The following is a 282,594-nucleotide window of genomic DNA, read 5'->3' as shown; positions in this document are numbered from 1 at the left end:
TGCTAGCATCCTTGGGTGATAAGCGACCTCTCTCCAGCGAGAGCAGGTGTTGGCTTGTAATTCTGATATTTCTGGAAATCTGAAAACTACACATGATTTTTCAGATGGAGAAATCCTTCTCCCCTTGGCTGCATTGATACCACAGTGGCAATATGATAATGGACACCAGATCAGTTGCGCCTTGGCAGCACATTGGGGAACCACACCCAGGCCCTATGATGTGGAAGATACAGGACCAGCCTGTAACATTGTTTGGCACTGGACTCTTCATTTGGCAGTCTCCCTCATTACAGCAGTTCAACACGTTATTTGCCTGCAGAGTGCTTTACAGGTCTAGGGCAGTGGCATTCCGAATCTCGGTAGTTCCACTCTCTGAAGTACTTCTCCATGGAGGAGAGGGTGTGCCCTACTAAAGTGGGAAATCCCCTGGGAAGAAGCTGGTACCCTGATGTAATGAGTCTGGGGCTTTGCTCCTTTCCTTGTTGGGCCCCCATAGCCTTTCACACCCCAGCCTCCCCCCTTTGCCTCAGCCCCTGCATTAGGAACAGAGGGGTGAGTGGCAAGAGTACAATACCTTGTGCCAGGAGCAGTGTTCGAGGAGCTGTGAAACTTTTACAAAGTTTTTTTTTGTGGCCACGGCCTACTGTGTGCCATTTTTTTAAATGGTTTGTTGCAGGAATTAACATAGCATGTACCACTTTCTGGAAGCTAAGGAGATTTTGGTCCTGCCCCTGCAACACATTTGGGAGTGCAATGGCCTGTCTTGTGTGCATAGTCACACCCTCTATAGGAGGTTCTCAGCCCTGACTCCAGGCACTGCCTTGAGCATGATGCCATACTACAGACAAGTACACTACAGGACCAGATTGTGGCTCAGGTGTCCGCATCAATGGGGTAAAGCAGGCGTCCCAGGGTTAATCAATAGCACACTGATTAGATATTGAAATAAGATGTTCAAAAGATCATTTAAAATTTTCACAATGTAAAAAGAAATGTAAGAGCATCCCCGTAAAAGACTTTAATGTATAGATGCAAATGAAATCCGCTTGCTATTTTGGACCATTTCCGGGCTAAAAGGGCCTGACAGTGCGATTTTGGTCATTTTTGGGTTAAAAAAGCAGTCAGTGCCATTTTGGACCATTTTTGGGCTAAAAGGGCCAGAAGTGCGATTATGGACAATTTTTAGGCTAAAGGGGCTGGGGGGGTGCGATTTTGCACCATTTTCGGGCTAAAAGGCTGGCAGCAACACGTCCAGTACCAGGAAATTGTAACCTCCCAGGGTCTGGAAATGCGTTGCACAAACCTTTTCTTCAAGGCCTCCTGAAGATGTTTCATCCTCTGCTCCCTCTGCAAAGGCAAGATGAATTCTGCAATCTTACCCTTGTAACATGGATCAAGAAGAGTTGCCAGCCAGTAATGATCCCTCTCCTTTAGATTATTTCAGCTATCTCTCAGTCTTCGAAATCTGTCCCGTTACTATATTTTTCCTCAGTTGAATTATTTTAAAACTACCAATCTCTTAAATAATGTATAACGATTAGCTTACACTCTGCTATATTGAGCCTTTATAGGTAATGGTTGTCTGTAAGTCAGCTATAGTAATGCAACTTTCTCACAACCAATCAAGTTCGTCTAACAACAATTTTGTTTTAATCTGCCAGCTATATTTCGGAAATAAAACTATCTTACATGTAAGGTAAACCGTTTTTTTTATGCTATATTTCCAACGATAACTAAACCTGTGCTAAATTCAGGGTAAGTCAGCGAGAAGATTATTTCAGGAGAGGAGAGTTATAGAGGAAGGAGCAGAAGATTATTTCAGGAGAGGAGAGTTATAGAGGAAGGAGCAGAGTCCTCCAGCAGTGCAGAGTAGCTATCTAGTAACGCAGTGGTCATCAACCCTGTCCTCAGGGCCCACTAACAGGCCAGGTTTGCAAGATAACTGAAATACATCACAGGTCATATCGTTTGCTGCTCAGTGATTGCAGTATTCTAGTCTGCATCTACCCAAGGTAATACATAAAACCTGGCCTGTCCGTAGGCCCTGAGGACAGGGTTGATGACCACTGCTGTAAAGAGAAAAAAAAAAAAAAAAAATCAGTATACATACCTTTTCTGAAGCCGATCCGACCTGATCTCCAGCAGTGGAAACTCTGCAGAGGATACGGCTGACAAGGGCTGTGAAATGAATGGAAAGTGACGTCACCCATAGACTTACTATGGGGCTTCCGTTGTCGGACGTGTCCTCTGCACCCGCCTCCACAGCAAAGCCGCGGCTGACAGCTCAGTGTGGGATCGGGTCGGATCAGCTTCAGAAAAGGTGTGTATACTGATTTCTTCTTTACAGGGCTAGATAGCTTAGTGTTAGATTGTGGGTGTCTATAGATGCAGGGATTTTAGTTTTAGCATTGACTACCACTTTAAGAGTATTTATTTAAGCAATCCAAATTGGCGACTAAAATCAAAGGTAATAAGGCTCATCTGCCCGTGAGACATCCACTAGCTTCACACCCACTATCACTGGGACCGTTGTTATGTTGGGAGAGCAATGCTGGCCAGTAACTTTACTCCTTTTTACTTTGACTGGCCTCAATCTCCCGATAGAGCTGGTCCCTGCGATAGTGGGTGTGCAGATAGCGGATGTCTCGTGGACAGATCAGCCTTATTACCTTTAATTTTATGTGAGTTGCCAATTTGGTTTGTTTACATAAATGCTCTTAATGCTACACGTAGAGGCACTTTCTCCCTTTTCTTCCCCAGGTGTCCAGCAGCTAGTCGTGGGACAATGGACAGCTACAATCCCTCTGCTCCACAAAAACAGTCTAAGCACTGATTAAGTTTGTTAGTACCCCTGAGAGGATGCCCTCATCCTCCTGTCAGAAGGGAAATGGGATGAGGGGCAGGCTTTAGCACACACTGCACAGGGCCATAATGAGGTTATTTAGGAATCCTATCAAAACTCTGCATCTGAGTCTTTGGACTTCAGTCTCAACAACCCTCTGAGTCTCCCCTTATCCCCATAGGTACTCCCTATTCCCCCTTTTTAACTAGAGAGGAATTTTCAGCCTCTATGGCAAACCTGATGGAGAAAGTATCTGCTCTGATAAAGACTGTGGAACACACAAGGCATAAGACCCGGCAGTTGGTGCCCCTGACTGACCCATTGTTCGACTCATCCCTAGCGGCAGCATTTCTTCCTGATGAAGATAAGGAAGTGGAACGTGAATCCTCAGAGTCCAACTCCTCCCAAGAGGATGGGCAGTAGTGGATCCAGCTATTTCTTGGCTTGACAAATTGTTACACTACAAAGACAAAAGGTTTGATGCCCACCTTAAAGCCTCTTTTTTTTTTTTTTATCTGTTGAGCTTGGCCTTGCATCCATTGGTGGTGTCTATGGCTATTCACCAAACTCTGGCAGTCTAGGCCAAGAGCATGGTGCACAACGCCAGATCAATCCTGATGAATCCCTTAGTGCTCTAAAAACTCCTCCCAGTAGCCTTGCAATACCATGTAAATGGTTTGGCAGATTCTCAAAATTCCTGCCTGATGCTCATGTCAGTATGGATGTACAAGATACTCTGGCTGCAAAATTGGTCTGTGGAGACACTTTCTAAGAGCTGTTCATTAGGTAATTGTTTCACTGCTATCTCCAAGTTGGCACAAAGAAACTATCAGGTCGACTGCTTCAAAAGGGAGCCTTTTACACCAAAATCTGTGCACTTCAATTAAATGACTGTATGTTTTTTTCTTTTTAGCCCTTTTGTAAGGCATGTATTTTCACACCGCAATCTGTACTCCTACCATCAATGTCTCCGTTTTATAGTACTTAACCTTCAACCTTAGTGGTTAGTTGTTCAGACTGTTTGAAAACAGTGACATCCAGGTAATTAACATGATCTCTACTGTAATGGTAATCTAGTTGGATGTTATTGGAATTAGAATTTAAAAAGCACATAGACCAGGAACAGGTCATCAATGTACCTCTTAAAAAACAGAGGTTCGGTCCTCCTTTGGACATACTGTAGATAAATTTATCCTCCCACTCATTAATGAAGAGGTTGGCTAGACTGGGCGCAAATTTTGCGCCCATCGCAACCCCCCTCCTCTGAGTGTAGAAATGACCACCATACCAGAAGTGGTTGTGTGCCAAACAGTACTCAAGTACCATCCTGAAGAGCTTCTTTTGAATGTAAGGAATATCTTCCCTTTGGCTAAACGCCCAATTAAGGCCTAGCAGTGCATCATCGTGCTGTATGATAGTATACAATGATGATACATCTGCCGTTACCAAGTAAATCTCAGATTCCTCTGGTAGCTTAATTTTACTAAGAGACAACAGGAAATCTTTAGTGTCCTTAAGATCTGCTTTAGTGCTTGTCACTGTACCTAGATTGCTTTTTGCAGCCCAGTGTGACTAGCACTAAAGCATATCTTAAGGACACTAAATATTGCCTGTACATTCTCTACCCGCAGCTTGGATGCCAACCCTGCCATAGTGATGTCACTTCCACATTCCAGACTGGTCATCGTGGAGCTTCCTGTCACGTGGATACTGCAGAGAACCCTGTGACCAAATTCCACGGCCAACGGATCATTACCAGAGACCGCAGAGCGGCATCAGAGTACCCCAGGAAACCCTCATCCCTGACAGGCATCTTCATCTCATGAACCTGTTATGCCCTGTACACACGATCGGACATTCCGACAACAAAATCCATCTGATTTTTTCCGACGGATGTTGGCTCAAACTTGTCTTGCATAGACACGGTCACACAAAGTTGGTCGGAAATTTCGAACGTCAAGAACGCGGTGACATATCACACATACGAAGAGCCGAGAAAAATGAAGTTCAATAGTCACTGCGGCTCTTCTGCTTGTTTCTGAGCATGCATGGCACTGTGCGTCGGAATTGTCTACACACGATCGGAATTTACGCAAACGTATTTTGTTGTCGGAAAATTTTAGATCCAGCCCTCAAACTGGAAAAAGTCCGATGGAGCCTACACACGGTCAGAATTTCCGACAACAAGCTCTGATTGCACATTTTCCGTCGGAAAGTCCGATCGTGTGTAAAGGGCATAGGTGTACATCTTACACTAACATTCTACAATCAGTAGGACTATTTCAGTTGGCGCCTCCATCCCTTCTCTCACTCCTATGAAATCTATAACACTAACACTAATTAATTAGGAATTAATATGTGGAGCTTTTCATATGTATGGGCATTGATCTCACTTTGGTAATTGTCAGGGAATCCCAGTGAAACGTCTGGCACATAGATGTGTGCAAGCGCATAGTTTCCCTAAGAACGGCTAACAGGCGCGCACATGAGTCCGCGATCACGGGTGCGCACGGACATAATGCCTCTTGGCGCCAGACGGCCTATTTAAAGGGAGTATAGCCTGCTATCCTTTGCTAACTTATCTTCAGCTGTGTCCTGTATTTTGATCTGATCCTGTGTGCTTTTCTAGTTGTTGACTTGGCTTGTTCTTTGACCTTGGTTGTGTATCCTGTTCCTGTTCTGCTCACCACTGACCCAGCTCCGTTCCTGACTCTGGCTCTGTCTATGATTTGGTACCCTACTGCCCGCATGCTGACGACCCTGGCTATTCCTGAGACTCTGCTTCTGTCTATGATCCTGGCTTCTGTTAACCCTCGGGTGCCTGCCTGGCTGTCTCATACTCCAGCTCTGCACATTGCTGCATACTCCAGAACCCTGACAAGCTGCCGGCCCAGAATCATCCACATCAGGCATTCGTGTCGCTCCTGTCCTTCGGCTTCTGTCTCATCCTCAGTGGGGCCAGGACAGAAGATATGAGAGGCCGATCTCATCAACTCAGTCTTCTATCAGGTACGTGACAATAATTCTACGGGTGAGTGGTGGCAATGTTGTTTCTGAACAGGCACTGGTATGTTGATGTGCGGGTGCTTGCAACCACCATCCCCATTGATTACGAGAACGCCTCTTGACCCTTGGTGGAGAGCACCAATAGGGCTGTACAGTGTGGGTCTGATCGTTTCGTGGTGGGAACCACCGAGGATTGTGTACTGATGTGCGGAAGGGGTTAATATTCAATATTGGGAAGCTATAATTTGCAAGTCCGTGCTGTGTGGATCACACCTATTGACGAAGACGGAATGACGAAACGCATCTAGGCGTGACCACATGGCTTACTGCATCTGTCACTGGCTCCGATCTCCTGGGAACCACTACGGACGATTGTGAGAATATTGAAACTGATAACACAGTGCAATATTGTATACTGAAGGATTTTTATAATATGTTTGTAAGTGTATAAGGGAAGGGCATAAGGGAAGGGGCTTTTTTATGAATAAAAATTTTAGTTTCACACTATGAGGATTTCTTTCCTTCCTTATGCCCGAGTTCATTAAAGGGTTTTGGCATGGCTAACCTTAGCGAACCATAAGACCCGAACGTCTGAGATCCTTTGGTTGATCGTTACTGGAGATCTAGGCAGATGTCCTGTAAGCAACAATCGTAAAGGCATATACAAAAGGCGTTTGTTGATTGTGAATCCGGTGAGTGCAATTTCTAAGGGAGTGGAATCACTTAGTGTGGTGATGGTTGAACCTTCAAACAGCTGATATTTCCCACATGAACTGTCACACAAACATTCCGGATTAGCATTTCTCACTTGGATTCACACTATTGTCAATTCATTGTTTCTTAAATGTTTTAACGCTGCTTAAGCTCGAAGGACTATTAGATCTTTTTTGCTCACTTTTTATAATTGATTGGTTTTACTATAATAGTGGTATTCACTATAGCAGTTGTGGTTTAATTCATCAGTTTATGGTTAAGTAAGCACCGTCTGAATATTTATCTAACTGGATAGCATAGACAGCGGCTGCTCCTACTTCCATTAATATTTTAGTTGCACACCTAGGCGCAGGTTTTAATTTTTCTTTTATTTTAATGGTACTAAGCACAAGGTCCTGAAGCCAGCGAAGTTAACCCCTTTAAAGCATATCTCAGTGCTTTTATAAACGTGTTTTTTTTTTTTTTTTTCTTGCTTGCGCTCTACATGTGCCAGGTGTGATAGCCCACCTCTCATAAAAACATTGCTATGCTTGATTTAGTGTGAGTTCACACCTGTGCGCTGCGGTTAGGCAGCACAGCGATTGTATGTGTGCTTTACCCGTGGTCTTAGGTGCACTCCCATTGAATTCCATTAGATGGTGTGTTTTCATGGAAGTCCTGCATTCTGAATCTTTGATGCACTTTCAGAAAACACAGTCTAATAGAAGTCAATGGGAGTGCACTTAATTTGCGGGTAAACTCCACATATAATTGCGCTGCAGCTACAGCAGAGCACCAGTGTGAACCTGTTTTTATCCTGTTCATAGAAGCATTTGAGTACACTAACACATAAATATTCAGAATGGAATCAATATCCAGGAGAACAAATTAAGGCTGGGTTCACACTAGAGCATGGAACAATTTACAGCAGGAGTCCGGTGCGTCTCTATTCACCGGTTCAGGTCCGATTTCAGCCCAAATTTTTGGCTGAATTTGGACTTGAAACCAACCAAATAACACGCAGGACTCCCGTGCAATTCGCTCCGGAAATGTGTGAACCGGCTACATGGAGAGCCGGTCCCAATCTCCTGCTATGCAAATTGGATGTGGAGAAACCCGCATCCAATTCGCAATAGTGTGAAACCAGCGTTGAGCCCAAATGACCACAAATTCTCGCTAGGTTACCCACTTCTATTTTACAGTTCACTTTAGATTAAAAAGTAACCCTTTCAAAATAAATACAGAGAGGAGTTGTGTTGAATCTCCCATTTGACAACTTTTTTTGTCGGCATATACCAACAAAACATAGATTACAGATTTTAGAGTTCATTATATATACACCCCCCAATCCATTTATGTTAAAGTGGATCTTGCAATAAAAATGCAAGGTCTACTCACCATCATTTATAGCTGCATAGTTAAAAGAAACCCAAAACCTGTTGGGGAAAAAATATAACATTGACTTATCTTTTACCCAGCTCTGTCCCACAGTGCCTACCTAGGTGAGGGTCATGTCACACTTCTGCCAACAAGATCCCAGGGAATGCTGAATAGCACATATCTCAGGAGAAGACACTCCTGCACTGTGCTGGAGCATCATCTCACAAGATACAGTATTAGCCACTCTGCATTCCCAGGGAACCCACTGGCCCACCCAATGTAATGTCAACTCCTGCAGTACAGAAGCTAAGCATAAAGTAAACGTATTAATTTGTTTCTCAGCAGGATTTGTTTTATTTTTAACTAAGCATCTATTAATGATGGGGGTGCTGATATTAACAGAGCTTGCATGTTACTGGAAGGTCTACTTTAACCTTATAAGAATGTATACCTACAGTGGGTATAGAAAAGAATCACCCCCCTAAAACAATCAAATTTTGCTGCTTTGCAGGCTGAATTACAGACACAGTTTTTGTTTTAACCAGCTGTATTTACTCAGTGCACCTTATAACATCAAAGTGAGAGATATAGCACCATGTCAGAAAAAAATAAAACAAATTCAAAAACAGAATCACTGAGTTGGAAAAAGGATCATGCTCCGCCTTAAAATAACTAGTAAACTCAATCAGGTGTAGCTAATCACCTTCTTGATGGCACACAAAGCCATTTGACTTTCAGTTGTGATTAGCTGTGGTCATTTTGATTAGCTCAGCATGAAAAGAGCTTAATTGGAGCATTTCAGTCCTTGGTAGTGCAAAGGAAGCAATCAACTATAGGTGGCAAGGCACTGTCAAAATGATCTCAGGGATAAAGTTGTGGACAGGCACAAGTCAGGAGATGGATACAAAAAAAATCCAAAGACTTTATCGAGCCAGGAGGAAACTGGTCAGAGAGGCTACCAAGATGCCTACAGCAACTCTGAAGCAGTTACTGGAATTTATGACAAAAAGTGGTCATTGGGTGCATGTGACAATAATATCACAAATTCTCCACAAATGTAGCTTGTACTGGAGGGATGCATGAAAAAAAAGAAACTCCTTAAGAAAGGCCACATGCAGTCATGAGCTTTGCCAAAACGCACTTTGAAGATTCTGAGGCCACATGGAAATGGGTGTTATGGTCAGATGAGACTAAAATTGAATGATTTGGCATCAACACCAAACAATATGTCTTGCAGAAATCCAATACAGCTCCCCATCCAAATAACACCATTCCTACAGTAAAGCATGAAGGTGGTAATATCCTGTTACAGGGGCGTTTCTCTGCAGCAGGGGCTGGAGCACTTGGCATGATAGAAGAAAAATGGATGGGGCAAAATAATCATGAAATTCTTGAGAAAAATCTGCTGCCTACTGCCAGAAAATTGACAATATGAAGAAGGTTAACCTTCCAACATGACAATGGCCCAAAGCACACAGCAAAAATCACTAGACGGTGGTGGACGGAAAAAAGAGGTGAATGTCCTTGCATGGCCTAGTCAGAGCCCAGACTTAAACCCCACTGAAAATCTGTGCAATGACTAAGACTTCAGTCCACAAATGGTCACCATCAAATTTAAATGAACTTGAGCAGTTCTGCAAAGAAGAGTGGGCAAATATTGCAAAGTCTAGATGTGCAAAGTTAGTAGAGACTTCTCCCAAACAGACTAAAGTCTGTAATTAAAGCAAAAGGTGGTACAACAAAATACTGACACAAGGGGGTGATCCTTTTTCCAACTCTGCGATTATTTTCTATACCCACTGTATATGTAGTATTCTATAGTAGTCTTCAAGTGATCAGCTGCTGTTTTCTCGGATGATGTGAACATGTATTTAATAGATCTATAAATAGTGCATTTAATTTCTACACTCTTAGAAATTGTCTAGTAAAATATTGTAGGGTGTCAATTTATTTCAGAATAATAACTCATCAGATATCTGTTTTTCAGGTGAAATTAACCACCTTTATTCCAAACTGAAAGTAAATCTTAAATTAATGGCATTTAGTTTGCTAAAGTACTGTATATCATGAACAACTGCCATACTTTATAATGGTATTGGACGCGGAAGACAGCAGTCAATATAGCGGCAGCTGCAACAGAGGAGAAGCTTTTTCAAAAACAATGTTTATTCATGTAAGAAACGTTATAAAGTTCTTTTTTTTTTTAATCATTTGTAGGATCCCTTTAGGTGTTAACACCAGGAGGTGGAGGTGGTTTAAAAGCACAGAATCCCAGAACCGCATTGACACATAAGTGCAGCAGCTGGGCATTTAAGGCCAATGCTCCCCACTGCAACATATGTGTTATGCAGGTGGGAAGAGGTAAATGAAAGCTGACTTTTGAAATAACATTTAAACTTACATGAGATTTTTGGGTTTAGATAAACTTAAGGCTGCACAGAAATGCACTGTGCATAAGGTGTGTGCACTGCTTTGTGGTGTGGACATGCGCTGCTGTGCACTGCAATGCACTGTTACAACGTAGTGATGTGCTCCCTTTTTTTTCTTCCCCTTCATATGTGAACATATTGGCAGCTTTTACCATTCTCCGGCAGTTCTAGGAATTCAGAGACACAAAGCACGATCATACCACGCCATCCATCATAAATCACATGTATTGCCTATTACACTTCCTCATGGGCAGGCACAGGAACCCTGGTATCTCCTAGCATATATAGTACCAGAGAGGTCAGCACACTGTACCTACTAGATCACCCCAAAAATGCACCACCCGATCAGCAGTTCTGTTTACCACACTGCTATCTTCTTGCTTCCTGTCACACCCAACAGCAGGCAAACGCTGCAACAGTGCACACACCACCCACCGGTATCTGTCAAGTTAAAGGCAACCCCCTTGGTGGCTATTAAAGTGATACTAAAGTCTTTTTAAAAATGTTTTCATTTATGAATAACAAACGTGTTTTACTTACCTGCCCCGCGGAGTGGTATTGCACAGAGCAACCAGATCCTCCTTTTCTCAGGTCCCTGGCCGGAGCTCCTGGCCCCTCTCTTCTGCCGAATGCCCCAACAGCAAGCAGCTTGCTATGGGGGCACCCGAGCTGAGGTGCTGCTCAGTGTGTCCATTCAGACACAGAGCCGCAGTTCTGCCCCGCCACCTCTCTATCCTAATTGGCTCACTGACTTTGACAACAGCAGAAACCAATGGCGCCCCGTTGCTGTCTCAGCCAATAAGTAGGGAGAGTCCTGGGCAGCCAAGACTCTTGTGCAACATCGCTGGATTGAGATATGCTCAGGTAAGGTTTTTTATCTCAATGCATAGAGTGCATTAAAGCGGAAGTAAACCCATCCAGGTAAGTTTGCCCCATATTATTGATTCCAAAATAGTCAACAAGTTGCTCTCTTTAGATCGCTTCCTACCTCCTTCCTTGCTGTGCAATCGGTCCTGTAACGATTAATGACATCATTGGCACATGCGCACTTATTCTTACTTTTCCGGCAAGCTTTTTGTGCCGGAAAAATGGTGTTTACATGCCTGCCATCAGCCCCGACATCCCACAAGAGCTTTAACCCCATGTGACTCACTACATCACAAGGATTGATGAGGCACAACAGATCAAATTGGCGAAATGCAGTTGTCAGAGTAGCCCCATAACAAAAACGAGGCTTGAATCGATGAGTACTGCACACGTGCGAGATTATGGCCATCTAGAGGGAGAAAGGGCAGACGTTATAATGGTATTGGATGCGGAAGACAGCAGTCAATATGGTGGCAGCTGCAACAGAGGAGAAGCTTTTTCAAAAACAATGTTTATTCATGTAAGAAACGTTATATATATGCTTTGACATGGCAGCACAACAATTCACAATAACTATATACATTAAATTATATGAACGCAGTATCGGAGCGGAGTTTACTACCACTTTAAGGTAAAAAGAAAACTTCCAACTTTAGAACCACTTTAAAGGAATATATTTAAGTGAAAGTTTTTGCGCGTTGAGTTCATCTTCAAGTTTACATGTACTTGCACACATATGGAGGGCAGAAATTAAGCAAACAGCTTTGCAAAGCACTACAGTTTTTTTTTTATTTTTTTATTTAGTCGCCTTTAAAACCCCTGCTGGTAAGCAATTACAAGAAATGACAGAATACCATGTTCATATCACAAAATATAAATGTATCATATCCGTTATAAAAGGTGTACAATAAAAACAAAATAGAAAAAAATCAGCTTGAGTAAATTGAAAGAAATCACAAAAATACAGAGCATATCTATGACACTTCTGAGGTAAATTGATATATATCCATTAACACAACTAACAAAATACAGGATGAGAAATCTAAAGAAGTAGAGATCTAGAACCTGTGTCAGGTTTTTACTGCTGTTCCCTTTACATCCTCTCCTGGAGGCATCAGTCATCTATGGCAAATCTCTCTCCAGTGGGGACAAAGACAGTTATAAAAATGGCTGATAGTGGTTTTCACACTTCTATAAACTGCTAAAAATGTTTTTTTTTTGCTCTTAAAGTTTAGAAAGTGCCCTTAAAGCACTGATCACCCATTCCCCAGTTTAGATCTATGTATAAAAAAATATAAAAAGGACAAATATATCAAGCTGTTAAGCTCAGTCTTTTGGAAAGAGTAAATAACATATACAGAACACAAGAAGATTTTCCACATTGTCTGTTCCCTGTCCAAGTAGTAGGTCAATAGCACCCTTATAAAAAAGAGGCTCACTGTTAGCACAATTGGATTTAAAATAAATAGAGCTGGTCATACACTAGTAGAATTCTGTTTGAAACTTTTCATTCCTAAGACATTTGCTCAAACTGATATTTAATTTTCTCATCACTGAAGTCGAAAACAAAAGGAGTAGGATGGATTTTTTTTTCCCTCGCAAACAAATTCATTTTACATTCTACAATCAACTAAGAAAAAAATATTTTTGGTAAGGTAAGGTTGGATTTAGACACCAGTCTAGCCAGTTCAGTGTGTGTGTGTGTTTATGTCACTACCATTTTTCATATCCCTGTACATTGTGTTCACCAAGAAACACATCTACTGGAAATGTTTTTGAACTTTATCAACACTCCCATTCTTTCATTTATTTTTAATTTACTTGATTTATTCTGAGCACTATTTGGCCTAAACTGTTTGAGAATGTAACATGAACCCCTGGGTACTCACAATGTTCCTTGGTCACACACAGTGCCACTCACAGCTTCCCCTTCCAGACTCACAGCACCCTCCTCAGCACCCAAAGTACCCTCACTACTTGCAGCATCTTCAGCCCTCCTAGGTATTTACAGTGCCCCCATAATGTTCGAAGTCCTCACACTGCCCTCAGTACTCACAGTGGTCTCAGTAATCTTCAGTATTCCCAGTATTCACAGTGCCCTCCATAATCCTCAGTACTGCCGGTGCTCTCAGTACCTTCAGTAATTCTAGTGCTCCCAGTACTCACAGCACCCTCAGTATTCCCAGTGCCCTCAGTACTTCTAGTGCTCCCAGTACTCACAGTGCCCTCAGTAATCCTTAGTACCCTCAGTACTTCCATTGCCCTCAGTACTCCCAGTACTCACAGCACCCTCAGTAATCGTCAGTACTACCAGTACTCCCAACGCCCTCAGTAATCCTTAGTGCTCCCAGTACTTCTAGTGCTCCCAGTACTCACAGTGCCCTCAGTACTCCTCAGTGCTCTCAGTACTCCCAGCGCCCTCAGTACTCCCAGCGCCCTCAGTACTCCCAGCGCCCTCAGTACTCCCAGCGCCCTCAGTACTTCTAGTGCTCCCAGTACTCACAGCGCCCTCAGTAATCCTCAGTACTCACAGTGCTCTCAGTTCTAACAGTGTATGGAGCTTTTGTTTGGGAAAGTCTATTCATTTTAAAAACAAGAACAATGTTAAAAGCAAATTAAATTTTGAAGTACTTTCGAACATTTGTCAAGTCACCAAATGTTCTGGGAATTTGCACATTTGTTCAAAATACACTAGTATATAGCCAGCTTTCTCTGCAAAACAACCTGTGTGTGACTACCTTGGTGATTTAATGATGTTTTTAAAGTTTAGAAACATAAACCTAAATGCGCATGTGCCTAAAACTTTCTGTGCCGCCCCCAGATGCCTTAAAAATAGTTTTAAACCCTCTTTTTTTTCTCAGGATCATACCTATATGGGCCAGCTGAACTGAAGACAATTCATGTTTATTTATAAAAATGCGCATGAGTTACAATCAGTTGTTTAGTAGAGCAGCCTCTGAGTCGCTTCTTCAAACTTCTAGTTTGGGATTGCACAATGATAACAGCATAGGACGTCCCCTGATCCCTCACCTTGGGACTAGAAGTTCCATGATTCCAAGTGCCACTGTATATCTATAGTCAGTGGACACACGTACAAAATCAGCAGGGGATCAAATACATTTTTTCCCCTCACTGTAAATGTTTTGGTAGTTCCTTATACAATAATTCCACATTTAAAGGTAAAATACATTTATATCCCCAGTAATTTGGCTTGTTCGCAAATGTGTAGTCGTTTTCTCTAGTTTCTATGTAACCTAAAGAGAGGGCAGAAAAACAAAATAAATTTTAGATATTTTCTGTAAATATTATATACATTTATATAAAAATTTCCATTTAGAATCAGATTTCAGATTTGGTGATTCTACCCTTCGGTAGATTATATAACCAAGTGTTTCAGTTTTACCTGCTTTTAAGATCTCTCTACTGGGATTCATGGCTACCCAAAACCTCCAAACCCAGTGACCCCTCTCCCCTTTCATTTTCTTTATTCACTTCTATAAGGCACCCACTATAGACTAACTCACCATACTGTATCAGACTGTATATGGGGCACACTTGGCAGAAAACACACTTGAAGAAATTCTCTTGTGCAAAATACTAATACATAAAAAATAAAAAAAAATCACAGTGCAGTGATCTCCCCTAGCACTTGGGTCCCGTGCCAAGCTACTGAACACAGTAACGCAAAATGTTCTCCAACTGGACGAGGTGGGGACTGACATCCCTTCACCATGTCCAATCAGATAAAGCTTTACCTGCACTGAGAAAATGCCAAGTGTTCCCTGAATGGTGCCCATGCCAAACAAACGATCTCCTGCATTCACAATGCTGGAGGGCAGCCACTCGACATAGGACCCAGAAGCTGGTGGAGATTACTTTAGTCTACAACAGAGATTTCAAGCTTCCACAGGGATCCTACAGGCATGGCACATACATACTTACATAGTTTGTAAACTTAAGCTTTAATATACAGTACAGAGATGAACCAGCAAAAAGGGTAAGATTTGGGGGTAAGTTCTCAAGACAAAGAACACAGGTAAGCACCTCTGTAATACTAAATATACTACATAGGGGGTGACACTTGAGCATCTGTGGTATGGCATTTAGTTTAATTCACAAAACTACACCCCATTTTACCTTATATATGAAGCGTGAGATGTTAATTCAGCAACAGTTCAAGTTTTTCCAGGTCCTCTTGAAAAACAGGCAAAAGGTCTTTGTTCTCTGTCAAGAATATCTTCATTTTGCATACAGTACCTAGGTCCTACAAATTGAATACAATAGGGTTTTTTTTATATATATATTTAGGCCTCAAATTTTTCTTTTTAGTTCTGATTTGAATTGGTGGCAAAGTTTATGTTCACTCACCTCTTCTGATAAAGCCCCACTTTCTTCTTTCTGAAGATATAATTCCTCTAGCAACTGACTTACAAGTTGTATCTCAAGTTCATTTAGAGATATGCCATCTAGTAAGGAGTTTCTTAGGTAGACAAATTCTCCTCCAAATGATTCTGCATTAAATCCATCAGCTTCATGTACTGATACATTATCAATAGACCATTCTGACGACAAGACCTTGGGGTAAAAAAAAGAAAAAAAAAAATATAAGAAAATGTAAGGTCTGCCATGCAATTAATATAAGTGGTAGAGTTACATAAGCATCAAAATATTTGGCAAAATCAGTTGCACTGCAATGCACTATTGAGCATAAGGCACAATAGGGTCCATTCACACTATTTTGTTGCAGTAACATAAGCTTTAACGTGCGCGTTACCGGAAACGTGGCAACACACATTACTTGTGCGAAGTGGTGCCATTCACTGCACCTTGCTGTTTTACGTGCACAGTGCTGCCAGTTACGTTGTGTTGAGCTCAAAAAAAGAAGCAGTGTCCCCTGGTGCCGCACATCCGAGTAATTCTAAGAAGGTAAGGTAAGTAGGTAAGTAGAGTGGCAACCGCAGCCTGGACTCCGACCAGGCCACTCCCCCAACACGTTTTGCTCCCCCCCAGGAGCTTAGTCATGGGGATGGTGTTGTGGTGTGCTGCTAGAAAATGGTATGTGCAATTTATTTATTATTTGCATTAGGCAGTCTATTCAAATGTACAGGTCACCCTAACAATGTGTTAACATGTATAATAAGAAGCCTAAAGCACCACAATAACTGTGCATTTTTGCCTCCATGTTTACATGCATTGGAAGCGCGCTTCACCCACGCTTGAATGTGTTCTACGCTGCGTTTGAAGTGCATTTTGCTATGCAGTTTTGGGCTTGGTTTAAAGGAGCACGGTGCAGGTGCAATGCGTTTATAGAGTGTTCCCTGCATTCACCGTGCATAAAAATACAGCATGCTCTACTTTTTTTTAACAGTGCTGAACCACATTGCAATGATGTGAACTGTGCCCATAGGATTACCTTTATTTTGGGCTGTCTATGCTGTTGGAGTGCAGTTCAAAATGCATCCACCTGCATTTGGTGTAAAAGGGCCCTTAAAGAGGAGCTCCAGGCTCCTCCAGAAAAAATTAAAAGTCAGCAGCTACAAGTACTGCAGTTGCTGACTTTTAATATAAAAATGACACTGACCTGTCCAGGGATCCTGTGATGTTGGCACCCCAAGCCGATTCTTCAATCGGCTTCGGGTGCAGGCACCGGCATCTATAATAGAGGAAACAGGAAGTAAAGCCTTCCTACTGCACATGCGCGAGTCACGCTGCCCTTCCTGGATCTTCCCGCCATCTTCTGAAACCAATGTGTGTCCCAGAAGTTGGAGTGGATACCTGTCAAAACTACAACAAGCAGAGCTTCACCTGTTGGGTGGAGCGCCACTTTAATGATCACATCACAAAATTGTTTTTCGGCCTTGACTATTGGCTTATGTCTAGATTCTACTGTGGAGTGCAGGGTTTTTCTAGATATCAGCATTCGAAGATAAACAGCAACAGAAGAAAGATGAAGTGCAATCCTGTACTCTCCTACTAAAATTCCAAACCGCTATTCAAAAATTCATTCATAATTCAGACAGGTCTGGCTATCTTTGACCCAATACTTCCATGGGTCACTAACCCAGGGCAGCAACCCCCGCAGGGTCCCAGTTCTGTAACTGCAGAATGGAAGTGGATGCCCAGGTGCTTGATTGCTCAGTTTTGCTGCACAAGATGCAGTAGTAGAGCTCTACACGCTAGTGAGGGAAGTAAGGTGAAGAACACTGGTGCAGAAAATGCCCAGGGAAAATGAAGCGGGGCTCATTGTGCGGCCAATTGAATGCATTGGGTTACATGCTGTGGTGTGACAGAGTGCATGTAGGGTGTATGCCACAGAATGCTCTATGCAGGGCTCAAAGCTCAGGACTTAAAATTACTAGCCAGGCCTCAAGGGTTACTCGCCACCAGTTGCCCCAGCCCACCCCTAAACACGCCCTCATAAATTCTCATGAAATGACACTTAAAATGTTTTATACAGAATTAAGTTAAAAAATAAATATTAACAACAACTTTATCTGTGCCCACAAATGCAGCCTGCCTGTGCCCACCAAATGCAGCCTTGTCTCCACCAAATGCAGCCATGTGCCCACCAAATGCAGCCGTGTGCCCACCAAATGCAGCCGTGTGCCCACTATGCAGCCTACCTGTGCAGGGGAGGAGAGGAACAAGAGAGCCGCCCAGGTGATCAGAATGCAGCGCAGGAAACACAGTGATAACAGCTTTCATTTCTTTTTTTTCAAATAACAATTTTTTTATTATACATAAAGATATATACATACAAAAGGACAGAAGTATTGCATGTAACTAAGTGCAACTGGTGGACAGTCAATCTGGTAATCAGTAAACTTCAGAATATAATCATTCAAGTACAGTAGTGGCATAGCACATTCCATATCTTCTAAAACTGTCAACCAGCAAATATCGTTGTTAAAGCGGGGGTCCACCTATCTATCGATTTTTTTTTTTTTGAGTTCATTCACAAACTTTTCTTCTCAGCATTACATACTCACATATTGTGTGTAATATGTCCACCTCTGTCAGATTTCGTCGGAAAGAATAACTTATATTATTCACTGCAGGCGGTTTCCATCTTCATTGTGGGCATTTGAAGCCCACAAGCATTTATTTCCTGGATGTGGTGAATGCTGTGCTCCCAGCATTCACCGCTCGTTCCCGCACATGTTCAGTGGCATCCTGGGAAGCCTGAGACTAGCTCCCAGGAGTCTGGGAGAGGCTAGAAACACACCTACTCCCACGGGAGGAGAACCAGGAAGTGCAAAGAAGAATAGAAAAATAAAAGGTAATTACGGCGATTTAAATTTTTTTAAACGGCATGTCAGCATCTAGGCAAGGAAGAGAATATATACAGATATTGTTCAAAATTTGGGTGGAACCCTGCTTTAATCTGAATATAATCTAGCATTGTAAGAGATGAAAGAAGTTAAAGGAGGAAAAAAGAAAAGAGGAATAAGAAGGGGAGGGAGGGAGGGGGAGGGGGCTTAGCCGCCGGCCTAGGGTGGGTTCTCTCCCCTATGCCAATCCTCCCAGACCCTATCATGTGCCTCCAATCTATTTTGTAGTCTGGCTGTCATTTTCTCCATTAGCTCTATGTCTTTTATTCTGGTATAGAGGTCTGTTTGGGTAGGCGGGGCCTGTCTTTTCCAGTGGAGGGCTACCAGACATCTCGCTGCTGTAAGAACATGGCCAAGTAGTTTCCTGGAGTGTCGAGATACACATAATCCGGACACTCCAAGAAGGAATAATTTCGGGACTCTAGGAACCTGCACTCCCAACAGGCGGTTCAACAGCTTTCATTTCAATTCCCACCGCTCAACGTCATATACAGCCCTTCCCCCTGGCCGGGGAACTTTGATTGACAGATCACCCGTCACCAGGATTGGACGGGTGATCTGTCTATCACAGTCCCGAGACCAGGAGGAGGCTGTATCTGACAGCGAGCGGTGGGGAACAAGGCAATTGAAATGAAAACTGTTATCGCTGTGTTCCCTGCGCTGCTCTCTGATCACCTGGACAGCTCTCTCTCTCTACCCCTCCGCGATCGCTGGGAGAATGACTCCCATTCCACCCAGGCTTTCGGCGGTGCTCGCCCCCCGCTCCCAGGCAGCCATATAGCTCGCCAGCCCTCAAAATCCTCTCGCAAAATACGAGCAGGTGAGTGGATTTTTTGAGGGCTGCTCTATGTATGTGGGGTGAATGATGCAGATTGAAAAATTCATTTTATTAAATGATGCAATGTGCTAAATGTGGTACGGCACATGCTGAGAATTGTTGAGTGATGTGGGGTACATGCTGCAGTCTGCTGACTTTAAACAGGGGCATTGGGGGGCTGCAAAGTGTAATGGGGTGTGTGGTGTGGAGTACTGTATATATACTGTATGGTATGGTGTATAATATATATATATATATATATATATATATATATATATATATATATATATATATATATATATATATGAAACAAAAGGTGTATAAACACCTACGCTCCCTTTGTGTATATGTGATTTAAGTCTCATAAATAATACAGTGCAAAATTGTTAAACCAGAAACAAAAAAGTGTGAATGATTACTGCAAAGTGCAAACACCTTAATGTGCTCCCATACTCTGTATGCAAATAAATAGATTTTGCGCAACCTCTCGTTAAGACTTTAACAAAGTAAAGTAAGTACATATAATAAATGATACTGTAAAAGGTGTCCCGTGAAACAAAGTCTTATTAGCTATCAAAAGTCCATGTTCAACAATGTGCAAAATTGCTACAATAGAATGCCAGTAAATACTTCATTGAAACCGTAAATCAACGTTTTTAACACAGTCCCACACCTCCTGGTGTAATTAAAGTGCTTATCATTCCGCAAGTGTCACCTCAGTGCTCACAGAATTCTCACCTTCATGTATAAATCGATATGCCAAATTTATATTAATTAGTTGGTACTCAGGTCTGTTTCACTCAGGGTCCTCCATATGTCCTCATATGCGTTTCTGATATACTGGGGTACTAGTCCCTTTAAGGCTCCGGATATCTTGTATACTCCCAAGCATGTCAGGAAACAAACATATGGAGAGAGCCTCCCATTGTGTAAGATTGCAAGATATAGCATTTTATTTAAGTTAAAAATGTGCTTACATTTAATAAACCATAAAAATACCATTGTGTAATACACGAGAACCTGGAAAAGCACCCTCTTACGTCACTTCTAGTTCGTGACTGCCTCCGAGATGCCTTACGTGTTATGTCCCACTGCTCACATGACTTCTTCAGGGGGGCCGGATCGATGAGCGTGATTGATGTGCACTTTAATTTCACCAAGAGGTGTGGGACTGTGTCAGCACTGTTGATTCACGGTTCCATTGAAGAAATTACTGACGTTTTATTGTAGCAATTTTGCACATTGTTGAACACGGACTTTTGATAGTTAATAAGATGTTGTTTACAGGACACCATTACAGTATCATTTATTATATGTACTAATTACTTTACTTTGTTAAAATGATATGAGATGTTGCACAACATCAATTTACAAACTGTATATATGCTACTATTGTGAGGCACTGGTTGGTAAGATTGTGGACAGTGTGAATGTGTCACCTAGGTTTCCCACCTACACATGGTGAGGGGCTCCAGGGTTTATTGCAGATGTAGAGAAAGCAAACTATGTTTTTTTTTCAGAATCTTAATAGGTTCTGGTCTGGGTCTTGGAGTCTGGATACTTTGTAGAGCTTTGCATGAGATAAAGCTTCTTATCTTAGGTCCACATCTTACCTGGTAGCCAGGCCTCAATATTATTCCCAGCTTTCAACAAGTCTTTATATATGCAAGCTGACTGATGCTCAAAGCTCTCTCTCCTTATCTGCTGTGGGAGCCTGCTGCTGGGTAAAAACAATTTGGAGAACCCATTAGGGGGGTACCCTGCAGTGCAAACGGGGTTTGCTTGCTGCCTTGAAGAATACAAACTTCTTGGACAATTCTGTATGACCCCCTTACACTATATGCAATTCCTCCTGCTGTAAGTCCTGCTGAGTGCACCTGCTGCATATTTTAACTATGTATATGAAGCACAACTTGTCTGACTGAAACCTTAAACTAAAGCTGGCCAAATGTTTGTACGAATATGCGTATAAAAATACTCAGTACATTTGATGACTTGATCAATTTAGTTCGAAAGTACTCCAAAAATATTGCTTGCTTTTAACATTGGATTTTGAGATTAATGGTCATTCCTGAATGAAACCTCGCACACTGTTATAAATTAATTTATTCCAGGAAAATTCTCCATCCGGCTTCTGTGAATTTTCTCATCATTGCATTGGAAAAACAAACCTCTTGAAAAAAAAAAAAAAAAATGTAGAACATAAAATTCTACTAGAATATGGCCAGCTAATGCCATCCAATATGGGAGAAGTCACTGCTCATGAGTCACTTACTTCTCTTGTAAAATTTCTGTGTGAGCTATTGAGCATTGTAAAAAAAATAGCCTTTTTTATCAAAAAACAAACTAAGCTCCTTCAAACTGTGAAAGGGAGCAGAAACTTTTACAGGCTGACTTAAAAGTAGAAAATAAAATATGAAAATGTTGTATTTACACACTGTACATTGTATGTGCTAATTTACCTGGAAAATAGAAAATGTGTAATATCATTTTAACAATATTTTATTTGAATACTTTAGTAATTTTAACAATCAAGTCCTGACAATAATAAAAAAAAATTAGACAATTATGCTACTTTACATTTCCTTTAAGCCTAGGTTCACACTCTTGGGATGCGGGAACCAGCGCGATTCCAAGGCCAGGTGCTGCATAGCATCTCCCCCTGCAGGCAGTTCACACTGCCCTCTGCGAACCGCTGCGGGTGTCTATACAATGTTAATGACACCCCCAGATCGGTTCACAGATCGCAGTGCGAACTGTGGACTCAGACAGCAATCGGATCAGATTCCAGTGAGGGAAAAAAAAAAAAAAGTCCCTGCACCTTTTTTGTGCAAATCCAATGCAAGTTCAGCCATACAAACTGTATGGCTGAACTCGCACTGCACAGACATCGCATGTGATTGGCACAGCAATGCAGGTGTTGAATCACATGCGATGTCTGTTCGCATATGTGTGAACCCAGGCTAAAAAAGTTTGTATATTTAGTGCACAGAAGATCTAAAAAGATACTGCAGGTAAATATACACGTACGCAGTGTATTTAGTGAAATAATTTTTACACATTACTAGCATAATCCTCTATGTTTCCCATTATCGCCTGCACTCTTCAAATCAAGCTGAAAGTATGTAGGACTGTACTTATACAGTAATAAAGATCACCAATTACAGTTAGAAAAAGGGGTACCAGCCTCCTGGTCCTTCCAATACTGTCAATTGAGACATATGGCAAATGTTCAATTTGGGGGAGTTGTCCCTTAGAACGACTGTTATTATCCTCATATCATTCGAAGTTGGTATCTCAATATTACAGCTCCCTGACCCATATGCCACGTACACACGATCGGACATTGCGACAACAAAATCCATGTTTTTTTTCCGACGGATGTTGGCTCAAACTTGTCTTGCATACACACGGTCACACAAATCTTGTCGGAAGTCCCGATCGCCAAGAACGCGGTGACGTACAACACTTACGACGAGCTAAGAAAAATTAAGTTCAATAGCCAGTGCGGCTCTTCTGCTTGATTCCGAGCATGTGTGGAACTTCGTGCGTCGGAATTGTGTACACACGATCGGAATTTATGACAACAGATTTTGTTGTCAGAAAATTTGAGATCCAGATCTCAAATTTTGTTTGTGGGAAATTCTGACAGAAAGTGTCCGATGGAGCCTACACATGGTCGGATTTTCTGATAACAAGCTCCGATCGAACTTTTCCCGGCGGAAAATCCGACCGTGTGTACGCGGCATTAGGCTTGCCATAGATGGTGCGGGAAAGAAATTTGCACGATTCCCACATCAGCACAGACAGTGCTGTCAAGGAATCCCTCCTGCTGAGCCATTGTCTACTCCCGGTAGGGGGGAGGTGGCAACGGGCTGGGGAAGCTGGCCCTATCACAGAAGACAGTGATTATCGCTAGCGGCTATAGCAGCCACTTGGTATAATCAGAAGTGAATCCGGCAGGCTGGTTGTACCCAAGTTGATTGATCCACTTGGTACATTCAGCCTGTCCATTAATGGTTCGAATCCTGCCCGGTTCCTGCTGAACCGGCCGAGATTCAAACTGTGTATGGTTGGCCTTACTGGAGAGAATAGCAGTAAACACACATGGGAACGATGGGCGGGTGTTCTGCCAGATTTAATCAGAAGAGTTATGGACAGAAGTCCTTACTACTTTTTTGGCCACGGTTATCTCACCTAAAGATAAAATGATTCAAATGCGTTATCTCCATCAAACATACTACACACCTCTCCGTTTGTTCGAAATGGGGAAGAGAGATAACACATTATGCCATAAGTGCAATAATGCAGAGGGTTCATTTATACATATGGTTTGGTATTGTGACAAAGTGCGCCCCTCCTGGTCTTAGGTTGTAACCTTTATTGCAGACAGTTTTGACAAGCCCAATATATGCAACCCAGAGAGCTGCCTGCTAGGTCTGATAGAGGATGAAGAATTGGATGCTACCTCAAAACTATTTCTACGTATACTATACGTCTACATAGTGAAGGTGATAGCGATCCAGTGGATCTGCTGTGACCGGCTTAGTATTGAGGCTTGGAGAAATCTGATTGATTCAGACGTGCCTTTATAAAAGGGCACTTATGAGGCTTGTGGTTGTTCCCAAAAATTTAACAAATTATGGTTTAGATGGGTGGATTCACAAGAGACCCTGGACAACTTTATACCTAGTGGATGGGGGTCACATGTCCAGCAGTTGGGGAGAAGATGGTTCTTGATTTTACTAATACTTTGATTTATAGTTCACTGGGCTTACTAGACTGGGGCCATGTAATGCGGGGGTCCACATGCCTTCCGCTTTATGTGGGAAATCTAAGGCACTCCACAATTTGTGTTTTGTTTAGATTTTTTTTCAGTTTATACTACTGAACAGTTACTGTTCTCCTTATATTGTATTTTATACATATATGGATACCATACAACTAACGCTACAGAACTCTCAGGTATATTTAAACAGCTAGACTTAATCTAGCTGTGTGATGCTGTACTCCTGCATAACTTGATCTTTTGTTAACACATGCCAATGATTTGACTGTGTAATGTGTCTCTATAAGCTCTGTAACACACGGAATGTATCTACTCATTTGTGGCAAAGAATGTACTTATGTGTATGGCAAATAAAATCTCTTAAAAAAAAAAAAAAGGGATCACTTTTGTTTTGCCAATTTTCGATAGCTGTCCTTGAAGGACACACTAATTAGAGCTCTACATACATTCCTTGTCAAGCCATGAAACAATATAAAAACAATACCTCTTGTATTTGATCATTTACAGAGTTGGGAACATCTCTTAATTCAAGGATTAAATCCTGCATCTTCTGTCCAAAATCATTTAGCCAAGAAGAGGAAACCTTCATATCAGAGGAGTGCATCAAGTCATTTCTACACTTTATAACCTGGAATATAAAAATAAACCATCAGAAATCATCATGAATAAAATGTGATTCTTAGGTTTTAGTCTATAGTTAAGCTGTTTTAATTGCTATGAAAATTGTGTCATTTTAGATCCACCATGTTTTACTGGTGTCTTGCAGATATCTCTGCAAGAATCTTTCAGAATGTCTGTTACAGCATTTAAAATGGTACAGGGGTCCATGGGGGAGGTGGGCTCATTTACAGTACTACTGAGGGGCCCATTAAGATTTTTAAAAAATTTTTCTTGAAAATGTGAAAAACTTGTTAACTTGTAAACAGGTTAGTTTTCACTGGAAGCATTCATTCTATTGATAGAAATATGTATAGAAATTCTGGATATCCGTGTCCTGAAATAAGCAATACTAAGTCAGGGTATCATTGTCGATTGAAGAAGTCTTTCTCAAGCAGGGTTCCTCTAGAGGTTTCTAGGGGTTCCTTGAACAATTTCTGCCACTCAAATAGGTAACCACTGACACCAATGATCGTTTAAGCGATCTGTAAAGGGGGATTCTTCCCAAAGGCCACAAATGTAAAAGCATTCTTCCCAGTAAGCTGTAGATACATCATACAGTAATCATTAGTAGGAATACCTTGAGACCAGAAACTTATTTTAAGAGTTCCTTTGTGTTAACAAGGTTGAGGCATGGCTGAACTGGAGGAATCAATAATAGGGCTGATGTATTGGTGGTTATAGTAAATTCCTTGGGTAATAGATACTTTAAAGGGGTATATAAAGAGGGTAACATGCATATTCTCATTGAGCTATCTGAATAATGAAAGGTTAAACATTTTCTAATGCAACTTAGCACAAAATTCTGTTTTCTACAAACCACTGAATTTTACAATTGACAGAAATAGAAGTAAATCCCATAGTTATATTTAAGGATACGGTAATGAGATGTATCCCCACCTACCCTGTCTTTTTATGACAGAGTTAAGTGTGATGTGCACTGCACAAAGAGAGATACATATTAACTATGAGAATAGCAAAGGTGTGCCTATTCTGGCCGTGTTGTGCATCACATTCACTGAAAAACATTCCACATTGTACACCATGCTATGCGTGACATGTTCTGAGGTACCCCATTCTATACCATGTACTGTACATGACATTCCCTTTTGTATTACCCTGTCCCCTGTACAGCACATATCACACTGCATTGTACTAGTCTGTACACGACATGTTCTAGATCACCGTATTCTGTATATGGCATGTTCTAGGTTGCCCTAAAATGTACTGTGCATGACATGTTGTACATCACCTCACTATACACTGTAATGTACATGACATGTTGTGGGTCACTTCACTATTTACACTGTAATGAACATCCGTTCTGGGTCACCCCATTCTGTATTTTCTACTGTACATGACATATTGTGGGTCACGCCATGATTTACGCTGTTCTATACACATCATGTTCTGGGTTGTCCTATGCTGTATAAAGTACTGTACATGACATGTTGTGGGTCACTCCACTATTTATGCTGTACTATATACACAACGTGTTTTTGGTTGTCCTCTGCTATATAAAGTACTGTACATGACATGTTGTGGGTCACTCCACTATTTATGCTGTACTATATACACAATGTGTTCTTGGTTGTCCTCTGCTGTATAAAGTACTGTACATGACATGTGGGTCACTCCACTATTTATGCTGTACTATATACACAATGTGTTCTTGGTTGTCCTCTGCTGTATAAAGTACTGTACATGACATGTGGGTCACTCCACTATTTATGCTGTACTATATACACAACGTGTTTTTGGTTGTCCTCTGCTATATAAAGTACTGTACATGACATGTTGTGGGTCACTCCACTATTTATGCTGTACTATATACACAATGTGTTCTTGGTTGTCCTCTGCTGTATAAAGTACTGTACATGACATGTGGGTCACTCCACTATTTGTGCTGTACTATACACACAGCATGTTCTGGGTTTTACTATGCTGTATAAAGTACTGTACATGACATGTTATGGGTTGCCCTACTCAGTATTTTGTACATGACATGCGGTGGGTCACCCCACCATGTACACTGTACATGACATATCGTGGGTCACCTTACTACACTGTATTGTACTGTACATGACATTGTTTGGGTCGCCCCACTCCATACCCTAAGTATTCACTAGTATTTATTATAACCTGATGTAAAGAAAATTCTCAGCACTCTATATTCAGTAGCTTGTTGCATTTTATAGAACAGATACCTCTCTAACTTTTGAAATGTTTGACACTTGAAAGTGATCACAAAAATTGATTAGATTGAGGAGAGCTGCAGCATCACAGTCATGGGGTCCTTCGGACTTTGTTTTCCCACGTGGTAAAAACACCTGCAATAAAATGAAACATATGTAAAACAATGTTTAAAAGTAACATTAGAACAAAGATATGTGTTTAAAGGGACTCACAGTTTAAACAAAGCTATCCCTACAAAGAAAGTAATGAACACTTATCTGTCCTGCTGCCCACACTGCCAAACTCCACCTTGTTGGAGGTATAAGTTTGCTGAAAGATTTTTAGGATCTGGCACATGTGGGATCTTCTTATCAGCAGCATGCAGAGTGGTTCAGGGATTCATTGCTTTCTTTGCAGGGAAGGCTTAATTAAATATTTCGTAAATAGTGACAGTCCCTTTAATGGGTATTAACATAAATGGAATAGGAGACTGATCTAAATTCTAATGCACAGGATGTTGGTGTCAAGATACTAAGAAAAATAAACACATGCAATGCTTTACAGTGTGCTGCAAAAATATGCAGCAGGAACGTTGAGGGCTTTATTGAAAATGAATTTCTAACATGTGTAGATGTGCCAAAAGACGCAAAAATGCATGCATAAGTGTGAATGAGCTCTCAAAGATAAAATGGATTTCAATTTTCAGCTAAAGGGTTAAAAGAGGCTCAATGCATAGAAAGCTCTGGAGAGTATAAGCCTTTTATTTTTCCACACATTGGATTACCTGTGCAGATAAACTGACCTATAGCGGACATAATCCACGTCAGTGGCGGCCGGTGGAATTTTTTTGGGGGGGGCAGCAAACAGTATGCCACTGACACCCACCATTCCCTTACCCCCCCACCCCCTGTCGCACTTACCCCATCGCGGCTTCACCATGCAGGACAACAGCTTCCCGTTCCCCTGCTCTCCATGACGGCTTCCGTTTCCTCCCTCCTTCTCGGCGGCCAATCGGGAGTCTTCTCTTTTCAGCCAATCAGAAAATGGGTCTCACACCCTCTTCTGATTGGCCAGCTTGAGGATCAGTGTTACAGCAGCAAATATTAATTCGCTGTTGTAACACTTGGGTGGGTTCATGGTGCAATGCTCTGCACCACGAGCCACTCTATTTTAAAGCCTATGACTTTAATCAGGTGCTTAAAAAAACACCTCCGCTGCTGTAATTCAGGCACCCGCCATCCTGAAAGGGGCCAGATGCTTGAACAGGGGGGTGGCCGCATCAGCCATGGATAGATCCTATTTCCATTATTCATATAGGGGGTGACGAGGATAGAGGGGGCGGCACCCAGGTGCCCCTAATGGACGGGCCGCCACTGATTTACGTTAAATATTTTCTTAACACTAAACTGTATCCATAATGAAATGGATCAAATTCCTAAACATGTAATGCTGGCCTCATACACTATATTACCAAAAAGTATTGGGACACCTCCCTTTTTCACATACATGAACTTTAATGTCATCCCAGTCTTAGCCCGTAAGGTTCAATAATGAGTTGGCCCTCCCTTTGCAGCTATAAGAGCTTCAACTCATCCGGGAAGGCTGTCCACAAGGTTTAGGAGTGTGTCTATGGGAATGTTTGATCATTCTTCCAGAAGCGCATTTGTGAGGTCAGGCCCTGGTGTTGGACGAGAAGGCCTGGCTCTCAGTCTCTGCTCTAATCGACTGCAGGGCAGTCAAGTTCCTCCACCACGAACTCGCTCATCCATGTCTTTATGGACCTTGCTTTGTGCACTGGTCCAAATCATTTGGTTAAATGGTTAATTGGTTAAAGGGGATTATGGATTGGGGTTGTTTTTCAGGGGTTGGGCTTGGCCCCTTTGTTCCAGTGAAGGGAACTCTTAAATCTTCAGCATAACAAGACATTTTGGACAATTTCATGCTCCCAACTTTGTGAGAACAGTTTGGGGATGGCCCCTTCCTCTTCCAACATGACTGCTCACCAGTGCACAAAGCAAGGTCCATAAAGACATGGATGAAAGAGTTTGGGGTGGAGGAACTTGACTGGCCTGCAGTCAATTAGAGCGGAGACTGAGAGCCAGACCTTCTCGTCCAAGATCAGGGTCAGTCCTCACAAATGAGCTTCTGGAAGAATGGTGAAACCTTCCCATAGACACACTCCTAAACCTTGTGGACAGCCTTCCCAGAGGAGTTGAAGCTGTTATAGCTGCAAAAGGCGGGCCAACTCAATATCGAACCCTATGGATTAAGACTGGGATACCAATAAATTTCATGTGCGTGTAAAGGCAGGTGTCCGAAACTTTTGGTAATATAGTGTACATCAATTCTGCATCTATCATATTTGGTAGCATTTTCTTTATGTGGTGTCACTTTTTATTTTTAATATTCAGCTGTTTATGCAATCAATAAAGTCCTAGCAACACTATTCTAGCAGCATGGTCCTTTAAAATGACCTGCACCAGATGAAAAAAAATCCCTGTCACCTATTCTGGTAGCTTTTCCGACATGGGTAGCAGATTCAGGTAGTTCTTAATAGTGACACTTTTACAAAGTGGCACTATTACTGCACAAAATTCAAATATAATTAATTAAAATTCATAGACAACTAAATTAAAGGTAAAGACCAACTCTAATGCCGCATATACTCGATCGGAATTTTCGTCGGAAAAACCTGGGATGGTTTTTCCGATGGAATTCTGCTCAAGCTTTGCTTGCATACACACGGTCACACAAAAGTTCTCTGAACTTTGGACCGTAAAGAACGCGGTGACGTACAACAGCAATAGAAAACGGAAGTTCCATACGAAGCGTGCCACCCTTCTGCTAATCTTGTGATTCTGAGCATGCATGGTTTTTTGCGCGATTGGAAATTCCGCCAGCAAAAGTCCTATGGAGCATACACACGGTCGGAAATTCTGACCAAAAGCTCACATTGGACGTTTGCTGGCGGAATTTCCGATCGTGTGTACGCGGCATAAGTTGGCGAACAGAGACCGGCAAAGTGCCGGTCTCTCTACATTGTGTAGCAGCTAACATATTTGCTATTGTTACCTTCTCCCCTCCTTACCTGGTACTGGTTGATAACTATGCTGTCGACTTCACAGCCAACAGATTCCTAGCAACCTGTGACACTGACAATGGGAAGAGGCTAATGGGAAAGTTGAGACACTAGTTCTCCATTGGGTCTGCTCTCTCCTTGTGATTCACAGCAGGCAGGTTCTATAGCCAATAGCAGGCTGTCTATTGGCTTTGGATCAGCCCAATGCCTGCTGTGATTCACAAGAGGAGTGGACCTGATGGGGGAACTAGTGTCTTTGAATCCTCATCAGGCTCTGCCCTCCCAGCTTAAAAAATCCTTGGCCACTGCGCTGTCAGACAGCTACAGCGGAAGGAGGAAGTTCAGTTATGGCCACTCTGGAAGTCCTTATTGGACACTCTGGTCTTAGTGTGCTTCCTTGCACGGTGCGTACCCCCCCCACTGTGATTTTCCATATAAATGAACGGAATGATGAAATGTGTGTGCGTGCCATAAGACAATATGAGCATTAAAAGGCTGGAAGTCAGAGCACTTGTACTTAAATAAATACTGTGTTACCTTTGCTACCTCCCAATAATCTATGGGCCACCGTAATGGATTGCAGTTCCCCCAGTGTATTTCTCCATTTCTGTTCCTATGATGATGCAGAATGTGGTCCATCCACTCTATACACACAGGACAGGTAGGCTGGAACTTGACCAGAGAAAAAAAAATAAATTAGAAAAAAAACTTAATATGCAAATCCTGTATCCTGTTTATTACTGTGTATGGAATTCTTCCACAATGCTCTCTTTTTGAATATCAGACTTGGAAATACATAGGACAGAAGAACCAACTCCATAAAACATTTGAATAACCAATGTTATGTACACAATTTTTGTTATCTGCTTAAAAAAAAAAAAAAAAAAAAACCTTCATTTACATGGTGGATGATGCTCCTTCGTATTAAGAATTGCAGTGCTCTCTCCACCCTTAGCCCGATGAGCATAGAATAGGAAAAAAAGGAGGAGGCCTAGCAGTGATTTTCAAATCGCACCTTGGGTTTACCAAACCAACTTTACAGAACTCAGTGCCTTTCATGGAAAGTCTCTCACTGCATCTTCAAACAACACCTCAAGACACCATTCACATACTACTATGCTACAGACCACCAGGACCAAAGACCAATCTCCTTACTCCATTCACCGAATTCTTCTCGACACACACCCTGAAAACCAAAAACCTGCTGGTACTTGGGGATTTTAACCTCTGGGCAAACTCTGCCCAAGACTGTATCGCAATCGCCTGCGTCAACCAAATGGAAGAACTGGGCCTGCAACAACTGATAAATGCTCCCACACACGGTTCAGGACACACTCTAGACCTCATCTTCAAACAGAATATGGACATCAACATACTCGACAACACTCCACTACCGTGGACTGACCACCACGCTATCAAATTCAAAATCACCATCAACACCACCTCCCAAAAACAGAAACGGGCAACAACAACAAACTGGAATAGATCCCAGGAGAAACTACACTCCGAACTCTTCAAAACCACACTATCAAACAAAATACTCCTGCTAAACGCAAACCTCTCAACGGAACAAACACTCAACTCCCTAAACAAGCTTTTACTACAAACAGCAGACTCAGTGGCTCCAAAACGCAGAACACCTATCCGCAATAAAAACTCGAGATGGTTTAATGCCACGCTCACCCTACTCAAGCAAGAACGTAGAAGAGCTGAAAGAGCATGGAGAAGAAATCCCACCAAGGAAAACCGTACCGATTACAAAGAACTTACTGTGAAATACCACAAGGCAATCTTCAAAGCCAAAAAAGAACATTTCTCGGACACCATCTCAACTGCCCTAAACCGTCCACGAGAACTTTTCAAATTAGTCAGTCAATGAACCCAACTTGCTTAGAGCCACCCGGAAAAAATACTCAAGAATTCTGCAATGAATTATCAGATTACTTCATCGACAAAATCGACAACATCCGGAAATCAATTCATCAGAAAAGAACAACCAAAGCAAAAAGAGGATATTAACACGAACATCACACAACCACCAAATTTTTCTTTGTCTCCTATCACCACTGACACAACTATAAACATCATCAGAAGCCTTCGCGACAGCACATCCCCAAACTACATCATTCCCACAAAACTCCTTAAAGAATGTTCCAACATCCTGGCCCCTACTCTTACACACCTCATAAATCAATCATTCAAAGAAGGGACTGTACCAACCTCTCTCAAGCAAGGCATCGTCAAACCTCTGCTGAAGAAACCCAATCTTGACCCTAATGACCCTAACTGCCGCAGACCGATAACAAGCCTCAACACCATCTCCAAGATTATGGAGAAAGCAGTAGTACAGCAGCTACAACGCCACCTGGACACACACCAACTCCTGGACCCTCTGCAATCAGGCTTCCACCCGGGCCATGGCACAGAAACAGCACTCCTCAAAATATGGGACGACGCCCTTGAAGCAGCAGATGACGGAGAATCCAGTCTCCTGGTACTGTTGGACCTCAGCGCAGCATTTGATACAGTGGACCACAATACTTTACTTGTCCGCCTCTCAGAAGTGGCAGGAGCCACAGGTCCGGCTCTAAAATGGTTTGCATCCTTCCTAGAGAATCGCTCTCAGATAGTGAAGCTAGGAACATTCACCTCGGAAACCCGGGCAATCTCCTGCGGAGTTCCTCAGGGCTCACCCCTGTCACCAGTACTATTCAACATATACATCCGCCCACTTCTCAATATCATCAGGAAAACCGATCTCTGCTTCCACTCATACGCTGACGACACCCAACTCTACTTTCGCATCACCGGACAAAAAAACCATTATCAACAATTAGAAGAATGCCTCAGTTCAATTGATGACTGGATGACCTTCAGCTCCCTCAAACTTAACGGCGCAAAAACAGAACTTCTTCTCCTACATGCCAACAAAAATTCCAAAATTAAGACCCCGTGGACACCTCCCACCATCCTAGGACAGACCATCGCTCCAAGCCTCAAAGCCAAGAGTCTCGGAGTCATCTTTGACTCAGGGATGACAATGGATGCACAAATAGGATCAGTGGTGAGCTGTTCCCACCATCTCCTCCGCCTCCTACGCAGACTCATCCCTTTCATCCCAGAAGACAAAGCGGCAGTTGTGGGAACAATCATCAATTCCCGACTCGACTACGCGAATTCGCTATACTTAGGACTACCCCAATATCAGCTTGCGCGCTTACAACTCATTCAAAACACGGCGGCAAGACTGTTAACAGGAAAAAAAACCCTGGGAATCTATTTCACCATCCCTAAAGTGCCTACACTGGCTAACCGTAAAGAATCGGATCAAATTCAAGACCCTCTGCCTCACCCACAAATGCATACAAGGAAACGCTCCGCTATATCTTCAGGATAAAATAAAACACTATACACCCAATCGCAGCCTTCGATCAGCTAACCAAAACCTCCTCATCATGCCCAAATATCGCTACAAAGCAAAGGGAGAGCGAAGATTCGCAGTCCAAGGACCTCGACTATGGAACGCTCTTCCGACCCACATCCGCATGGAAGAAAACCATCAGGCCTTCAGGAAAAAACTAAAGACCTTCCTTTTCTAAGAGCTGGCAACAGAGAATGCATTTCTAGCACCTTGAGGCGATTCAGTTCGCATTTGCAGTGCTCTACAAATCCTTCATTCATTCATTCATTCCAAATCCTTCATTCATGACTAGACAGTTAAAGTGCAGCAGGAGTTTGATTAGGTCATGCCTCTACTCACTCTGCTCTCTCAGTATATTTGCATGAAAAATTCACAGTCCCGCCCTTCCCTTACTCAGTCTCATTGCTGCTGTAGAGGGGGATTACAAGACGCTGACATCAGGTCAAATTCAGGTACTTGAATTGTTGCATTAAAAAAAATAATATATATTAACTTATAAAGCTGCATTAGTTTGTGCCTTTTATCTCAGCCCAGAGGTCAACCAGTGATAAAGCCTCTATGCAAGTATTTAAAGTGGCTGTAAAGTCTCCACAATAAACTCCCATGACATGTTCTCTTATGGGGAAGTAGTAATGGCAGTGTGTTTTTTTTTCAACAATATAATCTTTAAATACCTTTTCCCAGCAGTCACATCTCTGGTCTTTCTCCCAAGCAGAGAGACTCCAGTGGGAGGGGCTCACATTCCTCTGCTGTTAGTCTCAGGTTTAGGAGGGAAGGGGCAAGGAGGGGGAGGGGCTTCACACAGACCACATACATGACAGGAAGGGAGGGGGAGAGGAACAGGCATTATACTATATGGAAAAGGAAGCAAGGACGAGCCAGAAGCGGTCGGTCTTGTAAACTAGCGTTTGTAATGGAGAATTAACATTCGTGACGCGGCAAATTATGAAATCTCGAAATGCAGCGCACATTCTCTTCTTCTTTAATGGGATAATAATGAAGCAGCTTTGCTGGTGATACTGATGGAGTTATTGCAAACAAATTTTCAAAGGCATTTTTTTTCTAGTGATATCAAGAATATTATTATTATGCTTTTTTTAAAATTATTATTTGGGCAAGTTACCACAACACCATTATCCCATAGTTTTTAAGATCAAAGATACAACTATGTTGGTGTCCCTTGTCAATTTTACATTGTATTTTTTTTAAATGTAACTGCCTACTCCCAAACTGTCATTTGAAGTAAAACACATAGCCAAGTATTATTCTATTTTTATTGTGCATTAAAAAAAGAAAACAAATACAATTACACATGATATCTGCCAATAGAACTTAACCAAAAAGTGCATTCTATGCATCCAAAAATATAAAAAAATATACCAAATCAAATCATTATTTAACCAAAAAATAATATGAAAGCAATAACTCCAAGGCCAATAATAAATAACACGTTATCTCCTCCGATTCCGCAACATGGCTGGTTGACGAACGGCCGTTCAGAAACTAACTGAAAAGCGCAAACTGAAAAGTGCAAATCAACTCAAACTTCTACTAACACAAAATTAGCAGAAGGAGCCCAAAGGGTGGCGCTACAGAGCTGAAAAACAACGTAGTACATCACTACGTTCGTATTTGTTGGCCAACAATTGTGTGGCTGTGTGTATGCAAGACAAGTTTGGGCCAACGCCCTTCGGACAAAAGTCCACGGTTTTGTTGGTCATCAATCCGATCGTGTGTACGAGGCTTAATGCCGCATACATACGATTGAAAATTCGGCCAGCAAAAGACAGATGAGAGCTTTTGGTCGGAAAATGCGGCCGTGTGTATGCTCCATTGGACTTTTGCTGGCCGAATTCCAGCCAGCAAAAGATTGAGAGCATGTTCTTAATCTTTTGGTCGGAAAAAGTTCCGATCGGAAATTCCGATCGTCTGTAGCAATTCCGACACGCAAAATTCGTACGCATGCTCGGAAACAATTCGAAGCATTCAACTTCATTTTCTCAGCTCGTCGTAGTGTTGTACGTCACCGCATTCTTGACGGTCGAAAGATCAGTGGAATTCCGTTCTCCATTTTCTGGAGGGAAAATCCTCTTGTGTGTACACGGCATTAGAGTTTAACTGTGCCAGAGCTGTAATGTGGCCTGAGCTAGGACCATTTGGGGCTGTTGTGTACCTAGTGTGCAATATTCAGTGGGCTGCGAACTGGGGGACAGCAGGCCATGTGTTGTGCAGCAGGGCTGTAGGAAATCCATGTTCTACATTCCACAAGGTGCACGAAGATTTCCCTATTCTATTTTATACATATACAGGTATACTAGAAGTATTTATAAATTAATAATATATTAAATATTTATTAATAATAATAAAATAAAGTGTGTGTTTCAATGAGGAAGGCCCCCTTCACACAGGCTTTCCAAACCTTTCAACCCTATAGAGCGGCGGATGTCAGCGGTGACATGTCCGCTGACATCCGCCGATATCCGATCTGATCCTGTCTGTGAAATCCAGATAGATAGAGATCCCATTTTTCATCCGTCTGGAGAATCGGATCGGATATGATCCATAGAGGACAGCGGGGCATTGACAGGTCCATCTCTGCACAATGTGCAGAGACGGACCTGTCATCCGCTTGCTCAATGGATTGATCCCTGCTGAGCAAAGCAGAGTCCGTACAAGCCCATGTGAAAGGGCCCTAATGGTGATGGTAAAGCAAAGTACAAACAATTGCATGTATATTGGTCTATGACTCACAGCAACACAGTAATGACAGAGCAAAATCAAATACCTAAACATAGGCGGAGGGCATCAGGGGGGCCGCGCCAGATGCCTCTCTGTCGTGCGGGGGGGCGTCATTGTCAGGGGGGGGGGGCTGCCCGCTCACAGCAGTTCATCCTTTCCTGGGGCATCAGAGTAAGGGGAGGGGGGATACCAGAATTGTTTCAGGTGTCAGAATTCCAGGTTGTTTCAGTCTAACATGGCATTACCTTCAGGCACCAGGTGGAGAGAGCTAAGATCCCAGGTCCATACAACGGCACTTGCTTTTCTCTGCTCTGGTGGTGGTGGTGGTGGGGGGGGGTTGCATGGCTATCAGGGTACGGCAGTATGCGCATGCCATTTATGCCAGTTCCCATATGTTTTTCAACACCGGATGAAAGTGTGTGTGCGGGTGTGTGTGTGTGTGTGTGTGTGTGTGTGGAGGATGTCAGAGCTTTCAGAGGGGAGTTCACATGCATGAGGGTTCTGACGCCCTGTTGTGAATATCCTTGCTTTCATCTTTGCAGTCCAGGTTTGAGCTTTCCTTAGGTCTGTGTGCATGTGTACATTCCGATATCCTCTTCTATTCTGAGCTACACACCATATACTGCTCGGTATAGTGTAGGCGCATATATCTTTATCTGTCCCTTGTCATCTCTGCAAGTCGTGAGGTCTGATTGCCTGATGTTTCAGGCTGGGGGGGGGGGGGGCCTGTAGACTGCTTAGCTCCACTGTCAGTCTTTTTTTGCGTAACATGCGTTTTGTTGTAAGCATCCTGTCCCAGCAGCGTTTTCAGTCTCAGCGTTTCAGCCAGCGTTCTGCCATAGCGCTTCTGCCATAGCGCTTCTGCCCCAGAATTTCTGTCAAAGCGTTTCAGTCATAGCGTTTCAGTCATAGCGTTTCTGCCCCAGAATTTCTGTCAAAGCGTTTCTGTCATAGCGTTTCCGTCATAGCGTTTCCATCAACGTTTCTGTCATAACGTTTCTGTCTCAGTCATAGCGTTTCAGTCATTGCGTTCAAGTCTCAGCATTTCTGCCCCAGCATTTCTGTCAAAGCGTTTCCGTCATAGAGTTTCTGCCACAGTGTCTCTGCCACAGCGTCTCTGCCACAGCGTCTCTGCCACAGCATTCAGTCTCAGGGGTTCTGTCTTTAGCGGGTTCTGTCGTAGCATTGGTGCCACGCAGTCACGGCATATACTCCGGTAGCCGTTTTCATCCTCGTTGGTTGCCATGTCTCATCATACCTTCGTTCATGTTTGTAATCTGGGTTAGTTAACTAGTGCTCACATCTCAGGGTCTGTCATGTCTACAGATCCATACGAGCTGAGGTTTCATTTTTAAACGATTGTTGACCACAATCTTCTCGCCTGTCTACCATACGTCATACAATGCACGCTCATTACACCTGTACAACTACCCACAACGGTCTGTAGGTACACTAGCCCTGAGTGTTCAGTTTTACTACCTGTCGCTGCTCTGCAGGTTACTCAGGCTCACTTACATAGACTAGAGGGGGGTGGGGAAATTGTCATCGACTTCATTCACGCGCTGTGGTCTTGTCATTTCTGGTCACGTCCTCATACTTAGGTAGTTACAGAGGGGTGGTGTTCTCATGTCTGGTTGTCTGTTGTCTCTTCTCTAGTTTCTGTTTTCTTGGGTTGGCCTTGGTAGTTAGGGTATTGCATTTCCAATTGAAGGCTGACTACAAGTAAGAAGGCTGGCAAAAGACTAGCCTGCATTTGTGGGAGGAGTCTGAGGGGTACATATCCCTCCTCCTCTGCCTGTTCCTGAGTTGGCTCGCATTCGGGGGTTCCCACCCACCCGTTTCCCCCAAATCTTCATTTACTTACACATCATACATTTTTCATATTCATACATTCAGGGTATGCCCTCCTTTTCAGGCATACTGACCAGCTAGTCCTAGGCACACCTCAGGCCTTGGTAGTTAGGGTATTGCATTTCCAACTGAAGACTCTGACTACAGATGTATGTATGTATGAATAAATCAAACACACACACAAACACACACACACACACACACACACACACACACACACACACACCCACCTCGCATTTTTGTAAATATTTTTTTTTATCTTTTTATGTGACAACACTGAAGAAATGACACTTTGCTACAATGTAAAGTAGTGAGTATACAGCTTGTTTAACAGTGTAAATTTTCTATCCCCTCAAAATAACTCAACACATCATTAATGTCTAAACTGCTGGCAACAAAAGGGAGTACATCCTTTAAGTTAAAATGTCCAAATTGGGCGCAAAGTGTCAGTATTTTGTGTGGCCACCATCATTTTCCAGCACTGCCTTCACCCTCTTGGGTATGGAGTTCACCAGAGCTTCACAGGTTCCCTCTGGAGTCCTTTTCCACTCCTCCACGATGACATCACAGAGCTGGTGGATGTTAGAGACCTTGCGCTCCTCCACCTTCCATTTGAGGATGCTCCACAGATGCTCAACTGGGTTTAGGTCTAGAGACACCTTTACCCTAAGCTTCTTTAGCAAGGCAGTGGTTGTCTTGGAGGTGTGCTTGGGGTAGTTATGTTAGAATACTGCCCTGTGGCCCAGTCTCCGAAGGGATGGGATCATGCTCTGCTTCAGTATGTCACAGTACATGTTGGCATTCATGGTTCTCTCGATGAACTGTAGCTCCCCAGTGCCAGCAGCACTCGTGCAGCCCCAGACCATGACATTCCCACCACCATGCTTGACTGTAGGCAAGACACAATTGTCTTTGTACGCCTCACCTGGTTGCAGCCACACACGTTTGACACCTTCTGCACCAAATAAGTTTATCTTGGTCTCATCAGACCACATGACATGGTTCCAGTAATCCATGTCCTTAGTCTGCTTATCTTCAGCAAACTGTTTGCGGGCTTTCTTGTGCATCATCTTTTGGAACGACAGCCATGCAGACCAATTTTATGCAGTGTGCAGCGTATGGTCTGAGCACTGACAGGCTGACCCCCCCCACCTATTCAATCTCTGCAGCAATGCTGGCAGCACTCATACATCTATTTCCCAAAGACAACCTCTGAATATGACGCTGAGAACGTGCACTCAACTTCTTTGGTTGACCATGGCGAGGCCTGCTCTGAGTGGAACCTGTCCTGTTAAACCGCTGTATGGTTTTGGCCACCGTGATGCAGCTCAGTTTCAGGGTCTTGGCAATCTTCTTATAGTCTAGGCCAGTGTTTCTCAACTCCAGTCCTCAAGGCGCCCCAACAGGTCATGTTTTTAGGATTTCCCTCAGATGAAACAGCTGTGGTAATTACCAAGGCAGTGAAACTGATCAAATCACCTTTGCAAAATAATGGGAAGCCTGAAAGCATGACCTGTTGGGGCGCCTTGAGGACTGGAGTTGAGAAACACTGGTCTAAGCCAGTGATGGCGAACCTTGGCACCCCAGATGTTTTGGAACTACATTTCACATGATGCTCAACTACACTGCAGAGTGCATGAGCATCATGAAATAAACATCTGGGGTGTCAAGGTTCACCAACACTGGTCTAGGCCATCTTTATGTAGAGCAACAATTCTTTTTTTCAGATCCTCAAAGAGTGAGGTGCCATGTTGAACTTCCAGTGACCAGTATGAGAGAGTGATAACACACCTGCTCCTCATTCACACCTGAGACCGTATAACACTAATGAGCCACATGACACCAGGGAGGGAAAGGGGCTAATTGGGCCCAATTTGGACATTTTCACTTAGGGGTGTACTCACTTTGGTTGCCAGCGGTTTAGATATTAATGGCTGTGTGTTGAGTTATTTTGAGGGGACAGCAAATTTACACTGTTATACAAGCTGTACACTCACTACTTTACATTGTAGCAAAGTGTCATTTCTTCACTGTTGTCACATGAAAAGATATAAAAAAAATATTTTCAAAAATGTGAGGTGTTCTCACTTTTGTGAGATAGTGTGTGTGTGTAATATATTATATATATATATATATATTATATATATATATATATATATATATATTTTATTAATATTAGAGGTTGACTGATATGGGTTTTTCTCTGGCCGATGCTGATATTTAGAAATCGCTGGCCGATATATGATGCCGATTTTTTGGGGCCGATATGTTAAGCCGATTTTTTTTTTTTTTTTTTTCTTTTTTCCCTACATCTCATAAAATCTAACAGTTAGACCCCTTTCACAATGGGGCGTTTTTCAGGCACTTTTGGGCTAAAAATAGTGCCTGTAAAGTGCATGCAAAACGGCTCCCCTGTAGTCTCAGCGTGAAAGCCCGAGTGCTTTCACACTGAGGCGATGCGCTGGCAGGAAGTTAAAAAAAGTCCTGCAAGCAGCATCTTTGGAGCGATGTATACCGCTCCTCCACCACTCCTGCCCATTAAAATAAATGCGCCTGCAAAGCGATTCGGCAGTGGCGCTTCATGGGCGCATTTAACCCCTTCCTCGGGCGCTAGCTGGGTTATAAGCGCCCCGCTAGCAGCCGAATAGCGCCGCTAAAATGACGGTAAAGCGCCGCTAAAACTAGCAGCGTTTTACCGTCAACGCCTGCCCGCTCCAGTTTGAAAGCAGACTTATGTAATAAGTGATACAGAAAATTTCTTACATTTAAACATTTATTAAACAAAACAAACCTCCAATCAGTTCACTTGTATGTATAATTTAGATAAAAAAACTATATCTTAAATATTAAATACACAAAAACAGGTAATCAAAACTTTTGGACGAAAAAAAATGGGCTAACTTTACTGCTTAGTTTTTTTTTTTTTTAATTCATTAGTGTATTTTTTCCCAAAAAAAATTGCGTTTGAAAGACTGCTGCGCAAATACCATGTGACATAAAATATTGCAGCAACCGCTATTTTATTCTGTAGGGTCTCTCATAAAAAAAAATTATATATATATATATATATATATATATATATATATATATATATAATTTTTGGGGGTTCTAAGTGATTTTCTAGCAGAAATTACAGGATTTTTACTTGTAAGCAACAAATGTCAGAAAAGATTTAGTCTCTAAATGGTTAAACTGAGAACTCCTACACACAGAGTTCAGTTCATTGATAAGTAGAAACATTGTATCTTTTTAGCTTATTTTATCAGACTTGGCAGGCTGCCCAGAGAGGAGAGAAGTCACTCCACTGAAGACTTCATTCAACTTGCAAGTCGCGCTGAAGTTATAATCGGCCTTTTTTCTCAGCACAATCAAGCGATGCTGATTAATTAAAAAATGCCAAATATCGGTCGACCTCTAATATATATATGTATGTATGTATGTATGTATGTATGTATGTATGTATGTATGTATATATATATATATATATATATATATATTGGGGTGAGGTGAATAAACTCAAATACCAGGTGCATTTCCAATGAGCTGCACGAGTTCAAACTGTAGTTTTAGGGCGTGGCAGCCCACTTTTATTGAGTAAAGGAAAAGTTCACTTATACACCAATTGCCCATGCAGGGGTTTTCTTCCACAAAACATGAATGAAAATACCAAGCTACCTGGCTTATGTGGAGCAGCACTGCTGCTCCTCTTACCAGTCCTTTGACTGTGTCATTCAGCTCTCTCGCACACTTGGCTCTCTAGCCTTCAGTGGCAGCGCCCTGCTGTATGGCCCACCTCTGGCCTAGGGATTGGGGTTCTTCTGACACCCCTGATAGGAGCTGACTTAAATCCTGGAACCAAGACCTGCTGGCTGGGTCCTCTGACCCCTTGATGAGACCTCTGGCCCGTGGCTTGCGGCTGGGGCCCCCTGACCCCGGGTGAAACCTTCCGTCTCCAAACTGGAAGCTGTCTCCAAAATGAGAGCTTTGAGCAATTCTCAGACCTGACTATATAATCACCAAAGCAAACGTATTGTATATTGGAGGTCAGACAGAGTCTTGCTATGCCTCATGGGACTTGTAGTTCAGCAACAGCTGGAGGTCCGCTAATTGCATATCCCTGCACTAGAGAGATGACACTGACATATTCACACAAAGAGACTGATAAGTTGGGACAGCTGAATTCTGCCAGAAACCTAAGAATGTAATTTCCTGCTTCTCTTTGGTTCACAAAACAGCATGGAAGACTGAAGTCAGCTGCCATGAAGCACATATGCTTTCATAAGCTTATTACTGCTTTATGACTATTCGATTTCATATATTTTTACCCACACTGAACTGTTATACTTTTTTTCATTGTATTTATGATGCCAACTGTGTGATCAATAAACTCACACTTTGTTTTCAAGTCAGTCTGACTATCAATGCTATTCATCCAGAAACGCCCTTGAGATATAAGAATACTAGATATTTCTACTTTCTTCATTTTCTAACTCAGAGTCATATGGAGTTTGATTGACAAGCCCATATGTAACACTCCATACTTGAAGTAATGTGCTGATCATGTAAGTCATATAACCAAACATCTACATAATATGAACACATATTACCAACTTTACATTAATTATATACTAATACGTATTGATATGACTTAGACTACTCTAAACTTAATTTAACAGGATATAATCCACAATGTATTATTCCTTTAGCTACGTAGACATGTGTCCATTTTTGCCTTCTCATGACATTTATACCAAGATACCTTAAGGCCCCTTTCACACTGGAGCGGTTTTCAGGCGGTATTGCGCTAAAAATACCGCCTGAAAACCACCCCTAAACAGCCTCCGCTGTTTGTTCAGTGTGAAAGCCCGAGGGCTTTCACACTGAAGCGGTGCGCTCGCAGGACGGTAAAAAAAGTCCTGCAAGCCGCTTCTTTGGAGCGGGGAAGGAGCGGTGTATTCACCGCTCCTAAACCACTCCTGCCCATTGAAATCAATGGGACAGCGCGGCTATACCGCGGCTATAGCCGCGCTGTACGAGCGGATTTAACCCTTTTTCGGCCACCAGCGGGGGTTAAAACCGAACCGCTAGCGGCCGAATACCGCTGCAAGAACGACGGTACAGCAGCGCTAAAAATAGCGCTGTTGTACCGCCGACGCCCCCACCGCCCCAGTGTGAAAGGGGCCTTAACCAGAAACTCCCAGCAATACTCAGCTTCAGATGAGGATCATATCAAATCAATTGATCAAGGTCATTCACACATACTCTATTTATTATGACTAGTCATAAAACCAAATATGTTTTGCAAGCTTGCCATGAATATAATATAAACACCTATAAGTGCCGTATTATGAATTTGGAATAATAATCTAATGCCCTGTACACACGGTCGGACATTGATCGGACATTCTGACAACAAAATCCATGGATTTTTTCCGACGGATGTTGGCTCAAACTTGTCTTGCATACACACGGTCACACAAAGTTGTCAGAAAATCCAATCATTCTGAACGCGGTGACGTAAAACACGTACGTCGGGACTATAAACGGGGCAGTAGCCAATAGATTTCATCTCTTTATTCTGAGCATGCGTGGCACTTTGTGCGTCGGATTTGTGTACACACGATCGGAAATTCCGACAACGGATTTTGTTGTCGGAAAATTTTATAGCCTGCTCTCAAACTTTGTGTGTCAGAAAATCCGATGGAAAAAGTCCGATGGAGCCCACACACGGTCGGAATTTCCGACAACACGCTCCGATCACACATTTTCTGTCGGAAAATCCGACCGTGTGTACGGGGCATTACAGGCACGAACGGCATCCTGTAGTTTTGAATAGCAAACCCTGAGATGCAAACTGACCGCACAAGTACAGATCCGTTTTCCCTGCTTTGCGTGGTCAGATTACAACAAGGAAAGAGTGAGACTGGCAGGATCAACCAGATATAGTAAATGCTGCAAATTAAAAGTTAAGGCTACATACACACCGACAATTAGGACAGGTACAAAAAGTAGCAGCAGGCCCCATTTACATTTTGCTTAGTGTGAATTCTTGTTCCTGCTTGCGATTTTGCGTGGGTGATCTTTCTGCGATTCCCCGTGTCACGCATGAAGCAGCCCATTCATTCCACTAAGCTGCCCTATGATCGTTTGTTGCTCAAAAGAAGTTTCTGCTCCTTTTTTTGGGTGACAAACGTCAGGTGATTTTTTTAAAGTCGCGTTTTGCTGTGATTGCATTGTGATTCTGTTGCGAGGCAAAAATCACATTACATTTGGGTTGCCATTTAGAATGGATGGCTCCCAAATGAAAGTTTTGCAAGCAATCTTGAAGTTGCATGCAGAATTGAGGCGATTCTGCCTGTGATTCTAAATGGCCAAGTGTGAATGGGGCCTCGGATTCCTGCTGGAGCTCTCAGCAGCTAGGTGCGGCCATTATAGTTACAGGTTGCAAAGGCTGCAGCTATTCCTGCTATTACCTGCGATGATCGCCGCTGGACGCGCGTAAAGTGGCTGTGCAGAGACCCACGAATAGCTGTGGCCACTAGGGGCCTGTAACGATAGTGAACGGAGCCAATGGCCGCAGCAGAAATTTCTGATTCCTGCCGCTACTCTTCATACCGGCCCTAGTCGCCAGTGTGAATATAGCCTAATGCCCCGTACACACGATCGGACATTCCGACAACAAAATCCATGGATTTTTTTTCCAAAGGATGTTGGCTCAAACTTGTATTGCATACACACGGTCACACAAATGTTGTCGGAAATTCCGAACGTGAGAACGCGGTGACGTACGACGAGCCAAGAAAAAGAAAGTTCAATAGCCAGTGCGGCTCCTTCTGCATGATTCCGAGCATGCGTGGAACTTTTGTGCGACGGACTCGTGTACACCGCTCGGAATTTCCGACAACAAAGTGAAGTTGGCGGAAAATTTGAGAGCCAGCTCTCAAACATTTGTGGCCGAAAATTTTGACAGCAAATGTTCGATGGAGCCTACACACAGTCAGACAACTTACTATGAGACAGATATACATACAAACACACACATATATTTGGAGAAACATTTTGTAGGGTAACATACACTTTAACCCTTTGCAGTGCAGGTACACCTACTATATATAAATAGCTAAACAAAAATAAATATTGTTTCATATGTATTTTATTTAGATGCACATTTGTTTGACATTAGCTTGCTGATTACCTGTACAAATGGCATAGACCACCAAGTTTGTGATTTCGATCAAGATCACAAAACCCAGTGGCTCTGTAGCAGTAAATACCATGTCATCTTTCTGCTTTAGGTTATGATTGGTAATATAGACAGACCTACTACATGTTCTCCTATCTAACTTTACTTCCATTATGTGAATGGTTTCTATGGATTGGAGTTGCTGATCTCATTTTGTACTGCTCGCCAGTATATGACAGCGCTATAGCCACCACCTACCTGCTTCCCTTGAATCCTGCATTGATATCCAGGTATGTGTCTGGCACTGGGGGAAATTTCTGCGATGATCTGTCGGTGGAACGTCTTCATCCCCGTTTCTATGTATCCCTGCAGGGCGCTCTTTAGGATCTCCAGACAAATGCCAGCTTCATCCAGTTCTTGTATTCTAAACAGTTCAGTCTCTGCCGCAGATTGGGCAGCTCCATCCTTCCTTCTACCTCTCTAATACACTACAGGAGAGGAGTGATTCCGGGGCACATGTGGCTCCACCCAACTGTCACATCACTGACAGCTGTCAGCATGACGTCACACAGCACTATAGGAAGTATGCTGCAATTCTTTGTCATAGAAGACCTGTTGTCAGCCAACTACCGATCTCTCGAATGGCTGTGCACTATACAATTTTCTTTACAGTTCCCATAACTATGCAATATGAATCTAAGCAGGCTCTTCCATTAGTATCAAACCAGGCAGGCTATTGCACTGCACAGAAGATGGTAGATCTAATGGTGGCCATACACGCTTTAATTTTCATACCTGATCAATGTGCAATTTGATCAAAACAATATAATCCACAAATTATCGAATGCTCATTACCTCCTATTGTTCAATTTAAACACAATTTCAAATGTATTCACTCAAACTGAGTTGATCGGCCAGGACGGGACATTATCAAACGTTTTGCGTCAATCGGCATCCCTGAGATGCTTTGTTCATGAATACGCTCTTATTTCAATTGATCAGATTATGAAATTGCATGGTGGAAACAGAGTTGCATTCAATAACGTCTGATCGTTTGTTATGATCGTATCTTAACTATCAATCAAAATCCACTTCCCCACACAATTATTCCTATCGGTTGGAAAAGAAATCAAGCATATTGAGCAGTGTCATCACTAGGGTTGGCATCAAAACATGGTGTCACCCCCCCCCCCCATTGGGCCCCCTCCTGTCTAGTCTGTCAACCCCCCGGGCTCTCTCCTGTCTGGCGTGTCAACCACCAACCTCCCCACCCCTTTGGGCTCTGCCCTGTCTAGCCTGTCAACCACCAACCTCCCCACCCCGTTGGGCTCTCTCCTTTCTGGCCTGACAACCACCAACCATCCCCACCCCATTGGGCTCTCTCCTGTCTGGCCTGTCAACCACCCCCCACCATGTTGGACTCTCTTCTGTCTGGCCTGTCAACCACACCCACTCCGTTGGGCCCTCTCCTGTCTGGCCTGTCAATCACCCCCACCCTGTTTGGCTCTCTTCTATCTGGCATGTCAACCACCCCCACCATGTTGGGCTCTCACCTGTTTGGCCTGTCAATCACCGCCACCCTGTTTGGCTCTCTTCTGTCTGGCATGTCAACCACCCCCACCATGTTGGGCCCTCTCCTGTCTGGCCTGTCAATCACCCCCACCCTGTTTGGCTCTCTTCTGTCTGGCATGTCAACCACCCCCACCATGTTGGGCTCTCACCCGTTTGGCCTGTCAACCACCAACCACTCCTACCCCATTGGGCTCTGTCCTGTCTGGCCTGTCAACCACCAACCACTCCTACCCCTTTGGGCTCTCTCCTGTCTGGCCTGTCAACCACCCCCCCACCCCCCCATTGGGCTCTCTCCTGTCTGGCCTGTCAACTACCCCACCTTGGGCTATCTCCTGTCTAGCCTGTCAACCACCCCACCGTCCCTGTTGGGTTCTCTCGTGTCTAGCTTACTCCCCCCCCCCCCCTTCCCCTTGGGTTCTCTTCTGTCTAGCCTGCCCCCCCCCCATAAAGCTCTCTCCTGTCTGGCCAGGCTGGCAGAGCATGGTCACAGTACACACCCCAAATGGGCCCCTGATGGGGATGTCACTGATATAGGGACACCACTGATATTGAGTTTTATTTGACCACCATAAAGCAGATTGTACAATCAGATTGTTTAGTGTATGGCCTGCCTACGAGCATGATCTAAGGTGCCAGATTTAAAAGGGGCAAAGGGTTACTACCAGAAGGGGCCCCCTCTGCACAAAAATATAACTTAGGGCTCATTCACACTATGTGCAGTGACCTGTGTTTTTCTGCACTGGGTAAACGCAGGTCACCGCTAGGGTGCATAGAAAAAATTGTTTTCTATGTGCCCCATTCACCCAGTGTGGAAAAATTCAACATGTCTGTGGTTTCCTGCACCAGACTGTATGCCACCACACAGCAGAGCAATGCACTGGGCTGCTGGGCAATTACATGAATGAAGTCACATTGGGGTTTATTTACTAAAACTGGAGAGTGCAAAATATGGTGCAGTTGTGCATAGAAACCAATCAGCGTCCAGGTTTTATTATCAAAGCCTTATTAAACAAGCTGAAGTTTGAAGCTGATTGGCTAAAATGCACAGCTGCACCAGATTCTGAGTGCTCCAGTTTTAGTGAATCAACCCCTATGTGACACTTCCGATAAAGCTGACAAAAAAAAAAAGCAATGCGATGTGTTGAAACATACATGACACAGCTCCCTGACAGAGCTCAAATAGCATTAGCCTACACAGTAAAACGCTGCTATAACTTATGGTTAGTTTTTTTTTTGCATTGGATGAACCCAAGTAACTGCAATGCTAGAGTGAGAGAATGTCACCAGCACACCCTGGATCTCCAGAACGGGTCCAAAGCTTTATACAGCGATCACATCATTATAACAGTAATGTTTTAGAGCCTGACAGGACCTCCCTCATCAGGCATGTGAAGGGCTCCTGTGTTGCTCCAAAACATTTAACATCTGTTATATTGTTAATCAGGGCAGTTTGAGGGAGTGTATCTTCCCAATGGGGACAAATTCAGCAATAAAAACCTGGCAGGGGTGCAACTTTTGAGGGTTAACATTGAAGTCTGTGGCCCTCAAGTTGCATGACGTCGGACCTAAGTGGTGCATGGACTACTTTGAAGTCGCTGCATCTTTAAGTTGCACATGAATGAATAGTTATCATTGGAAAACATGGGGTACAACTTGTCATGCGACTTTGATATCCAAAGTCGTACAAATGTGAATGGGGTGTCATAAAAATGATACCACAACTTGATTATGTTTATTGGCTTCAATTTGAGTCAATTACAGTTATTAATCAGTGACTTAGGCTAGGTTCACATCTGTGCAGGTGATGCCACTGCGGCAGCCGCACAAATACTGGCACCAATAACCACCCACACAGAGAAAGATATAGTGCCTTGAAAAAGTATTCATACCCCTTGAAGTTTTCCACATTTTGTCATGTTACAACCAAAAACATAAATGTATTTTATTGGGATTTTATGTGATAGACCAACACAAAGTGTCACATAATTGTGAAGTGGAAGGAAAATGATAAATGGTTTTCATAATTTTTTACAAATAAATATGTGAAAAGTGTGGCGTGCATTTGTATTCAGCCCCCCTGAGCCAATACGTTGTAGAATCACCTTTCGCTCTAATTACAGTTGGAAGTCTTTTTTGGGATGTCTCCACCAGCTTTGCACATCTAGAGAGTGACATTTTTTTCCATTCTTCTTTGCAAAATAGCTCAAGCTCTGTCAGATTGGATGGAAAGCGTCTGTGAAGAGCAATTTTCAAGTCTTGCCACAGATCCTCAATTAGATTTAGGTCTGGACTTTGATTGGGCAATTCTAACACATGAATATGCTTTTATCTAAACCAATCCATTGTAGCTCTGGCTGTATGTTTAGGGTTGTTGTTCTGGTGGTAGGTGAACCTCCGCCCCAGTCTCGTCTTTTGCAGACTTTAACAGATTTTCTTCCACGATTGCCCTGTATTTGGCTCCATCCATCTTCCCATCAACTCTGACCAACTTCCCTGTCCCTGCTGAAGAAAAGCTTCCCCACATGATGCTGCCACCACCATGTTTCAAGGTGGGGATGGTGTGTTCAGGGTGATGTGCAGTTAGTTTTCCACCACACATAGCTTTTTGCTTTTAGGCCAAAAAGTTAAATTTTGGTCTCATCTGACCAGAGCACCTTCTTCCACTTGTTTACTGTATCCCCCACAAATTGCAAACATGATTTCCTATGACTTTCTTTCAACAATGACTTTCTTCTTGCCACTCTTCCAAAAAGTCAAGATGTATCGAGTGCACAACTAATAGTTGCCCTGTGTACAGATTCACCCACCTGAGCTGTGGATCTCTGCAGCTGCTCCAGAGTTACCATGGGCCTCTTGGCTGCTTCTCTGATTATTGCTCTCCTGTTCGGCCTGTCAGTTTAGGTGGACGGCCATGTCTTGGTAGGTTTGCAATTGTGCCATATTCTTTTCATTTTCGGATGATGGATTGAACAGTGCTCTGTGAGATATTCAAAGCTTTGGATATTTTTTTATAACCTAACCCTGCTTTAAACTTCTCCACAACTTTAACCCTGACCTGGCTGGTGCGTTCCTTGGCCTTCATGATGCTATTTGTTCACTAAGGTTCTCTAACAAACCTCTGACTCTGAGGGCTTAACAGAACAGCTGTATTTATACTGAGATTAAATTACACACAGGTGGACTCTATTTACTAATTAGGTGACTTCTGAAGGCAATTGGTTCCACTAGATTTTAGTTAGGGGTATCCGAGTAAAGGGGGCTGAATACAAATGCACGCCACAATTTTCAGATATTTGTAAAAAAAATTGAAAATCATTTATCATTTTCCTTCCACTTCACAATTATGTGCCACTTTGTGTTGGTCTATCACATAAAATCACAATAAAACAATATGTTTTTGGTTGTAACATGCCAAAATGTGGAAAATTCTAAGGGGTATGAATACTTTTTCAAGGCACTGTATCTCTTATCTAGGACAGAGTGGTGGGGATTTTTTTTTTTGACCACTGTGTATGTTTGGGTGACCAGAACAACAAGGCGCATAGACCTAGAGTATTAAGGTGTCCGTTTATGAAGCAGTGATCAGCGGTGATCCCCAGGATCACCGCTGATCACAGTCCATAAACGGTTTTCTGAAACAGAGATAATGGGGGGAGAAGTGTTTGAGCTTCTTCTCCTGCCGATGATCTCCCCACATGGAGAATCCTCATTGAATGACACAGTAATGGGCAGTTTATGAAGCTGTGATCTCACCGCTTCACTGGCGATCTGTGTCAGGATTCACACTCCCCGATTCACCAGCTCAGAGGTGGAGAATCGGGGAGTGAAGAGGAAATCTCGGGGGATCTGAGGGGGAAGGAGGAAGATTTTTAACTTCCTTCTACCTCGTTCAGACCCCCCCCCCCAACACTGTAAGCATGTCCCCCTGTCATATTCATGTACAGTATATACATATATATATATAATGTGTGTGTGTAAACATATGTATATATAATGTAGGGGGACTCGTTATTTTTTTAACATTAACCACACCGTCTGTCAGTGTGTTGAGCGGTGCTAATTTATCACTGCTTAATAAACTGACATCTCGGTGTTTCTGTGAATTTCTGGTACTGTAATCTTGTAAATTCTCACGAGATTCCAGTATCAGGGGCCGTTCTCCACTGTTTGAAGCATTTGTAGATCGATTCACTCCTCCGAAGGTGAAGCGATCTACACTGCTTCATAAACAGGCACACAGAGGAGAATGATCTCCACTGTGAATGCCGGAGAACGAAGCAGTGAATAGATTTCACTGCTTCATAAACGGACACCTAAAAGTGAAATTTTTAATAAGAATAAAAACAAAGTAGTAGCACATATGGAACCAAAGCAGTTGGAGGCCTGCAGCCAGTGGTGGATCTTTACTGTAGATCTTCCAGCTGTCTCCCCTCTAAGAAGATGCATTTGCGTCCAGATGGGTCACCTGGATAACAGGCAATGGGTTTGGGCCAAATGAACTGAAACCTAACTAATCATGGGTACATGGCGGTATATATAGCATTCTGCAGCAGGTAAAGAACAATAGGTCTCAAATAGTTCACCACATTAAAACATAATAGAAATCCCAGCTGAGCCAGTGGTGGGTGGCAGAATGACAGGGGAGAAGATTATTAATGGCAGTGCTACATTTAAACAGTGGTCAGCAGGTAGTTCTGTCACTACTCTTGCTCAGGGAGTAGTCTCTTCATTCTTTGGCAAATCCTGCACCTCCAGTTTTTCTCTACTGTTGTAACTAGTGCATAGTTGTTCTCTGAATCTCTTCTATCCATGCGTTCAGGTCTATCTCTATTATTAATAAGCTTATTATTATCCCCCCCCCCCCCCCCATAGTCTTGCTCTGCTTATCCTAAATGGATCATACTCCAACAGATCCACCATTCAATCACAAGGAAGTATTTAAGATATATGAAAAGAGGATTAGGCAATCATAATTTAAACTTTAAAACTTTGCTTTTTTTTATACAATTGGGTCAATTCACTAACGTTTACCATTTACATGCAATAACACTGTCACATGGCTCATTTGCATAAATTAAGAAAAAAAAGTCTAATTCACCCAAAAAAAAAAAATTAGTATTTACTGCAAAATGAAAAATGTGCCAATAACCATCTCCAAAAAAACATGCAGTAAGCTAAGTGTAATTCAGAAACAGAACAGAGTAAAAAAAATGCAATATTTATCACCAGATTTGCTGGCAGTATTACATTTGGTATTTGACAGAAACAGTGTGGGGTCCCCCCCAATAGCTGCTTGCTAAGGAGCAGGCCGGGAAACCGGCCTCCACGTCCTTAACAACGGATGACCCTTTGGGCCTGGTATGGATTTTAAGAGGAACCCCACACCAAAAAAAAAAAACCTGGTGTGCCCTCCCCAAATCCATACCAGACGCTTATCCGACCATGCAGCCAAGCAGGTCAGGAAAGGGAGGGGACGAGTGAGCCCCCCCCCTCCTGAAACATACCAGGCCACATGCCCTCAACATGGGGGGTATGCTTTGGTGTCCCCCATCCCCATGTGGATGGGGACAAGGGCCTCTTCCCCACAACCCTGGGCAGTGGTTGTGGGGGTCTTATCAGAATCTGGAACCCCTTTAATAAGGAGGCCCCCAGATCCCATCCCCCCTTAGTGAATGAGGATGGTGTACATAGTACCCCTACTCATTCACCAAAAAAAAAGTATCAAAAAGAAATAAAAAACACACAGACAATTCCTTTATTAAAAAAAAAATGTCACCCTGAAATAGATCCAACATCAATCATGATGCCCGCCGCACTTGAAAAAACAAAACAAAAAATAACCTCCGGCCCTGACAAAGGCTCCCACCGACTGCCTGCTCCTCTATCTGATAGTTCTTAAATAGCTAAGGGAAGGCATCACCAACCCAACATACTCCTATATAATATAGTAAATATTAAAAATTAAGTCCACACAAAAGCCTAAGGCTTATTTTACATATATGCAAATTGGATGCGTCATGAATCACATCTGATTCGCATAATATGTGAACCAGACTGGCTTTCAATGAAGCCGGCTCACATATATATGCAGGCCACTTGCGGTGCGAATTAATAAATGGTCCTGTGCATTTTTTAGTCCAGTTCAGGTGCGATTTAAAACGCTTGTTAACCCCCCCAAAAAAATGCTGTTCCTGTCCCTTTAATGTGCAAGATGCAGCATGGTGCTTTTGCTTTTTCAATTACCCCTCCTACAATACCGGTTTGATCCCTCCAGGTCCTGACTCCCCCACCCCAGGGCTGGCCATGGTATCATGGTCAGAATACGTGCCTGTCTTCATCTTCCCCCTCCCTATCAGCACCGTAGTGAGAAAACGATTTCCTACACTCCCAGCCCCGCCCCTTTCCTCCAGACTTAATTAATTACAATTGGCGATGCGCGGCCAGTGTGTCAAAGTTCACGGATTCCTCTTCTAACGCAACGTCAGAAGGAATCTGGGCCCCTCCTACTCGGCTCGGGACAAGCAGAGAATATGGGACACGTGACCAGGATTTAAAAGACATAATAATTTGGGGCAATTGGGTTAACAACCACTTTAAGTGTCAACTTTGCACCTGAACGGCTGAGTGGAAACCGGCCCCGCATATATGTGAAGCCAGCCTAAGACCTCATAATGTAAGAAGTCTGATATTGCTTTAAATCTTTCAAAGGAATAAATAGCTTGATATCTTGCTCGGCAAGATGGATGGTCACCTTGTAGCTGAAAACCGTATGCATTATAAGATGGTCTCACATGTGGAGGAAACAAGAGAGGAAGTTGTTTTGCCAATCAGTTTATTAAAAAGAGCTTACAGTGCCTTGAAAAAGTATTCACACCCCTTGAAGTTTTCCACATTTTGTCATGTTACAACAAAAAACGTAAATGTATTTTATTGTGATTTTATGTGATAGACCAACACAAATTGGCACATAATTCTGAAGTGAAAGATAAATGTTTATTTAATTTCTTTACAAATAAATATGTAAAAAGTGTGGTGTGCATTTGTATTCAGCCCCCTTTACTCTGATACTCCTAACTAAGTTCTAGTGGAACCAATTGCCTTCAGAAGTAACCTAATTAGTAAGTAGAGTCCACCTGTGTGTAATTTTTTTATTTTTTTTTCTTATCCACTTCAGCGAAAGTTTTCCGAGAGACATTATTTCAACTTTATGTGTCAAACTTTATCTCTTCTCCTTTTTCACATCATTGTGGATTGTTTCCGTCACATCTTTATTATTTTTCCCTTCTAGGATATTCTTAAATAATTTTAAAAACCGACGACAAAACGCCTTCTATAATTATAAACCCTATTATTATCTTAATCTCTCTCAGTCCCTCTTATTTCCCCTCGCCCCCTCGCCCCCTCGCCCCCCCTCCCCTGTGTCTGGTCCGTTCCTTTATGTTGTTTATTTATCCACTTGGCTCTGCACCTATTCTCTCTTTTATCCTATCTAAATAAATATCCGAGACTTTGTAGTTTTTCCAACTTTCCCATCTACTATTATCCCCTTTCTCTCCTCCTTCCATTTTGTAGTGATAATCTATTTCCTTTAGCCAGTTTCTAATGTCTGGTTTTCCACTTTTTAGCCAATTCTTGGGAATTAAGGCCTTGGCCGCATTCAGGAGGTTAGGAATTATTGATTTTCTATATTGTTTCTTAGGTTTATTGTAGATATGGAAGAGGCAAGTCCAAATATTTTGTTCTATTTCTTCTCCAGTTATTTCTTTTATGTTATTTAACACTTCCTTCCAGTACTCCATTATTATTGGGCATTCCCACCATATGTGTGTGATCGTTGCTATTTGGCCACATTTTCTCCAACACAAGGAGGTTCTATCTTGATGGAATCTGTGTATTCTTACTGGGGTCATATACCATCTTGATACTAGTTTATAATTCATTTCTATGGTCTTCATGTCCCAAGCCTTATTATATCCCATTTCTATCATTTTTTCCACTTTTTGGTTATCTATTTTTAAATTCATTTCTTTTTCCCATTGATTTATATATTCTGGTCTTTCTTGTGCTTCCAAGTCTGTCAGTATACTATAAATTTTTGATGTTCCGTTTTTTAATGGTGTTTCATTGCTACATAGCTTTTCCAGTGCAGTTAATTTTGTTTCATCTCTCAGTGGGTGTGGTATTGTGCTTACTAGGTGCCTTAATTGAGTATACTTCCATTCATTCATCTTCCATCCATTCCTTTCCTCTATTTCTACTCGTGTTCTTATTTTACCATTTCTAGTGATATCTTTCAGTTGTGGGTTACCTATTCTTTGGATTTCAAATATTTCCCTCCCAGGGGTGAAGAGATTCGATCCTGTGAGTGCTAATAGTGGTGAATTATATTTCCATTCATTCTTTAAGTGGATGGTGTCCCAAATTTTAAATACATTTTTTGTTATTTCGTGCGTGTCGGTGTCCAATATTCTATATTTCCGTGGAATCCAAATATGCTTATGTAGTGTGGCTCCACTTATTGTGTTTTCCATTTCCACCCATTTTTTTTCATTTTTCTCATTTGTCCACTCTAACATTCGTGTTAAAACTATGGCTTTATAGTACCTACTTATATCTGGAGCGGCAAGACCTCCATGCTCCTTTTTCCTTGTGATCAGCGTGTAATTAATTCTTGTTTTTTTATTAAGCCATATGTATTTTAGCAGGATTGTTTTAATTATTTTAAAAAAGCTCTGCGGGATTTTTACTGGTAATATCTGTAATCTGTAGTTTATTTTAGGTAATATCGTCATCTTAAACATATTTATTCTTCCAATCCATGAAAGTGGCTGTATTCTTAACTTTTTCATTTCTTCTTTGACCTCATTGATCAGTCGAATAAAGTTTGCCTGATAAATTTTTTCGACTCTAGGAGTTATTTTAATTCCAAGGTAATTTAGTTCTTTTACCCAAGTGAATGGGAATTCTTTTTGTAAAAACTGAACTTCCTTTTTCTCTAGACCTATGTTTAATATTTCCGTTTTTATTGGATTAATTTTGAAGTTTGACAGTTCTCCGTATTTTTTAATTTCTTTCAGTATGTTTGGGAGTGACACTCTTGGGTTGGATACGTACATCAAGATGTCGTCCGCGTAAGCAGCGATCTTATGCTCTTTTCCTCCTAGTTTCGCTCCTTCTACCTCTTTGTTATTGCGGAGTGTTGCTAATAGTGGTTCTAAAGCCAATACATATAATAGTGGAGACAGTGGACAGCCTTGCCGTGTTCCATTCTGCATCTTAATTTTTGGAGAGAGTCTACCGTTTACTTTTACGACTGCTGTCGGGCCATTATACAAATTTGTTATCCACTTCATCATTTTTGTCCCGATACCCAAATGCCGCAATGTATCCATCATGAAACCCCAGTCTACCCTGTCAAATGCTTTTTCTGCATCCAATGACAGGAATAGAACTGGGGTCTCATTCTGCACCTTCTTGTGCAACATCAATAATGATTTTAGGCTGTTGTCCCGCCCCTCTCTCCCCGGGACAAAACCAGTTTGGTCCAGGTTGATCCACAGTGGGATTAGTTTTTTTATCCTAGTGGCCAGGATCTTGGAGTACAGCTTCGTATCGGCGTTCAATAGGGCTATTGGCCTGTAGCTTGAGCAGTTAACTTTGCCTTTCCCTTCTTTTGGTAGTATTGTAATATGAGCTAATAACGATTCACTTCTTATTTCTTCATCTTCCCCTAAGGAATTCATATATTCTAAAAGTTTTGGAGTCAGCTGTTCTTCAAATTTTTTATAGTATTTGACCGTAAACCCGTCTGGTCCTGGGCTTTTTCCTATGGAAGTTTCCTTTAATGCCAGTTTTACCTCTTCATGCGTAATATTTTTTTCCAATTCTTCTAGTTGGTCTATTTTTAGTTTTGGTAAGTTTGCTTTTTTTAAATATTCTTGTATCTTCTTTGTTCTTGTATTCGCTTCTTTCCAACTTTCCTGTCCTTTTATTGCATAAAGGGAGCTGAAGTATTTTTGAAATGTTATCGCTATATCTGTAGTTTTATTTACCACTTCTCCTTTTTCATTTTTGATCTTCTCAATGTAATTCAAAGACTTCTTTTTTTTTTACCAGATTTGCTAGGTATTTTCCTGGTTTATTACCCCATTTATATTTTTCTTGTACTACTCTGTTGTAGTCCTTCCTTTCTTCTTGTTCCATCCAGTCTTTTAATTGCTCTCTCTTTTGAGATAGTAGGCCGAAGATTTTGTTGTTTACTTGATTTTTATGTTTTCGTTCCAATTCATAAATTTCTTTAATTATTTGTTGCATGTTTGTTTTCCTTTCCTGTTTTTTTCTTGCCCCTATGGCTATTAACTTGCCCCTAATAACAGATTTATGTGCCTCCCATATTGTTGCTTTCGATACCTCTGGTGTATCGTTTTCCTCAAAATATCTTTTAATTTCTTCTATGATGCTTTTTTCGGTCTCACTGTCTTCTAATAAAGTTTCGTTGATTCTCCATGGACCCCTTTCAAGGACTTCTCCTTTTATTTTCATTCTCAAGGTTACTGGGCTGTGATCTGAGGCGGTTATTATGCCTATTTTTGTTTCTTCTATTTCTTCCAAGTTTCTATGTTCGACCATGATGTAATCCAATCTGGAGTAAATTTTGTGTACTGTTGAGTAGAATGTGTAGTCCTTTGTGCTGGGGTGCTGAATTCTCCAAGGGTCTATTAGTTGTTGTTCATATAATGTTCTTTTTAATTTCTTTATTTGATTTACCTCTTTGTCCCTTACTCTTGAGGTACTGTCCATTTTATTATCCATGCTGAAGTTGAAGTCTCCAGCTAGTATTAATTTTCCTTGCTTGAATTCCATTAGTATTTTAATTATATCTATCAAATATTTTTTAGGGTTCTTATTAGGACAGTATTAGGCCTTATTAGGCCAATGTATATTTTACCCCGTGTATAGTTCCTGTAATAAAAAGATATCGACCCTCCGGGTCTATTTTCCTTTGATCTATTAGAAAACGTACATTTTTCCCTATACCGATGGCTACTCCTTTGGCCCTTCTTATTGGCGAGTCTCCTTGATACCATGTTGGTATGTTTCTTGAATAAATTTTGGCATTTGAGTTTTGGGTTATATGCGTCTCCTGTAGGAAAATTATTTCTGCTTTACTTTTTTCTAGTTCTCGGAGAATGATGTTTCTCTTCCCTGGGGAATTTAGTCCTCGGACATTGTAAGAGATTATTTTTATGCTGTTTACGTTTTCCATTCTTGTGCCTTTTCTTCCCCGCCCGTCCTCCGGCCCTCCCCCCCACGCGGTCCCCCTAGGTGACCGGATGGAGGAGACACCCAGCGGACGCACGGGGTCTCCTCATCTCTTGTCTCAAAATAGGTGCGCCTATGTAACCACTCATGTGACTCAGACCTTTCCCTCCCCACCCTCCTTCCCTCCCTTTTCCCTCCTCCCACCCTCCCCCTCCCTTTTTTCTGATATGGGTTTTTTACCCCCATATTCTCTAGAGCTGAGAGCGTTTTACTTTGTTTTGTGGGGCACGCTCTGCCCCCTCTGCTCTATTTATTGTGAGGCGGAGCTCTGTAAGACACCCTATTCCCCCCCTGCCTAAGCACTAATAGGGCGACCCCCTGTCCACTCCGTGAGTCCCTGTTTCCCTCTCCCTGCATTTTTGTTGTGTTTTACCAATCCTTTCACTTTCCTTTTTTCCCATCCCATCAACCCCAGCCCCCCCCCCCTTTCCACTCTAAGGCCCCTTGCACCGTTGTGTGGTATTTTCTCAGATATTAATTTCCTCGAGAGTCCACATCTTGATGTCTGATCCTTGAATTTACTTGCCACTGCAGGTCATCTCCTGCCGTTATTCGCTCCTGACTATTTGCGTATTTTTCCAGTTCTGGGGAGGGGATTTCTAGTTTGTTGCAAAAGTCCGGAATCTCCTCCACATGTCTTAGCCTCGCACTTATTCCGTTTTTCCTTGCTATTAGACATGCTGGAAAACCCCAGTTGTATTGAATTTCTTGCTCCCGGAGGATTTCTAATAATGGCTTTAGTATCCGTCGTCTTTTCAACGTTTCTTGAGATAAATCTTGAAATATTTGTAATTTACCTCCCGCAAACTCTATTTGTGTTTTCCTCTTTAGGTTTATCCAGATCTGTTTTTTTTCTTCCCATTTTTCAAAGCGTACGATTACATCTCTAGATGTTTCCCTTGCGAACCTTTGAGGTTTTTTTACTCGAAAGACACTTTCTATTCCTATTGTGTTAGTTGTTTCCTTTCCCAAGATTTGGTTGAAGAGATTGTTCATTTTTTCTATTAGATTTTCTGCTTGTTCTGTTTTTTTTAACCCACGTATTCTCAAGTTTTTCTTTTTATCTCTATTTTCTTGCTCTTCTATTTTATATGATTGTTCCTGTTGTTCCCATTTTAATTTCTTTATTTCGTCTTCCAGTTCCTTTATGTTTTTTTGATGTAGGTCTACTTTGATCTCTACTTCTTCCACTCTGTTTAACATATATCCCATATCTTTATGGAGTGTTGACATCTCTGCTTTTAGGGAATTCTCTAGTGCCGCGAACATTTTTTCCATATCCTGTTTTGTTGGCAACTGTGGCCCTTGTTGTCCTTCCTCCTTTCCTCTGTCTTCCTCTCCCATTTCTGGCTCCATTCTGGGTTCTGAGAGGTGGCTGGTTTCTGTTTGTACTTTATACTGGCCTTTTTATCCTTGTTGTCCTTCTCTTTTGTATCTATTTGTCTGCCCTTTGAACCCACTTGTTTCTCTCCTTCTCCGATTCCTTGCTGTATATACCTGTTCATAGGGCCTGGACTTGGGCCTAGGCTGGTCCTAGGTGATTTCGGTATTGCTCCCGCACTTCTTGTTGTTTTCCCCTTCATGTTCTTGTTTCTATGGCTGGATTTATAAGATCTTCAAAGCTGCCTTCCAGAATACCCCTTGATTGGGGTCTCTTAATGATGAAAAAATCTCCCAGCCTTCTTAAATTGACTTATTTTTACTAATATTTCTTTTGTTCCGTTCTCATACCCGGCATCCTCCCCACAATCCAATAATAGAAATAATTAATGAGATATAAGTAGTCCCCGTTTTCCAGAAGTTATGTTACTACCTTAAGTACATTAAGCATTCCTTGGTGCTGTTCAATTGTTTAAACCATAGTATTAAGTCCCCATGCACACGGACGTCTCCACAGCTGCTTTTCTGAGCCCTTTCTGCAGCTCAAAAAGGCCTGTCTATGTCAGTCCATGGCCTCACGCCCACCTAGGCGTCTCTGAGCCGCAAGTGGCATAGGCGTTCCTAAGCTGCAAAAAAAAAAAAAAAAAAAAAAAAAAAAACGCTCAAAAACGCTATTGCAAAAATGCTGAAAAAAGCTGAAAAAAGTTAAAAAAAGTCACTGCAAAGACACCGGCGTCTTCACAGCGCTTTTCTAACCGCCCGTGTGCATGAGGGCCCAGGTGCTCAGCAAAATAATTCAAATGTTTTAGCGATATAATGCAATCTAATTCAAGTATTCAGCAAGATCATTTATATATTCAGCAGTATAGTTCCAGTATGAGCTTATATGTTCCACATTTTTGTTACTATGAAATTTCTTCTTATTCTATAGTTTGTACTATCAAGCCTATAGTTAGTACCATTTGCAAAAAACAAAAACAAAAACAAAAAAAAAAAAAATTCACAAGAAAGGGAGATACTGCAGCAGCAGCAGCAAGCAGGTGGGGGCTGGGAGACAACTCTTCCGTTGGCTTGTCTTTCTTTCACCTTCTCCTTCTCTTCTCCCCTGTCCCCCCCCCCCGTTTTTATTGTTTTTCTTAGCTCACTTGATTCTACTTTTTCAGCTCTTTCGCCTTCATTCACTTTCACTTTTCATTCCATTTATTTCATTTTATTTCAATGTGATCTTTCCCTTTCCCTTTCTTTTGTTCTATTACTTTTCCTTTGCTTGTTCACTTCAAGGCAATTGCAATAGAAAAGAGCAAAAAAAAAAAAACGCTCAAAAACGCTGAAAAAAGTTTAAAAAAAAAGTCACTGCAAAGACACTGGCGTTTTCACAACGTTCTCCCAACAGCCCGTGTGCATGAGGGCCCAGGTGCTCAGCAAAATAATTCAAATGTTTTAGCGATATAATGCAATCTAATTCAAGTATTCAGCAAGATGATTTATATATTCAGTAGTATAGTTCCAGTATGAGCTTATATGTTCCACATTTTGTTACTATGAAATTTCTTCTTATTCTATAGTTTGTACTATCGAGCCTATAGTTAATACCATTTGCAAAAAACAAAAACAAAAAAAAAAAATCACAAGAAAGGGAGATACTGCAGCAGCAGCAGCAGCAAGCAGGTGGGGGCTGGGAGACAACTCTTCCGCTGGCTTGTCTCTCTTTCACCTTTTCCCCTGTTCCCCCCATTTTTATTGTTTTTCTTAGCTCACTTGATTCTACTTTTTCAGCTCTTTCGCCTTCATTTACTTTCATTTACTTTCGCTTTTCATTCCATTTTATTTCAATGTGTTCTTTCCCTTTCCCTTTCTTTTGTTCTATTACTTTTCCTTTGCCTGTTCACTTCAAGACAATTGCAATAGAAAAAAGCCAAAATACGGTACTTATCTTTTAGTTGTTGTTGAAGTTGGGACAAAAAGGGACGCTCACTACTGCTTGTTGCTGCTCTCTGATGTTGCGAACGTTCAGGTGCTGTCTCTGATGTTATTAATCTGCCCAGGTCTGTCTGACCCGCTGAAGTCTCAGCTGTTCTCTGCTCTCAGCTCATCAGTGTCCGCTGCCGCTGCTCCTTGCTCCACTCACCCACCTTCCTGGCTCTCTCCTCCGAAATTCCCCGGTGCACTTCAGCTGGTTCCTCCGCTCTCCGCGGCCGGCAACACCGCTGGGGACTTGAAACAGCCCCCAGCAGCGCACCGTTTTCCCTGCTGCCGTCGCTTCCGAAGCGCTCCCATCTCCTCGGTTTTCCAGTTCTCCTAACCCCCCGTCCTCGATGAGCCTTCTAGCCCATCCGACTCCGGAGGGGTGGTGGGGGGGGGGGATGCAGTCAGACGCAGGTACAAACTTGCTCTGGCTTACACCACAAGACAGCTCAGTGAGTGATGAGCGGGGGGGGCGGGGAGGGAAGCTACCTACACCTTCTCATCAGGCCGATCATTCCTCTCAGCTGCAGAGAGAGGGTTCTCAGGATCCTCACGCCGTGCACAGAGCCATTACCAGGCTCCTCCCTCCGGCTGATCCCCCCAGGAACATTAGTGCTTGTGAGTGGACATCTGTTCTGTCACAGTGCTGTTCCCTGTTTCTGAGCTGACAGTCTGTGTCCATTCAGAGCAAAGCCAAATGGAAGAGGGTGGATCCGCTCTGCCTTCCCCAGCCCCCTCTCTCATTGTGACTGTGTGTAATTTAATCTCAGTATAAATATAGCTGTTCTGTTAAGCCCTCAAAGGTTTGTTAGAGAACCTTTGTGAACAAACCGCATCATAAAGGCCAAGGAACACACCATACAGATCAGGGATAAAGTTGTGGAGAAGTTTAAAGCAGGATTAGGTTATAAAAAAAATATCCCAAGCTTTAAAATATCTCATGGAGCACTGTTCAATTAATCATCCGAAAACGGAAAGAGTATGGCACAACTGCAAACCTACCAACACATGGCTGTCCACCTAAACTGACAGGTCGGTCAAGGGCAAGGAGAGCATTAATAAGAGAAGCAGCCAAGAGGCCCATGGTAACTGGGAACTGCAGAGATCCACAGCTCAGGTGGGGGAATCTGTCCACAGGACAACTATTATGCACTCCACAAATCTAGCCGTTATGGAAGAGTGGAAAGAAGAAAGCCATAAGAATTCCTGTTTGCGAGAGCCATGTGGAGGACACAGCTAAGATGTGGAAGAAAGTGCTCTGATCAGATGAGATCAAAATTTAACTTTTTGTCCTCAAAGGAAAACGCTATATGTGGCAGAAAACTAATACTGCACATCACCCTGAACACACCATCCCTGCCGTGAAACATGGTGATGCAGTGTCCTTCTTCAGCAGGGACACGGAAACAGGTCAGAGTTGATGGCAAGATGGATGGAGCCAAATACAGGGCAATCTTAGAAGAAAACTTATTAGTCTGCAAAAGAATTGAGACTAGGGCGGAGGTTCACCTTTCAGCAGGACAACGACCCCAAACATACAGCCAGAGCTACAATGGAATGGTTTAGATCAAAGCATATCCATGTGTTAGAATGGCCCAGTCAAAGTCCAGACCTAAATCCAATTGAAAATCTGTGGCAAGACTTGAAATTGCTGTTCGCAGACACTCTCCATCTAATCTGACAGAGCTTGAGCTATTTTGCAAAGAATGGGCAAAAATTTCACTTTCACATTTCTCTAGCTGTGCAAAGCTGGTAGAGATATCCCCAAAAAGACTTGCAGCTGTAATTGAGTATTGACTCAGGGGGCCTGAATACAAATGCACGCCACACTTTTCACATATTTGTAAAAAAATTTGAAAACCATTTATCGTTTTCCTTCCACTTCACAATTATGTGTAACTTTGTGTTGGTTTATCACATAAAAGCCCAATAAAATACATTTACGGTTGTAACATGACAAAATGTGGAAAATTTCAAGGGGTATGAATACTTTTTCAAGGCACTGTACATACTCTCAGAGAAAGAAACTGTCGGCATTTACAAGGAAATAAACAGTCGCTGTAGAACTGAGGGGAATATCTAAAATGAGGGGAAGCTCTGCTGATTTTATCATCCAATCGTGTGCAAGCTAAAATAATGATTTTTTTATTTTCCTTGCATGTCCCCCTCGTATCTACAGCGACTGCACTTTCAAGTGCACTTGCAGTGCAAAGTGGATTTGTCTTTAGTAAATAAACCCCATTGATTGTATATAGTAACTTGGGTAACACAGTATTCTGGTACCAGTGAGTGCTGTTGTTTTCTCTGAATTTAGCACTGCATTTATTTTATTTCTTTTGCATTACGCAGTTATTTGCTTTTTTTTTTTTTTTTTTTGGTTTCACTTTTATTTTAGATCTTCTCTGTATGATCCTACAACAAGAGATAAGAACTCTTCTCATTCACACCATTCTTGAAGAAGGTCACACTATAGATCATCTGGGCATCATTCATGGAGTCATCACAGCTCGGATGTGCGGTATTTTTTTGCAATCTTAGAGACACATCTATCCGAGAAGCTATGCTGGGCATGTGGCAATCAAATTAGTTTAGAAAGTTAAGTTTGATAGTACAAAGGTGATGGACTTGATCTAACATACAATGCAAGTCTATTCTAGCCTTAGCTTCACAAGTGCCATTTCAGGAGTCTATCACACATCCTATACCTTCCACGCTTAAGTCTCGTACACACGATCAAACATTCCGACAACAAAATCCATGTTTTTTTTTCTGACGGATGTTGGCTCAAACTTGTCTTGCATACACACGGTCACACGCGGTGACGTACAACGACAAGTTCAATAGCCAGTGCGGCTTTTCTGCTTGATTCTGAGCATGCGTGGCACTTTGTGCGTCGAAATTGTGTACACACAATCGGAATTTACGCAAACAGATTTGGTTATTGGAAAATTTGAGAACCAGATCTCAAATTTTGTGCGACGTAAATTCCGATGGAAACTGTCCGAAGGAGCCTACACACGGTCGGAAATTCCGACAAAAGGCTCCCATCGAACATTTTCCGTCAGAAAATCCTACCGTGTGTACAGGGAATTAGAGTTAGAAAAAGTACATTATTCCCCTTTCAGGTTCAGAGGACGTTTTGGAGCAGCTCATGCAACTAGGCTTTCATTTCTTGTTAGTGTGTCCTTTTGTAATGGCTGCTAAGTAGGCTATTGAATGGCTTTTGCCAGTTCGGGAACTAGATGAGGCCAAACTATATTACACCTTTAAAAAAAAAAATACTTCCCCTTTAATATTGATGTAGGAAAGAAAATAGGTTTTGAGGAATAGAAAAAAAAAAAAGTAAAGTTAAGAGTTCAGATCACAAAACTGATCTAGTTTTTAAAAGATCTGTCAAAGCTCAAAAAGTGCATGTTAACCAGTGTTCGCACACACCTCAATAGCAAAAGCTATGCGAGTGGTTGGACAAGATAAAGTATTGACGTCACAGGTAGAGGTACATCAGGCTATTAAAGCCCTGAAAGATTTAAAATTGAAGGCTCCAAAGATTAATTGAGGTGTTTAGCTAGTCCATAATATTGTTTATTACAGCTCGCAAGGCTTTAACGCTCAAGCATTGTTTGGCAGATCAGCAGTCAAGAAACAATTGCTCTAAGAATCTGTACTATGTTATAAATCTTTTAAGCAGCAAGTCAATACTGCGATATCAAAAGTAACTGGTGGCACAGGTCATTACTAATACCTCACGAACAAAACAGACCATTCATCGACAAAAAAGATAGAGCAGTGACCATTTTAAGGAAGTAGGATCTTGTAGGCCAGAGAAAGATTTCCACAAAAACTGGAAAGGTCCTTAAAATATTTTTTTTTTAACTCTCAAAATCTAAATCGTCCTAGCAGCAAAACAGTTTTTGATGGTCTATTTGTCCAAGCTGGGTCCCTCTGAAGAAGGAAAGGGATGATGAAACTGATGGGTACTAGGTATCACTTATGTTCCCATGTGCCCAAAGGAATAGAATTGTTCTGAGGGAGAGCGTGGGGGGCAGCTCCTTAGGGCCTAGAATCCCTAAGGGGGCAGGGGAAGGTTTATTTGTGCACTTACACAAGGGGGTAGAGGGTGAACAGTTGAAGAGCAAATCAGAGGCAAGGGCTTATTCCAAGTCTTCATTCAGCAGTAAGGCCTCAAACTGGTACTCCTGCCTTTAGATTTTCTAAAAGCATGAGAGGTTACCAAGAACAACTTTTATGCTTACCAGATTAGTTTTCTACATTAAAGCAGGTTTAGCCAAGTTTACATGCAATTACACGTGTTTAAAGTGATTAATCAGATCTTAAACGTAGAATCCATTTTCTATAAACGCAGCTAAACTGACTGCACTTAAATGGAGGTAAACACATTATGACTGGAACCATAGAAAAAAACAGGATTTTTATTATAGCTTACCTGTAAAATCCTTTTCTTGGAGTACATCATGCGACACAGAGCCTTAAGTAATTACTTAATGGGTTATAGGCTATCTTCAGGTGTTGACACTGGTAAACCCAATCAAGGAAGTTTACTCCCTATATAACCCCTCCTCCTTCCAGGAGCACATCAGTTTTTGTAGCAAAGCAATATACTTAATCCCAAAAGAGGGGCGGGACCTCTGTGTCCCATGATGTACTCCAAGAAAAGGATTTTACAGGTAAGCTGTAATAAAAATCCTATTTTCTTTAATCGTACATCATGGGACACAGGGCCTTAAGTAATTACTTAATGGGACGTCCCATAGCATTGCTACTTGAGGGGAGGGAGAAACAACCTGCAGGGTACCCACAGACTTGAGTATTTATACTGCTGCCTGCAGTACACTGCGCCCGAAGGCGAAATCCTAATACCTCCTTACATTCACCTGATAAAATCTTGTGAATGTATGCACTGAAGACCAAGTTGCGGCCTTGCAGATCTGAGCCATGGAGGCCTGGTGACGCACTACCCAAGAAGCACTAACGACCTGGTAGAGTGTGCCTTAACTTGAAACGAGAATCTTACCCCTTAAATCAGAAGTTTGAATTATCACTTGTCGAATCCACTTAGCGACAGTGGATTTTGACGCTGCCGGTCCTTTCTTAGGACCCTCTGGCAGAATAAATAAGACAGCAGTCTTACGAATCTGAGCAGTTGTCTAAAAATAGATTTTCACTGCTCTCACCACATTAAGACAATGTAGTGACTCTTCTTCCCTGGAACATGGTTTTGGAAAAAAAAACAATGGCAGGACAATATCTTGGTTCAGGTGAAATCTGAAACCACTTTTATTAAAAAAAAAAGTCTGGACGAGGGCGTACCACCACTCTATCCCCATGACAAATCAAATATTGCTCTTTACAAGAGCAGCCAATTCCAAAACCCTCCTTGCTGAGCATATTGCAACCAAAAATACCAACTTCCTTGTCAGAAGGACTAGGGGAATATGTTGTATTGGTTCAAAATGGCTGTTTTTTGTAACACAGACAAAACTAATTTCAAGTCCCAAGGGTTCAAGAGAGGTTTGACGGGCGGAATAAGCCACGTCACCCCCTTTATAAAACCCCGGACTACAGAATGAGTATCAAGTGGTCTTTTTGAAAAAAGACCGATACAGCTGAGACTTGGCCTTTAATAGTACTCAAGGCCAATTTAATTTCTACCCCTAATTGTAGAAAGGCAAGAATGCTGTCTATGATAAATCTCCGAGGGTGCCAACCCTTGGATTCACACCAGGAAACATAAGCCCTCCAGACTCTATAGTTCTGGAAGCTGGCTTCCTTGCATTAATCAGGGTAGAGATAACTGACCTGGAAAACCCACGTTTCTTCAGAATGTTGTTTTAATAGCCAAGCTGTTAATATTAGAGACCGTAAGGTAGGATAGAATATCGGTCCCTGTGAGAGCAGATCTGGCCGTAGTGGGAGGGACCATGATTTCTGCATACCATGACCTTCTGGGCCATGCTGGTGCCACCAGAATTACCGGCTTTCTTTCCAGCTTGATCCTGCAAAGAAGTCGAGGCAGCAACTGAAAATGGGGGGGAATACACAGATCAGTGAGAACTGATCCCATGGGGTCACCAACGCATCCGTTCCGCATGCGAATGGATCCCTTGTTCTGGCCACATATGTTGAACCTGGACGCTAGAAGATCTATGTCCGGAGTCCCCCATCTTTGGTAAACAGCCTGAAATATGTCAGGGTGAAGAGACCATTCCACTGGGATTAACTGCTGGCGACTCAAGTAGTCCGCCTGCCAATTCTCTACTCCCGGAATGAAGACTGCTGATAGGCACAGAACATTCCTTTCTGTCCAAGTTAGAATGTGGTTCACCTCTCTCTGTACTGAGAGACCTTCGGTGCCCCCTTGGTGATTGATATAGGCCACAGCTGTGGCATTGTCGGATTGAATCCTGATAGGACAATTCCGTAACCTGAAAGTCCAGGTCTTTAGAGCCAGACATACTGCCTGAATATCTAGGATATTGATGGACAAGGTTCTTTTCAGTTCTTAACCACTGTCCCTTGACAGTTTTCTTTTCTAGTACTGCTCCCCTGCCTGAAAGGCTGGCATCCGTCGTTACCACTTTCCAGATGACTGGTCTGAAGGATTTTGCTTTCAGCAGATTCTGGGTTAGTAACCATCAAAATGAGACTTTGGGACACTCTTGGGGACAGCTGCTTTGGCAAGTCTAAAGCTTGAATTGTTTTGTTCCAAGCAGACAAGATACTGTTTTGCAACAGTCTTAAATGAAACTGGGTATAGGGAACTGCTTCAAATGAAGCTACGATAGTTCCTAGCAACCTCATGCAAAGGTGAATGGAGGGATCGCCATTTGACCCCAAGATCCGTACCAACTCTCTTATGGAGTTGATTTTTGCCATAGGCTGTGTCTATGATCAGACCCACACAGTCCAGCTTTTTTAGCGGTATTTGAGGAAGATTTCTCTAGGTTAAGAATCCAACCCAACTTTTCAGATAGTTGGTTGTAGTGTGTACGCTTTGCTCCAAACGAGCCACTGACTGATCTATTAGCAATAGATCGTCTAGGTACGCTATGACTGTCATGCCCTGTGCCCTTAACCTGGGTAGAGGTGGGGCCAGCACTGTGGTAAACACCCGGGGTGCTGTGGCTAGCCCGAAGGGCAGGGCTACAAATTGAAAATGCTAACTGGAACCGCAGAAACTTTTGATGAGCGGGAAATATAGGGACATGCAGATATGCATCCCTGATGTCGATTGATGCCAGAAGTTCTCCTCCTAGGATAGAAACTACTGACCCGATTGTCTCCATGCGAAAGGAGCGGATCTTCAGGAACTGATTTAGATTTCTTAGATCTAGAATGGGTCTGACGTCTCCATTGGGGTTTTGGTATCATGAAAAGATTTGAATAAAAACCCCAGACCTTGCTCCTTTGTGGGGATCTGTATGATCACCCCTTGAGATATTAATCGGTCTAGTGCTTGAAACAGATTGTCCTTTCTCTGGATCTTTGGGAACTCTTGACCTCAGGAAGCGAGACGGTAGAAAGTCACGAAATTCCAGCTTGTACCCCAGCGTTACCGTGGAGATGACCCATCTGTCCTGAATTTCTTGCTTTTCCAGACTTCTGAAAACTGCAGAAGTCTTCACCCTACCTTGGTGAGGGGGGTTGCCTCTTTATGATGAGGTTTTAGGATTCTGCTTTGCAGGTTTCCGACCCCAGGACTTCTTTTGAGCCTGGGTCTGACCCTGAGGTTTTCCTCTAGAGTGTGATGGCGGAGGCCGTTGCCCCTGCCTAGAGGCAGAAGCCCCTGGCGTAAGGGAAAGAGCCCATTAATATGAAGGGGGTTAATACTTTTTTTTTGACTGGCAAGAGTACTTTTCCCACTAGAAATTGCATGGTGAATAGAATCTTTAATAGCATTTATGGCAAAGCATAATGCTTTTGGTAGTTCAGCCAAATCCCAAACTTGTTGTGCAGGAAGCTCTCTAAGGGCCTGTTTAAATTGGTCAATTAAGGATTTACAGACGCTTGATGCAGCGACTGCAGACTGAGTAATGGCACCTGCCATGGAAAAAAAGATTTTAATAGGGATGCCAACTCCTTATCTGTTTGATCCTTAACCGCTTCAATACTGGGCCAATTCTGACACTTTGCTCCTACATGTAAAAATCATCATTTTTTTGCTAGAAAATTACAAACATTATATATGTTTTTTTAGCAAAGACCCTAGAGAATACAATGGCGGTTGTTGCAACTTTTTATCTCACACAGTATTTGCGCAGGAATTTTTCGAACGCGTTTTTTGGGGGAAAAAAACTGTTTTGTGTTTAAAAAAAAAAAACAAAACAGTAAAGTTAGCGCAATGTTTTTGCATTTTGTGAAAGATGAAGTTACGCCGAGTAAATAGATACCTAACATGTCACGCTTCAAAATTGCACACGCTCGTGGAATGGCGCCAATGTTCGGTACTTAAAAATCCCCATAGGCGACGCTTGAAATTTTTTTACTGGTTACATGTTTTGAGTTACAGAGGAGGTCTAGGGCCAAAATTATTGCTCTCGCTCCAACGTTCGCGGCGATACCTCACATGTATGGATTGAACACCGTTTTCATATGTGGGCGGGACTTACGTATGCGTTCGCTTCTGCGTGCGAGCACACGGGGACAGCGGCGCTTTAAAAAAAAAATTTTTTTTTTAATTGTTAATTATATTTTATTTTTTTTATTTAGACACTTTTTTGAAAAAAAAAAAATTGATCACTTTTATTCCTATTACAAGGAATGTAAACATCCCTTGTAATAGCAATATGACATGTCAGGTGCTCTTAATAGTGAGATATGGGGTCAATAAGACCCCATATCTCATCACTAGGCTGGGAAGCCTGAAATAAAAAATAAAACGATCGCCGCTTCCCAGCCGAATCGGCGCCGTTTTTTTGAATAGAGAGGCCGGGCGTGACGTCATAACATCGCGCCCGGCCTCCGACGATCATAGAGACTCCGGGGACCATCTGGTCCGCCGGAAATCTCTATGATCTACATCCGGCGCCGGCGGATCTACTCTCTGCCTCACCGATCGTAACGGTGAGTCGGAGCAAGCACCAGAGGGCGGCGGGGGGGGGGGGGGGGGCGTCCCCTCTTGCCTCCCACGGGAACGATCAAGCGGCGGAACGGCCGCTATGATCATTCCTATGGTGTAGAGATTCGCCGGCTGAAACCGGCAATATCTGAATGATGTCTGTAACTACAGGCATCATTCAGATATACCTGCTCAAAGCCCAGGACGTCATATGACGTCCGTGGGATTGAAGTGGTTAAGCATCTTGTGCATTTCCTGCTAGACAAGTTAGGCCTTTATTCACACTTGGAAATCGCAGTGTCAGTTGCTGGTATTTTCCATCCTTTGGAGAATTTCTCATCCAGGGGATAGGGAATTGCAATTTTCTTAGGAGGGAGAAAATGCTTATCCGGGTGATCCCACCCAGCAAAAATAAGCTGTACTAGTAATGTATGTGCAGGAAACACATGCAAAGATTGAAAGGGTTTTAAGGAACCCAAGGAAGAAACCGAACTTTCAGGAGACTCCGTTAGGGGTAACATGAAAGTAGAATGAACCATCTCCATAAGAGAGTGTATCAGCAATTTCTCAGATTTGAGAGGCTGAAAAAAAAAAATGCAAATCTACCGTTGTTTCCTCTGCAGAGAAATCATCAGTTTGTTCTTCCCCCTTATCGACTGAGGGTAATACCTCATTGATCTAGCACGCTTCCTATCCATTTGAATGGAGAATGTGATTAAAGCTGCTAATCTTTCTTCCAGACCCTGCAGGGAGGAGGAAAGGACATCTTCAGTCACGTATACAGGGGCTGAGATGTGAGCAGCAGTTGCACCATCAATTTGTTCCAAATGGCTCACCCTGGCTTGCCGAGGAGAGACTGTCACAGCTGTGTTGTATTTGTTTTTAGCCTGCCATGTATCCTCGTGGACGTTCATGGCATCGTGCTTAGGCCCTGCCGCTTCAGAGAAAAAATTCTGCCTTTTTACTTTTAAAATGTTCCCGTGCTGGTGCGTGGCATTTTCGGGTCCACTGACCCAACACGAGGGTGTGGGTGGCAGGGACCCATCCAGTACCAGGCTCAAACAGTAAAATCAGCCGGTTAAAACAATAAGCGGTATTAGCGGGGCCTCCTTACCCCCCCGGGGGGCGGGGGTGGGGGTAATGTAAGGGAGGCGCAATGCTGCTGTCCCTCTAACCCTCTGGTACCATTATGGAGAAGAAAACACTTTTGCAGCTTTCTCTTACCTTGCAGAGTGTCCCTCTGCACGCTGCTGCAATCAAACACGGACTGAGCTTACAGTGAGACAACAGAGTAAGGTATGTGCATAGACTCCCTCTAGTGGACATTTAAGGCATGACAACATTTTTTCCTTAATGGAAGAAATACATAGATATTTTTAATACCCAAGTTTCTTCCCTTACCTTAGCCTCGCCACAGGATTTGTTGAATTAACAAACAATCCAACCTTCACCCATTACGGCGGGCTGCGTAGCAAACCTTCAGGGACTGGGTCCCTAAAACAGGGTTCCAACTGCCCTGGACCTGTAAAAGCACCCCATCAGGAAGTTTAGGTAATGTAGCAAGACCTAAGCCCTGGGTTCCAGCCCTACAAAGAGAGGCATTACAGGCAAAACCTCGTGCTTCAGATATGAGGCCCCAGGTACCATCCTTTTAGGCCTCAATGGCACTTTGGATGGATCTAGTCTATGGATGCTATTTAAATCCAGCATGGATCCCTCCTGGAGCTCCTCAGAGCACATCTTCACTTGTGACCAACACCTTTAGACAATGGCGAAAAAACTGATGTGCTCCTGGAAGGAGGAGGGGTTATATAGGGAGTATACGTCCTCGATTGATTAGAAATTTCCTCTAAATGCATATATCTGCAGGTTTAACAGTGCCAGTGTGATTAAGGCCCAAGATTCTGCATGGATTCAACCATAGATGCGATACAGCCACAGTATCAATAGATACAAACCTGTAATGTCCTGTATTGCATTGGATATTTAGTGCTTCGCATGGTTAAAGTGGTTGTAAACCCTTACAGACCACTTTTGACTACAGGTAAGCCTTAGCCTGTAGCTACCGTGGATATCTCCTAAATCTGCACGGTTCAGGAGATATTCCCTGTATCAGCAAATGCCGACTTCATCAGCACATGCGCACTGAAGAAATGGACCGAGCGTGCCTATTCTTCAGCTGATGTGCCGTTAACGGTGGGTCCCGCGAGCATGCGCAGGAGTGACGTCATCGTGGCTCTGTCCAATCACAGCGCCAGAGCCCACGATACCCGGAAATAATTCCGGGAGACATGTCGCCGGCTAGAGCAGTGTTGCGGGATTGCTGCGGGGGCTTCGCTCTAAGATAAGTATTTCAAAATGAGCTAGTATGCTATGCAAACTAGCTCATTATGTCTTTGTCTTGCAGGTTTTTTCTTTTTCGTGGGTTTACAACCACTTTAAGACGATCATATGCTGCAAACATTCCATTAAGAATGCAACGTACGACTTTATATTGTATATTTTTTGTCAATTTTAAAATATTGGACACAGTCTTGTTTCTGCATTTGCTTTAATACATTCCTAAGAGTTTTATTAAACCATCCTAGTGCTTACCAGTTATATGTTCCATGTATGTTTTAAGCCCAGTGAATAGATGGTCTGATAGATGTATTTTGTTGCCTATTTTGAAATATTGGACAGAGCCACGTCTCAGTATTTTGCTTTTATACATCCCTGAGGGATTTATTAAACCATCTTAGTACTTCTTACATATGGTCTGTGCATGTTTTTTATCCCAGATACTCGACTGACTGAGAGTAGATAGTGTGTGTGTGTGAGTGTGTATATATATATACACACATACATATATGTATATACATACATATACACAGATCCACATAGCCATGATCAAGAGCCCTAACAGTCCAAAATGAATCAGAATGGCATACACTGGTGTACACATTTTTCAATAAGTTATCAAAAGGATTGACATGTTGTAGCTGGTATGATGGATGCAGGGCACCAAACCTTTCCACTGAGCAGGTTTTTATATATTTATCTGCTATTGGCAAGTCTTGTTTCACCTTAAGTTCTACTTTAAAGAAACTTCTCACTGGATGCATAATGCATTTTTTAACTTTAAAAAGCAAAATGTGTATATCACCTGCTAGCAGCAGCATATATTTTTCAGCAAGTGACTTTGTTTGCCACAGGACATGATAGGCAAGGGTTTTTCTTCTAATTTATTAAATATTGCTTTTTAGGACGCATTTTCAACACGCCCAAATCCTTTTTTTGTATTCGGATTTTAAACAGTCATATTAAAATACATTTTCATTATAAAGTCTGTCACAGTTTTACAGTATTCAAAATGACCATTCATTCTTAAGAAAAACAAAATCTGTTACACCAAAGAAAACACATTTACAAAAAAAAAAAAAAAAAGTTTGGCATTACTCATTTCATTCAGTATAAAACAGAATATTAAACCTGTTTCTGGGAAGCCAAAACTTACATCGCCAGAGCTTCAAATGAGATGTAGTAAAACACACTATACAACAGCACTATACAAAAATTCCTCTTTTGATCAATTATATATAATTTCTGAATAAAGAAGTGCATCTTTGAAAAATATCAGCCTGCTTCTGTGTTCTTCAGACAAAAATATCAAATGGAGAACTGTCCCATTTCCTACTCATGCCTTTGTGTGAGGAAGAGTGATCCATGCAGTTTGCAAAGTAGTGTTCAGGGTCGACCGCCAGGTGACAGCGTAAGGTTAGCCATGAGATCGCGTACTGCAGCAAATATTGTGCATTCACCTACATCGATAGGTAAAAAAATAAAAAAAAGAACAGAATACCTTTATTATTTAACTCGAACATGCACTGAAACATAAGTGACAACCGTATCCTGCTAATTCAGCCCATAACATTTTATATGAAAATAACATGTCACAATTTGTTCACCATTCTGCTCTTGGTATGCACATAAAGAGGGATGAAAGGAGAAAATGGCATATACTGCTTTGCCAGCAGCAGCATGTGGACAGGATGAAGTATAAAGAAAAATGCATAATGTCTGTATTAGGGTATATATACATTATAAGCATTATATATGCATTATTACACTAGGTCAGTGGTCCTCAACGCCTGTCCTTAGGACCCACACAAAGGCCGGTTTCACACTGGGGCGGTGGGTGCGTAAAACGGTGCTATTTTTAGCAGCGCTTTACCGCAGTTTTAGCGGCGCTATTCGTCCGCTAGCGGGGGGCGGTTTTACCCTCCGCTAGCGGCTGATAAAGGGTTAAAACCGCCCCGCAAAGCGCGCTATGCCGGCGGAATAGCCGCCCATTGATTTCACTAGGCAGGAGTGGTGAAGGAGCGGTATATACACCGCTCCTTCACCGCTCCAAAGATGCTGCTAGCAGAACTTTTTTTTGGCGTCCTGCCAGCACACCGCTCCAGTGTGAAAGCCCTCGGTATTTCACATTGGAGACACAGCAGCGGCTGTTTCAGGTCGGTTTGCAGGTGCTATTTTTAGCGCAATAGCGCCTGCAAAACAACCCAGTATGAAAGGGGTCTTACAGGCCAGGTTTGCAAGATAACTGAAATACATCACAGGTGATATCATTTGCTGCTCAGTGATTGCAGTATTCTAGTTTGCATCTCCCCAAGGGAATACTTAAAATCTGGCCTTTAGTGGGTCCTGAGGACAGGAGTTGAGAACCACTGCACTAGGTGAATGGGTTATTGAAAATGACAGTATTTTCTGTTTTTATGACAACAATATCTCAGCATTATTTTTAACCAAATTACTCTCCTCCATCACACAAGAGCCACCTACTCCAAGCACACTTAAAAGAAACACCTCAGCATAGGAAAATACTGTATAAGCTACCATTATTGAGTTGTTTTGGAGGCTTTGGGACAGATTTCCATCCTTTTTTTTCTACTTGGGAAGTCACTGGACTGGAACAAGCATGTGTATTATCAGAATTCAAGACATCAAATATAGACCTGCTTGTTCTCAGTTGAATTAAGAGAGAAACAATCTCTCTTATCGGCAATTGGCTTTGGTGAGTTACTTGGGATTGGGAGGGCAACTGAAAATAGAAGTACCGTATGTGTCATTTCTAGTGCAAATCCAATACTGGCAAGTGATTACAGCCTTGGGATCTATTCAAACCAGAAGGTGGTGCATTGCAACATATGATGTCCTGCATTGTGGCATGCTGTGTTATAGCCCATTCAAAATTAATAGCCGAGACTCACCTGAATGCAGGGCACGTTGCAGCACCTGTGATTTTTGAAACAATGAATGGCACCACAGTGCACCAATGCACATAACGTGCATTATCACATGTGGCAAGAATGGGCCATCAAGGGAAGGTGAGCCCTTACACTGGTTCTCCAGTGCAGGATCAGCTCACTTTCAGTAAACAAAACTCTGATGAAAAAATTCTGATACATCTGTACCCTAAACAAAAGGCTTCCGAAAAGATAAAATGAGGACTTACAAAACCAAAGGAAAAAAGGTTTATGGTTCACCCATGCATTTCAAACCACATTTGTTTTCCCTGCAGATTATATTTCTAAATACCCGTATTTATCGGAGTATAACATGCACAGGTGTATAACACGCACATTCATTTTAATAGGGAAGTTACAAATCTCTCACCTGAACGTGGTGGATTTAACTCTGCAAACCTTTTCAGGATGTTGCTGACCATTAATGGTGCCGTCACTGAGGAGTTCTGCTGGCGGGGAATGTCTGCTTGCTGAGTGGTTCCTGACGCCATGTCATAGATGATCGGGACAATAATACTAACTGGCTCTGGTGGCACTGAAGTTTTTTGGGTCAGTTGAAGCTATAATAAAATTGGAAAATGAGATGAAACACGCAGTCATAGATGAAGGGTTGGAAATGCATGCTGCTGACAAGTTGAATTCACACACTTCTTTCACGGTAAAAAAAGTTTCCATATTGACCACAAAGATCGTCACAGAACTACTAAGAGGGGCCTTATGTATTTTGCATGCTGGTTTCAAAAATGCTCTCATTTTGCTATCTGCCAATATTCTTGAGCGACTTAATTTTAAGACTATATTGATAGTATATAAATCCTTATTAGGAATATTAATGTTTAATTAAGGGGAATGTTTTAATTCTATTTTTAAATATTTTTAAGACTTAACAGCACATGGAGTACAACATTAAACATTTGTTTATTGACTCTTCTAAAGTTTAGTTTAAAAGCAATGCTTATTTATAATGGTAATAAATGGCCAACAGTAATCAGTACCATTATCCCAAGCTGCCAACATAAAAGAGACCTATGGGAGCATGAAACGCCACCTGGAAAAATAATCCAGTATGAAACACAAATAGGATATCTGTGGTTATTGCTTTTCCACCTATCAGCTTGTGTTTTTTGCATGAATGGGACACGACAAGGCAAGTAAAATTCATTATACCCAAATACAATGCCCAAAAAAGAGACATCAATGACTCCAGGAAGGAAGAATGTGATCAAAACACCACTTGTGGACCTTGAATCAGTCTACCTCCACATTCAGTCTCCACTGCACATTAAGCTAGGACTTATAAAGAACTTTGCTATGGAAATAGATCAAAAAAGTATTCACTTATATGACAAGTAAGTTCATAGGATTAGCACTGCTAAGATCAAAGGAGGAATGTTTGTGGGACAGTTGAGTTAAGGCATTAAAGTGGGTTTTAAACGTAAATATAAAAAAATAAACTTTCTATTAGAAATTAATTCATTTGAATGTTAACACCCATATAGCTGGGACTGTACCTCACAAAAATATTCCCTTAGCTTGTTTCAGCCCTCCAAAAACTAATGGTCTGTAGGAGTGGCTGAGGGACAGAGAATAGGAGAGCGAGACATGTTGTCACACAATTCCCCAGTTAAAGGATAAGCTCACCTCTTTATTAAAAAAAAAAAAAAAAAGTAAGGGGCATCTCCAAATCTTTCATACTGCTTTATGCAAAACAAAATTTTTTTTTTATATTACACACACACACACACACACATATATATATATATATATATACACATATATACACAGAGAGAGAGAGAGAGAGAGAGAGAGAGAAAGAGATGTATATATATCTATATAGATATATATATATTTAAAACAAAAAGGGATTGCTGCACAAAAATGTTTTAATGAAAAATGTAATCAAAACATCCAAAATACATAGGCCTTTTGGATGTTTTGATTACATTTTTCAATAAAACATTTTTGTGCAGCAATCCCTTTTTGTTGATAGAGATATATATATATATATATATATATATATATATATATATATATATATATATATATATATATATATATATATCTATCTATCTATCTATATATATCTATCTATCTATATATATCTATATATCTATATATATATCACACAAACATGCACCACACATGCAGGAAAATTCGTTCATTTTCCCACACAAAAAAAAAAAAAAAAGTTTTAAGCCATGGTAATGTAAACAATACTTACAAAAAACAGCATTTTAGATTTTAGCACAACAGCAGGTGTCCCAGGGGGTGCAATTGGTGGAGCACTTGGAGGGATGGTTAAACAAAACTGTACATTCCATTTTAATTGCGTAGCTTGATCTGGGAACTGCCATTAAAAAAAAAAAAAACAATGTTAAGTAAAAAAACTTTCATCTGAAACAAAGTGTTAGCTCACAAATACATTATTTTACACGTTCATCACTTTTATCCCATGGTAAATGTTGTATCAAAATGTGCAATGCACATACATTAATAAAATATTTGGAAAAAAAACAAATTTTCCACATGACATGAACTATTGAAATTCATTATTTTTGTTGTTTATTGTGTCAATTCAAACAGATTGTGTTCCTGCGTTTCTCAGCTAATTGTTAACACCAGTCAGATGCTAGAGATATTTTAAAACGAGAAACACAAAAAATAAAACATAATTGTTTCTTTGCAAAAAATACTGTAACATTCAATACTATAACAAATATGGTACATTTAGTAGATTCATTTGCTCAGTGTGCAGAATTTTTTTTTCGCAAAAGGCACACAGGAAAGAAATCACTACTTGCATTCTGTGAGCTGATGCCCATATCATTTCTATTATGATGTGTTTAATTATTCTGTTCTGCTTTTAATTCCAATGCAAGTTCTAAACATGGACTCAACACTCAATTGACAGAAAAAGGCCTATGACAGAACTGGACCCGCAGGAAGAGTTGTGTATAAAATATTTAAATACATACTATAAATAATGTATAATACATAATTGAGTTTTGTGGCTGCAATTAAAAACATGGATTTTTACTTTAAAGCCCAATTTCAGGAGTCAATAGAAAACTACCCTTGCAGTGGGGCCCCCACATTGCATGGGTTAAATGTATGTAAACTCTAGGGGCTGGGAAATAAGGTATATTACTTACCTTGGTCCTCGGTCTGGCACTCTCCACTGCTCCACCTTATGGGGTGTCTCTAACTGTCCTAATGTACAATGCAAGGCTCTTAGTGCTGCATTGTACTTGACATCATTGTGAAATGGCCACCCACAATGGCTTAAAGTGGTTGTAAACCTCAGTCATGAAATCTGTGCAAAGCACATACATCTGTAGTGTTTACTGTCTCTCTCAAAGCTCCAAGTGTTGTTTCTCTCTGGTGCTTTGTATCTAGGAGGGAGATACGCACATAGCTTGTCTATTCACAACACTCTGTCTGTTCCTTCCTTCCTGTGCAGTGTGTGGAGGGGGTGTCCCTTTCCTCCAATCAGCTCTCTCACAGTATATAAAAGCTGTAACTGCAGCTCTCCACCCCCTCCTCTCTGTTCCTAACAGATGCAGAAGGAATTTATAACAATTGTGTACTTTTGAAGGGATGTAGGGAAGAGATGGCTGCAGATAAACAAGCAAAACTTAAATAGGAGGATTTGTTTAATCTCCATTTATCACCTTAGGCTATTCACTTCACTGGGTATATGTTATAGGGTTTACAACCACTTTAAAGAATAGGCTTCTGAAAACTGGTCAAATAGATTGCGGAAGTCTGTTAGGAGGGAGTGGGGCCCAGTTGTGTTTGTGCCTGGCTGTGATCGGGCCTGCACAAGTTCCCCCATAGCATGCCGCTTTCTATGGGGGAACTCAGAGAATGAGCCAAGAGCATCGCAGGGGACCAAAGAATAGGAGGTTTGGGGCTGCTCCGTGCTAAACCATTGCACAGAGCAGGTAAGCATAACATGTTTGTTTTTTTAAAAAAAATCCTTTATCGCTTTAATGTATTCCCTGCATTAAGGTAAATAACACTACCTGCGTCCCCCGCCACCCCCCCCCCCCCAACCGTTGATCCAGTGCTGTCCCACCTGCAGCACTGCTCCTCCACTTCCTGGTTTTACAGGAAACACTGGCAGCAAAGGGAGCCATAGCTTCTTATACAGACAGTCAATAACATGAGGAGGGGAGTGGTGGCATGGCCGAGCAGCTGTGTGTGTGTCCATGGGGCACCCGCAGGAAGGGGGGGGGGGGGGGGAGCCCCAAAGAAGAGGTAAGGGACCTCCACAGAGCGGATAATATAACTTTTTATTTGAATTTAAAAATAAAAAAATAACCTTTAGAATCGCTTTAACCACTTCCGGACCACCCACCGCACACGCCCCGGCTGCACAAAACAACGTACCTGTACATCATTTCGTGCATGTAGAATACATATAAGCCTAAACTGGTGAATACATTTTTTTTTAAAATATTTATTGGGATATGTATTATAGCAGAAAGTAAAACATTTAGTTTTTTTTTTCCCAATATTGTTGCTCTTTTTTGTTTATAGCACAAAAAAAACCCCAAAAAACCCCAGAAGTGATGTCCCAAGACCGCCCAATTGTCAGTAAAAGCGACGCAGTGCCGTATCGCAAAAAATGGCCTGGTCATTAAGGGGGTAAATCCTTCCAGGCTGAAGTGGTTGAAATGAGGTTTGGGGGCTCCCTCTGGATATGTCAAATCTATTGCTGTGACTGACTTCTGAACTTTTTAACCACAGACCTGGAACAAACGTGCTGTAAAAGAGGGTCAGAATAGTGGAAGAACTCTGCAATTGTCTCGGGTCAGCAACTCAGACAACATACTATTTAGAGCATCAGAATGACGAGGAACTAGCATTCAACACATCAGCAATGAGCAGCTTCCATTACTGACCAATAAAAGATTCCCTTTATGATTTAAACATACCATAAATCACCAATACATAGTTTTTTGTGTTAACATCAACTGCAATCAGAAATCTGGTGAAACACACAAATATAATGAAGCAGAACACGAATATTAAGTCTTACCAGCTCTAGTTTCATTATGTGCACACAATCCCGAAGAATGTGAGTTGGCGCTCCTAATAACTTTGTAAAAGCTATAAGAGTATTTGCTTTAAATGGTGGCCCAGCAACCTAAAAATATAAAAAGTAACATGACATTTAATAAACAAGTGCCTTTTTAATCAGCAATACGTTACGCTCAGCAGTTATGTTTTTCATAGAGAAAATGCATAAGTCTGCGTTTCATAATGCTTTGGGTAATTCTGGGTGATCTTAGCCAACTTAGTTACTGAGAACACTCCATCTTTCCCTGATCAGACTGGCAAGGAGCTGGGGAAAGGGGGCTGCAGGGCACCAAGCTTACACAACAAAAGCATCTGTACCCTGTGACCTGTCACACATCAGTTTGCAGCCACCTCACCCCCTACCTCAACTGCAGTGCACACCTCCTCACCCACCCCATCGCAGTGGATATTTTCACACCTCACCCTCCATCCTAAATTGCAACACATTTCTGCACACCCTCAACCACCGCACTCCCGACACACCCTTCATGTCCCCTTTGATCACAGTGCCCTCCCCCGTCAGTCACAGCACCCTGCTTACAACCCACCTCACACCTATCACTCACGGAACCTCCTCACCCATTTCTCCATAAAGTGCCCCCATCCCAGGCACCCCCCAAACCCAGGCATACTGCCCACTTTCATCCCATCCATCTTGTTCTTAGCTCACAGCACCACCCCCCTACTTAACTCAACCCCAGCTTCAGAGCTTCACCAACCCAAATCACCCTACCCTGCTCTGACAAGTCGCTTCACTATATAAATTTTCCGGTTCTGGAATCTATATAGATTCCCTTTAAAGTGGAAGTAAACCCTCCTATCGTTTTCAGCCAAGGAAGCCGCCATCTTGGCCTCTGTTTAGTCTAGAACTGCCATGATGCTGCACATGTGATCCGTTATGACACCTCCCATTGGATGGTTCGACAGTTTGGTTGAGAGCACAACCAATGGGAGTGTTACATTTCTGGCACGTGCCGGAAAGGTAACTGTTTTATGGATGGGTTTACTTCCGCTTTAAGCAACATTAGACTCCTATCACAATAGTTTGCAAGATCCTCGTTTTCTGAATTGCCATGAATCGGTTTTTACTGGTTAAAGCTCCATGCTCCCTCATTTGAAAGAATCTGTGTTGCATAGCACTATGCTAACAGAAGCACTGTTCCTATCCCAACAAATTCAAAACATGTTTTTGAACCATGCTACTACTAGTAGCTACATAAAAATCTGAATAATGGTAAACTGAATGCACACTCTACTTTTAGCACAGCCACACAGTTTTCCAGGATAGCAATTTCTGTTCAAAATACCGTATTTTTCGGACTATAAGGCGCACTTAAAAGCCCTAAATTTTCTCACAAATCGACCGTGCGCCTTATAATGCGGTGCGCCTTATATATGACCTGTTGACATCGCTGGAGTTCTTTGGTTAATGCACCCGGAATGATGGCAAGCACCGTATTAGTTTTTTTTCACTTGGGTTTTGACAGTATCTGTCAGATGGGCGCGCATGGAGTCACAGATCAATAGGGATGGAGATTTGTGGAAAAAGCCACCCGGTCTCTTACCGTAAACCGACGTACCGTAAACCTCTCTCAGGTTGTTCTACTGCGTGACTGATAGCGATGAGTTTGAAATCCGCATCATAAGCATCCTACGAAGCTGCACTTCTTGGATTGGGCATTACGGCCATCGTAGTCAGGAGGTGTGCACATATATTCGTTCATTTTCTATACTGTACTAGCTGCCCCAAAAATGGCTCCTGTTAAGAGACATGCTTATGATGCGGATTTCAAACTGAAGGCTATCAGTCATGCAGTAGAGCATGGAAATAGAGTAGCTGCGAGAGAATTCAACATTAATGAATCAATGGTACGGAAGTGGAGGAAGCAAGAAGATGCCCTGCGCCAGGTAAAGAAGACCAAACTGAGTTTCCGAGGAAACAAAGCAAGATGGCCACAGTTGGAGGACAAAATTGAACAGTGGGTTATTGAACAGAGAACCGCAGGTAGAAGTGTCTCTACTATCTCTATTCGACTCAAAGCAACAGCGATCGCACGCGACATGGAGATCAACGGCTTTCGAGGAGATCCCTCTTGGTGCTTCCGTTTCATGAAAAGGCGGAATCTCTCTATCCGCACAAGAACCACTATGTCACAGCAACTGCCAAAGGATTACGAAGAAAAGCTGGCCATTTTTCGTACCTACTGCAAGAACAAGATCAATGAACAGAAGATCCGGCCAGAGCACATCACCAACATGGACGAGATCCCCCTTACCTTTGATATCCCTGTAAACCGTACTGTCGAGAGAACAGGGACCAGTACGGTATCTACAGGAAACGAGAAGTCATCCTTCACTGTAGTTCTCGGTTGCCAGGCTAATGGCCAGAAACTACCACCCATGGTAATTTTCAAGAGGAAGACTCTGCCAAAAGAAAGGTTCCCGGTTGGCATCATCACCAAGGCTAACCCGAAGGGCTGGATGGACGAGGAGAAGATGAGTGAGTGGCTGAGAGAGGTTTACGTCAAGAGACCGGGTGGCTTTTTCCACAAATCTCCATCCCTATTGGTCTATGACTCCATGCGCGCCCATCTGACAGATACTGTCAAAGCCCAAGTGAAGAAAACTAATTCGGAGCTTGCCATCATTCCGGGTGGATTAACCAAAGAACTGCAGCCACTAGATATAGGTGTCAACAGGTCATTTAAAGTTAAATTGCGAGCTGCGTGGGAGCATTGGATGACAGAAGGCGAACACACATTCACCAACACAGGGAGGCAACGCCGGGCGAGTTACGCCACTATCTGCCAGTGGATCGTGGATGCCTGGACGAAGGTATCAGTCACCAGTGTAATCCGAGCTTTCAAGAAGTCCGGAATTATCACTGAACAGCTAAGTACCGGTACCGATGACAGCAACGAGCCTGACTCGGATACTGATGAGAATGATGAGAATGATGAGAATGATGAGAGGGATACGGGCGTGCTTGATGCCGAAATGGCCCAATTGTTAAACTCAGACACTGAAGATGAAGAATTTGATGGATTTGCGGGAGAAGAATAAAGTGAAAAAGTGAGTGTCTGGTTTTGTACGGTATTCACCGGTAACTGAACAGTGTTAAGAGTTATTGAAGAATAAAGTGAAAAAGTTAGTGTCTGGTTTTGTATTTAACTGAACAGTGTTAAGAGTTATTGTTATAGACCATTTTATGGTTATTGCTAAAGAGTTGAATAAAATTTGACTTACGGTACGGCATCAGAGTTTTGTTTCATTAAATGCGCCTTATAGTCCGGTGCGCCTTATATATGGAAATAGCCCCATTAACAGCCGATCATTGCTAGTGCGCCTTATAATCCGGTGCGCCTTATAGTCCGGAAAATACGGTAGATGGATAGGCATTTATATCCCAGCGGCACAAATGGTAATCAATATATTCCTATGGCACTCTACCTTTAGAACTCCAAATTAAATGCCTTTTGTGTTTGTTTGTATGTATTATTAGAATTCATATCCTCTTCTGAGTTTGGACTGTGCATGTGTGGTAGACTAGACGCTCCCCTCACTGTGTATGCGCTGTAATTGTGCCGGAGCTCCCGGGAATGTTCTACTCAGGAAAGGAAGAGACAATACGCTGCTTCAGGTGCATATAATGTCCAAATGGACTGGATGATCTAGGTCATAGATATGCAATTAGCGGACCTCCAGCTGTTGCAAAACTACAAGTCCCATCATGTCTCTACCTCTGGGTGTCATGCTTGTGGCTGTCAAGAGTCTTGCTATGCCTCATGGGACTTGTAGTTCTGCAACAGCTGGAGGCCTGCTAATTGCATATCCCTGATCTAGGTGCTAGCCCCGGATTGCCTCAGTGATACTGAAAACAAATGAATTCAGCTACACACCACTTCCGGTCCAACAATGTTTATTGAAGACTGTACATGCTACCACCTGGATACAAACAATAGTAGCAGATTGAAGTGTTTCACACAGACATTGTGCTTCCTCAAAACCAAAACGTTCTACTCAGACATAATCACAGTGTATGCGCAGTGAGGGGAGGCATGCAAACTCAAAAGAGGATATGAATAAATTTGAGGCGGCGAAGCTTCTAGGTACCAACAATGCTTAAGTGATCGGCTATTTCAATAGCGGCTGACCCTGCGGTTGGCCTGAATCAGGACGTAATAGGAACTCGGGGCAACAGCAGGATCAGAGGTTAGAAATACACCTGTACTCAAAGCATATAAAAATAGAAGATATTGTTAATGATATCAAGGGAAACCTTGCAAAAGACTTTTTTTTTTAGATTTTCAAAAAGTAGTAACACTTTATTACATGATTCTGTTTTTGCTAGGAGTTACCCTATTATACTGGATATGTTGGATGTATTGCGTGGCATAGTAGGGCATATCAGTTAGATTGTACAAATATTTTATAGAAAACACATACCCTTGTTTCGAAGAACTTCTCCAAGACCTGCAGCTCCTCTGGCTTCCACTGCCCGGCATTCTCCGGGGTTACTTTCAGCTGTAATGTCTGATTTGTAGTGGGGTTAAGAGCAACTCTGCATTTTAGCACATCAGTTTTGAACATGATTACCCCGGGCTCATTGGAGTTTATGAGTTGAAGCTGGAAGAATGAATTCACATTTAACCATATTAGAAAAACTCAATGCAAAAATAATGAATTCGACACAAACTAAAACACCTTTCAATTACAATCAGTAAAGCTGTCCACATCGTATAAAATTTTCTTGTTCAATTTCCTTTAGATTCACCTTCAACTATGTAGTGCAAGGGCCTGCCTGACTGCACACAAATTGAAAGTATTTAGGTTTGACCTCATACTATATGTTTTTGGTAAATCTAAAGGAAAATTGTACAAGATGATTGTATAATGTATGGCCAACAGAATGCATCCCTGTTATACCCATTAGTTAACTAACATTCAGATATAGTAGTATATAAAGTCAAAGATGAATGCAAAACAAAGAGCTTGTAACCATCAGAGTGAATAGAGTGAGTGTGTGTGTACCATAAGATAACCACAAGATAACTGGTTTATTTATACAAAGGATCCGTTCAAACCTCTGTGGTTCACTTTATAAAGCACACCCAAAATGCTACATGCAGGAATTAGGGTGTGCAGTGTCAGGGTGCAGTAGTAGTCATCTTCCAAGGACTAACCACGGTTAATCACACAGATACGAATGAGCCCTAGGTATGTGACAAACTTTAGATTAAACTAAATGCTGTACGTACAGTCTCCTGTTGGATTATCCTTTGAAGGTGCCGCCTCATGTTAACTGATCCGAGGAACCTTTCAAGAGGAGAACACAGGTAGCTTCCTGCCAAAGCTGGTGATAACCCAGGAGTAGGAGAAGGCAGGAGTAAGACGTGCAAGGCACTGTGAGTGAGGATGGTGGGGATAGATGCAGCCCATGATCGTTGAGGTAGCTTGCGAGGTGGAGGCATGTTTGTTGGCATTGACTGAGAGCCTTAAGAATAAAAATAAATATATATTAACTTGTGCAAGATGCATATAGGAACTAATCATTAAAATATAATATTTGAAATGATCTGCAAGGCTTTCCAGAAAAAAAGCAAAAGTAAAATCACCAGTAGCATGCAATATACACAAGATGCTGAGACAACAGTCCACGAGTTGATATTTAGAGCAACAAAACAGACAAGGGTATTACTAGCTCTAGATAAACTCCCCATGCTGACAATGATCACAGAGGAATTATTCGTCGTTGGTTGTGTTTGGATGCCAATATTACATGAAAGAAAGGGGGAATTTAAAACGGTATATCCAACTAAAAGTGATTTTCCGTTGAGGCTTTTACATATCCCTTGGCTATTCAAGTGCTATGAACTGCAACTAAAAGGTCAAGGTCTATCCACATACCCAGTCTGTTGTGGCAAATGGCTGATTGTATTTTTTTGAGGAAGCCTGAAACTTGAGTAGTGTGGGGGAACAAAGCTGGGAACACTGGCCTGGAGATAATGAATTGCCCCAAAATATTTTTAAAAAAGCCAGTAAATCATTAGGTCACCCAGGTTTCACACCCCCCCCCCCCCCCCCCGTATACAACTGCTATATGAAGACAACTAGAAATCCCACTGAATGGCTACCATTTTTCTGGCTTATCTTTTTTATGATTTTAATCTGTGATCAACGTCTTATCTGAACTGTAACTTACAATATAAATGGCGTAAGCTTGTAGAAGTTTTAAGATATGCTAGCATCCAGACTGAAATTTTGTGAAAAGCATCATACATTTGTAGCTGATCTTGTGACGAGAAGCTCTAGAAGAGCAATGAGCTAGAATTACTAAATGAGAGCATGATTGGAACCACAACATACTTGTTCCAGCTCGAGGGGAGTGAGACACATCAGGGACAGGAGAGTGAAGAGATGGATTTGCTGGTGACATTCCAGGCATGCGAGCTGCTGGAGAAGGACCAGACACTTGAGGAGACCCTGGCCAATTGCCTGCACGTTGGCTGGGTGACATCATGGTGTACGGAGAACTAGGGTCTAATGTACCTGTGCAGGTTGTAAAATGAGATTTTATCATAACATCATTTCCACTGCTAAGAATGGATTTATAGGGATATTATACTGATAAAAAATAAACAGCATGGCTATAACCAAAATTATGTTATTCAGGGAGATGCAGATTAAGATTTAATAAACAATCACAACAAAAACTGATAAATATTAGAATGTGTAAAATGAGTGAAAAAATAAAATATTAGTTGTGGTTGTGCTACTGAATGGTAACTACAGACCTATTTCGGCAAACACTGCTTCCAATGGTTCAAACTAGATTGTTACAATTTTGTAGACAGACATACCAATGGGCATGCAGGCACAATCCAAATGACCTGAGGCTCCTGCCAAGTGGTGACATAAACATGTATGTTAAGCTCTGCAGAGCATACATATTTATGCAAATAAAGGGAGGTAGAGATGAGGCACAGACAAATACCTCAAGGAATTATTTTAGGGGAAAGAACAGCAATAAACCTGTTGTGTATTAAGTTCATAACTGAGAGGCTCTAGCTGTACAACTCACAACTGGTGAGAATACTAAAGAAAAAATAATTTTTCGGACCAACTATCTTAGATGGAAAAGGGAACCTCTTCCTCATTATTTCCTTATACAATGGCAGAAAGTACAGGTCATGTAAAGTCTCTATTTTTTTTTTTTTTTTGCAAATGTCTATTTTCATGTGCTGATATAACTTATGCAGTTTTCACTGTGATCCTTCCATTAGAACTTGCTCTACATCATTCTGAATACATTCTATTTAGTTAAAACCAATCTGTATGTAGAAATGAAAATTAAATTTGTAGCTTTGATTTAGTGGTGACAAAGTACCAGTAGTACTGAGTAGTAATGTCCTGCAAGTCAGCTGACATACTTTTAATGAATGACAGTATTACTAAAAAACTGAAGTAACTGAAAAACATCTGCAATTCTTGTTTCACTGATATTGCTCACCTATCACCTATACTGGCAACATATGGGGCAGATCTGGATGTTGAATTAGTTAAATACATACCTGTACATGCATACATAGCTGATTTCCTGACGGGGCTTCTAACAACCCTATGCTGGGACAAATGCTCAGAGGTACATTTTAATATTCTAATTCCACTAGCTGATTACATTTTGCAAACGCCCATAAGGGCAGATTCTTATTGAACAATCTTGACCAAACACAACATACCTGTTTAACAATAAAAAACAAATCATCCTACATACTATACAGTTAAGTACATAATGTTTCAGGCAATACAGTAGAAACCTGGAGCAAAAAAACAAAACAACTAAATTTAATATCCAACTCATACCGTCACATGTGAAGCTCTAGAAAACTCCACTTAAATAAAAGACTGTGTGAAATTTAAATGCCATTACCTACCTGCACACCCTTATCCTGCAAATTTCACCAATCACTTCTGCCACCAATTCCCTTTTCCTGCTAAACAGGAAGGGGAAACTTGAGAAGGACAGGAAGACGAGTGCTTAAGTACAGCCAGAATGCAGAAAAATTGGACTTTTCCTTTAAGGATCTCATCTGTAGCATTTACTTGGATGGGGATGAGCTTAAAAGAGTTTTGATCCTAGTCCAAACCCACCTGAGTGAGCCCACTAGGAAGCAGTCAGTGTACTGGGCCAATCATAAGTGGCCAAGGCATTCCTCACCCAGCAGCCACACGTATACATGTCCATTGTATACATGTGGCCATAGGGCCAGGAATGCCCCAGTAGCAAGGGGATTGGCTCAGTACAGGGGACAGCTTCTTGGTGATCACTTCGCTCAGGTGGATTTGGAATAGGATCCAAACATTAAAGCTGGATTTTCTATCTTCAGCCCATTTTTATGAAAAACCCTTTAATGAAGCTACAAATATGACCCAGCAGGGGCATTGTAGTAGTTTATGGGACCCAATAAAAATACAGACTGTTGTGATGGGGCAAGGTTTTATAGACTTTACGCTTTGATTTTCAAATCATTAACCGCTTTAGGACCGGCCGCCGTAGGTGTACGGCGGCTTGCGCAGGCTAAGTTGTGGGCGGGGGCGTGTGCCCACGGGTCGGGAGGACTCTATGTCCTCCGGTGGCCCGCAATTGCCTTGTACACCGGCAGAACGGGGAGATGCCTATGTAAACAAGGCATTTCCTCGTTCTGACAGGTGACATGACAGGGTCCACTGTTCCCAGTGGTTGGGAACAGTGATCTCTGTCATGTCCTAGTAAGCCCACCCCCCAGTTAGAAAAACTCATAGGGAACACTGTTAACCCCTTCAGTGCCAGTGACATTTATACAGTAATATGTGACTATTTTTTAGCTCTGATCGCTGTATAAATTCCAATAGTCCCAAAAAAGTTTAAAAAGTGTCCGATCTGTCTGCCACAATGTCAATGTCTTGCTAAAAAAAAACGCTGATCACCGCCATTACTAGTAATAAATAATAAAAATGCCATAAATCTATTCCCTATTTTGTAGACGCTATAATTTTTGCGCAAACCAAACGCTTACTGCAATTTCTTTTTACCAAAAATATAGAAGAATTCATATTGGCCTAAACTGATGAAGAAATTTGATTTTAAAAAAAATAAATGTGAGATATTTACTATAGCAAAAAATATTTTTTTTTTCAAAATTGACACTCATTTTTGTTTTTTTGCGCAAAAAATAAAAAACCGCAGAGGTGATCAAATACCACCAAAAGAAAGCTCTAATTGTGGTAAAAAAAGGAGGTCAATTTTGTTTGGGTATAAAGTCGCACGACCGCGCAATTGTCAGTTAAAGCGACACAGTGCCAAATCGCAAAAACTGCTCTGGTCATCTGGATAGTAAAACCTTCCGGGGCTGTAGTCGTTAAGCAGGAACAGCTTTTTTTTTTTTTTTTTTTTTTTAACGTGGTATAGAGGCAGAAGATAAATGGAGAAACAGGAAAAAAAGTCAACTGATATGTTGCTTTAGGAAATCATGTTTTTTTTCCCCCTAGTTTTTATAAATCAAACCCTTAAGCCCTGTACACACAATCAGAAAATCGTACGGAAAGTACCGCTTTCGAAGCGATCGTACGATAATCGGATAGTTAGTACAGAGCTTTCAAGAGCCGATCAGGACAGTTCATCCGATATTATTGTATCGGACATGCAGGAAAAAATTTTTTGTACGATGCCAGATCGTACGATTTTCGTTTGATCAGTACAGCTATCGTGTCGAAAATGCAATACAAATGCATTACAACACATGACATCACTTCCGAATTTTACTTCTGTTGTGCAGGAATTTTCGTGACTTTAGTAAACTCATCAGATTCGATCTGATATCAGCATGCAATAAAAAACGGACGATCATTTGTCTGATAATCTCATCATGTGTAAGGGGCATTAGTGTATCTACTACTTACTACAGGTGTAACAAATTGCTGAAGACAATTCAGATAAGTTCCATGGCCTAATTACCCACACTAAAACAACACTATCATTGTTCAAATTTTTTTTAATGAATATCATGGCAACTTAGCGGCACCTGCACATTTCTTCAATGGCCAAGAGATAGCCCACCCTTTGGTCTCCCACACTTTTCTATTGGTCCTTCACCAAAATAAGTCACCATAATAATAAAAGTACCGAAGGTCATGGGGTGAGCCAGATTGCAAAACTTTAAGCATTTTACAAACTTTCAGAAGCGACAGTGTATGTACTTAACTTCTTGTTCAAGTCAATCAAATCCACCATATATTCCAAATACTCTACATTACACATAACAGAGTCCTGAATAGTAACTTTATTTTTGAGGAACAAAAAGCACTATATGTTTACGATACAAGATTAATCTAATATAAATATCTCAGTGGTATACAGCGTACGTGCAACTTTTGAGATTTTACCAACATTGCATTTCAACTCTTATTGTGAAAGATGAGGCTGTTCCACAGTATATTATTTAACCGTGTAGAAAAAACATCTTAAGCAGGTACTCACCATGAGGACTAGCAAAATTAGATGACGGAACCATTGAAATCCCAATAGAAGAAGGAGACTGAGTGGGGCCAAAAGATGCAGGAGAAGGTGCTCTGAGGGCACCACTAGGAGAACTCTGCAAGTTTCCTGGAGAAGGAAAATCAGAGTAAGACTTACCAGTGGCAAGTGTTCCCAGGAGACTTTTAGGACAGTACATGAGAGTGTGGTTCTACCCATCAGAACAAGAAAATACAACCAATCAGAAGCTTGGGAAGATCCCTGCAGAAGCCAGCAAGCAGTAGAAAATAACCACTGTTGCACACATAAAACAGAGCAAAAAGACAGCAAACTGGGTCAAACGCTGATTTTCCCCAGTTTTGAGAAACAAACCGTCCCCTTTGTCTGCGGACAAAGAGACTAAGGGCACAGTTTGTTTCGCAAAACAAATATCCAATCATCCCCTGTGACAGGAGACAAGCAGGTGGAGTTCCGATCAGCGATTCTCTGAAGAGACTGTTTATACTACTGGTGGCTTCAACGTTTCCTTCCCACTGGTGGCAATTCATCCTCCTACAGTGGCTGAGCCGAAATAGCTGCATCTTCCAACAGCATAGACTCCTTTCCACAGTAACAATTCCTATCACTCTCCTATACTTGTGAGTGTATACATTTGGTTTTTAACCATTTGGTGGACTAAAGTAAATCACTACAGTATGAAGCTACTTGGTGCCCCTTTTTCTTTCTAACATCTATGACTGTTCCACTAAGAGGTAGCTTTGAGAACCTTGTTACATTTGGCCACGAGGAAGCTATATAATAACAGGCCCTTTCAGGTTACAAATTCCCAAACACCAAAAACAGAAGCTGGAAAGAGGGAAATGCACAGTATAGCATGAAATTCTAGTGTTCGTGATAGAGCTCTTACATTCAGAGAAAAAAAGGCTTCACCATTTTTTAATATACTTGTATATGCTTGTATTTGTTAGATTGGGTAAATGATATTAGGTTTAGGATCCGGTAGAACTTCTACACCACAGAAATAATGCAATAAAAACAAAAATCCCTGTTTCTAGTTGAAGAACCAGAAGGATAATCTTCTAGATCAGCATCTCTCAACCTTTTTAACATCTGGGAACCGTTAAAAATAACTTTCCGGTCTCAAGGAATCCCTGTCAATAACTACTTTATCTACAGCATACTATACATTAGTGCAAGGGTCACTTGAAAGAATACTCCCTAAGTCTGGGGAAAGAATCCTTTCATTCCAGATAGCTAGAAAGATTGTTTTCAGTTGTTACACATCTGAGAGTCACATATTGCTCAAGGAACCCCTTGCATCCTCTAGAGGAATCCTGGTTGAGAAAGGCTGTTCTAGATGTTCCATTTCCCAAAGAGTGCAGTAAAGCTGGCCATACATTATACAATTTTCTTGTTCAATTTCCCTTAGATTTACCTTAAGCTGTGTAGTGCAAGGGCCTGCCAGACTGCATACAAATTGAAAGTGTTCAGGTTTGCCCTCGTATTATATAGTTTTGGTAAATCTAAAGGAAAACTGTATAAGGTATGGCTAGCCTAAGAGAGCAAGCTTTGTTAGGGCTCTTGAAGGGTCTGTATCAAATAAATCAAAAGGGCAGGATACCCAAAAATGTCAGCATGTATAACTGATGCATCAGCCCCAGCATACATTTACAAGAGGTGGTCTTTTGACACTGCGGAAGAAAGGACCCTCTTGGCTGGAGAGTCATTCGTTCTGCCAGGCTGCTTAGAAATGTAGAAACTAATAACTGTAAACATGTTTTCTTTAAAGCTTCCAACCTGGGTCCAAACAGGTTTTCTGAAATATGTATACCACAGAACCTGACACTGAAAGGACGGGTTCTCTGGCCATGGTTTTAGTTAAGGTCTGCTGTGCATAATTTACCAAAGTTAATGATCTAACTTGACTGTGGGCAGGGTCTATAGATGCATTCACAATAAAGTCTGCAGCCTTGAAGTAGCAATAAAATAAAAACAAACAATATATTGTAGCTAACCAATTCTTAGATTTGATGGCTGTATTAATTTTCCATGAGCTTTCTTTCCTTTATTTTCACCTGGTAATTCAGCCAGTAAGTCTGTTATTTTTCAACAGAACAAGCCTTCCTGTAGATGTAGCAGTTAGGGGGTTGAGACAAACCATTTAATACCCACAGTGGTGCTTACAATTATCAGCCTTTATTCATTTATGTAAAACCTTTATCCCAAAAGGAAAAAATTGTTTGCTGCAAATTTGTTGGGAGTTTGGGTTCAACTTGTTAGTGTACCTAAATCTGCTAGTGCATCTAACACTATCCTCCCCCTAGAATGACAATGCTGCTGTCCAAAGGTGTATCTGCTGCTCCTTTATCCAGAGTGTTGGCACCCGGATACAGGAATTGTGACACTGGCTGGATCACCAGGTGAAAACGGAGGGGGGGGAGCCTAAAAAAAAAAAATGAATACAGCCACAACATCTAATGATTGCTAAGCTACAATATATTACATTTTTGGTGCTGGATTTAATGCCCATTTAATCCATACACAAAAAGACTTCAAGATTAGCTTCCTGGGTGTGCCTTCAGTTGTGCAAGCTAGTGTTCAAATTTGAGAAGCTAAATTCCTAGTCCCTTTTGAGAATATCCTCTAGTCTTTTAACATTGTCATTCCCTCAAAAGCCAGGTCAGAACTTAAGGAAATTTAATGAAAAGCCACATTGAGTCTGAGAACTCTATTCCACAGGTGTCTTCATCAAAGTGAATTATTTTTCTTTAATGTTTTAAGGGGGGGGGGACGACTTTTTTTAGGTTTGTGAAATGAAGATTTATTCCTTGAGAACCCTGTTCCCCAGGATAACCTAACCTGTATATGCAAGCTCTGATACATGTGATCAAGCAGGGAACTCTGTATCCTTTACTCCTAATTGCCAAGCATCACTGTAACAGCTTTCAGGAGATCCACCTTATTTACCCCCATCATGCCTAAACCCATTTCTGACATGTGTTGCTTACAAGTTAAAATCTATTTTTTGATAGAAAATTACTTAGAACCCCAAACATTATATATTTTAGCCGAGACCCTAGAGAAAAAAATGGTGATTGTTGCAATATTTTATGTCACACGATATTTGTGCAGCAGTCTTTCAAACACACTTTTTTGGGAAAAAATACACTTTCATGAATTTAAAATAAACTAATACCGTAAGTTAGCCCAATTTTTTTGTATAATGTGAAAGATGATGTTACGCCGAGTAAATAGTTACCCAACATGTCATGCTTTGAAATTGTGCACACTTGTGGATTGGCAACAAACTACGGAGCCTAAAAATCTCCATAGGCGATGCTTTAAGAAAAAATTAACGGTTACCAGGTTAGAGTTACAGAGGAGGTATTTTGCTAGGATTATTGCTCTCGCTCCAACGATCGCAGCAATACATCACATGTGTGATTTGAACACCATTTACATATGCAGGCGCTACCTTCACATGCTTTTGCGATCTTTTTTTTTTTTTTTACATTGTCACTTGAAAGCGGAGTTCTGGCCGAAATATGATTTTTAAGATAAAGATACCCCTAAAATACTCATGCCTCATGCAATGTAACAAAGGCCTGCTGTAAACTATGCCCAGTTTTCTATCTGTGCAGTATTGTTTTCTTAATTTGTAAAGTTTCTTCACAGCGCGGCCATCTCCAGTGTGGGCATCTGATCTCCCAGGAGCCAATGCAAAACCAGAAATGACGTCTGCGGCCACGGCCCCCTATAGGAGGAAGTGAAATTAGATATAGGCAAGTGAAAATGTGTGTGGAACTCCGCATTAAAAAAAAAAAAAAAAAAAAAGAAAATTCTGATCACTTTTATTGCTGTCACAAGGAATGTAAACATCCCTTTGTTACAGTAATAAGTGGTGACAGGCACTCTTTATGGAGGGATAAACTGGAAGTGACGTGGTGGGTCGGGAGGCCCGGGAAGAGCGGCAAAAGGCGGCGGGGACGTCCCCCCCAACACCACCCCGCTCCTTTGGGATATCTGCCGAGCGGATTTTAGCCGCATCGGTTGTTATCCCTAAAGAGCCAACCGCCAGCTCTAAAAAAAAAAAAAAAAAAAAAAAAAAAAAAAAAAAAAAAACAGTACCAGGGTGATGCCTGCAGCTGCTTGAAGCAGGGGCCGCATGTGTGTGTACGGTTGGAGTTAAGGGGTTAAAGTGGCTGTAAAGGCTTTTTTCATAAAATCGAATAAAGGTTTACTTACCTGTTCTGAGCAATGGAATTTCAAAGAGCGGTCACTAACCTCCACTCCTAGGGGTTCCCCACCAACGCTGTCCACGCCTTCTCCCTTTGGCCCCCATTGTAAGAAGCCGCTTACCATGGGGGACACGTGTGGGTGTGCTCCCAAGTCAGGCTGTGTGCATCTATAAACACACACAGTGCAGCACCACCCCTTGCTCCCGCCTCACAGGATTGGTTTGATTGACAGCAGCAGGAACCAATGGCTCTCTCTGCTCTAAATATCTCCTGTGAACCCAAGGAAGAGAGACCAGAGCTGTTGCAGATGGGCACAGTGCTGGATCGAGAGAGGGCTCCAGTATGTGTTTGGGGGGGGTGTAAGGAAATGGTAGTGGGACATTTTTTACCTTAATGTAGGGAATGCATTAGAGTAAAAAAAGTTTTAACTTTATGATTTTAAGGCAGTTTTTATCTTGAGGCCAGCTCATCTTCTCCCTCCTTCACTGTAGCCACCTCATCATGGCAAATCAGGATGTGCACAAATAGTTCACTGCAATCATTGTGCTCTTCCTCGTGCATCTCCTTACCACTTGCATAAGAGGTTGAAGATGACAGCACATTACTAGGTTGGCATAAGAGCAGATAACAGAGCTGAAAAACTAGACAACTGTAGAATGCACTTTCCTCTACCAGAATACCACAGCTAAACTCTTAAGGGGGGTGCAGACACCAGACAGTACTGGCTTTCTCCAAGCACTTAAAATGGAATAAGCCTAGGTACAAGGAGGACATCCTAGGGGTCAGAGACGTAGACTTCCCTTAGAAACAGAAAGCAGAGATAGCCTTCTGTAATCCTGACCAACCTGCCCAAGAAACAAAATATGTGGCTGGCTTCTACAAGGGTCTTCTCTTTAAAACGTGTGACAGTTTTGTTTCCTGTGTGGATGGGTGTAACTACACATTCTCTAGTTCTGTCCAGAAAGACAGCTGCACAAATATTGGAAAAACTGAATATTTTGTAATATTCACAATAGACAGTGACACACAGCTTGCAAGAACTTTACTGTTATGGAACAGGTTTGCACTGTTTAGAAGGTATTAAAACAAGGGCTCTGCAGGGCCTGGAGGGTGGGAAATGGGGAAAAGGTGTGTGTTTAGAGTCAAACAGGGAGAAGTGAGGTTAATACTTTGTAATAAATGTAAGCTCTTGGCACATTTAAAGAGTTTTTTTTCTTCAAGTTTTGGATAGAGTAAAGAATGGTTATGACACTTGTGAAGTATTTGTTTACGGTCTATATCCAGTTGGGGAGGTTTCCCTTCACTTCCTCTCCACAGACACAGCAGGATGTGAAAGGAAATGGCGAGGGGATATCGTCTCTTGTACAGTGGCCACCAAAATAAGTATCCCCACTGTAAGATGTCCTCTCACCTTTGATTCCTGAAACAACTCAAAGTTTGAATGTCTCTTTTGTACCGAAGACAACCGTCAACAGGCCCATTAGTGCATCTCCCCAGCAGAGAGACAGCAACAAGAACCCAAAAATATTTTTAAAAAAGTCTACCCCTTCCACATTTCATTTATGTTAACCACTTCAGCCCTGGACCATTTGGCTGGCCAAAGACCAAAGCACGTTTTGCAATTTGGCACTGCGTCGCTTTAACTGACAATTGCGCGGCTGTGCAAAGTGACTCCCAAACAAATTGACGTCCTTTTTTTCCCACAAACAGAGCTTTCTTTTGGTGGTATTTAATCACCTCTGCGGTTTTTATTTTTTGCGCCATCAACAAAAAAAAGAGCGACAATTTTGAAAAAAAAAGCAATATTTTTAACTTTTTGTGATAATAAATATCCCCCAAAAATATATTAAAAAACATTTTTTTCCTCAGTTTAGGCCGATACGTACTCTTCTACATATTTTTGGTAAAAAAAAAAAAAAAAAAAAAAAAAAATCGCAATAAGCGTGTATTGGTTTGCACAAAAGTTATAGCGTCTACAAAATAGGGGATAGATTTATGGCATTTTAATAAATTTTTTTTTTCTAGTAATGGCGGTGATCTGCGATTTTTATCATGACTGCGACATTATGGCGGACACTTTTGGCACTATTTTGACACCATTCACGTTTATACAGCGATCAATGCGATTAAAAATGCACTGATTACTGTATAAATGTAACTGGCAGTGAAGGAGTTAACCACTAGGGGGCTAAGAAGGGGTTAAGTGTGTCCTAAGGAGTGATTCTAACTGTTAGGGGGCGTGGCTACGAGTGACACCTCACTGATCGCTGCTCCCGATGAGAGAGAACAGACGATCAGTGACATGTCACTAGGAAGAACGGGGAGATGTTGTGTTTACACTGACATCTCCCCATTCTTCAAGTCCGTGACACGATCGCGAGACACCAGTGGACATAGAGTCTGCGGGTCCCACGGGCACAATCACGGAGCTCGCGGCAGGGCAGCGTGTACGTACCTGTACACCCATTTGCCTGTCCGTGCCATTCTGTCGACGTATATCTACATGCGGCGGTCAGCATGTGGTTAAAAAAGTTTGTACCTAAAGCAGAACTTTACCCATAACAGCTGGATTAAAAATTGTGTTCCTAAGCAAGGAACATACGTTCGACATTAAAAATTATGCATCCAAAATTTTGGAATTTTTTTTTTTTTTTTTACATTTTTTTATTGCCAGCAATGTGTTTTTTTTTCATTCAGCTGTCAGCGGGGGAAGCCCGTTGACAACTAATGACCCATCCGTTGTTAAAGTGATTTTAAGGTCATATATATATATATATATATATATATATATATATATATATATATATATAATCATTTAAGTTCATTTTTTTTCCTCATTAATGTACACACAGCACCCATATTGACAGAAAAACACAGAATTGTTGACATTTTTGCAGATTTATTAAAAAAGAAAAACTGAAATATCACATGGTCCTAAGTATTCAGACCCTTTGCTGTGACACTCATATATTTCACTCAAGTGCTGTCCATTTCTTCTGATCATCCTTGAGATGGTTCTACACCTTCATTTGAGTCCAGCAGTGTTTTATTATACTGATTGGACTTGATTAGGAAAGCCACCTGTCTATGTAAAACCTTACAGCTCACAGTGCATGTCAGAGCAAATGAGAATCATGAGGTCAAAGGAACTGCCTGAAGAGCTCAGAGACAGAATTGTGGCAAGGATCTGGACAAGGTTGCAAAAAAATTTCTGCTGCACTTAAGGTTCCTAAGAGCACAGTGGCCTCCATAATCCTTAAATGGAAGATGTTTAGAACGACCAGAACCCTTCCTAGAGCTGGCCGTCTGGCCAAACTGAGCTATCGGGGGAGAAGAGCCTTGGTGAGAGAGGTAAAGAAGAACCCAAAAGATCATTGTGGCTGAGCTCCAGAGATGCAGTCGGGGGATGGGAGAAAGTTGTAGAAAGTCAACCATCACTGCAGCCCTCCACCAGTCAGGGCTTTATGGCAGAGTGGCATGGCAGAGTGGCCCGACGGAAGCCTCACCTCAGTGCAAGACACATGAAAGCCCGCATGGAGTTTGCTAAAAAAAAACACCAAGATGGTGAGAAATAAGAGAAAACCAGGCACTGCTCATCACCTGTCCAATACAGTCCCAACAGTGAAGCATGGTGGTGGCAGCATCATGCTGTGGGGGTGTTTTTCAGCTGCAGGGACAGGACAACTGGTTGCAATTGGGGGAAAGATGAATGCAGCCAAGTACAGGGATATCCTGGACGAAAACATTCTCCAGAGTGCTCAGGACCTCAGACTGGGCCGAAGGTTTACCTTCCAACAAGACAATGACCCTAAGCACACAGCTAAAATAACGAAGGAGTGGCATCACAACAACTCCGTGACTGTTCTTGAATGGCCCAGCCAGAGCCCTAACTTAAACCCAATTGAGCATCTCTGGAGAGACCTAAAAATGGCTGTCCACCAACGTTTACCATCCAACCTGACAGAACTGGAGAGGATCTGCAAGGAGGAATGGCAGAGGATCCCCAAATCCAGGTGTGAAAAACTTGCTGCATCTTTCCCAAAAAGACTCATGGCTGTATTAGATCAAAAGGGTGCTTCTACTAAATACTGAGCAAAGGGTCTGAATACTTAGGACCATGTGATATTTCAGTTTTTCTTTTTTAATAAATCTGCAAAAATGTCAACAATTCTGTTTTTCTGTCAATATGGGGTGCTGTGTGTACATTCATGAGGAAAAAAATGAACTTAAATGATTTTAGAAAATGGCTGCACTATAACAGTGAAAAATGTAAGGGGGTCTGAATACTTTCCGTCCCCACTGTATATACACACACACACACACACATATATATATATATATATATATATATACATACATATATACATATATACACACACAGATAAGGGCATATAATGATCATTGTATTATTTTGTGCTGACATTCACATAAGAGAAAAATATATAGAACTACCATATACAATTGTTAAACCAAACTAGCAGTTTGCAAATATGTCTTCAAGTGAGAAATTATGGGTGTTCAGGTGGTGAGATATACAATTTTTTTTTATGTTTGCATTAAAAACAATATAAAAAGCTATGGGTTTCCTAGGCCATTCTGTGTTTAAAAAAAAAAAAAAAGAAAAAAAACTGAACTGAAAGTGAGGAAAACTGCAGGGCTGCTTGGCTGTGCTGTTTAGAGTTGATCAGCCATTATTAAACAGCAGGTTAGACAGTTTTTTGTTTTTTTTAAATTTGATTTTGTAAGCAGAAAACCAAATTTGATTCAGTTACTTTACCAAGAAGCACTCCTGTCACTGGGAGGATGTAGTAAACCCAGTCACTGCCTAATGATACAATGACGCAATGGCTTCCATAGCAAAAGTAAGAGAAGTGAATGACATATACATTACAAATATTCTCACCTGGTGACTGTGTGTGCATCATTACTGGTGACGGTGTAACAGTATTATGGTATGAAGAAGGTGGAGAAGTAAGTGGATAGGCACCAGAAGCTCCCGACTGTTTTGAAAACTGGGAACATAAAATAAAACCATTACATATTTAGCTAATTAGTCACAGGAAACATTAATATTCTAAATATGTAACATTTTATCAGCCTTTAATAGCATATTAATAACATACTAAGCAGATAACAAAAATTATGTAAGACAGTTAACAGTCTGGTTAACATTGTATATATCAATTATGTATGTAAACTTTGGCATGTATGTCGATCACCTGCTGTGGCTGAAATTGGGATAGCAATGAGTCCATCATATCTCCTCCAACAGGTGATGGTGGATTGTCATCTTCATTAACCGATCGCCTCCGTGCATCCTGATTGCTATCCACAAACATATTCAGGAATGTCTAAAAATAAAAGAAAACACTCTTGAACAAAGGTGGCGTAAGAAGAAGAGAGGAATGAAAAGTGGAGAAATTGAAAACATAAAAAGAAAGCAAATGTAAAAAAATTTACCTTTAGCCCTGGAGCTGGATAAAATCCTTCAACTATTTTGCTGTTATCAAAGAGGCTGTAAGCTCCATCTCGTATTGCCACCACACCCCTACTTCTACAATAAATGTCTATACAATACATATTTCTGAAGGCCAGTCGTATATGGGTAGGAGATTGGGGAAGTATAGAAAAGCACTGATAGGCGGTGTTTATCCGCTGTGTCAGGCCCAGCATCGGTACTGTTGGAAGTTTGTTGATAGCGTTTAAAGGTGCTTGAGTATCAAATAAAACCTGTTGGAATAAAGAGAGTGCAGAGAATCAGTTTATGTATGCAAAGAAAAACAAAAACCACAATGGAACAAGAAAACAATATTTCAAAAATCCTCAAACAGTTAACCATTTTGAAAGTGTAAATATTAATGGCACACGTTCAAAATTATGACTGCTTTAAAACGGTGTTCCAGCCGCAATTTTTTTTTTTTTTTTAAGGTCAGCAGCTACAAACACTGTAGCTGCTGACTTTTAATAAGGACACTTACCTGTCTAGGGAGCCCGCAAACTCGGCCCCCCGAGGCCGATCCGTCCATCGGATTGCTTGTCGGCGCCGCCATCTTAACAAAGGGAAACAGGCAGTGGAGTCTTGCGGCTTCACTGCCCATTTCCTACTGCGCACGCGCGTCGCTTTATGAATGGCCCTGTTGTTTTCTGGGACACAAACATGTCCCAGAAGACAAGGGGGCAGCTCGCCGAAGAGGAGGAAGCACCGTGGAATAGGAAGAGGCAGATTAGGAAGACTGCCTAGCAACAGGGGTTTCTGGTAAGTAAAAAAAATGTTTTTTTCTCAAATTTTTTTTTATATATTTTTTTGAGAATGTTAATGTAATTTTTTATTTTAGGGTGGACCTCCGCTTAAAAGTGGTTGTAGGGGGTGGAGAGCTGAACTTACATCAGTGAGGAAAGCTCTGAGAGCTAATTGGAGGGAGAGGACAGACCTTCCTTCACACAGCAACAAAGATAAGGCTGTCAGACTGTGCCTTCCCCTGGCACCATTTTTCTCTTGGTGTCAGGAAAACTAGTCAGAAGTGGTTTATGCCGATAGCAGAGGAATGAAGCAGTGGACAGAAATTACACTTTGCGTTCTGGATTGAGACAAGCACACACTATAGAGGGATATATTTTTATCGCAAGAGATCAGCAGACTTTCAAAAATAAACTGCAATACCAACATACTGTATACAAATCTTGCTGAGGTGATCCACCTTAAAAGTCTATCCCTCAGTGTCAATAAAACAATCCATTTAAATAACCTACCTGTAACAACTGTACCACATTTGGGACTTTGTTGAACATTTCTTGTAGCTGGTGAAGAATGATATTGTGACAATTACTACAACCAGAGTTAGGTCCGGTGGTCCCAAGGGATATGTGAAATTTCTGGTTAATAGAATTCCACTGAATACTTATCTGCAATGTAAAAAACAAACACTTGAACACTAACAAAAAAAAACAAATAAAAAAAAAAAAAAAAAAACAAGACAAGTACACCATCAATTTTCAAAATGTTATTAGATTCCCTACTGTAGATTAAGCATTTAAATTTAATGTTACAAAAAAAAGGAGCATGGAAAAGAAAAGAAAAAGAGAGAAAGGCAGTCTCGATTTCAAAGTTTCAATATACACAACTATGTATGCCAACCACAGGACTGCTCCCCTGATCACATTATCATTTCAGGTAGAGAGATAGAAAAAAAAAAAGTTTACTACTTCTACTACTAACTCTGGGCAGTCTGCCAAACTTAAAAGCCATTATTGTCAAAGGAGAGAAATTTTTGCTGAGCATCTGAGAATCATCTAGCACCACATCCCTTATACTGGCAAAGGTATATATATATATATATATATATATATATATATATATATATATTTATTTAGAAAACATTAAAACATAGTGAGAGAGATTCAATCAGTTTGCACCTGTTTATGTATTGTATGATCATTTATTCATGTCTATATACTGTTTTTAATGTTTTCTAAATAAATTTATATATTTTTTTACATTCTTCTTGTATTTGTGCACCTTTAAAATCCCAAAAACGTTTCTCGGATATGCTTAAAAGCCATTATTGTGCGAGGCGATATAGGCACAGAAAAAAAAAACAAGGTGGGCCTCTTGCACGAAGTAGCTTGAAAACGCTCAGTACAGCATTTTTGCTGATTTAAAATGCAGCTCATTGCTTTCAATGCGTGGATACTCACAAATGCAGGAAAATGCCACGCTTCCTGCTTGTGTGTGCATACTCGCAAATACTTTGCAAATGATATACAGCCCATCATTGCATTTTTTCTTGCAGGGATGTCTGATTCTCCTATATCAGTACAGTGTGCAAGAAACCTTAATATGACATTTAAGAAGAAAATATTTTTTTCATGAAAGCTCAACTCTTGGTCACCACCATAAGGCTTATTGCACATGGGAGTAAAAAAAGGCCACATTTTTCACAGATTTGAAATGAGATGCATTGTTGTCTTACAAAGATCAGTAATACAGGTATGAGTACCGAGCCACATAACAAAAATAGAAAATTTTACATTTGAATGCAGTAATTTATTCCATATGCATGTTTACTTGTCTATAAGCATGTTTACGTTGGTATAAATGAGTATATTACCACGCTAGAAATGAAGAAGAATGTTACTCGTCTATACACTTATGCACCTTTACACCCTATAGTCAACATTACTCAGGTCTTCACACACAAGTTCCTGAGTAAACATCAGCAAATTATGATGCCTGTGTGCATAGGGCCTAAAAGTCATTCCTACTATTTACTCTGTACACACCCCTTTTTTCGTTACATGGTTTAGCAGACAGTATTCCAAATTTTGACACACAATGGTCCTAAGAAAACCTTACCAGAAGGCATAAATGAGTCCTGAAAGTGCATCTAGCAGACTCCCCATAAACCCACAAGCTGTGGGTGGAGGGGAACCATGTGTGTTGCTATAATGAGTGAGGAGCAGAAGTGGAATCTTTTTAAAATGAGACCACTTAAAGTTAACTAAAAAATTCTATAACACCTTAAAATAATAAAAAGGCCCAATTCACCTACCGAGCTTCCCTTTGTTTGTCCATAGCACAGAATCAGTTTGCGATAATTATACAATCGAACCTCAGAAAACTGATTTAAATGATGAGGTATGTCTTTGGAAGGACAAGAAAAAAAAGTTAGAATATATTCACAAGTAAATACTTTACTTTCAGAATAATCAAAGAAATGTTACCTTGTAAACACTTGGAAAATTCCAGCACACATTCATATAACTGAGCAATACTATTCCAGTCATTTAGGAACATTTCTACTACTTTCCTTCCTCCTACAGGTTCTGACAGGGGGTTTTCATAAGTCAGGTACACGTGTCGTGTTGGACCTAGCAAGAATAAACATAGATTTTTCAGATACTGTTACTAAATGTGGAGTAAGCAATGTGTCATGAAAGACTGTGCCATACCCTGTTCCCTGGAGGCTGTACTGTTAAGTGGGCAGTTTGCAAACACCAGCTCTGCAACCCATGTTCGGTTATTCCTGCCTTGCAGTCGAAAAGTGCAATCGAGTAGAGACTGTTCTAATGCCTTCTGTGTTTCCTCACTTATCCCTTTACATGGAGGAACCCTTTAGACAAGAAAAAAATGTCAGATGCTTTCCTACTGTATCGCACAGAAAATCGTTTCCACATCATTATCAGATCGGTCAAATATTTGTAACTTGAAGACCTAGATAAACTGTTACTCTTATTAGTAGCTATAACATTTCAGCATAAAACAGCCCAATATTAATGTCAACAATTTGCATCAGTCTATGTAAAGCCAAGAGTGGACATAACAGGGGGAAAAAAAAGTTAAGTGATGCTTCCTATTTTGAACATCACCTGCTACAATTAGGGCACAAAATCAAAAGTCTCCAGGAGTAATACAGAGTACAAATCACTGAAATGGCACCACATCCATAAATCTATGTAAAAGAACAAAAAAAAAAAAATGAAGAAAAGGACCCTAAGGTGACACACAACTCCAGAAAAATGAAACACTTGACTGGTTAAAATAGCAAACAATTTTTTTTTTCATGATTCCTTAAGAATTCGTACATCATAAAAACATTAGTAACACATACAATACAGTGTCAGATAAAGTATATGGGGCTCCTTGAAATAGCGCCCAACCTGCTAGGCAACAACTTCTAAATACTCATACATGTATACGTTACACAATTCTAAAAGTGAAGTAAGGATGTTAGGCCAAACTGCAGCAAAATTAATGCAAGTCTCGTTTATTGGCTTCCTCAGGAGACCAAAAATATAACCAAGTTCTAATTCTTATAGCGCTATGTCCAGATAGAAAAAATAGGATTTTTATTACAGCTTACCTCCTGTAAAATCCTTTTCTTGGAGTACATCATGGGACACAGAGCCTTATTAATTACTTAATGGGTTATAGACCACCTTCAGGTGTTGACACTTGTAAACCCAATCAAAGGAAGTTTACTCCCTATATAACCCCTCCTCCTTCCAGGAGCACATCAGTTTTTGTAGCAAAGCAATATACTTAAATCCCAAAAAAGAGGGGAGGGACCTCTGTGTCCCATGATGTACTCCAAGAAAATGATTTTACAAGTAAGCTGTAATAAAAATCCTATTTTCTTTATCGTACATCATGGGACACAGAGCCTTAAGTAATTACTTAATGGGACGTCCCATAGCAATGCCACTTGAGGGGTGGGAGAAACAACCCACAGGGTACACCCAGACTTGAGGATCTATACCAGTGTTTCTCAACTCCAGTCCTCAAGGCGCCCCAACAGGTCATGTTTTGAGGCTTTCCATTATTTTGCACAGGTGATTTGATCAGTTTTAATGCCTTAGTAATTACCACAGCTGTTTTATCTGAGGGAAGTCCTGAAAACATGACCTGTTGGGGCGCCTTGAGGACTGGAGTTGAGAAACACTGATCTATACTGCTGCTTGCAGCACACCGCGCCCAAAAGCGATATCCTCATACCTCCTTACATCCACCTGATAAAATTTTGTGAATGTATGCACTGAAGACCAAGTTGCGGCCTTACAGATCTGAGCCATGGAGGCCTGATGACGCACTACCCAAGAAGCACTAACCGACCTGGTAAAGTGCGCCTTAACTTTAAACGGGGGAATCTTACCCCTTAAATCATAAGTTTGAATTATCACTTGCCGAATCCACTTAGCGACAGTGGATTTCGACGCTGCCTGTCCTTTCTTAGGACCCTCTAGTAGAATAAATAAGACATCAGTCTTATGAATCTGAGCAGTTTTCTTTAAATAGATTTTCACTGCTCTCACCACATCAAGACAATGTAGTGACTTTTCTTCCCTGGAACATGGTTTTGGAAAAACGATGGCAGGACAATATCTTGGTTCAGGTGAAAACCCGAAATTACTTTTGGCAAAAAAAACCTGGACAAGGGCGTAACACCACTCTGTCCTCATGAAAAATCAAATATGGCTCTTTACAAGAAAGAGCAGCCAATTCTGAAATCCTCCTTGCTGAGGATATAGCAACCAAAAATACCAACTTCCTTGTCAGAAGGACTAGGGGAGTATGTTGCATCGGTTCAATTGGCTGTTTTTTTAAACACAGACAAAACTAAGTTCAAGTCCCAATGGTTCAAGGGAGGATTGACAGGTGGATTTAAGCCGCGTCACCCCTTGTATAAAGCCCTGTATTAAAGATTGAGTAGCAAGTGGTCTTTGAAATAAGACCGATAAAGCTGAGACTTGGCCTTTAATAGTACTTTAGGCCAATTTCATTTGTACCCCTAACTGTAGAAAGGCAAGAATTCTGCCTATGATATATCTTCGAGGGTGCCAACCCTTGGATTCACACCAGGAAACATAAGCCCTCCAGACTCTATAGTTCTGGAAGCTGGCTTCCTAGCATTAATCAAGGTAGCGATAACTGACCCGGAGAGCCATGTTTCAATAGCCAAGCCATTAAATTTAGAGACTGTAAGGAAGGATGGAATATTGGTCCCTGAGAGAGCAGATCTGGCCATAGTGGGAGGGACCATGGGCCCTCCACTGCCATCTTTATGATTTCTGCGTACCATGACCTTCTGGGCCATGCTGGTGCCACCAGAATGATCGGCTTTCTTTCCAACTTGATCCTGCAAAGAAGTCGAGACAGCAACTGAATCGGGAGGAATGCATAGATTAGTGAAAACTGATCCGATGGGGTCACCAACGCATCCGTTCCACATGCAAATGGATCCTTTGTTCTGGTCACAAAGTTGACTAACTTCGTGTTGAACCTGGATGCTAGAAGGTCTACGTCCAGAGTCCCCCATCTTTGGCAAACAGCCCGAAATATATCGGGGTGAAGAGACCATTCCCCTGGGAATAACTTCTGGCGACTTAAGTAGTCCGCCTGTCAATTCTCTACTCCCGGAATGAAGACTGCCGAAAGGCATGGAACATTCCTTTCTGCCCACGTTAGAATATGGTTCACCTCTCTCTGCTGAGAGACTTTTGGTGCCCCCTTGGGGATTGATACAGGCCACAGCTGTGGCATTGTCGGATTGAATCCTGACAAGACAATTCTGTAACCTCAAGTCCAGGCTTTTTAGAACCGGACATAGTGCTCGAATCTCTAGGATATTGATAGGCAAGGTTCTTTCGGTTCTTGACTACTGTCCTTGGACAGTTATCACTGCTAGTACTGCTCCCCAGCCTCAAAGGCTGGCATCCGTCGTTACCACTTTTCAGATGACAGGTCTGAAGGATTTTCTTTTCAGAAGATTCTGGGTTAGTAACAAACAAGTAAGGCTTTGGGATACTCTTGGGGACAGCTGCGTTGGCAAGTCTAAAGCTTGAATTGTTTTGTTCTAAGCAGACAGGATACTGTTTTACAACAGTCTTGAATGGAACTAGGCATAGGGAACTGCTTTGAATGAAGCCATAGTGCTAAGCACAAAGGCAGAGGCACTCTAGTAATATGTATTACTTTTCTAGCAAAACAATGCCCCATAAAGATCAGCGGATGCTGAGTACAATGTATTTCCTGTACTGGAAATGCCTGTATACACCCCTTCTTGGGCTGCGTCTACGATCAGACCAAAGTACTCCGGATTTTTTAGCGGTATTAAGGAAGATTTCTCTAGGTTGAGAATCCAACCCAACTTTTTCAGATAGTTGGTTGTAGTGCATACGCTTTGCTCCAAATGAGCCACTGATCGATCTATAAGCAATAGATCGTCTAGGTACGCTACGACTGTTATGCCCTGTGCCCTTAACCTGGCTAGAGGTGGGGCCAGCACTTTGGTGAACACCCGGGGTGCTGTGGTTAGCCCGAAGGGTAGGGCTATAAACTGGAAATGCTGCTGTTCTAACTCAAACTGCAGAAAGTCTGCATATATGCATCCCTGATGTCGATTGACGCCAGAAGTTCTCCTCCTAGAAGGATAGAAACTGACCTGATTGCCTCCATGTGAAAGGAGCGGATCTTCAGGAACTGATTTAGCTTTCTTAGATCTAGAATGGGTCAGATGTCTCCATTTGGTTTTGGTACCATAAAAAGATTTGAATAAAACCCCAAACCTTGCTTTTTTGTGGGGATCTGTCTGATCACCCCTTGAGATATTAATCGGTCTAGTGCCTGAAACAAAGATTGTCCTTTCTCTGGATCTTTGGGAACGCTTGACCTCAGGAAACGAGACGGTGGAAGGCCCGAATTCCAGCTTGTACCCCAGCGTTACCGTAGAGATGACCCATCTGTCCTGAATTTCCCTTTTCCCGGATTTCTCAAAATTACAGAAGTCTCCCCCTCCACGTTGGTGAGGGGGGTTGCCTCTTCATGATGAGGCTTTAGGATTCTGTTTTGCAGATTTCCTACCCCAAGGCTTCTTTTGAGCCTGGGTCTGACTCTGAGATCTTCCTCTAGAGTTTGACAGAGGAGGCCGTCGCCACTGCCTAGAGGCGGAAACCCCTGGTGCAGGGTGAAGAGCCCGTTTAAATGAAGAGCATTTATATTTTCTTTTGACTGGTAAAAGAGTACTTTTCCCACTAGAAATTGTCTTGATATATTTATCCAAGTCTTCTCCAAATAGTCGCTCCCCATGAAAGGGGAACCCAGTTAGGAGGTTTGTACATGGTGCTTCAGCTGACCAATTTTGTAACCACAGGATTCTACGCATATGCACAAGCATAAGCGTAAGGTGGGATGCCTGGTGAATAGAATCTTTAATGGCATCTATGGCAAAACATAATGCCTTAGGTAGTTCAGCCAAATCCTGAGCTTGTTGTGCAGGAAGCTCTCTAAGGGCCTGTTTAAATTGGTCCTTTAGGGATTGACAGATGCCTATTGCGGTGACTGCGGGCTGAGTGACGGCACCCGCTATGGAAAAGGCAGATTTTAGCAGGGATTCCAACTTATCTGTTGGATCCTTAAGCATCTGTGCCTTTTCTACAGGACAAGTTAGGTTATTATACACATTTGGAAATCGCAGCGTCAATTGCTGGTACTTTTCATTTCTTGGAGAATTTCTCCTTCAGAGGATAGAGAGAAAATCTCTTTAGGAGGGAGAAAATCTTATCCGGGTGATCCCATTCAGCAAAAATAAGCTGTTCTAGTAATGCATGTGCAGGAAACGCATGCAAAGGATGAGAAGGTTTTTAAAGAACCCAAGGAAGAAGCCGCGTTTTCATGAGACTCTGTTAGAGGCAGCATGAAAGTGGAACGAACCATTTCTGTAAGATTGTATCAGCAATTTCTCAGATTGAGAGGCTGAAAAAGGTTCATCTACTGTTGTTTGCTCTGCAAAGGAATCATTGGTTTGCTTTTTCTCCTGATCGATTGAGGGTAACACCTCATCATGTGCCCACTGTTCCCCTTGCCAAGTTTCTGAAGTGGGGGAAGGGGACCTAGTACGCTTCCAATCCATTTGAATGGAGGATGCGATTAAAGTCGCTAATCTTTCTTTCAGACCCTGGAGGGAGGAGGAAAGAGCATCTTCAGTCAGGTATACAGGTGCTGAGATGTGAGAGGCAGCTGCATCATCAATTTGTTCCAAAGGCTCACCCTGGCTTTCCATAATTGGCAATTCAGGCGAGGATAACAGCATGGAAATGCAGCTCAAGATCCTAATGCCTGGGGGTGAAACTTTTACTTTTTTGGTTTTTGTGGCGTCTTTCTTGGTAGGCATAGTCCTAAGTACAAAAACAGAGGCACTATACAAATTGCACTAAATCGCTAAAAATAGTCATGACTTTTAAAGCCGCTATAAAGTTCAGCCTAGTGCTGGAAAAAGTGTCCTTCCTGAATCAGGAATGCCCATTTTGCAACCCATACGTGTCCCACAGCTCGTGTGTCCCTGTGTTGCAGGCAGCTTGTTTCCTCCTCATCAGCAGAGGAGAAACTGTCACAGCTGTACTATCTATTTGCTTTTAGCCTGGCATGCGTCCTCGTGAACGTTCACGGCACCTGCGTTTACGCCACGCCCCCATCCGAAAAAATACCACCCCTTTTTTATTTAAAATGTTTCCCACGCCTGAGCGCTGCCTTTTTCGGGTCCCAGACCCAACACGGCAGAGAGTAATGCAGTAGAAGCACAGATTTAAAAAATACAGCCACAGTAAAAACAAACTTTTAGAGGGTAGATAGTGGGACCTCCACATCCCCCACAGCGGGGGGGGGATGGGTAATGTAAGGGGGGTGCAGCGCTGCTGTCCCCCTAGCCCTCTGGTCCCATCAGTGAGAGAGAGAAAAAGACATTTTTTGCAGATTTTTTTTTAACCTTGCATGTCTCCCTCCACACGCTGTGCAACCAGACACGGACTGAGCTAACAGTGAAGACAACAGAGTAAGGTATGTGCATAGACCCCATCTAGTGCAGATTTTAAGGCATGACAACATTTTTTCCTTTAATGGAACAAATACATAGATGTTTTTAATACCCAAGTTTCTTCCCTTACCTTATCCTCGCCGCAGGATTTTGCTGAATTAACAGAAAATCCGACCTTCACCCATCACAGCGGGCTGCGTTTAGCAAATCTTCAAGGACCGGGTCCCTAAAAAGGGGTTCCACTCCCTTGGGCTCTGTACAATGCACCCCATTAGGAAGCTTTAGGTAATGTAGCAAGACCTAAGCCCTGGGTTCCTGGGGTCCAGCCCTTCAAAGAGGTGTTATAGGCAAAGCCTCGTGCTACGGATACAAGGTCCCAGGTACCATCCATTTCAAGCCTCAGTGGCACTTTGGATGGATCTGGGTTCTTTCTATGGAGGCTATTTCATTCCTGCATGGATCCCTCCTGGAGCTCCTCAGAGCACTTCTTCACTCGTGACCCACACCTTACACACTGGTGAAAAAACTGATGTGCTCCTGGAAGGAGGAGGGGTTATATAGGGAGTAAACTTCCTTTGATTGGGTTTACCAGTGTCAACACCTGAAGGTGGCCTATAACCCATTAAGTAATTACTTAAGGCTCTGTGTCCCATGATGTACAATAATGAAATGATCCAAGTCGCTTCAGATAGGAAAAAGACACACTAGGGTTTGAGTAGTAAATGGGAGCCCCTAATAAGTGGCACATGACACTAGTTTAATAGATAGAAAATGTCCGCACATTCAAGAAAATGCTCCAGACTGGCGGACCCTCTCTTGTAAATTGCAAAGACTGGGCAACAAAGGGTATGCTTAAAAAGATCCAAAAAGTGTGTGCAGGTCCCCCAGTGTGACACCACAATCCCCTCTCAAGGCTGCCAGGTCAGATGCACTCACACTGGGAGATTTTGTGCATTGCTGTCACCATCAAGCAAGTGCCAGTGCACAGATAATTCTTTCAAGGACAGGCTATCGCCCAACTCTAACTTCTGTGATGCAATTCACAAATATCCATAAAATAAAAATAAATTTGTTTACCTTAGTACTCGGATAGCATGACTAAAGCCATCCCCTTCTATTTGTACACCTTGATGAGGAATGTTCAGGTTGGAAAACTGCAGAGACAAAAAAAAAAAAAATGTTCCAACTTGAAACAAAGATCACCTGGCTAGCAACAGAGGAAATATAACTGGATAATTCATTCCTAAAACCTCCTTCCTTTCATGTTAATCTTCAAACTCTAACTCTCAAAACTGATGTTCATCTTTGTGCATCTGATGAAATAAAGCTGGATATGCTGGCTGGATAAAATACAGAATACTCATACACATAGCAAAAATATTTTTCAAACTTGTGTTCCTGATCACAATAAAGTATTAAGACAGATAAAGTGATACAGACTCTGTATACATGTATGTATATACATGTAGCTTGTATCTGCAAGCTATCTGGATGTAAGCCTGATTCATTTCAAAACAACCTGATTGCACAATGAAATCAGAAATAAAAAAAAAAACAAAAAAAAACTGTACATTTTGAAACACATTGCATACATTTAGGTACATTTAAGTTCTTTTAAAAACCAGCACACAGACACACCTCCATTCGAAGTCCGATAAATGGCATGTTGGCATCACACATGGCCACAAAGTGAGCAAGCACTTTATTAAAGGCACACATTTCCCCTGTCCGCTTTGGCTTCTTTGATTCTGGAGAACCCTGATCACCAGAAAGCTGCAGAAAAAAAAAAGTTCTGTAAATCATAAAATAAGTAATAAATTATCTCTTAAGGGTATTTTAAAAAAAAAAAAAAGTTCAGCTGTAACCAAACCAAAATATGTACAACAAAATCAACATATGTACAAACTAAAATGGGAATATTGTACTTACCACAAAATCCATTTCTTGGAGTTCACAGAGGGACAAGGAAGTTCAGAGACTGTTTGAAAGTTCAAAGACTGTTTGAAAGTTCAAAAGCTTTCCAACTGTGGGTGGGCAACAGCAAGAAAATACTAATAGGCCCACAAGAAACAACAGAACTGGGGACTACCTGCAGCTCAGTGAGCCACCTGAAAGACATTACGCCCAAAGCTGGCATCAGAAGAGGCCTGAACTTCCACCTGGTAAAAAACTTATAGAACATATGAACAGAAGACCAGTGCAGACTTGGCAAGACTTCAGATTGCTCATTGATGATCAGTGTAGATCACTTTCTGCCTGAATGTTTATCAGATGATCCTCCAGTCAGGGTATCTTTTGTTGCAACCAAAAGGAACCCTTCTTGGCCTCTGAAAAGGGATGAGCATTCCCGAATGGAGCCTTAGGCTTATTCTGTTGAGACAGATGGGTAATCTTGCCCCTGGTGATATCCTTGATTAGCAGTTCCAAAGAGACTCTGTTCCTCAAAGGGGATGCAAAGCAGCCACTTTTTACATGTTGGCATCAAACAGCTTCAGTAGCTGAAAGCTCAGAGGCTACAGGCAGATTGGATGAGGCACTAAAGAAGACATGAAAACACGCTTATGGCGTCTGCGGTCAGTGTCAACAATCAATTGTGCAATTAGACCCATAATATCCTGCATGACTGCAGTGAAATCTTCATGGGATGCAGACAAAGAGAGGGCCACAATCTAAGCTAAGGGAAACTCTAAGGATGGCAATGGCTCAAGCAAAGGGCAAAATTCCAGAATGTCAGAATCAGCCTCAGGGGTGAACTGCATGCGGCAAGGAAACTGTAAGACTGTGAGTTGAAGGCACCCAAGGACTGTCTGGAAGGCAAGGCAGGGGAAACCTAGCTTGGGGTACAAGGCCAGGCCTTGAATACTCACAAACTGGCTGCTAGCAAAAGTAAAGGGTTCAGCTGACCAAAGGCTACCAGGTCACTGTAGCTGGGCAACAGACAAATTGAAGCCCCATACACACTATTAGATTTTCTGCAGATTTTTGTCTTCAGATTTACCAAAACCATTTAGTGCAAGCGCCTGCCTGATTCCATACAAATTGAAACTCTTAAGGTTTTACCTGATATTATATGGTTTTGGTAAATCTGAAGACAAAAATCTGCAGAAAATCTAATAGTGTGTATGGGGTCTAAATCCATGTCACTTGCAGGTGCTTCCTCTATGCTGAACGTCAGAAAATAAGTTGTGGAGCATTCGTCCTGGACACTTCATGCAGCTGACGATGCCAGTGCTCAGTCCCTCAGTTTTGACCCCTTCTACAGAACACAGCCAGAAAGTGGAGATTTTAAACTGCACACAACAGCCCTAGTAATGAGGTAGCTCCTAATGCTCAGCTTACACCTTCCAAACACAAACTGCGTCTTCAGAGGCAAGGTCACAGCTCTGTATCTGGAAAACACTCTGTGGCTAAATAATGTAGTACATTCAGGTCTGGAAAAAAAAACAAAACACAAAAAAAACCAAAACTGCACAGTTAATTGCTCAAAGGTCATATTCCAGCAGAATCCAAGTAGGGCATTCAAAGCTAGTGCCGAGGAGCTGGCAATCGGAATAGTTCTATAGTCATATAGAGACCTGCTCAGCAACTTGTAGAAGAGCTTTGAATCAGATCAGAAACTTAGAACAAAAAAAAAAAAAAAAAAATTGCAAATGGTTAGCCATTTCTCAGCAGACAAAAGGCGTCCATCCACCATGGCCACTAGCAAAAATGAAGGCATGCTGTGAAAAGGAGGGGTTATACTGGGCTGTTGTTTTACCGCTTCTTGTTTGCAACGTCAAAATACTCCTAAACGCAGCAGTATATAACCCAATGGTCTCTAAATTTTTGTGTTCCTCAATTAAAGAATCACAACTAGAATCTAACTGTGCATAAAAGTAGAACATATAAATATGTACATTTTTTAGATTCCTTTGTACTTTATATGCAACTTAATAGGAATTTTGTACTTAAAAAATCGTTTTCTTGGGGTTCATTGAAGGACACAGGAATCCTTAAACCTTTGGATTATACAGCTATAAGAGGTTTGACATTGGGGTGGGGAGAACTGAAGGCCAGCCCAGAAAAACCCCTTCTGACAACCAGCATGCCTCAGTTTTGTAGCAAGCAGCACACCAAGAGCATGATTATAAACACGGGGGTTAAACCTGTGTCACTCAATGAAAAAAAATTGAATTAAAGACTGCCTGCAGCTTGAAGGATCTGAAGCACCTTACATCAGGCAACAGATGAGGTTGAAAAGTCCACCTGGTAAAACTTAAGAGAATTTGTGAACAGGGTACAGCCTTGCCAAATTTGACAAACAGCTGCCTAATGTCGAAAAGCCCAAGGTGCACTTACAGACCTGTCGAAAAAGACAGACCTAGTAGAGTGCACCTTGAGATGAAAGGGTGGACCCCGATTCTTAAGACAATAAGATAGGATGATGGTCTGTTAGAGTCACCTAGAGCTGGAAGCCAATGCACCTATTCACAGTCTATTCAGGGTGGCAAAAATGGAATCAGTCTTTCTGAAAGAAGCCGTGGCTGGGAGGCTGACTCACACAGCCCAAATTACATTCAAACAATGAAGGGAAATTTCCTTTTGATGAACTGGAGCGGAGGAGATGGATGAAAGACAAACATACCAGTTAAAGTAAAAGGCAGACTACCTAGGCCAGTGATGGTGAACCTTGGCATCCCAGATGTTGTGGAATTGCATTTCCCATCATGCTCATGCACTCTGCAGTGTAGTTGAGCATCATGGGAAATGCAGTTCCAAAACATCTGGGGTGCCAAGGCTCGCTATTACTTACCTAGGCCAAGAAGGTAGTCCTGGTCCTCAACATGACTGGCAGTTCAGAAACTCACCTTGCAGAGGTTATGGCAACAAGAAAAAAAAACCCTGTGGCTTAATAGACAGGAGACACTACACGGGAGACCCACTGTACAAAGATATTAATCTGTATAAGAAAACAACAGAGAGAGGTCAACAGTCTCTGAAACAAAACGGGAAGGGCAGAGACTCTACCTATGATAGTGCTGGGAGCCAAACGCTGGTTCACACACAGCTGAAGGAAAGTATTAACCCCATGGACAAACTCCTGGGAGACTTGCACCATGTGAACGTATGCCTTCTACATCCACTGACAAACCTTGAAGAAATTAGACTTCCTAGCACTTAGCATTGCAGAAATCAAACTTAAGAGATGCTCCTGTCCTTCAAAACCTGGGCTTCAACTCTCATGCTGTTAAGAGTCAGCAACCACGAAGCAGGATGGCAAATCAGACCTTGGGACAGAAGATCCTGATGGTCCTGATGGTCCTGAAGTGACCACAGAGCTCCTGCCAGGAGTTTTAAAGGATGGCAAAGCACATCCACTTAAGTCAGTCCAGAGCTATGAGGGATCACCAAAATACACTCCATCTTGAACCTCTGAAGCAAACGAAGAGGTTTCAGAGATAGAAAGATTAGATCAGGACTAGTCTGGAGTGGAACTGGGCAGATTAACCTACCTCAGAGGCTAAAATCAAGCCTACTTTCATGCAAAAGTGACGAGTCACACAACTCCTGGACTGGAGAACTTGAATCTGAGACTGGAAATTCTGCAGTTTCTCTTATGGAAGGAAAACTCTGTCCTGAACTCTGTCCAGGATTAGACCCAGACACACTACATGAGGAGTCTGTTCCAACATTGATTTCTGAAAGTTCAAGATCAACCCATATCACATAAAATAATCATGGCTGCTACAGGAGATTGTGATAATTGGCAGATTTTTCCTCATTGCAGACTACCTGCATCCATTTTAGAGCTCCCATGTAGAATGGTAGTGGAACAAATATAATTGGTACATGCCAAACAAGGTTTGGCAGAAAGCTCATGGTCCTGTCTATAGGAAAAGGCTTATGAACATTGAAGTGAGTTTTAAGAGATTATCCAAATTAAAGTATCTAAAACAGTAACCTACATTTCAGTGAAAGTGAAGCACACCCTAAAGGACCACTTTACATTTATTATAAGCTGTCCTGATTTCAGCCCACCTGGTCCACCAGTTCCTATACTCACTGTGAGCAGCCTAGAGACACACAGCCTTTCAACTAAAAATGTCCCGACTAAGTCTACTTTATCTTGGAAGCTCACTATCAAGATTGCTGAAACTTGGACAGAGCTAAGTACTGGACCAGGTGGGAGCAAAAACAACTTGTACCAAAAACGGTACCGTCATCCTTTAAGTCAATAAAAACATTTGTGAAACATACTACTTTTTAAAAAAAAAAAAAAAAAAACATTTGTGAAACATAGTACTTATTTTTTATTATTCAATCATTACGAGCAGTATAGAAAATACCCCACCTTGCGTTTACAGCCTGCTTTTGCTTGCTTCCGCCATGTCCCATCAAAAGACAGCTCTTCAATGTTTGTCTTGAATCGCTGTAGCAGTAGAGCTGTGGGTGGGTTATCCTCCCCATCATTGTGACTGACAGACAGGAAGTGGTAGTTATACTGTAATTCTGTTGGGCTTCCAGCAACCTCAAACATCTCCACTACCTATAATATAAAAGAAAAAACGTTTAGTGATCCATTACCAAAGAAAAAAAAAAGCATTTTGAAAAGAGACAAATACTAAACAAAATATAACCAACTGTAATCCCCTCATGCATGTTGGAAACAAACTAGTCCATTCAGACAATGTCTGGACAATTTGATCCAACAATGAACACACTCAGGTCAACACATGATAAAAAAAGAGTGCAGTGCTGTTCAAAAGGAGAATAATAATAAAAATCAAAACATCCATTTACTATGGTTTTAAATTTCCAAAAAAATATCAGATTGTAAAGCCTGCTCACAGAGCTTCAGTGCAGAAACCCACACACACTCACACAATTTTATGTAAAGCTACTACCGTTATAAGACAGCAAGGACAAGAGTCCGTAATAGCTGACCTGCATATTCAGAAGGCTTTCAGGACAGCAAATTAGTTGCAATAAGAATATTTTAGCAGCAATGTGGCCTTGGGCAAAGTAGCAATGTCTATACATGAAACAGAAGCCCTAAGGAGTGACCTGTGGTCTCTAAATGCAATCATCAGCTTTTTCAGCTGTAACTGGATTGTATCTCTAAACTGCATCATGAAAGTAGTACAGGAGTTGCATTGCAAAGTAGAAAACACTATTGTCAGAGCTTTAACAGGGCTAAGAATCCAGACTGAAAGTGGGAGAAATCAATCCATTCCCCCATCCGTGCCAACAAGAAAAGCAGAATCTCCTCTTTTCTATTATAGGATACAGTCAATGTACAGAAAATAACTTTCCACCTGGTTCAATGATTTTTAACAATGACATTTGTCAAACTGGGTGTTGCTTGTAGGGCAAACCATGGCTTGAGTTTTGCCAAATATAGCAGGTATTCAATGAAATTTGAGCCCTCTATGGGAGCCTCTAGTGGCAGAGGAAGTGGGCTATGAATATACTTTGCCCAGTTAAGCCAACGTAATATTATCACAAAAATTGGATTTTTGCACTTAAAAATAAAATGCATTTCTTGTAGTCTACAGATGGACACAGGAGTTTAAAGACTGCCAGGTTATACACTGCCACCTACCGAAAGATTGAAACAGGACAAAAAAAAAAATAGAAGAAAAGTGGGCAAAGCACCAAGATAACCTCTACTACTCCCAGCATACCTCTGTTAAATGGCAAAGTAATACCAAGAGCATGATCATAAAGACAAAGGGATGGGGGACAGGTGTCCTATGAACTCTAAGAAATTGAATTTATGGCAAGCACCAGCTCACACTTGCCTCACAGAAGTCAAGGTAACAAGAAACAAAACCTTGTGTGTGAGATTAGAAAGTGAAATATCCCTTACTGGTTCACAAAGAGATGTTTCAAGTGGTGAGAGAACCAAGTTCCCCCACAAAGTCACGGGGGAGAGTTGAAGCCACAAAAGAGACACTGCACAAAAGTTTGACTTCATCTTTTTTAATACTCTTTATTAAAAAAAATTCTTACATATTAATTTACATAGTTTTACATTTTATTTCATTACTATATAATTCCCCATATGCTTCCAATTACATTTCCATTCTCTCCTAGCAATCATTCCATTCTCTCTCATCCACCTTATAGTCACTTTATACTAGATTTTCAGGTATTCCTGTATCCATTGTTAAATAGAATCTTTTCCACTTTGCCCATATGTTTTCATATCTCTGCACAATTCTCCTTTGTTCATACATTATTCTTTCATAAAGTAAAACCTGGTTTACTGCTCTCACCCATTGATTTAGTGTCGGTGGGTTTGGCTGGATCAATTTCTCTACTATTTATTTTCTTGCCAAAAATAATGCTTCTTGCAGAAACATCCTAATATATCTACTACCTCTCTCCTCCTTTAGTACTCCCAGCAAACAAAGTTCAACCGTGGCCGTAATAGGTCTATTTATAACTTTTTCTAATTTCCTGCCTACCTGCTGCCAGTGTCTACCACAATACAACATTACGTGGAGGAAGTCTCCCCCCCCCCACCCCCCCCCACATCTTGTGCAGTTTGGTGCAGACATCCTCCCCATTTTATACAACCTGTTCAGAGCCAGGTATGTCTGATATATTATCTTTAACTGGATTATCCTGTTATTCATTGCCGGAGATACTTTCAAGTGGGAGGAACAAATTTCATCCCATTCCTGGTCACTCATATATGGGATAGCTGCCTACCATTATCCCTTACTCTCAACGGTTCACCACCTATTTTACTCTGTAGCAGATTTGAGTATAGTTTGGATACTAATCCCTTTGGTCCCTGTGATCTCAAAATACCTATGAGAGGGTATTTAGATATTTTTAATTCCTTTCTTCTAAACTGTATCTGTAGTACTTGTCTAAGCTGTAGATATCTATAAAACTGTTTACTCGGTAGGTTATATTGTTTACACAGATTTTCATAGGATAATATTCTATTTTTATCATACAACTGACCAATAGTTAATACCTTATTCTGTTTCCAAAATTTACAATCCTCAAATGTTTCCAAATGCTCAAATGTTGGATCACTCCACAAGGCAGTTTCTGTTGGGATATCAGCAAATCCCGTTTTTTTGCCTCCTTCCAAACTGCCTTAGCCAGATTTAGAAGGGGAATTTTTGCTCCCACCCTCCTCAGATCAGCTCTTTCTAGTCCTACCAGCAGATCATCTACCTGCATCTTGCTTAATAAATATTCCTCTACCCTTGTTTTTTGTTCCTGCCTTACTCAAGATCTTAAATGTTTCAATTGCCCTGCCAGATAATATAGATATAAATCTGACAGAGCCAGCCCTGCTGCTGTTTTGGGTCTTTGGAATGTATTAAGTTTTAGTTTACATCTACCATATGCTCGGATAAATCTGGTCATCTGGGAATTTAGATTTTTAAATATCTGTTTTGGTATTTTTACCAGGGAATGTGCAAAAACATACAAGCACTTAGGCAATATAATAGACTTAGTCAGCTGCATTCTTCCTGCCATTGATATTGGTAGTTTTATCCATATTCCCAGTTTTCCTAGATATTTAAATGCTTAAACTATTTTTAGTGGGGTCTGAAGTCTCGTTCCATTACCTGGCCCAAGCAGCATCAATGCGGATTTCTGCCAGTTTATCTTAAGCCCTGAAAATGTTGCATATATTTCTATTATTTTCATCGCCTCCAGCAGGGAGGTATGCACATCTCCCATATATAGAATGATATCATCGGCATATAAACCTATATTGTTCAGTCTTTTCCCCCACTTTAATCCCTTTATACTTTTTAGATTGCCTAAATCTATTTGCCAGTGCTTCGATTGCCATGGCAAATAGTTGAGGGGACATTAGGCATCCCTGTCTTGTTCCCCTATATAGTTTTATTGTGGGAGATAAGATTCCATTTATTAAATAAGTTTGAACATGGTTGCTTATATAGTATTCTTACCCATTTTCAAAATTTTTCCCTAAATCCACTTCCCGGCACTATCTGTAGGAACTCCCATTCTATGGAATCAAATGCCTTGGCCGTATCCAACGATGCCAAGGCACTTGTCTCCGGAATAAAAACTCTCACAGCTGTACCATGAATTGAGTTCTTCTAATATTGGTTGAAGTAGATTTCCCTGGCATAAATACAGTTTGATCATCCGACACAATGGATAGAATTACTCCATTGAGTCTTTTGGCAAGTATTTTTGCCAATACTTTATAATCTATGTTTATTAATGAAATTGGTCTATACGACGCACAGTCAGTTCTATCCTTATCTGGTTTTGGTATCCGTATTACTGTTGCTTCGTACATGGAAGGGGGCAACTCTGCCAATTCCTCTTCTTCATGTCTATTGGTGCGTTTTATATGTGATATTGTAAATCTTGTTACCCCTCTTAAATACGCCTTAAAGGTGTCCCAGAGCATACCCTCCATTTTTCTATCCCTGTGGGCTTCCAGAAACATTACCATCTGCTCCGGTATTCTATGGTTTGGTCCAATCTGAGTTAACCAATGAGATTGAATCCTATAGCCCAGGCGTCTTCATCTACGACCTATTTTTAAACCAAAAATCAACCCAAAGTGGTCAGACACCCCTCTGGACATATAAGTTTTACTTTTAAAGAATGGAAAGCAAGATGTCTCCAGAATAAGTTTACAAGCACAGAGAACTGATCCCTGAAGTAGGGACAAATGTTGGTCTTGCCCATATACAAAAAGGCTGGAATACGACCCACCGAGAATTTCCTCAGATTAAAGTTTCTATCCTTGCATAAAGCAAAGAGTGCCTTCCATGTGCAATGTTCGACCTAGTGAAATGTAGACTTACTAGCTTTTAGCATAATGGGAATCACAAATTCAGAGATGCCTCTGTCACTCAGAACCTTGGCTTTAAACAGCCATGCTGTTGAGGCCATCAATTGTCATCAGCAGGATAGTATATTGGTCTTTGAGACAGAAGATCCAGATGATCTGGAATAACCAACGACAAGACAGGATACACTCTACCTCTCTTGCCACGGTAAGATTTATGACAGTTCCTGACAGCTGATGTAAACCTTTTTCTATTTCAATAGTTTTTTTTTCAGTTTTAACAAGTGGTTAATATGCAAAAGCTGTGCCCACGCAGGGACTAGCATTGAAGTAGGAACAAGTATTAGCTCATAAGAAGAGCAAAAATAAACAGACACAAATAGAAAAAATGCAACAGTAGTAAATTCAACTCCGGCATAGAATTCCTGAGCCACCAAGTCAGGGATAGCTTGACATTAGGTACCAGACTAATCAGTTTGTCCAAAGACTGGACTGACTTGTCCCATGATGACAGAATGTTGTGTCACAGGGGTCTGGAAAGGAACTGAGCAAATAGGTCGGTCTCAAAAGGAGGCTGCTATCAGACCCAAGACTAGAGAATTTAGAGTTTCTCCTAGGGAAAGCTTGACCTGTGTCTAGGATAAGACCCTTATATCCCAAATGAGTCTGTTCCAGCGTTGACTTCTGAAGGTTCAGGACCCAGTCAAACCTATGCAATGTCTGGGCAGTCAGGACTATGTCATGTGCTAAAATCTGCACTGACTGCTCCCTCAGCAGGTGGTCTAGATCAGTGTTTCTCAACTCCAGTCCTCAAGGCACCCCAACAGGCCATGTTTTCAGGCTGTCCATTATTTTGCACAGGTGATTTGATCAGTTTCACTACCTTAGTAATTACCACAGCTGTTTCATCTGAGGGAAATCTTGAAAACATGACCTGTTGGGGTGCCTTAGGGACTGGAGTTGAGAAACACTGGTCTAGATATCCCACAATAGGAAAACTCTGACAGCACAACAAGGTTAGCACCAGGGCCAGAACCTTGGTGAATACAAGTGGTGCAGAAAACAGACTGAGAGGCACACAAACTGCAATTGCAGAGGCCTCACGGCAAAGGAAAAGAACCAATGATGCACTGAAAAGACATGGGCATGCAGGTAAGCAGCCTTGATGTTCAACAGAAGCCGGAAAGTCTCCCTAATGAAGGGAGGCTATAAAAAGACCTGGTGGATTCCACACAAAATATTTGAGATGCAGCCTTGAGATTTGAGATCCAAGATAGGGGCGGGTGTCTACTTTAGATCTGTAAACAGGTTGGAGTCGAACCCCTGAAACTGCTCTGCCATAGGAACTGGGGGAAAGACTCTCTGATTCAGAAGATCTGTCAAGGTTTTATGGAGATCTGCTAATATCTGCTGTGTCAAAGGCAGGTTGAAACAATAACCTGGGGTGGGGGTCGGGAGCTAAAGTCAAGGATGTAGCCCCCAGAAACTCCAGCACCCAAGCATCTGAGATTAAGGTTGTCTAAGTATCCAAAAAAGCTAATGGCTGTCCCCCCCACTTAAGAGACTGCTGGCACCCTCTCTAAAGATTTATATGAGGGTTTGCGGGATTTGAAAGTCCAGGATTTCTGGGGGGGGGGGGGGGGCATGCTTGAAAGAACACTTTGGTTTGGATTTGGAAGTTTAAGCCTGGGAGTAACAAAAAAAGGACTCTTGGCCTCTACCAAGCAGTAAGATAGTAAAACTCAGATTGAGCTTTAGGCTTTTCCTGCTGGGGATGATGGATACTCTTGACCCCAGCAACATTCTTGAGGATGGATTCAAAAGGTAGCTCTGAAGAGACTTTGTCCTTTGAATGGGCATGTGAAGCAAGTGCTTTTTGCATGCAGGCTATGCAGCCTAACACTTCATCCAAAGAGCCCTCCTTATGTTCACTGCAAAGACCATAGAGTTTAATGCAGGAGATGGGAAAGGAGATCTCAAAGATCTTCACATTGTAGCTCAAGTCTGCAGACATGAACTTTAAATGCTCCCTAATCAAGAAAGCAACTGCCATAGCGAGAAGATCCCTTCTATTGACCTTAGACATGTGAGAGTTTCACAGGCTAACATCACAACCAAGACAGGTTGCAGTGCAGGGCCTACCAGAGAGAACAGGGTTCTAGAAAAAGTCTCCAGCTGCTAGGAGATGGGGTTCTTAAAAATAGGTACATCCTCTACAATGATGGTCAATGTTTTGTTAAGACCGGATACTGCCAGATCCACAGAGGAAGCCTACTTTTTAACAAAAATCCTCCTCAAATAGATACAAGGCTGATAGATCTTTGGAGGGACAAAAAGCTTTTAGGTGTTCTTCCAGTCTTCATAAGGAAGACTGCACGCAGCAGAAGCATGGGTAGGTTATGGCCATTAAACATGTGGCACTGGCGGAGGCTACAGGTTGTTTTTCAAGTTTTAAGGTGGTGTGTACCAAATCAATAAAAAGCCAAAACAGTCTTCAAGTTAAAGGTAATGTAACTCTTGTGATGGTTCATCTGTTAAGGTCTTAGGAGACCCTAGACCGTGGGCAATGATAGAAGCCACAAGCAATTCCTGTAGTTTTAAGGTAGTGCATACCACAATGGTCTAAGTTTTGGAGTATTGCCAGAAGACTGACTCCTCTGGTGCAATTTGTTTTCTTAAGGACTTAAGAGACTCAGTAATAAACAGCATCGGCAACTGAAAGCTCATGGGCCACAGGCTGATCAGATGAGGTTCTGCAAAGGAAAGCCATTTGCAGAGGAAAATGCCATTTGGGCCATAAAATCCTGCATGACTGTCTCCTGAGATAGAACAGGGGGGGCAGTCATACCTGACAGAGTAAAAGAAGACTGAGGATTGTATAGACCATTGCAGATGCAATATTTCAGTCCCTCAGTATAAGGCACGTCAGAATTCATTACCAGAACCAGAGTGTGAGCTACAGGCACCAGCTACGGCGGGACTTATCTCTCATATGTCAAAATTCACGCAAGCTACAGGCTGTTCTAGTTTTAAGGAGGTGCACAAGGCAGACGGCAACATAGCTCAGGATCTGACTGCTGGGTAGCAGGACCAGGTCACTGTAGGCATGCAACAAGGACAGACTGAGGAGAGTTCCACATCTCATGGAATCAGGAGAAGCAGTGGGAAGGAGCTTTCTCAACGATGACTGTCAAGAAAGAGCAGAGTGCAAGCATCACTCCACCCAGCGGATGATGTCAACGCCTAATCTTTTAGTGTTAACCTTGTCCATGGTGAAACCGCTGGCAGCTAACGGACAACAGTAGCTCCCGATGCTTGGTTTGTATGGCCTACTCAAAAAGGGTCTTCAGAAACAGGGTCACAGTTGAGGCAGTGCCCTGGCTCTGGACATCACTCAGTGGCAAACTTGGACAAATGCACACAGGTCTGGAAAGCACCATAATGCAGAGCCCAGTGCCTGAAGGTCACATTCTAGGCTAACTCGGCAACATAAAAATCCAGTCTAGTTGGGTCCTAATACGACATTCAAAAGTAAACCAGTGGAAAAGCAAATCTGGATAGCTGCATATACAGGCCAGGTCCAGTGAGGTTCAGCTTCCAAACATGCTATGGACTTTCTAAATACTAAAGCCTACTAGATCTGTAATAAATCACCTATATCATAATAGGTGTGAAATGTTACTGCTTCAATCAGTGATTTTGTTGTCACTTATAGCTTTTTGTCATATAAAATGTGTTGAAAAAGGGCCACTACTGTTGTGTTAGCCTGACCAATGGATCCATGAAATACGTATACCATCTTACCATTGATTCTGGAATCAGCAGTGAAATACTTGCCTGCAATCATGGGGCTCTTTGGTCCTTAGACCAGACTGTTGTTGAATTTCTACTTTTAGTAACCAATACCCCCCATTTTCTGCAGTAAAGATTTCCATAAGCAAATTTCAAGAACTAATCTACTTGGGTATTCTAGTCACAGAAAACATGTCAGATGGCATTAAACGTAAACTGCATACATCTCAGATCAATGGTTTTGCCACAGTCTCAAATTATGCCCTGTCATTATTTCTTCATCTGAAATCTAAAATCAGTAATAATAAAATTAAAAGAAAAAAAATTACTTACAATATAGTACTGTGGAAGACGTGTAAGCTTTATAAACAGCTTGTGTCTGGAGAGGCTGTTTATAGGATGTGTGGTATAATTTGTCAAATGCAAGGTTTCACTACACACAGTGGGAAGGTGCTTTACAGAATGTCTGCAGCGCTGCTGTCCAAGCCAAAACCTGAGAAAATATCATTATATTGGGTTACTTTATATTTCTATTATTCCCGAATAAAATATTTTACAATAAAGTCAGGTTAATAATAACATCGATATTTATTCTAGGTCCTTTATAGTTTTGGATAGAGATAAAAAAAAAAAAAAACAACTGCTGTCTTCTTACTACATCTGGGGCTCCGTTAGAGATTTCAACTCAATTACTGAGGTGACAATGGTTTTACTAGCCAGTGAGTGAGGGAGAATCTGCCACAGGGACACCAACCGCAATTAAAAGCTGAATGGCATTCTAGACTTCACTTACTAAATTAATAAAAAGCAACTCTACCGCTGTCTGTGTTGCTTTTACAGATTTAACCCTACTTCCTGTCTAGTGAAACTGTTGTCGCCAGAACAGTAAATGAGGGTAAATCTCTAAAGATTACCATATAACATTACAATATTTGTACAGTTAATTTTAGTAGTACAAAACTACCAAACTTTGTCAAGGACCTGTCTAAAACAATATATTTGCATCCAATCAAGCAGGCCATTTTGCTACAGTACATTTTGTAGTTTGCAAATCTGAAGGAGATTGTACAAGGATATTGTAAGTGTGATGAACTTAAAGTGGTTGTTGAGCCACTACTATAAAATCCTCCCATCCCCTCTGTAACATAACAATATGTGTTCCTGTGCCTGCATTATATATATATATATATATATATATATATATATATATATACACACATATATATATACACATATATATATATATATATATATATATATATATATATATATATATATATATATATAAAAAATGTCCATCTGTACCTATATCAGAGCGTCTCCCAGCGCTTACGTGACTGCTCGGCTCTCTCCTCTGCCTGGCTGAGAGCTCCAGGGGGCAGGGCCGAGCACTCCCAATGAAGTCAGTCGGGGAAGAGTGGAGAAAAAGAGTCGACGAGTCACGTGATCACCGGGAGCCGTTCTGATATTAGGTACAGATGGCACATTAGGTACAGACATATTTTTTTATATAACACAGGCAAACATTGTTATGTTAGAGGGGATGGGAGGATTTTATAGTAGTTATGAGAGCAGCGGGGGGGGGGGACAGAGTACAGTAGTACCTACACAGTGTCCCACAGAGTTTGAAAAAGGACACCTACCCAGGGAAGTTTTCCATGGTGGAGGATATGACAGCATTACATGAAGTGGACTTCCACAGTGAGTAACCAAGCTGGTATCTGTATGGACCCATGTGGAACACAAGTTAAAATTTTTGAAATAAACCATCACAAACGAAATGTAAGGCTCTTAATTGGGCTTTTAAATGCCCAATTAAACAGGGTCTACCCCATTGGTAGAAAGAACCTTTTATAGGGATTTATTCCAGTCCACCACAGTCTGACAGATTAGGGTCACAGCCAACACAGGGCAAAGGGAAGAAGCTGGGAATTAAGAAGGGATTCCAAATGCCAGTCAGTACAATTCTTAGATGCGAGCATGCCCAGTCAGAAATGGTCACAGCGAGCAGTGGCCAAGCTTGTTCTCACCATCACTTGGTGCACACCCGTAGCAGTGGGACAGTCTGCTCTGAGCTCTTGCACCCTCGTGGCTGCAATGCAAATAGACAAAGTGCAAAGCAGGAACTCCTTTGGCACTAACGTTTACCACAGTGTAACCAGTGGTGGTGGGATAGTTAAAGAGACCTCAGTGATGCAATAGCAAGATAAAATCAGGCTTATCAGGAAAGGCCGTTTCGGATGTAGAGGCCAACTCAAGCAGCGATGTATTGACTGGAGTTGATGGTAGAATAATCCAAAAGATAAATGAATGCTAACTTGAATAAAAGTTAGCACAGATTAGACTTTCTCAGCAGAGCTGGGAAAAAAAAAAAAAAAAAAAGACGCCCATCCTCATCCCCTAACAACAGAGGCATGCTGGAGAGATGATATGTTTTTTTTGTTTGTTTTTTTTTGTTTTCCAATCCTCCTGTAGTTTAACCCAGAAGTTCTCCAGTTATCTAAAATCTCCTGCCCCCTTCTCCCCCCCCCCCCCAAAGGACAAGACAAAGAAACAAGTTTTTTGCTGGACCTTACTTATTTCAACAAAATAAGTCTAGCTTGAATTGAAACAGAGAAGGTGAATCTCCAAGCAAGGACACAGACTCCCAATAACAACCTAACAGGGGTTTCAAACGAACAATTTAAAATAACAATTTCACGGATTTAGGTTAAAATTTGTCGATAGCCCAGTAAGGTGGGTAATTGCGCTACATAGATGCAAATAGAATTTAGAGATTATACAATCAAACTCTAAGGTGTATGGTCAATTTGACTCAAATCACACTATTTCACAAGTAGTTAATTATCAGTTACTTACTTCAATTGTTGGAGCCAGGGGATGATTTTCTTCATGTCATCGTTAATGGATTTTTCAATATCATCTAATGTTGTTTGGTCTGCAAAATAAGGTTAAGTTGCCAGAGTCAAATAGTATATTCACTTTGGTTTTAGACTATCAGTAAATGTGGTGTTCACAACCTTCATCTTTACCAGGGTTGTCTAAAGAAACAAAAATTAATCATCAGTTGTACAATATCCACTTCAAGACCGCAATACATATATATATATATATATATATATATATATATATATATATATATATATATATATATATATATATATATATATACATATACATATACGTTGCGGCTTTGAAGTTGTTTCCCAGGGTTATGGCTGAAGCTATCAGCTATAACCCCAGTATTATTTTTTTTTTATTTTCAGGCGGCAATTCTCTATCATTAAAAGCGACCCGAGCAGCGGATTAGTCACTGGGTCCCTTTTAGAAGCAGCGGGAGGGGGCAGCAACAGTATTTGTAGCTGGTGACCTTTTTTTTTTTTAAATGACTGAAGAATCACTTTAAACTGATTTACAAGCATTTGTGGTAAACACAACAGTAATTGTAGAAGATAAAAACAAATCTTTTAATATTATATGTTATACAAGCAACTAAATCTTACCAAATCCATAAAGCATTAGCTGGAACATTCCAGAATGAAGATCTACAAACACATGGAGACACTCTGAGCGGCCACAAGGCTCCAGAATAGGAATGACCAACGTTGGCAAAGCTGTTTCCACAAACGCTGAAAAGCAAAGATACACATTCAAATAAAAAGCAATAGTAATAGATAGGATAACTTTTTCTGCTTCTGTGACTAAAGTAAAATAGCATTAAAAATAAACTAATAAAGAGTTTTCTCTGAAATCTAAATAACAAACAAATTAGGCCAGCCATACACACTTTTTTTTGCATTGTAAGGAGACCCCAGTAGAGTACTGCCAGACTTGACAAGCTCCATGAACCCAGTCACCAAGGAGAGAAAATGCTGTGCATTCACTCCCACTATGTGCAAATCCACACACACACACACATATACATATATAGCTATATACAGTATCTCACAAAAGTGAGTACACCCCTTCACATTTTTGTAAATATTTTATTATATCTTTTCATGTGACAACACTGAAGAAATTACACTTTGCTACAATGTAAAGTAGTGAGTGTACAGCTTGTATAACAGTGTAAATTTGCTGTCCCCTCAAAATAACTCAAAACACAGCCAATAATGTCTAAAACGCTGGTAACAGAAGCGAGTACACCCCCAAGTGAAAATCTCCAAATTGGGCCCAATTAGCCATTTTCCCTCCCTGGTGTCAGGTGACTCGTTAGTGTTACAAGGTATCAGGTGTGAATGAAGAGCAGGTGTATTAAATTTGCTGTTATCGCTCTCTCTCTCATACTGGTCACTGGAAGTTCAACATGGCACCTCTTGGCAAAGAACTCACTGAGGATCTGAAAAAAAGAATTGTTCTACATAAAGATGGCCTAGGCTATAAGAAGATTGCCAAGACTCTGAAACTCAGCTGCAGCTCACGGTGGCCAAGACCATACAGCAGTTTAACAGAAAAAGGTTCCATTCAGAACAGGCCTCGCCATGGACAACCAAAGGAGTTGAGTGGGAGAGAGGGGATCATACTCTGCTTCAGTATGTCATAGTACACGTTAGAGCTGCACAATTAATCGTTAAAAAATGTGATCTCGATTCAACCCCCTGACGATCTCTATTGCAGAGTTTGCCGATTCTTAACATCCAGGCAGTCTGCCAAGTTTTTTAAAACAACAAATGCAGGAAGTTTAACCACTTAAAGTCTAAATCTTTTTCTGACACTTGTTTCTTAAGTTAAAAAAAATATTTTTTGCTAGAAAATCACTTGGAACCCCCAAACATTATATATATTTTAGCAGAGACCCTAGGGAATAAAATGGCAATTGCTGCAATATTTTATGTCACACTGTATTTGCCCAGCGGTCTTTCAAACGCAATTTTTTGGGAAAAAATACACTTCAATGAACTGAAAAAAAGAAACAGTAAAGTTAGCCCAATTTTTTTGTTTTAATGTGAAAAATGATGTTACGCCGCGAGAATTGTGAGAGAATCGTGATCTATCTTCTAAGCAAAAAAATCGTGATTCTCATTTTAGCCAGAATCGCGCAGCTCTAGTACATGTTGGTATTCATGGTTCCCTCAATGAACTGTAGCTCCCCAGTCCTGGCAGCCCCAAACCATGACACTCCCACCACCATGCTTGACTGTAGGCAAGACACACTTGTCTTTGTACTCCTCATGTGGTTGTAGCCACACACGCTTGACACCATCTGAACCAAATAAGTTTATCTTGGTCTCATTAGACCACAGGACATGGTTCCAGTAATCCATGTCCTTGGTCTGATTGTCTTCAGCAAACTGTTGGTGGGCTTTCTTGTGCATCATCTTTAGAAGAGACTTCCTTCTAGAACGACAGCCATGCAGACCAATTTGATGCAGCGTATGGTCTGAGCACTGACATGCTGACCCCCCCCCCCCCCCACCCCCACCCCTTCAACCTCTGCAGCACTGCTGGCAGCATTCATAGATCTATTTCCCAAAGACAACCTCCGGATATGACGCTGAGAACGTGCACTCAACTTCTTTGGTCGACCATGGTGAGGCCTGTTCTGAGTGGAACCTGTCCTGTTAAAATGTTAAGGTTCGCCATCACTGGCCTAGGCTATCTTTATGTAGAGCAACAATCTTTTTTTTTTTCAGATCCTCAGAGAGTTCTTTGCCATGAGGTGCCATGTTGAACTTCCAGTGACCAGTATGAGAGAGTGAGAGCGAAAACACCAAATTTAACACACCTGCCCCCCATTCACACCTGAGACCTTGTAACGCTAACAAGTCACATGACACTAAGGAGGGAAAATGGCTAATTGGGCCCAATTTGGATATTTTCACTTAGGGGTGTACTCACTTTTGTTGTCAGCGGTTTAGACATTAATGGCTGTGTGTTGAGTTATTTCGAGGGGACAGCAAATTTACACTGTTATAAAAGCTGTACACTCATTACTTTACATGGTAACAAAGCGGCATTTCTTCAGTGGTGTCACATGAATAGATATACTAAAATATTTACAAAAATGTGAGGGGTGTACTTACTTTTGTGAGATACTGTATGTCTAACTATATATATATATAAAAAAAAAACATTTTGATGTAAGTTATATATATATATATATATATCGCAACCCTCACAGAAGCCTCCTACCTCATGTGGTTTGGGAAGAAACTCACATCTGCATTCTACTTAGTTCATGCATGAGATGAGGTGGCCTGCCTACTATAGTTACATGATCAGTCTCAGCATCACACCCAGAAAGAAAGCACCAACATAGAGATACAGGGAGTGAAATGGCGAGTGATCAACAGCCTGGTAACGACATTCATATTAAAGTGACAGTCTCCGAATGGCTAAGTACTAGTCACTAATGTATCCCTGGGACATAACAGGGGCATGGCGGCCTGCAGGTGCAACCATAATGCATGTCAGAGGAAACTGGCATCGAAACACCCAGGAGTGTCAGATGCTGAAGATTCTGCTGGCAGGTGTATCTCTGTAAGTGAGTGAAGATTGGAGGGCCCAGGTGCCAGGATGAATAAGTCAATTCTTCTTTTGCAGGTGTATTTCTTTGTTTTATGCAAGTCTTTTCACAACACAATGCTGAATAAGAAAAAATGAGGGACACATCCTTTTCCTATCGCTAGTGCAAACAAACTGGTATAGAGAGCAAATTAGACACAAGCAGTCAAAAAGCAAAAAAAATGCTGTGCCTTTTGATCAGAAAGCCAATCAAGCTTTGCAAATTTGCTCATGAAAGCACACGTGTTCATTTCGTCAATGAAAAAGTTTGATAAAGATTTCGTCAGTGGCATTTTTTACACTGACTAAAACGACGAAACGAAAAGTACAGCACATATTCGTTCACTGACAAAAATCAAATCCGTTTTCATTAACGAACTAAAACAGTACGAAATGTGAGTCAGGGATGTTTACCCTCGTGAAATAACTTCTGATTTTTCACAGAACTACAGGACTGTATAATGCGTTTTGAAATTCTAGAGAAATGCCTAAATAATGCATTATTTATTTAACTAAACACATTAGATTTTAGTTGACTAAATACGACAAACAAAAACAATTGCAGAAGACTAAAATGGGACTAACGGCCAGCTCACACCACATACAGTCTAGTGCGTTTTCGTTCTGCATCAAAAACGCATGAAAGTAGTTTATATGGTTTCCAATGGCATAGTTCACACCAGTCTGGTCCGTTTCAGTGGTTTTTAGTTCCAGAAAAAAAAAAAAAGTAAAAGTAAAACATGCTGCATTTTTCCTGCACTGGACTGTATTGGAATACAGTAAAAAGTATAAAAAACGCACTGGACCCTAGTATAGTGAAAAAAAAAAACAGGAAAAAAGCACCTGGAATGCATTCGGAAACGCGTCAAAAACACGCATGCAGAAACAAATCCAGAATGGATCTGGAGTGCGTTTTTGTGGAGTGAACCAGCCCTAAAACTAAAATGACATTTTAGTCCTAAGACGAAACTGAAATTTGCTGCCAAAATTAACACTGGAAAGCACCTGTTTAAACTGTAATAATAAAACAGAAAGTGAGAACGAACATAAGTTAGAATACATACAGCTGTCATTGGGGTTGAAACTCTGTAAGATAGCTTTTAGCTCTTGCAACTTTTGATGTGACCTTGCATGAACACTGTCAATTAGCAGTTTCTCTATAGACAGATGGTCAATCTGTAAACAGAATAAAACAAATTGTAAATTAACTTTCTAAAGTGTTACCAAAATTAGGAACAATTCTGTTGAGAAGCTATTTCTTACCCGCATGGCTCTTTCTGTTAGTTTGGAATCACAAGCTGGTAGAGGGGGTTCATGAGAAATCTCAAGAGGTTTTGAGCCATCATTCTCATCAATTTTTATAGTGACCTTGTGAACAGATGCAGTACCTGTTTTTCTTCCCAGCACCTGCTGGCTGCATAAAAAAGAAAAGATAAATAAATGATGGTTTTATTACTTTATTATTAATTTATTATTAGAGCTAGTCCTAGTAAAATCCACAATCCCCATAACCAGCTAAATGCTCAGAGTAAATATGTTATGAATAAGAATTTATTTTATTTTATTGTAATGACCTCACTTTGAAAAATGCATTTTTGTAATAGCATTTGCAATAGGTTTAGAATCTCAGTACTAAGTGTCAGTCAATCCACCTTTTCTTTTCAAAGCAAACTTCTTTGACTACTTCAATGCTCAATATCAGGCTTGTCGAGAATATCCCCTTCCCTCCAAATAGCCAAGAAGGAGCTCTTACTGGATAATGAAATAGCCTGTGTGAGGGGCCCATTTACTTACGTTGGGGAAGTCTATCACCAAGTGACACAGAAATCACTGAAGAGAATTTTACTATTCTAAAAGAGAACACTAGGCTCCTAGTGGTGTCTGCTCTTAGGCAGGACTTGTCTAAGGCCGGGGAAGCCGCTATTAGTTGCCGGGAGAAGACAGTGATTATTGCTAGCAGCAATAGCAGCCTCTAGCAATAATCTCAGGTAAAACACAGCATACTGGTTCTACCCAAATTGATTGATTAACTTGGTACATTTAGCCTGCCCATACACGGATCGAAATTTGGCCGGTTCCTGCTGAACCGGCTGAGCTTCAAATCGTGTATTGCCTGCCTTGAGCCCTATACACACTGAGCATCTGTAGACACACTGAGCATCTGCTCAGCTCCCCTGAATGCTTTTTCTCCTGGCAGGAGAAAAGTTGCTTTTTGCACATGTTTACAGTTGTGAAGCATTTGAGCAATTGTGGGTTCCACTCACCAAAAGATTAAAGTGGATGTAAAGCCTCACATATACCCAGTGAAGTGAACAGCCTCAGATGATACACAGGGATGAAACCAATCTCCCTACATAAGTTTTGATTGTATATGTGCGGTCTTCAACTTTCTAGACGGTTTAGAAAATGAACATTTTATAGTACAGTATAACCTGATAGTATATGAATGCCTGTACCCCTCAATTGACCAAAAAGCACCTCAAAACAAGCTCACATTCCCATCTCCAGTTATAGGCACTGTGCAGAAGTTTGTCTTCAAACTTGAAAACAAAGGGTGGGAAATTTTCACATCTTTCTCTGGAGAGCAGCTCTTGAAAGACTGTCTGTCCTGCATTGTAAAGAAACCACAGGGGTTTCTAAGCTTTTAAAAACTGAAACTGGACTTGAGTCTTTGTTGTGATATTCCAGAGCAATTACTTCACATTAAAAAACAGCTAGAGAGATCAGTAATGGCTTGTTTTAAGGTTTTTTTTCCATTTGGATTATAAAAATAATGTAAATGTCAAGAGTATGGGCACATATGCACTTTAAAAGCACAACAACTGGCAGCACTGGAAAAGAAAACCAGTAAAAAGCCTGTTAGCCTGACTTCATGAATTAGCTACACAGAAATAAACACATGAAATCAAAACATTAAGCATAAGCAAAATCTCTGGAAAAAGACACGGTTAGAGCCCTTTCACACTGGGGCGGTTTGCAGGCGCTATTGCGCTAATAATATCGCCTGCAAACCGACCCGAAAGTGCCGCTGCTTTCATTCCAGTGTGAAAGCCCCGAGGGCTTTCACACTGGAGCGATGCGCTGGCAGGACGGTAAAAAAAGTCCTGCTAGCAGCATCTTCGGAGCGGTGAAGGAGCGGAGCGTATACCGCTCCTTTACCGCTCCTGCCCATTGAAATCAATGGGACGGCGCGGCTATACCACCGGCAAAGCGCCTCTGCAGAGGCGCTTTGCGGTGGTATTTAACCCTTTCTCGGCCGCTAGCGGGGGGTAAAACCACCCCGCTAGCGGCCGAATACCGACGGTAAAACGCCGCTAATAAGAGCGGCGTTTTACCGCCGACGCCGCCCCCGCCCCAGTGTGAAAGGGCTCTTAGGAATTCAATTATCTGGGATTGCAAAAATGGGCAGTTACAAACAAAAAATGGTTTATGAACATAATACATTTTACTGCATAAACAAATATAAAAAGAATACATACTTCCAAACGCCGAGTATGAGACATTTTCCTGCAATGTAACGTTCAATTTGAACTAGATCTCCCCAGCGCTCTCTTATCAGTGCCATGGCCTGTGAGTGTAGGACTTCTAGCTGAAGTGATAAGCAGAAGGAGTCTGGACAGCAGCAGAATTAAGGAAAATTGCACTATGGTAACAAGGAAAAGAAAAACTAGCAATATACAGGTATACAATATACTGGTTAAAAATTTGACAGCACTTTTCCTGTAAATATAATTAACTCCAAACTGCATTGCAGTCAAAACAACTAGTACAGAGCGTAATACAGTGATGTTTTATTTAACCACTTGACCACTGGGCACTTAAACCCCCTTAATAACCAGACCAATTTTCAGCTTTTGGTGCTCTCACATTTTGAATGACAATTACTCAGTCATGCAACACTGTATCTATATGAATTTTTTGTCCTTTTTTTCACACAAATAGAGCTTTCTTTTGGTGGTATTTAATCACCGCTGGGTTCTTTATTTTTTGCGCTATAAAAGAAAAAAGACCGAAAAATCTGTAAAAAAATAAAATTTTCTTCGTTTCTGTTATAAAATTTTGAAAATTAGTAATTTTTCTTCATATATTTTGGCCAAAATTTATACCGCTACATATCTTTGGTAAAAATAACCCAAATTAGTGTATATTATTTGGTCTTTGTGAAAGTTATAGCGTCCACAAGCTATGGTACCAATATCTGAAAATTGATCACACCTGAAGTACTGACGGCCTATCTCATTTCTTGAGACCCTAACATGCCAGAAAAGTACAAATACCCCCCAAATGACCCCTTTTTGGAAAGAAGACATTTCAAGGTATTTAGAAAGATGCATGATGAGTTTTTTGAAGTTGTCATTTTTTCCCACAATTCTTTGCAAAATCAAGTTTTTTTTTTTTTCTTTTTTTTTTTCTTTTTTTTTTTTTCACAAAATTGTCATATTAGCAGGTTATTTCTCACACACAGCATATGCATACCACAAATTACACCCCAAAACACATTCTGCTATTACTCCCAAGTATGGCGATACCACATGTGTGAGACTTTTACACAGCGTGGCCACATACAGAGGCCCAACATGCAGGGGAGCACCTTCAGGCGTTCTGGAGCACCCAGGCCAATTCTGACATTTCTCTCCTACATGTAAAAATCATCATTTATTTGCTAGAAAATTACATAGAACCCCAAAACATTATATATGTTTTTTTAGCAAAGACCCTAGAGAATACAATAGCGGTCATTGCAACTTTTTATCTCGCACGATATTTGCGCAGCAATTTTTGGAACGCATTTTTTTTGGAAAAAAAACAGTTTTTTGCTTTAAAAAAAAACAAAACAGTAAGGTTAGCCCAATGTTTTTGCATAATATGAAAGATGAAGTTACGCCGAGTTAATAGATACCTAACATGTCACCTTTCGAAATTGCACACGCTTGTGGAATGGCGCCAAACTTCACCACTTAAAAATCCCCATAGGCGACGCTTTAAAATTTTTTACTGGTTACAAATTTTGAGTTACAGAGGAGGTCTAGGGCCAAACTTATTGCTCTCGCTCTACCGATCGCAGCGATACCTCACATGTGTGGTTTGAACACCGTTTTCATATGTGGGCGGGACTTACGTATGCGTTCGCTTCTGCATGCGAGCACACGGACAGGGGCGCTTTAAAAAATTTTTATTTTTTTTTATTGTTCATTTTACTTTATTTATTTTAGTTTGACACTTTTTTCCAAAAAAAAAAAATGTTTTGATCACTTTTATTCCTATTACAAGGAATGTAAACATCCCTTGTAATAGGAATATGGCATGACAGGTCCTCTTTACAGTGAGATATGGGGTCAATAAGACCCCACATCTCACCTCTAGGCTGTTCCTGAAATAAAAAAAAAAAAAAAAAAAAAAAAAAAAAGATCCTGGCTTCGATCGTAGCGGTGAGTCGGTAGAAGCACCGGAGGGCGGCGGGAGGGGGGGGCGTCCCCTCTCGCCTCCCGTAAGAACGATCAAGCAGTGTAACAGCTGCTACGATCATTCTTATGGTGTAGGGAATCGCCGGCTGAAAAAGATGATATCTGAATGATGCCTGTAGCTGCACCCATCATTCAGATATCCCCGCACAAAGTCAAGGACGTCGTATGACGGAAGGCGGGAAGTGGTTAAAACGCTTTTTTTTTTTTTTAACACAAAGTTGTCCATTTATACAATATTTCTAACACATAACATGTACATACCAAAAATTACACCCCAAAATAGATTCTCCTACTCCTACTGAGTATGGCGATACCACATGTGTGAGACTTCCACAGCCTGGCCACATACAGAGGCTGGGTATTGCAGAGTATCGCTGAGTATGACTGGGTATTGCAGAGTATGGCTGGGTATTGCAGAGTATCGCCGAGTATGACTGGGTATTGCAGAGTATGGCTGGGTATCACCGAGTATGGCAGAGTATGGCTGGGTATGGCAGAGTATGGCTGGGTATGGCAGAGTATTGCGGGTTATGGCAGAGTATTGCAGATTTTTGTGGGGTATTGCAGAGCATGGCTGGGTATGGCAGAGTATGGCTGGGTATCACTGAGTATTGCAGAGTATGGCTGGGTATTGCAGGATATTTCAGGGTATTTCAGGGTATTGCAGGGTATGGCAGAGTATTGCGGGGTATTCCAGGGTATGGCAGAGTATTGCGGGGTATTCCAGGGTATGGCAGAGTATTGCGGGGTATTGCAGGGTATGGCAGAGTATTGCGGGGTATTCCAGGGTATGGCAGAGTATTGCGGGGTATTGCAGGGTATGGCAGAGTATTGCGGGGTATGGCAGAGTATTGCGGGGTATGGCAGAGTATTGCGGGGTATGGCAGAGTATTGCAGGGTATGGCAGAGTATTGTGGGGTATTCCAGGGTATGGCAGAGTATTGTGGGGTATTCCAGGGTATGGCAGAGTATTCCAGGGTATGGCAGAGTATTGTGGGGTATTCCAGGGTATGGCAGAGTATTGTGGGGTATTCCAGGGTATGGCAGAGTATTGCGGGGTATTCCAGGGTATGGCAGAGTATTGCGGGGTATGGCAGAGTATTTTGGGGTATTGCAGGGTATGGCAGAGTATTGCGAGGTATTGCAGGGTATGGCAGAGTATTGCGGGGTATTGCAGGGTATGGCAGAGTATTGCGGGGTATTGCAGGGTATGGCAGAGTATTGCGGGGTATTGCAGGGTATGGCAGAGTATTGCGGGGTATTGCAGAGGGAATTGCAGAGTATTGCACAGCATTGCAGGGCATGTAAAGTAGTAGGGATGGCTGAGCATGGATGGATGGATGGATGGATGGATGGATGGCTGGATGTCTCTGTGCAGCGCTGTGGGCACTACAGATGCAGCCCACAACGCTGCAGCCATCCATCCATCCGCCTCTTCGGTCACTGTGTACCGATCGGTACACAGGAGGAGAGGAGAGGGGGAGGAGAGGAACCGGCGTCATCAGATGACGCCGGTTTGTTTACATGTGATCGCTCCGTCATTTGACGGAGCGATCACATGGTAAACGGCCGCGATCAGCGGCCATTTACCGGTATCTGTGATGTGCCGGGTCCTGTGGACCCGGCGATCACGGATGCTCTCGAGTGCGCGCCCTAGGGGGCGCGCGAGAGCAGAATTCTGGGAGGACGTCCCTGGACGTCCTCCCAGAGTTAAACAACCGCCCTGTAGCCGTCATTTGGCTATGGGCCGGTTGTTAAGTGGTTAACACCTTACCGCCCACCCAGGAGCACTTTAGTTCTAGTTCTTGACATCATATGACATTCTCCCGAGAATGTGCCCCCGCGTTGTTGTGCAGGGAGATGCGATCTGTCACCGGCTGTGTCCTCCGGACACAGCTGATGACTGATCACCGCACCGGCCTGCTGCAGCGTCATGTGATCGCTGTGATTAATCACAGCAGATCACATGAAGTTGTAAACAATGGATGGCTTCCTTGCACTGTATACAAATTAAGGATGAGCTCTGGCGTGTTTGCAACCCGCATATGCAGACCCCGCCAGGTAGTCGGCACAGCGCCAATGACAGGCAGTGAGACATTTCTCGATCTCTGCAGCTGCGGATCAGGAAAATGTCTCACTGCTTGCGATTAGCAATGTGCAGTGCCTACTTCCTGGCAGGCTCTGCACGCGCGGGTTACGAACACGCCTGAGATCATCCTTAATACAAATGTGTTGCTAGCTGTGATTGGTCACAGTGAACACAAGGTACAGACAAGCCAATCACAGCCCATCTGTACTGTGTGATTAGCTTTGCCTAATCACGGCTAATCACAACAAAAGACACTGAATAAACTAGTTTCACTCAGTAAAAATGGTTGCTTATACCAATGAAAGTCATTGCTATAAGCAATCATAATGTGTAAAAAAAAAAAAAAAATCCTGATTACTTCTCCAGAGTAGTACAGTGTTCCTATGGTAACACTGTATTGTTCTGGTCAGAGTGTTTTTGAAAAAGAAATCGTAAAAAAATAAATAAATAAAATAGTAAAATATTTATTTTTTTACACACTGACACAGTCAGTGACCCTGATCACCACCACATCAGTTATAGGATACCGCTGTAGTGCATGTTGATAGCGTGTAAAATTAAAAAATATATAATTGTGACAAAAAAATTACAACTTGCCATGCCTCCTACTAAATACCATGGACTGTCTTAACTCCGTGTTACTCAACCTTTTTCAGGTAAGGCACCCTTTAAAATTATGGACAGCTTCAAGGCACCCCATTCTAAAATGTAAAAAACTATCCTAATAGTTTTACCCAATCCAACGACATCCTCACACAGGACACCCAACTTTAGAGGCAATTTATTCTTCCAAAGCAAATACACTTTTGCACACTGGTACTGACTAGTATTCCTGTTTCTCTTCTCTCTCAATTTCTCTTCATTAGTCAGCTACTGTGACACCAGTGCTGAGGGAGAGGGGCAGAGAAGGGTCAAATAAGGATGCTATGGAGGCAACAGACATCCTCCTTATCAACTGATATCACTGGTTGTTAGGATGCCGGTGTCTAGAAAGTGCATAATGAAAACTGTGGCTTTGTGTAACTAAAAGGCAGGCTTAATCCACCTGCTGGCTTCTATACAATTTTTGATCATTTTTAAGCATTTTGCCAAGGCACCCCTGAAGAAACACCCTGGTTGAAAAAGGCTGGTCTAACCTTCCAAAAAGGAGTCAATTGGGGTATTTGTACTGTCCTGGCACTTTCGGGCGTCAAGAAATAAGATCATCAGTACTTTTTATTGTTTTTCCTTAGCCCCCATTCACATTGGAGCAACTTGTCATGTGATTTGTCTCAGACTATTGCCTGCAATCGCTCTATTCAAAATCGGTGCGATGCCTACTTTGCGGTTGTCTCACCGATTTAAAAAAGTAGTTCCTGCACTACTTTTGGCAATTTCAGGTACGACTTGCATAGACATCTGTGCATGAAGCTGCACAGATGTCCTCCAAGTCGCAATGACATGCAGCTTTGAAATCGTGCAATTTCAGATGAAGTCGCACAATTTCAAAGCCGCAGTCAATGTGAACGGGGGATAAAATCTGAATTTCAGGTATACGTATTTCATACCTCCTGGCTAATCTCTGTGCTAGCCTCCACTAATACAGCAATGCTTGGTGCCCTGCTGCATAGTAGCCAGAGGGTGGTCACAGGCACCATTCAGAGAACATTCTGAATGAATACACATTTTCTGATTGGATGAGGTAGAGATTGTGACATCACAGAGTCACCACTCCATCTTGTCTATTTAGAGAATACTGTGCATTTATTGAGAAAATACAAAGTGTTCTCTGAATGGTGTGGGAACAAGACAGTGAGGACACTAGCGGTGGCTACAGCAATTCTATGTTTCCACAGGAATTGAAATGGAATAAGCATACTTACATTGGTCCAAGCTGGACCAACGTATCTACGCAAATAAAAATGAATGTATGTATCTATGTATGTATCTAATGTATCTATGTATGTATGTATGTGTGTATGTGTGTATGTATATATATATATATTATATATATATATATATATATATATATATATATATATATATATATATATATTAAATATGTAATTTTTCTCTTTCACTGATGGGCACTCATGAGGCACTAATATGCTGTACCGATGGGCGCTGATGGGCAGCACTGACTGGTATTACTTAGGGGCACTGATGGGGCTTTCCTGTAATCAGGGCACTGATTATCAGTGCCCCAATTACCTGCCTGGCACTCCTCACCACACACTCTGTCAGTGTGAGGGCCAGGAGAGCCAATTCACAGCACTTCTGTATTTACATGTGACCGGCTGTGATTGGACACAGCCGATCACATGGTTAAAGAGCCGCAGCTGCGGCTCTTTACAGAGATCGGGGTCGCGCAGTGTCCTAGCCACGAGCAACACGACACCCATAACCCCCCCAGGCATGCGGTAGTGTTCTGGGACGCATGACATCATATGACATCCTCCCAGAACGAGGGCTGCACCGTCCCTCCATCATTTGACGGTGGGTGGGCGGCAATCGGTTAAAGTAAATGTTCGAGCTGTAAACATGCATACTTCCTAAATGAAGCACATTTAAAACTTTTTAGAAGTATTCGGATGAACACAGAAAGGATACGTAAACAGGTGTACATGTCCTGGAGTGGTTTCTCATCAGCAAAAAGTCTGGACTGAACCAGCTGGTGGATGAAGTGTATCTGCATGCTGTGAACTAGGGCACGGCCATCTTTGAAAAACAAAAACACGAAACAAATTTATCTAAAGTTGTACAGTTCCGCAACTACTCAATGGTGCACATGCTAGCAACAAGTCATACATTTCTTAATGCTTTGGTGTTACATTAACAATAAAACTATTTATTTACCATGAACATGTGTATAGGAGGTATCTCACTGTTCTTGACGATATGCTATTCATACAATAACTGAATTTGTTGCAATATATTAAACTTTACTATCAGCAAAATTGCAAATAATCCAGAATCCAGGTAGTTAATGTGCCTAAAAATACATCTGTCACCCAATTAGGTTTCTTTTTTCGAAGATGTCCCTACTGGTTGTAAGTCTAAGTCAAATTCTTGGTTCTTGAAAGTAAACCTGACCTAGTCTAAAAAAATATCTTAAAGTGGTACTAAAGGTTCATTCTTCTAAAAAAAACAAAAAACAAACATGTCATACTTACCTTCTCTGTGCAAGGGTTTTGCACAGATCGGCCCCGATCTTCATCTTTTGGGGTCCCCCAGCAGCGCTCCTGGCTCCTCCCCACATCAAGTCCCCCCACGGAGAGCGGCATTCCATGGGGGCACTTATGCGGGCACGCTGTTGTGTCCATTGACACAGACTGCAGGACTCAGCCCCGGGTCACTGGATTTGATCGACAGCAGCGGGAGCCAATGGCTCCACTGCTAGCAATCTATCCAATGAGGACCCAAGACAGCGGCTGGAACTGCTGGGCTTGTTACTGTCACTAGAAAGATTGGGTTCAGGTAAGTAAAAGGGGGGCTCTGGGGGGCTGCTGCTGCAGCACGGAATGTTTTTCACCTTAATGCATAGAATACATTACGGTGAAAAACATGGAGGCTTTACAACCTCTTTAAATCACAATAGTGTTACCTTCACTTTGAGTCATTATTCATCTCCCAAGAGCCAGCAGGCAACAGAAGTTCTGGTATTGGACATGTGAATCTCAGGGGACTTTTAGAGGTGTCAAAGGTCTGTATACAACCTGGGCTTGGGATGAGTTGTGCCTCTCCTAATTTTATACTTTCACTCACTGTCCTAAAACAAGCATGTAGATTAGAAAGGTAGAGAAGTCACAATTCCCAATCTACATATTTGTTGCGTCAGGTCAGTGCCTCAGAAAGGAAGACACTAGACTAGGGCTGCAACTAACGATTATTTTCATAATCGATTAGTTGGCCGATTAGTATTTCGATTAATCGATTAATAACCTTAAAAAAAAAAAAAAAAAAAAAAGTGTGGCGTATAATTTAGTTAATATGTAAACTTTTAAAAAAAGGTAATGTATTCTTAAATATCTCTATATGCAGCAGTAAATATAAATAACCAACTATATGGTTAGGGAGCAAAATCTGTAATCCACTCTGAGAATAACAGACAGAAGAGATATACTGTATATACTATTAGAGGAGATATATACTGTACATAGTATTAAAGGGTGATTCTGATAAATATTTTCAGACTCAGAGATCAAATGTCTTCCTTCAAAAAAAAAAAAAAAATTTCACTTTAAGAACGTTCGTTCAATTTTCTAATCGTTAGTGGGGTCAAGTCGACGTTCATTTTCAACCACAGTGACGGGAAAATTTGGAAATAGAAAACTTCTTGGTCAAAAGAATTTTCAGACAGTGTATGTGGTTTTCGTTCAGAAATAACATTCATTTTAAAAACAGAATGTTAAAAACAAGTGAAAATTTCAAACAACATTCTTTCATTCAGCGAATGTACAAAGATTTGAATATTCTTGTCTGAAAATTGATCCATGTGACCAGCATAAGGCTCGCTACACACCTAGGCAGTTTGCTTTTGATCAGTTTCTGCAGTGCTTTTTGCTGTGCGTTTTGATTTTTGCGCACGTGATTTTGCGGCGATTTGCGTTTTTTGCAATTTTTTTTGGCCAATTTGTTGTTGGGCAGATTAAGAAACACAAATTGCTGCAAAAACGCATTAAATGCTTTTCTGCAGCTTCTCCATGGAAGTATATTAAGCCAAAAAAGCGCAGTTTTCGCGTAAAAAAAAAAAAAAAAAAAAAAAGTCCCTGACCCTTTCCAAATACGCAGCGGCTGAAAAAAGCATAGATGTGAACGTGTCCAATGGGAAACCATGTTAATGAACTGCAGTGCGCTTCTGCAAAAAAGCACCAAAAAACACATAGATGTGAACCAGGTCTAAAACATAATGGGGTTAAAAAACTAGAATTAGCCCTTTATAGTACAAAAAAAAAAAAAAAAAAAAAAACAGATAATCACTACTGTAAGGGGTTCATTTTTTTACTGTAGAACTGTGAAAGTAACATCTACAGTAGCGATTTGCTCTTTTTGTACTATAAAGGGCTCATTTTAGTTTTTTTAACCCCGTTACTTTTAGTTGTTTTAGCCCTACACTAGACCTTACATGCCTAAAATACAGTAAATCTAAAGCCAAACTTATACTTATTTGAGTTTAAAGTAATACTAAAAGATACATTTTTTAAACAAATAACAAACCTATTAAACTTACTTGCTCTGGTTTTGCAAAAAACAGCCCCAATCCTCCTCTTCTCAGGTACCCTGTCGGCGCCCTGGGCTCCTCCCCCTACTGAGTACCCCATAGCAAGAACTGTCGGTGCCCTGGGCTCAGCCCCACCCCCGCCCCACTACCTCCTCATTGACTGTGATTGAGAGCAGTGGGAAGGAATGCTGTGTCTGAGCCAATGAGGAGGGAGAGCCAAAAAAGAAAGCTGCATATCGCTGGATAAAGACCAGGCTCAGGTGAGTATAAGCAGAGGGGGGTGTAAGCTCTGAACCCTGGGAACTGAGTGATTAGATGGCTTCTAATCACTGTCAGTCACCGATCTACCCCTCCAACGCTCACTAAAGCGTTGGGTTGAAGAGGGGGTGGGCGCAACTGGCTTTGGTTTTTAGCCGCATGCTAAAAGCCAGACCCGGGTGGATCATGACAATATGGACTTTCAATAAACATAACATGGTTGGGGGGGGTTTACCTTTTGGAAGAGGTGTAGAGGTTCAGAACTTTGCTAAATGGTGTATGGGAGAAGCGAAGCCTGGAGGAGTGGACACCTGCAAGCTGGAGTTTAAGATTGCAGTAGTCAGAGGAGCAACTTCTTTTGTGATTAAGATAAAAAACTGCAACTACCAACTTTTTATTCTACAGGGCCTCAGCTTTCTGAAAATGTACAAAATGTTTTAAGTCACTTTCTAGCCAAAATACAATTTTTAACGTGTGTGGTGGAGGAATAAAAAAAAAAAAAAAAAAAAAAGCTCCAGAGTTGCACTTGTTGAAATGCAAGATGAACATTTTGTCTTAAAAATTTTTTTTTTAAAATGCCGGTCAGTAGGGTAATGTAATACTGACAAATTCATTGTCACAACACTCTCTCAAACTAGTTTTCTAGTTAAGGCAAGTAAAAAAAACAAAACAAAAAAAAAAAAAAAAACAAACAAAACACACAGGTAAGAGTTGGCTGTTTTATTATATATAACAATAAAACGTTTAAAGAGACGGTGTACTTGTAAGAGCATAAATGTTACCTCCAGTTTCTTTATCCTCTACAAGAATCTCCAGTTTAAGTAACCTCCAAGGAACTTCAGGATCATCTCCCATTACAGTAAGTGTTGCTTCAAATTCCCCTTCTACGCGAAACTTTACCCTTCCATTTGCTGCATTTAAGAAAAAAAATAAGTTAAAAGTCAAAGAATATTTTTTTCCCCAAGATCCATTATTTAAAAGAACAAATATGAGAAATATGTTCAAAGCGATTAATAAAGCATACTGCTGAAATGTAATAGCAAAGCATAATTCCTTAGCATCCTTAAAATAATGAGTCTCAGTGTACATTTCACAACAACGTTGGGTAAAGTCACTAGTAGACCTATTAGTAACTTTACCGACCTGTGTGAATAGATTCTTGTCTATTACAACTACAGTATACTTTTGCAAAACAGTTTCATTTTTTTTTTCAATATAAAGCAGCACTTGATCTCTAGGCAGGACTATACCTAGGGTAAGTGGTGCAGCAAAGGAAAATAAATGATATCAGTCTGCTCCAGACAGTAGGAAGTATTCTCTCTGCCAGTAATGACTTTGACCATAAAACGTTGTGAAGATTTATAAATTGATATAAAAAAAAAAGGGGAGGAGAGAAAAGTGGGACTTTAAATGAAGCACACAGCAGTAAAGGAATAAGTCAAGTGACTGGGAAGTAATGTTCATTTATTTTGTATAGGCCATGATAGTTGAACCCAAAAGTGGACAAAATGACCTTCATAAATAGATAAAAAAAATGTTATTTATTTATTTTATTTATCTTTTTTATTTATTTAACTTTTTATCTATTTATGAAGGTCACGTTGGCCACTTTGGGTTCAAATACAACATGAAATGTATATACACGCATTTACTGTCATTTGCGCTTACATATGAATGTCTATTGGATTGTGATTTATTGTGTGATTTGTAAATAATTAATCCATAGTTTATTGAGTAAAGGCTTGATGCCCAAAATGTTTTATAACATATCATGGACTATACAAAATAAATGAACATTACTTCTCAGTCAGTTGACTTATTCCTTTACTGCTGTGTGCTTCATTTAAAGTCCTACTTTTTTCTCCCCCCTTTTTTAAACCAATGACAGGGATGGAGGCGTGCAATCCCTTTGGTGCTTGCCTCATTTAAAGTCCCAAAATTCACTTTCTATTTCTATTTTTGATTTATAAACTGATAAATGTGACACTCACCCTATCAGTCAATCTTCCTGGTGAGGTATACTGTGGGGTTGATTTACTAAAACTGGAGAATGCAGAATCTGGTGCAGCTCTGCATAGTAGTCATCAATTTCTGTTTCAATAATTTTTATTCAGATTAACAAGTCGCTAACATGCTATCGCTAGCCACGTAGGGCAGAGACATAACTAGAATCTTCGGGGCCCCGGTGCAAGAAACCATGAAGGGCACCTGACCCTTAGTATGACAGGGGTATGGAGAAGGGTATCTGGGAAGTGTGACCGGAAGGGGGCGTGTGATAAAAAAGGGGCACTGTGAAAGGAGGGGGGGACGGCGCGCGACAGGCGGTGGGGACGGCGCGCGACAGGCGGTGGGGACGGCGCGCGACAGGCGGTGGGGACGGCGCGCGACAGGCGGTGGGGACGGCGCGCGACAGGCGGGCATTGTTATAGTAAGACACACAGCATGCTCAGGTGCCGAGTTTACCTTACAGGAAAAGGCCAGATGCAAGAAGCAGCAGCCCTTGTACATACTGCTTCCCTGTGATGTCCGCGGGATGTCCCATCCAGCTAGCAGTGCACCTCCCGAGTGTCAGTATATACAGTGGAGAGGCCACCAGATTTAGTGCACAAGTGAGTCGCCGCTCTGCTTGTGCACTGTTGCCGAAGCCTGTCCAGGTCAGGGGCCCCTCCCCTCTTCACTGTATATACTGACACTCGGGAGGTGAACTGCTAGCCGGTATTCTGAATGGGACATCCCGCGATCATCACAGAGCTTGCAATCGCCCCCTCCACTGTATAGTTAGCTGCCAGCTGGAGGTGCAGGGGGAGATGCTGGGTCTTGGGGCCCCCCACAGTGGTGGAACGTCGGGGCCCAGTCGCAAGTGCGATTGCTGTGACTCTGGTAGTTCCTCCACTGACGTAGGGGCTAGCATTGATGGTAAGCTAACCTTTGATACCACTAAGTAAACAAAGCACAGTATTATGAAAACAAGAACTGATAATAACAGAGGCTAGGCCTTTGTTTATCAAGCAACGGGGGCCAAATGGTCCTGGGGAGGGTCCTTCAAAAGCAGGGTATCCTCTAGACCCACTAATAACCATACAATGGTGCAATTTGTAGCCTATACAAATCTAGGAAGATAGGCAGAAAGGTAACACTAGGGAAAGAAAGAGTGCGCACCTGACGAGTAGGGAGCCAAGGAGAGGATAAGGAAAGCTAGCGAGAATGGAAGGGCCAAGGTTAGATGCCCAGAGAGGGGGGGGGGAGAGGTAAGGGTTTGGGATCATTGAGGCCATCAGTCATGGGCGGCCCAAGCTGGCTGGAGGGAGAGTAGGGAAGGCATAAAACAAAGGTTCCCAAACACTGAGGAACTTCGCATGCGGATGCTAGACATCTGTACGTTGAGCATCAACGCGGTCAAGCGAACTCTCATCCCCTTGGTAGCCATTTACCTTAATCAGTTTCTAGTTTCAACTAGTTCAATTAGGCTTTGACAATAGAACCTGGAAGCCAATTTCTATGCAGAGCTGAACCAGATTTTGCACTCTCCAGCTTTAGTAAATCAACCCTTCTATGTTTACTAAATGTCAATGTACAAAGATAGTGCTAGTCTTCAAGAAGAGGATTGATGAAAACATTATCAGGGAGAGAACTGTGATCCCTTTGAGCAGTAATACATGTGAACTTTCTTGAGTATGCATGTGTATAAGCAATGAAGAATACATGATGCTAGGATCATTTTAACAGCTGTGACAGAGGGAGGCACTGTCACTAAGAAAAACTTATAAAAAGGTGACACAGGATTCGCATTTAGGGTTAAGACTCTGTAGTTCTGGATCAGAACAGTCAATCCTGTGTCCGGGTTTTGCTAGACGCTATAAGAAACACAGTTTTTAATGTAAGTAACTTAACTGAAATACTTTCAAGAGGCTCAAAAGGAAATTCAACCAGAGATTGAAGTACTAGGGACAGGTCCCAAGTTGGACAACTTCTTACCACTACTGGTCTGGCCCTAGAGATAGATTTGAAAAGTCTGGCTATAGTGGGATTTTCCAGGAGAGAAAACTGGAGGAACACACTAATAACTGCCGCTTGTACCTTTAAGGTACTAACTGAAAGACCTTTGTCGACACCCTCTTGGAAAAATTCCAAAATAGACGGGAACATCATGAGTTAATCTTTGATTTTCAGATAACCATGAGTTAAACCTTTTCCAAACTTTGGAATATATGGCTCTAGTGACTGGCTTCCTACAATTTACAAGAGTCTTGACTACCTTGTCAGAGAACCCCTGGACGCTCAGTATATTTTCTTCAGATACCAAGTCAAGTTTAAGGAAAACACCAGAAGGTGTGATACTGGGCCCTGCAATAATAAGTCTTCTCTTTTCAGAAGACTCCACGGAGGCTCTGAAACCAGAGACTGCAGCAGGGAAAACCATGGCCTCTTGGGCCAAAATGGGGCAATTAGAATGAGATCCGTCTCCTCTAGCAGAAACTTCCGGAGGACTTCTGGAATCAGTCTGATTGGCGGGAAGGCATAACATAGGCCTGGAGGCCACAGGTTTGCCAGAGCATCAATCCCCAAGGCTTGGTCTGCCGGGTTCATGGAAAAGAACATCTCCGTCTTGCGGTTGTTCCGGTTTGCGAACAAATGCGCTACGGGATAACCCCATCTCCTGGTGAGATCTGCAAAGACTTCGGGATGAAGGGACCAGTTGTCTCGGTCTACCCGGTAACGGCTGAGATAATCTGCCAGGCAATTGTTTGTTCCCTTCAGGTGCACAGCTGAAATTGAAGCTAGATTCCCTTCTGCCCATGAAAGGATCTCCTGGGCAATAGACTGAAGCATCCGGCTTCTCGTGCCTCCCTGCTTGTTGATGTACGCGACTGTCGCGATATTGTCTGACAGAATTTGGTGTTTTTGACCCTTGATCTCCATCTGAAAAGACTGCAGGGCTCTCTGAACTGCTAGCAGCTCTCTTTGATTGGATGAGGCCCTTGCCTCCTTCAAGGACCACTCTCCTTGTGTTACTGCATTGCTGAGGTGGGCCCCCCATCCCCAGGCACTCGCATCCGTACTAATTCTTCGGGATATGGGAAAGGACCATGGGAGACCTCCTGTTAGGTGCTGGCCAGTTCTTCACCACCACAGGCTTCTTTTTATCCTGGTGGGGAGCCAGATCCTTGACTCCAGGGACCTTACGTCCCGTCCCAGTTTCTTAATAGAAACATTTGTAATGGACGCTGACGGAGTCTTGCCCATGGTACAGCGGGAAAACGTGAGGTCATAAGACCCACTGCCCTCGACACCTGTCTCAGAGAGACCGACTGGTTGGTCTGCAATGCTGACATAGTCTGGAACACTTTGGTAATCATCCCCTGCGCAAGAAAAAAACTCTTTGGTTCACTGAGCAAAAATCGTAACCCAGATAAGTTACTTTCTGGGCCGGGATCAAGGACGATTTTTCTTTGTTTATCAACCAGCCTAGGGACTGTAAGAAGTCCTGTACAGCCTGGAGATCCTCCACCAGCCTCTGGTATGACTTTGCCACTATCAGGAGGCCATCCAAGTAAGGGATAACAGTTATCGCCTTTAACCTCAGTGGAGCCAGCGCTTCCCCCCACACTTTCGTAAAGATGCGTGGGGCTGAGGAAAGACCGAAGGGGAGGGCTTGAAATTGAAAATGTCGGGTCCCCATACCCATCTTCACTGCCAATCTCAAAAACTTTTGGAAGGCTGGATAGATAGGGATGTGAAGATAGGCATCCCTTAAGTCCAACGTGGCCATAAAGCAGTTTGGGTATAGTAGGTTTTTGATAGTAAAAACCGTCTCCATACGGAAATGTTTGTACCTGATGGACTTGTTTAAAGTCCGGAGATTCAGGATAAGCCGAAACTTCCCCGACGGCTTTTTGACCACAAATACATGGGAATAGAATCTCTTGCCCTGCTCTGACTGTGGAACAGGAATCAGGACTTTTTGATCCAATAAGTCTCCGATCTGGAGACCCATAGCCCTGGCTTTCTCTCGATCTTGTGGAGGAAAGGTGACCAACAATCGTTCTGGTGGTTGGTGAACAAACTCCAGCCTGTACCCGTTGGTCACTAGGTCCAGGATGAAGGGGCTCGAAGTGACTGCTGCCCACTGTGGGATGAAGGCCCTCAATCTTCCTCCCACCGGGGAACACAAATCACTGTGGCTTGGCAGGCTGTTGAGGAGGGTTAAACAGCACTCCCCCTTTGCCTCTGCCTTTGTGCCCAGTCCAGTGTTTTTTCGGCCTGTTGTCCTTTTCTCTAGGACTCTGTTGCCTGCCTTGGCCACGAAAAAATTTTCTGGCTGTCGGGATTCTCTTTTTCTCTGGAAACACCTTTTTCTTATCAGCCTTGCGTTCCAGTGCCTCCTGCAGTCCTGGGCCAAATAAATGATCGCCTGTTAAGGGAAGCCCACAAAGGCGTAACTTGGAGGCTGCGTCCCCTGACCAGGTTTTAAGCCAGAGGCTTCTCCTGGCCTGAGTTCACTAAAGCGGAAGAATCCGCCAAAAAACTTACAGCCTGAAAGAGGAGAGGAAAAGACTTCAGAATCTGCTCTCTCGAGGTACCAGCTGACAGATGTGACTGAATCTGAGTCAACCAAACCTCCAGATTTCTGGCCACACAAGTGGAGGCCAGAGCTGGTTTCAGGTTCCCAACCGCTGAGTCCCAGGCTCTGTGGAGAAGGTTATCCCCTCTCTTGTCCATCGGATCCTTAAGCGTGCCCATATCATCGAATGCTAGGTCCGAATTTTTTGAAACCTTTGAAAGAGGTGCATCCAGCTTCGGTTTCTTTTTCCACGGCTGCGCAGTGTGCTCATCAAAAGGAAACCTTCTTTTTAGGTTACTAGAGAAGAACGGTTTTCTCTCCGGGTTATCGCATTCCAGTTTAATAGTATCATTCAATGAACTATGGACTGGAAAAACTCTAGGCTTTTTCTTATGCAATCCTTTATACATAAGATCGTGCTTGGATAACCGAACCTCCTCCTCTTTCAATTCAAGGGTGGTATAGATAGCCTTTAACAAGTCATCCACATCCTCTACATATAACTTAAATCTCAAGCCCCGAGTGGATTCCCTATCCCTTGGCTCTAAATCTTACCCTGATTCTTCTGGAGAAGAACGGGTAGATCTGACCTCAGCCTCAGAGTCTTCACTCTCTGCCTGCTGAGTGCTGACCGAAGTTCTCTGTGTGGACGGACCCTCAGCTGGGGTCTGGAGCTTGTCAATAAGCATTCTAAAAGAACTAAAGGTGGACGCAAGCTCGTCCCTAACAGAGGTTAGCATTTTCTGACAAGAGGCAACTGGGTCATCCTTTACCAGGCCATCTATACAGCTGCGACAAACGGCTTTGCTCTATGAGGAGCTCAATTTGTTTGCACACACCGCACATTTCTTTTTAGGTGGCTGCTCCTGAATCTTGTCCTGGGTCTTGGTCTGTAAGACAAAAAAATAAGTGACCCATAATGAGACTCACAGCCACCCTGCCACTCTGAACCACCATGTGCAGGAGGGAGGAAATGTGTCTCTATAACCCACTACTACAGAGAGGGGAGGGGGAGGGAACACTCACAGGGAGAGCAAGAGAGTGACCTAACACTTCAGGTTTACCTGTGAGGTGCTGGCGTTGAGCGCATCGACTGCCTGTGTAGGAACTGCAGACTGATCCATCTTGCCCCTTTCTGGCTTTCCACAGCCTGACTGCTTTAACCAGAAGACACCAGCAGCCAGTGTCACCTGTTCGCACCGTTTAAGGAGACTGGAACCGGCGTCTCCGGCGCCCGGCGATGACATCATATGCCCCGGAAGTGACCTGCTCTTAACACTTCCTGTGGGCCAGCTTGGAGCGCAGAAGCTCCGCCCCCTTCTCAAGCGCCACAGCTTCCCGCTTCTCCTCACACAACTAGCCACGCTGCCTGTGAGGAAAGGATACCGCTGCTTTCAATATGAAAAGCGCTTTGGGAGCTGACACCATGCCGGTCCTGGCCCTCTCCAGGCACTGAGACACAGGAGACCGCAGCACAGTCAACCTCTCCAGCGGAGTGCTGCGTCTGGCAGAGGAGAGGTTAGTGACATGCCCCAAATAGCCCTACAGAGCCCCTGCTCATGAGACCTAGGTTCCAGGAACATGTTACCCCCCCCCCCCCCCTGTCCGGAGGAAACACAAATAACTGACATGAGCCTGGAGGACCGCCCTTTTATCTGGTGGGGATAACGTGTTTCCTGTCCTGGTAGGAGGAGCCCTAGGTCTCATGGGCTGTCCTGGAAGACGCTTGGAGAAAATATGCCACTAATGTCCTGTACAATTATTCTATCACATTCATCTCCAACTTCAGCCCTTATATCCCTCCAAACAGACCATGTTTGCAGGATTTTCCAAAAGTTACAGAGCTTTTAGGACGAAAAAAAAAAAAAAGATAAAAATTTAAGCAACACATTTTGCTTGCCAACAGACTACGTATTGTAGGCTTTTACTTATCGTAAAAAAAAACTCTGTTCTCATAGTCAGGCATGATACCATGTGTTGAGGACAACATGCCTGTTATAAAGAAAGGAGTATTCTTAAAAGCTTGCACAACAAAGCATCACCCATATCATATTTTTACTTTTCCTCTACTATCAACGGCTAACATAGTATAACACTGCTAGAAAAAAAAAAAAAAAAAAAAAAAAAAAAAAAAACACAGTCTTACCAACTGTAAGGTTGGCCAGCTGGGGTGGGAGATCTGTGGTAACCAGTCGATGCCTGAGGATCTGGTTCAGCTGGTGTAGAGTTGATTGTTTCTCACTTTTAGTAATAGGATCTGGTGGAATTATTTTATCCTGTAAAGTAAATCAGTGAGAAATTAGGAAAATACAAGAAAAAATAATTTATAAAAACACATTAAAGAGGAAGTAAACTTCAATGTATTTTTTGTACCTATAGGTACAGATGTGCTCATAAGTTTACCCCTGGCAGAATTTATGATTTCTTGCCCATTTTTCAGAGAATATGAATGATAACAAAAATATATTTTTCACTCATGTTTGGCTGAAGCCCTGTATTATCAACTGTGTTTACTCTTTTTAAATCATAAATGACAACAGAAATTACCCAAACGACCCTGATCAAAAATTTACATACCCTGGTGATTTTGGCCTGATAACATGCACACAAGTTGACACAAAGGGGTTTGAATGGCTTTTCAAAGGTAACCATCCTCACCTGTAATCTGTTTGCTTTTAATTAATGTGTGTATAAAAGGTCAATGAGTTTCTGGATACCTGACAGGCCCATGCATCTTTCATCCAGTGCTGCACTGACGTTTCTGGATTTTAAGTCATGGGGAAAGCAAAAGAATTGTCAAAGGATCTGTGGGAAAAGGTAGTTGAACTGTATAAAACAGGAAAGGGATATAAAAAGATATCCAAGGAATTGAGAAGTGAGGGGTGCTGTTAAAACCAAAACACAGTCAGGTAGACCAACTAAAATTTCAGCCACAATTGCCAGGAAAATTGTTTGGGATGCAAAGAAAAACACAAATAACTTCAGGTGAAATACAGGACTCTCTGGAAAAAAAATGTGGTGTGGCTGTTTCAAGATGCACAAAAAGGAGGCAGAAGAAAGATGAGCTGCATGGTCGAGTCGCCAGAAGAAAGCCATTACTAGGCAAATGCCACAAAGTATCCCACTTACAATAAGTCAAACAGCACAGAGACAAGCCTCAAACCTTCTGGCACAAAGTTATTTGGAGTAATGAGACCAAAATTGAGCTTTTTGGCCATAACCATAAACGCTACATTTGTAGAGGAGTTAACAAGGCCTATGATGAAAGGTGCACCATTCCTACTGTGAAACACGGAGGTGGATCGCTGATGTTTTGGGGATGTGTAAGCTACAAAGGCACAGGAGTTTCGGTCAAAATTCATGGCAAGACATTCCAACAACACAAGGCCAAGTCGACCTGTCATTGGCTACAGCAGAATAAAGTGAATGTTCTGGAGTGGCCAGCTTAGTCTCCTGACCTAAATTTCATTGAGCCACTCTGGGGAGATCTCAAACATGCAGTTCATGCAAGACAGCCCAAGAATTTACAGGAACTGGAGGCTTTTTGCCAATAGAAATAAGCAGCTTTACCATCTGAGAAGATAAAAAGTATTTTGTATTATCATTCATATTCTCTGAAAAATGGCCAAGAAATCATAAATTCTGCCAGGGTATGTAAACTTATGATCACAACTGTAAGCCTATAATACTTACCTACAGGTACTGTAAATTTCTCCTAAATGTGCACTGTTTAGGAGATATTTACTGTATATGCAGCCATTGACATCATCGGTGCATGTGCTCTGAAGGGACGGCCACCCGTGTCGTTTATTTAGAGCCCTGTGCCGTGACCGGCAGTGCGAGGGAGTGATGTCACATAGCCACAGACTCGGAAGGAAGACAGGCGAAGATGGATGCGGCCTCCAGCAATGACTAGCACAATATTACTTCATTTTCAGGTAAAAAAAAAAAAAAAAAAAAAAAAAAAAATTTAAAAAAGGGCGCTTTACTTCCTCTTTAAAAGCCTTGCCACGGTTTTAGTTGACTAGTAGTTTTTTGTTTGCTGAGGGAAATACATTTTTGATTACAAGAAGATAGGAACGATAAACATTTTAAAAAGCTGCGATTCATGTATACTATACTGCAAAAAAACTAAACAAATGTATGACATACCCTAATGCATGTTGGCAACCGCGGATATGATCCTGTTGTCAGCACATCAATGGCATAAGGAATTGCAAAACTTGGTAAACGAGCATGTACCAAGGCGTCCCTGGCTAAGGATGCCAATCTGTCGGCTGTATCGACAAACAAGATGGTTTGCTGGTCTAAAAAACTTGATATCATCTGAAAGAAAAATAAATTTACACAAAACATAAAGTGCATGTAAAACCATTTTTTTTTTTTTAAGATTTGCACCTTGTACAGTATAAGATTTCATGTCATCTGTGCCCAGTCTTGCCACGAAGAGTTAATCCAGCTCTGAGCAGTCTTTTTTCAGTGAGATAAAAATGGACAGACAGAGAAAAATAGGATTTTTAAAACAGCTTACCTGTAAAATCCTTTTCTTTCGAAAGACATCACGGGACACAGAGCCACAGTAATTACTGATGGGTTATATAGGTATCACTGGTGATTGGACACTGGCACACCCTATCAGGAAGTTCAACCCCCTATATAATCCCTCCCCCTTGCAGGGATACCTCAGTTTTGTAGCCAAGCAATATAGTGTATTAGAAGAGGGGCGGGACCTCTGTGTCCCGTGATGTCCTTCGAAAGAAAAGGATTTTACAGGTAAGCTGTTTTAAAAAATCCTATTTTCTTTCTCGAACATCACGGGACACAGAGCCACAGTAATTACTGATGGGATGTCCCAGAGCAATGCTACCTGAGGGGGGGGGAACCACGACCAAGTAGGGTGCAATCAGACCTGAGGACCCTGTACCGCTGCCTGCAGCACACTACGCCCAAAGGCGATATCCTCATGCCTTCTCACATCCACCTGATAGAATCTGGTGAATGTATGAACTGAAGACCAGGTTGCGGCCTTGCAGATTTGAGCCATAGAGGCCCAGTGATGCACTGCCCAAGAAGCACCAATAGCCCTTGTGGAATGTGCCCTGATCTGAAACGGAGGAATCTTCTGTTTCAAACCGTAAGCTTGAATGATCAACTGTCGAATCCATTTAGAAATGGTAGCTTTTGACACTGCCTGTCCTCTATTGGGACCCTCTGGCAGCACAAACAAAACATCTGTCTTGCGGATCTGAGTAGTTGCCCCTAGATAGGCCTTAACTGCTCTTACTACATCCAACGAATGTAGAGATCTCTCTTCCGGAGAACAGGGATCTGGAAAAAAGGAAGGTAGAACAATGTCTTGGTTTAAATGAAAATCAGAAACCACCTTCGGTAAAAAACTAGGATGAGGGCGTAGTACCACTCTATCCTTGTGTATAATCAAATAAGGCTCCTTACAGGAAAGAGCTGCTAATTCTGATACTCTTCTAGCAGAAGAGATGGCCACCAGAAAAATTAATTTCCTTGTCAACAAGACCAAAGGAATCTGACTTATTGGTTCAAAAGGCTGTTTCTGTAACACAGCCAGGACCAAATTCAAGTCCCAGGGGTTTAGGGGCGCCTTAACCGGAGGATTAAGACGCATCACCCCCTGCATAAAGTTTCGGACCAAAGAATGCGAAGCAAGTGGCCGCTGAAATAATACTGATAAAGCAGAGACCTGACCCTTGATGGTACTCAAGGCCAGCTTCATCTCTAATCCCATCTGTAGAAAATCAAGGATTCTACCTATGACATATTTCCTGGGATGCCAACCTCTGGATTCACACCAGGTTATATAAGCCTTCCAGACTCTATGATAAATCATCCTGGAAGCTGGCTTCCTTGCATTAATCAAGGTAGATATGACAGGACCTGAGAGCCCACGACTCTTCAGAACGTGGGTCTCAATAGCCAAACCGTCAAATTTAGCGTTTGTAAGGCAGGATGGAACACTGGACCTTGAGATAACAGGTCTGGGCGTACCGGTAGGGTCCACGGGGAACCCACCGTCATCCTTACTATTTCTGCATACCAAGTCCTTCTGGGCCAAGCGGGGGCCACCAGAAGTACCGACTTCCTTTCCTGCCTGATCCTGCGAAGGAGTCGTGTTAGTAGCAGAATAGGCAGGAATGCGTAAATCAGTGAGAACCGATGCCACGGAATCACCAACGCATCCGTCCCGCATGCAAGAGGATCTTTTGTCCTTGCCACAAATCTGTCTATCTTTTTGTTGAATCGGGATGCAAAGAGATCTACATCTGGAACCCCCCATCTTTGGCATATGGCCCAAAAGACGTCGGGATGCAGAGACCATTCCCCTGGAAGTAACTGCTGGCGACTTAGATAGTCCGCCTGCCAGTTCTCTATTCCCGGGATGAAAACTGCCGATATGCATGGCACATGCATCTCTGCCCAGACTAAGATCTGGTTCACCTCTTTTTGAGCAGCTCGGCTCCGGGTCCCTCCCTGATGATTGACATAAGCCACTGCTGTGGCATTGTCGGACTGGATCCTGACCGGACAACCCTGTAGCCTGATAGTCCAGGCTTTTAGAGCTAGATGTATCGCCCGGATCTCCAGAATGTTGATGGGTAAGGTCCTCTCTGTCTTGGACCATACCCCTTGGACCGCAGCCTGTCTCCAGGACTGCTCCCCAACCTGACAGACTGGCATCTGTTGTTACCACCGTCCAGGTAACCGGTAGAAGGGATTTCCCCTTCTGCAGGTTTTCGGGTATGAGCCACCAATTGAGGCTCTGACGCACCGCATGCGACAGGTGCATCGGAAAGTCTAATGCCTGAACCTTCTTGTTCCAGGTCGACAGAATACTGTGTTGCAGCATTCTTGAGTGAAACTGAGCATAGGGAACTGCTTCGAATGAAGACACCATCTTCCCTAGTAGCCTCATACAAAGGCGGACTGAGGGACCCTTCTTAGTCCTTACTGTCAGAATCAGCTCTCTCAAAGCAGTGATCTTTGCCTGGGGTAGAAATATTTTCTCCTGGCTTGTATCTATAATCAGATCTAAATACTCCAGTCTTCTTACTGGTTTTAGGAAAGACTTTTCTAAGTTGAGGATCCAACCCAGGTGTTCTAGATACCTGACCGTGGTCCTCAAGTTTCCATTCAAAGAGGCTACCGACCGGTCTATCAAGAGCAGGTCGTCTAGGTATGCTATGACAGCTATACCCTGAGCCCTTAATCTGGCCAGAGGAGGAGCCAAGATCTTTGTGAACACTCGAGGTGCAGTGGCTATCCCGAAAGGCAGAGCCACAAACTGGAAATGGCGCCCTCCTACCTCGAAGCGCAGAAACTTCTGATGAGCAGGAAAAATGGGCACATGCAGATATGCATCTCTGATGTCTATTGATGCCAGAAATTCTACTCCCTGCAGGGTGGGAACTACTGTTCGAATTGATTCCATGCGGAAGGATTGAATCCTTAGGAATCGGTTCAGATCCCTTAAGTCCAAAATGGGCCTGACATCCCCATTTGGCTTTTGGACCGTAAAAAGGTTGGAATAGAAGCCCAATCCCTGGTCCTTTGCAGGAACTATCATAATGACCTCCTGCGACAAAAGTCGCTCTAACGCTAGAAGGAGCGACTGCTTCTTCTCTGGGTCTCTGGGAACATTTGATCTGAGGAACCGAGGAGAAGGGAATTCCTGAAACTCCAGCTTGTACCCTAAGGTTACCGTGGAGACTACCCATCTGTCCTGGAAGTCCTCGTGCCAGAGCTCTGAGAACTGTCGCAGTCTTCCCCCCACTCGAGTGAGCGGGGGCGCCCCCTCATGCAGAGGTCTTAGTGTTTTGCCTAGTAGGCTTCTTTCCCCAGGACTTCTTTTGTCCCTGGGTTGACTCTTGTCTCTGGACCCCGATGGAGGCGGCCGTCGAGACTGCCTGGAGGCTGAAGCCCCCGGCGCTGGAGAAAGAGTCCGTTTGAGAGAGGGACGCTTACTCTTCTTCTTGACAGGTAAGAGAGTGCTTTTCCCACAAGAGATTCTCTTGATATAGTTATCCAAGTCCTCTCCAAACAACCTTGCACCACGAAATGGAAACCCAGCCAGTAGCTTCTTACATGGTGCTTCGGCTGACCAATTTTTCAACCATAGGATTCTACGTATATGCACCAACCCCAGTGAAAGACGGGAGGTTTGCACGATAGAATCTCTAATGGCGTCAACCACAAAGCATAAGGCCGCTGGAAGGTTAGCAAACCCCTGGGCCTGCTGTTCAGGTAATACTTTGATGACCTGCTTAACATGGTCTCTTAAGTATTGACAGACTCCAATCGCTGCTACTGCAGGTTGGGCCACTGATCCTGCTAAGGAGAAAACATCCTTCAATAGGGATTCCATCCTTTTATCTACAGGATCCCTGAGCATCTGAGCATTGTCAACAGGACAAGTCAGGCTATTATTTACGGAGGAAATGGCGGCATCAATAGCCGGTATTCCCCACATTTTAATAAACTTTTCTTCCATCGGATAAAGTGTTGAAAACTTTCTCGGCGGAAAAAAACGTTTGTCTGGGTGATCCCACTCAGAATAAATAAGCTTTTCAAGTAAAGTATGAACAGGAAAAGCATGTGCTGCTTGGAAAGGTTTCAGTGACCCCAAAGCAGAAGAGGATTCTTTAGCAGTTTCAGGTATGGGCAACTTAAATGTGGAGCGGACCAATCCAGTGAGGATCTGCACTAAGACTTTCTCCTCTTGGGAAGTCGCAGAAGGTCCCTCTCCACCTGAATCCTCCGAAGAGGAATCATCCATCCCATCCCGATCCTCTGAAAGGGATTCATCTCCTTTATCCCAGAACTCCTCTGTCTGAGGGTCTTGGGGAACAGAGGAAAGCCTAGTGTGTTTTCTTCCACTGAGTGAAGAGGTAATCACGGCCATTAATCTTTCCTCTAGACCATTAATGGTTGAGGAAAAAACCTCTTGTGTAATATATACAGGGGCTGAAGTGCCAGAAGCAGGTGTAGCCCCTGACCCCGATGGCTCTCCCTGGCTAGCCGTCCCTGGCCCATCTTTAGGGGGGGAGGATGCTGCCGACAGGGGGCCCTCAGAACCTGAACGAGATCCCCTAGTGTCTCTGGTTCCTGGGGTGCTTGAACCTCTTCTACCCATAGTGCAAAGCAACAAGGTGTGAGGTATACAAATGAACACTGCCCGCTGAGCGATGTAGTCTGGCTAAAAGCCTTGCTACCCAATGCTCAGTCTGGTGTTACTTCAGTAAATGCTGCCTAGGAGAATGCCTGTGTCCCACCTTACATGCGACCGTCAGCTCTGTGCCTCTCAGAAGGCTGAGTGCACCTGTACAGAGTGCCTTTAATAGCCTGCAGCTGGCCTGAGTGGGAGTCTAAACACTCTGTGCTGACATCCCGCCCCCTCCTCTACCGCCCCCCCCCCTTGAGTTTTGAAAAAAACGAGCGCTTCCCGCACTGCCGACTCTCCTGGCATGCTTCTGGAGAAAAGGCTGGGGATGGGGGGGGGGGGGGGGAGACTGGTAACAAGATCTGCCTGAACGGCTATCTTCAGAGATGGTGGCCATTAGGCCGCAGAGCCCGGGTGGTATAACCACTTTCTAGACCCCTGTGGCCCCTCTCTAGCCTGGGGGGAACATTCAAACATGAGAAATCCCCCTTTCCACCTTACCTGCTTGCAGCCTGCTTTGAGATGCTGGGACATAATCAGCACAGAACACCTGAGACAGTCAGTCAGCATGTGTAGGTTTGTGCTCTTGGCAGCCCCCGGTGGTCACAATAGGCATAGCATGCATTTACCTTAAAGGAGAAAAGCCACTAGAACTCAAAAATTCTGTGGAATCTCCTTTTACCTTATCCAGCCGCAGGGTGCTGTTTACACAGACCCAATCTTCACCTCTCACGGTGGGCTCCGTTTGAAAAAACCGTCAGAGACTGGGGCCCCCATCAGTAGGGGGATCCAACAGTTCTGGGACCGTAAAGCACCTCGCCAGAAATTAGGAAGTTTAAAGCCATTTTCTGATCTGCGGGGTCCAGCTCTCTAAAAAGAGAAGCATTACGGGTAAAACCTCGTTTCTTCGGACACGAGGCCCGGGTACCATTCAATTCGGCCATGAAAAGACACTTTGAATGGATCCGGTTCGCCTGGCTTGCCCCAGTATAGGATCTTAAGATATTCCCTTTGGAGCTCAGCACAGAACATCTTTACACGTCCATCACCTAAGACACTGGCGTAAAAACTGAGGTATCCCTGCAAGGTGGAGGGATTATATAGGGGGTTGAACTTCCTGATAGGGTGTGCCAGTGTCCAATCACCAGTGATACCTATATAACCCCATCAGTAATTACTGTGGCTCTGTGTCCCGTGATGTTCGAGAAATAAAAAGGAGTCTGTTTCTCTCCCTTGCTGTGAGTGACCAGTGATTTACATATCTCATGCATGAGCCTGAAAGAGACATTTTGTGTATTTCAGATCCCCTCCTCCTTTCTTCTCCAGCTCTCCCAGGATTGGCTGCTCCACACCTCAGCATGATTGGGCATGCATTAGTCATGTGGTGACTTTTCTGGGTTTTGACTGGATGTTAGAGATCATAGCAGAAGTTCAGTGTAAGAAATACACAGGAGAAAATGCATGTGGATAAGGGGTGTGTAGAGGTGGGCGGGGAGTCTGACATCATGACTCCACCCACCGAGCTCCAGACAACAGACCCACCCACAGAATCTGCAGTTTTTCAGGTCTCATAACAGACAGAGGGGAGACATTTGACAGGTAAGGATACATGGAGGAGGCATGTATATCCTTATAGATAACAACTATGGCGGTAGTTTAGAAAGGCTGAGAGTGGGTTTACATCCACTTAAGGAGTGGTTTAATTTCAACATAGTACATCACAGAAGGGCTGTTACGGTTTCTGTATAGCAGATAAACAAAATCTGCACACAAATTTCCACATAAAATCATCCAAGACCCAGCAGTGTCGTCTGCAATAGGTTTGGATATGGGTTGTCTAAGCGAGTGACTATTTTTGTAGAGGATAAAAAACAGTTGCTCAAGTGCCACAACCATAGGTGTGTTAACTACTTGGCGCCCGCGCTATAGCCGAAAGACGGCTGCAGCGCGGGCCTTAATTACCAAGAGGATGTCCTCCCGAGCAAGCACAGTATGCGCGGTGGGCTCTGTGATCATGAATCTATGAGACTTGGCTGATCATAGAACCGAGTAAGGGGTCGATCCCGGCCCCTTACCACGTGATTAGCTGTCAGCCAATGACGGCTGATCACGTGATGTAAACAGAAGCTCGGTAAACAGTTTTTTTTTTTTTCTCCATGCTGTCAGCGTGAGGGGAAAAAAAAGCAGATCACCAGCTTCTGTCAGTGGGACATCAGTCCCTCACTCAGAAAGCTGCGGCTGTGCCCACCAGTTTCACCTGCCAGTGCCCACTGTGCCACATATCAGTACCCACCAGTGCCACCTATCAGTGCCCACAGTGCCACCCATCAATGCCCATCATTGTCTAATAATCAGTGCCACAGATCAGTGCTGCCTATCAGTGCCACCTTTCAGTACCAGCCCATCAGCGCCACCCCGCCCATCAGTGCTGCCTATCAGTGCCGCCTATCTGTGTCGCCCATCAGCGCACATCAGTGAAGGAGAAAAATTACCTGTTTTCAAAATTTTATAACAAACTATGAAACAGTTTTTTTTCAAAATTTCGGTCCCTCTTTGTTTTTATTTAGCAAAAAATAAAACAAGCAATTAAATACCACCAGAAGAAATCTCTATGTGAAAAAAATGATAAAAATTTAATTTGGGAAAACTGTAGCATGACCACGCAATTGTCATTCAAAGATTGACAGCGCTGAAAGCTGAAAATTCGTCTGGGCAGGAAGGGCGTTTAAGTGCCCAGTAAGCAAGTGGTTAAATATCTAAGCAAGAGCCTATAACTAGCCCGCTCGCCATGTATTCTGTGCGTGCAAGATGAAAACGGGGACACCACCACCTAGGAGAGGGTGGTACAATCTGCAACAAGCTGTGTTAACATTTGATTCATAATATCAGTAACAAGTCTGCAAACTATGAAACAATGTTTTACAGCTTACACTGTCCAAAATGTATAATCTTTCTACAGTCATCATTTGACAATTTTTTTTTGGACAACTACATCTTACACTAGAACTTTAGGGGAAAAGTGAAGAATGAGAGAAAAATTAATTGGTATAAAATGCATACAACTTACCGCGCACTTCTCCACTTTACCCGCATTGTTTGCCCATTTCACCAGTGCTAAGAGTCTAACGAAGAGTTGTCGGGTACGGCTTGCAAATTGCACTATTTCAATCTTTCTGTAATTTAAAGTAAACGCAACTGTATTTTTCCATGACTAGAGAAATGCAAACGTGTGAGAGATACAAGTGACTACTTAATAGGGTAATTTATTTAACAAGGATACCTAACCCAAACCCATCACTTATATCAGTGTTTAACCAGTGACAACTAGTCATAAATATACTGGTGGGACTATCACAGGACTTATGCACACTGCAGCTCAAAAAAAAGCTGCTTTTAGGCTCGATTCACACCTATGCATGTTGCTTTTGGGCGTTTTTGGAGGTTTTTTTTTCATGCTTGCCACGTTTTTGAGCAGCGTTTTTGCCGCGATTTGCGTTTTTTTTTTTTTTTTTTACAGTTTTTTTTACAGTCTAAAAAAAAAAAAAAAAACGGCAAAAACGGTGCACTTGCGTTTTTGATGCTTGTCCATTGAATTCTATTACATGCAAAACGCTGCATTTTGCATGAAAAAAAGTCCCTGACCCTTTCCAAAAATGCAGAGAAACAAAAAGGCATTGATGTGAACATGTTCCATAGGAACCCATGTTAAAAAATTCCCGTGCATTTCTGCAAAATGCAAAATGCATCAAAAAACGCGCTAGTGTGAATGGAGCCTCACAGGCATTTGAGCTTTTAATTCAGCTTGAAGAAGCTTGTGTGTTTTTGTGCTCTTATGCACCTTTTTATTAAGCTTCTTCAAGCTTCTTTGAGCTTTTTTGAGCATAAGCGTTTTTTTTGTTTTTTTTTCACAAGCCCTCCTAGAGAGTAATTTCTTAACCACTGTAGAAACCAGACAAAAAGCTGGAACAAAAGTTTTTGAGCTTTTTTTGAGCTACTTTGCAGCCACTTGTGCCCCATCAAATGCCTCCACTGTGACTCCCACCCGCTCGCTGTCTACCCGTAACTTACCCCAACTTAGTGGCGGGTCAGGCAAAGGGTGACGGTGGGAAGCTGTGGAATGGCTTCTGTGTCCTCTATGCTTCCCCCTCCTATGTTGTTTCGTTTTGCTAGGCATCCAATTGGAGCGCCTCTGGCTTCAGCCAATCAGGTATTAGACCCACGCTACCTGATTGGCAGGGAGACGGTTCAGTGTTAGAAAAGCAAATATTCATTTGCTTTTCTAACACATCTGCGTGGACTGCAAACGCAATGCTCTGCGCCACCAGTCCACCTTTTTTGAAGCCTATTAGAGCCTATGGCTTTAATCAGGTGCTTAAAAAAAACACGCCTGCTGTTGGAATTTAGACGCCCGGCATTCGAAAAGGGTCCAGATGCCTGAATCGGGGGTGGCAGCAGCGGCCACGGATAGATTCATGCTATGCATTAGGGGGGGTGGCTGGAAAGAGGGGGCGGTGCCCGTGAGCCCTCAATGGACAGGCCACCACTGCTGTTAACGCAGCCAACATTACCCTCTCCACAGAGTGCATGTGGCTATCCAAAAGGTGTCCAATTGCTCCTACACAGAGTGCAGCCACCCTAAGGCCGGCCATAGGCGGATCCAAGTTCGCCAAGTTCCTGCTAAACCAGCCAAATATCGATCTATGGCCAAGCTGTTTGTGCTGAGGACATTCTATCAATCAACTTCAGTACAACCAGCCTGTCAAGTTTTACTTGTGCGATCGCTGCTAGCAGGAATTGCTGCCCAGCAGTGATCATTGTATTCTGATGGCGGGGAAACCTCCAGGAGACTGCAGGGGAAATGCAGTGGGAGGAATTCCCCCATCAACCCCGACTGTGTTGATGGGGGAATCAAGCGATTTTCTTTCCCTCAACCCATGGTTGAGAGAAAGAAAATTGCGTAATCTATGGCTTGCTTAAGGCCCCATACACACTATTAGATTTTCTGCAGATTTTGGTTTTCAGATTTACCAAAACCATGTTGCATATATAGTTACATAGTAGGCGAGGTCGAAAAAAGACACAAGTCCATCAAGTGCAACCTATGGACTATGTAATATGAGGTCAAACCTTAAAGAAGTTGTAAAGGCTGAAGGTTTTTTTTATCTTAATGCAGTCTATGCACCAAGATAAAAAAAACTTCTGTGTGGTCTTAATATTGCTTTAAATGATGCTGGCAGAATGAGTGTGTGGGGCTTGATTATGGTGCACAAATAAGTAAAGTTTGAGAAATATATAGTAAAAACTTGTATGATGCTTCAGGGAAAAAACGTTACTTTTGTATCAAGTCTCACCTTTCCATGTCTGTCTTTCTTGGAAGCCTAAGGAAACAAAATAGAAACAGTTGTTCAAGAGCAAAATAAATTCAACAAAATGTATATTAACATCACTGCATGTAAAAGTACTATACATCAGTGTTTCTCATCTTTTCTTTAGTCAAAGTTCAGTTTAAAACTATTCACAATTTCAAGTCATCCTCGTCTAAAATTTTAAAAACAAATAGTGCTTAATAACATAGCAACAGCCAAACACGTAGGACACCCAATGATAGAGGTAATTCACTGTATTCTCCCTTCCTTTGCACACTGGTATTGACTTGTTTCTCTTCTCCCTCACTTTTTCTCCCTCACCCAGCTAATGTGACCCCAACATCCTCCTAATCAACCAACAATGTCATTAGTTGTTAGGATGTTGGTGGCTAAAAGGGTTTTTATTTTTTTTAGGTTGGATAGAGTGAAGTAGTATTAGAACATCTGTCCTGTCTTTACGGCCGTCTGTGCCCCAGATGGCATTTTACTAATATCACCAAAAGTAAAAAAGTCAAATTTTGATTTGACATCAGAACAGTAATAAAGGGGAACTCTCATCCAATGGGGATACCAATTCTGGTGACAACCAGGAATTCCCCTCCCTTTGGAGAGATTGCCTCTGATCTACTGTTCTAGGTATAGAACGAGAAGTGAAGGTAAATCTCCCAAAGGGACAAAAAAAAAAAAAAAAAAACACAAAATGTTTGCTTTTTGTTCTTCTTTAAGATTGAAAAACGTTTTTAACCGGTTTAACCCCTTCATGCCTAAGCCTAACATTTGGTGTTTACACGTTAAAATCCACATTTTTTGCTAGAAAATTACTTGGCACCCCCAAACATTATATATATTTTTTTAGCAGACACCCTAGAGAATAAAATGGCGATTGTTGCAATATTTTATGTCACACAGTATTTGTGCAGCAGTGTTTTAAATGCAACTTTTTGGGAAAAGGGACACTTTCATGAATTTAAAAAAAAAAGAAACAGTAAAGTTAGCCTAATTTTTTTGTATAATGTGAAAGATGATGTTACACCGAGTAAATAGATACCAAACATGTCACGCTTTATAATTGCACGCACTCGTGGAATGGCGACAAACTATAGTATCTAAAAATCTCCATAGGCAATTTTTTTTACGGTTACCAGGTTAGAGTTACAGAGGAGGTCTAGTGCTAGAATTATTGCTCTCGCTCTGATGATCGCGGCGATACCCAATATTTTATTTATTTTTATATCATTAAATTGTGTTTTTAAAAAAAATAATAATTTGATCACTTTTATTGCTATCACAAGGAATGTAAACATCTCTTGTGACAGTAATAGGTGGTGACAGGTACTCTTTATGGAGGGATCGGGGATCTAAAAAACCTCCAATCCCTCCTTTGCACTTCAAATTATTCAGATCGCCAAAAACAGTGCCATTGGCAGCCGAGTAAACATGAAGTGATGTCATAACGTCGCTTCCGTGTTTACATTCAGGAGACTGGAACGAAGCCAATTCCGGCTTTGTGCCAGTCTCTCTCTAGCCTTCCCTGGTCTCCCGGTGGGACGGGAGGCCCGGGAAGAGCGGCAGGAGGCCCCTCCCGCTCCTCCAGGATAACAATCGAGCGACTTTTAGCTGCATCGGTTGTTATCCCTGGATAGCCGATCGCCCGCTCTAAAAAAACAGTACCGGGATGATGCCTGCAGCTGCGGGCATCATCCCAGTAAAATCCCCCGAAAGCCGAGGCCGCATATCTGCGTACACTCGACGGGAAGGGGTTAAAAGTGCAATTCCAATGTGGCACAATAGTAAGCACTAGAACATGCCTGCGAAAAATTACAGCTAATCAACCACATCCAATGAGGAGTTGAAGACCAGTCCAAAACACATTACATGTACTTGAAAAACTATGCAATGCCACAAACGCTTGATACCGCAGTTTTTCATGAAATGTTCAAAGATTTTGATTTGGCCTGCTGTAACTTTTTACTTTCCCCTGTACTTTGATAAAAGATGGTCTTTGGATTGCCAAGCAGAATAACACAGTCATTGTACAGCTTCTTCCAACTGAAGCAGTAAGCCAGAACCATGTCAAAGTTAATGCCAAACAAATATAAGCAGACATATGTAGAAACCAGAACACCAGTTTGGGTGTACATCATTTGAAGCAGGGGTAGGCAAACTTAAATAGGTGGAGATCTACCTGAAGAACACGGGACAAGTCAAAGATCACCAGACACAGTGTCACCTCCTCGCACCCTATTTAAACCTCTAACTGCAGCACTACCGCGTCGCAAACATCTGTATTGCACAGCAATCATGGGTTTAAATCAGGTGGTGAGAAGGCAACATATCGCCTCCTCACCACCTAATAACACACACTCGGATCGCTTTACAGAGGAGCAGCACTTGAATGAGCCCTTAGTTGCATTCAGCAGCGGCACCTTAGGGCTCGTTAACATGTAAAGTTGGGGATGGTAAAACAGCAGGATATAATAGAAATCTATGGCTAAGTGCAGCAAAACCGCAGGAAAGCTGCAGGTACACTGCACCCACGGTGTGGGTAAATCGCAGCACATCAGTATGAAAGCAGCCCAATACTATCAAGCCCAGTGTATTGCTTCACACTAACCTGAAGATTTTTTTGTTCCTGCTGCTGGCACCACTTTGGAGACAGCTACCTGGCATAAGAGATTGAGTGCAGTTGGAATCACTCTACATGGGACAGAAGCCAGCACTACAGAGGAGGCATCGGCTTATGTGGCTCTTGCTCCCTTTTACAGTTCTAACTTTACAAGTAGTCCCTCTGCATTGAATTCTGTTTGATGCTTTGGAATGGCAGGTCAGCAAACCCAGACCAAGATCTACCAGTCACCTGTCCACAATCTAGAGGTTGCTGACCCCCGATTTAACCACTTCCCGCCCGGCCTATAGCAGAATAACGGCCTGGCAGAGGTTCAGTTATCCTGACTGGGCGTCATACGACGTCCAGCAGGATAACAGCCGCCGTGCGCCCATGGGGGCGTGCATCGCGGCGATCAGTGGTGCGGTGTGTCAGTCTGACACACCGCTACACCGATCTCGGTAAAGAGCCTCCAACGGAGGCTCTTTACCACATCATCAGCCGTGTCCAATCACGATGTAAACAGGAAGAGCTGTTGACCAGCTTTTCCTCACTCGCGTCTGACAGACGCTAGTAGGAGAGCCGATTGGCTACTCTCCTGACAGGGGGGGTCTGTGCTGATTGTTTATCAGTGCAGCCCCCACTCGGATCCCGCCTAGAACCACCAGGTATGCCCCCCCAGACCACCAGGGAAATGCAAATCTGTGCCAAGACAGCTGCCAATCAATGTCCAGACAGCTGCCTATCAGTGCCCTCTCACAGTGCCTACCACTGCCAGTGCCACCAGCGATGCCCAGCAGCGCCGCCCAGCAGCGCCGCCCAGCAGCGCCGCCCATCAGTGCCCAGCAGCGCCGCCCATCAGTGCCCAGCAGCGCCGCCCATCAGTGCCCAGCAGCGCCGCCCATCAGTGCCCAGCAGCGCCGCCCATCAGTGCCCAGCAGCGCCGCCCATCAGTGCCCAGCAGCGCCGCCCATCAGTGCCCAGCAGCGCCGCCTATCAGTGCCACCCATAAGTACCCATCTTTGCAGCCTTTCAGCACCCAGTGTCGCCTAACAGTGCCACCCATGATTGCCCAGTGCCGCCTATTAATGCCCATCAGTGCCGCCTATTAATGCCCATCAGTGCTGCATATCAGTGCCAATCGTCGGTGCCCATCAGTGCCCGCTCATTGGTGCCACCTTATCAGTGCCCATCAGTGAAGGAGAAAAATTTACAAAACAGAAACAAAAGCAAAACTTATTTTTTTCAAAATTTTCGGTCTTTTTTCATTTGTTTAGCAAAAAATAAAAAAAGCAGAGGTGATCAAAAATGATAAAAATGTTGTTTGGGTACAGTGTAGCATGACCACGCAATTGTCATTTAAACAGCGACAGCGCAGAAAGCTGAAAATTGGCCTGGGCAGGAAGGGGGGTAAGAGCCTGGTATTGAAGTGGTTAAAGCATCAATTTCAGAATATGCATAATGTCAGAAATATTATTATTATATTATTATTATACAGGATTTATATAGCGCCAACAGTTTACGCAGGGCTTTACAATATAAAAAGGGAGACAATACAGTTATAATACAATAAAATACAAGAGGATTAAGAGGGCTGTGCTCAGAAGAGCTTACAATCTAATAGGGTTGGGCAGGTGATACAAAAGGTTGTAACTGTGGGGAATGAGCTGATGGAAGTGGTAAAAGATTAGTTAGAGACGTTATAGGCTTTCCTGAAGAGATAAGTTTTCAGGGACCTCCTGGAGGTAGCAAGAGTAGGGGAAAGCCGGACAGGTGGAGGTAGCGAGTTCCAGAGGATGGGAGAGGCTCTGGAGAAATCCTGGAGACGAGCATGAGAGGAGGAGATGAGAGAGCTTGAGAGTAGGAGGTCTTGAGAAGAGCGGAGAGGACAATTTGGGTGATATTATATATTATATATAAAAGGTGTGTGGCCAGTAAACAGCCTACTGAAGATTAAGGCATGCCGTGTGTTGGCATGGCATCCTGTACTTCTGAAAGGCAGCTGACCACACAAGTACGATCTGTTTCCATGCTTTATATAGTCCGTTTACAAGGAAGAAGGTGGTCTGGCAGGATCAACTAGGTATCCGTAGTGAATAAAGTGATTAAAACTGAACTGATAGCAATTGTGCATGTGGCCTAAAAGTCACGCTCTGCTGGTCCTTGAAACCATCTTGCATTAAGAAAAAAAGTGTCAGTGTACACAGCCCATGACACAATGACAACCACCATCCAGTGCTCCTCGCAGCCCCTTCCTCCATAGCAGCCAGCACTAAAAAAATGCCTAGGTGTCAGACGATGATGGATGCTAAAGGTGAAGTCACTCTCTTCATTATGTGACAGTACTTGGCCCTAGCGACTAGCTGCAAGAACAGAGCACTGTCATGTGTGGAAGACATTTTCCCCCATACTGAGAAGCACAGACTATTTTCACAGGCTGAGGCAGCAGAAAGATCAGTGGAAGAACACTGGAAAGGTGAGTATTAATGGATCAGACATGGGCGTTACTCTGTCCACTGTTTGATCAACTTCTGTTGAAAGGATACAGAAAAAAAATGTAGTGATCACCGACTGCTGACCTATATATTCCAACAGCTGTGGGTGTCGCTATAAGAACACAGTGTGCCGGCAGGGTGTCCAGGCCACAGTGTATGGCAGCCTTACACAGCTGTTCCATTGTGCACAGTCAAACTGGCGACTTGATTTTTCTTTGCTGCAGTTAAACAACAAAACTTGGTCACCTCCCTGCCCCCAGCCTGTGACTGGACAGCAAAGAAGAAGCAATATTTCACATTCAGCTCACACTGCCCCCTCTTCTTGGCAGAACATCTGATTGGCTCCTTATGATACCCCTATGGCTGCCAGCCTGAGTGCTCCACGTAATCATACATTTCATCTTTTTAAATAAATCAACAACTGAAACCGATTCTGGATCTGCTTCGATTTCATCTTAGGGCTGGTTCACACTGTCTGACATGCGCTCCGACTTCCAGAGAACAAGTCGCATGGCAAGTCAAAATGAATGGTTCCCAATGAGAGCCGTCTTAACTGGTCCAACTTGTCTCGGTCCGACTTTGAAAATGTTTCCTGTGCTACTTTGGTCCAACTTGGGCACGATTTCAGCCCATTGATTTAAATGGAAGTCGCATCCAAGTCAAATCGTCATGTTAACTGATCCAACTTGTGCTCAGGGGATTTTATCCATATCAGGCCCTTTGAGTCTGGTATGGATCTTGAGGGGGAACCCCACGGCAAAAAAACAAAAAACACACAGGCACGGGGTCACCCCCCAAAGACCATACCATGAGCTGAGCATGCAGCCCAGCAGGTCAAGAAGGGGGGGGGGGGTACTTGCTTTTCGGCAGGGGGGCTCTGCGCCCCCAAAGCACCTTGTCCTCATGTTGATGAAGGGGCCTCTTCCCGACAACCGTGGGGGGTGGTCACAAGGCGGTGTGACGTCCACTGGATGGCCACACCCCATGGCTATATAAGAAATGACAGAAACCGGACCTGACAAAACAGCAGGAGGCAGCATCAGAGGAAGACCGGGTCAGTGGAGGAAGAAGTCATCGGAGGGAGAAGAAGACGCAGAGGGAGAAGAAGACGCAGAGGGAGAAGAAGACGCAGAGGGAGAAGAAGACGCAGAGGGAGAAGAAGACGCAGAGGGAGAAGAAGACGCAGAGGGAGAAGAAGACGCAGAGGGAGAAGAAGACGCAGAGGGAGAAGAAGACGCAGAGGGAGAAGAAGACGCAGAGGGAGAAGAAGACGCAGAGGGAGAAGAAGACGCAGAGGGAGAAGAAGACGCAGAGGGAGAAGACGACACAGAGCTACGACGGAGGACAGTCTTCATTTTTAAAAGATGGACTTTGCCAAAATTGTCTCTTGTTTTTTTTGTAACACTACAATTTTTGCGGGTGAATGGGTAGCGGTACAATGTACCCCATAATTATTCACATGAGGGGGCCTGGATCTGGTGGGATCCCCCTGCCCACAGGCCCCCACAACCCCCACCCACAGTTGTTGGGAAGAGGCACATGTCCTCATCAACATAGGCACAGGGTGGTTTGGGGTGGGAGGCCCAGAGCCCCCCTGCCCCAAAGCAACAACTCCCCCATGTTGAAGGCATGTGGCCTGGTATGGTCCAGGAGGGGCTGCTCGCTCACCCCCCGCCCCTTCCTGACCTGCATGCTCGGATAAGGGTCTGGTATGGATCCTGGGGGGGGGGGGGGGGGGGGACGACACACCACGCCATTTTTTTTTAGCGTGGGGGTTTCCCTTAAAATCCATACCAGACCCTTTGGTCTGGTGTGGTCTTGGGGGACCCCACACCATTTTTTTGACGTGAGGTTCCCCCTCAAGATTCATACCATGAAAGTCAGACATGAAGTTGCAGGGCAAAGTCGGATCAGAAGTCGTGCAAGTTCCATGTTAGAATAGTGTGAACATAGCCCAACAACTCCATTGCTAAACATACAGCAGTGCACATTGCCTACAATACCGGCTCAATTGGGATGCTTAGCTGTGGGATTATTTTGAGGGCAACTTTTCAAAAGTTGCATAGATTTGAACAGGTTCCACTGAAATCAGTGGGATGCGACTTTGAAAAAAAAAAGGTAAAACTTTTTTATTGATATCAAAGGACAAGACAAGAAATAGTACAATGCACATAAGGTACAGGTCACATAGTCTTGTACAGTTGAAAGTGCTAACACAAGCATATCAGTAGATCAAAAACTTCAAACCAGTAGGAACAAGCGTCATGCGACTTTGTGTCCAAGGTCACACTACAAGTCGCACAAATGCATACAGAGCCTAGAGGCTAAATGCGACTTAACCTCAATACCAGTATGTTTCTTTGGTTCAATAAAATGGTGGCAAAAAAAATTAGATCACGGTGGGGTGTCCAAAAAGGGTCATTTTGGGGCTGTCTGTCATGTCCTAGGAATTTTATATGTGGTATGTTTTCTAACGGAGAGTAAAAGGATTTTTTTTTTTTCCTAAATGTATTTTCTTTCCTTTATATAGTGGGGGAAAAAACACAGTGGCAATTACATACCATCAAAAGAAAGCCTCATCTGATATATACAAATGATATAAAAATGTATTTGGGTACAGCGCTGCATGACTGAATAATTGTCAAACTATCGCAGCACTGAAAAATTAAAAATGGTCTGGAAAAGAAAGAGGGTGCAACATGCTGGTATTGAGGTAGTTAAGGAAGTTTACAAATTAATTGACAGGATGGCAGTACAGACACAGAAGGGTGAAATAAATAATTTGTTTTAAGCAGATGTCACACACATAAAAACGTAGGACACAACATCAATGAATGCAGTGCAGTACAACAAAACCTGCATATGAAGCCAAACACACATTAACATTTCATACAATACACCTAAAAAGGCTACACTGGTCCATGACAACATCAATGCAGACAGCCAGATGCCACATCTCAGAGAAGCACTGCAGCAATCCACCAACTATACTGACTAGCTGAGGCTAAATTCAAACAGCATTACCAGCACCAATAAACATTAAAGCTTTCAAAACTACTCCCAACATATTTTAAGTCTTTCAAAAGGTATGGTTTGCATAAACTCTCCTGAGCAATAGCTATGTCCAAAACACCCCTTTATAGTCTTTGAGAGATGAAAATCTTCTCTAAACAAACCAAAACTGGAACTAAAATTGCATTTACTGAGTAGAACTATTCCTCATACACACTATCTGGGTCTAGCTGTGGCAAAAGCATCAATTCTAGCATGGGAAACATTTCTGTGACTCCAAAGCAGACCTGTCAAAAGAGAAGTATAAAAGACAAATATGGTGGCTGCCATTGCTGGTCTCCTGACAAACCAGAATTTCAGGAGTGGTCAGTAAGGCTTTCATAATTCAAGACAGATCTCCTTTAAAGTATTTGTTCTGGTGTCAATTGCCTAACAAAGAATTTTCTTTAACTTTAAAAATGGACTTTCACCCTTTATAGAAACATAGAAATTTGACAGCAGAAAAAAAGACTGAGTGGTCCATCGAGTCTGCCCGTGGTTTTATATATAATACACACACTTTTGGAGATCTCTTCTTGTTTTTTGGGGAGTGTTTTTTTTGTTTTTCCATATTTGTCCCACAAATGTTTGGAACCACTTACTGTTGACTGACTCTACCTCTGCTGGAAATGTATTCCAAGCATCAACTACTCTTTTAGTAAAATAAGACTTTCTAAGATTAGTTCTGAACTTTCCTCCAGTTAAAACACCTTTCCACCCCACTCCCCTGCTGCCTGACACTTCCAGGTTTCTTGCCTAGGCAAGCATGATGCTGCCTCCCTATTTGCTTTCAGCTTCCTGGGATACTTACATCATGCATCCCAAGAGGCTCAGGGACAATCCATAGGATGTGCTCATGCGCTGCATCATCAGGGGGCCAGCTGCCTGTTCCTGGTTCTTGCATCTATCCCCCTGATGACACACCATGGAACATGCATGTCATCAGGGGACCGGCTGCAAGAATCCAGAAGACATAACCAGCTTTCGATTCATTTAGAAAAGATGATGGACGTGCAAAACTGGGTGTAAAGCTGTGGATTCCCTGGGCATGCTAGAAATGATGTTCCCCCATTAAGGCCTCATGCACACAGGTATACTTAAAGTGGAGTTCCACCCATTTCTGTGTTTATTAAAAGTCCGCAGCTACAAAAAGTGTAGCTGCTGACTTTTAGAAAGTACACTCACCTGGCTACTTTTAGAAAGTACACAATGCGGTTGCCTGAAACCTCGCTTCTCTCTTTCACCTCTCCGTGGCGCCGGCATTACAAGTGTTGGCACCTGGCTGTGACAGCTTGTGGCCGGGGTGGCCTGGCAATCTTCTGGGACATGTGATGTGTCCCAAAAGATTTCAAGGAAGGAGGGGGGGAAGAGGAGAACTTCCGCGCAGCGGCATGAGCAGAGGTGGAAGATGGGTACCTGTCAAAATTAGGTACCAGCCCCCCTCCCGCAAAAAAAAAAAAAAAAAAAAAAAAAAATGACATGCCAAATGTGGCAGGGCCTCTGCTTCCCCTTTTGGGTGGAGCACCGCATTAAGTGCACAACTGTGCAAAGGATAAAAAGGTGTTCTGTGCATCTGCATGCAGGCAGCCCCAGTCATGTCTAATGTGACACAGACACTGTTCGTTCCCAATGTGACAACCATGCTGAGGGGGAGATTTACTAAAACTGGTGCACACAGAATCTGATTCAGTTGTGAATAGTAACTAATCAGCTTTCTGGTTTTATTGTCAAAGCTTAACTGAATAAGCTGAAGTTAGAAGCTGATTGGTTACCATGCACAGCTACACCAGATTCTGTGTGCTCCAGTTTTAGTAAATCTCCCCCAAAGTCTCAGCAGACATGAATGGGACTGCTCACATGAGGATGCATGGTACACCTGTGCACCCCATGCGGGCATAGATGCATGAAACACCTGTGCAGCGCTGGCCCAATCTCCGTGTGCTCGGATGACTGCGCATGCATAGGGGTGAAATCATCCCACGTCAGCCAATTAAGACGGCCGAAGACCAGCACACAGAAGATGATGCTGGAGAGGGATGGGGACTGTTGGAGGGAAGGTAACTATTGATCCCATTAGTTCCACTTTAAAGAGGCGCTTCAGTCTCCCTCAAAAGGTTCAAAGTCAGCAGCTACACACACTGTAGCTGCTGATCTTTAATACAAGGACACTTGCTTGTCCAGGGGTCCAGCTCTGACCTGACCTTCAGGTCCATAGCACCGGCATCTTAACTATGGAAAACCAGCTGTAAAGCTTTGCAGCTTCACTGCCGGCTTCTCGCTGCGCATTGTGAATGGTCCTGCAGTCTTCTGGGACCTTGTGATACGTCCCAGAAGTAAGGATGTTCGCAAACAGCACGTGCAGAGCCCGCCAGGAAGTCGGTACTGCACCGCGCTAATCACAGGCAGACAGGCTTATGATTAGCGCTCCGTAGTGCCGACTTCCTGGCAGGCTCTGCACGAGCTGTTTGCGAACACGCCTGAGCTCATCCTTACCCAGAAGACTGCGGGCAAAGGAGGGGGTGTGAACTTGCGCTCAAATCACCTAGACCAGTGATGGCGTACTTTGGCAACCCAGATGTTTTGGAACTACAATTCCCATTATGCTCATGCACTCTGCAGTGTAGTTGAGCATCATGGGATATGTAGTTCCAAAACATCTGGGGTGCCAAAATTCACCATCACTGACCTAGGCAATGAGAGTGGAAGTGGGAACGGGTACCTGCAGGTACCCACTTCCCCAAACAGAAAACCAAGTGCCAAATGTTAAAGAGAAAGGGGAGGCGGTAATGGCAAACAAGCAAAACTTGCCCTTTTGGGTGAAGTCGTACTGTAAGTACACTCGTGTGAATGAAGCCTTATAGATTTCCTCTTACAACTTGCCATATCTTCTAGCCAGAAAGTAAAATCACACAGACCCGACCCATTCCTTACCCAAACCAGTATCAGTGCTGGCCATACATACACTTTAACAAATGGCTGATCTCTGTTCTTGTCCTGGACCAGTGACTCAGAAGTACTGAGCCAATGCATTGCCCTGACAGCCAGGCAGCAAGCATTTCCAGAAGATTCGTTTCCTTGCCCCTGGAGATGCAGAATGTCCCAGTGGGAAGGATAGACTGGGTGTTAATGGAGCATCATCAATACACAGACAGCACTACAAGTCACTTACAGATCAGCCAGCACGTTGATCTCCTGGTAGGTCCTCTGTAGTAGGTAGTCGATGAGTGTACTGAGGCGGTAGCCATGGCTGGCCGAGGCTGAGGCGACTACTGCCCCCGGGGGAGGAGGCTGAGGGGCAGTGGTGGGACCCCCAGTCACCACCAGCTGATTGCTCTCTAGCTGTACAGGAGGCATTCTGCCCGGAGACTCACACTCTAAGACTCATAGACAATACGGCTCCTCAGGAGAAGGCATGGGTTCCCCTTTTTTTCCTCACTACGTAAATTCTACCAGAAGAGAAAGCGAATGCGTGCGATCCCCGAGCCCCACGGGCGGCCTCCTCCTTCTCACACCGGAAGGGAATGCACCAGCAGCAGCGGGGGAAGGGACTAAACCGGATGAGGCGCCGCGTTAGCACTGCGCATGCGCGAAGCGGCTAGTTTTAGCTTGCCATTGGCTGCTTCGGGTAGTAGGCTGACATAGGAGAGCCGTCAGCAGCTGCTAGGAATCACACGGTCTCAGCACAGTCTGGGAGCTCCTGTGTGTGAGCGTGTGACAGGGTAGCAGCACAGTCATTACAATCTGCATAGTGAGCTTCCCTTCATCTCCAGCTTTTTATATCACGTTCATAGCACACAGGCATAGGTGTGCACCCCAAAGCTCAAACACGTGTGTGTATGTATACTGATGGTGTCAGTAGTTTTCATTTATTATTTTTTTTACAATGTTTCTTTTAATGTGATTTTTTACATTTTTTTAAGGAGCCCAATTAGGGGGCATTGGTGAAATATCAGGGGACTAAATAGGGAATCTGTGCCACATAGGGTGGTTAGGGTGTTCCCTGGCACACCCTGTGTGCACACTGATCAGTGCAGGCTCCACGCCAGGGAACATAGAAAGCAATTGTTTCCTAGGTGCCCTGTTCACACCATAACACTGCCTTCAGGTGAGGCTATTGTTTTGTATATGCCCATTACAGGACCACCAAATACGTGAATAGAGCAGCGCACAGCCCTTCATGCCAAGGAGAGGCTGTATGCTGCAGCTCAGCTGCCCAGGGCGGAGGAATTCCACCAGCAATTATGCTTAGCGCACTCAGGAACCCATTTATTTTATCTCAGTTATATAGCGCCATCAGTTTACACAACGCTTTACATATACATTGTACATTCATATCAGTCCCTGCCCTCAAGGAGCTTACAATCTAAGGTCCCTAACTCACATTCATACATACTAGGGCCAATTTAGAAAGGATCCGATTAACCTACCAGCATATGTTTGGAGTGTGGGAGGAATCCAGAGTACCCGGAGGAAACCCACGCAAGCACAGGGAGAACATGCAAACTCCAGGCAGGTAGTGTCATGGTCAGGATTCAAACCAGTGACCCTTTTTGCTGCTAGGTGAAAGTGTTAACCTCTACACCACTGTGCTGCCCACAACCACTACACCACTGTGCTTCCCCTAAGTGCAAGAGACCTTCCAACAGGCAGACATGCTGCATTTCTTCACACCTTGCCTGATATCAGGCACATCTCAGCTCCACTACAATGCATAGAAGTGGATGAAAACAGAAAATTAAATACTCATTTTTCTGTAATTTTTCTCTCCTGGTGCCTATCCATGGAAGCATATGCATGGTTGTTCTGCCCCCGGCCAACCCACAGGACCATTATAACTCTAAAAAAAAAAAAGAGAGCAAACCAGCCACAATGATCAGAACAAGAGAGGGGAATATGCTGCCCTGGATAGGCACCAGGAAAAGAAAATTACAGAAAGGTAAGTATTCAATTTTCCATTTCCCTGGTGCCTTCATGGCAGCATACGCATGGTAAATAACTTGATGCCAGGGAGGGAATCCTGAAGAAAACAAAAATTTTAAAAGACTATCAGGAAACAGAAAACTGTAAGATCTTTCTCCCAAAATCCCGGGAGGTTAGACTAGCCAGATCTAGGCTGTAGTGAGCCATAAACATGGAGAACGAGGACCAGATTACTGCCCTGCACATTATCTCCCCTTGAGGACAGAATAGAGAATGGGGGGGGCAACCATGCATATGCTGCCATAAAGGCATAAGGAAATATCATTTCCTGAATCCTGAGTGCTGCACTTGAATAAAAATACAAGCATAGGAATTCCTGATTATTATGAGCTCATTGAACAACTCAGGCTGGAGGTATCTGGTCTTCAAGCCAAGGCTAAAAGTATTGCTGATGATGGGAGGAACACTTTTAAAGGTCTAGAACAGCCTTCCTCAACCTTCTGAACAAGGAGAAACCCTTGAAATAGCTTTCCAGTGTTAGGAAACCCTGCTAAAAATGACTATATGTATAACTCATGATACATTAGTGTGTTGGTCAGTGGGAAGAACATTCCTTACACTTGAAGGTCATTGGGAAGAATTACCCCCTTACAGATAGCTAAAAAGATCAATGATGTCAGTGAGAACTTATCTGATAGACAGAAATTGCTCATTGCTCAAATAACCCTTAGCAACCTTTGGAGAAAACCTAGGGTCCCATAGAACCCTGGTTAAGAAACCTGAGTCTTGGAGGTTGTGGAGATTTCTTTGGTGGCATGGTTTAACCACTTGCCTACAGGGCATTTTCTCCCCCTTCCTGCCCAATTGCACAGTCATGCAACGCTGTGCCCAAACAACATTTAATCATTTTTTTGAGACAGATAGAGCTTTCTTTTGGAGATATTTAATCACTGCTGGGCTTTTCATTTTTTTGCTAAACAAACTACATAAGACCAACTGATGTGCGCTGATGAGGCTGCACTTACAGGCACCGATAGGCTGCACTGATGAAGCTGCACTGATGAGGTGGCACCAATAAAGGAGGAACTAATATGTAGCACTGATGGGCACCATATGCAGCACTGATGGGAACTAATAGGCAGCATGGATAGGTGGCACTGAGAGATGGCACTGATGGGCACTAATAGGTGGCACTGATAGACAGCACTGATGAGGAGGCAGTGATGGGCACTGACGGGCATCACTGATGGGCTCTGAAAGGCAGCACTGATGGGCACTGATTAGCAGCACTGGTGGGCACTGATTGGCAGCACTGGTGGTCACTGACAGGCATCACTGAAGGGCAGCACTGATGGGGAATGTCCCTACTGAGGAATGCCGCTTACCGGCTCGCCTCTCCTCACGCGCAATTAGGGTAAGGACAGGAATGCCATAACTAGAATTTCCTGTTTACTCTGTGATCAGCTGTGATTGGACACAGCTGATCACATGGTAAAGAGCCTATGTCATACAGTGCTCTCGTCCGCCTGTCATTTCACTATACGGCGGGCAGGAAGCAGTTAACCACTTGCCGACCAGGCACCGTCATTATACTGCGGCAGGTCGGCTCGTTCCTGCAAATCTCCGTAGGTGTACGTCGGCTCCTTTAAGAGACATAGCAGGCATGAGGTCTAGTTGTGGGAAAAAAAGGATGTAAATTTTGTTTGGGTACAGTGTCGTACGACCGCGCAATTGTCAGGTGAAGCGACGCAGTGCAATATCGCAAAAAATGGCCTGGTCATTAAGGTAGAAAATCTTTCGGTCTGTAAGGGGATAAACAAGTAGGAATGCTGATTTTCATGGCAATTTTGCTTATACTTTTTTCTTACCTTGCAGTGAAAATTGCTTAGGGCTCTTTCACACAGGCATTCAAAATAGGCGGTTGGGTCACTTTTTTGTAAATATAAATATATGTGGCGCTACCCCACTGATAATGCAATAACTAATAATCCTAAGGAAAGTGATAAATAACAGAATAGCAGTTCAAAAATGCTAGTACACAGACACTGACAATGTAGACATATAAAAAAAGGAAAAAAGGGAGGGATAAAACGTCCTCGGGTGTTTCTTTCTTTATAAATCTGAAGTAGAGGAAACCCGATAACCCGGAAATATCAGAATTGTCAGGACCCCAGCAGTGATAGCGGTGATAATGGTGATAATGGGGTTATCTTTTCTCTCTCTCCATGAGTTCAGAACTCCGCCTGTCGGTACACACTCGACTCGGCCCATTGGGGGCCGCAACTTCAGTTCAAAACACCTGAGGACGTTTTATTAACACGGGAGAGAGTCTGCTGCGGCCGCTGCTGGATCTGTGTTCCCTGAAGGCTGTGGCAATCACTGGAAGCCGATCCCCACGATATCACCACACCGCCTGTCGGTACACACTCGACTCGGCCCACTGGGGGCTGCAACTTTAGGTGAGAGGCCAGGGAAACCATTGTTACACCCCTGGAACAAGAGTTGATCTATTTATGAGATACCAGGCACTTGCACTTCTACACCATCTTTTAGAAGATTGCACTGGGCAGACATCGTGAAACGCACTGTGCATCTTTGAACGTTTTTCTGGACATTTTTAGTTCACATTTGTATTAGTTTATACTTTTGTCGTACACTGCTTATATATATATATTTTTTTTTTCCTTTTTGGTCTTTTCATCATAGAGTAGTTCAGTGAGTCTTTTGTCACATATTTTATTTTTTATGGTTGTCATTCACCTCACTTCAGCACTGTCAGTGTATATTTTGATCACTGTGCCAGTATTTTTGCACATTGATACGTATTTACTAGTGCACTTGCACTTTATCTCCTGAAGATTCCGGATTTAGTCACTAAGTCGCACTGCTATGTGTTTTCTGGATTATATTTATTTTGGCTATTTCAGTATGTATTAGCATTCATTGTTTGCTACACCTTTTGATCCCGATGTCCTTTTATGCACACTGCACTTTAGGAGCCTATTCACATTCACTGTTTGATTATATGTCTACATTGTCAGTGTCTTTGTGCTAGCATTTTTGAACTGCTATTCTGTTATTTATCACTTTCCTTAGGATTATTAGTTATTGCATTATCAGTGGAGTAGCGCCACATATATTTATATTTACATTTCTTTGTCTTTTGAGTTATGTGGGTACACTCTTTTATGTAGGCGGCTTCCCTTAGCTTGTTGTTGAAGATTGTTTTTTTTGCGCATTAGATTTTATTATTATTATGGGTCACTTTTTTAACGCTTCCCAAATGCCTATCACTGCCAATCAAAATTGTTAAACTAGGGAGCGGATGGGGGTGTTCACACTGCAGTATTAGCATTGCCTCACATTACGGTGAGGCAAAAATAGCGCTGCCTGCAGAGTTTGGCAGGTGTTGAAGCTTTTCAACTGCCTCTGTTCGCTTTTTTTTTTAAAGGAACAACAAGTGCACCGTAAACGCACCTATGGCATTTACAGTGCATTTAAGGTGTGGTTACGGAGCGTCATAAGTGATCATTTCCCATTTTAGTCCCTGTTCACAGTGCGACTTGTCATGTGATTTGACATTTTCAAATCGCACTACAAGTCGCACGCTATTGTCGGTAATGGAACGGTTCAACTTTGCGGTGCCACACCAATTTGAAAAAAAAGGTTCCTGCACTATTTTTTTGCAATTTCAGGTGCAACTTGCATAGACATCTGTATGAAGTCGCACAGATGTCAGGTCGCTCCTGAGATCACACTGACCTGCGGTTTTGAAATTGTGCTACTTCAAGTGAAGTCGCACTCAGTTGGAACAGAGGCTTAGTCTTGTAAAAAATAAAAAATGCTATGCTTAAAAACTGCTTTAAAATCAATGCCTGTGTGAAAGAGCCCTTATGTATACAAAAGGTAACTTTAGCGTTAAGGGCTCTTTCACACTGGCGTTAAAAATAGGAGGTTGGGTCGCATTTTTACACATACGGTATTTAAAATGCAGCATGTCTTGTCTCCTATAAGGCTAGTTCACACCACCCTGTTGGAGTGGTGTGCACTAAAATAAGTACAGTGTGCAGTACTTTTTTTCAGCACAATGCACGACCCCGCACTGCCGCTATATAGAACTTAAAGTGGATGTAAACCCTCCCATATACCCAGTGAAGTGAACAGCCTCAGATGATACACAGAGATGAAACAAATCTCCCTACATAAGTTTTACATGTATAGCTGCTGTCTTCTTCCTTATATACTGTTTAGAAAGTGCACATTGTGTTAGAATTTTCTCTTCCTGATTCAGGTTTTATCACAGTTGACAGAGAACTTGTCAGACGTTATCAGGCTGATAATAGAAGAACGGAAAAGGAGAAAGCCACGGGACTCAGGGCTTTGACGAGAGATAAGAAAACACTGCAGATATATGTGCCCAGCTCAAATTTCATGAATGGGGTTTACATCCACTTTAAGGCTTAACTCCAGGAATTGAGCCCCTTTGTAAAATGTGTTGTCTTGCTATTAGTTAACCGCTTCCGGACCGCCCACTATACATATACTGTGACAGGGTGGCCCGGCTGCGCAAAATCAATTACCTGTAAGTGATTTTGTGCATGCGGTGTAGGGGGCGCGCGCGTGCCACCGGACCCGCTGATTGGCTCCTGCTGTGTCCAATTACAGCAGGAGCCAATCAGGGGGTCCGGCAGCCGCGTTGGCCACCGCGACCCGCTGATCTTCACAGGAGACACGAAGCAGCAGTGTGCCTATGTAAACAAGGCACACCGCTGATCTGTCAGTGAGGAAAAAAGAGATCTTCTTTTTCAGCTAAGCTGAAACATGATCCCTGTTTTCCTCCAGTGTAACACTCTCCCCCACAGTTAGAAAGCACCTCCTTAGGACACACTTAACCCTTTGATCGCCCCTAGTGTTAACCCCTTCCCTGCCAGTGTCATTTATACAGTGATTAGTGCAATTATTTAGCACTGATCACTGTGTTGGTGTCACTGGTCCCCAAAAAGTGTTACTTAACCACTTAAGGACCAGCCTCGTTTTGGATTTTAGGTGTTTACATGTTTAAAACAGGTTTTTCTGCTAGAAAATTACTTAGAACCCCCAAACATTATATATGGTTTTTCTTCTAACACCCTAGAGAATTAAATGGCGGTCATTGCAATACTTTTTTTTGCACTGTATTTGCGCAGCGGTCTTAAAAGCGCACTATTTTTGGAAAAAATTCACTTTTTTGAATAAAAAAATAAGACAACAGTAAAGTTAGCCCAATTTTTTTTTATATTGTGAAATATAATGTTACGCCAAGTAAATTGATACCCAACATGTCATGCTTGAAAATTGCACCCGCTCGTGGAATGGCGTCAAACTTTTACCCTCAAAAATCTCCATAGGCGACGTTTAAAAAATTCTACAGGTTGCATATTTTGTGGTACAGAGGAGGTCTGGGGCTAGAATTATTGCTCTCGCTCTACCGGTCGCGGCGATACCTCACATTTGTGGTTTGACCACCGTTTTCATATGCGGGCGCTACTCGCATATGCGTTCGCTTCTGCGCGCGAGCTCGTCGGGACAGGGGGGTTTTAAAAAAATTTTTTTTATTTGTATTATTTATTTTACAATATTTTATTTATTTTTACACTGTTTTAAAAAAAAAAATGGTGTCTCTTTTATTCCTATTACAAGGAATGTAAACATCCCTTGTAATAGAAAAAAGCATGGCCGGACCTCTTAAATATGAGATCTGGGGTCAAAAAGACCTCAGATCTCATATTTACACTAAAATGCAATAAAAAAAAAAAAAAAAAAAGTACTTTAGAAAAATGACATTTGAAAAAATGTGCCTTTAAGAGGTGTGGACTGAAGTGACGTATTGACGTCGCTTCCGCCCAGCAGTGTATTGGAGACGAGTGAGCGCCATCTTAGCCTCACTCGTCTCCAGACACTCCACACAGAAGGACGCGATCGCACCGGATCGTGGCGGGAGGGGGGGCCCTCTCCCGCCACCGATAAAAGTGATCTTGCGGCAAATCCGCCGCAGGGACCACTTTTATCTGACAGCCGACCGCCGCACGAAAACGGGGATACTGGGGTTATGGCAGCTAGCTGCTGCCATAACAACGATATCCCCGTTCAAAGTTTGGACGTACATCGTCGTGCGGCGGTCTTGAAGTGGTTAAGTTCAGATTTGTCCACCACAATGTCGCAGTCCCACTAAAAATCGCAATTCGCCACCATTACTAGCAAAAGAATGAAAAAAAATAAAAATCTATTTTTTTAGTTTTATAACTATCCCATAGTTTGTAGACACGATAACTTCTTTCGCAAACCATGCAATAAATGCTTATTGTAATTTTTTTTTTACCAAAAGTATGTAGCAGAATACATATTGACCTAAACTGATGAAGAAATTATATTTTTAAATTTTTTTGGAAATGTTTTATAGCAGAAAGTAAGGAATGATGTTTTTTATTCAAAATTGCTGCTCTTTTTTTGTTTATAGCGCAAAAAATAAAAACCGCAGAGGTGATCAAATACCACCAAAAGAAAGCTCTATTTGTGGGAAAAAAGGACATCCATTTTATTTTGGTACAGCATCGCACGACCACGAAATTGTCAGTTAAAGCATCGCAGCACCGTATTGCAAAAAATGGCCTGGTCAGAAAGTGGGTAAAACCTTCCGGGCTGAAGTGGTTAAAGAGAAGCTCCAGTCTCCTCCCAAAAAAATGAAAAGTCAGCAGCTACAAATACTGTAGCTGCTGACTTTTAATAAAAGGACACTTACCTGCTTTTGGATCCAACAATGTCCTCACCCGAGCCAATTCTTCAATCGACTTTGGGTGCAGGCACTGGCATCTTCACAAAGGGAAATCACCTCCCCTCCTTCCCCCTCAGCCTTCGGGGACACATCATAGGACTCCTGATGTCTCATTAAAGAGAATCTTTCAGCAAAATGCTGTCACATAGAGGACTTTTGGTCCCCTATGTGATAAAAATAAAGTTAAGTGAAAAAAATGGGTAAAATAGTACAGTTATGCCCAATTACATTTTTGTTTTTAATTATTTATTTTGGACAAGGTGGATACATACAGCATAAAACAACAGCCAGTCAGGTATATTTATAGGCAATACATTTATAAAAACACACGATATACCCGACATGCGAGTGGTTGTGTATCGACTTATAAGTTAACCAACAAGGTGACCATAAATCCTGATACAGCTGGCCTGTAAAGGTTGCAAAACATATGCAAAAATTGGAAAATATTAGTGTATAAGATATCACTTAGGCTGAGTTTACACATGTCCAGCTGTAGTTTGCAGTCCGGAGTCTGGTGTGGTTTTGTTCACAGTTTCAGGTGCAAGTTTTTACTTAAATTTGCACCTAAACCAGGTACAAAATCGCACAGGGCTCTTTTTAGAAACAGACTGCGGCCGCCCCGCATATGTTTGAACTGGCTCCTCCAAAAGCCGGTCTGGTTCACATGTTATACAGATGCGGTTAAAAACGCATCCGATTCACATATATGTGAACAGAGCCTTAAAAAGACAATTGAGGCTGCATATCACACAACAAAGAAACACATGAAAACGTTTTGGTTGTCACCATTTCTGGGATTTTATTACAGAGAAACTTCTTTGGAGGAATGGGTTTGAGAGAGAAACCCCCAAGGGGAAAAGTAGGGGAAAAGTTTTGTAATAAGATGAAAATTCAGCCATAAGTTATGAAAAGATAACAAGAAAAAAAATATGTGGGGGGGGGGGAGCCTATTATGATGTGAAAGTAAGGGGAAGCTACATGCTAAGAGCTCTGGAGCCACCACTGGTCCTCCATGCCTGGTCTGACATGTGCTCCAACTTCGAGAGCGCAAGTCCCATGACAAGTTAAATCAATGGTTCCCTATGAGAGCTGTCCTAACTAGTCCGACTTGTGTCGGTGCGACTTTGAAAATGCTTCCTGCACTACTTATGTCCAACAATTTCAGGCCATTGATTTAAATGGAAGTAGCATCCAAGTCAGATCATCATCCTAACTGTCCTGACTTGTGGCATGCAACTTGTGCTCTGAGGATCTTGAGGGTAAACCCCACGCCAAAATTAAAGAAAAAAAACAGCGTGGGGTCCCCCAAGGCCATACCAGACACTTCATGCCTGGGTCCATGACGTCACAAGGGGACAGGTCTAAGGGCGACGTCACCTGATGACCACACCCCATAGCTATAGGAGAACTGACAGACACTGGAGCTGACATAATGGCGGGAGCCAGCGTCAGAAGAGGAGTGTTTTTTTATTTTCAGTGGGTCGGCAGTGGCGGAGGAAGGAGATATTGATGGCGGAACTGGAGAAAGAAGACATCGGTGGAGGAACTGGAGAAAGACATCGGTGGAGGAAGCAGAGAAAGAAGACAGCGGTGGAGGAAGCGAAGGAAGAAGACATTGGGGTTTATTTACTAAAGCTGGAGAGTGCAAAATCAGGCTCACTTCTGCATAGAAATCAATCAGCTTCCAGGTTTTATTGCCAAACCCTAACTGAACAAGCTGAAGTTAGAAGCTGATTGGCAACCATGCACATCTGCACCAGATTCTGAGTGCTCTGGCTTTAGTAAATCTACCGCATTGTGATTGATTTTAATGCTACGCAGGGGGACATTCTTACATTTCAATAAAGGACTTGTCAAAAACCCTCTCTTATTTTTTGTAACACTACACTGCTATTTTTTTGGTGAATGGTTAGGGGTACCCCATACTTGTTAAAGAGGGCTTCCAGATTCCGATAAGCCCCCTGCCGCAGACCAGCCCCCCCCCCCCCCACAACCACTGGCCAGGATTGTGGGGAAGAGGCCCTTGTCCCCATCAACATGGGTACAAGGTGCTTTGGGGTGGGGAGGGGGCACAGTCCGCATGTGTGAAAGGGGCCTAAGTGTTTATGTGTACGGGATGTTATTAACCACTTGCTGACCGGCTCACGGCGATATACGTTGGCAGAATGGCACGGCTGCTCAAAACAACGTATGGGTACATTGTTTCCTTTAAGAGCCCTATTCCCATACAGTTAGAAGCACTAACTAGGGGACACATTTAACCCCTTGATCACCCCCTAGTGTTAACCCCTTTCCTACCAGTGACATTTTTCACAGTAATCAGTACATTTTTATAGCACTGATCGCTGTATAAAATGTCAGTGGTCCCATAAATGTGTCAAAAGTGTCTGATCTGCCCACCGCAATGTCGCAGTACCGCTAAAAATCGCAGATCACCGACATTACTAGTTAAAATAAATAAATAAATAATAAAAATGCCACAGTACCGTTAAAAATCACAGATCGCCGACATTACTAGTAAAAAAAATAATAATAATAATAATAAAAATGCCATAAATCTTTCCAATAGTTTGCAGATGCTATAACTTTTGAGCAAACCAATAAATATACGCTTATTGCGATTTTTTTTTACCAAAAATATATAGAAGAATATATATTGGCCTAAACTGATAAAGAAATGTGTTTTTTAAAAACATTTTGGGGATATTTATTATAGCAAAAAGTAAAAAATATTGTTTCTTTTTTCTAAATTGCTGCTCTTTTTTGTTTATAGCGCAGAAGATTAAAACCGCAGAGGTGATCAAATACCACCAAAAGAAAGCCCTATTTGTGGGAAAAGAAGGACGTAAATTTCCTTTGGGTACAGTATTGCACGACCGCGCAATTGTCAGTTAAAGCGAAGCAGTGCCAAATTGTAAAAAGTGCTCTGGTCAGGAAGGGGGTAAAATCTTCCGGGGCTGAAGCGGTTAACCTCTCCTGAATGATTAAACTTGACAGCTAGAAACCGACGTCCAAAAACGTCTGTTTAGCCGTGTTTACATTTTCACTGGTCCACTTCAATCTACAGCAAAGCAGCACGCCACTGCACACTGGTGACTTAACCTCCATGCTGCTCTCTTGCATCTGCATGCACCTGAGAGGGCTGGGTCCACTGACAAGGCTGACCACACCCCCTCCCCGAGTCCCGCCAACTTACAACACTAGTAACCAGTAAGTAACCTAGCAGCAGCAAGCTCCACCTTAACAGGGAAGGAAGCAGAGCAAGTGCTTGATCACCTTCGGGGGGGGGACACGGGAAGGAGGAATCAGGCGGCGACTTTTGTTTGTGTCATTCTATATTGAATGTGTGCTAACAGTTTTATTCATTATGCTGCTGTATGGGGGTGCGGGCTTGGCCGGGCCCCTTGGGACGCTCGGGCCCCTTACACTTACAAGTGTATTGCCTGTACCCCCCTGATGGCGGCCCTGGAAGAGCCAGCAGAACAAAGGACACATCCTACTGACTGTAACCAATGTCCTTTGTTCCATTTTTTTTCCTTACAAATCTTAAAGCGGGGTTCCACCCAAATTTTGAACAATATCTGTATGTATTCTCTTCCTTGCCTAGATGCTGACATGCCGTTTAAAAAAATTTAAATCGCCGTAATTACCTTTTATTTTTCTATTCTTCTTTGTACTTCCTGGTTCTCCTCCCGTGGGAGTAGGCGTGTTTCTAGCCTCTCCCAGACTCTTGGGAGTTAGTCTCAGGCTTCCCAGGATGCCACTGAGCATGTGCGGGAATGAGCAGTGAATGCTGGGAGCACAGCATTCACCACATCCAGGAAATAAATGCTTGTGGGCTTCAAATGCCCACAATGAAGATGGAAACCGCCTGCAGTGAATATTATCCCTTTCATGACTAAGCCTATTTTTGAAATTTGGTGTTTACAAGTTAAAATCCGTATTTTTTGCTAGAAAATTACTTAGAACCCCCAAACATTATATATATTTTTTTAGAAGAGAGTCTAGAGAATAAAATGGCGATTGTTGCAATATTTTTTATCACACAGTATTTGTGCAGCGGTGTTTTAAACGCAAATTTTTGGAAAAGTGACACTTTCATGAATTTTAAAAAATCCAAACAGTAAAGTTACCCCAATTTTTTTGTATAATGTGAAAGATGATGTTACGCCGAGTAAATAGATACCAAACATGTCACCCTTTATAATTGCACGCACTCGTGGAATGGCGACGAACTACGGTACCTATGAATTTCCATAGGCGACGCTTTAAAAATTTTTTACGGTTACCAGGTTTGAGCTACAGAGGAGGTCTAGGGCTAGAATTATTGCTCTCGCTCTGACGATCGCGGCGATACCTCACATGTGTGGTTTGAACACCGTTTACATATGCGGGCGCGACTTCCGTATGCGTTTTCTTCGCTGCGCTAGTTTGCGGGGACGGGGGCGCTTTAAAAAATTTTTTTTTTTTTATTTATTTATTTTATTTATTTTTGTACTTTTATAAATTGTGTTTAAAAATTTTTTTTTTTTTTTTACTTTTATTGCTGTCACAAGCAATGTAAACATCCCTTGTGACAGTAATAGGTGGTGACAGGTACTCTTTATGGAGGGATGGGGGGTCTAAAAGACCCCCCATCCCTCCTTTACACTTCAAAGTATTCAGATCGCCGAAAACGGCGATTCTGAATACTGTATACTTTTTTAAATTCGGCGCCATTGGCAGCCGAGTAAACGGGAAGTGACGTCATGACGTCGCTTCCGCGTTTACAATTAGAAGGCTGGAACGAAGCCGCTCACAGCTTCGTTCCAGCCCGCCCCCAGCCGCCGGAGATTCCCGAACGGACACCGGGCCTCCGATCGCACGGGAGGCCCGGTAACAGCGGCGGGAGGGGGGGGATGTCCCCTCCCGCTCCTCCGGTATAACAACCGAGCGGCTTTTAGCCGCATCGGTTGTTATACTCGGGTAGCCGATCGCCCGCTGAAAACAACGGTACCGGGATGATGCCTGCAGCTGCGGGCATCATCCCGGTATAACCCCGGAAAGCCGAGTACGCATATGTGCGTTCGGTCGGCGGGAAGGGGTTATAAGTTATTCTTTCCGACGAAATCTGACACAGGCAGACATATTACACACAATATGTGAGTATGTAATCCTGAGAAGAAAAGTTTGTGAATTAACTCAAAAAAAAAAAAACGATAGATAGGTGGACCCCCGCTTTAAGCTTTAACAAGTGTCAATTCATATGGAGTCAAGCTAATTTAAAGTGTTAATAAATCCAAAACCAAAGATGTAATATATTGTAGCTTACCAATCATGGGAATGTAGGCCGTACAAAAGAATACCATATAAAGAAATAATTCACACTCAAACTCAATTTAAATGGTGATAAAATGGCCGCGGCACCTTTATTGGTATAAAACATAAACTTTATAAATAATTAATCAATAAATTAAAATATTTAAATTTTCTTTGTTCTTCTTTTCTTTTATTTATTTATTATTTTTAATATATATAAAACATAAATCAATATCTCGCTCAGTTATAGAACTCGAGCGAGTACCATAAATAAAAACATTCAACAATGTCCCCCCTTGATGCAAGGGTGACAAACCACATAACAAGTGCTGCGACAGGGTGGGAGGGATGGGGAGCTCGTCAAGCCGCTGTGGGGTCAACTGTGACAGGAGCCTGATGCGAGGGTCTTATATAGCCCTAAAAACACGTGTATTGTAGAGTAATACACGTGTTTTTAGGGCTATATAAGACCCTCGCATCAGGCTCCTGTTTTTCCCGCCTGGAATCACGTTTTTCCCGCTCGGAAGCCACATGCCTTTGGATTCAACCATTTAAAGTGACAGTAATAACATTTTTTTTTTTTTTTTTTTAATTAAAATAATTCTTTCGCCTGCCACAATCCCATGCTGTGGGCACTTTAATCAATGCCCACTTTTTCATTAGTTGTGGTGGCTGCATTCGTTTTCTTTTCTTAGGCTTTTTTTCCCTCTGTTTTCACCTGGTGATCTGGCCAGTAACACACCTCCTGTATTACAGTGCCTACACTATAGATGAAAGGGCACAGGGGGCACATTTTGACAGCATCGTTATCAGTCTAGAATAGATGGAGGGTAATGTTAGATAGACTAGCAGATTTAGATACACTAAAACATTGAAGATGAAACAGAGGAAAAACTAATGCAGCCATATCTAAGCATTAGCATAACATATCTAATGATTGGTAAACTGCAATATATTCAATTTTTGGTTTTGGGTTTAATACAATTTAATTCTTACTTAGAACAGAACATCTTTGCTTACCGGTAGATGCATGCATGTGACATGATAAGATTTGTCTCAGCTTTGGAAAAAAATATATAATTTAAAAAAAAAATCTTAGCCACTAGAGGTCACTGATTACTAGTTTATATTTTATGAATGTTATTATTAAATGGAAAATTGGTGAAGGACTACACAGAGAAGACCTCTTCTACAGCATTAATAAAAATATTTCTTTTTTTGCAGAATGCCTGCATACCCATGCTGAGGGTCTCGGAAAGTGGCACAGGACCAATTAATAGAGCACATTTGCATATACATGCTCAGAGTGGATCAAACAGAAAAAAATAAATTATAGCCCAACTGCCACCTTCTGAGTGTCTGCTAATGTTAGGATTTGGGGGAGTGGAGGGTTTTACCTCCTTTTACCCCTCTTAAACGCAACTCTATTTTGGCCTAAATGTCCATGGTCATTTTAGTTTTTAAATTTTAGAGCTGCATTAAGGAGCATTAAAAACTGCCACAAACCTGCATTTAGAGAAGTGTATACTGGCATAAATAAAGCACATATACACATAAACGCATTCAAGTAACTTGAATAAAGGAATATTCTAACCAATAGAATGGCTATACTTGCATACGCTTCTAAACGCCATACACCTGTAAATGTGCATAATTACACACCAAAATTAGCATTTTTTTTAAAGCTTCATCTTGCTGCCAGCTCCTGGCAGAACGATCCAGTCTATATAGGAGTTTTTTAAAGTGCCTGTGTGCATGGGGTCTTATTTTATTGCTTTAATATGTTTAAAAGGGCTCATTCACACAGACATATGCGTCATTTATGTATGGAACACAGGTTCTTACTGGCAGAGCTAGTAGAAGATCCTGCGTGAAATACACACCTAAAGCACTCGTGTTTAGAAGTGTTTAGGCAAGTACACTATTTAAATGCAAACAGTCCTTCTAGTGACTTTAGCCACTTCAATACAGTGCACTTAGACACCTTCCTGCCCAGACCAATTTTCAGCTTTCAGTGCTGTCGCAGTTTGAATGACAATTGCGCGGTCATACTACACTGTGCCCAAACTAAATTTTTATCATTTTGTTCCCACAAATAGAGCTTTCTTTTGGTGGTATTTGATCACCTCTGCGGTTTTTATTTTTTGCTAAAGAAATAAAAAAAGACCGAAAATTTTGAAAAAAATAAAAGTTTTGCTTTTGTTTCTGTTAAAAAAAATTGTAAATAAGTAAGTTTTCTCTTTCACTGATGGGCACTGATAAGGCGGCACTGACAGGCACTGATACGGCGGCACCGATGAGGTGGCACCAATGAGCGGGCACTGACAGGCACTGACGATGGGCACTGAAATGCGGCACTGATGGGCACTGGTAGGCGGCACTGATGGGTGGCACTCATATGCAGCACTGATCGGCACTGATGGGTGGCACTGGTTGGCACTGATGGGTAATGAAAGGCGGCACTGCTGGGCACTGCTAGGCACTGATAGGGCGGCACTGATAGGCGGCACTGCTGGGCACTGATAGGCGGCACTGCTGGGCACTGATACGCGGCACTAAAATGAGGCACTGATGGGCATCCCTGGTGGCACTGGCAGTGATAGGCATTGCAGTGGGCACTGACTGGCAGCTGCCTGGGCACAGATTGGCAGCTGCCTGGGCACACAGTGACATTTCCCTGGTGGTCTAGGGGCATACCTGGTGGTCCAGTGTGGATCACTTCACTGGTGGTCCTGGGCGGCTTCCCTGGTGGTCCTGGGTAGGATCCGAGGGGGGGGCTGTGCTGATAAACAATCAGCACAGCCCCCCCCTGTCAGGAGAGCAGCCGATCGGCTCTCCTCTACTCGCGTCTGTCAGACGCGAGTGAGGAAAAGCCGATCACCGGCTCTTCCTATTTACATCGTGATCAGCCGTGATTGGACACAGCTGATCAACGTGGTAAAGAGTCTCCGTCGGAGACTCTTTACCTAGATCGGTGTTGCAGGGTGTCAGACTGACACCCCGCAACAACGATCGCCGGGGGCGCGCAGCGGCTCGATATTCCTGATCACGTCATATGACGTCCGATCAGGAATATCAAACCACTTTGCCGCCGTCATTCTGTAATAGGGCGGGCGGCAAGTGGTTAATCATGTGTATGCCTTTACATGCTTACACGCCAGGGGCGTATCATGTAATCAGTGAGCCCGTGTGTGAGATCAAAAGTGGGCCCTGGGCATGAAAAAAAAATGCAGCACACGTAGCGGGCATGCGAGCTTGGTTTAAATTGCGCTAAATATTGGGCGTGGCTTAAAGTAGGTGTGGTCAGAGTTATAGTGCAGTTTGTGGTAATGTTAATTAGGGAATGTACAGTGCAAAGTATCCAGCGGTGGTAGTATGTGCAGGAGAGGGGTGTGGAGTGTATAACAGTGGGTAGTATGTTCAAGGAGAGCAGTGTGGAGGTTATAGGGCAGTGGGTAGTGTGTGCAGAAGAGGAGTATGGAGTGAATGGCAGTGGGTAGTATGTGCAGGAGAGGAGTATTGAGTGGATGGCAGCATGTAGTATGTGCAGGAGAGGGGTGTGGAGTGTACAGTGGTGGGTAGTATGTGCAGGATTGTGTCAGTAGAGCAGTGAATGGTGTCAGCAGTTATTTATTTTTATTATTTTAATTTTTTTTGTTTCTTTACAATTTTATTTTTTGTTACAATTGAATTATTTTTTCAAAATGATTTTTGGGGGCCAGTGGATGGTGTCAGTAGGGCAGTGGACAGTGTCAGTAGAGCAATGAACAGTGCCAGCATTGTTTTATTTTTATTATTTTATTTGTTATTATATTTTACAGTTTTATTTTTTTTTTATAGTTTTTTACAATTAAAAAAAAAAAAAAAAATCACATAGCTTTGGGGGTGGGGGGTGGGTGGACAGTTGGACAATGTCAGTAGGGCAGTGGAGATTGTCAGTCATTTTTTCTTTCAAATATTTTATTTTCTATTATTTTCTACAATTTTATTTTTTACTATTTTTAATGTATTTTTTCAAGTTTTTTTCCCTTTACTTTGGTGGGGGGGTTTAGGGGCAGCGGACGGTGTCAGTAGGGTTTTTATTTGTATTATTATTTATTCATTTATTTTACACATTTTTTTTCTTTTTTATATACAATGGTTTTTGAGGAGGAGGGGGTTAGGGCAGTGGACGCTGTCAGTAGTTTTTTTTTCTTTTTTCAATTTGTTTTTATTATTATTATTATTTATTGCAATTCTTTTCTTTTTTTCATCAGCCCTGTTGGGGGGCTTTGGTGAGATATCAGGGGTCCAAACAGACCCTTGATATCTCCCCTTTGAATGAACAGGAGAATGAACAAGAGACAGAGGCTCCTGTTCATTCATAAACTGAAGCATCATAAACACAGTTCACAATGCTTCAGTTATGAATGGACAGAGTCAGTGATCACGGACTCTGTTTATTCAGAAAAGGAAGGGGCCGGTAAATTACATTTTTACCAGCCCCTTCCTCTGCTCTCCATCCTGAAGTTTGCTGCGGGGGAAGAAAGGGGGGCCAGAGAAGGACACAGGGGGACAGTCGGGACGATCGGTGTGGACAGTTACAGCCACCGATCTCCCTGTATACCTTTCAATTAAGCATCTGACAACCGCGGGATTGAGAGGATGAGAAGTGCAGATAGCTGGGGTGTTTGCTGCAGTATACAGGGAGATCGGTACCTGTAACTGCCTCCACCGATCATCCCGACTGTCAGCCAGGGACGGCTCATCCATGGGTGCAGGGGGGGGTCAGAGCAAAGTGGATCCTGGCCCCTCGGGGCCCATGTGCAGTGAACACCCTGCAACCATGGATGTTACGCCACTGGTACACATGTAAAACCTGCAGATGTGTATGGCCATGGATGAAGCTGTATCCTACTTTTTTTTTTTTTTTTGCTCAAATGAGTGTGATTCTCACTGCTGCCAGTAGATGTCACTGGTACCACTGGTAACAGTTTGAGATTTGTAACAAAACTGAGTAATGAATATTTATATTTCCTTTAGCCAGTTAAGCAGGAGGTTCAAGGCCTCTGGTGCATGCTGGGGAAGGATATAAATATTTAGGGAAGGCCTTGTGATCTTTCTCTTCCTTGTGGTTGAGGCCTGCGGAGGTGCTCCTAGACTGAGCTATGCTGTTATGCAGTAAAGCCAGTGTATGGCCAGATGTGCTAAATGTGGGGATAGGTCTGAAGTGGTCCTGGAGCTGTCATGCCTGTCAATGGGGGAATTTGTGCCAAGAAGGAGACCCAGGGGAAGACCCTTGTTGTGGTGCCTGGTGAATCACTTGGAGAAAGACACACTGAAGCCTAGGAAATAGAAAAAAAGCTTTTGGACCAGCTAGGATGCTACTTTGAGTGGTGCCAGTGTTCTGTCAAAATAGGCAATTCATCGAGATCTCCAATCACATCACTTCCGGTTACTGTAAAGCATCAGTAATTAGAGATTTAGTCAAATTGCTGTTTTGACACAACACCAGCAACTGTATACACTCCGGTACATGATATTATGAGCAGACATTGTTAGTCTGCCTGATACTAACCAACAACATGGCCGCTTCCAAGGCCATGACAACTTTTTCCTCCTTAGCCGCCGTTCTGTCAAAACAGCAAACTATTTGTGTATTGGAGTGTACACATTTGCTGGTGTTGTGTCAAAACAGCAATTTGTATAAATCTCCAATTACTGATGCTTTACAGTAACCGGTAGTGACGTTGTGACAGACTCACCCGGGATAGAGGCTTTTGGAGGGGACTGAATGCGAGCCTCTTGCCTACAGATTATGGGCCCTGGCACTTGGGGTACCCTTGAGGTGTTGTTACTTTGGCTTCGGGTCCTTGTCCCCCAGGACATGCAGACTCTGGGGACCCTGTATTTGCCATAGTAACAATAGTGACTGAGTCATACTGTTGGGACTCATACTGTGAGAAGATGCTAATGTCATCAACTCCACTCACCTGTCTGATGTCAGCTATAATGTGTTTAATGTAAACGAGTTTAGTCTGGCTTACCACAGGTTCTACGGGTATTCAACTCATTGTTGTTTGTTCTAATTAACCCTGTGGTGATGTTTATGGTAATGTGTGTTGAATAGTCAATGAGCTAGGAGACGTAGTCACTTAGTCTGGGTAAAAGGATTAGTTAATTAGCTCATGTTAATTAGGTTAGGTTTTAGTCATTCTGCTGTGTATATATTTGTGTGAGATCTCAAATAAAGAGTCAGTCCATGTTAGCAACAAGCAAGTGTCGCCTTGTTTTGTGCTCAGAGAGGTTGGAATATCTGATATCTGTATCCATACTAGAAGGAAGTGGTACACTGACGGAAGCACTCAAGCAGAGTGTGGGACGTTCCGTGACAGACGTGATTGGAGATCTCTATGAATTGCCTATTTTGACAGAACACCGGGTCAACTTAAAGGTTCTGACACTGTGAAGCTGGACATGGAGGGAGTCTGTAAGTGTTCTTCTAGGGCAGTGATGGTGAACCTTGGCACCCCAGATGTTTTGCACTACATAGTGCATGAGCATCATGGGAAATATAGTTCCAAAACATCTGGAGTGCCAAGGTTCGCCATCACTGTTCTAGGGCATGGGAGCTCAACCTTTGACCCTCCAGCTGTTTCAAAACTACGAGGAAAGTCCCATCATGCCTCTGCCTTTGGGAGTCATGCTTGTAACTGTCAGCCTTGCAAGACCTCATGGGACTTGTAGTTCCGCAACAGCTGGAGGGACACAGGTTGAGCACCCATGTTCCAAGGTATTTTGGACCCCTAACCCTCGGCTCCATGTGTTGTTCAATAAATCTTTTAAAGTGATTTAAAAGATTTATCTGATTCCTACTGTATCAAATTGTATTGTATTTGTATTATATTTGTATTGTATTTGTACTGTCTACCCGTTGTAAAGCGCTACGTAAACTGTTGGCGCTATATAAATACTGTATAATAATAATATAATAATAAAGTGACTGATGGCAATCATTTTGTCTTGGTCTCCCACTTTAGCGATGGACTCAGCCCTGGGGTGCATTCCTGGCGAGTAAGGTGATGTCACCCGGTGACCCGGCCCCTTATGACGTCACAGTCCCATCGTGCCCCGGGACCGTGACATCATAAGGGGCGGGGTTACCGGGTGACATCACCTGGTGACCACGCCCCATGCCTATATAAGTCGTTGCGCACCTCGCACACGGCATTACAGTGGGAGAGAGCGTCATGTCAACATCGGAAGAAGAGAAGAGGGAACAAGATAACGGAGAAGACCGGGCCACCGCTAGCAAAAGAGCAGTAAAAGAGCAGCAAAAGAGCAGAAGATAGCGGAAGAGCCCGGCAGAAGAACCGGAGAGCGGGAGAAGAATCGGAGACCCGGAGAATAGGCCAGAGAGCAGGAGAAGAGGCCGGAGAGCGGGTGAAGAACCGGACACCTGGAGAAGAGGCCAGAGGGAGCGGAGAAGTTGAAAGAGACCCCCCGAAGTCAGAAGAAGACCCCTGGAGCTGCCTAATAAATTACTTTAAAAACCTGTCTAGTGTTTTTTTACTGACATTTTTTTCCCCAGGTGAATGAGTAGGGGTACAATGTACCCCATACTCATTCACATAGGGTGGGGGGCTGGGATCTGGGGGCCCCCTTATTAAAGGGGGCTCCCCGATTCCGATAAGCCCTCCGCCCGCAGACCCCGACAACCAACGGCCAGGGTTGTCAGGAAGAGTCCCTTGTCCTCATCAACATGGGGACAAGGTGCTTTGGGGTGGGGGGGGCACAGGGCGCCCCCCTGCCCCAAAGCGCCCACCCCCCATGTTGAGGGCATGCGCCTGGTACGGTTCGGGAGGGGGAGTGCTCGCTCGTGCTCAGCTGCATGCTCGGATGAGGGTCTGGTATGGATTTGGGGGGGGACCCCCACGCCGTTTTTTCGGCGTAGGGGGTTCCCCTTAAAATCCATATCAGACCTAAGGGCCTGGTATGCTCTTGGAGGGGAACCCATGACGGTTTTTTATTTAAAATTTGGCGTGGAGTTGCCCCTCATGATTCATATGAAACACCTGTCAGCAATGCTTGTCGCTCATCACGAAAGGAAAAAACACATTTTTCCTTTCCCGATGAGCGAGCTGGCTCCCGCGATGGGGCTCGCAGGTGTCAAATCTCGCCGATAACATCGGCGAGATTGGCACAATATCGCGGTCACCTACTGTACAAACACGCATGCTCAGAACCAATGCAAAAGATCAGACAGCAATACAGAAGTTAACCAAAGGGTGGCGGTAAAAAGCTGAAAAACCACGTGATTTGGTGAAAGTTGGATGAAAAAGTCCTGCCGTGTGTATGCTTAATTAGTTTACGGCCAACGTACAAAAATCCACAGGAAAGTTTGTACAAAGTCCTATCGTGTGTATGAGGCTTTAGAAAAACTCATCATCAAACAGAGTAAAGCCCCCTACACACTATCAGATTTTCTGCTGATTTTTGTCTTCAAATTTACCAAAACCATGTAGTGCAAGGGCCTGCCTGATTGCATACAAATTGAAACTCCTAAGGTTTGACCTCATATTATATGGTTTTGGTAAATCTGAAGGAAAAAATCAGCAGAAAATCTGATAATGTGTATGGGGCTTTAACCTGATACTCAGAAACATCATGCTCCACCCTCTATGTCTTCTCCACTGACGAAGATGTGTCCTGCTGAACTTGAGGAATTACCTACCCGCAATCATCTGCTAAGGCTGGGTTTATATACAGTATATGTGGGTCCATTTTTGGTACAGAGACTGGTGCGGTTTCCACTCACCTGTTCGGGTGCGATTAAGGTAATAAATAATATTTTTTACTTTTTGCTATAATAAATATCCCCAAAAAATTTTTTAAAAAACGAAATTTCTTCATCAGTTTAGGCCAATATATATTCTTCTACATATTTTTGGTAAAAAAATCACAATAAGCGTATATTGATTGGTTTGCACAAAAGTTATAGCATCTACAAACTATGGGAAAGATTTATGGCATTTTTATTATCATTATTTTTTTTTTACTAGTAATGTCGGTGATCTGCGATTTTTAGCCGTACTGCGACATTGCGGGAGACAGATCAGACACTTTTGACACATTTGTGGGACCATTGACATTTATACAGTGATCACTGTTATAAAAATGCACTGATTACTGTGCAAATGTCACTGGCAGGGAAGGGGTTAAAACACTAGAGTGCGATCAAGGGGTTAACTGTGTTCTCTAATTAGCGTTTCTTAAGCCTTGCACACACGGTCAGATTCTTGGACAAATTTTTGTCAGTTTTTTGTTGGATGCTAGTCTCAAATTGAAAGTGAAGAGGGTACTAACCATCAGTAAATTTTCGGACGACAGAATTCAATGTCAGAAGTGACGTAATGTGTTGAATTGTTTTGTATGTGTTCTTTCATTTCTGAGCATGCCTAATCTTGCTCTTCAGATTTTTTTTTTGGCAGAAAACCGTACTAATGAAAAGAAAATCGGACATTGTGGTCACATCAGACAAAAATTTTGGAGCCTGCACATTCAGTTTTTGTCTGCCGAAAATTCATCTGTCAATCGGCCATCAAAAGCAGCATACTAACGATCAGAAAATCGGCAGATCGTTCATCGGAAAAAATTTGACTTCAGATTTTCCGACCATGTGTATGGGCCTTAACTGTATGGGGATAGGACTGACTGGGGGAGGAGACATATCGTTGTCCCTGCTTAGTAGGAATAAACGATATGTCTCCTCTCCTCTGACAGAACAGGGATTTGTGTGTTTACACGTGTGCACGCGCACACATCCCCTGGCGGCTCTTAAAGGGTACCACGTACCCATACGGGATTTCGCCCAGCAGAGCCATTCTGCCAATGTATATCAGCGTGAGCCAGTCGGCAAGTGGTTAAAATTCGTAACGCAACTGCCCCCCATTTATGTGAACCGGCTCCATTGAAAGCCAGTCTGGTTTACATGTTATGCGAAATGGATGTGGTTCAAAACGTATCCAATTCACATATATGTGAACCGAGCCTAAAAAGGTATTCTTTGGCTTCAATGCCATCATTTTGTACAAGCTTGCCACATATCTTGGTATCCCTGGTTAATGGTTGCAGATGATATTTGGATTTACCTTTCTTTTGACAATAAGCATCTGCATTATCATGGGAAGAATTAGGCATCTGTTATATCACACGCTAAGAGACAGTAAATATCTGGGGATAAGTTAAATTAGGATTGGTGGAATCATATACTTGCTATAAGCACAGCTAGTGGCCAAACAGGAGATTTAAATCTGTAGAGAACCAAAGGTTGTAGGGTTTCATCTGTGTTTATATGACATAGATCTGTCTACAGTTATGTTCACAGGAATGCTGCAAGTCTACATTATTTTTTCTTAGGGACTATTAGTCATGTGGACTAAGCGCGTTCGGCACGCAGGTATGTGAAACGGCTCCATAGAGAAGGCTGCTGGTTCTATGAATAAATTATGATCTATGAATGAAAAGGCAGACTTACCAATCCAGCCAGTAAGTCTGTTCTTTTTCAAAAGAACAAGCTCTCCAGCAGAATGTATCAGTTACGAGATTAGACAAACCATTTAACACTAGGAGGGGTGCTTACAATGATCTGCTTTTATTTATTTAGGTAAAACCTTTATCCCAAAAGGAAAAAACTGTTTGCTGTAACCGCTTATAAAGTATTAGCTGGGGTTCAGCTTCAATTTGTTAGTGTATATAAATCTGCTAGTACATCTAACACTCCCCTCCTCCCAGACTGACAATGCTGCTTTCCAAATGTGCCCCTGTGCTCCTTTATCGAGAGCGGGGGGCCCTCTAATACAGGAGGTGTGTTACTGGCCAGATTGCCAGGTGAAAACAAAGGGGAAAAGGCCTAAAAAAAGAAAACTAATGCATCCACCACATCTAGTGATTGGTAAGCTGTAGAGATGTGCCAAAAAAACCCTTGGTTCGGTTTGCACCATAACTCGCTAACATGTAAAAACATGAATGGGCCGCGAACTCTATTAAAATCTATAGGACCAAAACTTGAAAAGTCCCCATTTTGAAGGCTTATATGCAAGTTATTGGCCATAAAAAGCGTATGGGGGCCCAGGTACTGCCCCGGGGGACGTGTATCAATGCAAAAAATATTTTTAAAAAAGATAGTTTTTACAGAGGCAGTGATTTTATTGATGCTTAAAGTGAAACAATAAAAATGGAAAATGCCCTTTAAATATAGTGCCTGGGAGGGTCCCCTTAGTTTGCCTGTAAAGTGGCGCATCTGCACCATGTATAGAACCTGCTACAGCAAAACTGACATATATAAAGAACAAAATTACATTTAAATTGATTTTCCCAACTGCAAGCAATACAAAAATGGCCAAAATAAAAGAAAAAAAAACAGCATGGCCTCCCCCAAATCCATACCATAACCTTATCCGAGCATGCAGCCTGGCAGGTAAGGATAGGGGGGAGACAAGCGAGCGCCCCCTCCCCCTCTCCTGAACCATACCAGACCACATTCCCTTAACATGGCTCTGCCCCCCCCGCCCCAGAGCATCTTGTCCCCACAGATCCCGCCCTCCCCTTTGTGAATGAGTATGGGGTACATAGCACCCCTACCCATTCACTAAAAAAGTGTAAAAAAGAAATAAAAACACACACAGTTTTTGACAATTCCTTTATTGAAAAAAAAAAAAAGTCCCCTGGTGTAAATCCATCATCAATCACAACGCCCGCTGCACCGCCGGACCCAAATTTTTTTTAAACAAAGCTCCACCCATGACGGAGGCTAACCACTGTTTGCTGCCCCATCTGACAGTTCTTAAATAAGTAAGGGCGGGGCCACCTGGCGACGTCACCTGGTGGCACCGCCTGAGCGACGTCACTAATCGGTGCATGCTGGGTCGGTGAAGTCACATGGGGGCGGTGCCACCAGATGACGCCCCTTACCTATTTAGGAGCTATTAAATGGCGGAGCAGGCAGTCGGTGGTTAGCCTTCGTCGGGGGACATTGTTTTTTATTCTTCTGTTTCAATCATTTTTATAATAAATGTAAAACAAATATTACAAATAATACAAAGCAGAGAAGTAAACAATTCACATATAGCTCTGTTTACACAATAGAATAGGTGTACAAAGAGAGGGAATAAAAAAGAAGATCCCAACAACTGAAATGAACCATCTTGGGGGTCCAGTATAGATGCATATATACTAGGGATGGGCCGAACACTCCTCGGTTCAGTTCGCACCAGAACACGTGAATAGGCAAAAAGTTCTAGCGAACATGCGAACCCTATTAAAGTCTATGGAACACGAACATGAAAAATCAAAAGTGCTCATTTTAAAGGCTTATATGCAAGTTATTACCATAAAAAGTGTATGTATCAATGCATAAAAAACAACAGTTTCTTCAGGAGCAGTGATTTTAATAATGCTTAAAGTGAAACAATAAAAGTTAAACCTTTAAATATCGTGCCTGTGGGTCCCCTTAGTCTGCCTGTAAAGTGGCGCATCTGTTTGATGTTTTGAACAGTGCCGCAGCAAAATGACAATTCTAAAGGAAAAAATGTATTGCCCAGTTCCCGGCAACATGGATAAAAAAATCAAGGAAAAAAATGCGTGCGACCCCCCCAATACATACCAGGCCCTTCGGGTCTGGTATGGATTTTAAGGGGAACTCCATGCCAAAACGTAAAAATTAATTGGCATGGAGGTCCCCCCCCAAAATCCATACCAGACCCTTATCCGAGCATGCAGCCTGGAGGTCAGGATGGGGGGGAACCATACCAAGCCACATGCCCTCAACATGGGGACAAGAGCCTCTTCCCTAAAACCCCGACCATTGGTTGTCGTGGTCTGCGGGCGGGGGGATTTATCGGAATCTGGAAGCCCCCTTTAACAAGGGGACCGCCAGATCCTGCCTCCCCCCCATGTGAATGGGTATTCGGGTACATTGTACTCCTACACATTCACCAAAAAAAGTGTCAAAAAGTAACCACAATAGACAGTTTTTGACAACTCCTTTATTAATAAATAAAAAAAAAAGCGTCTCTCGATGTACATCCATCGTCAATCACGTCGCCCGACAGACCCAAAAAATAGAAAAAAAGAAAGAACAAAACACTGCCTCCATGGGAGAGCTCCCGCCAACTGCTGTCTTTTCCCTTTGACAGCTGTTATATAGGCAAGGGCGGGGCCACCCGCTGACTTAACCAGATGACCCCATCCCCATCTAACATCACATGATGTCAGAAGGGGGCAGGGTCACTCGGTTACATCACCGGGTGGCCCCACCCTTGCCTATATAACAGCTGTCACAGCCAAGAGGCAGCAGTCACCGGGAGGCCTCCCGTCGAGGCGGAGCTTTTTAATTTTTTCTATTTTTCGAGTCCTTCAGGCGGCATCATTGAAAATGGATGGACATCGCGGGACAATTTTTTTTTTTTTAATAAAGGAATTGTCAAAAACTTTTTTTGGTGAATGGGTAAAGGTACAATGTACCCCTACCCATTCACATGGGGGGGGGGGCAGGATCTGATTTCTATGGGGGCACTCGTGTGTGCGTCTATTGACACAGACAATGTGGCTCAGCCCTGCCCCTTGCTCCCTCTTCACATGATTTGATTGACAGCAGGAGCCAAGGGTTCCTTTTGCTATCACTCTGTCCAGTGAGGAGGGAAAGAGCAGAGACAGACGTTGCTCTTAAGCACAGCTCTGGATCAAGATTGAGCTGGGGTAAGTATAAGGAGGGGTGGATTCTGTGACACAGAAGGTTTTTTACCTTAATATATAGAATGCATTAACATAAAAAACCTTTAGGCTTTACAACCAATTGAAGAATTATTTAAAGCATAGACTATCATGGCTTCACCACTTTTCTGGGCCAAATGTATGTGCCTCAGCCTTGCAAGCCATAGATTTAGCTGTTTGGTATTCTAGTTGAGAAACTGTGACCCCTCTATCTACGGATATATTTGAGGGGAACTTTATTTATGGCCCGCAAAGCGATTGCTCTGAGATGGATACAACCTATAGGAACTATATGCAGCACTTAACTTAATGGATAATACCATCAAAGTTCATAAAAGTCCATATAATATGGTTAACTTGTAATGTAGAATCCCAGCGCCAGCTTCAGTGTAAAGATAAATGCACACAGTACCACAATGATGAGGCCAATCAGCTTACCAGATGGTTTGGACCCTCAAGTTATAGAGAGGTCAAAAGAAGCCTTGGGTTTATAATGCTCAGGCTCCCCATCTAGAAAGTGAATAGAGAATCATCTGGAATCCAGTGATATCTTCAAAACTATGGGAAGCAGCAGTGCTTTTGAATATTCACCATGCATTCCATAAAACATGTACCTCCATCTGCGTGATAAAACCCATTCGGTAAATACCTCATGAGAGTAAGAATTTAAAATCTACCATAGTGCAGTACAGGGTATCTTAAATCCACAATATACTTTAATGTATAGGTATCAAACTCCCATGTATCAGGAAACAAAATGCACATCTGACAAACTCTCAAAATGGCCGCTGCATCCAGCGTGCTAACGTTACACATCACAGTTCCAGCCCTACGAGTTTCATCACAGTGATACAACCTACCCAACCCTTTTTTACAACAATGGATCATCATACATAACCAAATAATCCTATACACGAAAATAATATATATTACATTTTTAAATGTAATAAACTCCTGGAGAAACTCCTGCAGAAAATGCTAACTTTCTATGGCTAGGTAGAAATTTCATTGTATACATTTTAAATGACAAAACACTAGACACTGGTTGTGTTATTTTTTATTGTTTTTACACAGGCAATGTTTATGCATGTACCAAGATTCTTATGTCTAATTTCACCTATTGTTACCTCTTGCATGAGCCTAATCAGACATTTGCACACTCTTTTGTAATCTTAAGCCAACCATACAAGGATTGAAATTTGTCCTGTTCAGCAGGGACTGGCTGAATTTCAATCCATGTATGGGCAGGCTGGTTGTACACAAGTGGATCAATAGATCCACTTGTAAACAACCAGCCCGTTGGAAAATTTTCTTCCCATCAGCGACGTTGGCTGATAGCCGGCGGTGCTGATCAGTGTATTCTGAATGATTTGAACTTACCAAGAATTTTATAGATAGTAGATCCCTGAGTAAACCTCCTCAAATTCCATGTAGATTATTCTGACTCTGTTGTGAAACGATTTATCCCTTGTGAGACCTCTATGCCTGGCCTGTATAAGCAGATATAATCACTGAGGACCATCCTCATCAAATAGCTTGAACTCACCAATACCGATTTCCAACCACAGATGCTTTATTCTGAACATCAGATTACAGCAGATGACAGGATACAAATAGATGAACAGGTTGTGGTATTTATGCGGTCAAAAGATGATACTGTCTGTAGCTTACTTATGCAGAATACATGTGTCCTGCTACATGTGGCTTGCTGCTGCATCCATGATACAGGAAGTATGAAACACAGGAAGAAGGGTGGAGCATTACATTCAAAGGAAGTGTGTCATAACAAAAGGAAAAAATACACTTGAGAGACAAGTGCATTACCACAAAGGGTCACTAGATGGCAGCATGTAAACTAACCATAAAAGTCCATAGAAAATGGTTAGGAAAACAATATATATAAATTCTATGCCCTGTTGGGGCAGCACACTCCCCGTCTGGCATTGGTAAATGTCACTATATATATCAGAACAGTAGTGATACAATTGCAAATAACAACAGTGTCATTTGCTGGATGTCTTGAAGACCTGAAAGACATAAAGAACATGCATATAATGCAAAAACAACAACTATTAATTCAAGGCTTCAAGATATGTCAACTTAAGTCCAAGACACTTTCTTCTTGAAGCCGCAGGTAGGATCCAGCAGCGTAGGCAAACAAGTTCATTCTCCAAAGGGTAAGAGCAGAATAAGTTCTGTGATAGGTCTGATGAAGGTCTTTACAGTCCCTTGTCTTGAAATCTTTACCTCCACCTTACGTACCTTACCGTCATCACTAGGAACGCTCTTTACAATAAGTCCCATGGGCCATTCGATTCTTTCAGCTAGCTGGTACTTAAGCAGAACAAGATCTCCAACTTGTATGTTAGGGTTCAGATCAGTGGCAAAGGTCTTGACTTCAGGCACGAATCTCTGGATCTTTATCAGGTTCTAGAAGACTGAAGACATCAGCTGTGGTTTCTTCTGGATGATCCAGCAGGAATTCAGGCCCTGTTAACCAAGAAGAATTTGAAAAGACACTTGCAGACACTGGCCTGGTGGCATGATCTGCAGGGTTAATTTCAGATGGAACATAATGCCATTGTTCAGGTTTAGATGATTTCCTGATTCTCTCTACACAGTTGCTGACATAGACACGTTTAGTCTGGTTGTATATGTAGCCCAGAACAACTTTGCTGTCTGTGTAGAATCTGACATCATCTATCTGAATGTCTAGCTCACGCAGTATGAAATCTGCTATTTCTACAGCTAGCACAGTCCCACAAACTTCAAGCCTTGGAATCTTGTGTTCAGGCTTAGGTGCTAACTTGGCTTTCCCAAACAGAAACCCTATGTGGGCTTGATTAGAAGAATCTCTTATCTTGAGGTAAGCGACAGCTGCTATAGCCTCAGTAGATGCATCTGAGAATATGTGAAGCCCTTTCCTCTGACTTGTGACAAGGGAGGCAGAAGTGTAGCAGCATGGTATATGGATTCCATCTAAGGCATGTAGAGATTGTTTCCAGGACTCCCACTTTGAAAAGTGGTCTATTGGTAGTGGAGCATCCCAATCTTTAATAGTCTCTGAGAACTGTCTAAGTAAGGATTTACCTTGTATGGTGATGGGAGCCACGAATCCCAGTGGATCGTAAAGACTGTTCACCACTGACAGAACACCACGTTTGGTAAATGGCTTGTCTGCAGAGCTGACTTGAAAGCCGAAGGTATCTTTTAATAAGTCCCACCATAGGCCCAGACTTCTCTGTACAGGTGGTATGTCCATTCCTAGATTCAAGTCTTTAAGCCCTGTGGCATGATCGCCAGGTTGAAAGGCTTTCATAACAGCAACACTATTTGACGAAATCTTGTGAAGTCTGAGGTTAGCCTCGGAAAGCATACCTTGTGTCCTTTTGAGCAGGTCTATGGCTTCTTCATCTGTAGGTAAAGATTTAAGTCCTTTGTAAACCGTATTTTGCAACAGCAGGTGAGGGACTAGTTCCGAAAACATGTACCTTCAAACGGTATTCAATCATCTCACTGTCCATGTTGTTGTCACGGTGCCACAGAAACCTTAGGAGGTTCCTATGATCTTCACGCACAGCAAAGCAATGAAACATTTGTTCAATGTCAGCAGTTATGGCAACTGGCTCTCTTCTAAACCTCATAATTACACCTACAAGGTTGTTGGTTAGGTTTGGACCAGTGAGAAGAACATCGTTCAGGGATACGCCTTGATGCTTGGCACTGGAGTCAAATACTACCCTGATTTGCTTTGGCTTACGTGGATGATACACTCCGAAGAAAGGCAGGTACCAACACTCATCGTGTCTTTGAAGTGGTTCAGCATGATCCTTGTCAAAGATCCTTTTCATAAAGGTTATGAAATGGTCCTTCAGTTCAGGCCTATTCTTTAGTGTTCGTTGAATCTGGATAGAGCCTGTTCACGATTGGTTGGGAGTTTAACCCTTGCAGCACGAAGAGGTAATGGTGCAACCCAGCTGTTAGACTCATCCTGGAAGAACTATTTTGATGAACTCTCTGTCTTCGACTGACAAGGCTATTTTGTTGTCATCGCTTGTAGTACAAAACACTGTGGTACCTAGGTTGTCATCACAAAGGTTAGGAGTGACATCAGGTACTTGGATGATGTCAAAAGGCTTCTCTTTTACTTCATAATGGCGAGGGCACTGTTTGAAGTGGGATGCACGTCCATTTCCTAACATGTAAGTTTTGAAGGAGTGGATCTCGGATGACGTACGCATACTATCCAAGCATACATTGCTCACGATTACCCAGCCTAGGTCAAGTTTTTGTGCGTAAGGGGCATCATTGGGTCCATTGCACTGCTTGCATACTTTGTGTACTCTGAGAATGTCTCTTCCTAGCAAGATCAAGATTTTAGCATTCATGTCCATTGCAGGAATTTCATTAACAAGGTGTCTCAAGTGAGGATGGTGATATGCAGCCTCTGGAGTAGGAATTTCTTCCCTTTCGTCTGGTATCTGGTCACACTCAACTAATGTTGGTAGGGGTATGCCCTCTCCCTTATTGACATGAGAGACCATGAACCCATCGGCCCTTCTGCCAAAGGTCTCTTCATGACCAGAACAGGTTCTAAGAGTATACGGTGATGCGTGTCCCTCTATACCAAAGATCTCAAAGAATTTAGGCTTAACCAAGGATCTGTTGTTCTGTTCATCTATTATGGCATACATCCTAATAGCTTCCTCAGGTTGACACTTTGGGTATATCTTGACTAGGCATATCTTTGCACAGCATTTGTTATCTAATGCCCCGTACACACGGTCGGATTTTCCGACGGAAAATGTGTGATAGGACCTTGTTGACGGAAATTCCAACCGTATGTAGGCTCCATCACACATTTTCCATCGGATTTTCCGACACACAAAGTTTGAGAGCAGGCTATAAAATTTTCCGACAACAAAATCCGTTGTCGGAATTTCCGATCGTGTGTACACAAATCCGACACACAAAGTGCCACGCATGCTCAGAATAAATAAAGAGATGAAAGCTATTGGCTACTGCCCCGTTTATAGTCCCGACGTACGTGTTTTATGTCACCGCGTTCAGAATGATAGGATTTTCTGACAACTTTGTGTGACCGTGTGTATGCAAGACAAGTTTGAGCCAACATCCGTCGGAAAAAATCCTAGGATTTTGTTGTCGGAATGTCCGATCAATGTCCGACCATGTGTATGGGGCATAAGCCTTCTCCTCAGACTTCTGTGCATGAAGAAAAAACGTTAGCTGTGGCTGGAGCATGACCTTGTTGCTCTCTGCCATGACTTGAGACAGGGCTGGAGGTAGGAGGCTGCTGTGAATTGTCTGAGGGTGGACCCGGATGCATAGCTGTAACATGTCTGTCGCTACTGCATTCTGTGCACTTAATGACAACTTTACAGTCTTTAGCAAAATGTCCATAACAAGCACAGCACCTGTAGCATATTCCAAGTTTCTGAAGAATCTCCCTGCGCTCTTGTAACGTCTTTGCCCTAAGCCCACGACATTTCTTTAGGGGGTGAGGCTTCTTGTGAATAGGGCACTGACGGTTAGGGTCTTTATCTCTGTCACCCGAATCGCTCTAGTGAGGAGAGGTTAGGGGTGGTGAGATGTCTGTCCTTTTTACAGATATTGCTCTATTAAAGTCTCTGCGTTTAGCTGCTATGTTATCATACCTTGATGAAGATGATGATGATAAAGCAGGTAAGGTGGGTTCAATAAAACTGAAGCTGGGATCGTTTCATGTCCAGGCTTGATCGCTGATGAACCTGCAAAAATATGCGAATGGAGGAAAAGATACATTATAGTCTCTTTTGTACCTTGAGCCCTGTTGTGCCCATTTCTCTTGCAGGCCGTATGGCAGTTTAGACACCACTGGATTGACACCATGAGCAGTGTCCAGGAAGCTTAGTCCAGGTAGACGTGGGTCTGTCTTCGCCAACTGCAGCTCCATTAAAGATCACTCAGATCTTGGAGCTTGCGGTAGTCTTTGTTCCCTATTTTTGGGAAGTTTTGCAGTCTCTTGAATAGAGCGCTTTCTATGGCTTCAGAGCTACCATAGGCTTGCTCAAGTCTTGCCCATGCAGCAACAAGACCTGCATCTGGGTGGTCAACGTGCACTGTTCTCAGTCTTTTAACACGATCTACAGATTCCGGCCCCAGCCACTTTATGAGCAAGTCAAGTTCCTCCTTGGTAGTAAAGTTGAGATCAGCAATGGCAGCTTTGAAGGTTGATCTCCAGGCCCTGTAGCTCTCTGGACAGTTGTCAAACCTTGAGAGGGTAGTGTTAATGAGCTCACGGCGTACCATATATCTGGCAAAGTCATTCAAGTCCAATCTCTCACTCTTCAGTGCCAAAGTAACTTGTGGAACCCCTCGGGTGTGAAAGTTCTCTGGTGAAGTAGGGTGAGGTTTACCAGGATGAAATGATGTTGCACGAGCGTTTAACTGTGGTGTAGTCCCTAAGGCTTGTGCTGGCTGTGACTTGAGCTGCGGCTTGTCACTGAAGTCACCTTGTTGTCAGCAAGAGGTGATGCGGTTTGCTGCATAGATGCACTTGTGTTGTAGACTTGAAGAGGCTCAGGCATTTGGAGCTGAGAGGTCTCAATGTTGAGAGTCAGAACAGTGTTGTTGGTAGGAAGTACAGAAGATGACTCTGTATCATTGCAAACATTATGCTTTAGTACATATTCACTGGTGCGTTCAACTGGTTCTTCCAGTTCTGCTGGGATGTAACAGTCTGAGTTAGCACTTTCTCCCATCGCTTGCTAGGGCAGCTGCTTCCTCTCTTTCCATTTGCAGAATCTTTATTTGGGAATCTGCCTCTGCTTGTTGAGCTTTTATCTTTGCCTTTCGTGTTTCTATTTCTGCTTCCCTTCTGGTAAAGGAGCTTTGCACTTTTTTTTACTTCCGCATCAGCACGGGCCTCTATTAACTTATCGCTTAATGTTGAACTTCTGGAGCGAGAGGATCTAGAAGAACGTGTAGTGTGCTTGGTTGATGTGGATCTGTGAGATCTGGTCTCCTGTAGTTGAGCAATGCGGAGTTCTGCTTTACACTGGGCCTTTTGCACTAAGAGATCCCTTTGTTGGTTTAATGCATCAGCCTTGGTCAGTTCTGCTGAGGAGTCCTCTATATTACAGTCCTGCAAGAAAGCTGTGTATTTTGCAAACAACCGCTGGTAGCATTCATACGCGGCAGATAAGCGATCTATAGAGTCTCTTAGTTCAGCTGGTTGATCATTGTGACAAGTGTGACAAAACTGACATGCAGTGTGAAGTTCTGTCCCATAAGTCTGACAGATTGCTGGAGAACTCATCTCTAGTGGCGCAGTGGGTAGCACTCTCGCCTAGCAGTAAGAAGGGTCGCTGGTTCGAATCCCGACCACGACACTACCTGCCTGGAGTTTGCATGTTCTCCCTGTGTCTGCGTGGGTTTCCTCCGGGTACTCCGGTTTCCTCCCACACTCCAAAGACATGCTGGTAGGTTAATTGGATCCTGTCTAAATCGGCCCTAGTATAGGTATGAATGTGAGTTAGGGACCTTAGATTGTAAGCTCCTTGAGGGTATAGGGACTGATGTGAATGTATAATATATATATGTAAAGCGCTGCGTAAATTGACGGCGCTATATAAGTACCTGAAATAAATAAATAAATAAATAAATAGTGGCTTCATAGGTTTCTCTCAGTTTTTGTGTCAGTTTTATTGTACGTTTGGGTCTTACACTCTGATCGGCAATATCTGCAGAATCTACTCCCTGTACATCTGCTGGTTCAGAGGCATGATGAATCTGCATTGGTTCAGCCACAAAAGGGTGCTCAGAGTCTTGTGTAGACATTTTTTCACGTTTTTGCAAAAAATGGTACTGTTTCTTTAAGAAGACGAACAGCAGCTTAGACAGGTGGGGTAACACAGTTCAATGTAGAGAAACAATTTTTAACATTCACATGAGGTGCAGTAAACTCGTGCGACCATGTGCTTCACAAGATGGCGGATGGCATTGAGCTTGATTGCAGATCAGGCGCACACATATACACAGCAGGCTTTAGGAATCCTATACATTTTTTGATTATTCTGACTCCGATTGTTGTGAAACGATTTATCCCTTGTGAGACCTCTATGCCTGGCCTGTATAAGCAGATATAATCACTGAGGACAATCCTCATCAGATAGCTTGAACTCACCAATACCGATTTCCATTCACAGATGCTTTATTCTGCACATCAAATTACAGCAGATGACAGGATACAAACAGATGAACAGGTTGTGGTATTTATGCGGTCAAAAGATGATACTGTCTGTAGCTTACTTATGCAGAATACATGTGTCCTGCTACATGTGGCTTGCTGCTGCATCCATGACACAGGAAGTATAAAACACAGGAAGAAGGGTGGAGCATTACATTCAAAGGAAGTGTGTCATAACATAAGGAAAAAATACACTTGAGAGACAAGTGCATTACCACAAAGGGTCACTAGATGGCAGCATGTAAACTAAACATAAAAGTCCATAGAAAATGGTTAGGAAAACAATATATATAAATTCTATGCCATGTTGGTGCAGCACATAGGTCATGTATGTATAAGGGGTTCCAGATCCCAGGAGAAGCAGTTTATCTGGTTATGCTCCTTTATTAAAAACACTGACCAAAATTTGCTATCTACTACCTTCAAGTCTGTACTAAAAATGTGCTAAAAGTGACATGTCATATTTTCAGACAAACAATCTTCTCTTTATTTCATACAAACTGAAGTGTCAGCTGGCATAATAGGATTACTTCACAAAGTCAACACACCACGACGTAGGTGATAGTTATTTTCAGACTTGAAAATGACAGCCACAGCTAAAATAAAGATTTTGATACTTGTGCTAAAGGTTTGTGAATTCTGTCATTTATCATAAATAAGGAGACATGCTTCCCTTTAAAGGGAAACTATAACAGTTAGCGGTAGTAAACTCATCAAAAAAAACATTCTTCCTACAAGGCACTCTTAATGTGCTAGCATGCATCGCACACTCGCACATTATGAGAGACTTACCTTGACACAAAGCCCTTCAGCGGTGCGCTGTCACTGCTGCAGAGGCTTCCATCTTCACCCGATCTTCCTTCCGGGTTCACGGGCTTGAATGGCTGAGCTGCGATGACATCGGGAGTCTCGGGCACAGCACACAGCTCTGAAGGAATGGCACGGGTAAGCTGTTCCTTCAGAGCACATGCGCCAGTGACGTCACTGGCTTCTGCTCACTAGAATATCTCCTAAACTGTGCACTTTTAGAAGTTATTCATTTTACCAACAGGTAAGCTTTATTATAAGCTGTTTTAATGCAAACTGATAGGTTGAGCTGGGAATTCTCTTTTGTTTTGTTTTACATGCATTGCCCTTCCATGTGCTCCTTGCTGTGAAGGCCAGTTATTGGTGGGGGCTGTGGCCATTTGTTTGTACTGTTAGAATTATTGATCTCACTCTGACACTTGCGGTGATATCTTACATGTGTGGTGCGGTCACCGTTTACATATGCATGCAGGACCTACGTGTGCATTTGCATTTGTGCATGAGCACAGGGGGAGGGGGGGAGAGGTTTGGAAGTCCTTTAAAAAAAAATATTATATTATTTATTTTATTTACATTTACGGTATTTAATACAGTCTCTTTAATTTTTTTTTTGGATTGAATGGTATTGCTATCACAAGGGATGAACAAAATCCCATGTCCTAGCATGAGCCATGACAGGTCCTCTTTATGGAGAGATCTGGAGTCTATTAGACCCCAGATCTCTCCTCTGCCCTCCAAAGCAGCCGATCAAACCAAGATTGGCTTGTAAACATACAAACCAAAACTGGAAGTGACTAAATATTTATCGCTTCCAGTTTCTTAGGTCACAGAAGAGATCAGAGGATTAAAGTTCCTCCCACTCCCTATAGTGCATCTGATGTGACAGGTCTCTCCAGTGGGATAACCCAGAAATGGCGGGGGGGGGGGGGGGTAACTTTTTCCACCGCCTGCAAAGGTGAAAGGGCAGCTGTAGAGCCGCTCGGATTACTTTAACCAGAAAGCCCACCGCCTGCTCTAAAGAATGATACCAGGATCATGGCTGCAGTTGCTGCACAGCAAGCCCAAGGTCTTGTATTAGGCTGGGTTCACACTGCCGCATGAAGCGGTTTACAGCAGGGGTCCAGTACCTCCCTGTTCACCATTTCAGGTCCAATTTCAGTCTGAATTTTTGGCTGAATGCGGACCTGAAACAGACTAGAAGACGCACAGGACTCCTGTGCAATTCGCTGTGGAGATGTGTGCACCGGCTCCATAGAGAGTCGTCACAATCTCCTGACATGTGAATTGGATGCTGTGAAACCAACATCCAATTCGCAATAGTGTGAACCCGGCCTTAATGATTGGGAACTGAAATCCTGGATCCTGATAACCTGATTGCTATGATAGCCTCTGATTCGCTATTAAAATGATTACTGTATAGCCCGCCCATCTTTTTTTTTCTTCTCTTGAATGGAGAAAAAGATGCATCAATAGAAGAGGAAAAATTTGCTAGACCAGGGATTGATCTAGGTCAGTGCCAGGATAAGGGTCAAATGTCATGATCAAAACTAAAGGCTAGGGTCACTGTATGTTAAGTAGGATTAAAAAATAATAATAATAAATTAGTATTAGTGTCAGTGCCTTTGGGGATGATTTACTAAAACTGCAGCGTGCAAAATCTGGTGCAGCTCTGCATAGAATCCAATCAGATTCCAGGTTTTATTTTCAAAACTTTAGGCATGATTCACACCTATGCAGGTTGCAGTTTGCATATTCCAGGTGCATTTTGCGTTTTTCAATACACATTTTTGATCCATTAAAGTCCATGAAATCAAAAACCAGAAAAAAGTCCCTGGCCCTTTCCATAAAATGCACAGAATGAACTACATGCATAGGAAACCATGTTAAATGGAATGAAGTGTGTTTCTGCAAAACTGAAAACGCACAAAAAAATGCATAGGTGTTAACCAGGCCTAATTGTGCAAGGTGATGTTAGAAGCTGATTGGTTACTATGCACAGCTGCACCAGATTCTGAGTGCTCCAGTTTTAGTAAATCTCCCCCAGTGTGTTTTAGGTAGGAAAAAAAAGGAAAATGTGCACCATTGCTTCTGGAAGCTATGAGCATTTCATGACTTAGATTTTGCCGGATGTAAACAGTGCCATTGGGAAATAGGGAAAGCATTTTTTTTTTCAAAAAAGACCTGTCACTACCTATTGCTATCATAGGGGATATTTACATTTCCTGAGATAACAATAAAAATGATAAAAAAAATGAAAGGAACAGTTTAAAAATAAAATAAAAAAGCAAAATAGATAATAATAAAAAAAAAAAAACCATGTCCCCCCCTGCTCTCGCGCAAAAGGCGAACGCAAGTGTTGGTCTGGCGTCATATGTAAACAGCAATTGCACCATGCATGTGAGGTATCACCGCCAAGGTCAGATCGAGGGCAGTAACTTTAGCAGTAGACTTCCTCTGTAAATCTAAAGTGGTAACCTGTAAAGGTTTTTAAAGGCTTTTAAAATGTATGTAGTTTGTCGCCGCTGCACGTTTGTGCGCAATTTTTAAGCATGTTGTGTTTGGTATCCATGTACTCGGCCTAAGATCATCTTTTTTATTCCATCAAACATTTGGGCAATATAATGTGTTTTAGTGCATTAAAATTAAAAAAATGTGTGTTTTTTCCCCAAAAAAATGCATTTGAAAAAATGCTGCGCAAATACTGTGCGAAAAAAAAAAATTAAACACCCACCATTTTAATCCGTAGGGCCTTTGCTTTAAAAAAAAAATATATTGTTTGGGGTTCAAAGTAATTTTCTTGCAAAATAATTATAATTATAATGTGAGAAGAATGAAGTAGTTTTGCTGTTCATATTCACACAGACTTCTCACAAACTTCTTTCTTTATTATTTATCGTGATTCCCTCAATATATTTTTATTTGTCACATCTGACCAAATTTCTTTTTTGTTGTTTTATTTTTGTTTTGTATTTTTTTCAAGGCTGATTATTTTTTTTTTGTGTTTGTATTTTTTTCAGGCTGATGTATTTTTTAATTTTTTTGGGGTTTTACTCCATAATATTTTTGTGTGTGTTTTGTGTGTCAAGTTACCACAACACCATTATTATCTTGTATTATTTAATCTCAAGGATATTGCTTGGTGTTGGTGTCTCTTGTTAATTTCACATTGTATTTTGAAATGTACCTGCCTCCTCACAAACAAACTGTCCTTTTTGAAGGAAAACACACATAGGAGAGTATAATTGAAACAAAAATTCCTTTATTAAGGGCTCAGAACCAAACAAAGGGGGAGGCAACGCTGGAGAAACAGCAGAAATTGGCAAAGCCTTTGGCCCCCAGGGCACACATCAATTCTTTTCCAGCAAAATTGGTGGCCTGAGGAGTCCATATCTAAGGGAGTGCAGTCTGGTCCAGAAGTCCCAGAGATCATGAAAGCAGCAGATGACATGTATGTCCCTAGGCTGTGGTACTACAAGAGCCTGCATCTTTTGTCACACCAGACTGAACCCAGGGTCATCACTCTCTGGTCTTCCTTCCACGCTTCCTTCCACGCTGTGGCTGTGGTGGTGTGGTTGTGGCAGGAGGATGGTCCAACTCAATCACGTCAGTATTGGGTGTGATTTTGACACTCACCCCCTTAGTTAGGACTTTATAAAGACGTTTCTCACACATGAGGCGTTGACCCTCCTGCATGCCCTTCAGTTTGGTGGCAGCCATGCAGGCAAAGGCCTCTTCAGGAGTGGGTAAGGCTCTGAGGGACGCAGAAGCCTCCTGAATCAGCCTGAGTGCTGAATCCTGCACGTGACTCCCCTTCCTGGGTCTTTTGTTTGGAAGGCGGAGGGGAGGAACCTGCGATTCGGTCAGGCTCCTACTGGTCCCAGGCTTCTCCTGGCTGCCACTTAGCCCCGCCTCCTCCTGGCTGCCACTAACCCCCGCCTCCTCCTGGCTGCCACATTCCACAGCCTCCTCCTGTGTGCCACATTCCAGAGCCTCGTCCTGGCTGAGGTCTTCCTGTGTATGAAAAAATGACATAGTTTTAGTTTTTTCTTCATCAATCACACACAATTTTCACCTCATGACTGTTGCAAATTGAATGTTAACAAATATAACAAACTATCCTTCTGAGCCCAGCATTTTTCATTCTTGTCCCAATTATTTTTGCACACTACTCTCTATTGATATGTAAAAAACTGTATTAAATCAGCAATTAGTGATCAATAATAACATCTAGTAAAGATAATTTATTTATTGACCAGAAATCTGTAGAACAATGCTATACCTGGCTCAAGCTGGGCTCCTCCACTTCTTTCTGGCTGGAAGGCCCAGGTTTGACATCGGAAGCCTCAGCTGGGGTGGAAGGAAGAGTGGTAGGAAGGGTTGAGAGGGATTCCCTGACTCCAGTCTGGTCTGACAGAAATCGCAGTCTCTCATAGTACCACAGCCTGGGGACATAGATGTCATCTGCTGCTGCTCCGGATCTGGGAATCCATGACCTTCTTGCGCTCCCTAAGATAAGTGCTCCTCAGGCCACCAATTTTGGCTTTTAAATAGGGGATGGTTGCCGTGGGGACCACCGGCTTCACCAACTCCAGCAGTTTCTCCAGCGCTGTCTGCCTCTTTTGTTTATGATTATAATGTGGATGTTTCACCTGCCACGGACAGGGCAGCTCCCTGTACTTGTCTATGAACAGGGGGAGGAAGTTGTGGTCATTGAAGCCATCCATTTTATCTGCAAGGCACAACACGAGACAAACCCTAATGTCAGGCAAAACTCTCCTAATCTTGTTACAATATAGGCCTCAATCTAGAAGCAGTATAGGCCCAAGTTTAGATCTTACCTTCGTTATCACGATCGGCGCCTCCGATACTCCTTCCTCCGCTCACAGACCGTACGTACTACACACGCGTGTTAAGCTTTATGCACACTGCGCATGCGTGTAACCCCGCCCCTGACGTTCTTTCTAGTCTATTCCCCACCCCTTTTCGTTCGGCGCAGTGGGGGAAGAGCACATGGCGGAGACACAGCAGGTGCGTGCTAATTACAGCAACGAGGAGGAGGAAAGCCCGGAGCCTGAAACGTCTGGATCCAGAAGGAGAAAATTTAAGGCATCGAATAAGTCCTTTGGGGAGATGTTGGAGATGGTCGACATCCTGAAGAAGGCCGACTATGACGGGAAGTATGGACCTTACCCCAACCCCAATGTCAGAAAGGCCAAGATCATGGCGAAAGTGGTCAAGAGTCTGCACCAGAATTTCGGGGTACGACGATCGAAAGATCAGCTCAAGAAGCGGTGGTCAGACCTGAAATTAAGAGAGCACGAGCAGTACAGAAAGATCCGGAGAGTGCTGCAAAAAAGTAAGTAGTTGTCCTGTGTTCCTATTCTTTATGTTTATTACGTTCGTGCTGCTCCATGTGCTTTTCTTAACTGTTATCAAGTTTCAAAAGGCAACTTTCATGTTCATGGGCACATTATTCATTCGTATAAAACATTGTTCCTTCGGCCTAGAAAACACCATTGTTTTGGCCATATGCATTTGCCCACATTTTTTAGGGCCTACTTGTCTGAAACTAATTTGGTTGTGTAGATGTGTTTGTTACTAGAATGAAATGCAAACTAGATTCTGTTTAAGGAGAGGACACTCTCTTACACATCTGGACGCTGGAGCACTAGTGTGGGACACAAGAACACCCTTTTTATTAGGGGGCCCACACAGGTGCTCCAGTGTATACTATAGGGGTGTCTCCATCTGTGAAGCTTGTACAAAACAGGTAAAGTATTGAAGCTTGACAAAGGACACTAAAAATTCTACATCTTGGAACTCTGCCAAAATAGACAATTGTACCCCACTTCCAAGCAATGTTTCATATTTATAGTTCTGCCATCAAATATCTGTGTGCTAAGTATACCAATTTTTATTTACATAGGGGAGAAAAGACTCGGAGGACACCCCTCATCCAAGGAGACCACAGACCCCCCCACCTCTGGAAGAAGGGGAAATCCACCCAAGCCAAGCAGAGCAGGAGGAGGAAGACGTGGTGGAAATTGGCACCACAGCAGGTGAGTGTCTGCGACCACAGGCTCAGGTAAGAGATGGATGCCGGCATATTTATAATACATGGTGTTTTTTGGTTTCTATCTTTTTAGGTGATCGTGATGTTGTGGATCCACACCTCGGAAAGTGCACAGATCCTGATCGGGGAGATCATGGGGTGTAATAGGGACTTGGATAACATCAAGAAAAACATCAATGATGTTCTTCAAAAAATGAAGAACATCATTGATGTTTTAGGGAGAGTTTAAAACCCCTCCAAATCCCTATGTTTTTTGTGTGCTACAAATTTTTGACATTTTTTGACAAATTTGAGAAAAGCCAAATTTTGAAGAGGCACACAGTGTGTCAACATGTGCTATCTGCCATCACGGGAGATCAATGGACGCGTTTTGGGGGTGCAACCCCTTTCTCAATAATAAAGTAGCTGTGAGGAAGGGGTTGCACCCCCCAAACACGTCTCTTGATCCCCCGTGATGGCAGGTAGCACATGTTGACATTCGTAAATTTGTGTGCATCTTCAAAATTTGGCTTTTCCTGGGGTGACTTCACCCCATCTGAACGCAATAGCAAACACAGTTTGTAAATACTCATGTCTGATATTGCCTTCAAGTTCTACCAAATGTGAACTTTGTAAGTTCCAGATTTGTGTATTTCTTGATGGTTTTAAACATGCCTGTTTTACCTTAAATGGACATTTCTACTTTTATTAATGTGACACTAAAAATTGTTATACAACAAACATGTTGGTTTGTTTTAAAAACCTTTGATAAATGCACATGTGATTGTGCTTGTATTAAAAAGATTGATAATAAACAATGTGTGGCTTCTTCTTTCAATGCTCGGAAACTTTTGTGGTGCTCTAATTGCTGCTTTCTGTGACAATGGGGGTTATTTCCTAAGGGCAAATCCATTTTGCACTACAAGTGCAGTTTCAGTGCAGTTTCAAGTGCACTTTTAGTGCAAAGTGTCTTTGCCTTTACACCTAACACCTGCCTAACACCCAACAGTGCTTTGTAAGGTTACACAATCACGCCATTTTCAGGACTCACCACATTTCTGTCAGGGTCAGCTAAAACAAACACAAGCAGTAAATGTCACCAAAGATTTGAGTAGTTTTTTTTTTTTTTTAATTTGAAAAAGGTTTTAGACATTGTCTGGCATATTGATAGCCCCCCTACCCGCATAGAATTCAAGGTATCTTACCTGGACATCACGGGCACTCAGGGGGGCAAGCCAGGACGGCCACTTTCAAGCGCCATCAGGGTTGGTTCATTTGGAATTCCAGCCTCAGGCCCAACTGAGCCAGCATAGTTGGCAGAATGTTGCCGTAAAAAGTTGTGTAGAACACAGCACGCCAGGATAATATGATTCAGTTTGTACTCCGCCATGTGTATGGGTGTAAGAAATAGGCGGAACCAGCTGGCCATGATTCCAAACGTGTTCTCCACCACTCTTCTGGCTCTGGCCAGCCGGTAATTAAAAACCCTCTGGTCCGCGGTGAGGGTCCTCATCATGAATGGCCGCATAAGATGGTCCCCCAGCGCAAATGCTTCATCCGCAACGAAGAAAAATGACACTGTCTGGTGTTACTGGGCAAGTGGGGGGCTAGGAGGATCTCAGGAGGGTTAGGGAAGGAAGTGGAAGGGAAGGGTGGGGCCCTCCACGTAGAGGTATACCGTGAGCTGTCTGGCCTCCACTCATATTTTATGAAATTTCTTGGGACAATTACGGCCCATGTATGTCAGCTTATAAAAGAGGAGGGCAGAGTTCACCAGTTCCCTCCAAGTGGGGGCCCGGGGTGGTTCTGTCGCCTTCTATTGAAGTAATATTGTTTTCCTGGCATAATATGCAGCAGCAATATATCATTTAGTGACAACTCTGTGCAAAAAAAAAATTTGGCATTTTCTCGCAACTTGTGGCATAATATAAAATATTCCATGGACTTAACATGCCTCTCAGCAAATAGCTTGGCGTGTCTACTTTCCAAAGTGGGGTCATTTGGGGGGGTTTTGTGCCATCTTGGCATTTTATGGCCTTCAAAACTGTGATAGGTAGTGAGGAGTGAAATAAAAAATTTACATCCTTAGAAATCCTGAAGGCGGCGCTTGGTTTTCGGGGCCCCGTACGCGGCTAGGCTCCCAAAAAGTCCCACACATGTGGTATCCCCATACTCAGGAGAAGCAGCAGAATGTATTTTGGGGTGTAATTCCACATATGCCCATGGCATGTTTGAGCAATATATCATTTAGTGACAACTTTGTGCAAAAAAAAAAAAAAGTTTGTCATTTTACCGCAACTTGTGGCAAAATATAAAATATTCCATGGACTTAAAATGCCTTTCAGCAAATAGCTTGGGGTGTCTACTTTCCAAAATGGGGTCATTTGGGGGGGGGGTTGTGCCATCTTAGCATTTTATGGCCTTCAAAACTGTGATAGGTAGTGGGAGTGAAATAAAAAATTTACGCCCTTAGAAATCCTGAAGGCGGTGCTTGGTTTTTCGGGGCCCTGTACGCAGCTAGGCTCCCAAAAAGTCCCACACATGTGGTATCCCCGTACTCAGGAGAAGCAGCTAAATGTATTTTGGGGTGCAATTCCACATATAACCATGGCATGTGTGAGCAATATATCATTAAGTGACAACTTTTTGTAAAAAAAATATTTTTTTGTCATTATTCAATCACTTGGGACAAAAAATAAATAAATATGCAATGGGCTCAACATGCCTCTCAGCAATTTCCTTGGGGTGTCTACTTTCCAAAATGGGGTCATTTGGGGGGGGGGAGTGTACTGCCTTGCCATTTTAGCACCTCAAGAAATTAGATAGGCAGTCATAAACTAAAAGCTGTGTAAATTCCAGAAAATGTACCCTAGTTTGTAGACGCTATAACTTTTGCGCAAACCAATAAATATACGCTTATTGACATTTTTTTACCAAATACATGTGGCTGATTACATTTTGGCCTAAATGTATGACTAAAATTGAGTTTATTGGATTTTTCTTGTAACAAAAAGTAGAAAATATAATTTTTTTTCAAAATTTTCGGTCTTTTTCCGTTTATATCGCAAAAAATAAAAATCGCAGAGGCAATCAAATACCATCAAAGAAAGCTCTATTTGTGGGAAAAGGACGCAAATTTCGTTTGGGTACAACATTGCATGACCGTGCAATTACCAGCTAAAGCAGCGCAGTGCCAAATTGTAAAAAGTCCTCTGGTCTTTAGGCAGCCAAATGGTCCGGGGCTTAAGTGGTTAAATCACAGGGACACAACATTGTAAAAGCAAGTAGTAGATAGTACACCACTATCAAAAAGAGGACATGCAGGTCCCATGAATTTTCTGTTACAAATATAATCTATTATTAACAGGATGTTGCTGCTTCCCAATTAAGGTACAAATCAGGCATTGTTAGATGTCAAAATGGAAAATTGTATCAAATACTTACTGTAATTTTCCTTTCCTGACGCCAAACCATGGCAGTATACCAGTGATAGAACTCCGCCTCTTGACCGCTCCCTCAGGATCAGTGAATAGAATAAAAAAAGGACTAGTTAAACCCCCCCCCCATTCTTTGTAATAAGCTACATACCAAAATGTACAGGTGGGTCCGTATGCTGCCATAGTTTGGTGTCAAGAAAGGAAAATTAAGGTAAGTATTTGATACAATTTTCCGTTTTCCTGACGCCAACATGGCAGCATACTAGTGATAATATAAATAACTAGCTGACAGGGTGGGTTCTACTTGCCAAACCAATCTTCTAATTAGGATGGGACAGAGGACTGGATAGTCTTTCCTACAAAGTCCCCTAATGACAAGGCACCCGGGTCTACTCAGTAAAGTTTGAGTAGGTATGCTGGGATGACCATGTTACCTCTCTACAGATGGACACCATAGATGCTCTCAAATGTGCTGCCTATGAGGCTGCAACTGCTCTGGTAGAGTGCGCCGCCGCCACTGACGGAGCCTCGCGACCCCTTGTCCTATATGCACAACGAAGTCTGCTGGAGTCCAGGCAGTAACCTCTTTTCCTTGATGATTTCCAGCTGGTATGACAAAAGGTTTATTAGATTACCTGAAAGGAGCAATTGTGGACAGGTACCAGTTCGTATTACTTTCCTGTGTGATGTTCTGGAAAGTGAGGCAATGTCCAGGTGTCTGTTAAATAGAGGGATGTTGCTACTTTTGATGCATGATGAGCTACAAGACTGAACTCTACTCCTTCTGGAAAGAAAACAATATATATATTTTTTTCCTTTGAAGCTCCAAGAGCTTGAATCTCAGACAACCTTCTGCTTAAAGTTCTTGCAATAGATACTGCCTTGTAGGTAATGGCCCGAACCGAACACTGCTCTGTTGGAACAAACGGTTGAACTGACATGAGTTCCAGCAACACCAATAGATCTCTTTTCCTTGGTGACCGAATCCTCGCGACTGCCTTTAAAAGTTGTGCAAACTGAAGGATTCTTGGCCCATTTAAAATTGTTATTGCCGATATAGCCAACACTTGCAAGCTCAATGAGGATAAGCTAAGGCTCATGTCCAATACAGCCTAGAGGAAGTATAGAACAGCTGTCATCGGAGGGGCAGTAAGATCAATGTCTCGCTCTACCGAGAAAACGCAAACTCGTTCCAGATTTAGGCATAGAAGTTGTAAGCAGAGTGCCTTCTTGCATACAACAAGGTTAAGATCACTCTGGAGCGAATCTGGAACAACCTGAGTTGCCCAGCCTCCCCTTTTAGTGCCCCTGCTTGCAACCCCAGTCTGCATATGTTGTGAAGGGGAAATGTCTTCTGTATCCTGAAATGAATGGCCAGGGAAAACCAAGGGCTTCCTGGCCAATATGGAGGATTGGCTATGACAATCATTTTCTCCCTTGACAGACTCAAGAGGAATCTCATTATGAGAGATGTTGGGGGGAAAATATATAGGCTAGATTGCAGCCCTAAGGAGAGACCAGAGCATCTGGCCCCTGCGCCTTGGGGTGCGGAAACAAGGTCAGACATACCCAAAGTTTGTGATTACTGTGGGAAGCGAAGAGGTCTGTCTGTGGTAGGCCTCACCTGTGAACCAGCTCAGAGAAGACCTGGGACGTAGACCCACTTGTTGTGCTCTGGTAAGCTTGGACGATAGTTAGTCTGCCTGTGTGGTCAAAAATCCGCTGGGAGGTAAACTGCTTCCCGAATTTGCTGGTGATCTTCACCTCTCAACTGCAAGGAGACTGGTCTTCCCTTGATTCTGTGTAGCAAGGCCAAAGTGCTAAAAGGGCTGTTTGAACGTCCAACGCAATCGAGACTACCCTCCTTGGCTGGGAATCTCCGCTTGCCTTGACCAACAGTCCCTCGCAGTGCACCTTGCAGACGTTCTTGCAGACATGGTTCGTAACAATTATCCAGTTTAACGGTTCTAATGGGCCGTGACTTCCTCAAGGTCTTTCCATCACCGTGGACTGCTACTCATACTGTACTGAGTGACACTGTTATTAACTGTGCTAGATCCTGTTTCCTTCCTTGAGCTAAGAATCCTAGTTGAAACTTGCACAGGTGCCCATGCGCCCAAGAAATCATCGGTATGCACAACAACGTTGTGGCCAGATGACTGAGGCACTGAGAAGCCATCAAACAAGCGGACATATCTGTCCTCAGAATTCTGTTCCTGATTGTCACCACTTTCTCTGATGGAAGCCAAACAGAGGAACTAGCAGAGCACCCCCAAGTACACTAACCATTGGGTTGGAGAAAGTTGGCTTTGCTTTCCCTTTTTTTTTTGGAAGTTGATAACCCAGCCATATCTCTGCAGCGTATATATGAAGACCTCTTGGTGCGACAGCAATTCTTCCTGTCCTCTGGATAGAAGAAGAATGACGTCCAGGTAGTGGCCACCCTGTTCTCTGAGTGGAGCTGACACGGCACTGAGACCCTTGCAAACATTCTCAGAGATATTTAAAAGCCAAAAGGTAGGCTGTTAAAGTGGAGATGCATCTAACTGATCGCCAAACTTACTTATTTTGGAAGGAAAAGGAAAGAAAAAAATTTGGGATGTGAGGATAGACATCCTGATGATCCAGCAGTAGCACCAGCCGTCTGGTTGTACTGTTTGAATGGACTTCATCTTAAAGTTCTCTAAGAGGGCCAAAAAGAGTCAACCTCTTTGGATCTGCAGCTGAACGCTAGCCACCGTCCCCTGCCAACTACAAACAGGGTTGGGTAGAAAACAGGCAATGGAACTGGGACGAGGGTCTGAAGTGTCTGTAATTATTGTAGCAGCCCACTCGCTTTTGTGGCGGATTTGGCAGCTCCGTGGGTGAGAAATGGTCTGGAGAAGGAGCAGTGGATTTCAGTGATGGTATATCCGGTCTCTGTCAGGGATAAAACTTGTTAAGACAATCAAACAAGAAACTCTCTCTGGACTTTGCCATCTCTCTGATTACATTTCTTCCATAAACGGAGCAGGGACTGCCATTTTGAAGAAAGGTAAATATGAGTTTGTCTCTTTACCCATGTAATGGCCTGCATGGCCACCTCGATACACTGTTCCACGAAAGAAAAAAAATCTGAAACCAAGTAGCTCCGGGTCTTCCTCTGATGAAGAGGAGCTACTATTATCTGCAGGCTGCCCACTCGCCAGAACTTGTTTTTTTTTTTTTAAACCAGAAATAAACAAATTAATATATATACACATTTCTCTCCTTTTTTTTCTTTTTAAACCAAAATAAATAAATGAATTAATATATATGCATTTCTCTCTCTCTCTTTTTTTCATTTTTTTTGGTGTCCTACCTGTTAAAAAGCAGTAGGGGGTGCCAAAAGAGCTCTTGCTGGCAAGAGGGAGCTTTTGCTTATAAGCAAGATGGCAGTCGGAACTCCCAATGGCCAGCACAGCCCAATGATGTCATCAAGGGTGCCCTGGCCAAAGAAAACCAGCACTGGGAGGCCATTCTTTCCTATAGGGAGGCCTGGGGCGCCCCAGGCAGCACGGTCTAGATCAGTGTTTCTCAACTCCAGTCCTCAAGGCGCCCCAAGAGGTCATGTTTTCAGGCTTCCCATTATTTTGCAAAGGTGATTTGATCAGTTTCACTGCCTTGGTAATTACCACAGCTGTTTCATCTGAGGGAAATCCTAAAAACATGACCTGTTGGGGCGCCTTGAGGACTGGAGTTGAGAAACACTGGTCTAGATCCCCACATGGGCAAACAATAGCGGAACAGGACACTAAGAAAAATGAGACATGGGAGGCACTCAAAAGAGAAACAGACCAAGGTAAGGGAGAACACATATGAGGATACAGAAAGAATAAAAGGGATAGGCAGCCCTGTATGGTGCAAGAAACCAAAAAAAAAAAAGGAAAAGGAATGAATTAGGTGGCCCCATTAAGCCACAGTGCACAGACACTTATATGATGGCAGATTTAGTTCCTAGTGAGGAAACACTGCAGGGCCCCATCAAGACCCACAGAAGGGGTTCCCTGGCTATCAGCGCATTTAGCAGCCCAAGCTGGTGCTTGGAGGTATGAGGGAAAAAAAGAAGAATGGGGGGCGGCTAACTGGTTCTTTTTTTATGCTATTCACTTGTCCTGAGGGAGTAGTCAAGAGGCGGAGCTCTAGCAGTAGTATGCTGCCATGTTGGCGTCAGGAAAATGCATTAAAGTGTTATACTTTTTGGAAAGGTCAGGCTGTTTTTTAATAAAAATGTCTGAACATTTACCATGCAACAGCAAACTGTAGACGTTTGTCAGTTTTTTTTTCACTGGGATTTGAAAAAACAATAAACTTATTTACTTTCTACTTGAAAATTCTTCTTTTGGTCTGTCATATTTTTAAGAACAAAAAGCATATAAATAATAAAAAAAATAATAAAAAGGCATCTGGCTCGCATTTGTGGCATGGTCCCATTGACTTTATTAAACAGTGGCACCTGTTAAGCTCTGCAAGCCAAAATAATATGTTAAACTGTCCGGGCCCAGTTGCAATGTTAGGATTCAGGTGGGTGGTTGGATGGTAGTAAAAATGTGGATCAACTGTATGTTTTTACTGTCCCTTTTCCCCCCAGGTTAAAGCGAAACTTCAGTCATTTTTTCATCTTTCCATTAAATCTTAAGCTCTTGTTGTTTTAACTCTGCCAGTAAATACCTTATACGGCCCAATTCCTGTTTCTTGTCTGGTAAAAAGCCTAGGCTTAAGACATCATGCACAGCTCTCTCTCACTCTTATGACTCTTATGAAAGAGCCATAAGAGGACCAATGAGAGCTGCAGAGCTTGAGGTGTGTGTGTCTGTGTAAATCCAGGAAGTGAACAGGCAGCAGCTTCGCCTGCCCACAGATAAACTGGATGCAGCCAGACTAATGGCACAAACACACGAGCGGAATTTCCGTTGGAAAAATCTTGGATGGTTTTTCCGACGGAATTCCGCTCAAGCTTGGCTTGCATACACACGGTCACACAAAAGTTTGCTGAACTTTCGACCGTCAAGAACGCGGTGACGTACAACACTACCACAAGCCGAGAAAATGAAGTTCAATGCTTCCGAGCATGCGTCGAATTGTCTCTGAACATATGTAGGAATTTTGCACGTCGGAATTGGTACAGACGATCGGAATTTCAGATCGGAACTTTTTCCGACCGAAAAATTGAGAACATGCTCTCAATCATCTGCTGGCTGGAATTCCGCCAGCAAAAGTCCGATGGAGCATACAAACGGTCGCATTTTCGGACCAAAAGCTCTCATCAGACTTTTGCTGGCGGAATTTCCGCTCGTGTGTATGGGGCATTAGTGGAGGGAAAATTCTGCAGCATATTTGGCAAGTACAGAATCACAGTATATAAAATAATATGCAAAGTGGTTGGAGGGAAGCTTCAGAATTATGTGAGCAGACTGCGGTTCCTTTTTAAATAGCCACTAAAGTAAACCTGTCACAAACCTAGGCAATTCAAACTGAGTGCTGAAATAAGAATAAGCATTGTTTGCCACTTCTGAAACCACTTGTCAGAATGATCGGTAGACCTAGAACACGGGATCATGTTACTACATAATCTACCAAGAATGTGGAACTAACTGAGATCCTAGTTCTATTACATTCTTTGTGAAATAGCAGAGGAGGGCTTTACATGTTCTTTCCCGATAATAAAGGTTCTTACCCATTTAGGTTGCAAAGCCTTAAGTCGGTGTCTAGAGCCGCCTTTGTAGCACCTTTACCTCCATTCACAGTGCTTTGTAATGCTGGAGGGCCATGCCAGGCTGTGCCACATCAATCTGCTACACCTCTGTGTGATGACATAATGCATTGTCAGGGCTGGCAGTGGTGACATCACATCATAAGTGTGCTTGCAGGTCATCACTTAGGCCACACATCCTTTTCTTCTCTTCGCAATGCACTTTTACCGGACTATACACTATACCATCTGATTGTACAATCTCCTTCACTGTACATCAACTATGCAGTACAGGGGCCGGCCTAATTGGATACACCTTGAAAATATTTTTGTAGGTTTGTCCGCATATTATATTGTTTTGGTAACTTGTACAGCAGTGGCGGCTGGTGCTCAATTTTCTTGAGCCCAGCCACCCAACCACATAACCCTCCCATCCCCAGTGCTCACTTACTCGGGCGCTGCAACCCCCCCCCCACTCGCTCGATTGATTGCCTGTCACCCTCCAGCACCCCCCCTGCACTTACCCCATCCCCCCTGCATCTCCTCCCGAGTCTGGTTGCTTCTCCTCCCTGCCAATCAGGAGTTAGGACTCCTGGTCAATCAGGACCCGCTTCCTGATTAGCCGGGAGGAGAAACAGGAAGACATTAGCGATTGTTAATTTGCTAATGTCATACAACTGGGTGGGCTCAGGGCGCAGTGCTCTACGATGAGGGAGGAATGAGGGAGGAATAAGGGTGAAAGAGCAACAGAGGGACATTGTTCCAAATCAGAGACAGTCCCTCCAAATCAGGGAGAGTTGGGAGCTATGCTTAAAGTGGAACTAAACTCTCCTATCCACTAAAGATGGTGTCATCTTTACATCTATTTTGATCCGCAATTGAGCATAAACTGTGCATGCACTAGTAAGCAGAATGTAAATGAAAACACAGCAGAAAACAACATTGGTATGTTTGATTAAAGGTTTTGTTCACCTTTCTGGCCATGTTTCATATTACACCCCTATTTAGAATGTAACATGGAACATGACCACATTTCCAAACTCCCCACACTCAATTCGTCCCCACTTACCTGAATCACAGGGTGCTTCTCCCAGCAGCATCCTGTTGATATTTGAATGTAGTATGGCAATACGTAGCTCTGTATCTGTGAAGGGAACGGTGACAATTTCCATCAAGTTCTGTGACTTCACCACATTTATAGTTTATTTAACCACTTGGCCTCCAGAAGGTTTTACCCCCTTCATAACCAGGGCTATGCAGCACTGTGCTACTTTAGGGCTAGGTTCACATCTATGCAGTTGCTGTTGATGTGGTTTCTCTGCATGTTTTGCGGTACATTTTTGCGTTTTTGAACACGCGATTTTGATGCAGTTTTCATGTGTTTTGTGTTTTTTTTTTCTTCACCCTAACAAACTGTGAATAGCCCTTGCTAAGGAGCGGGTGGCTGTCGCATCCTTAACAGCTGATGCACATATTTTCCAGCACACCAAGAATCCTCAAATGTCGTCCAATAGTGTTTATTGTGGAATGATCACATCACAAGAGAAAATGCAAAAACTTTCTCTTGTGATGAAAAAAAACTTTTGGAAGACATTTGAGGATCCTTGGTGTGCTATGTGCATTTACCTGTGATTTTCCAGTGACCAGCTGGTAGTTGCTGCAGCACCCACTACCGATGATCCTTGTGCCCAGGAACGTTTGAGAGGGGAATATAGACAAGACTTAACAACTGATGGGTCATCAGCTGTCAGCGACCCACTAATGATTAGAGAAACCTTCTTTTCCTAAGAATTTTCGTTCAAAATTCTACCCATCTATGGCTGACTTAGGTGGCAGAGGGGAGAATCTGCACACAGTAACATCCTACCTCCTAACATTTTGGGATGGGAATGAGGGACACCTACTAACAAATGTATGTAGGCATAGGACACGCCCTTGCCACACCCCCTTAAAGGAGAATAACCCCAAAAAAAGATTAATTAAATCCACAAGGATTTTTTTTACCACTACTATTCCTTTATATTGGCTTTTAAAATGTACAAATGCAAGAATTTAGAAATTGGATGAAAGGTTTAGCACTGGGAAACACTTTTTGAAAGATAAAAAGTGCATTTTATATACAACTATATGGATCAGACCAAAATGAGGGGCAAATGAGGGGGAAAGAGGGACAGAGGGACATTGTTCTAAATCAGGGACAGTCCCTCGAAATCAGGGACAGTTGGGAGCTATGGATGCAAGTGCCCAACTGTCAATCTGCTATATATTGCTCCCTTCCTCTACAGACTCTTCCAGCCATTTGTAGTGCCCCCAGCCACAAACAATACCCCCCACAGTGTCACCCTGCCCCCCCCCCCCTCCCCAAAGTGCCCCTCAAGTCTGTGTTTGTTTTTGTAGTAGTGCATTTAAAACACTCTTTGTATGACTACCATAAATTTAGAGCCTTTACAAAAGGGACAAACTGCAGAGTCAAATTTGCACTTTTGATGAGTTACTGTATAAGTTCCCAGATGAAATAGCTATTTTGATTACCATAATGTTTAAAGACCATTTTTAGTTTTAGGCTGTTATCTTCGCATGTGGCTCACAGCAGGGGTCTGGTGCGTCCCCGTTCACCATTTCAGGTCCGATTTCAGCCTGAATTTTTGGCTGAATTCAGACCTGAAACAGACAAAAAGACGCACGGGGCTCCTGTGCAAATTCGCACCGGAACCACAGTGGAGATATGTGAACCGGCTCCATAGAGAGCCAGTCACATTCTCCTGCTATTACGAATTGAATGCGGTGGAATCCACATCCAATTCGCAATGGTGTGAACCCAGCCTTAAAGTTGTCTGGGCCCAAGGAATAATTAATCCATTACTGCTTCCCATTCTATTGATTCTTACCAAAATACTTTGCTGACTTGCACTTTTATTCCATTCTCCTTAAACAAGTCTGGGAAACTTTATAAAATAATTTTAGAAAAAAATGGTAAAAATATGGCAGGCAGACAATTTATATTGGCATATTGCTCTTTAATGGGAACTAAAAGCAGCAGGAAGCCTCAAGCTTTTCCAGTGACTCAGGCTGTTAAACAAAGCCTCTTTAGAGGATTGAAAAACCCTGAAAATGAAAAAAGATCTAGCCTGCAGGAAGGTTATGTGAGTGGGTGCATTTTAAAAGACAAGTTGCTGTAAAGAAATGTTTAAAAAAATCCACAGGCCAGTCAAAGTAACTTCAAATAAATTACAGGGAACACGTCCATCGACCCTTGGTTATATAATACGTTGAATGGCTATGTAAGTACGGTATATATATATATATATATATATATATATATATATATATACATACACCATCTAAGTGTATATAATGTATTCTAAAATATGGATCAATGACAAATATTGTTGTGACTACAGCGAGATAAGGAGCATGTTAAAGCACATCATTTTAATGACCCAAGAAAAAAATTTCATATTTTCTTACAAATCTTTCCTAGTTGACATAGCGAATGTGTATCCACCTCCACAGCTAGTTCCATTTTCTACATGTTTAACCTTATTGCACTTTAATCTTAAGTGGGGTTACTTTAAAAGAGTAGAGACTTTTTCAACTACACATATAACACAGTGTAGCACTACCCCCCGTAGGGGTTGCAAGTGACAGGGTTTCCCAGTGCTGCACAGCCAGACACATAACATTTTCAGCTTTCACCTCAGTAAACAGTCCTTGAGCTTTGGTATTATGTTTTATTAGAGTTAATAAATTGGATAGGTAGGGGAATTATGGGATGTTTAACTTGACAGTAACAAAACCAGGGGCAAATTCCTCCCTATTTACAGCTCCTCTTGATTCTTCTCCTTTATTCTGTACAACTCCAGTTTCTTCTGATTGATTAGCTAATAGTCTTTGTTAGAACAGCAACAGCCCCTTACATGTTAGGAACTCTCAGTCCCTTTGGTAAGTAGAATAATGTGGTATGAACTGCATCCTGGAGTACCTCCACTCCCCTGTAGACACTGGTCCCAGCTCTACCACTGTGAGAAATGCTAGCACACTTGGCTGCTTTTCCACCAGCCCACCTGGATGCTTCACCAGACTGCCCAACTGACTTTCTGGAGATCTCCCTGGGCAAGGCAGGGAAGATTTAAGCACACCGCTATTTTCCAGAGAGACCTGCTACATGTGGCAGTTTCTCCCCTTGTAAGTCCCTGCACCGTGCTGTAGTACTCACACTGTCCTTCTGGCTCCCACTGCCTCTCAAGAAAGCCTCCATCCAACTTCTACTGTGGTAGGATCCTTCCAGGCCAGCCACCTGAGTCCCAGCCCATGGTGGAGCAGTGGTCCCTCGAGGGACAGTCTCCCTCAGCACTGCATCTCCATCTTCCACCCGACTCCCTACTGGCATGGCATGCTAGCCTCCGCCCACTAACTTCTAGAAGTTTCTCCAAACCTCCAGATCCAGAGAGAGGTACCAGAGAGCTGCCTTTATGAGTCACCCAGCCCTGAACTTTAGTAAACCTTTACCCAAATTCCATGACTCAGGCTTAGCCTCACACTAGTAGCTCTCACACTAGTAGCATACTAGAGGGTGCTACACTAGTGATTCCTTTCCAGTGATTTTATATATAGCACATGCACAATGGCACTTTCTCTGTTTTTTATGCAAAGAGGAATGATTAAATATCTGACCCATGAGAATTTCTAGCACATCATGCCATACAGTGGGGCAAAAAAGTATTTAGTCAGCCACCAATTGTGCAAGTTCTCCCACTTAAAAAGATGAGAGAGGCCTGTAATTGTCATCATAGGTATACCTCAACTATGAGAGACAAAATGTGGAAACAAATCCAGACAATCACATTGTCTGATTTTTGAAAGAATTTATTTGCAAATTATGGTGGAAAAAAAGTATTTGGTCAATATCAAAAGTTCATCTCATTACTTTGTTATATATCCTTTGTTGGCAATGGAGGTCAAATGGTCAAATGTTTTCGGTAAGTCTTCACAAGGTTGTCACACACTGTTGCTGGTATGTTGGCCCATTCCTCCATGCAGATCTCCTCTAGAGCAGTGATGTTTTTGGGCTGTCGCTGGGCAACATGGACTTTCAACTCCCTCCAAAGGTTTTCTATGGGGTTGAGAGCTGGAGACTGGCTAGGTCACTCCAGGACCATGAAATGCTTCTTACGAAGCCACTCCTTCGTTGCCCAGGTGGTGTGTTTGGGATCATTGTCATGCTGAAAGACCCAGCCACGTTTCATCTTCAATGCCCTTGCTGATAGGAGGAGGTTTGCACTCAAAATCTCACGATACATGGCCCCATTCATTCTTTCATGTACACGGATCAGTTGTCCTGTTCCCTTTGCAGAGAAACAGCACCAAAGCATGATGTTGCCACCCCCATGCTTCACAGTAGGTATGGTGTTCTTTGGTTGCAACTCAGCATTCTCTCTCCTCCAAACATGACGAGTTGTGTTTCTACCAAAAAGTTCTACTTTGGTTTCATCTGACCATATGACATTCTCCCAATCCTCTTCTGGATCATCCAAATGCTCTCTAGCAAACCTCAGACGGGCCCGGACATGTACTGGCTTAAGCAGGAGGACACGTCTGGCACTGCAGGATCTGAGTCCCTGGAGGCGTAGTGTGTTACTGATGGTAGCCTTTGTTACGTTGGTCCCAGCTCTCTGCAGGTCATTCACTAGGTCCCCCTGTGTGGTTCTGGGATTTTTGCTCACCGTTCTTGTGATCATTTTGACCCCACGGGGTGAGATCTTGCATGGAGCCCCAGATCGAGGGAGATTATCAGTGGTCTTGTATGTCTTCCATTTAATCTAATTATTGCTCCCACAGTTTCTTCACACCAAGCTGCTTGCCTATTGCAGATTCAGTCTTCCCAGCGAGCCACTGAGAGCCTGAGCTGGCCACTCCCACCCCCTCCATAGCCCAGCGCTCCAGTGAGTGTGGGGGGCAGAGCAGAGAGCTGCTCATTGACAGTCTGCTCACAGAGCTGTGAGAACCAAGGGATCTGCGGTGTTCGATCGCTTAGTTCTCAATGTTAGAGGCGCCTGGGGACAGATGCTGCATCCACCTAGGTAAGTATGAATCTAAAAAAAAAAAAAAAAAACCCATACATTTACCCATACATTTATTTTAAAGTTGTCTCAATATCTAGAAAGCCACCAAAGTCTAGTTACCTTAGCTGACTTATACCAAAGAAATGTCATTGCAAACTGACCAAGTCCTTAAAAGGTCATATTGCTGCTTGCAGTGGGAGTTGACTATTTCCTTACACTCAAGTCCTATATATACTACAACTCAAACTTACAATAACTGTCTCGTGTCAGAGTTTGCAAGCGTCTGAGGTCATCGGCACCATGCCATATAATGAAGGAACCCATGGCAGAAACAGCATCTTTATTCAAGTATTCTTGTTATTTTTTCTAATAATATTACATTTATTATCTGTCATTACTTAATTAAATATCATGCTTATAAGTATTTGTGTGATCTCTCTTTGCACATATCGAATATAACCAGTGACCGTGATAAAATAGATATTACAGTGGGTTTATATTTGCACCGAAGCTGAGGTTCAGTACATACTCCTAACTATTTACAGAGATAAGGTGATCATGTTCATTTTTTTAACTCTACCTGTATATTGATTAAGTCTGCTTTTCGACCTTTTGATACTTAGAAGAACAAAAACAAAACTGAATTGTTTTTAACCACCATTCTCTTTCTCTCTCACACACACACACACTTTCAGGTTGAACAGGATGGACCAGTGTCTTTATTCAACTTTTCCAACTATATAGTTGGTAAGGTTGAATAAAGACACCTGTTCGTCCAGTTGAACCCGTGAGTGTGTGTGTTTGAGTGCGGGAGAAAGAGGAGAGAGGGGAGAGAGAGAGAGGAGAGAGTGAGAGAGAGAGAGAGAGAGGGAGAGAGAGAGAGAGGGAGGAGAAAGGAGAGAGAGGAGAGAGAGAGAGAAATGGTGGTTAACACCCCTGTCAATTATTTGCCATATTTATTCTATTGGGGAAATTACCTGTCCCATAGTCACAAAAGGAAGTAAGAAAAAAATTCAATAAAGTGAAGGAAATTCCCTCTTAGACAATTCTCACTGCAATTGAAAAAAAAATTAATATAGTTTCTTGTTCTAGTGACAACTCAAAGTTTGGAATTTCCCCACCACTTTCAGTCCCAATGACAATGGTCACTGGGGCAAACAGAGAAAGACAAATTCTCCAGCAGGAATACAGACAGCAATAAAAGCTTGCCATTCTCGACTCTATCAAAGAAAAAAAATGGCTTTAGATAAGCTTTAGCACAAACAACACAGACAATCACACAAATGCACATTCTACCAATGCTCAGCTTAGAATGGAAGTCTACTCAAGTATTTTTTTAATGTTACAATAAAGGTTCATAAAGAGTTGGAATCTCTGTTAGGTTTTTACAGCTTTAGAGATAGAAATAAATAAAGGATAAGTTCACCTTCATGGAAAAAATAATAAATGCACATACTGTATTTTCACAGATTTTTTTTTCTTCCTGCCGGAGGCTGGAAAGCATTAGATCACGGGTGCAATGTGGGCTCCTGCAGACATATCCTCAGACTTTCAGCCTATACCTTTCTATGGGCTTTCTATTTAAAAGCCAGAGGACATGTCAGTGGACTATGAGAGTGTTCACCATTGCCCCCACAGCCCACTGAAAATTCAAGTCCGTCTGCCCAGTGGAAGACGAAGACGGTGCTTATAGTTTATTCATTCACAGGAATCATTGAGTGAATGATGCGGTTGTGTGGGAGGAGCCCTGCATAGCTGCACTGTTTTTAAAAAATTATAGCCAGTGTAGGGAGAAGGGAGGGGTGAAAGGGGGCAAGAGCTGGAATATATTTCATGTTCCACCCTAAATACTGGTGAGACATGGAACATGTTCCAAAGGTGAACTTACAGTGCATCTGGAAAGTATTCACAGCACTTTACTTTTTCCATGTTACAGTCATGTTACAGCCTTATTCCAAAATGGATTAAATTCATTATTTTCGTTCAATCTTTGTTTCATCAGACCAGAGAATTTTGTTTGTCAAGGTCTGAGAGTCCTTCAGGTGCCTTTTGGCAAACTCCAGGCCAGCTGTCAAGTGCCTTTTACTGAGGAGTGGCTTCCGTCTGGCCACTCTACCATGCAGGCCTAATTGGTGGAGTGCTGCAGAGATGGTTGTTCTTCTGGAAGGTTCTCCTCTCTCCACAGAGAAATGCTGGAACTCTATAATTTAAGGTCCTTCACCCCCGATCGCTCAGTTTGACAAGGCGGCCCACTCTAGGAAGAGTCCTGGTGGTTCCAAACTTCTTCCATTTATGAATGATGGAGGCCACTGTGCTCATTGGGACCTTCAATGCTACAGAAATGTATTCTGTACCCTTCCCCAGATCTGTGCCTCGATCCAATCCTGTCTCGGAGGTCTACAGACAAATACAGGAAAAGTGAAGCGCTGTGAATACTTTCCGGATGCACTGTAGCCTTTAGGTTTGCGATGAACAAGCAAATTTCAAATTAAGTGTCCAGCTGCTCTATCAAAGAAAAAAGGAAAAACCTCCTACCCTAAAGAACATTGAATATGTGAGTGTCACAGACTCCAACAAGCTTCTAAAGGTCCTGATGAAGAGGGTACTTTACCCAGCAATGCATTTGTTCTTGCTACTGTTTGTATAAAACAGATTTAAGTTTGTAACTACATTTCTGCATTTCATAGATCTGTGTTTTATTGCATCTTGTTCTCTGACAGGTTTGTTTCTTTCTGTGTCCCCACTGCAGACATTTTCCCCTCATTTGCTGTCCTTGTCATTGTTGTTTGCTACCCGGGAAAGGAAGTGAAGGTAAATTAACCCCAGCGGGAAAACAGATAGCAATAAAAACTTGGCATAAGCTATACTACTCCAAAACTATACAACTCAATTATATTCAAAACTAAAGTTTTGGCTAGACTTTGATTTATAGTGCCAGTGCAGTACATCGTTGTGATCCATTCATGTTTCCCCATGTTTTATCCCTCTAAAGACCCTGCAAATACAGAAAAATACTTGGTGATCAGTCAGAAATGCACTTAGCTTCTGTTTTCTTGTTGCGGGCTGACAACACACAGCTTTTTGTAGAATGTAATAGCAAATAAAGAATGATGTCAGCCTTGCCCAGCTGCCTTATGCTAAACTGTAACATTTGTTCTCCTTTCCTCATCTCTACATAATAGAGGGAATGCGTTCTTCTGTAGTCCAAAATAAGAAGAGTGCACAGGACACAATATATCTCTGAATATTTGCCAAGATTAACAGGTGTTTTTTTTTTGCACTTAGTGAACAAACAGATATGGGCTAAAGCCATGAACCAAAAGCTGATCAATACTAATGCCTCGTACACACGATTGGACATTCCGACAACAAAATCCATGGTTTTTTTTTGACGGATGTTGGCTCAAACTTGTCTTGCATACACACAGTCACACAAAGTTGGTCGGAAATTCCGAACGTCAAGAACGCAATGACGTACAACACGTACGATGAGCCAAGAAAAAGTTCAATAGCCAGTGCTGCTCTTCTGCTTGATTCCGAGCATGCATGGCACTTTGTGCGTCGGAATTGTGTACACACGATCGGAATTTACAGGAACGGATTTTGTTGTCGGAAAATTTGAGAACCAGATCTCAAATTTTGTGCGATGGAAATTCCGATGGAAACTGTCCGATGGAGCCTACACACGGTCGGACTTTCCGACAAAAGGCTCCTATCGAACATTTTCCATCGGAAAATCTGACCGTGTGTACAGGACATAACAGAATATTACAGAGCATCAAGGGATTCAGAGAGCCTGGGCTATCTGCAAGGATACAGCAGCTTGTAGGCACCTGGACAGAGCTGCAATTCAGTATGGGAATTAGTAGAACAAATTTTCACCAAAGGCACACTTTATGTTTATTTCATCCCCATCATATTCTTAACTCTCCCTACTCTATCTGTGTGTCAACCTCTGAACATTTTTCTCTGAGATCCCCCTTTGTAATTTATTCAGGGTGACATCATTTCAGAGTCCTCGGGTGACTGTTTGACCAGTGGCGGAACTACCGCCATAGCGACACACGCGGCTGCTATGGGGCCCGCAGCTGTTAGGGGCCCGGACCCGGTGAGGACAGGCACATCGGGTGAGAGCGGGCGGCTTTGTGGGCGGCTTTGCGGGCGGCTTTGATGGTGAGAGCGGGTCCGCTCCGAGGGCTGTCAGGCGGTGAGTCAGCTGGGCGGCTCGGCTCATGTGTGAGCGGGCTGGCCAATCAGGGAGCTGGCAGCCGGGGGTGCATAGAGATGACATCATCTCTCACCGCCCGGCGCCCTCCCTGCATCCCTGCAGTGCAGTTCCCCCCTCACTGTGCAGGCAGCCTCGGGAAGCAGAGAGATGACCTTATCTCTCTGCTGCCTGACTCTGGGACACAGCATGAAAGTGACACAGCAAGTGACAATCCGTAATGTGTGACAGGTGAAGTGGCAAATGACAATCTGGGACATGGCAGCAAGTGACTATCCGTAATGTGTGGCAGGTGACATGGCAAGTGACTATCCGTAATGTGTGGCAGGTGACGTGGCAAGTGACTATCCGTAATGTGTGGCAGGTGACGTGGCAAGTGACTATCCGTAATGTGTGGCAGGTGACGTGGCAAGTGACAATCTGTAATGTATGGCAGGTGTCGTGGCAAGTGACAATCTGTAACATGTGGCAGGCGACGTGGCAAGTGACAATCCCTAATGTGTGGCAAGTGACAATCCGTAATGTGTGACAGGTGAAGTGGCAAGTGACAATCCGGGACGTGGCAGCAAGTAACGATCCGTAATGTGTGGTAAGTGACAATCCGGGACGTGGCAAGTGACAATCCGTAATGTGTGTCAGGTTACGTGGCAAGTGATTATCTGTAATGTGTGGCAGGTGACGTGGCAAGTGACTATCCGTAATGTGTGGCAGGTGACGTGGCAAGTGACAATCTGTAATGTATGGCAGGTGACGTGGCAAGTGACAATCTGTAACATGTGGCAGGCGACGTGGCAAGTGACAATCCATAATGTGTGACAGGTGAAGTGGCAAGTGACAATCCGGGACGTGGCAGCAAGTGACGCTCCGTAATGTGTGGCAAGTGACAATCTGGGACGTGGCAAGTGACAATCCGTAATGTGTGGCAGGTGACGTGGCAAGTGACTATCCGTAATGTGTGGCAGGTGATGTGGCAAGTGACTATCCGTAATGTGTGGCAGGTGACGTGGCAAGTGACAATCTGTAATGTATGGCAGGTGACGTGGCAAGTGACAATCTGTAACATGTGGCAGGCGACATGGCAAGTGACAATCCGTAATGTGTGGCAAGTGACAATCCGGGACGTGGCAAGTGACAATCCGTAATGTGTGGCAGGTGACGTGGCAAGTGACAATCCATAACATGTGGCAGGCGACGTGGCAAGTGACAATCCGTAATGTGTGGCAAGTGACAATCCGGAAAGTGGCAAGTGACAATCTGTAATGTGTGGCAGGTGACGTGGCAAGTGACAATCTAATATGTGGCAAGTGACAATCTGGGACGTGGCAAGTGACAATCAGTAATGTGTGGCAGGTAACGTGGCAAGTGACAATGCGGGACGTGGCAAGTGGACAATCGGCAACATGTGGCAGGTGACATTCTGCAACGTGTGACAAGTGACAATCTGCATCTGGTGGCAGGCGACGTGGCAAGTGGACAATCCGCAACGTGTGGCGGGTGATGTGGCAAGTGACATTCCATGACAAGTTGCATCTGGTGGCAGGCGACGGTGGCAAGTGACACACTCAGGGCTCCCAATGATTCTGCATTATGGTGAGTTGAACTATTTCATTTTATATAACAGAACAGAAATTGGTTAGAAGGCTGGAGGTCAGCAATGTGTGTCCTTTAGGGGCTGCATACAGTATACTGCATACTTTGTTGTTCAAAATTAATATAAGCTGTTGCCTTAGTACTGTGCCACATGGGTGCGGTAATCTGTTGTTTAATGGCATTAGTTGTTTTTTTTTGTGGAGGGGGCGGTTTGCAGGGGGGGGGGCCCATACAACATTTTGCTATGGGGCCCTGTGATTTCTAGTTACGCCCCTGTGTTTGACCATTTAAACTTCAAGCTCAGCGCTTCCTAATGTAATCCCTGATTCTTCTGTGCTTTCTTACACCTTCCCACTTCTTATAAATGTTTTTTTCTCATATTTTCCTGAGTCACAAAGATGGCACTGTCTGTATTTCGGAAACTAAAGTTTTGTTCCCAGGTTTGAAGCAATTTATTGGCAGATGCTTGCTTGACAGTTCACTACTGTATGTCCAAAATGAATGAACAGGCAGCAAAAAATGAACTGGACAGAATAATTGGCCCCAGTTATTTCTAAAAGTAAAGGACTTCAGAGAACATGTTGTGGTCCCAATCACAAAGGCACTTTCAGACATTCACAATGGAGGAATTGCGGCCCTTTAACCGATTGCCCACCGGCTCATGCCGAAATACATCGGCAGAAGGGCACGTACAGGCAGATTAATCTACCTGTACGTTGCCCTTTAAGAGGGGGTTTGTGGGCACGTGCACACGCCGCGACCTCCGTGAGTGTGACCGCGGGTCCCGCGGACTCGATGGCCGCGTAGATACCCGCAATCACCTCACGGAGAGGAAGAAAGGGGAAATGCTAATGTAAACAAGCATTTCCCCGTTCTGCCTAGTGACAGAACAATGATCACAGCTCCCTGTAATCGGGAGCGGTGATCAGTGTCGTGTCACACTTAGCCCCTCCCCCCCACAGTTAGAATCACTCCCTAGGACACACTTAACCCCTACAGCGCCAACTAGTGGTTAACCTCTTCACTACCAGTCACATTTACACAGTAATCAATGCATTTTTAATTGCACTGATCGCTGTATAAATGTGAATGGTCCCAAAATCGCACCAAAAGTGTCCGATCTGTTCGCCATAATGTCGCAGTCACGATAAAAATCGCTGATCGCCGCCATTACTAGTAAAAAAAAATTATTAATAAAAATATAAAACTATCCCCTATTTTGTAGACGCTATAACTTTTGCGCAAACCAGTCAATAAAACGCTTATTGCGATTTTCTTTTACCAAAAATATGTAGAAGAATACGTATTATTCTTCTACATATGCTTAACCGCTACACATCCGCGCTATGGCCGAATGACGGCCACAGCGCGGACCTGAATTCCTGGGAGGCCGTCATATGATGGCCTCCCCTGTGCACGCTCCCTGCGCGCGCCCCGCAGGGCGAGCGCCGAGCGCGCTGTGATCACCGAGTCACTGAGACTCGGCTGATCACCGATCCAAGTAAGGAGCCGGTCCCGGCCCCTTACCATGTGATCAGCTGTCAGCCAATGACAGCTGATCACATGATGTAAACAAAAGATCGGTAATCCTTTTTTTTTCTACTCACGCTGACAGCATGAGCAGAAAAAAAAGCCGATCACCGGCTCGGATGTAAGGGACATCGGTCCCCAAGTGGAAGAGGCACATCTGCCTCATCAGTGCCACCAAATAGTGCCACCTAACAGTGCCCACAGTGCCACCTAACAGTGCCCACAAGTGCCACCTATCAATGCCCACAAGTGCCACCTATCAATGCCCACCTGTAGTGCCAATCAGTGCCACCTGGCAGTGCTGCCCATCACTGCCACCCATCAGTGCCCATCACTGCCGCCTATCAGTGCCTATCACTGCCGCCTCATCAGCGTACATCAATGAAGGAGAAAAATGACCCGTTTTAAATTTTTTATAACAAAATATAAAAAAATTAAAAATTTTTTTTTTAAAAATTCAGTTTTTTACATTTTTTTAACAAAAAGTAAAAACTGCAGAGGTAATCAAATACCACCAAAAGAAAGCTCTATTTGTGGTGAAAAAATGATAAAAATTTCATTTGGGTACAGTGTTGTATGACCGCAAAATTGACATTCAAAGTGCGTCAGCACTGAAAGCTGAAAATTGGTCTGGATAGGAGGGGGGTTTAAGTGCCCTGTAAGCAAGTGGTTAAACTGAGGGAAAAAAAATGTTTTTTTATATATTTTTTGGGGATATTTATTATAGCAAAAAGTAAAAAATAATTAGTTTTTTCAAAATTGTCACTTTTTTGTTTACAGCGCAAAAAATAAAAACTGCAGAGGTGATCAAATACCACCAAAAGAAAGCTCTATTTGTGGGGAAAAAAGGACGTCAATTTTGTTTGGGAGCCACGTCGCACGACCATGCAATTGTCAGTTAAAGCGACGCAGTGGTTAAACATTTTGAAAACATATTTATTGGCATTTGAGATAAATTTACAGCATTTGAACTTTAAAATATAATGTTATATAATATATAAATATTGTATAATATAAATATATTTGTAGCACCCTGATGTTTAGGCAGGGTTGTTATTAAATTTATTTGCCAAGTGATAGTTGTCTTGGCCGATTGTTAGGAGGATTGTTAGGAGGTCAAGTGATTTCGCCCTAATTCTGGAATTGCTGTACTTCTCTCTTCTGTCACTAGATAGATAGGTATCAGGTGACATTAGATAAGACAAGGGCACTGCAAGGACAGATTAGGAATGAATGGGGTGTCTCAGCCAATGGGCAGGGACTTTCTTGGGTCCCTTGGCCTGCTGGGAGAACCTATTTATTTGGGTGGAGTCAGGTGATCAGGGGTTCTGTGCCACTTGGATGGCTGTCTGGGTGGACGTGTGTCGTATTGCCCTGGGCTGCTAGGCCAGAAACCTAAGGCCTATCCCGGGGACATCTGGCTGCTATCCTAGATGAGAGCCTATCCAGAAGTAGTGCAGGGTTGGGAGTGCGGGCTTGTAGTCCAACCAGAAGTAACGGTTCCGCTGGCTGGGGAACCCGTCGTGGTCGGAGGTAGAGGGGAAGCTGTTGCCACAAAGGGACCATCCACCTTGCTACCGGAGACCAGAGTGAGTGACCTGAGGCCAGTACCAGAGCAGACTTCTCGCCAACCGGGGACAGTGAAGAGGTGGGAAAGCATCAGCAAGTGCTAAGTCAGGGAGGGACCCAGAGGGACAGCAGAGGTGACGCTTGTGGAGTGCCAAGTCAGGGACCTAACGTGTCCATAGGGGTGAAGCTTGAGGAGTATCTGTAAATGCCAAGCCAGGGACCTAGCAGTGAAGCCGGGGTGACGCTTGAGGAAGATACTGAGTGCTACAGTGAAAGAGCTCAGGGGATTCAGTGGCTAGTGGATCTGAAGTCTAGTGAGAGAGACTGGGTGCTCGAGTGAAGACCCACAGTGAGTGAGTGTGGGGTAAAGAGAACTGTTCATGTTGCAGATAGTTGAATACCTTTACCGTCAGTAACAGCTACAAGATTGTTACCATAGGAAACAGCGTCCTGCTTATACAGAAGTGGTGTCCGGCTGGAGGCCTTCACCTGTATAGCTGTCTACCTATAGATGTCTCTGAGTCTGCTAATTAACATTGCATCTACCTAAGGGTGTCCTGGTCCTAATCCTCTCTCCCACAGTTCTGTTTAAGAGACATTAAATCTCTTTGCATTCAAAAAGTGTCTGGCGCCCACCTGCTCATCTTGCATTACATCCACCATGCCTTGTAACCCACTCTACACTGAAGAATGTCAGCTGTCCTTAACTCTGGATATCACCATTGGGCTTCAGGGGCCCCGGGACGTTGCTACATATTTTATATAATTTTAATATTAAAATGGGCAAAAATATAACACATGTTAGTAAAAGGTTTACATCTCTTCCCTTCCTGCAAAGGATTATATATTATTACAATAAATAAAGTATGGCTGATCCTGGGTATCATTTTGGTATTTTTAATTGGGCCAAAGAAGACAAATTCTGCTTGGGATAGTGACCCTTACTGGTTTATTATTAGTCATGGAGAATTACAGAAACATGTATTTAGGCACTACATTTTAAGAAGTATGTATAAATAATTTTAATATAAAGTCAAATCCTTCCTGTCAAGGTCTCTGAGGACTAAGCACTTGTTAGTCTCAGTGCTTGGGAGAGGCCACGCATACACACTGGTTACATGGAGGCTTTGCACCAATCTATGACACTGCTCATGCCATAAAAACCTCCATCCTCCTAGACTTCAACTAACAGTTTTTTTTTTCCTGTTGTGGCTTTTATCAATAACAGTCCTTACATGGCTCTTGATAAACACAAAAAATATGGAATCACCACTCTTGGAAAATGTTTATTCAATTGTTTAACCACTAGCCGACCAGCCATTGCCATTCTACTGCGGCAGATCGGCACAAATCACCGTAGCTGTACGTCAGCCCTTTAAACAGCTATAGCAGGCAGGTGCCCGCTGCACGTCGGCCACACGCAATCATGGGCATGAGAGCCAGAACGGGGATGTGTGTGTGTAAACCCATCATCCATTTTACACTCACCACCAACCAGATCACTCCCCAGCAACTTCCCATGTTAGTCACCTCCCTTCAACTTACATCACAGGTGACCATTTCCTAACCTGCAGATGATAGACCCTACTCCAAAAGATATCACTCCCAGTTACTCCCCCCACCCGCTGATTGATATCCCTCCATGACCATACTGCTCACTTTCATACCCTCCACACTTCTCTCCTATACATAGTGCCCCCTGTCATAAATTTCTCTCCTGTACATAGTGCCCACTGCCATACCCTCCATATTCCTCTCCTGTGCATACTGTGCATACTGCTCACTGTCATACCCTCCACACTCCTCTCCTATACATAGTGCCCACTGTAATACCCTCCACACTCCTCTCTTGTACATACTGCTCACTGTCATACCGTCCACACTCCTCTCCTGTACATAGTGCCCACTGTCATACCCTCCACACTTCTCTCCCATACATAGTGCACCCTGTCATATCCCCCACAATCCTCTCCTGTACATACTGCCCGCTGTCATACACTTCTCCTGTACAGAGTGCCCTCTATTATGCCCTCCACATTCTTCTACTGTACATACTGCTCACTGTCATACCCTCCACATTCCTCTCCTGTACACACTGCCCACTGTCATGCCCTCCACACTCCAATGGGAAGCAGGGGTCTTAGAGTGCTTTCACACTGAGGCATTGAGGGCGTTGGCGGTAAAGCGCCGCTATTTTTAGCGGCGCTTTACCGTTGTTTTAGTGGCGCTATTCGATCGCTAACGGGGCACTTTAAACCCCCGCTAGTGCCAGAAAAGCAGTGCTTTGCTGGCGGTTCGGCGGCGCTGCCCATTGATTTCAATGGGCAGGGGCGCTTTAGGAGCAGTCTATACACTGCTCCTACAGCGCTGCAAAGATGCTGCTTGCAGGACTTTTTTTTACCATCCTGCAAGCGCACCACTCCAGAATGAAAGCACTCGGGCTTTCAAACTGGAGTGAGAGGAGAGGCTTTTTACAGGCGCTATTTTTAGCGATATAGCACCTGTAACACGCCTCAGTGTGAAAGCAGCCTTATGCTCCGTACACACGATCGGACATTGATCGGACATTCCGACAACAAAATCCATGGATTTTTTCCGACGGATGTTGGCTCAAACTTGTTTTGTCTACACACGGTCGCACAAAGTTGTTGAAATTTCCGATCGCCAAGAACGCGGTCACATACACCACGTACGACGAGACTATAAAAGGGCAGTTCAGAACCAAGCGCGGCACCCTTTGGGCTCCTTTTGCTAATCTCATGTTAGTAAAAGTTTGGTGAGAGACGATTCGTGCTTTTTCAGACTTGTGGTTTTCAGATCGTATTTCTGCTGTTCAGTTTGTGCTTGTGGGTTTGTATATGGTCTTCAGTGCGTGCAGCGAGTTACCCTTGACTCTGTCATTGTGTTCTTGTTCGTTTGTTACTGTTTTTCAGGTCGCTCTTCACAGGCCTTGCTGTTCTTCAGTGCGTTCTGTTACTTCGTTCTGAGCAGCCGACCGTTTTCTAACCTTGTTGCGTATACGTACTCCTCGTAGAGTTCGTGCTGTGTGGGGGCTTGGTGTTGGGGTCCTTACCTTGACACAAGCCCAGTCCATGAACAGGGTGGGGAGGAGTTTATGGACCAAGAATTGGTTGCTCCAGCGTGACCAGTTCTGTCACATGCCTTTGCTCCGTGAGATCCGTGAGAATAATCCTGACGATTTCAGGAACTTTCTCCGGATGACGGACCCTGTATTTCACCGTTTGTTGGCTTTGCTGACCCCCTATATCAGCAGGCAGGATACCTGCATGAGGCAAGCCATCACTCCGGAGCAGAAGCTAGTCGCCACCCTGCGGTACTTGGCAACGGGGAGAAGCCTGTAGGACCTCAAGTTCTCGACAGGCATCTCCCCCCAGGCTCTGGGGATCATTATCCCAGAGTCCTGTTCTGCCATCATCCAGGTCCTGCAGAAGGAGTATATTAAGGTAAGATTTATCCTTTAACATCACATTTTATTGTATTTAATGTTTGATAATATATTGTATTTCTTTCCTCATTCCCTAATTACCATTATTGTAATATGCTGTGAATGTCCCCTTAGTCCTCATGCATACTGGATTTTTATTTAATTTTTTTTGTCCTTCATACATATTTGCCTTCACTTACCTCCCAAGCATGCTCTCCTGGCCCTATATCCACCTCGTGTAGTCACTTAATGTATTTTGTCAGCTCCATAGTAGTGCTTTACCCTAAATACCCCCTAAAATGTTTAAAATTGTGATGTGTGCTTGAAATTCTGGCAAAGTGCCAGAGGCTTTTTTTTTGGGGTTCACAAAATCATTTGGAACAATCCCCCCCCCCCAACTGCTAACTCAGCTGATACCAATCCTCTATCTGCTGACTTTGCCAAACCCATACACACTATACCCACCTCTTTTGTGGTCAGCTTTATGGATGAATTCCCCAAAGCATGTAGTGCAAGGGCCTGCCTGAATACTTTCAAATGGTACTGTTTAAAGTTTTTGTATCCTATTATTATTTACTTGATAGGTAATAGCAGAATGTAAAAATGTGCTAAAATGTGTACAGTGTGTATTTATCTCTTTGTATTATAACACTTCTTATCTGTCCAGTGGGCTGCCAATAGTGTAAAGTAAGGAAGGGCTGGCCAAATTAATCCACATTATTTAGGCATTTGTCTCTCAATGAAGTGGAGAGGGTTACCTGTCCAAAACATCTCCCCTCCCATAAAATTTTACAAATGGCCAATGGGGGGGGGGAGGAATCTGATAGATGGACCTTATACCTTTGTCTTTAAATAGTCCCTAAAATAAATGTTATACTGATGTTGGCCAAGAATGTTTATGTCTAATCTGCTTTCCATGTTTATGTGCAAAATTATTAATTTTATTTTCTTGTTTGACTCCACAGTTTCCTTCCAACCCACAGGAATGGCAGACTGTGGCATCCCGCTTTGCCCAGCGGTGGGACTTTCCTAACTGCGGAGGGGAAATTGATGGGAAACACGTCCACATTGTCCCACCACCCAACTCGGGGTCATACTATTACAACTATAAGGGGTTCAATAGTATTGTGATGTTGGCGGTGGTGTCGGCTACTTACGAGTTCCTGTATGTGGACATGAGGAAGAATGTCCGGATGTCAGATGGTGGAGTCATCACCCAGATGGAGTTCTACAGGCGTCTCCAGAATGGCAGCTTGGACTTGCCGCCTCCAGAAGACAATGCGGAAGGACTCCCATTCGTCTTTGTTGCGGATGAAGCATTTGCGCTGGGGGACCATCTTATGCGGCCATTCCCTATGAGGACCCTCACCCCGGACCAGAGGGTTTTTTAATTACTGGCTAGCCAGAGCCAGAAGAGTGGTGGAGAACACGTTTGGAATAATGGCCAGCCGGTTCCGCCTATTCCTTACACCCATACATAAGGTGGAGTATAAACTCAATCATGTCATCCTGGCTTGCTGTGTTCTCCACAACTTTTTAGGAAGAAATTCTGTGAACTATGGGCCTGAATCCTGAATTCATGTGAATGAACCAACTCTGACGGCGCTTGAAGCTGGCCGTCCTGGCTTGCCACCCCTGAGTGCCCGCGAGGTCCGTTTAGAATACATGGAATACTTTGCGGGTAAGGGGGCCATCAATATGCCAGACAATGTCTGAGACATTTTTTAAATAAAAAACTAATTTTAACTACTAAAATATTTGCTGACATTTACTGCTTGTCTTTCTTTTAGCTGACCCTGACATAAATTTGGGGAGTCCAGAAAATGGCGTGATTGTGTAACATTAGAAAGCACTGTTGGGTGTTATTTACTAAAGGAAAATACACTTTGCACTACAAGTGCACTTGAGCCTGCACTGAAACTGCACTTGTAGTGCAAAGTGGATTTGCCCTTAGGAAATAACCACCATTGTCACAGAAACCACCAATTTTACCACAAAAAAAGTTTCCGAGCATTGAAAGAAGAAGCCACACATTGTTTATTATCAATCTTTTTAATACAAGCACAATCACATGTGCATTTATCAAAGGTTTTTAAAACAAACCAACATGTTTGTTGTATAACAATTTTTAGTGTCACATTAATAAAAGTAGAAATGTCCATTTAAGGTAAAACAGGCATATTTAAAACCAACAAGAAATACACAAATCTGGAACTTACAAAGTTCAAATTTGGTAGAAATTGAAGGCAATATCAGACATGAGTATTTATAAACTGTGTTTGATATTGCGTTCAGCAGATGGGGTGAAGTTACCCCTGGAAAAGCCAAATTTTGAAGATGTACACAAATTGCCGAATGTCAACATGTGCTAGCTGCCATCATGGGGGATCAAGGGACGTGTTTTGTGGGTGCAACCCCTTCCTCTCAGCTACTTTATTATTGAGGAAGGGGTTGTACCCACAAAACGCCTACATTGATCTCCCGTAATGGCAGATAGCACATGTTGACACACTGTGTGCATCTTCAAAATTTGGCTTTTCGACAATAGGTAAAAAAAGGTGCAACAAATTTTTGTGGAAAAAATGCCAACTACATTAGGGATTTTGAGGGGTTTTAAACTCTTCCTAAAACATCAGTGATGTTCTTCATTTTGTTTTTAACATCATTGATGTTTTTCTGGATGTTTTCCAAATCCCTATTACACCCCATTATCTCCCGAGTCAGGATTTGGGCACTTTCACTGGTGAAATGACCTTCATCCACAACATCACGATCACCTAATAATATATAAAAAAAAACACACCGTGTATTATAAATATGCAGGCATCCATCTTTTACCTGAGGCTGTGGTCGCAGACACTCACCTGTTGTTTTGACAATTTCCACCACGTCTCCCTCCTCCTCCTCCTGTTGGCTTTGGGGGATTTCCCCTTCTTCCTGAGAGGTGGGGGTTCTGTGGTCTCCTTGGATGAGTGGTGTCCTCCGAGTCTTTTAGCCCCTATGTAAAAAAAAAATAGGTATACTTAGCACACAGATATTTGATGGCAGAAATATGAATATGAAACGTTGCTTGGAAGTGGAGTACAATTGTCTGCTTTGGCAGAGCTCCAAGATGAAGACATTTTTTTGTCCTTTGTCAAGCTTGAATACTTACCTGTTTTGTACAAGCTTCACAGATGGAGACACCCCTATAGTATACACTGGAGCACCTGTGTGGGACCCCCTAATAAAAAGGGTGTTTTTGTGTCCCACACTAGTGCTCCAGCGTCCAGATGTGTAAACAGCTGCTGAGTGTCCTCTCCTTACACAGAATCTAGTTTGCATTTCATTCTAGTTACCAACCCATCTAGATACCAAAATTATTTTAAGAGAAGTAGGCTAGCAAAAATGTATTCAAATGCATATGTCCAAAACATGGTGTTTTCTATACCGAATGAACAATGTTTCATACGAACGAATAATGTGCCCATGAACATGAAAGTTGCCATTTGAAACTGTACAACAGTTAAGAAAAGCACATGGAGCAGTACAAACGTTAGAAAAATAAAGAATAGGAACACAGGACAACTACTTACTTTTTTGCAGCACTCTCCTGATCCTTCTGTACTGCTCGTGCTCCCTTAATTTGAGGTCCGACCACCGCTTCCTCAGTTGATCCTTGGATCGTCGTACACAAAATTCTTCTGCAGACTCTTCACAACTTTCGCCATGATCTTGGCCTTTCTGACATTGGGGTTGGGGTAAGGTCCATACTTCCTTCATAGTCGGCCCTCTTCAGGATGTCCATCATCTCCAACATCTCCCCAAAGGACATATTTGATGCCTTAAATCTTCTCCTCCGGGATCAGGACGTTTCTGGCTCTCCTCCTCCTCGTTGCTGTAATTAGCACATACCTGCTGTGTCTACGTCATGTGCTCTTCCCCACTGCTCCGAACAAGAAGGGGCGGGAAATAGACTAGAAAGAATGTCAGGTGTTTCACGCATGCGCAGTGTATATAAAGCATAACACGTGTGCGTAGTACGTACGATCTGTGAGCGGAGGAAGGAGTATCGGAGGCGCCGATCATGATAACGAAGGTTGTGTCTTGCAGAGAAAATGGATATCTTGAAGGATCAGGAGTTTATCAGCATATTCATAGATATGTTCAGGAAGCTGCCCTGTCTGTGGCAGGTGAACCACCCTGATTAAAGGAACCAAACAAAGAGGAAGGCAGCGCTGGATAATTTGCTGCAATTTGTGAAGCCGGTGATCCCCACGGCAGACATCACCTATTTGAAGGCCCTAATTGGTGGCCTGAGGAGCACTTATCTAAGGGAGCACAAGAAGGTCCAGAATTCCCTGAGATCAGGACCAGCAGATGACATTTATCTCCCCAGGCTGTGGTACTATGACAGACTGCATTTTCTAGCAGGTCAGACTGAACCCAGGCCAGCACTCTCCACTCTTCCTTCCACCTCCCCCCCCCCAGCTGAGGCTTCAGACATCCAACCTGGGCCTTCCAGGCAGCAACATGTGGAGGGGCCCAGCTTGAGCCAGGTATAGCATTCTTCTAAATATTTCTGGTTGTCAAATTAATGATGTTAAATCTATGTTAGTTTGGAGTACTAATTTCTGATTGTGATTGAGGAACCAAAAACTAAAACGATGTCCCTTTTTCATACACAGGAAAGTCTCAGCCAGGAGGTGGCCAGGCCAAGCAGGCTGCCCGATACCCAGGTCCCTCCCCTCCGCCTTCAAAGAAACAGTGGCAGGAACAGGAGTAACCTGGAGGAGGCTGCAATAGGCCTATTTTGGAAGGCTACTGAGGCCCTCAGAACACCCCACAGTGTGGATATGTATATATGGACTCCTCAGGCCACCAATTTTGCAGTAAAATAATTGATGTCTGCCCTGGGGGCCAAAGGCTTCGCCAACTTATGCTGTTTCTCCAGCGTTGCCTCCCTCTTTGTTTGGTTATGACCCCTTAATAAAGGAATTTTTGTTTAAATTATACTCGCCTATGTGTGTTCTCCTTCAAAAAGGACAGTTTGTTTGTGAGGAGGCAGGTACGTTTCAAAAATACAACGTGAAATTAACAAGAGACACCAACACCAAACAATCTCCTTGAGATTAAATAATACAAGATAATAATGGTGTTGTGGTAACTTGACACACAAAACACACCCAAAACTATTCTGGAATTAAAAAAAATAAAAAAAAAAAAAACACAAGATCAGGCTTGAAAAAAATACAAACCAAAAAAAAAAAAAAAATTTTTTAGTCAGATGTGACAAATCAAAATATAGTGATGAAATCACGATAAAGAATAAAGAAAGAAGTTTGTGAGAAGTCTGTGTGAATATGAGCAGCAAAACTACTTCATTCTTCTAGCATTATAAAGAAGAACAGAGTGCACTGCATTAAACTATTTAAAACATTGCAGCATGACAAAAGTGCTATATCCATTCCGAACGCTAATTTTACCAGACCGAGCAGTTCCGTCTCGGAATTTATTCTGAGCATGCGTGGCACTTTGTGCGTCGGAATTGTCCACACACGGTCGGAATTGACGCGATCGGATTTTGTTGTCGGAAAATTTGTCGGTAAGCCCAGATTACGGGTTCCTGACCCGCCCTCCCCAAGCATCGGTGTGAAGAACGGAGCCGGCACAAGAGGAAGCAGAGCTGATGCTTCCTGTATAGCACCGACTCCTGTCACAGGCAGAGTGATACCAAATGTACTACCCCTGTGACACGAGCCAGCGCGATACAGGAAGCATTGACTCTGCTCTCTATTACAGCTGCATGCTTCATCCAGCGCCAGCTCTTGTCACACTGATCAGAGATGGCGGGTCGGGAACCTGCGATCTGGGACAGCAGCCTCCAGGGATTCAAACCAGCGATACCCACCAGAAGTGCCCACCAGCAGTACAAGCCAGTAGTATCAGCCAGCAGTTCCCCCCAGCAGTACCAGCCAGTAGTACCAGCCAGCAATACCCACCAGTACTTCTAGCCAGCAGTACCCACCAGCAGTACCAGCCAGCAGTACCCCCCCAGCAGTACCAGCCAGCAGTACCCGCCAGTCCGCCAGTTGTACCAGCCAGCAGTACCAGCCAGCAGTTCCCCCCAGCAGTACCAACCAGTAGTATTAGCCAGCAGTACCCCCTAGCACAGTGATGGCAAACCTTGGCAGCCCTGATGTTTTGGAACTACATTTCCCATAATGCTCATGCAATGTAGTCCAAAACATCTGGGGTGCCAAGGTTCGCCATCACTGCCCTAGCAATACCAGCCACCAGTACCCGCCAGTAGTACCATCCAACAGTACCCGCCAGCAGTACCCCCCAACAGTACCCACCAGCAGTACCAGCCAGTAGTACCAGCAAGCAGTACCAGCTAGCTGTACCGTCAGTAGTACCAGCCAGTAGTACTGGCCAGCAGTACCCGCCAGTAGTACCAGCCTACAGTACCCACCAGCAGCACCAGCCAGTACTACCAGCCAGCAGTACAAGCCAGCAGTACCCCCCAGCAGTACCTGCCAGCAGTACCAGCCAGTAGTACCCGCCAACAGTACCAGCCAGTAGTACCTGCCAGCAGTACCAGCCAGCAGTACACAACAGCAGTACCCACCAGCAGTACCAGTCAACAGTATCCACCAACATTACCTGCCCTGGAGGACAGCCAGCAGCAGCCGCCAGCCATTCCTGCCCTATGGACAGCAGCAGCCACCAGCCATACCCGCCTGGGGACAGCAGCAGCCAGCAATACCTGCAGGAATCCTGAGGAAGAAGTGAAGATTGAAGTCATTTGAGGTGCAGGTAAACCACAGTGCATCAGTGTGAAAGCAGCCTTAGGCCCCTTTCACACGATGGGTCTGCCTGTCCTTGTGTCATGTGGACCCAAACGGACTCTCCATTCATCTCCATAGAACTTGTGTCCATTTACACCCGCCTATCTCCAATCTGATCTGCTTAAAAAAACAGAAGGGTAATTGTCCCCTTCTGTGTGGATGGATCAGATCAGAGGGCCCATAGAGTAGAGCAAGCTGTGCCAGTGTTTGATTTGCATATGCAGAGTGGACGCAGACCTGTCATCTGCCTGCTCCGGTCATTGTGGCCCGTGACTGGTTTCCAAGTCGCTAAAGTGGTCCTCGCTCTTCAAAAGGGTGAGCACCCCTGAACTAATGCCTAGAGCAGGGGTGTTGCTAGTTGGAAAAAAGACCAGGGGCTTCATCCCGGAGGTAAAGCGGGGGGGTGGGCTGGGAGGGTGATAGGCTCACTTGCTTGACCTACCTGAAACATACACTGACCTACCTGGCACATACACTGACCTACCTGACACATACACTGACCTACCTGACATACACTGACCTACCTGACACGCACACTGACCTACCTGACATACACTGACCTACACTGACCTATCTGACAAACATTGACCTATTTGACACATACACTGACCTACCTGACATACACTGACCTATCTGACGCATACACTGACCTGCCTGACACATACACTGACCTACTTGACATGCACTGACCTATCTGACACATAGACTAACCTATCTGACACATACACTGACCTATCTGACACATACACTGACCTACCTGACATATACTGACCTATCTGACACATACACTGACCTACCTGACACATACACTGACCTTCCTGACATACACTGACCTACCTGACATACACTGACTTATCTGACACATACACTGGCCTACCTGGCACATACACTGAACTACCTAACATACATTGACCTACCTGACATACATTGACCTACCTAACATACACTGACCTATCTGACACATACACTGACCTACATAACATATACTGACCTAGCTGACATATACTGACCTAGCTGACATACACTGACCTACCTGATGGCACATCAGCACACGTCAGACTTCAGATGACCTCTGATCTCCTGACACATCTGTGACAGACTCACCCGGGATAGAGGCTTTTGGAGGGGACTGAATGCAAGCCTCTTGCCGACCGATTATGGGTCCTGGCATTTGAGGGAATGGTGCTCTTTGTGAGCTGTATGCCTGGGAACCCTTGAGGTGGTATTACTGTGGATTCGGGTCCTGGTCCCCCAGGACACACAGACTCTGGGGACCCTGTGTATGCCATATGGGAAATGGTGACTTGGAGGGTATGTCTTGGATTGCTTAAAATGGGACTAATATTTATCCCCAATATCTCCCAGGATATATATGTGTGACAGACCTAGCCGGGAAAGAGACTTTTGGAGGGGACTGTATGCGAGCCTCTTGCCGATCGATCGGGGGCCCTTGCATTTGGGGGTGCTCTTGTGAGCAGTATGCCTGGGGACCCTTGAGGTGGTATCACTGTGGATTCGGGTCCTGGTCCCCTAGGACACACAAACTCTGGGGACCCTGGATTTGCCATATTGGAATAGTGGCTGATTCATAATGCTGGGACAGATACTGTTAGGAGATGCTGATGTAAATTCCAACACCTGTCTGTCTATTGTCTGCTAAAATGTGTATTGTAAATAAGTCTACTATGGGATCTAAGAGTCATTAGATCCCCATTGTTATTTGTGTTCATTAACTCTGCTATTGTGTGAAGAAGAGTCTATGTTGATTGTGATAATGTTGATTGGATTTTCTGAACTACAAGACGGCCAGTCTGGCCTAACGGTCATGTCTGAGTCATCTAGGCTGTCTAAAGGGATTAGTTAATTAGCTCATGTTAATTAGGTTAATTAGGTTACAGCTGTATTGTTAGAGTAATATGAGCAGGAGGTCTGCACCTCCACTTTTAGTGTATAAAAGCCTGGATTTTGCAATAAAAGAGAATTCCTGTTTGAACTTACATACAGCCTGCCTGGTGTTTGTTCTGAGCTATCACAACTGGACTAGAACGGCACAGAGCTGTAGTTCTAGTCCTGGAGCATCGAATGACCGAACCATCAGACGTTGCAATCTGATTCAATAGCTGCAGAGGAGTGTCGGGAGAGTGGAACCGAGCGAGCAAGGGGCTCGTTACAATATGTAAAGACTATTTTTGGTTTGTTTGATGCTGAACTCAACATGTTAATTGAGTGAGCTGATCACATTGGCCTCCAGGACTGGCTAGGAGACGAACAGTCTACTCCTACTATAATTTGTTGATGACTAGGCTGAGGAGGGGGGATTCCTCCAGCAGCCCCCCTGCTGATAAGACTGATTCATACTGTTGGGACACATACTGTGAGGAGATGCTGGTGTCATCAACTCCAACTACCTGTCTTGTTGTCTGCTATAATGTGTTTAATGTAAATGAGTCTAGTCTGGCTTACCACAGGTTCTAAGGATATTCCACACATTGTTGTTTGTTCTAATTAACCCTGTGTTGATGATTATTGTAATGTGTATTGAATAGTCACCTAGTCTGGGTAAATGATTTAGTAAACTAGCTCATGTTAATTAGGTTACAGTTGTATTGTTAGAGGAGGTTCCAACGGCATATAAAGTCTTGTAATTTTGATTCTAAATAAAATAGTCCATGTTAGCAGTGAAACAAGTGTCGCCTTGTTTTGTGCTTGGGAGCGGTTGGAATATCTGATATGTGTATCCAGACTGGGAGGAAATGGTATACTGACGGAAGCACTCAAGTGGAGTGTGGGACGTTCCGTTACATTACATACATTGACCTACCTGACATACACTGACCTACCTAACATACACTGACCTATCTGACACATACACTGACCTACATAACATATACTGACCTAGCTGACATATACTGACCTAGCTGACATACACTGACCTACCTGATGGCAAATCAGCACACGTCAGACTTCAGATGACCTCTGATCTCCTGACACATCCATTTATAAATTGTCACAGGCAGTAAATGTTTAAAATGGTTATATCAGTATAATTATATAGTTCAGGCTTTTCTTTACATGTCCATTACAAATTTCATCTCTTATTTAATAACAGGCATTCAATCACTGAAACAGAATTTTTATATCCCTGCACACTTTAGAAATTTGAGTCCAGATTGTTGCTGCTCAGCCGTACCTGTAGTGTGCGAGTACACTCATCCCGGAATTCCCCACTACTCAGACAGCCCTGCAGGCACCAGGCAGCCAGAGCCAGGATAGAAGAGCCGCCCGCCCATTTACACAGAGCAAGCGGGGATCTCCCAGTGCCCAGCGCGGTCGCAGTGTCATTCCCGCCTCCTACTGGACCCGGCAGCGCCTATGATGGATGTCACACGTCCCGCGGTCCCAGCATTGGACCAGTGTGAAGTCCATCATAGGAGCCGGGTCCCGGAGTTGGGACTTTTTGTACATCACTCGGCTGTGTTAGATAAGCGGGAGATCGTTCTCTGTTGCCTGTGTAAATGGCTCAGGACTAATAATGGATTTAGGAATATCGAGACCCAGGGGTTTTTGGGGGCACACTCGGGGCTCCAGTCCTCATCTGCTCCCCCTCTCCCAACACCAGTGGCCTAGAGGCAACATTATACATAAAAAAAGAAACAAAGTTTTAGCAAAAACAGCGGCCTATAATCGTGTTTCAAAAGGATCAAAAGTTAATTGTATGAAAATCCATTCAGCCTCTGTACATTTATAACTAATAAATTTTGTATTATATGCAGGTCCTTTATGACGTGTCAAAATCCAGCGCCTTTATTCTGCATAACTGTATGTAATGTAAGTCTTTCTGAGGGTAGTTTTACCAAATGGCTAATTTGCATCAAGTTTTTTAGCTTGTTTCTTAGTTTTCTGATTGATGCCTTGGTTTTACCCAAAGTTTGCTAATTCATTTTTCACCCTCCTCCTTTTCCTGTTTAAAAGTTTTGCTCTACAATCTAGCACAAGAGCCCCAGGTAAGGATTACAGCATGTCTCATTCAATGAATATTTCAACGCCACATTTTTAGGACATTGAAATTGGCTGCCAGCTCTTCAAGTCAGGCTGTTTTTTTCAGTATCAAGAAAAAATGTTTTTAAATGTACTATAATACAAATACAGCAATGAAAATGATCAGTATAATGTGAATTGTTCTTCATTTGAAGATTACAACATACACCATACTTTTTAAATGATTTTGAAGCATTATTTTTATAAACATTATTCTCACATAAAAGCAATTTATGTACTTGTCTGGTAGATGTGTAGGCTAGACATAGGCATAAGGTTGCTCAGGCATGCCTAATAACCCTAATAATTACAAATTACTACTCAGCATCATGTTATTGCACCGCACAAAGCCTGGACCAAGCAGCACACAGTGCCACAGCCCATGGGTACATAGGCACTGCTTCTGTATACAGTTGTGAAATAGGGTTTATAGGAGTGGGAGCCAGGGGATTGTGTTATATTAGGACCCCAGGTTATGAAGATACACCACTGCAAACACCTTAAGCACTGGTCCCATCTCAGAAGAAACAACAAAAATACTGTAGTACTTGCTCCTGACGGGGCCCCTGAGAATTTACCCAGGTCTCGCACAATAGTACAGAGGCTGCCAGTCACACAAGCACAGCCTCACACCTCGACAATTAGGTCTCATTCTAGGGGATGTCTTTTTAGTATTTATTGCTGAAGAACTCTAAGAGGGGAGGGGTTTAGGATCAGAGACTACTTCAAACCGATCAGTAACAACCATAGGAGGACAAACTTCACTTCAATCTTTAAATAGCAGTTTTAGGGAGCAGGGAATAGCCAGTATATCTAGGACCCTACAGCAGCAGTCCATATAGCCATGTCTGCCACTAGCCCAATCAGCATACTTCCCCAGCCACCTTCTGGATGCCTCCTTCCAGGGATTGGTTGGGGCATGATAAATATTCAACCTAATTATTTGAATCTCCCAGCCCTATGTTCTAGAAACTACTTTCAGAGGCAGGTGGGAAAAAACAAGCTCTCAGCTCAGGAATCCCTGAACAGACCAACACAATCGATCACTGCTCCCTTCACTGCAATGGAGCCAAAAACTAAACTTACCTAGCAGCCTAACTACAAGAGGGTGTTACATCACAGTAAATAATATTTTGGTCTTTGAAAAATTAATAGAATGGTTTCTGCCCGACTGCCCCTACACAATCACAATAACATGATAACACCTGTCCTGTCTATACAAAATCTGATGGATCTGGAAAAGGTTATTCTAGATTCACCAGTTAGGGACCTAGGGCATACATAGTTTACAGAAAAAAATTATTATAAAGGGCTCGGGTGTACCTCAAAGTTCAAGGGTTTATGCCCAACTCTAGTCACTGTAATCAGTGGGATCCAGACTGACAGCATTTCCTGTATAAATGAAGCCACCCAACAGCAGTTACATGTTTCATTTATAAAAGCACTGTAACTATTACAGTAGTCTCAGAATCCCTGCAAAGACTCACAGAATCTCTGCCAGGACTTTCAAAAACTCCTACTTTCAGAATCTCTGCCATGACTTCCAACAGAACTAACAGAATCTCTGCCAGGACTTCCATTAGCACTTGCAGAATCCCTGCCTGAACTTTTTTTGGCTAATCAAAGAATATCTAGGTTTCAACATCATCCCGTTACCATTTTCATGTCCTGGCTGCAGGCTCATAATCCAATTATTAATTGGTCTTTAGGGGGAAATCTCCTTTTCCTCACACTACTGTCACCAGTTCTGTTTATCTTAAGGTGGGCATAGACGGATCAAACTTCGGCCAAAGCAGGGACCGGTTGAATTTCGATCCATTTGTGGCCATTGCAGTTGAACAGAGGTCAGTCTACTGATCGTCTGATTATTTTCCTTTTTGGTATCACTATGAATCCCAGGAAGGTGTATCCTAGAGTGTCTGGCTCCCACCCATAAGAGGAGCATTCAGTGATTCCTGGGGCTTGACAAATTCATAAGGAACTTCTCCACTATGGCAGCTTCACTAACCCAGTTTACTAATGTGCACATCTCATTCTCATGGTTGCCTAAAGCCAAGTCCACATTCGACAGGCTGAAAACTCTGTTCAATTCTGAAGCACCTTGATCCATCTTTGCCTTTTTTTATTTTTAGGTAAGAGCTTTTGAAACAGTGGTAGGTTCAATTCTCTCCCAGCAATTAGGTCCCAAAGCACTCTTGCACTCGGTTGCATTCTTCTTGCGGAAGTTGGATTCAGAAGGATTGCGACATTGGGGACAGAGAATTATTGGCAGTAAAGAAAGAGGAGTAGCCCTACCTTTTGGAGGGTGCTGCCCATTCTATTCTCATTTTTATCAATCATAAAAATCTTGAATGCTCAATGACTAAGACCACATCAGGCCAGGTGGATGCCCTTCTTTTCCTGTTTCAGCTTTTATCTGACTTATTGGCCCAGTTCCAAAAGTGGGAAACCAAATGTGTTGCTCTGGATGTTTCCTAAAGATCCTATTTCCACTTCTTCCAACACCATCCTTTCCAAAAAGAACTTCCTGATGATTCAGCCTAATCTCTTGGGCTGGGCTGGATCGAGATGTTTTTTAGGACTTATCTAATTGCTTCTAAACCAGACCTCTGTCAGTAAAAAGGATCTGTTGAAGCACGAGGACAAGATTTTTGTTACAGAGAATCTTAAAGTATTCTTCAAGGACCGTGAAGGAGACTGCATATAGGAAGATGTCAAGTGGGTATCACATAGCCTCCCATCCCTATGCAAGTTATTAACCCTAAAACAACAAAAAATACAGAATCACGGACTGTCCTCTGACTCTGGATGCTTGTGAAAAATTGGTGTGCCTGGCTGTGCAGGAGTGGGGGATCCAAGTTCATTTGTAGTCCCTATGGGGGTGTGCTACACCTACAGTACATAGACATACAGTTCATAAACTTATATACAGTATCTCACAAAAGTGAGTACACCCTCCCTTTTTTGTAAATATTTTTTTGTTCTATCTTTTCATGTGACAACGCTGAAGAAATTACACTTTGTTACAATGTAAAGTAGTGAGTGTACAGCTTGCATAACAGTGTAAATTTGCCCCCTCAAAATGTGTACAACTTGTATAACAGTGTAAATTTGTCCCCTCAAAATAACGAAACACACAGCCATTAATGTCTAAACCGCTGGCAACAAAAGTGAGTACACCCCTAAGTGAAAATGTCCAAATTGGGCCCAAAGTGTCAATATTTTGTGTGGCCACCATTATTTTCCACTGCCTTAACCCTCTTGGGCATGGAGTTCACCAGAGCTTCACAGGTTGCCACTGGAGTCCTCTTCCACTCCTCCATGATGACATCACAGAGCTGGTGGATGTTAGAGACCATGCGCTCCTCTACCTTCCATTTGAGGATGCCCCGCAGATGCTCAATAAGATTTAGGTCTGGAGACATTCTTGGCCAGTCCATCGACTTTTCCCTCAGCTTCTTTAGCAAGGCAGTGGTCGTCTTGGAGGTGTGTTTGGGGTCGTTATCATGTTGGAATACTGCCCTGCAGCCCAGTCTCCGAAGGGAGGGGATCATGCTCGGCTTCAGTATGTCACAGTACATGTTGGCATTCATGGTTCCTTCAATGAACTGTAGCTCCCCAGTGCCAGTAGCACTCATGCAGACCCAGAACATAACACTCCCACCACCATGCTTGACTGTAGGCAAGACACACTTGTCTGTGTACTCCTCACCTGATTGCTGCCACACATGCTTGACACCATCTGAACCAAATAAGTTTATCTTGGTCTCATCAGACCACAGGACATGGTTCCAGTAATCCATGTCCTTAGTCTGCTTGTCTTCAGCAAACTGTTTGCGGGATTTCTTGTGCATCATCTTTAGAAGAGGCTTGCTTCTGGAATGACAGCCATGCAGACCAATTTGATTCAGTGTGCGGCGTATGGTCTGAGCACTGACAGGCTGACCCCCTACCCCTTCAACCTTGGCAGCAATGCTGGCAACACTCATAGGTCTATTTCCCAAAGACAACCTCTGGATATGACGCTGAGCAGGTGCACTCAACTACTTTGGTCGACCATGGCGAGACCTGTTCTGAGTGGAACCTGTCCTGTTAAACTGCTGTATGGTCTTGGCCACTGTGCTGCAGCTCAGTGTCAGGGTCTTGGCAATCTTCTTATAGCCTAGACCATCTTTATGTAGAGCAACAATTCATTTTTTTCAGATCCTCAGAGAGTTCTTTGCCATGAGGTGCCACATTGAACTTGCAGTGACCAGTATGAGAGAGTGAGAGCGATAACACCAAATTTAACACACCTGCTCCCTATTTACACCTGAGACCTTGTAACACTAACGAGTCACATGACACCGGGGAGGGAAAATGGCTAATTGGGCCCAATTTGGACATTTTCACTTAGGGCTGTACTCACTTTTGTTGCCAGCAGTTTAGACATTAATGGCTGTGTGTTGAGTTATTTTGAGGGGACAGCAAATTTACACTGTTATACAAGCTGTACACTCACTACTTTACATTGTAGCAAAGTGTAATTTCTTCAGTGTTGTCACATGAAAAGACAGAATAAAATATTTACAAAAATGTGAGGGGTGTACTCACTTTTGTGAGATACTGTATGCTGTTTACATCTCCTGATGACAATCAAATTCTGTGATGAGGGAGTTGGAGGGGGGAATTCTGAGCCAAACCTTCTGTGTCTATAGAAGCAGGCAGGGCAGCCTGCACAAGTGCCCCCATAGAAAGCTGCTTTTTATAGGGCACTTGCTGAAGAGGAAGAACCAGGAGTGCCAGCGAGGGAACCCAGAAGAGGGGAAGTGGGACTGCTCTGTGCACCATTGCACAGAGCAGGTGTCAGGGCTGGGCTCAGCCCTCCCTTCTCAGTGCTCAGCTGACGGTTAATTACCAGCACTCATCGTGCCTCACCTGGTGGTCATTTCCTGCTCCTCAGCCAGCCCCTTCTGGCTATTTAAATTGCCTGGTTCATTTCTCCCATGCCTTCGTCTTGGTCAACATATCTGAAGATTCTCTGCTGTGTTCCTGTTAAAGACTTGCCTGGCTGACGTCCCTTCTGGTTCCTGAACCTGTTTGCTGTTTGTGACTACGCTAATCATTGGCTTCCTGATTTACTAGCTTGCACTGACTACCCGCTTTGATTACCAAACCCTGGCTATGTTTTGACTACGTTTACTATTTGTACCATTCTTACCACTATATTAAAAGGTGTGATTTTTACTGCATTTTCTGTCTCCCTGTAATTCATGGTTCCTGAAAGTAGGCGAAGGCCATGAAGTCAGAAGATGCAGGCAATTCACCTAGTGGTAATATTTTTTACAGATTGAATGAGCAAGATCACCACATGGATCAATTTGCCATAGCTCCTGATTCGCACTGCTCACCTGGATCCTTCCACTGTGGCTGTTCCGGTACAACTTGTGGGACAGGCCGCCTCTGCTACTGCTCCAGTCTCTGTGCTGGCAACTGCCTCAAATATATCCTCTGTAAGAGGTATGTCTAGTTTTACTTCGCTTCCCCAGCAATTTGGGGGCGATCCAGTTCAATGCATAGGGTTTCTCAACCAGGTTGGGATATACTTTGAAATGCTGCCCCAGGCATTCCCCACTGACAGAAGCAGAGTAAACTTCATCATTTTTTTGCTTTCTGATAGAGCCTTGGCTTGGGCAAACCCCCTATGGGAAATGCAAAAACCCATTGCCCTGATTTACCCAGAGTGTGTGGCTTCCTTTAAAAGGGTGTTTGACGTTCCTGCTCGCTCTACTTCTGCTGCCAAGAGCCTCACGTCCATCAGAGTACAAGAACTGTTGCTTATTACGCCATTGAATTCTGTACTTTGGCAGCAGAAGTCACTTGGAACAATGTGTCAGGGCTGGGCTCAGCCCTTCCTTCTCAGAGCAGGCTGCTCAGCTGTCGTTAATTGCCAGCTCTAATCTTTCCACAGTGACTCACGTGGTGATGATATCCTCATCCTCAGTTCTGCTGGCTACTTAAGCTGTTCAATCCAGATACTCTCTGCCTTTGCCTGGTCAACATATCAGAGACTCTCTCCTGTGTACCTGTGAAAGGCTTGCTTGGCTGACGTCCCTTCCGGTTCCTGATCCAGCTTGCTGTTCCACTACACTGATTCTCCGATTTCCTGATTTCCTGGCTTGGCCTGAAGTACGCTGATCCCTTGCTCCCTGATGTCTTGGCTTGTCTGACTATCCATTCCGTTACCGAACTCTGGCTATGTTTTGACTATGTTTGCTCTTTTTACCTTTTACTATTATTATAAAACTAGTGTGATTTTTACTGCATTTCTGTCTCGGTCTGATTCATGGTTTCTGACAGTAGGCGAAGGCCATGAATTCAGAAGTTGCAGTCAATCCACTTGTTGGTAAAATTTTTTCCAGATTGGATGAGCAGGATCACCGCATGGATCAGTTTTCACTTGGGTTTCACATGTCTCTCTGCGGATGAGAGAACCTTTAGGAGGAAGGAGAGATTGTGCCTTTATTGTGGCCAGGCTGGTCACTTTTTGAAGTCTTGTCCTACCCGTCCTGGGAATGCTCAAACCTTGAGGTCCTGTAGAGCACAGACCTTAGGCAGCATTGTTTCGTCCCCAGTTGTCCAGAAGGATAAGCCCCTGGTCCCAGTTATCCTTTCTTGGTCTGAGTCATCCATCGAGATACAGGCTCTAATAGACTCTGGGGCTGCAGGCCTGTTCATTGATGCTGCCTTTGTATCTAAGCACTCGATTCCGCTGCAGCTTCGTGCCACTCCACTTGCCATTGAGGCTCTTGACGGGGGACCTCTACAGCCTGCCCATGTGACTCATGAGACTGTTCCATTGTCCATGACTGTAGGTGTGCTTTACCATGAGATAATCCAATTCCAAGTAATTTCCTCACCTAAGTTTTCGGTAGTTATTGGTTATCCTTGGTTACAAAGGCACAACCCTTCTTTTGATCGGCTTCGTCCTGAGGTTCTTTCCTGGTCGCCACAATGCAGCAAGACATGTTTTCAGAAGGTGGCTAAGGTCCTGTGCACCTCCTCACTCTCCTCCCTGCCAGAGGAGTACTGCGATTTTAGCGATGTCTTTGACAAAGGTCAAGCCAGTAGTTTGCCTCTACACCAGTCGTATGATTGCGCAATTGACCTTCAACCTGGTGCCATACCCCCTCGGGGCCAGGTTTACCCTTTGTCGGTCTCAGAGGATAAGGCCATGGAGGAGTATGTTGCAGACGCACTTTCTCGAGGATTCATCTGCAAATCCTCATCTCCTGCTGGTACTGGTTTCTTCTTTGTGAAGAAGAAGAGTGGTGAACTAAGACCTTGTATTGATTATAGGGGTCGTCTCATGATTAAGTAAATTACGTTACCCTTTATCCTTGAGGTTGATGCTTCTGAGACTGGAGTTGGCGCCCTATTGTGTCTAAACGTCCTACCTCTGAGAGCGCTATGCATCCATGTGGCTACTTTTCTAAGAAATTGTCACCCGCGGAATGCAATTGCGAGATTGGGGACAGAGAGTTGTCGGCAATCATTTTAGCCCTTAAGGAATGGAGGCATCTCCTCAAAGGCACCACTGTGCCGGTCCTCATTTTTACTGACCATAAGAATCTCACATTCTTGTCTGAGGCTAAATGCCTCTCTTCCAGAAGGGCGCGATGGGCTCTTTCTTGTCAAGCTTCAATTATATAGTCTCATTCTTTTTTGTAAATTACCTTTTATTGAGTTTTATAATACAGGCATACAATATTAAGCCGCACAACGTGGCAACACAAACAACCAGGTCACATTGAGTTTTGACCAATTCCCAAACCCCCCCTTCCAAATTAATATATTGATATGCACATTCTTTGAGCCCCCGGAGGAGGCAAATACATGATCCGCTGGGGTAATGATGCCACCATCAACCAGAGGAGATGAGGCATATATTACAGTTCCAAACCCCCCACCCTCCACCCCATCAGGAAATGTAAAGACCCTAAACCCTTGAGTCGATTATAACTTTAGAAAGTATTTATTTCAAAATCACCCACCATCTCAGGGACTCAATTCTTCCTTTCATGTGGCTATAGCAAGAACCACCCGCCAGATTGCCCATGGGTCTAATCTGAAACCGTGTCTGTGGACGCCATCGAACCTCCCCACAGCTTGTCAAATTTGGCCCCAACCCCTCTACTGAAATACGTTGCCTTGTAAAAAGGAATTGCTTTGTTGATCAGGGACTTCCAAGAAGCCAACGTTGGGGCAGTAGATCTCTTCCATGACAGGATAATCAGTTTTTTGGCATAGAACAGCAGAAGGATGAGGAGAGTTCGTATTGCCCTAGTGGTAGCCAAAGGCTCGACCAGGCTCAACAGGCATACCTCAATCATAAGGGATACTGAAAGGGATGTGACTGACCGGATACATTTTGCTATGTCTTGCCAGTAGGGTTTGATATTTGTACAATCCCAAAAATGTGCATGAAGTTTGCAAGGGGTGCCGAACACCTCCAGCAGCCAGAGTGGTGGCTCCTGAACATCCTAGCTAACATAGCTGGGGTAAGATAAATTCTATGCAGACATTTATATAGGATCAGACGATCTCTGGTAGAGATTAGACATTGAAATGGGGCCCCCCAAATATCATCCCAATTGTCTCTATCTAAACCAGGGGCCACTGCCTCCCAGGCCAGCCTGCAAGCCCCCGTCAACACGACAGTTTCGGGAAATAGGTCTTTGTACAGACTGGAGACCGGTTTAGAGAAGGAGTCACTGTGTTATAGTATGTCAGGGAAGTAGTCTTAGGACTGGCGATCCTGCCAGTAACTGTCATGGTCGCGCCAGGTGCATCCCCAGGCACATGCGCGCATGCAGATGCGCGACAACGGTTACACGCAGATGCAATACGGCAGGTGCCCGCAGACGTGCGCGCTAATGTGCGCGGGTGTGCGCCGGCGCGCGAGCATAGTGACAGTGTTTGGCTCCCTCTGGCCTATTTAAACCTGCTGCAGTTGTATGCAAGTTGCTGGATTATCATCAGCTCCCTGTGTTCCCAGTACCTGCTACCTATATCTGACTACCTGATTCCTGTTTACTACTCGGCTTGCCTGACTCACCCTGATCTCCGCCTGCATCGACCTCTGGCCTGGACTTGACTACGCTCCTGTCTGCACCCCTGTACCTTCGCTTGTCTGATCAGTCTTGACCCCTGGCCTGGCTATTGACCCTGTTCCTGATTAACTCTGTTGTACCTCTCTCAGACTGCTCCTATGGTACATGACCCCTGGCCTGCCTTGACCTTGTTCCTGGTTTCTCCACTGGAATACATCCACGCACGGTTGCCCAATGCACCCCAGCGACTCTCAGCTATCCAGCCATCAGCATCCGGCAATCCGTGCACCTTTGGGCACCGTATTCCCTGTCTCACTCCCAGGGTTATGCTGCACTTAGTCACAAGGGGCGCCCTCTCAGCAATCCGGCCTTGCACCTAGAACTTGACAGTATAATCCAGCCATGACTGAGCCCGTCAGAGGCGCGTCCCCTGTGGAGGCTTTGTGCCAACAGACTTCTACTCTCGCTCACGTAGTCCAAGATCTACAGGAAGGATACCTGCATCTGGAGGGTAGGCTAAAACTACTAATGGAACCAGCTACCCCTACGGTGATGACCCCACCTCCAGAGCCACGAGTACCAATGCCTGAGCGGTTTACTGGAGATCGACTAAAGTTCAGATCTTTTAAAAATTCCTGTTTGCTTTATTTGGCCCTGCAGCCCCGGACATTCTCCATTGAAGCTACTAAAGTTAGGTTCCTTATTTCTTTGTTATCCGGTGATCCCCAGGCGTGGGCTCACAGTCTATGGGAACAAAAAGACCCAGCTATCCGCACAGTGGACACCTTCTTTGCAGCCATGTCTCAGCTCTACGAGGATTCTCAGCCCGCAGCCACCACTGAATCCGCCCTGCACTCCCTACAGCAGAGACAGCGTCGATGATCTACACCATAGACTTCCGTCGATGATCTGCAGATACAGGCTGGAATGAGGCCACTTTAAAGTATCAATTCCGTTTAGGACTTTCTGAACCCCTCAAGGATGAATTGGCCAGAAGTGGTATTCCCGCTACTCTAGAGGGTCTCATCCAAAGGGCTATCCAGTTGGACAGATGTCTACGGGAGCGCCAGGCCAAATGGTCACAGACTCTCTGTATATCTACTCAAGAGACTGGGGCTATGCCCGCTAGCAGGATGAGAGCTGCATTGACCCCTGAGGAGAAACAATGTCGGCGACAAGCCAACTTATGTCTTTATTGCGGAGAGAATGGACACTTCCTGTGCCACTGTCCTATTAGGCCCTGCAAGCCACTCAAGTACACCCCAATATATTTCCAGGTCTCTGGAACTTCCACTTCCCACATGGATCAATTTGCCATAGCTCCTGATTCGCACTGCTCACCTGGATCCTTCCACTGTGGCTGTTCCAGTACAACTTTGTCCTCTCCATTATGTTGCAGTTAGCGGAAGAGAGCATTCAGCTGCAAGCCATAGTCGATTCCAGGGCATGCAGCTGCTTTCTGGACCTGAACCTGGCAAGAAGACTTGGCCTATCTCTGCTCCCCAAGAAACATAGGCTGGAAGTTCTCCTGGCCCATGGTACCCTGCCCAGTTCTGGTCCTGTTACCCAAGAGACTGCTCCTCTTTTTGTCACTACTCCTGATGGCTATCAGGAGTTCATACGATTTGATGTTCTGAGCTCACCTATGTTTCCAGTCATCTTGGGTACTCCTTGGCTCCAAGCACACAACCCTCAGATCAGTTGGGCTAAGAGAGAACTTGTGTTCACCTCTCCTTACTGCTTGCAGCATTGCCTGGCTCCTAGCCACAAGGACACTACCAGTTGTTTGTCAGTTCAACCAGTGTCGGTCAGTTATCCAAATGTGCCATCAGTCTATCATGAATTTTCGGAGGTCTTCGATAAGAAGAATGCTGATTTTCTACCTCCACATAGGCCATATGACTGTCCGAATGAATTACTCCCTGGAGCCGAAATTCCTCTTGGACGTATTTTTCCTCTCTCTGAGATGGAACTAGGAACTCTACGTCAATATATTGATGAAAACTTAGAAAAAGGCTTCATCCGGCCCTCTTCCTCTCCTGCTGGTACCGGGATCTTTTTCGTTCAAAAAAAGGACAAGACCCTAAGGCCTTGTGTGGATTACAGGGAACTTAACAAAATTTCCATTAAAAAACGCTATCCTCTCCCCCTTGTTCCTGAACTCTTCCAGAGATTCCATACTGCTCGGGTGTTCACTAAACTTGACCTACGGGGGGCCTGCAATCTCGTTCGCATCCGGGAGGGTGACGAATGGAAGACAGCGTTCAGAACACGCTTCGGACATTTCGAGTACTTGGTGATGCCCTTTGGGCTATGCAACGCCCCAGCCAAGTTTCAACATTTTGTAAACGATATCTTCCGTGAATACCTAGATCTCTTCTTAATCATCTACCTGGATGATAGCCTTATCTTTTCAACAACCCTGGAGCTTCACCGGACGCATGTAAAAACAGTACTACACACACTGAGGAAACACAAAGATTGGGGTGCAAAAGGGTGCAAAGATTTGTGGGCTTCGCAAATTTTTATAGAAGATTTATTAAGAACTTTTCTTCCATTATCTCATCTATAACCCAAGTAACCCGTCTACATGCTCGGTTCCTGTGGTCTCCAGAAGCACAATCTGCCTTCGACAAGCTGAAGTCTTTGTTTACCTCAGCCCCAATCTTACAACACCCTGACCCCGCTCTGCCTTATATCGTGGAGGTCGATGCCTCTGAAGTAGCCACTGGGGCAGTTCTGTCTCAACGCCAGGGGCCTACGTCGTTACTGCATCCCGTGGCCTTCTCTTCACGAGAAAAGAGCCAGTCTGAGAGAAATTATGATGTGGGTGATCGAGAACTTTGGCCATTAAGACTGCTCTGGAGGAGTGGAGATATCTCCTCGAAGGTGCCTCTCACCCCATAATGATATTTACGGACCACCGGAACCTAGAGTACCTCTGCTAAGCGGTTAAGACCTTGACAGACCCAGTGAGCTCTGTTCTTTGCCAGATTTAACTTTCACATAACCTTCCACCCTGGATCTAAGAATGGGAAGGCAGATGCTCTGTCCCGAATGTTCTCTGACACTCCCGAAGAGGTGGCTCCCAGCACCATCCTGTCACCACAGAACTTTCTTATGATCCAACCTGACCTAAGCTCCTCACTCAGACAGGCTTCCTCCCACTGCTCAGAACCAGAAGCCTCTTCCTTAAGAAACCTGGATGGGTTTCTTCATTACCAGGATAAAATCTTTGTCCCGCAGCAAACCAGAATCCAGGTCTTAAAGACTTTGCATGACCATCAACTTGCTGGCCATTTCGGGGTGCGAAAAACTATGGAGCTGGTCCAACGATCTTTCTGGTGGCCGTCTCTAAAGTCTGACTGTAAGAAGTACGTTGATTCCTGTACCATCTGCCAGTGGAATAAGGGGTCCAACGTCAAATCTTGGGGTCTGTTACGTCCACTGCCTGTGCCAGAACAGCCATGGAGAGAAATTTCAATGGACTTCATTGTAGAGTTACCTCCCTCAGAAGAATTCACGACTATTCTGGTAGTCGTGGATCGTCTGTCCAAAATGGCTCACTTTCTGCCCATGAAGAGTACACCATCTGCCACAGATACGGCAAGGACATTCATAAAGGAAATAGTCAGACTACAAGGCTTACCTAACAGTATTGTTTCCGATAGAGGGGTACAATTTACCTCCAGATTCTGGAAAGAGCTCTGCAAAATGCTGTCAATTAAAATACATCTATCTTCTGCTTATCATCCCCAGAGCAATGGTCAAACCGAAAGAAAAACCAAACCTTAGAACAATATCTACGCTGCTTCTGCTCTTTTTCCCAGGACGATTGGATCTCCTTACTCCCGTGTGCGGAGTTCGCATATAACAATTAAATTCATGCAACCACCAATCAATCCCCCTTTTGGGCCAACTACGGGTTCCATCCCTCATTTCTGCCCAATGCCATTCCAGAGGCCTCAGTTCCAGCAGTTCAGGACAGAATTAGCGCTATCCAGGCTAACTATTAGACCCTCCAAATGACCATGCAAAAAGCCCAGGAGGACTACAAGAAGCAGTATGACAAAAGGAGGAAGAATCCTGTGTTTAAGGTGGGAGATAGCGTATGGCTCTCTTCAGCAAATCTGAAACTTCCTTGTCCCTCTCGGAAGTTGGGTCCTAGGTTTATCGGGCCATTTACAATCAAACGAGAAATCAATCCAGTGGCATTTGAACTAGTATTACCAGGTTCCTATAAAGTACATCCAGTATTTCATGTGTCTTTGCTTAAAACTGTTGTCTCTAGTCCCTTTCCAGGAAGAGAAGAAGCTCCTCCTCCTCCAGTCTCAGTGGGAGATGAAACTGAATACGAAGTGGAAGCCATTTTGGACTGTCGACGGAGAGGTAGGACAATTCAATTTCTTATTAAATGGAAATGTTATGCTATGGAAGAAAATTCTTGGGAACCAGCAAATAATATCCATGCTCCCAGACTGTTGCAGTTGTTCCAAGCCCGCCATCCTGAGAAATGGGCCTGATTGGGCATCCGGAGGCTGCCCCTTGGGGAGGCACTGTCAGGGAAGTAGTCTGAGGACTGGCGATCCTGCCAGTAACCGTCATGGTCGCGCCAGGCGCATCCCCAGGTGCATGTGCAACAACGGTTACACGCAGATGCAATATGGCAGGTGCCCGCAGACGTGCACAGTGACAGTGTTTGGCGCCCTCTGGCCTATTTAAACCTGCTGCAGTTGTATGCAAGTTGCTGGATTATCATCAGCTCCCTGTGTTCCCAGTACCTGCTACCTGTATCTGACTACCTGATTCCTGTTTACTACTCGGTTTGCCTGACTCACCCTGATCTCCGCCTGCATCGACCTCTGGCTTGGACTTGACTATGCTCCTTTCTGCACCCCTGTACCTTAGCTTGTCTGATCAGTCTTGACCCCTGGCCTGGCTATTGACCCTGTTCCTGATTAACCCTGTTGTACCTCTCTCGGACTGCTCCTATCGTACACAACCCCTGGCCTGCCTTGACCTTGTTCCTGGGTTCTCCACTGGAATACGTCCACGCACAGTTGCACAACGCACCCCAGCGACTCTCAGCTATTCAGCCATCAGCATCTGGCAATCCGTGTACCTTTGGGCACCGTATTCCCTGTCTCACTCCCAGGGTTACGCTGCACTTAGTCGCAAGGGGCGCCCTCTCAGCAATCCGGCCTCGCACCTAGAACTTGACATAGTAGTTCTAGGTCATTAGGTTCAAGGGCAAGAGGATCCCCCCCAAATTGAGAGCAAAAAGCATGTCTTAGTTGAATATATCTAAAGAAGTGCGAGTTTGGCAGGCCATAGCTCTCTTTCAGATCATCAAAGGTCATCAGAGAGCCATTCGATATTATGTGGTGTAGGGTCTTAATACCGTATTTAGTCCAGACTACTGGGTCTGGATAGTCGAAAAAATGTGTTAGGTTTGGGTTTCTCCATAAGGGTATGTTAGGGGAGAATCTACTAGGCCTAGGAGGTCTGAACCCTTGAGCCAAGGACCATGCCTTAATAACTGAGAGCATGGAAGAGGTGAGTAAGTATGGAGCCCTCGATCCTCTGTATACCAAGAGGGACAGCGCCTCATATGATCCCACACAGGCAGCCTCCAGTGACGCCGAGGCATCATCTACGGGGGTAGTCCGCCAGCGGTGAGCCACCATCAGCTGGCCAGCGAGGAAATATTTATATAAATTTGGCAGCGCTAGGCCCCCCTCCCCCCAGGGATGCTGTAGTATGGCCAATCTCAGGCGGGGGATCCCCCTGTGCCACAAAAAGGAGGAGAGCATGCTACCTATGGATTTGAAAATCGATTTGGGGATCCAGACCAGGGAGTTTCTCAGGATATACAAGAATAAGGGTAAGATTTTCATCTTAATTAAATTTATTTTCCCAATAAGTGAAAAAGGGAACTGTTTCCAAGTGTGTAATTTCTTCTTTAAAATAGTCAGCAGTGGGGAGATGTTGAGACCTATAAAGTTTGTCACCGAGTTGGTTATCATAAGTCCCAGGTATTTAATTTGAGTAACCCACTGTAGGGGATTATCAGGGTCCGCCTGTCCAGTCGTGGGATGGGAACGTAGAGGAAGTATTTTGGACTTGGTCCAGTTAACCCTGAGGCCAAAGACCCCTGTAAACTTGCCTAGGAGCGACAGTGCACCTTGTAGGAAAGATCCTGTGTCTCGATTAAACAATACTAGGTCGTCCGCATAAAGGGCCGTCGTTTCTGTCAGAGTACCCACGCTGATCCCCTGAATTTGGGGAGATGAGCGCAACGCAATTGCCAAGGGCTCCATCACCAGGGCGAATAGCGCAAGATGGGGCACCCCTGTCTGGTGCCTCTGAACACTGGGAGGGCCTCGGACACTCCACCATTAAGGCGGATGGCCGCTACTGGATGATCGTAAAGCAGCAATATCCACTTAGGGAACGTAGGACCAAATCCCATGCGTTGTAGTACAGTTGTCATGTACCTCCAATCAATGGAGTTGAACGCCTTTTCCAGGTCAAAAAACACCAGAGCTCCCCCTGATGAGCTTTCAGCAGTCAATTGAGTATGAGTATATACCCTCCGGATGTTAATGTCTGTGGCCTTTTTAGGCATGAACCCCATTTTATCCGGTGATATCAAGTGATCCAGTATTTTCATTAGCCTGTTGGCGATCATTTTGGTAAGTATTTTGAGGTCCATGTTAAGCAGTGCTATGGGCCGGTATGAGGAGCAGTAAAGAGGATCCTTATCCACCTTGGGCAGTAGCACAACATGAGCCTCATAAAAGGATACTGGAAAGGTTTCAGTGTCAAGACAGTCCCCATATAGTTGCGGAAGCCTAGGCGACAGCAGATACATTTTGTACCATTCTGCTGGGATCCCATCAGGGCCTGGCAACTTACCATTGGGGAAAGAGGCAACAGCTGCTGCCAGTTCTTTTCCACTAAAGGGGGCTTCTAAACTGTCGGCCACCTCCTCTGGCAACACCAGGATCCGGAGGGAGTCCAGCAGGTCTGTCCAAACCTTAAGGTCATACGGTGGGATGGATGAGTATAATCTGATATAGTAGGAGACAAACTCCTGCATGATACCCCCTCTATTTTTCACCAAAGTGCCTTCTGATGAGTGGATACATGGTACCACTGTATGCCATTAGGATGGCCAATAATTTCCCATTTTTGTCTCCTTTCTCAAACAATTCTTTAGCCCTATTCCTTAAAAACACATTGAGTGAGGCCCTGGAAGTGAACCAGCAGTGCCCGTCTAGACATCTGTAACTCGGCCAAAGTGAAGGGAGAGGGTGAGTCAGCATGAGTCTGTGCACATCGTAGTTCATGAGCCTGGAGTTCCTGAGAATTGGCATTTTTTTCCACCTTGGCAGCCTTTTTGGCAGACACATACACCCCCCCTGTCGACGCCTTAAAGGCATCCCACACAAGGAGTGAGCCCGCTGATCCCTCATTGAACTCCCAAAAATCCCTCAGGTGCGGCGAGACCAAGGCCTCCACCAAGGACTCCTCCACCCACCCCCGGTGCAACTGCCAAACCCCCGTACATCTTGCCCACAGGAGACTAAGCGTAATCTGCAGGGGGGTGTGATCAGAGATCCCTCCGGCCAGGTAGCTAACCTCTGAAACCAGGGGGAGTAGAGCTGGGTTGGCAAAGGCCATATCGATGCGGGAGGACGAGGCATTCACATGGGAAAGATAGGAGAAACCCTTCTCCCCAGGATGTTTCCAACGCCTAAGCTCCTCCAGCACCGCTGAGTCTGTCCAGTGTGTTAGGTCGAGGTTCTGCACCCGGGTCAGATTAGAGGTATCTAGGGTGTAGTTCAGGATGTCATTAAAGTCCCCAGCCACCAGTAGTTTCAATGGGCCAAAGGTGGCAACCTTTTCCAAGACAGTATACAGCACCTCACTCTTGAAAGGGAGTGGGACATAAATGTTCGCTATAGCCAATAACTGGGATTCAATCTCAAGTACTACAATCACATAGCGCCCCTGGAGATCTGTTACCACGTGTTCAATAGAGCAAGCCAGCTTTTTGTGAACTAATATAGCAACCCCCCCCCTTGCATATGTGGATTATGTAGAGTGTATAGTTCTCTGCATCCAGTTTCTGTTTAGGGAGAGTGTTTTACTACCCGTCAGGTGGGTCTCTTGCAAAAGGACTACATGAGGGTTTGGGGATTTAAGGTAATGAAGGACCATCAATCTTTTAAACTTTGAATTCAACCCACGGATGTTGCATTAGGGAATTTTCAGATCACTCATATAGTAGTGGTCTATACGGCATGTAGACAGGATAAGTAAAATTGGAGGCGGAGGTAGGGGAACCTGGATGCAGAGAACCACATCCCCCCAGACAGCGGCATAAAATCAGTACAGAATGTGCAAGGCAAACAAAAGGTCTATCTGCATAAACCTTCTGGGCAAAACTCGAAAGGAAAAAAGAAATCCAAAAAAACAGAAACAAAAATAAAACATTGAAAAAACAGTCTATAGTCCCAACTCCCTGTTTGCTCCAGGTGAACAAACCTATCAAAGTAGAAATACTTCCGGAGAAACTTAAGCCCCAAAGCGGTTAGAAAAACTAGCGGACTGTTCTAAGAGTTCATCCACTCAAAGAAAAAGGGGCCGTGGAGGCGTATCGGTAGGTCATAGCACCCTAAAACAGTACCTTAACTCCAGCTGTGACCGGATAAGCATTCTCTGTCCATTCAGAACGATCAACCTGCTAAGGGAAATATTGTCAATAGGAGAAACAGCATGTTAAAGGATAACAGTCATAACCACTCCCGGTACCATCTTGGAAAGTGTCTTCCTGCATTTACAGGCACGTGGCCAGACCCGCCAGACGACGAACCACATTCCTAGGCAATGGAATCTAACCAGTCCACCGCATCCGCTGGAAATTCAAAAAACTTAGCAGCAGTGTGAAATTTGGCAGCAAATTTCGATTTAGTTTTAGTCTTAGTCTTTTACTAAAATGCCATTTTAGTTTTAGTCCTATTTTTGTCATCATATTTTAGTCGACTAAAATCTCCAGTACATTTTAGTCTAATATACGCATTTTAGTCCAATAAAATTGAATGTGCACAGTACACAGCCCCCCACCCTCTGCACAATACACAGCCCCCACCCTCTGCACAATACACAGCCCCCCACAGCACACAGACCCCCACAGTACACAGCCCCCACCCTATGCACAATACAAAGCCCCCCACAGTATACAAAACACAGGCCCCACCCTCTGCACAATCCAAACCCCCCCCACAGTACACAGCACAGCCCCCACCCTCTGCACAATACAAAGCCCCCCACAGTAGACAGCACAGCCACCCACCCACTGCACAATACAAAGCCCCCCACAGTACACAGCACAGACCCCCACCCTCTGCACAATACAAAGCCCCCCACAGTAAACAGCACAGCCCCCACCCTCTGCACAATACAAAACTCCCCACAGTACACAGCAAAGCCCCCCACCCTCTGCACAATACAAAGTCCCCCACAGTACACAGCACAGCCCCCCACCCTCTGCACAATACAAAGCCCCCCACAGTACACAGCACAGCCCCCACCCTCTGCACAATACAAAGCCCCCCACAATACACAGCCCCCCTGCATTCCCAGGAGACCCCCAGTCTCCTGGGACAGCACTGCCATCGTACTCTAAAGTTAAGAATACATCACTGCCAGCCCTTTCTCATACACAGCTACTCCTGTGTCACTCTCATTGTAAATCAAAGTCTCTAAATTTACCTCATGGCTTAGTTCTTGCATGGAACCGGTCACATGGCTGCTCTCCTCTGAAAATTCATAGATGGTCATGTGACCGCTCTCCTCCTCCAATCTAAAGCAACACTCAGAGGAGGAGGAGCAGAAGGAGGAGCACGGCCAACAAGAACGAAGCTATTGAGGTTAGAAGATTCAGCTTACAATGAGTGACATAGGAGGAGGAGCAGTATAGGAGAAGGGGCTGGCAATGATTTTTTTAATAATCATAGACTTTGCTGGCAGTGCTGTCCAAGGGCCAGGAGAGGCGGGGCGGCTGGCTTGACAAATATCGGCATATAACATGCTCACACTTTATTATACGCTGATAAATACAGTAAATTCATGAGGGTAAACGTTCTTCTTTGCCATTAACATCCTGTTTTCGTTCCTTAACGAAAACTGATTCTATGTTCGCCATAGTTTTCGTCAGTTGAGGAAAATGTGCTGTACTTTTAGTTTCGTTTTCGTCACTGTAAAAAAGCCTCTGACGAAAATTATGACGAAAACGTTTTCGTTGACGAAATTAACACTGCTTAGCAGAGCCATTGTGGATGACCTTCAGGCGGCTAGGGTACAGCATGTTGTAGGTCAGGCCTTTCTCGTGCAGGCATCAGCGCACATCCATGAAAGAGCATCGTTTCTTTTGTAGGTCAGGAGAAAAATCAGGGTACAGGTGAATTGCTGCGTTTTCATATTTCAAGTCAGGATGTTTGTGGGCCTCCGCCAGGATCAGATCTCTGTCCCTAAAATTGAGCAGACGGATTAGAAAAGCACACGGCATCAAACCAGCAGGCCTTGGACCAGTGGGCACCCTGTGTGCACGCTCCACTATGTATACTGGGGAGAGGTTTTGTAGTCCCAGGAGTTGCTTGAAGAACACTTCAGCAAACACTACAGGGTTGGGCCCCTCCGCACCCTCTGAGAGCCCGACCACCCATACATTATTTCTTGACCTTTTGCTGGAGATCTGCTAGAGCCTGAACAGTGAAGGCAGTAGTGTCCTCCACTGCTGAGACACGATGCTCTGACACCGCAAGGCAGCCTCTAAATTTGTCAACATCATGTCTGATCAACCCACATTCTGTGGTCAGTGCAGAAGTCCATTTGCACTGCTACAGACACTGGATGCAGGGAGGTGACAGGCAAGATGGCCACCACACAGGTCTTTGGCGGCTTGGTCCGGGAGCTGTGTGAGGCTGCCTTCTTGCTGGATTTGCAACCACCAGGCATGGGGAGAACCGGAGCAGCTCCCCAGACAGCAGGAAAGTGTTTGCTTAACAGGATGGCTGAGTTAGAGCCAGGATTTTGGCGGATAAGTCAGGCGGATGGCGGGAGCTGCAGCGGTGCACGTCTCCTCTCTCTCACATACCGGCCATGCCCCCACATACATGATCTCATTCTTACCCGGTACTAAGAATGTAAGGGCTGATGCTTTGTTGTGACAATTTTCCTCCACTTCCAAGTTGGAATCGGTTTGTGTTCCAGTGATTCCTTCTGAACGTATTTTGGCTACGGTTCGCACCAGTCTCACTTCTCCTTTGGGTGACAAGATTCTTGCTGCTCAGATGCATACTCCTCCTGAGAAACCTTGTGACTGCTGCTTTGTTCCCGAGAGTCTCCGTACTGCCATGCTCCAGACTTACCATTCTCCCAAGACTGCTGGTCACCCAGGGAAGAATCATCTCTTTTGGGCCATTTCTCAACAATTCTGGTGATCTAGTCTATGTGCTGATGTAGCCACCTTCGTAGCTGCTTGTTCCGTGTGTGCTCAGAGTAAGACACCACAACATCTTCCAGTGGGCCTCCTACAACCCATACTTAATGGAGAGAGGCCTTGGACCCACCTGTCCATGGATTTTATTGTGGAGTTACACAATTCTCAGGGCAAAACAGTTATCCTTATGGTGGTCTTGAAAATGTCTCATTGCATTCCACTTAAGAAGTTGCTCACATCTAAGGAACTGGTTTCCATTTTTGCTCGGGATATCTTTTGCTTACATGGGCTACCCAAGGTGATCGTCTCAGACAGGGGTAGTCAGTTTGTGTCCCGATTCTGGTGGGCCTTTTGTGCACAGTTGGGAATTCAGCTTGCTTTCTCCTCTGCGTATCACCCGCAGTCTAATGGGGCAGCAGAACGAGTCAACCAATCCTTGGAGCAGTTTCTACCTTGCTATATTTCTGCCCATCATAACAGCTGGTCTGACCTCCTACCTTAGGCGGAGTTTGCTCACAATAGTGCCATGAACTCTACTTCCCGATTGTCCCCGTTTATGGCGAACTATGGTTCTATGGTTGGTTTCCAACCATCCATGTTGTCTGAATCATTTGCTCCTCAGAGCATTTCTGCATTAGAGGAGCATCTCTAGGTCTTCGTTCAACTTGGGTACAAGTCCAGGAGTCCTTGCGACATGCCAATGATAGGTACAGACTCCATGCTGACCACAGACGCCTGCCTGCGCCTTCCTACCAGGTTGGGGACAGGGTCTGGCTGTTACCCCGCAACCTCCGACTCCGTGTTCCCTCACTGAAGTTGGAACCTCGGTTTATTGGGCCTCTCCGTATTCTCTGCAGGATTAACCCAGTGGCCTACGCTTTAGATCTTCCTTCAAATATGCTTATCTCAAATGTATTTCATACTTCCTTATTAAAACCTTTGGTCTGCAACAGCTTCACCACCTCGGTGCCACGTTCTCACCCAGTGCAGGTTGAGAACCATGAAAAGTATGAAGTACAGTCCATTGGTGACTCCCGTAGGTTTCATGGGCACATACAGTACCTGGTTCATTGGAAAGGGTACGGTCCGGAGGAACGCTCTTGGGTCTCATCCTTGGATGTACATTCCCCTGTCCTCCTCCGTGCTTTCCATAGACATTTTCCCCTCAAACCTGGTGGTCCTCCAAGGGGGGTCATTGAGAAGGGGTTACTGTCAGGGCTGGGCTCAGCCCTTTCCTCTCAGAGCAGGCCGCTCAACCGTCAGTTAATTGCCAGCTCTAATCTTTCCACAGTGACTCACCTGGTGATCTGGTGATGATATCCTGCTCGTCAGTCCTACTGGCTACTTAAGCTGTTCAGTCCAGATCCTCTCTGCCTTCGCCTGGTCAACATATCAGAGATTCTCTACTGTGTACCTGTGAAAGACTTGCTTGGCTGACATCCCTTCTGGTTCCTGATCCTGCTTGCTGTTCCACTATGCTGATTCTTCCGTTTCCTGATTTCCTGGCTTGTCCTGAAGTACGCTGATCCCTTGCTCCCTGATGTCCTGGCTTGTCTGACTATCCGTTCCGGTTACCGAACTCTGGCTATGTTTTGACTACGTTTGCTCTGCTTACCTTTTACTATTATTATTAAACTAGTGTGATTTTTACTGCACTTCTGTCTCAGTCTGATTCATGGTTTCTGACACAATGAGGCCCTCGTAGCTGCTTTTTCTCATGGTCTCTCAGATGACATCAAAGATGAGATAGCAGCCCAAGACATACCTACAGATCTAGAGAAGTTGATCACATTTGCTATTCTGATTGACTCTAGACTCCGAGAGAGACCTTCCTTTAAGGAGCATTTGCGGAAGCCTCCTGTACATTTGGCTCCGAGCTTTGCACTCTCAACCTTGCCTCCCTCACCTCCCATGCCTCCTGGTACCGAGTCTGCCAGTGAAGTAGAACCCATGCAGTTGGGCTTCACATGTCTCTCTGTGGAGGAGAGGGCCCTTAGAAGGGAGAGATTGTGCCTTTATTGTGGCCAGGCAGGTAACTTGTTGAAGTCCTGTCCTACCGATCCGGGAAACCCTTGCACCTGAGGTCCTGTAAGGGACAGACCTTAGGTGGCGTTGTTACGTTTCCAGTTATCCTGAAGGATAAGGCTTTTGTTCCGGTTACCCTTTCTTGGTCTGAGTCGTCCATTGAGACACAACCTCTAATTAACTCCGGGGCTGGAGGCCTGTTCATAGATAGTGCCTTTGTGTCTAAGCACTCGATTCTGCTTCAGCTTCGTGCCACTTCACTTGCCTTAGAGGATATTGATGGGAGACCTCTACAGCCTGCCCATGTGACTCATGAGACTGCTCCATTGACCATGGCCATAGGGGCTCTTCACCATGAGATAATCCAATTTCAAGTTATTTCCTCACTGCATTACCCGGTGGTTATTAGTTATCCTTGGTTACAGAGGCACAACCCCTCTTGATTGGCTTCGGGCTGAGGTTTTTTCCTGGTGGCTACAATGCAGTAAGACATGTTTTCGGAAAGTGGCCAAAGTCTTGTGCACCTCTTCACTCAACTCCCTGGAAGAGGAGTACCTAGAATTTGGCAATGTCTTTGACAAAGTTCAAGCCGGTAGTTTGCCTCCACACTGGTCGTATGATTGCACAATTGACTTTCAATCTGGTGACATGCCTCCTCGTGACCGGGTTTACCCTTTGTCGGTCTCGTAGGATAAAGCCATGGAGGACTATGTTGTTCATCCGCAAATCCTCGTCTCCTGCTGGTGCTGGCTTCCTTTTTGTGAAAAAGAAGAGTGGAGAACTGAGACCTTGTATTGATTATAGGGGTCTCAGTTGCATCACGATTAAGAACGCATATCCAATCCTGTTGCTTATGGAATTATTTGACCACCTCAAGGGAGCAACGGTTTTCATGAAGCTCGATCTAAGAGGGGCATACAATCTCATAAGGATCAAGGAGGACGACGAATGGAAAATTGCGTTTAATACTAGGACAGGACATTACGAATACCTTGTAATGCCGTTTGGTCTTTGCAACTCTCCTGCAGTCTTTCAGGAATTCATCAACGATGTTCACCGAGATATGTTGCAGCAATGTGTGGTGGTTTATCTCAACGACATTCTTATATATTCTAATTCCTTAGAGAGCCACCACACAGATGTCTCCCGTGTGCTACACAGGCTGAGAGATAATAACCTGTATTGTAAGTTTCAAAAGTGCGATTTCCATCATGAACCGGTTACATTCCTGGATTATGTCATTTCTACTGCTGTTTTTTTCAATGGACC

At 43.2% G+C, this 282,594-nt stretch overlaps 2 protein-coding genes across 5 annotated transcripts; both read right to left on the bottom strand.

The window, feature by feature from the left end:
- Positions 1-11,707: 11,707 nt before the first annotated feature.
- Positions 11,708-45,738, bottom strand: LG02HXorf38 (linkage group 02 CXorf38 homolog). Its single transcript, XM_073616327.1, is given in 8 exon segments — positions 11,708-14,471; positions 15,355-15,481; positions 15,586-15,792; positions 24,639-24,782; positions 27,019-27,141; positions 30,603-30,737; positions 45,518-45,663; positions 45,666-45,738. Coding segments are annotated over 7 exon segments (918 nt in total). The 5' UTR covers positions 45,724-45,738; the 3' UTR covers positions 11,708-14,471; positions 15,355-15,376.
- Positions 45,739-73,784: 28,046 nt separating this feature from the next.
- On the bottom strand, positions 73,785-177,927 carry MED14 (mediator complex subunit 14). 4 transcript variants are annotated; one of them, XM_073616323.1, is made up of 31 exons: positions 177,542-177,927; positions 166,207-166,233; positions 163,923-164,028; positions 155,818-155,991; positions 153,812-153,941; positions 145,886-146,014; positions 142,235-142,342; positions 135,571-135,703; positions 133,355-133,505; positions 133,156-133,267; positions 129,088-129,213; positions 128,444-128,522; positions 125,918-126,077; positions 117,335-117,529; positions 112,642-112,776; positions 112,081-112,157; positions 104,648-104,808; positions 104,420-104,566; positions 104,248-104,339; positions 102,449-102,601; positions 101,159-101,428; positions 100,918-101,049; positions 100,602-100,710; positions 91,464-91,589; positions 87,314-87,496; positions 86,206-86,441; positions 85,394-85,573; positions 80,907-81,014; positions 78,084-78,209; positions 76,233-76,422; positions 73,785-74,374 (listed from the first exon to the last, which is right to left on the bottom strand). In XM_073616323.1, exons 1-31 carry the CDS (start codon positions 177,724-177,726, stop codon positions 74,301-74,303), a joined length of 4,314 nt encoding a protein of 1,437 aa, XP_073472424.1. In that variant the 5' UTR covers positions 177,727-177,927; the 3' UTR covers positions 73,785-74,300. The 4 variants fall into 4 exon arrangements, with proteins under 4 accessions (XP_073472424.1, XP_073472426.1, XP_073472425.1 ...); XM_073616325.1 differs by lacking the exon at positions 87,314-87,496; XM_073616324.1 differs by lacking the exon at positions 91,464-91,589.
- Positions 177,928-282,594: the final 104,667 nt, after the last annotated feature.

Source organism: Aquarana catesbeiana, linkage group LG02 (genome assembly GCF_042186555.1).
Source record: "Aquarana catesbeiana isolate 2022-GZ linkage group LG02, ASM4218655v1, whole genome shotgun sequence".
NCBI classification, from domain to species: domain Eukaryota; kingdom Metazoa; phylum Chordata; class Amphibia; order Anura; family Ranidae; genus Aquarana; species Aquarana catesbeiana.
This window is presented reverse-complemented; position numbering and strand designations above follow the sequence as displayed.

Excerpts from the sequence above, each read along its gene's own strand:
- MED14 (XM_073616323.1), bottom strand. The coding sequence starts at position 177,726 with ATGCCTCCTGTACAGCTAGAGAGCAATCAGCTGGTGGTGACTGGGGGT. Across the intron at positions 87,497-91,463 it reads TAATTTTGCTAGTCCTCATG|GTACATTAGACCCTAGTTCT; the intron begins GTGAGTACCTGC and ends CAACCTGCACAG. Across the intron at positions 86,442-87,313 it reads CTCCCCTCGAGCTGGAACAA|GCTCTCAGTCAATGCCAACA; the intron begins GTATGTTGTGGT and ends TTTATTCTTAAG.